A 288,358-nucleotide genomic window follows, 5' to 3' on the forward strand; every position below is an offset into this window, starting at 1 on the left:
CAGGAGTGTGTGAACAGAGGTGGGAAGGTCAGAGCTGAACGCCGGATTCCTCTTTGTGGCTATTGTACAGTGTGTGCCTGCTGTTTGTAAAGGGTTAACAAATCATTAATAGATGCAATAAGCATGTTAAAAACATGAGTAACCTGTGATCCAGATGGCTATAAACACACCAGTTGATGGTGGTAGAGATGGTCTTCAGCACAGTTATAAATAGAGCTGATCAAAATATGGAAAAATGTTTCTGCAAAATATTTCAATGAAACAAAGTTGGTTTTAGTTCAAAGGGTTTAAAATATGCATTCCTATATTTAAAAAAAAAATTTTTGACAAAAATATCCTATTTCACTTCTCCTTTCATTTATTAAAGATATAATCAAAATAGTTATTGACAATTTGAATTGATTGAAATCCCAGTAACATGGGCTACCAGTTAATTTGAAGGAGGGAGTTGAGTTGCTCTGATGCTGCAGAGAGTTTCTACACAAATTATTTCAGGCATCTTTATCATTGTTACACTTGCACCTGTCTCTCCATGTTTCACAAGAAATTCAAAGCAAGTCAGATGTGTATCTACATATACTGATTTTGCTATTGCTTTGAAATCTACAATATCAGTTTTAAGTCTAGCATCACCTGTTGGATATTTCATAGCTTCAAGGCCAGAGAGGCATATGTTTTTGTCAAACTAAACCTATTGAAGTGGACAACGAACACCGACCCCATGTCTAGTAGCTGTGGAAAGAGTAACTGGCCAAAACATAACATCAACACACATGTTAAGCCAACATAAATCTCTGAAATCATGGAGGAGTTCTCAGGCAGATGTGCTGATTTGTTATGGTTTCTTTCAAGGAGGAGGAGGTTGCTGTTAAGGTTTTGCACGAGAACTTGAGCTGCAGCAGATGCCACTTGTGTACAGACTGGAGTGAAAGTGAGTAATGGTATGCCCGTGACAATGCTGGGGCTGAGGAAGGATGCTCAGGTCCTTCACACGTGCTTCCTGCTTTCACATCTGCAAGAGCTGGAGAAAGCTGTAGTTGTCATAAAGTGTAGCTCAGGTTTATGTTATGGCAGCTGGACCCATGTTACACGAAGAAAACAGTGGGAGGTAGAAAATCTCCTTTCTTGTGAAAAACGCTGAGAGATTCCCCCCTTCCACACAAGGACAAAACTGATGGCAGAAGGGCCCTATCTCAAAAGTAAAGGGACACCTGAAAAGAGCATGATCTTTCAGCTCCCAAGTGAACATAGTAGCAGTTGTCAGCAAGAAAGCTTATTTGTCGACAACTGATGCACATAATCCCTTGTGCTAGATCCCACAGAGGCAGCTGTGTGGAGATGCAGCTCTCTGAATCTCTGCTCCTCCCGATGGCTTCTGCACACCTGTGCAGATCCTGAGCCCATGGACAACCTGGGAGTGACCTAGGCAAGCAATAAATGTCCTTCTCAATGGCTAGCGTGGCTGAGGCAGCAGTGGGGACTACCCTTCTAGCAGCACTTGCAACCAGCCTGAGGCCAAAGGGGTCTTTGACCAGAACTGTTTTATACACAGCCGTTCTGCAGGTCTTTGACTAACCTCTGCCATGTGTGAACCTAAGTCACACAGAAACCTGCTTCAAACCAGAAACAATTTCATTTCTTCATGAAATACCACTTTAGATGAGCTGCGTTTCTTAGCTGACTGTTTGCCTTGCATTATTGGACCTTTAAGACCACAGGGAACATCTGTATGTCTTGGCATCAAGTAAAGCAAGTTGAAAAGGAGCAGGCAGTTCCTGAAAGCCAAGGAGCTCATACATCCTTGCAGGGAGGGCCAGAAGTACTTACCGGAGAGGTCAGCTCTTGTAGGAGCTGAGAAGAGCACTGATCCATGGCTCTCCCTGTCCTGGCACAAGGCAGAAGTTAAGATCGCACTGAAGCTATGAGGGGCAGAGGTGATGCCAAGCCAGTATAAGCAAGAAGAGAGTCATCCCTAATGCCTGACAATCTCTTTCAAAGCAAAAGTAGGTCTCCAACGTTGATGCACCTATGAAGTGTTGCTCTGAGGTTTTGGAAGCATTCTAAATGATTCTGGCTTTCCAATATAAATAAGGTGTTTCCAGTATCTATACCTACAAGGACTTTGCTCCTGTACCATTCAAATTCAAACTCCCATCAACACAACTGCATGAAGATCAAATCCTGAAGTCCCCTTCCCAAGAGCTTCCCAAAGGAAGAAGGGTCAGCCCGCACTCCCAAGACCCGAGACTCCAAGGCCCAAGGCGAGCAGTCTGCTGCTTACATCCTTCCACAAAGAGTACAGGAAACCTGGAGTAAAGATTTAATCAGATGTTTTGCAACCATTGCCAAGAGTTGCGTCAAGTAGTCTGCTCACAAGTGAGGAATTATCAGGCTTAATAAGCAGTGGCTGAAACACCCAGCATTTCCCCTCTGAGTGAACCAAGAGAACTGACCCTTCCCAGTCATCATGAGATGTAGCTTCAGTGATTAGGAACCTGCTTATGCTCAGGATTTGTCTGGGCAATCAGACTTTCTAGAGATTTTCACTCTCCAGGTTTTTATTATACTGCAGGTTTAGGTCTACAAAAATCTCCAGCTGAGCAACACAAACCTGATCAGTCTTTGGTGACTCTAAATCGATAATCAGAGGGAATAAATTGTCAGGTCTGCTGTTAGACATGCAGAATTCAAACTGATCTCCTGTTTTTATTTTTGATGATGAATAACATTGACTAATACATCTTTTTTTTTTTAAAGACTTCCTCTAAACAGCAGTTATTCCCCCTTGTAGCTGACATCCTCTCTATTACCTTTACTCCTTGCCTGAGTACACTGAAACGACATCATTGCCTCTGGGAAATGCATCCCAAACTTGGGGAAGGAAACCAAGTTAGGACTCAAACCAAAACTCACTGAAAAGGTTAAGAGTCTTTCTATTGACCTGAGTATGTTTGGATTGGGGCTCTTAATGAACAATTTTTCCAGAAATGTAAAGAACAAATTTGTTCCTTACACTTCCAGTTTCTCACTACGTGAATCTATGTCAAGCAAAACAGCTGCAACGTTCCCCTTGGTACAGAAAGTCACATACTCACCGCAGCTTTAAATACAAAGTGAATGAAGTACTCATTTATCTTCTCTGCCTGGGGGAAATCCTTCCATTTCTGCTCTCCTGGGGTTACATATGACAGCAATTGCCTCCTACATGGAACGAAACACATACAAGGATTTCACCGTGTTTGTGGTTATCCAGCTGCTTCCATAAAACAAAAAGCTGTTGAGAGCCAGCAGACAGTGTTTCAGTAAAAAAACTAAAAAGCAGAGAGAGAGATATTGTCAGCTTTTCTTCCTATTTTTTTTAATGCCCAGCAAAGTAGAAAGGGGGGTTGTCCTGAAACACTCCCATACGCAGGTAATAGCAGAGTCTGAACTCAGCTGAGTACAAATGGAGAAGAGATCTCTGCAAGGCCAGCAGCAGAAGCTCAAACCCATCCCTCCACACAGAGTGAATCAAGGGGGCAGAGAACTTCCTTGGGATCCTCAACCTTTCTGTGGGCTCATCCTGCAACGCAGAGGAACTTGTTTGGACCATTTTGTCTGCAGAGCGTGTGGACGGGGCAGGCTCAGCAGAGGCCCCACTGCATTCGAAGGTGCCTTGTGCTGCTGTCCCTTGCAGAAGGTAATGACTCTCCCCAAGGACAGGCACTGCAGCCCCTGCTTTCCTGGGGAAAAAAAAAAAAAGCATTGGTCAGGAAAGAAACTTGAGCTCCTGTGGGGTGAGGAAAAGCCCAGTAACAGTAATTTAAGATTCTGTGGCTGTTCCTCAAGCTGCTCTGTGCTGATGCTCTCAGGCAATTTAATACCTGAAAGGCTACCTCCTCCTGTTCTCTGCTTAGTATAGAAGGAAAAGGTTTGCTTTGCCTGTAAAGAGAACATTCATTAACTGGCATTAACATGCAATTCGGTGTTCAAAAACTGTCTTATCAAGAGAACATCTGAGGTAAGAGCCATCTGCACTGCAAAGGCTGTCCACACCTCTGCTTGGGCTGTGTGGAGAATAGCCTGACCCAACCCAGGCTTTGGAGAATAGCCTGACCCAAACCAGGGTGAATGGATGGAGAGAAGGGACCACGGTGCTGATTGAGACCAGCAAAGCCACAGTGGGAGTCTTTTTCCTTGCCTTATCCAGGCTGAGTCAGATTGCTTAATACAGGCTAAGATCACGCTCTACCACTGACTTACTGCTGGAGCATGCCTAAGACCTCCAGGCATCCTCCCCGTCCTCTCCGTGATGTCTTTTATATGAGGGAATAAACAAATCTTGAACGATATTGACTCCTAAGACATCTGTGCGTGGTCATTGCTAAAATGAAAAACAAGTATTTCAGGTATCCCCAGAAAGTTTCTGGGACACTAGAAGTCCTAGTGAGAGCAGGATACACCTGGATCTCTTTGCACTGCACTATAGGTAATTAGATAATATAGGTAGTTAGGCTGTGGAACTCAGTGGCTAGTAGCCAGGTTTAAAGGAGCCACATGAGAACCAGATGATTGGGAATGTTTCTCTTGGAAAGGAGATGAGTAAGGGAGAAATATAAATATCCATGAAAGCCTCACTGGACTAGGGAAGAGAGAACTTTTAGCATCAGCATAAGAGGCAATTTTAAAACAAGAGATGGAATATTTGTACAATGTTAAAGAGAACTGTGGCACTTACCGCCATAAGAAGTCTTCAGGCTGAGAAGGTACTGAGTTTGAGGAGAGATTCTGTTCAGAAGGACAAGCAAATTAGCTACTTCTAATTAGCATTAAAACACTGTGGAGCACTGTTAAATGTCAGGGCTGATGCCCAGTTTTTAGGAGGTTTGGAAGCTGGGATTCAGCCTGGCACAAAGGCAGGGAGAGGCCCTGTCCCCATCCCAGCCCCTGCCCCTGCCTTTGGGAGAAGCCCCAGGGTCTCTGGATGGATCCTGGCTGTCTGCTCCAACACAAAATGGCAGTTGCTGGTCCTTATGCTCCATATCTCCAAGTAAGTGATTCCAGTGACGTGTTATCACCAGTCTTTGGAGAATAATATTCTTGGGGGAAAAGCAGTGCCTTGGAAGTCCTTAAATCTGGCTTTTGTGGCTGGCATTTTTGGGGTACAGAAGGGTGTAGGAAGCAGATGCTCAGATCCTCACCCCTTTCCTCCCTCCTTCTGCAGCAGCAGCAGAGTAGCAGGCTGTGTTTAGTCTTCTTTTCATCTCTTCAAGTGCATTATTTCCAATGTGAGCCAAGGAGACCAAAGAAAGCATCTAGAATGGAAAGGATTTTTGTGTTTCACGATTCTAAGCCCTGCCATTAGAAAAAATGTCCTTTTAATTGTAATTGTTTTTTAATTAGGGATTTTGTCACTTTGTCTCCATGAATTGAGAAAGTTAGCACAAGTGCATCTGATGTTCATGTCAAAAAAGACCCCTATCATGCCCATAGTATTTGATCAGTATACATACTCTGGCCGTATGGACATCCCAGGGGACCCATGTACCCCTGTGCCTCACTTGGTGTTCACTGAGCAACTGGCCTGGCGTGGATGGACAACTTGGGACAATTCAGGAATGAAGAAGCAGATGTTTAAAGGCAGAAGACAAGAAATAAGATTAATCTCTACAAAATATACTAGGCAGTCATTAAATGTACAGAGTCTGGGACGATGCTGATGCTGACTGAGGGTCCATATGTTAGCTATGAGGTACTGGCAGTGTGGAGGTAGTCTGGTGAGCTTACGGACCCCGAGAAGAGGACTCCTGGTCCAAAGACCTGATTCACTCTGGTCATTATTTTTTCCCTAACTCTCATGAATCTTGTTAGTGACTGCAGGGCAATAAATAGGACTATCTGTCTCTCACTTCAGTAAGTGATCAATATCAATGATGTTCTCATGAACTCGTTTTAGACCATTCTAGAACTTAGAGAATTGTTTTATCTTACTAAATATGTACATTAGCATGACACAGACTTTGTTGTCACAAGTTAAATAAAACCACAGCCATGGGAATAATCAGTAATTTCCTGAGATGGCTGTTTGAGATGACTTTACCTGGGGAGAACCTCCGTCTCCACATCTTTTCCTCCTGATGCAGTGGGTGTCACAGGAAGCAGTGAGGGTTTCCTGTAATAGGTGAACTGACCAAGACATTGGAGGGGTGTGACGTTTTCCAGATTGGTGTTTCAATAAGGTTTAGAAAAATTATATTGAGATCCAAGCTATTCGTAAGGGTGCCCAGATGGTATTCTGTGATTGCTACAGAGACATCTCTTCTCCCAACAAAGCACATGCTCCATCTGCCCGAGTGAGAGCTGTGCATGCCAGGCAAGGATGGAAATAGATAGGCAGAGCAGTAGCTACTGTCAGGATTGGGCACATTTTTAGGCTTTTTTATGAGGTGTAAGTAAACCTTTGAACAGGAAAATCAATTAATTTCAGGTTGGTGCAAGCACAGTCTAGACTAAGAAAATCAAAGCAAGTCGACATCAATTTGCCTCTGACCTGAAAAAGAAGAGAGAGGACTGCCTTTTAATGGTGTAGATGGATATTCACAACAGCAGTCTGAGCTTTGAAGCTCATTTCTATTTACAGGCAGACAGGCAAGGCTTGTACGAAGGAACTGAGAGGTGAACGTGATTGACTAACATGTGGGAAAGAGAAGTGTGATGTGGGAGTCTTAATAGAACTTGCTACTAATTTGGCAGTGCACTTACATTCCGGTTTTCAATCCAACAGTTCTCAATTGATTTCACATGCAAGAAGGTAATTAGTGCCTATTTTTTGCTTAGTGGTCTTTTTGATTAAGGTGTGGGTAATAACTGTGCCTTGGCTTCAAGCCTTTTTGATGTCTTCATGAAAATGACACTTTTCCTCTTTCCGTGCCGTAGTTCCCAGATCTGTAAAATCACAGCAGCCTGAAATGCAGAGAGTCAGTGTTTCCAAGCACAGGAGAGGGATGAATTCTTAACCCAGTTTCAGCCAAGAAATTAGAGAGCAAAGCTCTCAAAGTAGCTCAGATCCATACCCCAGATCCTTTGGGTTTAGGTCTTAAATTCTGAAATTAAAAAAAAAAAAAAGACGCGTGTGTTAATGGAGAATAGCACTTAGGCCATATGATCTTTTGAGCAAATGACCTTATGCATAGGAAGATGTTCATATATCATTATGGCTTTCAGGCCAGCCCTCTTGTTTGCTCAGCTCAGAGCATGGGTAATGCAACAGTGCTAAGTGTCTGCTTCCATCCATCCAGACATTGTCATCGCCTCAAATCACCTTTCAGGCTAGGAAGGCAAATATCCTTTTCCCACCACAATAACTCATCTCCCTGTCCATCTGAACATGCTATGTTAGTGATCACAGGTAGACAATGGTATATGGCTCTCCACATTGTCACCATACTTCATGCACTAGAAATTGGGCAGCTATAAGGAAAAATAGAATTCCTCTCTACAGACATAAATGGTTCTTTTGTAGGACTGGAACCGGTCAAAAATGGCCATCATCATCACTTTTCTGCCCACTAAAGATCTACTCCCGTTCTCCATATACTAAACCACAAAATACTTCAGAGACTCACAAACCTGCTCTTCCCTTGAAGTCTGCTTCTGGCATTGCATTTCTCTGAGCAACAGAATACCTTCCACTTTTTTATTTGATCACTTTTACTCTTTGACATAAATCTTTCCATGACATGCTTTACTTTGACAGTTCCTAATATAGCTGTGCCTAATGAGACAAATTCCAATAGCAGAAGTACTGATTGCTGGATTAACAGTTTCATATCCATTTTCCTGGTATAAGAAATAGAAAAATTCATCATTCATTTTATGCTACTATAGTGGGAGAATGCATGCCGTACCTGCAAAGCATCTAGTTTCTCTTTTGCAATGAACTTAATGGATGCAAGACCACAGCTTGAGAAAGAGAGAAAAAAAAATATAGTTATGGACACTACATATCCTGTGACATTTCTCAAAAAGGGGCCCTAGGGAAGAAAAGGGCTTCATGTAAGAAACTGGATTAGAACTGAGATAATTTATTGCCCTAATAAGATCAACATTTATATGTAAGGATAAGTAAATATTGACTAGGTAAACATAGTCTGATAAGCCGATCAATCTGTTTCTCTCTTAGGAATACATAGGAATTAACAAGCTTAATAATGTTCAGTATTTCAGACTCAGAGACTAACATGCTCTGGTGTATCCTGAAGGAGTAATAGGCCATTGTATATGACACACTACCACCAGCCCCCCTCTCCCTGCCTCCCCCCAGTAAATAACTGAAGAACACACACACACAAAACCCCAACCCAACAACCAAGAATCATAGAATCATAGAATCATAGAATCATAGAATGGCATAGGCTGGAAGGGACCTTAAAGATCATCTAATCCAACCTCCCTGTCATGGGCAGGGATGTCTCTCAACTAGATCAGGCTACTCGAGGCTCCGTCCAACCTGGCCTTGAACACCTCCAGGGAGGGGGCATCCACAACTTCTCTGGGCAATTTATTCCAAAGTCTTACCACCCTCGTACCGAAGAATTTCTTCCTAAGATCTAATTTAAATCTGTTCTCCTTCAACTCAAACCCATTTCCCCTTGTCCTATCAGTGGACACTCTTGTAAGAAGTCCCTCCCCAGCCTTCCTGTAGGTTCCCTTCAGGTATTGGAAGGCAGCTACTAGGTCCCCTCGAAGTCTTCTCAAGGCTGAACAATCCCAGCTCCCACAACCTGTCCTTGTAGCAGAGGTGCTCCAGCCCCTGGATCATCTTTGTGGCCCTCCTCTGAACATGCTCCAACAAATCTATGTCTCTCTTATGGTGGGGACACCAGAACTGGACGCAGTATTCAAGGTGGTGTCTCACAAGAACAGAGTAGAGGGGGAGAATCACCTCTGTTGATCTGCTGACCACGCTTCTCTTGATACATCGCAGGATGTAGTTGGCCTTCTGGGCCGCATGAGCGCACTGCCGGCTCATGTTGAGCTTCTCATCTATAAACACCCCCAAATCCTTCTTTTCAGGGCTAGTCTCAACCCACTCTGTGCCCAGTTTGTATTTGTGCCTAGGATTGGCCCGACCCAGGTGAAGGACCTTGCATTTTGACTTGTTGAAGCTCATGCAGTTTGCACTGGCCCAATTCTCAAGCCTATCAAGGTCCCTCTGTATGGCATCTCTTCCCTCAAGTGAGTCCACGGCACCACACAACTTGGTGTCATCGACAAACTTACTGAGGGTAGACGAAAGGATATCTATCGTTTCTGGAGGATGCAGATTCCTTGTGTAACAAGAACTGTCATGGGTGTTCATTTTGTGGTCTTATAAACATTTAGCTATCAATCAATGTCATGCACAAAGCACTGTTCAGAGGATCAATTTATTTCCAGCTTTTCTCTGTTATTAAACAGAAAATGCAACAGTCAAGGGGAGCTTTGATTTTTTATGAGTGGGCTTTTATAATCTAAATGTGCCTTTGAAGCGTGAATTTAAATCAGATAGACATGAGAGGACATTTGGAAGTACATTTGGGAGCACATTTCTATGTGCATATAAAAGGGAAGGTGGAAATCTATAGTGCAGTCTGTACCCCCTTGGTCTTGTCATCTTAAAAGAAATATGTTCTCTCTAGCTCCTTGGATGCAGCACTCCCCAGTGAGCATAATAAGGTAGGATGGGGAAGAAGGACAATGTGTTTTCCTGAATTTGGTTTTCTAGTATAAGTCCCTGGCTTTTGTGACCTGTGAAATTGCTTGAAGGATAGCACAGAATAGCACAGGTGCTATTCCTGAAGAAGCATTGTCCTAAAGAAGCATCAGAGCCACTTTTGAAAAAGATACAACTGTCTGACCTGACACTCCACCCAAAGAACAGACAGCCATTTTGTCAAGAGCATGGGAATGCTTGTGACTAAGAGAATGGTAAAATTTCTTACTTCCTCTCTCTCCTTTGTCAATAAAAACTAGTGACCAGGTAATCTTGGTCACTCAACTTTGGAGTGCTTAGCAGTGAGGGTGTAGGGTGATGCTGTAGGTTGTTATGAACCACTGAAAAAAAAGGATAGCAACTTATTAAAATTTGCTTGCAGAGTCACAATAGCAGAGCAACAGACCTGCTAACCTTTGCTATTTACCCCAAATGATATCCTACTACTTAAAAATCTTTCATAAAATAGCTGGGACATATCATGTCCATTGGCAAATTCATTCCATGGTGAGCAGTTCTCTGGCTCTTGACCAGTCTTACAGGCACTCCTATCCTCTGTGTAGGTGTTTAACAGGCACCTAAAGACTTCAGTATCTGTTCTAAACTATTTGTCTAGGTACCTTCCGTGGTCAGTGACAGACGAGGGCAAATCCTAGAGGGCAAATCCATCTACAGGTGGCTATGCTGGCTGGGATGCACGAGGTGACTCTCACTATTGACTCCTGGCACACACAGAGAGGGCACATATGCAGAGGTGCTTGCAGATTGCCAGTGTTGGGTGAGGCACTAGAAAAGGGATATCGTGGAAACACACCTCGCAACCTTCCTGAACCTGCTGAGTGTGAGAAGATGGAGCAGCTGGAGCCTGACACCTTGCTGCTGGAAGTCTTTGCCTCCGCAGCAGGGGGATCGGGGGTACCCTGGCGTGTGGCTGCTCCTCCAACACGGGGCGAGTGATGGAGGATGATAGGAGGGCTGTGTGGGAGGGGAGGGAGGAGAGAGGAGGAGGTGGCTTCCTCCTGACGCCATTTCCGAGGGGCTGAGATATATAAATGAGCCGGTTGCTGCAGTGCCCCGTCTGAGATCTTCAGCCAGAGCACTGGCGTAGACACGCACGGTGCTGGTCTCTCCCCGGCACCTCACCTGGAGCCCCCACGCCAGGGACAGACTCACCCTCTGCCCCTGTCTCCCTGCCTCCATCCCGCGAGCACCATGAGCCGCCCAGGACTGCTCACCGTCCTGCTCCTGGCCGTGCCGGGTAAGTGGGGCTGGGCTGGGGTCCGTGTCCCCCCCCGCTCCCCGCCGGCCTCCATCCCGCGGGAAGCGCAGCCCCCGCCCAGCCCCGCTCGCGCCGCGGAGCCTTCAGCACCGCGGACAGCAACCGCCAGCCCGCTTCAGCACCGCGGACAGCGGCCGCCGCAAGGTCACTGCCGAGGGCCGCGCCGGGCCCTGCCTGTCCCGCGGCCAGGGCCACCGGGCACTGCCAGCCTGGGGACATTCCCTTCCCTTCCCTTCCCTTCCCTTCCCTTCCTTCCCTTCCCTTCCCTTCCCTTCCCTTCCCTTCCCTTCCCTTCCCTTCCCTTCCCTTCCCTTCCCTTCCCTTCCCTTCCCTTCCCTTCCCTTCCCTTCCCTTCCCTTCCCTTCCCTTCCCTTCCCTTCCCTTCCCTTCCCTTCCCTTCCCTTCCCTTCCCTTCCCTTCCCTTCCCTTCCCTTCCCTTCCCTTCCCTTCCCTTCCCTTCCCTTCCCTTCCCTTCCCTTCCCTTCCCTTCCCTTCCCTTCCCTTCCCTTCCCTTCCCTTCCCTTCCCTTCCCTTCCCTTCCCTTCCCTTCCCTTCCCTTCCCTTCCCTTCCCCCTCCCCCCCTCTCCCCTCCCCCAGGGAAGGCACAATGCACACATCCAGCTGCTGCATCCAAGGACTACATCCACCAGAGCAAGACACCCCTCTTTTCCACTCCCATTTTCAGCAGGATAGGATCTTTCTGCTTGTCTCCCAGAGGAGGTGAATAACAAGCTCTCTTTTCTTTGCCTTCCTCTCATTTTACAGCCATCTCCCTTCCTGTGACAAACGACATGAATAAAGGGGACACTAAGGTAAGGATGGGCCTGTAGTGGAAGGGGAGAGTGAAGTTGAAGGATGTGCTGTTTAACCTCCATCTAACTACCTAGCTTTTGGGTCCCCCTGCTGAAATGTCCTGTAGGAAGTGTCAAGGATTTTCATGAGATCCCTACAGCAGGATCCATCCACCTCCACTTCCTTCCTACAAGGCTTTACCCTTTGGGCATCCACTTCTGGGCACCTGGGGAGGACGGAAGTCCCTCAGGATGTACCAGAGGAATCAAACAAGCTTGTCTAGAGAATGGTGAGGCTGGGGGTGGAGGCTGTATAACCCTCCTCCGTCCTCCTACTTTAGCTTTTCAAAGCTCCCATCAGGAGGTGACTCAGGGGAGAGTGGGGGGAGATGTGATTCAGGAACAGGCATTGCTGGAACTGTGCTTGTTTGAGGGTGTGTATACATCTGTGTTTGTGTGTGTGTGGTCTGTTACTTAAACATGCATGTTCCTGAAAAGTAGGCAACTGACTGCTCTCGGATTGTTAATCTGTCCTCGGCTACCGCTCAGCCTGAATAGCGGTCAGCAGAGCTGGACTTGGCTGACCTCTCCAGCCTGCTTTTATAGGCTTCTGTGCATACATCTGTGTCGTACCTCTCTGGCATCCATAGCTGCACTTCGCAAATGTGTGCACTCCCAAAGGGCTTTTGACACAGACATGCTTGGATGGGTGAGTTTGCCAGTGTTGATCTGTGACAGACTTCCCCGTCCTGATACTGTAAATGCCTATCTATCGTCTTTCAGAAAAGCTGATCTCTTAATTGTTCAAATTAAGACTTCTACAGAAACTAATGCCCGGAAAGGAAACAGTAGCCCTTTCCTCCCTACTTCTTGAAATGCTTTGTTTCCTGAAATCTTCTAGCCACGTAATGTTTGCCCCAGGCAGCAGTAGAGGAGGGCATGTTCGTGTCACTGTCAGCCACAGGCTCCATTGTACAGTGTCTCCACTCGTGTTACCTACAGGGCAGGCGTCATGGGAAATGCCTCCCCGTCTCCTCTCAGGTGTGCCGGGGCCTGGCAAGCTGCTGCTTTTTTAAGACTTTTAGCCTGCTTAGTCCTTGCTGGGGCTGAGCCACGAGCTGTGAGCCACTGGGTGCCTGCTTCAGGGTGCGTGCTGCTAACTGAGAAAGGCGACTCTGGGCAGGCACCTGCCCTTTCAACTGTCCATACCAGAGTAGGATGCTCATGGGGCATCTGGTGGGACAATCCATTAATTCCACAATTCTCCTTGTGAGTTCTATTTCCCAATATGTTCTATGTGTAAAACATGGCACTTCCCAGCAAGCCACATTTAACTTTTGTGGAAGTTGGTGCAACTCCATAGGAATGTTTCCACCAAGGGAAGATTGTTTCCCAAGCCTGTCCCCTCCCTGTCTACTGCACTGATACAGGTCTAGATGAGACTAAAATCAGATCACACTCTTCTGTTGACTTTTCATGCAACTGGAAAGAGCCATTAGGGTTTTTCCGCCTTCACTGCCTTCTGAGACACAGCATTTAAGTGAAGGAAGTTCTGGTCTCACAGGACATATCAGGGCAGGGATATCAGGGATATCATCACATGGGTACAGCAGTGAGCACTGCAGCTCTTCCTACACACCATGCTCTGTGCCACCAGCACAGAGCTGGTGTGGGTGACTTGGAGCTGTGAAATGGGTAGTCAGGACATGCAGGCCTTTCCTGGGAAGCTCATCAGACTTTCATTACACCAAGGGCTTTCCATGGGGAGCTGAACACAACCAAAACATTTACAATGTCTCTGGTGTTTGCCCACTCTTGTGCTTGAAGGACACTATTTCCCCCTTAAAACCATATATTTCAGAAAGGCTTGGGCATAGCTAAGCTCAAACATGGTGAAGTCTATTCCTGTAAGGACATGATCCTTTGGAGATTTCCGTGTAGAGACAGCACAAGCAGCTCTTAAGGATCTACTTACATGCTCACAGTTAGAGGATAGCTGTGGCAAAATTCCAGTCTGAGTTTCTGCACTGGATTAATTACGCTTATTTGGAAAGGATCTCCTCCATTTCCTGATGCAGGCTGTTATTTCATGACCTTGTGGAGCCTCACTCTGCAAGACTTGCTCTTACAAAAAGTCAAGGAGAGTGTGGTGGAATGACTGCACTCTTCGTTTCATTATGTTACAAAGCTCCTCCACAGAGTTGGCTGTAATTCTGTGGTGACTGAGAAGTTTCTTTGTGTAGCAACAAAGACCTTAAATCAGCTTCGAAGTCTTCAAAAGGCTTGTATAGAGTGTTTCGTTGGACCAGGTTCTTATTTCTCAGGCTGAGAAAGTCCTCGCTTCTGAAGTTTCATCAAATACTGTTTCAATAAGTGGCTCAAGAGATTGGGAAATGTATCACAAAAATACCAGAATCTGGGGTTTGTTCTATTTAATGTCATCTATTTAGTCATCTAAAATCAATAGTATTGGATTGCTTGTGGTATAGGAGAAAGATACCAGGGAAATTTCCCTGCTTTCTTTTTGTTAGATCTTTCCTGTAACATTTTTAATCCAGCAGGCAATCCCCTCAAGCTGTGTAAGTAGTTACAAGAGTTTATTGTTTTAAGGCTGTAACCTGAAAAAGTGGAATTCTGTCCTTATGCAGGGTGAAAATTTGCCCATTTCAGCTGGTCAGTGAATATATCTGATTGCTTGAATGAGCAACATCGTAGATGAGGGGGAATTGCTGATTTGTGTTTAATTTTTACTGCAACCCAGTGCTCTGCTTTCCTAAGAACGGCACCTTGTGAAGGAGGTCAGGGCCCTTAGGGCTGTCTGCAGAAATCATCAGGAGAAAGAGGTTCAGTGAATGAATTTTTTGCCCCCAAGGCTTACTTGTATCCTTTTTTTTTCTCAATATAGTCTCTCTATTTCCACAGGCACTTGTAAGCCTTGCATACTTTCTGGGCTACTTTACAAATAATCATCCTTTTGAACTGGGCAGCCTGATTCCTGCACCAGGCTGTACTGAATGCTGCCTTCTCTTCTATGTGACCATTTGGGACTACCATGACCACACAGCAGGGCTCCTGGTGGTGTGTCTCAGTGTGGTGAGGATGCCTTCACCCCTGCCAGAGGTGCCACCCTGCCTTTGTGCCTCTGGCTTTGATTCTGCACTGGGCGATCCCTGTAGGGTCAGTGGTGCTGTTGTCACATGGGTGAAGAGCTAGGCCTGCAGTCTCAGAACAGGTGACAAACTAGATAAATAATGCTTCTCATTCTACGCAGAAGAAAAGGGCTGCTGGAAGGAGCAGGCCCAGATGTCATCCTGTCTGGGAAACTGGCTCAGGCAGTTGCAAAAGCTTGGAGGAAATTGTGGGAACTTCCTTGCTTTCAAATGACCTGCCTCCGTGTACAGCTCTTCCAGTCTATTATAGATGGCTTCAATACTTAAGCACAAGGTCAAACGCTTCTCCAGAGTGTCCTTCTCTAGGGCTCAAGAGCAGTATTTCTCATATGTGTTTGGAAGTACAATTTGCCTCACATCACCCTCCATGCCTGGCTGCTGTCTAACTAGGGTGCCCTCCTCAGGGCTCGAATAGCTTGCAAGACCTCAAGGTCACCCATTGAAGAGCTTGTCCACTTGTTGCTCTCTCTGACCTCCCACTGAGCCCTTTTATGAGATCAAGGTTGCAATATCTTTACTTAAAAGAAGATGATTTTTGAGTTCTCTATGTATATAACCAGATCTCCTTTAATCTCCTGCTGTGCCCAGCCTCCAGGATGGGCCGGAGTCATGACATCCTCAGCTGAAGCGTGCATCATACTGAAAAAGCTCTTTCCATTGCCATGTGTCATTTGCTCACTTGTCAGTTTCAGGAGGTACCTTCTGTTCCCATCTTAGGTAAAACAGGAACCGAACATTCAGTTCTGGCTCAACCAGAAAAGTGAGAATATCTGTGCCATCATCTGCTGTGGTTTAGCCTTGGTAACAAATATATTTAGGAAAAAAAGGACAGAAAAGTAGTGGTTTAATTTGTATTTTTGTCTCTTTCTAGGTGATGAAGTGCATTGTAGAGGTCATCTCTGATACTTTATCGAAGCCAAACCCCCTGCCGATCAGCGAAGAATGCCTAGAAACACTCAGAGGAGGTACAGGCTCAGATTTAACACAAAAGAAGATCTGGGGTTAAAAAGAACACAAGCAGGGGCTGGTGCTGCCCTGACACACCCTCTAGTGCCTGACAAGGGGGCCCTGACACACTCACCTTCCTCATGGTTACCCCACTGGGCTGCACCAGGCTCCAGGGATGGAGCTGCTGCTCAGCCCAGGCTGTGCATCGCACCGGGACCATGGCCAGTGGAGGCACTGGGTGATACGAACCTGCCTGGTTTTCATGGGACCTTCCTGTCATCTTAACCACATGGTTAAGAGATGTGGCAGCAAATTAGGCGAGGGCAGAGAAAAGAGTAAACGAAGAGGGAGGTGGCATTTGGGGTTCTTTTTTTTTCCTTGGGGTGGGTCGAACTTGTTTTTGATCACCTTCTGTACCAAGTCTCCCCTGTTGCAGATGAACGAATCATTTCCATCCTTCGCCACCAAAATTTACTGAAGGAACTTCAGGAAATTGCTGCTCAAGGTACAGTGTCACTGTAGTTATTTGGGAAGAGGGGTTTCATTTGTTGTAGCCCCTTGCACAGTTTTGTTTGGGTGTGGGTTTTTTTTACGTTAATTTGACATCATATAAATGAGCCCTAGGAAATATAGTTCCAGGACTTCCAGTAGAGACTGGGTGAGTAGGGACATGAATCTTGCTTATAATTACTCCAATATGCATCTGAGGATTTAAATGACTATCCATGAAACTTGGTGGCAATGTAGAGTACAGGCATTTTTGGGGTGGGAGAACCCTGAAAGGAAATTATTGTAGTTTAATAACCAACCACCAGCTCCCAAACTAAAATGAAAGACAAGAAATACTTCACTGTTCGTGCAGCTGAAGTTTAGCACTAAAGGCCGGTGTGGCAGAAGGTAAACCCCACTGAGCATCAAGTGGGACTTGCACCTAAAAGACCCCAATGAAAGCGTCCTTGAGCTCATGGCAATTTTCCTTTGGCTTCCTTAGGTCGAATGCAAGTTTCTTTGGTTTGGAGAGGTGGAGGCTGGTCTCACCATGGGTCAATGTGGAAGCAGCAGCAGCACAGAGCTGTGGAAAGGGGTGTGCATGGGGGAAAAGGGCGAGTCTCAGGTCCCCAGAGCTGGTGTGCAGGTCCCAGACAAGGCTGCTTCAAAGCCAGTGCAGGTCCCCCTACCTGGATGCCTCGGTTGAGGCTGCAACAGGGCTCTCCCTAGAATGCAGGGAGAGCAGCTCCTGGCTTTCCCTGCTCCGTCTCTCTGGAGTAACCCAGCTGGCAGTCCTCCCTCACCAGGCCATCCCTGTGCCCTGCTCCTGTGCAGCATGGCTGCCAAGGATGGCTGGGAGACTGTCCCACCAGACTGCTATCAGAGCAGGGAAGCCACAGAGGCAGTGGGGAGAAGGGAGAGGGAAAATTCAGGAAGTCAAGATTAGGAGAGAGCCCCATGTAACTCCTGAAGCAATAGTTAATTAAATGGCTAGATGTCACTGATGGAGGGGCCAGCTGGGCAGTGATCCCAGACAGGCTCCATGGATGCTCTGATGATCCAGAAGAAAGAAACCTGGACCTCTTCAGTGAGCTGGGATGCTGCTGCCCAGGCATGCTGGAGTTGGGAGGGGGAGCGCTTAGCCATTGGGCAGGCTGTGCCATCCAGCATGGAGTCCATGTGAAGGGACTTGTTTCACAGAGGTACATCTCTCTCTGCTCTTTCCTTGCTTGAGCCCATCACACCTTGCTGTCCTGGAGTAACATAAACTTTAGTCTTCAGATCACGATGACTGGGGATGGGAGAGTCATGTAGCCCAAAGGAAAAGCAAAGGCGTTTATCTTGGTTTCCTCTGTGCTGGCTGCAGCTGGTCCTGGCCGAGCTGGAGAGCCCACACCAGCCAGCTCTGCCCCTCATAAGGCCAGAGAGGACTGAGCTGATAGCATTGGCTCCTGCCTTTGCATCAAGGCATAGAAGCAGAGCATGAGCTGGGTTAGTTATCTTGCTTGGCTTGCAGATCCTGTTGGGATGGGGCTGCCTGGGGAGTGCTGGTTGCCAGGACAGCTGCCCTCTGACCTCCAGCTCATGCTACCTTCAGACACCTTCCTTCAGGGTGTTGCTTTTGTCAAGCTGGCTCCATAATCCCAGTGGCTAAGGTGTGGGGCCTTGGAGACCCGGACTATTCTCAGAGCTCAGAGCGGGAACGAATGCTGCTTTTTCGTCCTGGGGATGGCAGAAGGGCAACGTTCCGGGGACAGAGGACCCCACAACCAGGCTGGGGGGCACAGAGGCTCTCAGTGCTCACCTTAACAGAGATACATGGGCAGCATCTGGCAGGAGACAACTTTTATCCTTCAATGCTCCGATGCTTTAGTCTTTTGTTGGCCTCAATGTGCTGGAGTTCAGCATCTCTTATTTCCTAGCTCTCCATCAAAATTAGTTTTCCTACCAGCCCTGCTTCTCTGTTTGTTTAGAGACCTTTTTCTTTCCTGCAGAAGATGTTTTTGATGGTGGCTTGGTTTCTGCAGCTGATTCACATATCCTCCAGTCTCACTTCTCCTCGCAGCTCCCCTTTGGCAGATCTGTCTATTATAGAAAATATGCATATGATTGTAAAGGGCTACTTTCTGAAACACAGGAGGGATTGTTGCCTTTCCTTACTTTTTGTTACTTGACACAGGTGCCAATGAGAGAACTCAGCAGCAGAAGAAAAACAGTGGCTTCGAAGATGAACTTTCTGAAGTCCTTGAAAGTCAGAATGACAAGAACAAGCAGAGAGGTCAGTGTCAGCCTCCCCCCCAGGAAATCGAGGTCAGGCTGTAAACGAGGATGTTCTTTCTAATAGCCTTGATATGTCCATCTGCTTCTCATTTAGGCATCTTCTTTGATGCTACCGCTGACACACACAAGCAACTCGTGTTTGCTTTGTTCTTATTTACCAGCTTAAACGACATGTCATTTCTGAGCTATAGTAACTGGTGATGGTCAAGTTAGCAAACTGATCCTGATCTCTCCCACCTGGCTGCCAATGCCAGCACTCACTCCTAGTGCTTAAAATGAGTCACAGCCAGGGAAACCCCGTACTGAAACTCAGTGATATAGGCAAGGGTGATCTGGATCTGCTCCTGCCACCCTTATTTCCAGGTATCCAAGATGCTGGTTATGGGTCTCTGAAGGGAAAATTGAGCTTGGGATACGCACAGTGCACACACCCACACAAAACACCTGTATCCTGGAAAGGTGATGTTCAGCTGGGATTTCCCCTTGTCACTAGGTTTCTGTGGCCTGGCTAGAGACAGGCAGTGTAGTGGAAAGGAGGGTTCAGCCCCTTCCCTCTTCCACATCATGAAGACACAATGCCAATGTGGGATGAGATGGTTTCTTGTCCAGAAGTAGCACCCCTGCAGAGGGTCTTGAGTGGGCTCTGGGGTGTGTGGCTGAGCCACAGCAGTGCAGCGATGCCACAACATCAGCCCAAAGCTCCCCAAAGCCATAAGGAGTGATACCCTACTGCAGCCAGCACAGTCAAATCCAACGGAGAGGACGGGTGGCTCTGGCTGCCCCTCCCACCAGGGCAGACTCAAACTTCTTGCTCCAGCAGTGTGGAGACTGCATGAGGATGAAGCATGGCACGCTGGGCCATCCAGGCCCACAGGCAACCCAGTAGTCACCAACCCTGTGTGACCAGCTCTCTGCATCCCCACACCCTGGTGTGCTCTTCAGCCCAGCTTGGGGCTGCACTTGCCTTTCCTTACCCATCTGGCTTTTCCCACTGCTCTTTAGCCTCCCTCTCCCCATCTTTTCTTCTGCAAAGTGACGTCTATGACTAATTATGTTAAAAGAGGTCAGTCTGTGACATGAGCAGGAGCAAATACCCAGCTCACATTAAGGTCCTGCTGAGCAGTTGTTTTGCAGGCACGGAGCCAGCCCCAGCTCCCTCCACAAACGGCGCTGGCTCCCTCTTCAACCCAGTGGGAGACATAAGGATGTGAGGTTAGCGCAGTGCTCAGCTCAGAGCAGGGAGAGCTGTGAAAGCGCTGTGTTACACTCCTAAATCCTTTCATTTTATGTGAGATCTAGTTTCATGCGGGGCAAGTTTGTTGCTGGCACCTCAAGAGGTGGTGATGAGGACTGTGCCACAGCAAAGCACTTCGGCATATGTTTAACTTCAGCCTCGCGAGTCTCTCCGGCAGAGCAGGCACCAGTGAGAGCTGGAACGCAAGCATATGTTGAAGTGACTTGCAAAAGGATCCACAGGCTGGTTAAGCAGATTGCTGAGCGGGACTGAAGCTCCCTAAGAAATGCTCGGGCTTCGCTGGTTGTGAAATGAGCTCTCAGGAGAGGTGTTGCTTCTTGCTCCTCCCTCTGCAGATGCCACAGGGAAGCGCCCTGAAGAGGAGCAGCCCACGGGGTCCCTGGCTGAGCTGGCAGCACAGAAAACCCAGCAAAATGGAGAATCAAGAGAGGATGGAAAAAACAGCCTGGAGGAGAGGGAGCCCAGGCCACGGGATGCCAACCCTGGAGAGAAGGAGGATCGGGAGGAAGCAGAGAGTAATGAGATTGGGGGTGCAGAGGAGGCCCAGAGGGATGAAGCTTTGGACAACCACATCAGCAAAGACCTCAGTGAGGATGAGCGGCAGCAGCGAGGGGATGAAGAGGAGCAGCCCAGAAGCTCCAGAGACAGCCTGGAGCTCGAGGACGAGGGAGAGCAGCCATCCAGACAGAGCCACGAGCCAAGCAGGGAGGTGGCAGGGGAGCGTGTGGAGCGGGAGGATGACAGAGGAGACGATGCTGCAGAGGAGGACCCTACTGAAGCAGAGAGGTCACTTGATTTGGCTGAGGAGGATGAGGAGGCTGAGGAGATGCAGGGAGACGACAGTACGTATCCTGATGACTGCACAGATACCTATCCAGGGTGAGCTGAGAGCACTGAGACAGACCATAAGAGGCTTTAAAGCCTAAAAGTTCAGGCAGGTGCTTATGGGGCTTACAGAAATATCCCTGCTGAGAGCCACTCAGATCCCCCCGCAAGCACCCGATCACGTGGGCCCACGCACAGTGGGTAGCACAGGCCCAGCAGCTGCCTCACTGCCTGCTGCTCAGCTTTCATAGCACCCGCGGACAGCTAATTTCTTTTTCTTGAACTTCCTACGTGGTTTTTGACTGCTGCTGCTAAGCCCTGTAGTGACACAGTGAAGTGAAAGTGGGTATTTCCAGAATCCTGGGAAAACAGGTCCCAAGTCAGGAAGTCCACCTTCCATCGCCCCGAAGGCTCGGTTCAAAGGTAGAGCATAACCAAGTTGACACTGGTGCTCACTGTTGTGTTTAATGCTCTTTCAGATAACGATGATGCTCTGGGATTTGGCAAAGATGGGCGGAGCTCTGAGGAGGAGGAAGAGGAAGAGCAGCCCCGGGCACTGAGAGGAGGAAGGCATCGCCTGGAGGATGAGGGGATGCAGGAGGAGGAGGAGGAGGACACCTTCCAGCCCAGGGATGCCAAAAGCGAAGAGATGGAGGAGGAGTCCTCCAGGGAGTGGGAGGACTCTAAGAAGTGGAACAAAATGGATGAGCTGGCCAAGCAGCTGACATCAAAGAAGCGCATGGATGAAAATGATAGTGGGGAAGACCCAGATAGGTCCATGAAAATGGCATTCAGATCCCACAAGTATGACTTCAGTAGTCCAGAGGAAGACGTGAGAAGGTTGTGGAAGCATCACTCGAAGGAGGACAGCAGTGAAGGAGGCTTCCCTCTTGCTCCCCTGCCCGAAGAAAAGAAGGATGAGGAAGGCAGCGCTAACAGGAGAACGGAGGTTGGTGTACGTAAGGCTTAAGAATAAATCTCACTCGGTTATTACTCGGGAATCCAAACTATGCTTGGCAATGTGGATGGTACCTTGGCATTATGCAGCCAGCATCAGTTCTCTGTGACATTAAGGAGATGCCTTGTGACCTTTTAGCCATTCAGCCTTAGATATTACTGAGATTCGCACCCATCTGTTCCTTTGGTTCTTATCCTTGTTTTAGTGACTAGAGCATAAATGCTCCCTGCCCAAGAAAATCTTAAAAATGAGACTGGACTTTTGCACTGATCTGTGCTGGATATGGTGACGAGAGCTATCTCTGAAGCCAACATGAGTTGAGTCTTTTGTCCCAAGGTCCCTTCAAGTCAAAGGGAAGGCCTTCCCTGGCTCAGGGATGGAATGAGTAGTGTAGGACCTCTGACAGAGGCAAATCAGTGTGCAACCATGGTGAGAGAGCTGAGGCATTGGAGTGGAAATGGTTGATGGATATGTGAATACATCTGAGCCATGCTTCCAAAGTCAGACACCTCCTTGCCTGGTACCTCGTGTGATGCTATGTGGTAGCTCAGCACTGCCCTGGCAGCCAGGAGTGGTGGTTTCACCTTTGCACTGAGGCCCAGCTCCAGGCGTAGATGTTTATTTGGGATAGCGCAGGGGGCTGGATGGCAGGGCCAGGCATGGGCTCTGCGGGTGTTTGTTCAGGGAAAACCATGACCAGTTGCCTGAGAACAGACTGGGGCAGCAGGTGAGAGGAGCCAGTTTGCTGCAGCTCTCTTGCTTCCAAAACACCTCTCATGCCTTAGTTACGCACCAAAACATTGCCCAAAGGCTGCCTATCAGCATCCCCTGCTGAGAGGGCATCTCCAGTCATGTTGGTTCAAAGCAAAGCCAAACATCTCAGCTCAGAGCAGGGAGGCAGTGGGTGACAGCTGAGAAGGTGGCCTCTGCCCCATCTGCCTCCTCACCACCATCTGCTCATGTGCCAGGTCTCTCTCCCAAGAAGGCTGCTCCTCACCTGCCCCAGTGGCTCTGGGGATGCACCTTGTCCTCGAGGTGGTGGGCTCAGCGTCTGAACAGGGACTGGGAATGAGGTTGCTGAGGTCAAAAAACTGCTGTGTTTACAGTTGCGACAAGACTTTTTAGTGTTTTTTAAAAAAACTAGATCAGGGTCCCTAGGAGACAGTGAGGAGGCATCAGACCAGGCAGCTGGTGGTGAGGGAGGGGAAGGCAGAGGCTTTGGCTCTGCCAGAGCAGCTGCCACCCAAACCCCTCTCCTGGCTTTTGAGCCGTGTGGGTGCGTGGCTTGGCTGGTGAGGCCAGTAGTGGCACGGCTGGGGCTGTGAGTGCTGGCCCCTGCTCTCGCCGGGGTTCAGCACACTGTTGTAGCCAGAGCCTTCCCAGGGGCTGAACCGAGGGCCCTGCGGAGGGGCAAGGATTAATTTTTCCCTATTCAGGAAAATAGCTCAGGGATGAGAAAAAAGACCTTTTTTTACATACTTTCTTTATTTTTTTTTCATACCAGCCAGCTGCAGTGCAGGCCAGTGGTTCATCGTCAGTCTGCGCCTGGCAGCTGCTGCAGGCAGTGGCATGGCTCCGCTCCCTCTGCACGGGAGGGGGGTTGTCATCTCCGCTCTGCTGGCAGGAAAAGGCCCTTTTAGCACTGGCAGCCCTAAGTTTCCTCCCGCAGAGCCTGCTGCTCTGCTGGGCCGGCGCGTGATCCGCAGCGACCCCAAGGTGACACAGCTGTGAGGGACAGGCAGGGCTGGGGCTGACAGCAAGACAGGGCCATTCGGGTATGACCAGAGCTCAGGCAAAGTCATGCATTTATGATTTTGGGTACCTGTGCTAAATAAAATAGCTTTAGGTGACAGTATAGATGCACAAGAGCTGCTATAGGAAGGCCACCAAGTGATGGGCAGCTTGAGCCTTTAAACTGATGGTTTCCTCAGTTGCTATGCTCCCAAACAGGAAAGCCGCTTCTGGTACTGGAGGAGCATGAGGACACCCAGCGTGGTGTGGGGAGAAGGGACACCGCTGTGCCCTCCACAAGCAGGGCATATGCTGCACTTGCTGTGGGCATCCATGCCTGTCCCACTTTGACAACACCACCTCCACGCAGGTGCCCCATGTTGTTTGGCAGTGCCTGCCCTGGCCTCGGCTCCAAGGTGGCCACCTCCCTCCAGCCCCACACTCTGGAGGGAGAGGTCCATTGGGGGCTGCCCAGCCTGGCAGTGGGGCCGCAGAAGGACGGCAGCTGCATGTCTGGTCCCATCACCAGCTACAGTGATTTAACATTAGGACAGGACTAATTAACTAACTAACGTTAGTTGTGCACAGACATCTGTCCAAAGGCGCAAATGTGGGAGTGGGCTGAGGGGACGGGGCAAGACATGGCTGTGCTGGTGCCGCCACTGACAGCCGACTCCGGGCAAGGCTTTCTGTGGCTGTGGGGGTGAGGGCTGCCCGGCCGTGGCTGCGGGACTGATGCATGTCCTGGGCTCTTGTTGCAGGACCAGGAGCTGGAGAGCCTGGCCGCCATCGAGGCCGAGCTGGAGCGTGTCGCCCACAAGCTGCATGAGCTGAGGCGAGGCTGAGGGCCCCAGCTCGCTCCGCACAGGTGAAAGCCACCGCCACCGCCCTCCTCCCTCCCCACCATGTTTTCATTTCCTGATTTAAAAGCAATTAAGCAGGAGCAGAAGCATCACACCTAGGAAGCCGACCTCACTAGCGCCCAGGCCTGCCTCCCTCGCCACAGTGCTGTTCCCATCGACGCTTCTTCACCTCATGCTCCCCTCTCCGCACAGGTGCCCACCGCTTGGCCGGGCACCGCTGGGCGCGAAGCGCGATCTACATGTGTATTTTCTGTCTGGGTGGGGGTTTTTTCCCTCTTTTTTTTAAAAGACAAGACAGCTTTCTAGAAAGTTCTCCTTCCACCGGTAGTTTCACTGGGTAAAAAACTGCAATAACTTGTTATCTTTTGATTAAAAGCTGAGAACTCTGACTGTAATATATTCTATATAAAAAAATTATCTAAGGAAAAATAAAACTGCAGGGGGTTCCTTCCTTTGTTTTGGCAGCTTCACTCTCGGTCCTCAGTGCACTGAAGGGCATGTACGGTCCCGGTGGAGAGGAGGGGGAACAGCAGCCTCCCCTCAGAACGGGCACGTTATGATGGTGGTTCCCTCCCTGCCCCAGCTCCATGCTGCTGCCTGCTGAGGCCCGGTCTGGAGGACACCTCCCTGAGGTCCCGAGCCCTGCGGGGCTCTCCTGCCCGCCCAGCCCCGCGGGGGTGTCCCGGGGGCTTCAGTGGGACGTGGGTCACACGCGTAGGTCATGGATGAACACAGGGTTGAGCAGAGAAAAAACAGTTTGGAAGTTCAAACACTGTGGCAAGACTTAATCAAGTCAAGCTACTTGGACAACACACGAAAGGGTTAAAAAAAAAAAAAAGTAACAAATTTTGTGAGGAAAACTACCGGTCTGCGTTTCCCCAGAGGTGAAGGGTGGTCTGGAGGGAATGCCCCACCGGTGCATCGCTGGTGGGAGCTGTGGTGGTCTGCTGGCAGCACACCAACAGGCAGACCCTTCCTCATCCTTTGGGCTTCAGGCCATGTGCCGGCTGGAGGACCTGGTGGTGCCTGGGCTGGGGAAGCTTGTCCCAAAAATCTCTGAACATCCATCATAAGATTTTAGACTTCCTACATGTATCAGCAGGAGAGGAAAAGAGCATCCCACTGCCAGGGCTGTATCTCACCTCTCAGCTCAAAGCTCCATTGTCTCCCACCACCTGCAGCCCACAGAGTAGCTGAGATGCTCAGAGAACGGCCACCAGGCTCGACATATTCCTTTATTCTGCTAAAAACATCAGAGGCGTTGGCCTGCAGTGTGCAGGGTCCCCTGGGTGCAGGAGGCACTGTGTGTCCAGAACTGTCCTCCACCCACCAGGAGAGCTTCCCCAGGGAGGGCTGGGGGAGCTGCTGAGTGGGCAGTGCCCCTCGCCCCCAGCCCCGGCAGCCACACAGCAGCAGGAGGCAGCAGTGAGGGTGAGGCATGGCCCAAAAGCTGCTCCGGCACAGGGTGTGAGCCTGGCTGGGAAAAGTACTCCGGGGTGAGGTGCAAGTCTTCCAACCCCATGCCAAGCAGACGGCACTCTCATTAACGTCAGGGAAATGCGCACAGGAACAGAAGTGAAACTGAAGTTGTTCCACAGGAATAGTACTAAAATGTCAGTTATTAGGGAGTTAATCCAGCTGTAAAAGTCACATTTTACACACTGATCTTCATTTAAATTTTAATTTGAATATGGTACTTAGTTTCTCTCTTTTTTTTTGTGGCAGACTCTGCTGGTAGCATCACCCATACAAGACCTTGCAAACTCAGATCTATATGTCACAATAAATTCACAGAAACCTTCAGCCACCCACCCCACCCCAATTCATCCCTGCCAAAAGAAAAAAAACCCCAAACTGAAAACCCAACCCAATCCCAAGAAACCAAACAATTCACCATAGGAACGCCACCATCTCCAAAGGAGTTAAACAGGTTTTTTCACAAAGGATGGTGGCAGCAGACAGAATCAGCCTACTGCTGCTGCAAAATCAACGAGAGGAAAAATAATGTTACTGGATGGAGCTACTACAAATACAGCCTGAAGCGGAGAATCAAATAATCACAAACATTTGGGACCTGAGGACTTTCTTCAAAGAGAAAGATGGAGCTCAAGGCGTGAGTGCCGGGCCTGGGAGGATGCCTCACCGGCTCCGAACCGCTGACCCTCCGACTGGCTGTACCTCTGCGCCGCAGTGTCTCTGCTCCCGGCCGCTGGGCTCGGCCTTGGGGCTGACACTGCGCACTGAGCCCCAGGCAGTGGTGACAGGAGCGCCCTTGCTCAGCGTGCTTGTTGCTTAGCAAAACGTAATGCTGCCGGGTGAGATAGCTATCTTTCCTGCACTAGCCAAAACAGGGTCCTGATTAAAAACCCTGCCAGGTTTTAAGAAATCAAGAATTCCCTGTCCAGGATGATGAAGGAAGAATCAGCTCAGAAACCTATGCTATGAATAAATGCTTAAGTACAGCAGTAGCCTGAATCCCAGTGATGTTTAGCCATGTTACATAGTATAAGACATAAATAGCCAACTTCCCACTAGTCCTAGAAATCAGAACAAAACCAAACCAGCCTTGCTCATTAGCAGTGCTGGTACAAGGAGGTCCCAAGTAACTGCAAACAACTGCACTGTGAAAATCAAATTCTCTTGAAAATGGGCTCACCCCAATGAGCTGCTCACCTCGCTGCCCTGTCTGCTCATAAAGAGAAAGCAAAGTAGAGCTTGTTGTAAGGCATTTATTTTCATTACGTGTCGGAAAGGGACAATTCTGTCTTCAAAACAATTACAGAGATAATGCCACAATACCTACTGCATATTGCTTTACTGTTGAAACCAAAACATTGTCCAAAACAGGTGCTTGGCAAATGAAAAGAAAATGAACATATTACCATTGAAATCAATGCTGTTAGATGAAAGCACCATCTTCATTGTCAGATCTGATCAGTCATGCAACTGAAGATGCCAAAAGCAGTATTTTTGGTTTTTACAGTAAGCCATGATCTTTTAAGGGTTTATATCATTCTACGCAAATTTAAGTACAAAATCGGAATTATGTTTCAGAAATGATCGTGAACCAGGCTGAAGCGAATCACAAGACACACTTGTTAACACTGTACAGCTGGATTTGAAAGCAGATATCGATGACACACAAAATGGTCCCAAGATTGAGCCATGCTTAGGTGGGGAGCGATGCTGGAGAGTGAAGGAGAATATCCAACACTGTTCACACTCAAGAGGGCCAGTTCTCTCAAAATTGCTGGGATCCCAATAAATTGTTGCTACTCCATTTTAAGACTGACTGCATTTTAGTACGTGGTTCTCACAAGGGTATACACAAGCTGTATTGAATACTGAATCAGAAATAAATAATAAAAGATACATCTAATACATCTTTTATTTTTAATTTTTTTTTACAGCACTGACTTTACAAGAGGATAAACAACTCATTTTTAGGGGCTGCTAACATCTCAAACAAAGAAGTCGCTATTTTATACTCATATAGTCAATCTTTTAATAACTTTATATGGTATATATGACTTTTCACGCAAAAAACGTTAGAATAATTTATATCTAAAAACTACTGTGTAAAGAACAAAGGAAGAAAAAAAATGTGGGTTTCCTTAAAAAGAATGGAAGAGGAAGACCTGATTTTCATGAACTCCATTCAGCTTCAGCTATTTCTGGAGTTTCAAGAGATTTCCAGGCCATCAACAAAAACATTCCAACACATCAGGAGCCCTCTGCAAACTCATGGCATGCTGGGCAAGGTCACCTGCTAATGAGCTCATGTGGCCCACAGACGTCTGCTAGCATCAGCCCCAGCGGATTCAGGGTAAGAAAGGTGGAGAGAAAGAGAAAACATCTCCCCAGATTGCTATTAAAAAACTAAGAGCAAAATTCTGGACCACTGGTATCAAGCTGTCCACTGGCCAGGATTCTACTCCCAAGCCCTACTTCTCCTCACCCTTCTTGTGCATCACAGACACAGGACATTTTCTTGCAGTGGATTTTTTATTTCCACAGGAAAACTGCCTCAGCAGCTGGGACGGACCAGCCCCCAACGGCCATTTATACCTGGATCCTCTCAAACTTCAACAATCTCTAATAATTTCTGTGGCCATGTAAACATGACAGAATCCATGGAGGATCTGAAACTCATCTGGTCAAAAGCTCAAGTTCTGATGGCCTGGATCCCTACGGAGTGAACAGGGAAAGGAAAGGTAGTGAAGATGTGGAAAGTACTCTTCTGGAGGTTACATTTCTCTGAAGTAGCTATTAAAGCAATATTACAAATAAAATCAGCAATGTGATCTGCAATGGTGTGTCTTGTTTATCTGTGAAAACGAGAGGAGATTATATTAAAGGAAATACTTTAATCTACACAAAGCATTTTCATGTACTCCTAATGACAAAACACACAGTTGCAACACCATAAAGTAATTGTATACTGAGTAAAGAAATCGATACATCTCTTACTAAAAAGGAGAGAGGAAAACAAAATCAGCAGGGTAATGCAAGTGAACTCCTGCAAGTGTGCACATGGGGAGACTGATACAAACAAAAAATAGACTCTATTCACTAAAAAAACAAAATCCAGGATTTTCTGCACAGCTGTGGCAGGCAAGGCTGCAAGCTAGTGTGAAAAACCTGACTCATTGTCACTGCTGCCAACACAAAGATTTTGGGAAGCCAGTGTTAGTCTAAGAACTGATAAGCCTGGATTTTGTGTTATTGGATGGAAACGGAAAAAGTATTTTTCCTTTGTTTCACTCTTTTCTTGCCAGCCCATTCAAACACCTCTGGCCTCATTTGTTCTGCTACCTTTGGACTGTATCTTGCCTCTGTTACCAACCTACTACTCCACCTGGTTGTTCCCTGGCTGGATACAGCTGGCAGTTATCTGGAGAACTTGAGGCTTTATCTCGAGCAATCCTTGCCACCTTGTGAAGCCTTAGAGTCAGGTTCTTAATTTGTACTCATCCATGATGAAGACAAATTAAACTGGTGGTTTTCCACCTGAGCAACCTGCTGCAGACCTCCTCTGCACAAATATTCACATGTTGAGGATGGAGATCTTTAAGCAGTTTGATCATTCCAACAGCCTGAATAGTATCCAAATAATAGTGCATTCTATCTACCGGCCAGCCCGGTCAACTGGCTCCCAGAGCGCAGAGGTGGAACAGCCAGACTGTTGTTAACCAAAGGCAAACCAGCATCGGCCAGTGGCAGCTCTGCGTGACACAAACCACAAGTGTCGGCACCAACGCTCCCACACAGGCTGCGCTTCCACAGCTGGTTTTCCCGTTATGATGGGGATGTTCTGGCACAGTCGTTACGAACCCAAGCACAAGGCAGCAAAGTCACCTAGAGGGAGAGGAGGATGGTGATGGCTTTACATCGCAGGCAGTAATGATACCACTCAAGTTCTCTTCACCAGGGAAAAATCTTCACCTACTGAAGCCGATTACGCAATTACAGCGGAAACCAGAGTCCCATCTCCTCCATCACACTGACACAAAACTTGGAGAAATTCCAGGCAAGCTAATGGTGTTCTTGTGGATTTCTAACAGAGAAGCAGAACAGAAATAGATGCCTAAGCAGCTAACTGGTGACCATGTAATTTTAATGTAATTGCTCCCATCAACATAGCAATAATAGCTATGTCTCTGAAAACACAGCAGAACCTTTTCTAACCACAATAACAGAACTCAAACAGACATTATGGAAGATCTCCCTCGGATTGTCTGCAATTTTAAGAGCAAGGGCATTCTGATATGGTCTAGCATTACTAGACTCCTCTACTTTTACAAAAAAAAAGGCAAGACTACAGATTATTAACTAACCTACTGTGCAGCTTATCTTAATTCAAAACTATCCTGAACTTATCAAACGAGGCAGCAATTCAGAAAAGCACTTTAGCACAGGCTTAATAACATACATATGCTCGAATGTTTTGCAATAATGTAATTGTATGTATGGATACTTAGTAATTTACAGTTTAGGCTTTTAAAAGTGGGTCTCCCAATTTGTCTCTGCGACTTAGCAACATTCTAGTATACAAGCCATAACAATAATTTCTGCAAGGAAATATAGTAGTACAGCAATTGCATGGTAATTTATGTGAAAACTCTATTGTAATGCCACATCACAACAGGTACCTGCATATCCGCACCTGGTAAATTAAAGTGATACTGATATATTTGATAAATAAAAAATAAATTACAGTCTATGGGAAAAATGTCACTGATCACAGCAATGACCTAAACTTGGTTTCTAGTTACTGCCAAGGTCTGGAGTAATATTTAAATATAGTATTTCTGCAAGCCTTCAGAGAATTACAAAATAAACTTCTAACAATCATTTGTAAACAATTTAAAATGCACAATTATATTTCAGTAGTTTATTTTGGAGAAATAAAGCAGTGCAAAATAGGCCAACCAAAATTCAGAAGGCAGCCAGGAAAATAAAATTCTTATTTGATGTTCTAACTAGGAAACAGCATACAGACATTTCCATTGGATCCAACACTCAGATTCATGTAAACATACTTAGTTTCAAAGGTCTTGAGTTATTAACCCAGTTTTAACATCATTGCTTCTTCCCCATCACCCAATAAAAAAAAAAAAGCAAAAACCAAAAACCCAAGCCATTGTAATAAAAGGAGCAAAAGGCAAGTCTACAAACACTCCACCAGCTGGTTACAAGAAAGTACCATACAAAAATATGCACTGGCAAGTTCCTTCCTGAGGGTATCTTTTGTTACACATGTAACATAAAAACACTTTTTATTTTAAACAAACACAAACAAACCTCAAACTGTAGATGTCAATTTTATATCAGTCATGGCTTTACGAAAGGTTTGGTCTATCACGAATACTTTTAAAACCCTTACCTATATACACCTGACTCACTCACACCACGACCACCCGAGACCCACGAGCTGCAGACAACGTAAGATCCAGCAGCCTCAAAGCAAACAAGGGTTGTGAAGCGTGCCCAGCTCAGCACTCATCTGCAACAGCCTGGCAAGTTGCCTGCATTTATGTGCACCCCGGAATCTGACAGATACCACACTCATAAGGTCCTTCCAGTCCCTACAGAAATATCTTAAAGTTAGTAACCCCTTTAGAGGTGGAATAATCTCTTCTTCGATCATCTTCAAAAATCCAATCCCGGCTACAGGAAATTCCCAAGAACGACATTTTGGGAACGAATCCAATCTCTCCTACGGAAAAACCTTTGCTTACACAAAAGAACTGCTACACAACACTTCAAAACTTTTTCCTCTCCAGGACTGGTGCCATCAGGTAGGGTGGTGACATCTTTTACACAGTTTACTCCTTTCTCCACAGTCTACTGGGGCTTTAAGGTCTAGATCCTTTCCTTTTGAGTAGACATCTAACACATGATACTAAACATACTAGTATTAAATGCTGCAGTGATGGAAGCTTTACAAATACCTGCTACAGAAAGACAGAAATTCCCCCATCTGCAAGCTAGGAGCTTAACTAAGGACCCACCCCTCTTAAATGTATGTTAGGGCTTGTAAGGGGAAGGGAAGGCCACTCTGTCTACCAAAATAGTGTCTCTTCTCAGCACTGACAGACTCGGAAATTCCCAGTTTAGTGTTCAGAACTGGCAAAAGTTTCAGGAATTCTCAACAGCAGAAGATGCCGCCATGCTAGAAGATGCAATAGAGGGTGAACCTGTAGGTTTACTGCATATCTCAACAGACAAAATTTGGCTATGCTATAGTTTACAAATAGTATAAAGCACTATTGTAAATTCCCACATGGCCTCATCCGGCAGCTTGCAACAAAACTATGTGGTCTTTAAGCCAGAGTGGTCATGTACTTCTACCTCATACAAAGCTACACAATTCTGTTCGTATTTAATTTGCAAAAGAAAAACAAAATGCACAGCAGCATGGATCTGTAGAAAGCCAGTAAATGTGTTACCCCTTAGGATCCGCAGATCAGGTGGACTGATCCAAGGAAAACACGTGTCTCTGCTTGCCAGCCTTTTTGCAAAGCTGTTCCACAGTCCTCACAAGGGCAATGGGGCAAGAATTAAATTCTCTTAGAGATCAGCTGCTTCCATTAACTCTTCTAGGATTTCACCACTAGCAGATGATTGAAAGGATGACATTCAATCTACTAAATCACTCAACCTAACTATTGGCACCCTGTCTGGATCAAACGTGTCACTGTTGCCAAGCGTGGTTAGAAGCTACTTTTGACTGAAGCAATGAGGCCTGGGGGAAGAACTGCAAAGCTGGAACTGGGGTGGTCACCTTGGTTCTGCTCCCTGAACAACCAGTCTGCTCTGTCCCACCCAAAGTGCCACGGCTTCACAGCAAGCTACCTGTCAACATCTTGACTGGTCAATGTTTTAAGAGATTTGGTTTAGTGATACTGAAGTTGTCTTAGCTTTCATTTGCAATGGCCTACCTGGAAAAAGGGAACAGGGAATATTTTAGGCAAAAATCTCTAGCACTGTTACATTCAGACACTGCATTTCAACATTATTATCTTCTTGATACCATGAGGTCCGATTTTAAAATGCTGGTCACCAGTGATTACAAAGAACAATAGAAATGAAAGAGCAACCCTCCCACAATGAAAGGACTAGTGTTAAAACCCATTTGTGTGTAAACTCACTACAGATTTGCAACTGGAATCTGACGAAATGGATCTGAATCACTTTCTCGCCCTCCACCTTTCAGTCCATTTCATCAGCAAATCAGGAATCAGGTTAAATCAAATGGAAGGTTTTTTTTATTTCGCCTTTTTTGTGTTGTTTTTTGTGTTGTTTTGTGGTTTGTGGGTTTTTTTTTCCATTTTTTGCAATTGTATTGTTACAGCCTGATCTGGTTCTGGGACCACAATTTGCATCCCTGTGGCTTTTTCTCGGTCCATGGCATTGGCGAGTTATTGAGAAGAAGCTTTTGTTGCCAACGTAGCAACGCAGTGGTGCTGGAAGCTGGGGGACACTGCCGAGTTGCAGCCTAGTCTCTGGTGTTGCAGTTTTACTGAGCTGTTGGTCTCGCTTTCCACAATCCAGGAGGAGTCTTTTCCCATGACGCTGAGACAGCCTGTGCTAGCGCAGCATATCCGCTCGTCCATGATCCCGCTGGTCTGCTCTGCCAGGAGCTTGCTGCGGTTTAGCTGGGTCACCTCAGGTGCCTGACCCTGCAGGACAGCGGCTATGTGGTTCAGGAGATCTGTGAAGAATTCGGAAACACCCTCATAACCTGAAAAGAGGAAAAATGAAGGAGAGAAAAAAAGGCAATTAAGCAATTTTCATTAGTTCTCTGAAAGGCTGCTTCTACCAGTTTATTTCTTGGACTGTCCTTGCCCTCCAAGTGATAATAAAAAGGCTTCTTTTCCATGACATCATTTTGAGTGACTGCACAAGCAGATTACCATAAAAAGGAACAGAGATCGTTGCTATGAACACACTTTTGTTCAATGAGAAAAACTGTCACCTTTCAGACTTTCTGCTTCTTTTTCCTCCCAAGTATGTATGTGTATACATAATTTTAGGTAAATTCTATCATTTGGTGCCAAGTCCAGGATTCTCCCTAAGTTACAAACTCTGTGGTGTAACATTGATCTTCTCCATCCTGTTTCCAGGTTTACTATGCAAAGTATCTCTAACGCAGTTTCCTTGAAGATCTGGACCCTTTCTAGAATTTGCCCGGTAATACCCTCAGTTAGGGAAACCTCAGAGGACAGCGGGGCTGGCTTTATACCTACAGAAAAGGCAGCTTCCCCCATGGGTAAGAAGCAATGTGATGCTCGTCTAATCTAACCTAACTTGGCACTTAAAACATGTTCCTTGCTATGAGCACTGTCTGAGAAAACACTCGAGGGACAGTAAACATGTATCAATTATGCAGTATTTGGCAGAAACATTAATCTTTTATTTCAGTACTGAAACCACCTTTCTGCATGTTCTGTTAATCGATTTCAGACAATTTACAATGCAGAGTTTAACAACAAGCATCCTGATTTAAAGAATTGCTCAAATACCAGGAGACAGGACATTTTTGGTGACACAAAGGGTGGCATGGCAGTAGGTGTACAGAGCTTCTGGCTCTATTTTAAACGCACAGGTACAATTTTATCACTGCATTCATTTAAAAATCGAACGAGACATACAACATCTTGGTACAATGTCTTGAAATGGATTTAACTGCTACAGCATTACCTAAAATTGTTATCAATTGGATTTAGTATTTAGAGGTGACCTATGACATTCAGTATATTTAATGGGCTAGGCTGATTGTTTTAAAATGTCTATAAAAGTATTCTGAAGGTGACCTGGTATTAATATAGGAGAATGAAGCAATAAATAACAGTTTAAAAGTCCCACGTGAATAGCACACATTCACACAGCAGCACATGAGCAGAGCCAGAGACCACAAAGTAAATGCCCATTTTAAAACATTTTTAGTGAGGTGATCACAGAGAAGAGTCCCTCAGATCCATAAATAATTCACTTTTAATCTCCATTCTCTTGCAAAGACCAACTTCCTTGGCAATAAAAACCTAACTTCCTGAAAAACCTAAGGTAAAAGGATAATTTCACCTTAAGATAAATGTGGTGACTGGTGTATTTATAACCCAAATGTTAACCAATTAACTCTTATTTAGGCTGCTACATTGCTTTGGATTTTATTGCGCTCGGTCACAATTCTCCTAGGTACTTAACACGTCACACAAAACAGTAGTAACGTGAGACAACAGCTCCCAGTTTTCCCTTCTCAAAGGCCCTTAAACACATTCACCAAACAAATCGGCCATTTCAAAACGTCGAGTCTCCCAGCGACTCACACGATAATCCATCGGTCGGCTTGGGGCAACCAGGGCTCTTATGGCCGGCCATGGCAGCCAGAACAAGATCTCCACCTCTTCGACAGAGGTGCTTGTTACACTTTCTTGCTTATGTAAAAGCCATGGGATTAGTCTTCAAATCTACTCAGAGTGCTTCAAACACCCTGGGAATAAGCCATCTCCATAGTAACAGCTTTAACATTCAGAGAGGAGATCCATAGTACCCTAGACTGTTCCGTGTCTGCTCACTGAAAACAAACCAGCCTTGTTTGAGAGCACCTGGCAAACTCACAAAGAAGTAGCTTTAAATATTTAATGAGAATAAGATGGCCAGTTATTCAGTCCTGAAATCAGCAGACGTTACAGTGTAAGAAAGCTGTACGTATCAGGCAGGCTTCCTCTGTGGAAGCCCTCTGCACACTGCGTGGAAAGGCACAAATAATTCTGCCTGGTCACTCAGAAGAAACTTCACACACTTGTAAAAAAGAAATACAAGGAAGGGACGAAGAGAACCATGGTGTCTCAACGCTTGAGCCACAGGATGACTGGGAAAGGCTGCAAACTGGATGTTGCCTCGCTCTGTTCACTGGCTGCTGCGGCAGATCTCTCAAAAAAGGCTGTTGTAGGACATCACTGTGCTGCGAGGATAAGGAAATCAAGCAGGGCAGATTAAACTACACCTTAGAAACTACTGGCAACGAATTTGAGATTCAAGTCACACAACGAATCAGCGGGAGGATACAAGTTTTGCACGTCTCAAAGCACAAGTTGCATGAATCATGCTCCAGCAAGTACTATCCTAGTGCTGCCCACTGAAACCATTTTGGAAATGCCTGTCTACAACAGGCCTGAATTTTGCTATGTTGGAAATAGCCTCCAGAGTCTTCTGGCTGAGCATGGATAGGAAGGAAGTCCACCCAGCAATGCATCTGAAAACAAGTACCTGCTTCCCTGAGATTTATGGTGTTAAGAAATGCCTACGAGCTTTTTCAAGAGATCATTACAGATGCTACTTCCCTGATTTTTAGGAGACTCTTGTGATCTGGCACACTCTCTGCTTGCCTGCATCTTCCCTTGGGCAGAGAGAAACAAATAGCCCATGTCCTGCATTTGCAGCAGTGTATTTACACACATCAAGCGCTCGTGCAGATCTGATGCTTCCAGCTGGCGCACACACGCACACAGAACCAGCAGCTGACCTGCACTGGTGACAGGCTGGGCTGCAGAACGTGCGCAGGAGCTGCTGCTTGGGCGGGGTGAGCTCAGCCACCGCCACAGGACAGCAGGCTACGCAGAGCCTTTTCTCTGTTACCTGAGGCCAGACAAACACAAAACCCACATGCTACGTGACTGTGCCTACAGTTAAATATCTCAGCTGCTAACCACATCTAAATATAGTCTCGGTGGTTTCCCATAGAACAGGAGACACAATAGGCCTTTTAGACATTTATCTTCAAAATCTTTTCAAAGAGTTATTGATGCTAATGGAGCAGGATAATAACATCCTCCTATGGGTACATCTGCTCTCAATTCTGACATTAAACTAATCTCAGGATGACATCCATGGAGTGGCAAGTTCAAATGAGCTTCAAGCCTGGCAAACACAAAAGACAGCAGACAAGAAAGCCAAGCCTCTGGGCCATTGGGCAAGGCTTTGGTCAAGCCCAGCCCCAAGTTGTAGCTTGAGCTCCATGAAAGAGGCTGTGAATGTTCCTTTCACGTCTTTCACTCTCTTCCCCAAAGCAGTGGTGCAGAGATAATGTAGCAGGTCCCCAAAGTATCTAACTTGGCTCCAGTTTGGCTCTACTGCAACCCTTGCAGAACAGGATGACTTGAAGAAGAGGAGGAAAGGAAAGCCCCTTCCTGGGACTGCACTGAGATGGGAACAGTGAGATCTCACTGCTGATGCAGCCCATTAGTGACTCTTTTGAGCAGGGCTGAATTTGAACTTCTCATTAGCAAGGTGCTGGCTCCATCAACGAGGCCAGTCCTTGAAGCTGCTCAGCCTTTAATCATACTGGTCGTTGGAGGGAAATGCAGCTGCCTAGGCTGAACACGCTTTTGGGAAACAGAGTATTCTGTGTTGAGATGTAATTTTTCTTCTGCTGTATTTTACCCCATTGCTTCTTCTCTGACCTCAGCAGCCCTTGAGAGCAGCTCATCTCTCTCAGTTCTGCTACCTTTTACAAATTTAAAGGCAGTTCTGTCTACCTCCAGCCTTCTCTCTTCTGTATGTCTCGTCCCTGCTACTATCCTCTAGACTTTCTCCAACTGGTCTTCAATCTATCCCACGGTGATAAAGTCAGTAGCTACCTTCACTATCCACATGTTCACCATGAAAAAAATTCTGTGTGAGACAACGTAGACCTGTGCACAAGAAGCTTCCCTGCGCTCTCCAAGTCTCAGGCAAGGATTAAACACTCTATTAATTCATTGTGTCTTCAAAGAGCAATTGCTGTGCAAATTGAAACACAGGACTTGGACTGAATATCAAAAACTATTGCCTTAGGGTAGAAGTACAGTGAAGCATGAGGCTGAAGGCGGTTCTGCAAATTTCTGCTGCAACAAGAAGACATTACTCCTCTTTAAATAGTTATGTTTGCCACTAGTTGTTCCCCAATCTGGACCTTCAACATCTCAAGAAAAGGGATCTGTGCAAAATGCACAAATCTGTGCAAAATGCCAAATCCAAACCAATACTTAGAAAAACAAAAAACCCCAAACACCAAACCGAAATGCGGGATGCAGGACTGCAAAAGAATGTCCTGTATCACTGACTTCGAGACCCAGTGTCTGAAACATAATCGCATTCATAAAGCTGATTTAGCTCCATTTGACATTCAATTTAGGTTGTTTCACTGCTCTTGGCAGAAGACTGTTTTCATAGGTCTGCAGATTGCATCAACACCATATGGCAGAACCAAGCTGCAACGTGACCTAAGAACAGCAGGGCTGGAGTTTTAAAAGGAAGCCAGTCACTGTGGAGATAGACAGGCAAGGCACTGTAGGGCAGTAGTGGAACTGAGGACCTGGCCTGAAAGATTAAGAAGACTGGAGGCTCAGGGCAAGGCTTCTAGATGTAAAGATACCTCAGCCATACTGAAAACTCAAAGTCTTCAACGACAGGTTAAAAGAAGTTTAACAAAGTTTAAAGAATACATCAAATGAGATGATATAATTCTTTTCCTGTTAGGCTACTGAATTTAGTGTGAGTGACAGACCATTATTGTCTCCCATCATACACGCTTAAAACTACTTTTAACAATTCCAGTGGTCAAGGGGCTTGTTTAGGTGTTTCCAAGATATATGTTGCCCTAAAAAACGTGGAGAACAAATTTACCCATTTTCACATGCTATATTCTATTGTTTTACTTCAGGATCAATTTAAGGGAACCTACAAGGATATTTAACCCTTTACAGCAACTTCTGTGCACCTACAATTTATAGAAATTTAAATTTATCTTCTTCAGATTCCCAATGCTGTTGCTTTTGCACACAAAATGTCTTTTCATGGGGGTTCAATTTGCACAGGAAGAGATTTTTCAAGGGAACAGTTTGCTGCTTCCACCCCCTCAACACTTTTAATGGCACAGAGTCTGGAAAAATAAGAAATTTTAAAAGGCTCTCCTAAAATATAATTTATTATTCTTCTTTTCATCTTCAGAATGAGGGACAGGCCTAGAAAGGCCAGGTCCCAGCACACAGTCCCATGCTTCAGTTCCTGGGCATCCCTTTGCAGGGAAGGGTATGACAGCCATGTTACAGTTGGCCACTAAATTTGAACATATCTCCTAAGAGCTAGTATTTCAGGAGCACATTCCATTTCTAGATTAGGGTTCTGCCCTTCCCAGATTAAAGAGTATCTGATTTCAGAACAAATTGGCTGTTGCTTCCCTGTCCCCCCATCTGGGAAGCAATGATGTGAGACACCAGCAGTAAAACTTCACACTAAGCACGCACCGCACAGTTTCCACAAAGCATTAGTGGAAAGGCCTTTCTCACCTGGGAATGCATTTATATCAATGACGGCATGCTGCCCAGTCTGATTGTTAATGATGATATCAATTCCAAAGAGGGAAACTCCCAGAGCTTGCCGCAGCGCCTTAGAGATTTCCCGGATGACGTCGTCATTTGGCCGCTCAAATACTCCTTCGATTTTATCCAGCTATAGTGGAAAAAGACACATTACTAAGGAACTTCAAAACAGTCTTTTTAGTGAAAAGATTAATTTTCAGAGGTTTCCAGGTGCATATCCACCACATCTAATTGCAGAGACCTGGTGGCATGAAACAGAGAAAGACACCAAAGAGAAATTGCTTTCATAATTCAGAATGCTACCTATATTTGAAGTTCACCTGCTCTAAAGCATCTAGTTCTTCCTCTTCATACTAGTGCAGCTCCTCCAGAGACACAGCAGTACAGGAATGAATGGAGAATCAGTCTCACTATTTTAAGTAATAGATCTACACCTTAAAAAGCCAAAAACAGCTGGCTGCAAATATTCTGGATATCATCCTGCTATTTCGATGTCGATTAAGGCTATGTTAAAGGACTGGTAAGCCAGACTCCTGATGTTTCATTTGAGCCTGATATCTTCAGGGCAGAGGCCAATTCAAAAAGGATAGCTTTTATGTGGGTATTCATGTAGAAGTTATTATACAAACATTTATTACGCCAAAAACCTCAGAGTATTTATGAATGGAAGACGTAATTTTTTTCAGTTTTTAATCAACAGGTTATGCCGTAGAAGTATGCTGTTATGTCTACAGAAGTGTGTATGGAGAACGTATGTGCGTGAGATCATGAGACGGCAGATAAACCACAGGAGCATGTACTCTGAAAGTAAATTTAGCCATAAAAGGATTTATGACTAGCACAATTACAGCTTCAATATTTAGCATGCTCATCGGCGTTGCACACAAATTTAGTCATTGCTGACTATGAAACTACTCCCCAGTAGAGCTTGTGAAACGGAAAAGAATCTGGAGACTCAGAGATTGAAAGGACCCAGTCCTGTAAAGTGACTTTCACAGCAGCTGAGTGTCTGTGAACTTCCTAGTTTTCATATGCGCAAAGCTTATTAAGAGGACTGGTAATGCAAGCATGAAACTGTGCAACATGCTGGCACTGCTGGACTTGGAAGACACCCAGAAACGGTCCCATGGTCACAGCTCGGGTGTGCTCGCACCACACACAGCTACTGGCCCTCTGTGGCCCTGCCCAACGCAATTTCTCTGCTTGAATTTTCACCGTGGGTCTTTCCTCACAGAACTGAGTCCTAGAAGGATGATTTATGCTTATTAAGCTCTCTGGACAGGAAAAGGCCAGGTATTTGCATTCGAACCTCCTTCTTCCCTTTGCCTAGATTAGCTCTGGGGATTTTAAGCCTGGCAAGCAGCACAGCCCTGCTGCATGAGTGCTTCCTCACCGGGGCTTGGTAAGGAAAACCAGAGGGACACACAGTCATGCTGGTTCGTTGTACCAAACAGACCTCAGCCTGCAACACAGAAGCAGACAACTTGTGAAGGAGAGTCGCTAGCTACCAACGCTTCAGTAAGAAAGGACTAGATAGTTTTCCAGCTGTGCTAGAGGGAAAAAGACCAAGTGTACTTACTGCTGTTAAGACAGATGAGGATTCCGGCTTTGAAACATTGTGGCTGTTGAAAAATATTGATTCTCTGTCTGGAATTAAAAGCAGGTTGTAAATAAACTTTATACCAGATTTTAATTTCCACAGGATTAGTGCAAGGAACAGTAGATGGCACTGCAGCCCCAGGAATGTCGTCTTGACCCCTACTCGACAGTCCCCCACCACCCACCTCACGGGCCTGGCACTTGGTTGCCTGCACAGGCAGGAACCCACGGCCGGCTGACCCACGGCTGGGTGACCCATGGTTTTCAGACCTCGGACCACAGATAGATAGAAATGCACAGGGCTAATAGAAACCAGTTTCCTTTCCTTCACTAAAGTCAATTAACTAAGTTCAGTAAGATAACGATGTTAATTTCTACTGATTTGCCATACTCAAAGTGACAGTTCCAATGGGAAGGCATGTGACAGGAGGGAGAAGATGCATTCACATCCCTTTGAACCTGCAGCAGGCACTGTCACCATCAAGGAAAGCAGTAAATTTCATGGTCAGGACCTGTCCTTCCTTTGGAGGTACCACAGAAATGCAGGAGGCACCCTGAGGTGACAGAAGCCACTAACATACCGCAGTGGAAACCACGGGGAGAACTGTACCAGCACCTCCCATCCCGCTCCCTCTGTGCTGGAGGCTTTACTGGCAGGGAGAAATCCACCACCACAAGTCTCCCCTTGGGATTCCTACCACAGTAGACTGATGGCATCGTACAAACAACCCACATGGGAACACCTGGACTGAAGTCTCAGCACACAGGTGGCACCAGCAATAGAGTATTTCTGCTATGCTGGTCTCTCTGAGTGCACATTTAAGAGGAGTCACAGGGTCACATACAATAAAGATGGGGGAGCTGTGAAAAGCAAACCCTAATCCACTCTGCAGTCTGACATCACCATATACTCTTCTTGACTTTTCTCCCATTTAGAAAGGCCCTGTACCTTCAAACAGTCAGCTCCTGGAGTGCCTCACAGCTGCCAGATCTGCTTAATCGTCAGATCTGCCTAGTCAGGTGCCTGTAGCATGGCCTCTGAAACTCTCCTGATGAGGGCAAGAAAGCCAGACGCTTATCTTAATCTGTCCACAAAACTTATTTTTATGTGGGCTTGCAGACAACTTTCAAGTGTTACACAACAGATGAGACAAAACTGCTAGGGCGTTTTTAGAAAGATGCCTTAAGATGTTCCCTTCCAGCAAAAGTACAGACCAACTGTCCTAATAGTTTATATGAACACAGATTCTGGCCTACTTAATTTGATCAGGACATAGAGCAGACCTAAATGTAAATACAGGCATACATACCTACAGACAAGGACTTTTACCAGGATTCTACTACATGTACACTAACAAAATATGTGTATGTGTGAAGAACGCAATGGTGAACACACACGGACATACTAAGATCAGCACAAACCACTAAGAAAAGTGACAAGAAACTGGCACTTGTTAGTTCATCTCCTGTAGTTTGATACCTTCTCCTCTCCCATCCTCACCTCCTGGATTTGTCCAGTTGCAGACAAACCATGCCTGCCAATTCCTTCTTGCTTCTGAAGGCTCACTGAATGCAGTTCTCAGGAAACTTATTTTTCCATAAAGGAAATTTTAGTAATCTTTAATGAAAACCCTTCAAGTGCTTCTGTCTAGTAACGTATAGGAGGATTACTGTCCTCACTGACAAATCCACTCATCCCTCCCCCCAACACAGCTGGTATCTATAAACCAAAGGACACTTTTCGCCGAGGTTTAAAACGTTGGGCCTGACATGAACAGAGAAGCTCGTTTACAGGAGAGCACAAGTGATCTTTAATTTAAACACACATACATAATCAAGGTAAAAATAGGGAGAGGAAGTCCTGAAATGATGGAATCCAGGAAATTCTCTCCAAAGCACATTTATAAACAAACTCCGGAACAAATGACACATGGACTTATAGTGAAATTAGAGAATTAGAAAACTCTCCCTCTTCCCCTTTCCACATGACATAAAACACTGTTTCTAACAGGTAAGACTCAGGTTACCCTTGCATAAATATTTATATACGAATGTAATTCGTACGTATTCCAGAGCAGATGAGTTATCTCCCTTCCTATTGAAATAATACAATAGAGGAAACATGGTATGTAAGAACCAGCTGCCTTCACTTCAGCAGCCTTTTCAAAGATATTTTTCTTTTCAGTTGTTTGCTGCCAAGGCTCTGAGAACTGACATTTCCTTTTAAATTAGCGCAACGTACCTGAGATTCCTGCTGAGAAGTTCTTTAAAGATGGTCTTTTCACCACCGTGTAGGATTCCCCAACCACGAAGACTTTATACAGCACGGCATTGTGATTGATGAAGCTCTGAATGACGCAAGGTGGGCGGACAGCTTTCAGGCCCTCCTGGTTGAAGATGATCGCCATCTGGAAACATGCACACACAGTTGTGCACAATTTCAGCAATTTCATGCTTACCCACCATCTGACCAGCAGCGAGGGGGAACATCTACTGGAGGATGTATATTGACCATGTGTGAATTTCTTCTCAGCGGCTACTCCTATTTCGTTATGTTTCATTTCACTGACACACAGCTCTCCAAACACTACTGGCAGTGCAGTTCATTTTCAATCAACATTTTCTTCTCAGCTCTTTGCAATCTCATTTACTGTTTTTAGTTGGGAAGCTACTGCAACTGCAGGTATAACAAAAGGGTAAAACGTTTGACCAACACAGACGACAAAGTTTGTCTTTCGTACCAGCGAGTATCATGAGAACAACTGAAGGAACTGCTCTACATGTACTAACTGTAAGAGTTCTTCCCCACAGCTCTATTTCCTGTGGTTCGGTTAAGTTCAGTTGCAAGGGCCTAAGCACCAGGGTTTCGCCCACACCATCAGAGAGCTTTTTTCAGACTCTAGTAGTTCTTACTGCTAGCAAATGCCAGTCTAATTATTTCCTTGGCTTGGTTTCACCCCATTACTCTAAACTGATAGTCCTCCTGAAGGGACTGGAACAAATACGCCAAAAAGGAAGGCATTTTTAGGGCCTGAATGATTCCAGCTGCTTCAAACAGCATGGAAGCAATGCTGGTAGATGCAGAGAAGTACTTTGATGAGCCAATATATATTCAGAACATGCTATGCTGCTCTTTCCATTGATCCCTCCTTACCATGTTTACATGCATATATAATTATCATAACTGCAGTGCCCCATTTTGCAGGTTTGTTGTTGGGAGTATGGATGCTGCCATGGCTCCTATGCAGAACCAGCAGCGAGCACCATGCTGGCACAGGTGATGAAACTACTTTGTACCAGTGTGCCCCTACACAGCAGTGAGGATAAACTTAGGTTTGCTCTCCATCCTCAAAGCCCTGAAAAAGCTATGCTCTAGTTATCTGAATATTGACCTCTCTCCAGTACTCCAGCGATGCTGGCTCTTGTTATCCATGGTGGCAGAAGGGCATGTTGGTAGTCAGGTGAATATGAGTAGGACTGTCCAAGGTCAGAGAACCTGACATATGTTTTACCTTCCTTTCCACTGGGTAAAACTCCCTCCCATAGAGAGAGAGGCTTTGGTTAGAGCACCTTTCCCCTCTGAAGAGCCTTGAAGACAACAGCTAACCATCCAAGTCTTGAGCCTGTCGCCTACCTCAGTCAGTGCAGGATGCACAACACTTGCCAGAAGAGTTCCTAAGTTCTGAAACACAAGTTTTTTCTTATGCCTGTTCATATTTTCTTACTGGTCTGCTTGGGCCGAGTGTTTTACTCAGGATGCAAGACAGTCCAGAGACGCTAAGAGAATTCCTGTGGGTCACACAATGACTCCACAGTAACATACAGAATAAAATTGGAGCTTCCTGCCTCAGCATGGTGCAGATGAGTTATACTGCTTGCTCACTCTTTCCATATGTTTCCTGTCAGTTTTCGTGCTTTCTGAGATTAGCTGTGTCTTAGGGAAGTCAGGGTCACTGGAAGGATTTTACAAAGAAACTTCATCACTTTGTGCTCTTTCTCATGTATTATACATGATCAGCTGCTCATTTGATGTATGCTGTACTTTCAGACTGAATTTTTGTGAACATCTTAGTTTGTTCCTGTAATAAAAATAGTAAATATCATAGGTTTTGTTGTTAAAGTCACAGCCATGGTAAACGATGTAGTGATTATATATTCATAGTTAAAAGTCTGAGGACATTTTTGTCCTTATTCCTCTCTATCTGGTAGAACACATTAGATCACATAATTGTCTGCATACATGCCCAATGACTCGGTAGATTAACATTTTCTGACTTCAAGTCAAAGCGTGCATTCAATATCTACTTGCAGTTGACATTCTATTACACCAGATGCTATCTATCTGACAGCATAGAGTGAATTTGTGAGTGGTAACAACCTGTGCAAGAAACCTACTCTAACCAGCAGAATCGTCCATCAAGATGATTCACAGCAACAACATCAACATTCCTCATTTGTCTCTCACTGGTGGCAAGAAACACTGCTCTCTTCCCCTTCCTGTGCAGACTGTTGGCATTACAGTACCTACAACATCATACTGGCCAGAACCGTGCTGTTCCTATAGTGTTCTTTTCAAACATTGGTTAATTAATCCCCACAAACCATTCCTTCATAAGATAAGCAGGTACTTTTCATTGTATTTGAGAAGTGTGGAAACCCAGAAAGTTTATCTTCTCGGCACTGAACTGACCCAGGCTACTGGTAACCACGTGAAACTTCTCTTCTGCAAAGCTCCCTGCCAACAGCCCCATGGACTACCACACAACCCATATAACTCCCATGGTGTTGCGTTACGCTGGCTCGCTGCAATGTCTCATGATTTTTAGCATGCATGAATACAGCTCCAAGAATTTGCTTGCAGGGTGCACTTGCTCTTTGTCATCTAGCACAGACCTGCTGTGTCTGGCAGTAACATGGGAACAATACTTTATATCATAATTTCCAAATCACATTCCTCATTATAAATGCAGAGCTCTTTTGAAGGCAAACCAAAACGTTTGGCACCAGTAATTTTTACTGACAATGTCCTTAAGGAATTCAGTCCCAAAAAACACAGTGATTCTCTGCCTTTTCATTCCTGTCTGCTCAACACTTAGAAAAAGAGTTTGATTCTGGACACATTTCTTCAGGTTATGGGTCTCAGTGATGTCTCACAGCAGCTTTACCAAAGGTCAGTTTTGTTCTGACCTGCTGGTAGCCGGGGAGGGACAACTTTCAGGCATCATCTCTGTTCAAGCCTAACAAATGCTGCTGGCAAAGTGGGGTTCAAGTGCTCAGCTGGCCAACGTGACTTCTAGTACAGAGGCCATGTAGAACTGTGGGACACTGCAAGAAGACTAACAGCACCTTGGCTTAACTAGCTCCTATTTCCACAGGAAAATGCAGAGTCTGCCAGCCTTGGCTGGCACCGACCCAAACTCAAGCCTGCACCTTCAGCTATCCCTGTTAGCCAGTACTTGAACTTTCTGAATAGTCATCTTATGAAGAAAAGCAGGTTTCAGGTCAGGTTGCATTCTAGTTACAGTGTCAGCTCTTCAGAAGGAATATCTCTACAGAAAATGAAGTGATTTATCAAAAGTCAAAGAAGGGGTTATTAATATAACAGGTAACAATTTCTTGCTTCTAGACCTATGCTCCACCTTTTAGACAGCCTGTACTGCAAGCAGAGTATTTTTTCTATGCTTCCCTTGCCACTATTGACCATAAAATAGCAATTACAAGACAGTTCCTCTCAGATCATAAATACACTTTTGGATCGCTCCTGAGAACTCAGCGACTCCAAAAGTGACTACTACTACTAACTATTTGAAGTACCACGCAAGACTTCAGGCTTTTTTCCAGGGGTCCTCCTAGGCTCTAGTCATAAGTTCCTGTGATAAAGTGCAGCCTACAACTGTATTTCAGCCTGATTTTTGCTCAGAAAACAGAATTCCGTCAGGAGGCTGAGGTACATCTGCATTGTATGAAAGAACAGCAAAGAAAGATTCACCAGGGAAGCGAAGTCCAAGGCTGACTGGACAAGCACTGTAAGGTTCATGCATTTCAGGCTGCAGTTGCAGAGGAACCTTCTACAGAACAATCAACAAGGAAGCTGAAGTCTTAAATGAATTCACAACCCAGTCCCCAAGTGTTCACAGGAATGACAGCAAAAATTTATAGTGGCTGCTCTGGCAAACTAACAGCACTGTCTGTCATGCTCGTAAAATGATTCAGGCTAAGGCCTGCGTGAAAAACCTAGCTGCATTTTTAAAAGGAAGTGGTGGTCATTCAAGATTTCAGCTGTAGGCATTCTGCTCATCTAGATTTATATTTTACTTCAGGCCCTTCACCTCTCAGAAACACTACAGCAACACACTGCACGTTTCAGAAGCAGCTGGGAAACCTGGACTGATAACCACGTTGTTAACAAAGGAAGCCAGGCATTGCGAGAGCCAGCAGTCAGGACTGGATTCTCAAAACTGAGCCACGGTAAGCAGGAAGGCCGGAAGAACAAATGGAAAAGAATTAAAACAGGACTCAGTTCGCCTAAATTTAGAGGAAGCTAGGCTCATAGGGAATGCACTCCTTCCAGAAATACACAACCATTTAAACTGCAATTGCCTTACGGGAAGGAGAGAAAGCAGATAGTTTTACCAGTCCTGTTCTTCCCACGGCTCCCACAGTTATTGAAACTGAACATGCCTAGAAATTGTCTTTATTTGCTATTCTCTTCCCCTCAAGGAGAGAACCAGCTGGCCTTCACTCATAGTTCTCCTTCATCTGCAGCACAAAATCATTTCCCACCTGCATCCCATACATGCTGGAAGAGAAACATGGTGGGGTGGAAACATCATGTAGTGTGACCTCCCACCAAAGCAGAAGCTGAAGGAGATTCCTTGCAGACATAGCTGACTGGAGACCACAAACTGCTAAAAGCAACTAGATGACAGAAGCTAGAAACTGCTAGAAGGAACTTTCACATCAAGAGGTTAAAGTCATATTTAACCTAATTTCAGATCCATCTGAAAAAATAATGATGTAATTTAACACAAGGGAGAGGCAGAGGAAGGGAAGTTGTTTGGGCATAGCCTTCATTCTGCCTACTACAGGATCAGAAGGCACCAGCCAAACCACCCTGGGGGGACTGGAAACGGGATTAACACTGCAAAAGCTTTTTAACTCACCTCGTGAGAGTTGGTTCCATGGGCCACTCTGGTTTTACAAACTGGGTAAATAAAAAGGAAAAAAACAATGCACCACTGAAACAGGACACACAAAACCCTTATAAATCCGTTCCCACCCACACGTGCAAACACTGGAGTTCACCAGACCAAGGCATTGACTGCACCAGATACCAGTGACAGCCTCTGCTTGAACAGTGCTCTCAATCACTGCAAAGCTTGACTTGCCCCAAGCTGTACTCTCTCAACTCCTCCCTGTAACTAAGGTGCAAGCAGAGGTCATTGTTAGACTGGACAGAGGTGCGTCAGATCAGCTAAGAAGTTAGTACCAGTAGTGGTATTGCCATCCTGCCTACTCAGAGGGCATCTTCATAAGTATGTGATTTTGCCTGAGGCTGGAACTACTGTACAGGTACCACAAAACACCACTGTCCTGAAAACAAGGGAACTGTGACACAGTGGAAATCAACTTCTTTTCCTACCTCCCTGTTTTTAGGTAAGGGAAGGAAACCAAATAGGGTGAATCAAACTAAGATACAACATATTTTTTGCAGGCAACCATAGAGGAGGACAAAAAAGGGAAAAAGAGCCCAGTAGTTCTCCTTTCTCCTTCATATTCCTTATCTGCTCTGTATATCCTGATTCTCACCTCCATCCTAAAAACACTAAGAGGAAAGAAACAACATGCTCCTGCTATTATGAAACCAGAGAAGAGCTGAAGACCCTGGGACCCACACAATAACTAGAGCTGATGTTATTTATATGTTAAGCAGACGAGATGAAAGCTTTCAAGTAGTGAGGGGTGGATAGAACAAGACTTCTTTGGGGATTGTTGGAAGAGTTGAATTGCCAGGCAAGAGGACAGGCAGCTATGAAAGGCAGATTACCTGCACTAGCGTCCAAAATAAGTTGGTAACTTGAAATTTTGGAAAGTCACATATGATGTTTCACAGGCACATGCTCCAGAGAATAAGAGCATTTAAAAAAAAAAAAAAAAAAAGAGAGAGAGGAGACAGAAAAAGCACTCACTCCTACAATACCATGTTATATTAATTTTCAATGTTATTTTTTAATTTCATCCCCATTTAGAGGGGTTGATTCAGCCCTTCTGAATATATGGGCTATGCTGCTGACTACTGAGCACTGGCCAGCCTAAATCGAGAAGACAATGTTCATGGATGAGGAAGGAGGGTCAAAGCCATTCAGCTGGCTTTAAATTATTGCTTCACAATCTAGCTTCAGGAGACTTGCCTCATTTGGGAGAGCAATAGCAGGAAGGGAAAAACATGCTTTTTCCACATGATTTTAACTCTGAACTTTACAGATGAGGCAAGCACCAAGGGAACAAATACCGATTAACCAATTCTGCTCACTCTATACTGCAAGAAATCAAATAAGGGAACAAATTAAACCACATAGCAGCTGTTTGAGGCTGTGGGCCCTTGAAGCCTGTTATCTATGGTAATTTTTATACTCTTTCTTCTATTCTGTAAGATTACATTTGTAGCCTGGACCAGGGAAAGGGAGGGATGAAAAAAACAGGGCAGTCAGCAAGGCAGTGATTTTCTCAAGAAAAATAATGAACGCAGCTGTCAGGAGAAGCTTCTTATACAAGTTCAGGGCAAGAGGCTAACTTTGTTAGAACTATTAGCATTTCCCAGGAAGGCATGTTTACTGTAGCGAGGTGTTTAAAGTAAGGAACATCAATAAAAGGCAAAGTAAAAGCTGATAGGGAGGGGTTTTATTCCACATTCCAAGCAGACTGCTTCAGAGCATTTGTTTCAGGAAGGTTTTAACAACTCTGACACTTTGGCAATGAAACCCACACTCCTACAGTGCTGGCTACGTCTTAGGGGGTGCATGTGCAATATTCAGAACCTACTAGAAGCACCAAGGAAAAGCCTATGTACATACTGAATGGGAACGCCAGTCCATTCTTCTCTATAAGCTGCAAGGTATCTTCTCCACAGGCACTTGTCAGCTCCATAAAGGGCGGTGAACAGATCCTCTCATCTGCAAGATAAAACAAAAAGACTCAAATGGAGATGAGGGGTTTAGCTTCTCAGATGTATTGTTACCAGCTCTCTCCATATTAACTGCTTCTTGGTAGTCAGCTTTACTTTAACAGTTGATATTAAAGCACTGGAAAGATTATCAGCCAGGCCTGAATTTGGGTTTCTGGAAACATTTCAGAAGATGAAAGGCCCAATTTTCAGGTAATCTAAATGGAAATACAAAGCCCATATTTTCACAGTTAGGCAGCAAAAACAATCATCTGTTTAGGAATATGTAGCTGCACAAGACTTGGCCAGTGAGGTGAAAAGCAGTCAGGCTCTCAGTACTTAACGTTATGCCTTCAGGCATAATTTTCTAAAGCATTTTACAAAAACCTGAATGGTCAGCAAGTGTGGCTGCAGAAGGCAGTCTCACAAAGCCAACATTACTGTAGGGCCCCTCAGGTGGCAGATTCCAGTGCGGATTCACTTCAGCCAAGGTGCCAGCTGTATAATATGCCCCACTGTCTACTGAGACCTCTCTGCCATGAAAGCAGTGCTCATTTGGTCTGGCAATGCCAGTCAGAGCACCACTGAGACACCTTGGCAAGACTGCTCAGTGGACTTCGGTTAAAGAGGGAAAAAAAAAAAAGGAAACCATGGTAAAATTTAACCAAGCAGGGTCTGCTCCAGGGTATTTCTGCTGATGTTGTGCTTGTTCACATGGGGTTGTGGGAAGGCTGGAGTCAAAACCCAGCTCTCCTAGTGACTCACTGGGTTGAATTGCTCTAGGATTCACATCCTGTTCCCTGTGGGAGAACTTTGATTCCTCTAAGAATGTAGCAGGAAAGAGAGAAAGCACTGTAGGACTCAAAGGACTTGAGCATAAATCTCCACCGCTCAAGAGAGCTGGGTTGCAATTTAAAGTGCAAAGAGAACCTTGGCTTCAGCCATGGCTCTGAGACAGGTCAGCAGGCCCAAAGACTTTCAGACAAAAGCTGTGCACACATTAACAAAGTCAAAGAAAGAATATCACCCAAGTAAGAGCAACTATCCAAGTTAACCCCGCAGTGAGCACAGTCTTAAAAGTACTGCCTCCATGGAGTTTCAGCTATCCCCAGGTTAACTTTGAAGTCACAAATGAGTAATAACTCAAGTTAGCTGCATGGTACTGAACTGCAATTCAGAACGAGTCTGCCAAAATTCACTTCTAAGACTTATTTCAAGAGAAACAGCATGACACCTTCTTCCAAGAAGCAACTGGAGATCAGCACAAATGCTGGGACTACCTGGCAAACTCAAGTCACAGGTTTCTATCAAGCAGCCACTTATTTTGAAAACAAGCAAAATGTGACTCTTACTGCCACCCACATCTATCCCAGTGAGCACAGAGAATCCCAGCAGGTGGAGGCTACACTGTGTAGATGGTGCAGAAACTGAAAAGTACATGTAAACCAAAACCCCAGCAAAACAAATTATATACTCTGAAAGCGTCATGCATCCAGAAACCACTTTATAAGCATTGTTTAGACTAATGCTTTTCACTTCATTATAAGTATACATTTATGTATGCTCCCTCACACAGAAGAGGAAATTGAATCACTGAAAATAACAGAGAGGCAAAACTCTCTATATTTTGGTATACATATCTCAATATATGCTTCAATGCTTCCAAGAATATCTGAAAACTCCGGCCATTAGCAATACTGTTGCTACAAGAAGTTTTCTGCGAAAAGGCTATTTTCATACATCCTAAAAGGAGAAGAAAGATTGATGCTTTGAGGTCAACCTCTACAAAGCTAAACAAAACATCCCAGACTTCAAAGCTCTCAGTTCGCTGCTATGAAAACAGAAAGCGGCATCCAAAAGTGACAGGTACTGCAATATTTACAAGCCTTTGCCAGAGTGAAAGTTCCTTAGTTGGATGAATTTAAGGAATCAGATTTAGTTTACAGATACTTGGGAACAACTTTGGCTTGGCAGCTCTCCCACCCATATGCTTAAGGCTCACAAATAACTTTGCCTTCAGAGTGCAGATGGAGATGGACGTTTGGTTCCATCTCACTTCTCTCTGTTTCTCTCCCATGCAAACAGGAATGGGAGACAAGGAGGATTCAGCGTTCCTGCCATTTACATGACACTTGCATGGGGCGATGAAGGAAGCAGCAAACAGTAATTTCTTTGACTTTGTACTTAGCAAAGACCACCTGGATCAACAAAAATTAGCAGAGAAGACTCTTAGCATCTCAAAGTGCTCCCGCTGACTTTGCACAGCGCTGGCATTTTCTCCACCACGAACACAATTCTAGCCCACTGAAGCCTCTAAAACAGACCATTAATTCACAGCCAGACCTGAGGACAAACAAACCCTCACTCAACACAAAATTTCAGTATGGCCTACAGCTAGAAAATTACTGCTCTGAGTTTAATTGTATATGCTGCAATTCTGAAGGTAGCTGTAGGTTTTATAAAAAAGTCCTCCAGCTGCCAGTGATGATCCTCTCCTCCTTCCCAGGGTGGCAAACACATGCTGAAGCTTTCTCTCACCACCAAGCTCCTGCTACCAGAGTGACAGCAGTCTCAGCGCACCTTCTCTGTGCTGAAGTCCAGGACGGACCTAAGTCAATGGCTAAGGGTCAATCTCAATACTGTTTTACATCAGTGTGGACTACACTATACAATCCACGAAGTGCAAATGAACACCCAGTGGCACATTGGGCCGTCCTCTCTCCTCCTGCCAAGGTAAGCTGCTTTAGCAGGATCTTACTGAATTGTGGTCAGGCGCTGGATCCTTGGCCACTGTCACTGCTTCTTTGCAAACCAGTAGTGACAGGTGACCATGGGAAACCACTGCCAAAAAGGACAACAATAAATATACGAACAAATAAACATAACAGTCTAAAGGTGAGTCTGGCCCCACTGCTGACCCTTCATACTGACACTACAGCCTAACCTTCCAGTCTAAAACCAAGCAACATTCTCGTTTGCACCAGAAAGCCCCAGTAAGGATGAAGGACAGTCGGAGCACTATTGAAGTATGAGGGCACAGCTATGGCATGCCTCCCATGGAGCTGCATTAGCCATGCACCGCTAGCAGAAGTGACTCTGTATGTGTGTTGGGACACAGAGCTGATACAAGCAGAACCCACGCAAAGAGCAGATGCTGTCACTCTTCTACCACCCGTACTCAGCTCTGAGCTGTGTGTCGAGATGCCACTGACTTGGAAGAGACTTCTAAAACAGCAAGTTTGGAAAAGACTCTGCCTCATCTTCCATCCTTGACTACATACAAGAGCCCTTAGTTCCCAAGAGATTATTACAAATGTAATTTCTATGCTTTCCACTTTGGATCTGAAACTAAAACTCAGGCACTTCCTCCCTCCCTTTGGGCACACACATTGGATCACACGATAAACAGATAACCATAATTATTAACCCTAACTTCATGAAGCTTTTACTGAACCGAAGGTATCAGCAGGAAATATCTCTCCGTAAGTCAAAGGACAGCTGTGATACAAGAGGTGTACATTTTTATAGGGCACACTTAGGGAGTGGTATTTCTTTCTTTTTCTAAGTGCCTGGTAGTTTCTCAAAGACCTGCCTTTGAAATATGGCCAGGACTCCAGGTGGACCATGTCAGGTCCAGAACTGCCAACTTAATGGCAACAAGGAAAGACTCTTCAGATCAGGAGAGGGTTCAGGTCTCACTTCAGACAAGTACCAAAAGTATCTGTAGCATTTTTGTTGTTAGAAACAACATATCATAATTAAATTTAAAAGTCAAAATGCCGTCACTGTGTTCCTCCCTTATCTTCGTCCTAATTTTTATTGTATGCCTTGGCACAAACTTCGTGGTGTCTGCTTTCTGTATTTTCTTTAAATTATTCTCCCATTTCTTCAAGATTATCTGATCTCAAAAGGACCTCCCTCTATTCTCTTTTTACTTTCTGCATTTTTTTCTCACCTCCATCCCCATTTCTTCTCTATGCTGCTCTTTTTTCAACTGTCATTTCTGTTCTTCCACTGCTTTATCCCTCCATCACCTTTGCATGTAGATCACGGCCGGGATTACGCTCGCTGCAAATGCAGGGGAAGCAGAGGACCTCTGAAGACAGCGGAGAAGCTGCACTAACAAGTCATGGGTGACGGGCAGCAATTGCCTCCCTCTGTGCAGCATTGAGGCAGTCAGCCCTGCCACTTCTGGGGTGAGCTTTGTCAGAGCACTGCTCCATTCCCATGGAGCAACAACGTTACTATGAAGGTGGAAAACATGCCAGTTTACAGCATGAGTAACACAGCTAACCAACAAAAGAGAGGTGAAAGAGTACTCAAACCAGGGTGTTGCTGCCGAGGACAGTATTCTGGATGAAGTTCAACAATATTAACAGGAGCAATGGGATGGGAAGATGGGGAAGATGCAGACTGAATACCGGGTGGGGAAAAAACGTTTTCTAGCAGTGAGAATCGGTGGAAATCTTTATGCTTGGGACTTGCTTTAGTAAGAAACGCTGAGCAGTGCTCTACTTAGGGCCTGTACACCACTGGTGGCCTGCAGACAGACTGCCAAACAGTTACAGGATACCCAAATGCCCAAAAGGAAGAAGGCACAAGGAATCCAACACTGAAAGCACACTCCCATACAGCAAGTAGGCAAAATCAATAGAGGAAAAATAAGAGTAATATACAGCTGTTCCCAGCTGAACCAAATCTTTTGTGACAGTAAACGGAAACCACTGGGACAGGGCTGTACAAGACAGTCCCTGGGTAGTTTTCAGTGAGGGCAGGTGGTCCTCACCACTGTAATAGGTACTGACACAGAGGGCTGCTCTGGATCACTGTGGGGAAAAAATAAACCATTAAGAACAGAAGAACCATAAAATAGTTTCCTCTTCAGATTTCTTTGGTCTTTACGATTTTGGAGAGATAAGACAACAAATAATAAATCACAGACCCAATGCTTTGCATTCATAGATGAACAAACTTGCATCTCTTTATCTTCAAAAGCTGTGTCTAGGAAAAAAAACTGAGAAGGCCACTGTCTATTAAGCTTCAGATCTTGAGATTAAGAAGAACAGCAGACAGGCTGAAGAATGAGTATTTATTCCCAGCACCAACAACCTCTTGCTATGAGACCATGACCAAATCACCAAACATGTGTTATCTCTACATTCCCATTTGCAAAGCGGGGACAAGGCTTTGCCTTCCCTTGGCAAGGTGGGGCTTTATGGAGCTGGAAAATGACTTTTTGATGCTACTGGGGTCATTACAAGAGCTGAACAAATCACCTGTTTGATGCTTCAGTCTGAGCATCCACAACCAAAATCCTGAGAGTGTTACTGGAAAAACATAAAACAAAGGGTGTGTTTACTCAAGAATATCCTATCTTCTGACCAGGCTCAGTACTATCTCGTTAGCAGCATCTTCTCCATTTACACACAGAAGGTAACAGGGGCACCAAATGAAGGGCATGCTGAGGAGAATGGAAAGGTAAAAGAAGTTGGTACAGCGAATTTCTGGTACAGGTGGAACAAGGATGCAGTTTGTCAAAGGAGCACAAGGCCTAGAGTCCCCTGGGTGTGCAATAGACTTGCCCCAAAGCACATAAGCATGTGATTCCCTAATTCCACTCAGCAATTACAAATAGTGCACAGCTTGTGCCTGAGTTGCTCTCCATAGCTGGAAAGGTTGCCAGGATTATTTCGGAAGAAACAGAGTACACGACCTCCATATCGCACAATGTTCTATGCAGAGAACTGACAAAGCTGCTCCTGAAAGTGTTGATCTCTGCTGTAAACACCCATTAAGATAAGGAGAAAAACATCCGTGTCAAAATCATGACCGGCTCAGGTCAGTCATCATCCAATGCCCATGAAGCAAATGTTAAGTCTTAAACTATCTGAAAGATTTACAGCAGATCATATCAAACTATAAACTTCCTACTTTGTTGAGAAAAGCAACTTCTTAATAGAATAGTTGGCTCTATGATTTGAAAACACTTAAGCCTCTTTAAAAATAAATATATTTTCAGTAAACTTCTTCCACCAGCTTGCACTGCTGCACTCTGCTCCTGGGGCGACAGAGAGGATGCACAGCCAGGGCAACGTCTTTTTCTCCTAATACAGTAACAGGAGGAAATCTGAACTTCCAGCTCACCCCTACCTCCTAAGATCATTTTCAACCAAAAAAAACAACCAATCATACAGAGAAGCTGGCTGGTTCTTTTTTTAGCATGCAGCTGAACCTTATCTTGAAGGCATCTTAATTTAAATCACTACATGACTGAGTTTTTTTGCCCTTCAGAATCCCTTCAATCACTGTAAACTTAGGAAAGCTTTGGACTGTCACTTCTGCTAAGGTCAAAAGTTGGTACGTCAAGGAGCCAGCCAAGATAAGGCAACCCACAACTTCACAGCAGCCCAGTCTCTACCATCTGGAAGAACCCCTTCCTCACTCCTTCCTCTAGTAGATGATTTTTCAGTTGAAGCTTCATAAACCCCACAATTTTATTCATAAACCCCACAACTTTACAGAGTGTTCAATCAGGTTTATTCTAGCACTTGCGAGCGGTATTAAAAATACTCTCAAGTTGTTCTCCCTTCCCCTCAGACATGTGCACCAGGAGTATTAGCAGAACAGATTTAGTTCAAATGTATGTGGATCTGTACTCACTGCTGAAAAATCAACCCATAACTGAATAACCATGGGTTTGCATCTTACTTTTAAGTCTGTGGGGGGAAAATCCCAGTTCTTATGATAAAGCAGCTACATTTGGAGACCATTTGGCAGCACATTCCAAAGACACAAGAGGGCAGAGCAGACTCAGCTTTGAGGGCACAATTTTAACCTCACCTTTGCTGGACATACAAGGAATTGTGCACTGAATACTTATGTTAAATGGAACATCTGCAGAGCAACAGTCTTCAATTCTAATAAAGTAGTGATTTTGAAGCATCTGGGCAGCGAGTGAGAAAATATCACAATTGAATATAAATAAAAAACTATTCAAAAAATTGTCAAGAACTCGCCATCTCCATGCAAATTAGGAGTGCTAATTATGGAGTTTGAATATGAAGAATTCAGCTTAGATTGGAGAGAAATGATAAAAGATACTGAAGAAATAAAGGAGAAAGTCAAAGCAAAGCCAATCTGACGGAGTTTCTTCCCCAAGTTGAACTCTTCTTCAGAGTCAGCCATTTCACAAAGCTACGTCTGTACAGGATCCTCCCTAACCTTTTAGATCTAGACTTTCATCTTATGCTTACTTTCCTCAGCTAGCAGGATGCTCCCTTCTAATTCCCAAGAAAGGAATTCACCTCATCTCTTGGGTGCTGTGGTTCAAAGAGGCAGGTTTTGCAAACAAGCGCTCAGCTTACTCGTGAGGATGGAGCCTCACCGGTACCTGGCAGTAGAGGAGTACAGCTACAGACATGCCTTCAGTTAAAACAGACCTGTGGTGAAACACACTCATTTACACAGCCCAATAAAGCAAGCTCACCACAATGTAAGAAGTTAAAAGGTGAAAGATTATCTCATTCAGGATACAGAGTAAAGTCTGGGAGATGTGTGTTCATCATCAAATAGTCTCATTTTTCAATAGGCAAGAGCAGTTACCCACCACCTTGCAAACACAATGGACAGGAAGCTTTGTAGTTGAACTTAAAATAATAAGCACAACTCCAATTATTAAAACACATGAATTTAGGTGTTTGAAAAATGCAGCATTTTGGTGATGTTTGTACACTCATTGTACACAAAAACTAAGGCCTATTTCCTGCAGTTTGACAGGATCATCCAAGAGACTGGACCATCTACCAACCTCAGCTCATCCTCCTTCACTGTTTTTCAGGTTTCTCAGTAGCATTGCATGCAAAGGCTCTTAAGGAGGCACTCTGGCACACCTAACTCCAGGAAAAGGACACAAATGGACCGACTTTCCAGGAGAAGGAAATAAACCTTCTGGTACTTCTTAGAGTTTGTGTAAAGAAGAATCTTAGGCAAAACTCTCTGATAAGTAACGATGAAGGGTGGAGAAAACCTGCTAGAATGGCTTTTGTCAAAACTGTAACATTTATTCCTTAGAGCATTGAAGCTGCACCAAAACTTGAGGAATCATTTTACAGGTTGGAGTGTTTCCAACATTACGGAAGAATGAAAGCCACCTTCCTTGTCAAGGAAGAAAACGAAAGGATTTATTCGGCAAGCTCAAAGAAGACTTTATCTGCATTTTTACCCCCATAACGTCCCACTCAGAACGCTGGCATTGAAAGTATTGATATCTGTGAAACTGCAAAGGCATTTCCAGAAGACAGACAATGCAAAATCTGCCCTGCGTGTCTGTTCTGTAATAAAATGCAAACATCAGGTTCAGTGTGAATACCTGAATCCCAATTAAAGCCAACTCAACTGCTTCTAAACAGTAATCTCTATCTGCTGTTTCATATGCTTACCCATATATGTTGGATATAGGAACGATAGTTAGCATTGCCATTCTGAAGCAACAGAAGTCTCTGATTTTAGTACTCTTACTAACATGGACTACCCTAGAATGATACCACAAAACGACAAATGAGTCTCAGAACCAAGAGTCAGTGTCCAAATACGATTCCTTCCTCTGAAATACAAAAGGTATTTAATGGTCCAAATGCGGCTTACTTCATGTTTCCTCTTCCAAACACTGAGCTAAGAACCTACTTAGACTAATACAGAACAATTTCCAAGGTAAATTCCCATCAGCAAACTACACATCTCCAGGACAGGAGCTGGTAGGATGTTGGTTTGCATCTCACTGGCCTAGACAGTGGGTGAGAGCAACGGACAGTGGTCTGTACTTCCCCTGCTTGAAATTGGCCAGGGAGCACCAGATTTGATGCAAATATATTGTTATACACTCGAAGGAAAGGTGTGAGCACCAGGGCCCTCATGTACTTGAACAGATAATGTAGCACCAAGGTTCCTCATAACCAAGTGATTTCTACGAGAAATTCACAGCAGAACACTAGTTTGCTCCATGCAGAGGGATGCTAATCATACCCAGGAATTTAAGGTGAGCCTTGAAGGCCCAATGCTGAACTCCTTACTGATGTTATTTGCGTGTAACTCTACTGACTTAAGTGAGTTACTTCCTTTTGGTTGAAGAATCAGTCTCTCCGTGTCTTACACAGAGTACGCTGTCTAATAAAAAACACCGATGAGTACACTTATGGCAGAGGGTACAATGACAGACATGACACAGGCAGCTTTTTCTTGTCCGTGACAGAGTTCATTTGCAGATGATAGAGTACCCAGAAGAGTCGAGTCCACTGAAGCTCTTTATAGCTCTAATCTAAGAGGGTTGATGGCCCTTAACCAGATCAGTTTAACGAGCTTTTGGAAGCTAAATCCTCAGGAGACTACACAATGCATGTCCCACGCTTTCAGTAAATACCACTTCCAATCTATACATGCTGGGTCATAGGCAAAGCAGTAGCTCATAAGGAGTGCAAAACAGTAACAAAAGTCCCTCCAAGGTAGAGAGGCATATCAGGGACATGCTGGAAGGGGCTCTGACAGTATCAGCTGATACTTGGATCAAGCTTCCACTGCACATCGAGACAACTGCAGCAGCTGTGCCCCATCTCGAGCTAGGAAGAAGGCTTTTGGCTCCTGTTCCACACCATGTCACGGACGACATGGGAAACGTGAATAACTACCTGCCTTTTATTACTCTACCAGCTCACATGTATATGAACACCGTGAAATGCAAGAGATTACATGCAGATCTATGAAACACAGCGAGATCTTGGGATAACGCTGAATAATAGGAGAGGCATATCTCAGCTGCTGCACCGCTGATCCCTGTGGCTGAGCATCTCCAGTCAGCTATGCTGTGGGTCCACCTCTCTGCTGTGAGGTCAAATGGATTTTCCAAAGCCTTGGTGACTGTTGGTTTATAGTTGGAACACAACTATACAATAGCAATGCATTTCTTACCGCATCACAGATGAAACGTAAGAACACGGTATTTCATTAACAACGGTGGAAAGAACTGCTTAGCCTGAAACAAATATATGCTTAAAGGACAAAGAAACTTAATCAGAGACTTCAATATCAAACCAACAACATATGTAAATGATCATCGGTCCCAAGGTTACATGCAACATGTGGGAAACAAGAAGGTAATGCCCTGCTCTAACACTGTCTTTGCACAGGTTAGCAAGCTTCTCTAACACATGGAGAACTTCTACCTTCTACACTGCTCATCGTTCAGAGCTTGCTCTTTGTGGTGTGGAAGGAACACCACCAAACAAACAGATTTAATTTTTTAAGACACATTTTGTATTTTCAAATGAAGATCGTCAGGAAGACTTGTAGACAGTCCTGAAACAATTAGGAAAAATATAACTGTGAAACACTGGTTCTGGCCTTGAAGGATTCTGCTCTGCACTTGCTCATGATGGCTTAACTGGAGTACCGCACACCAACCAAGGCTGCTCCCCATTACAGGGACTGGTGTGATTTGATGATTTTTCCAAAGTGAGGTAGATATGGTCCACTCCGAAACCAACAAGAAGAAATGACTTCTGAGACAAAAAACCTATGTGTATTTTAAACACCAGGAAGAAAAAGACCAAAGACCTATCTACGTGGGAAAGCTTCGTTGGTGTATGTTTTTCTGTTATAATTATGTTAGTATAACTGTAGCAAAGGAATGCACACACACCACTTTGTTTACATTGGATTAGTTTCTTCCGTTAAAAAGTCTTCAGGCAGTCCTGTACATTTTTTTTTCCTAAACAACTGCAAAACAATCTGGGTAGATATTGCAGGGAATGGCATTTACACACCGGATTCCAGACAATCAAAACAGTGTGCAACACCTGTGAGAAGCTATTGGGAGGCAAGCACCAGCAGTCCTTACTCGCTACCCCAAAGCCCTGTTGTTTTAGGGAGCTGACACTATTTCCATGATGCTGACAGGCTGCCAGAAGGAAATCCTGTGCACCAGGATTCTGGCTGGCATCATGAAGAAAAAGTAGTGGCCGCTGAATTGGAAGGGGCATGTATCCAAGCTTGGTATTTCTGTTTGTGCCATCTGCTAAGATGCCAGCCCTCTGGCAGTATCCAGAACAAAGTGGGGTTTTTTTCTATAGTCTCTCGTGCTGTGAGGCTGGGTCTTTGGCCTCATCTTTGGTGCAATCAATGACCAAGTCCTTGGTTTGATGCTGGGCATGTCAAGAAGCTAGCAACACCCAGAAGCCTCTCCCTGAAAACCTCAACGCCTCAAAGCAGCAAGCCCAGCATTTCATCTCCTCCAGCAACACTTGGGTAGGAGGGAGATGGCAATAAAAAGGCAGTGGGAGAAAGGACAACTCCATCAGTGTGGTGTTCCTGACTTATGGGTCTGCACACAGGGCAGCACCAGGAGCCAGGCACCTTGCAACAGCTGCCTCCCGAGCATGGCTGTGGGCTCCCAGAGGCCGTGTGCCAATGGATAACCGTGACGGAAGGGGTAATTCAACTCACTTAACTCCAGTCAATCTATGTGAGCTGTCTGTGTACCAGCATAGTCAGTGGAAACAGGCACATCTGGATGGCGATTTACCTTATACATTCAACGGTGTAAGATGAATCACTGTTGGACATACCTACCTCTGCCCACTGATTGCAGAGAAACGTAGGCTCCTAGCACTGAATACGCAGGCAACTTTTAGCTAAATAGCGTCAGGTGCAACGAACTGCCCTTTGCTGCCAGACAATCACCTTCACAAGAATTGTTGCTGCATAGTAATCTTCCTGTTTTCCTGAAATGTGCATTCCTGCCTTGCAGGGAACAAAGCTGACCTGCAGACTCTGAATACAAAAAGTAATATGTGTCAATTTCTGGCTTCAGTTACTACGCTGACTCCTAATTCATGAACCTGCTACCATCTCCTGTCAAAGAAGCACAACAGCAAGGGTGGAAGAGATGTCCACATCCAGACACACCCTGAAGAAAAGCCAAGGAAAGACAGAGAGCTGGTGGCTGAGCACCTGCTCTTTTTACTGATGACGCAGCCTTGCCATCATCCTTGACTTTCGCCTTGCCACCTCCACTGTCATCTTGTCAAAAGCTTTCTCAAGGATAAACTCCTTCTGCGACATTTCTAAAACCAGGTCCTTCCTCAAGCCCCCTTTGCCAAAACTCACAAAGCTTACACAATCACTTTTTTTTCCTTTCCCTGGGTGGCTGAATCCTTTTACATCTCTCCTCATTAATCCATCTAACAAACTGAAAGTCGGAAAGAAATGTCTTATGAGACTTATAGACTTATACTAGTCTTCTCAATCAAATATATATGAAAAAGCCAAGTAACACCTCAAGAGGAAGAATATCATGAAGAAATTGAAGAAAACTGAGCTACAGCATAGCCACAGACTGGATCATTAAGACACTGAATGCTGAGTGGGTGCAGGGAGCTGCATAGGAAACCCTTTGAACTCCTGGTCAACTGTCCACAATTCCCCAAACGTACTCCTCCTACACCAAGAAATACAGAGGATGCAGACTCTAGAAGGTCAGACTATGTCATGTCCACTCCTTAGCTACTCAACACAAAGGAGGCTGGGAGCCCTATTAGCTTGTAATGAAATAACAAGGGTTTTCCCATTCACAACAGCCAGTGACAGGACGCATCACAGTGACTGAGAGATGGACCCTCTGGAAGATGCCTCGAGCCACACAGACATATCCATTTAGGAAGTATTTCTTCTCTGAAAGGGTTGTCAGCCACTGGAATAGGCTGTCCAGGGAGGTGGTTGAGTCCCCATCCCTGAACGTATTTAAGAAAAGGGTGGAAGAACTACTTAGGGATATGGTTTAATGGGGGATTAGGGACGGTTGGACTGGATGATCTTTAAGGTCTTTTCCAACCTAGACATCTATGAAATCTATGAAACACCACCATACTTTGCAGCTCAGAGTATCTGATCAGTGAAGAGGAAAGTTGCCCTTCTGTTCAGTGTTAACTCCCAGTTTTCACCAGATCCTTTCCCAAAGCAAAAGGAACATCCTGCAACTTCAGGAATTAAATAGCTGCAAAGACTTGGAGTACTTCATTTGCTCCTGCTGACTATCTTCCAACCCACTTTTTGGTGGGCGACAATGCCGCAAAGGTATGTCGAAATCCTATGCTCTACAGAGCATATGTCCTGCACAAAAGAATTGTTACTAACAGGATACGTAAAATCACAGGCTAAACTATATTCTTAATTTTGTTGTAATCAAAGAAGCATTAAAGTCAGAAGAACGCTGGGTTCATACCATACCAGTTGTAGGATCTGAACTCTGCTGTGTAGGTGGATTAGAAAGTTATGGAAAGAGCTAAATTCTTGGCTAATTTTCAAGGAGAGAAACATTGCGAAGCTCAACAAGCTAGACAGCTCTCAGCATGACCCATCATGGTTTGTATAAAACATCTTTGATTTAGTAGACATGCTATTTCCTTTTTGTCTGATCTATTTAATGACCTTTTTCCAGGCTTCGGGAATCTGGGTACTCATTTGCTTTCTGACAGACTGAAAATGCTGTAACAAAGTCAGGGCGACAGAAGACATTCACAGCCATAGCATTTCCAAAACAAGGAACATATCGGTAGGTCTTGAAAGCTAAATATTTCAAGGGCAATTAGTAGATTTCTGAGACATGCAGTCATGTCTTTCAGACAAAACTTTACTAATTTGCTTCCTAGTAGATGAAAAGAATTAGCTTGTATTTGCGACAATTAAAAAAACCCTACAGAATAAATACTAAGATTAAACTTTTCAACTAGCTAAACTGCAGACGAAAGAATGCTCATAGAAAATCCAGGCTTCTGTCACTGATGTACATTTCATTTATACAAACTTTTCAAATACACAAAGTTTCACATGCATCAAGATTCTTCCAGTATCCCTAGGCTATCATTTTACTGCCAGGGAAGCTGAAGCAGACCCTCAGTGATCTGACCAAAGCGACGCGTTTCAGCACAGGCTCCGGCTCAGGATGTACCGGCAATTCTCCCAAGCTTTCAAACAGCACTCCTCATTGGAGAGCTTTCTCTTCTTGTAGAGGCAGCGCTCATCACCACTCCATTTTACAGACAGTGAAAACAACAGAGAAAACCGTAGGACTCCCCAAGAGACAGTCTGCAGACAGGGGTGGAAAACGTCATCTTTTGTGTCTGACTTGGTCTGAACCAGGAACTTAACCAGTTCCTGGGTCTGTCCCAAGTCACCAGTCACTCACAATGCAACAGATGAACAATGTTTGTTGAGGCATTTAAATAGAAAGGAAAGACATACCGAAGCACAGAATTATAGTGGAAAGGTTTATAAAAATATGACCAGCACATAGAGTATGTGCGTTTTAGTTTATTCCAAGAACGTAGAACATGATCCTAATTAACGTTAGGATTTGCAAAGATACAGACACATGGCTCAAGCTTCATACGAGATTTCCTGATGTGTCTGGAAGCCCAAATCCTTGTCCGTTTGTTTGGTTTTAACTTTACGTTCTTGCATTGTTGCAATTACTAGAGATTGCTTTTTTGGCCTTTGTGGCCACGGATGGTTTCATGTAATTGTAACTGCGCCACCAGCACCATGTAGGCATCCAAACGTGCTCAGTTCTGTAGAGCCTCCCAAACACAAGGAGCTGCATGTCAGCACTCAAAGCACTTCAGAAACCAGCAGGACACGTGCTGCACAAACACATCAGTTCTCTGGGGCGGGGAGGCTGCTCTTCCTGACTTGAACTCATATTTGGAGAAGACGAGATTATGCAAACACAAGACTTCTGAGACCATGGATTTGCCCTGACAAGAACATTTTTGCTTTCCTTCCTCTTCCCTGAGGCCAGCACTGGCGCCATTTGTTTGCAGAAACCCAAGCGCCACGTGTTAAGCAGCGCTTTTCTAGGCAATTTTTTTCACGTTGCCAGAGAAAAGAGCAACAGAAGACCACTGTGGACAGCGTGCTGTAAAATTCAACACTGCTAAAAAGCAGGAGTGATGTACTTTCTGTCTCATGGGGAACAGCCTCCAAACACTGCCTTCAGCAGCTTCTCTCTGAGGTGCAGCGTGAAGGAGGATGCTGCTGCTTCTCAACACTGATGAATTCAGCTCAGCAAGAAGGGGAAAGCACTCAGGGAGGAATGCTGTGTATGCCAAACAAGGATGTGTTAGCACCCTATTGGGACACCAACCCAGGCAGCACCAGCATTTGTTTTGTTCCAGTAAGTCTGACTATTAGTCACATTTATGCACTGACTCCAGCAGCCAAATGCTGTAGTTAGACATATGAGACTCATACAGGCAATTCCAGAAACTCATTCATCCTGTGCCAAAATACAACATGCCGTCAGCTACAGAGGGGGATTCTCACTCCAAGAGTAGGGGTGATATTTTGTTTCCAAAAACGTACCAGGAGTCAGAGGCGATATGGGACCTAAAAACAGGCAGGAATGTACCACAGCTCAGTCTGACAACATGCTTGTCCTCGGGAAACCCTCAGTTTTAGCAGAACAAGAGGAGGAAAAGCCCTAAGCACTCCTTGCAACGTCTCCACAGGAAGAGGAATCAATTGTTCTGTTGAACTGAGAAAGTGGAAAAAAAGAAAATCTGTGTTCAGAACTAGAGAATCACAGCAGGTGCCAATATTTTCCAGTCTTCAGGCATGTAACATCAACATTTCAAGCTTTTCTGTCAAGTCTTTAATAATAGCCTCTCTAGGTTCCTTAGGAATTGTCTGCACAGCGCGTAGTGGAGTACAAAAGCAGGAAACAGTCGGGAGATTTGGTGCTTTACTAAAAAGGCAAGTAGAGAATACGCCAAAATTTCTTGTGAAAAAAAGATGATTGCACGTTGGGTAATGCTGCAAAGGACATGGCTATGACACTGATGGCAGTTAGGCCATCACAGTTTCTAAAAGCGCCAGGGAGCCACAACCGAAACAACAGGGTACCAACAAAGAGCACATGGCAGTAACCGTACCTTGCTCATACAAAAATCTGTCAGTGCTGCGACTTGATTTTGCAGACCACTTTCACACCAATAGACGGAGGAGAGAGGCATCCTGTGTACTTCGTTCATCTGAGAGCAACAGTTCAGGCTTCCAGGTAGGAACAAGCAGTTATGAACAGAGAGGAGACAAAGTCTAACAGGACTCATACCCTGCTGCAGCTGCTAAATGAGAGATCAAGGATGTGATCTTGGTTCAGAGCACTTAATACAGCCATTACTGCACTGCTGGGGCTGCACCAACTAGATGCACCCAGTAGAACTAAACTCTTCCATGTCCTTCTGTTAGCTCTGCTTGGGGCACAAAGACACAGGCTTTATACTCCAGCAGACTCACAGAAGGTAAGTACTAACTCCAAGATTGACCAAAGAGGAAATCACAAAACCAGAAAGGTCCCTTCCTCCCCAACACGCCCTCGTCGTTCACCTGCATTTTTCTGGTGTTAGGCTGGGTAAGAAGGCAAGCACTCACCCACAGTTCAAGAGAGGACGGGACACTTGTGACATTCACACTTCAACCATAAGCTATCCACGACAGTACAGCAACCAGGGTGTGGACGTGCTACTGGAACAATCAGTGGGAAACCAGCGTGACCACCTTGCTGAAGGAGCCGGGGGCTTGATCCTCCTGTGGTGTCAGGACTAAACCCTACTGCAAAGGAAAGCAGAGGTAGGCTGCTTCCTAGACAGATTCAACCTCATAGTCACAGAAAGAAAACAAAGTGAGCTCCTGAGGAGGATGGCACTGCCACAGCTTCTGCTGGCTAAAACAAAGCAGAAGACATGTCTAAGCCAGGGCACACAGGTGATATCTCAGCATCTTTGAGACTATAGCTCTTCTACACTATGTGCCTTATTCAGTTCATACTCTTCCCCCATGAGGCTGAGCGAGATGTTTATTTGAATTGGCTTTTAAATCTGCAGGATGACCCCTGCTCTGTATACCATGAAACAGTAATCACGTTCATTTTGGCAATGGTTAGTGGTCCGTTATCAAAATGAATACTCTGTCTTCAATGCCTGTTTCTCAAGTCTGCCCGAGTAAGAGAATATTCTATAAACATATGAGCATACTGGCTAGCTGACAGGGATGTCATTTTCTGTAATATTAGTGTACTTTTATAGCTCTTCCCCTATAAATACTTTGCAAGTCTATCTCAGACAAGAAGAAATTCATTTTCTGTATGAAAGGCAAATAGTAGGATAGATGTTCATGTGGCACAGTGAAAAATGAAGCATTGCAAACACATCATTGCCAACTGAGCATTTATCGTTTCTCACTTGCAAGAGTTTGAGGGTTAGGTATGAACGAAGTTACCAACCTTTCCTCTCTCCTTTCTGTTTATCCTACTAAGCAGGAAATCCCAGAGGAGTCTCAGAGCCCACGTTTAATAATGTACCTTTCTAAGAACCAACTTCAGATTTTTAAAGGATTTTCATTTATTACTTCCGCACGGCCCTGTACTCATTTTATTTCAGCTTCCCTCAAAAAATACCCAAGGATTTTAATTTCATTTTATTTTTAACCTTTGCATCTCATTTCAAAAGCGCTTATATTCTGCAACATGAGACTAGTCGTTATATTCTGCCTTACATAAAGCTGCCAAAACACAGGGTTAAACTACAGTCAGCCAAATTTCAGACTGCTTCTTCAGGAGAACATAGCCCAGGAGTCATTCAGAAGCCACTCTTCAGCACAAGGTGGGGTCCCCACAGGCAGCATCCCACCTCAGCCAGAAGGTATAACCTGCAGGCACTGACACCAACATCTCTAAAGTAACTTCACATGCATTTCACTCCAGATACTCATCAGAGAAGACTAGAAAGATGTCAGCTGGCTTTTATTTCAATACTCATCCCACTACAGTCTGACCAACGGGAGGAACAAGAGGGGATGGGACTTAAACAAACCATGTGAACCAGCTTATGGATTTCTAGCTTTCCTTATGCCCTTGGGCTTATCCTAGTCCAGAAGGGAAGAGATGTGTCTCTAAGAGACCAAAAAGACTCACCTAGCCAGGATCAGGAAGGTATTTTTGTTCCCCAGGATGAGGCTCATCTTTGCATTCCAGGTCTGCAGAGTCCTGGACGTTTCCAGAGGATGGAAACTCAGATGCATATTTGTAGTGATGGGGTACGCATTCACACTCTGTCATGGAAACTCTTTCCTAGTATCACTTTGTTTCTCTATATTTTATTTTCCTTTAGGTTCTCTACTTCTTTCTCTTCTTTGCCAGGGACATCTTCAGCATCTCTTGGTCATTTGTTTTGTTTTAGGGTTTTTTTTCCAGCATTAGAATGATGCCTAATCATAACAGAACAAATCAGCCAAGAGAGAGGCTAGTGGCAGATGTCTAGGGAAGAGTACAAAACCACAGGAAGCTTACAATGACGTTGTCCACGGCATACCCTACTGCAGCAGCAATTCAAGGACTTCTCTTCAGGAAACTAAAGGGGTTTATCCATTTTCAAGAGATTTTTCTGCCATCAATCTAAATTGCTTTTTCGAACCCACACAAACTGGCATTCACAGCCTATGCCACTGAGTTTCCTTGTTTAGCTATGCGCAGTACATGACTGTGAAATATTTTTTTTTTTAAGCTTACCACCTACTACTTTCGTATTTATCAGAAGAAATAACACATTGCTGTTCCCATTCATCATCAGCATGCTGCTCCTGATTCACACAGGCCTCCATTGTGTTCCCCTCTCAACTGCTTCAGGAACTTTTGAGTTCTGCATTTCAGTTTGATCAAATCTTTGTCAGTGAAGCTACTGCACTGAGGATGGAAAAGAAAGGGTCTGGCTGCTGTAGTGAAGCATTTCAGCAACACAATGCAAGTTTCTGTCAGAAAAATCTTCGATTTTGCCTGCAGAGACTTACATTGTGTCTTTAGTAGAGACTGTTAACAGCACAGGCAACCAGACGATCTTGTATTTATTGCATAATACTTGGACGAAAAAAAAAAAATCACACTTCTCTAAGCTTGCTTTGGGACTTTAGGCTATTTAGGTTGTGTTTCAACGTACCAGGTTATTACATAGCCCTCGTAAGGCTGTAATAGCAACTATCTGAAAGCGAACGAGATACTTTGTTGGAAGAAGCTGGAGAAATGCAAGAGAATACTACGCTACTAGATGCAGGTCAGATTTTGAACAGCCTCTTATATCGAGTCCCTTCCTCTCATACTAAACTGCACTAAATCAATAAGTCTAGTTATGAAGAACTAGAAACTGCTTTGAAAAGATCATTAATACTTAAAAGTTAGCTCTTTATTTAAATTTTCTTAGTTCAAAAAGGGAACACACTTCAGCAGTTATAAGGAAGATGAGAAGCTGCGCTTATGCCCGTTACAGAGCATTAAACATACCACATTCCTTTTGTGTGATTTAGAAAACTAATCAGAGGCCATCATCAAAGAGATATTCTGTAACACCTATACAGTTAACTCAGGTTGCAAATCCTCCCACCCTTGTGCTCAGAATGGGGGAGAAGATTCCTGCTCAAAAAAGTGCTGCAGGCCCAGTTCAGAATTTGATAGTGCTGGTCAGACTCTGACTTTCATCCACAATTGGGTCTAGACATGAATTTTCAAAGACTAGTATGCAGGTAGGCAGGAAACAAAATTCAAGTGTGATGTCCACAGGGAATCAATTTGCTTAACACCTCACATTGTCCGAACACACCATATACCCCCGCCACCCCCCAAGAAACCCACTCGCCTCATTTGAAATGAAAAATGGCATACTATATGTGTTCTGCTCATCAATTCCAGTTGAGAACATAGGCAATAACATATAGCTGGAAATAAGCTTTAACTTTAGGTTAACTTTAAACCAAGAATCAGATTTTGCAGTCAGATTGTCTTGGGGTTTTTTTAGTATTTGCTTTGTAGCAGCGGATGTCTGGTTTGGGGCTTAGCTTGAAGAACTCAGAAAGCTGCCCAGATGTTCGTTTTGAATCTTGGAGAAACTCCGTATAACGCTCTCGCTCTCCTCTTTCCCAGAGGAGATGTGTTCAGCTGATTACACAGACATCCCTCGTCCACTGCAGCGTGAAAGGAACCAGATCTGTGTCACTCCCTTCCGTAACCCATCTTGTTCCTTTTACCTTGAAAAGGAGCTGTAAATTCAGAGGCTGCTATAATTCTGAGCTAACACATGCGCAGCAATGAGAGCTACCTCATTACCAAGAAAAAGATAGAGCCTGGAAGAAAAGTACGTTTCTCCTTCATCACGCAACGCTCATGGCTAGATGCAGCCATGAAACAGAAATAACCTGCCCCCTGCGACAGGGGACAGAGCACGCTCTGCACAGCGAACGCAGAGGACTACTGCTGCTTTAGGCTTCGCCTGCTACAGCTGAACGCAGTATTTCAGGACACTGTAGGAAAATCAAAGCAAACAGACGTCTCCGATCTCGGTAATACCACTTGAATCAGTAATTACATCAGAGCTGTTGGTTCTCAGGAGAGTTGTTCGCAGGATGATGGAGAGAATTAGGTCAATGGGCATTCTCCCGTTACTGAAAACTCTTCAGTAAGGGCACAGTTGTTCTGCACCATAAAGATCAGCACTGGCAAAAGACACTCAGGAAGCCTTGTGACAAATGGCAGACCTGTCCCCATATTATCTTATCCAGTCATCAACTTAGAGATGTCTCAAACGGTAAATGCAATAGAAAAAATAACAAATAAATCATCTTTTAGGAACGGCAGTTCTCTGGTCAACTCAGTCTACCAAAGTTTAGCTGAAACTCATCACAGATACATATATTAAGCTTAATTAAAACCCAAATATACAGTCTGGTTTATGTGAACTGTATTTGGTGACATATCACCAGCCCATGGACTTTTCCTCCCCTACATCAAACTTTGACTTTAGCATATGTAACACTTCATTTTGTCCAAACAAGTCTTTCTACAGGATAAGGATCATTATATTAAATTATCATTAATTTTAATTACCATGCTATCTCAACTCTGGGTATGTTGCGCAGCCCTAAAGATATGTTTTGTTTAAAACTACAAAGCAGTCTCTCTCTTCTGGACTGTTTTTAAAAGCCATGATATTTATGTGACCCTAATGACAATTATTATAAAGCAGAAAGCTAAATCACACCAATGGCAAAAACCAAGTTCCCAGCAGTGTTAATCGTTCTCTGATGTTTTCTTCTAAGAGGCTACTCCTTGAAAACTGACTAAACTTGAAAGCTCACAAGTACTTTTGGAGATTAGCTGGTGAAGCAGAAAAGAGGAGCGTGAGTTAGGGTGGACAGCAAGAAAACTGTTTCATTGTGCAAATTTCTTCAAGCTCTTTGTATTAAACATGTTTTATATTGCTTGAATGACAATCTGTGCTGGATTTCCACATCCCCTCTTCTGTCAACAGTTGACAAAGTCCAGAACTGACACTGGCCTTAATTTAACACTGAGGAAGCAGAAGATGATGGAGGAAGACAGGTAGCCAGGAGTCCCATCAGGTCTCTTATGTCACATAAAACACTTGTGTTTTTACTTGGCTTGAGGTAAACTGAATAGAGAAGGGCTCTAGAGGCAAGAACGGGACACTACAATTTTGGAAATGTTGACGGATGAGGACAGGATAAAAACCCACTGCTTTAGGTTTTGGCTACTTTTGGGGACATTGGGATCTGAAGCTTAAATAGTATCTCTTCTCATTGTTCTTGCTTGCCAGAAGTATTCTGCAATGGTGAGACAAACATGACTGAATGAATGACTAAAAATTAAAAAACTCGGCATTAGATCCTGTGTGCAATACAGCACTGCAAGTACAGATCGACTACTGGTATGGAAGGATACATGTATATTGTGTAGTTAAAACAGATTACAATCTTAACCCAGGTAACAGGAAAACAGAAATCTGTGGCTAGGTTAGGAGGTACTTTAATTCAGACATAGGTTAGATCTGAGACCCCACTTCCACGCCAGCTACTTCATAGACTTCCTGTTAATATGCAAATTAAAACTAACTCTAAAATTTTATTAAACACTGTCAGTCCATCAAGGTTTGTGTGTGCTACAATCCTCCCGATCCTTCTATAAACAGATTTATACATTGCCAAGAGCAACTGGAAAAGTTATATGGTGCCCTGGAACTGCAGAGCCTTGGGCTACATCCCATGCAGACAGGTGACTGCAGCAATGGGACACATTGAGATGGGGCACAGGGGATGTTGGTTGGAAGACTTCATGTGCATATGGCCATAGTGTGGACGTTGCTCAAGTGGCCAGTGTTTACAAGAGCCTAGAGAAGTAATCCTGCTGTCACCAGTATACTCGTCTTTATAGAGAAAGCTTTCATCAAGAGAACATAAACTGCACTTACTTCTCCTTCCCCAGCTTGGTGGGAAAAGCAGCTATTGCCAGCAGTTCAAGCTCATTGTGGAATGAACTTGTAATATTTTAAACTGGCAAATACCGAGCAGGTCAGAAATCCTTCCCAGGGGGAGGCCCTGGCACAACTAACAGTTAATAAAATGGGAAGGGAGAAATGTGCATACATTCCAGACACTTAGAAGACGAACAGTGTCTGTCAAGCTCCGCACCCAGATTTAGCATGCAGGTAAGGCATCTGCATTCACACATTGGAACATTTTGTCTGATCTTTTTCTAAGAATAAGCATTCTCCATTGGAATTCATGTTCTAGTCTTGTACATGTGTACCACCCAGAATTAGGTGGCCTCAAGTCCTCTAACCAATAACCTTGTTTGATGCTTGCATCCATTCAACTAGAGCAGATGTTCTCTAATGTTTTTCTTCTCACTAGGGTGAGAAGAGAGCTGTAGTATGAAAAGAGCTACTTCCAGCACTGGTGACACCTGGAACTGAGGATAAACAATCAAAAACTGCTTCATCTGCTGTTAGTACTCTCTTTTAGCACGTTATTTGATATGGACAGAAAAAACATGTTTTTTTTTCATCTTTTCAATGTTTGTTCTCTTAAAAGGTTCTAAATGCTACGGTCATGCCTTGACAAGCAAATTCTGACATTTGAGTATCTGTTCTCTCACTACTTTGTAATAGCTGGCATTAAGTTCTATCAAATAATTTTTTTAATAGGTTATAATAGCTTCAGAAAAAAGCAAAACTGCTTAAATTTTAATTACTGACTTCTTTTGCAATATCCCTTTCAAAAACCAGCACTGGGGCTAGCAATTTATTCTCATGATTATTAATGCAACCCCATTACACAGCCTGAATTTCCTATTCCTTCTCTCACTCATGTTCCCTGCCTCCTTTTTAGGGGAAACAGATGAGTATCCTCCTGGAAAAGATTCCTGCTCAATCTTACATTCGTAGATCATGTAGCCAGAACGAAAAAGGGAAGGCAGAGAAATGACAGAACCACCACAAAAGGTCAGAAAACTGAAATTCTTCCGCAACACCATTCTACATCAAAAGGCAGTGAACTCACAGATCTGACCCACAAATGTTAGTTAGAATCAAATCAGCTGGATGAAAACTGCTGGAGGTAACCAGGACGCCCTGAGTAATTCCATTCGTCTCCATTCGCCTTTCGTAGACCGACAAAACTAGCCCCTACTGCACCCAGACCGGTGCTAACTCAAAGCAGAGCTACGCACCCCAATTCTCACCTCATGTGTAGCACAGAAACGAGACCTGGGACCCGCAAAGAAAATGGCATACTTTTAAAATGAACACTGCAATCCTTCTGCGCCTAAAAATCAGTACATGTTCCTTCCCACTCCAATGCTCCAGCATAAGGAAGGCTCTGCAGGGGCCCCAGGCAGCAGGCAGGCTGGCCTGTCCTGGGACAGGCTCTCCTTCCGTGGGAGACGGGTCTCACACCTCCAGGGCTCTCTGAGCATTCCTGCCTTGCTGTTCTGTGCACTGTAATTTTCTTCTCTCTCGAGGGTTATTTTAAGGTCTGAATTAGGTTCTACAGAGTTTGGCTGTTAGTAACAGGTCTAACAAGCTGCAGTTTTGTCTCTTTGCAGAAACAAAATTCACAGCAGCTCCTGGTACAATGATTTTACAATCCTACTTTTCATCTTGAAGCAGGGCGTGCAGGACTAAACTCAGAGCAAGACGGTGACCGATTGGGCTGAGAGACTGGTGGACTGGGCACCAATGACATTCAGCATTTCACAGAAGAACCTAAGGCAAAACTGGGATTCATGCAAGTAGGAATTGCTCATTTCTGAGAATTAAGTCAAAGCATTGGCTTCCTAATTAAATCAATCCTGAGATCTCAGTAAGACTTTCTGGCGTATGCTTGCTACTTACACTCTTTCAGAGCTCAGCTGCACTGCTCTCACTGAGTTCAGTTTGCTTAGTACAAGCTTGCACCTACACCAACCTTTGCATCTGTGCTTTGCCACACTGATAACTGCAAGGTCTATGCGATATCCTAAGAATTACTGTTCATAACTGTCCACTGTCCAGACAACCTCCCTTCAGCAACAATCTTTTTACTTTCTTTGTTTTCTGTTGGTTTGTTTGTTTTTGTTTTAGCTCAAACGCACTTGGACATTTCTGCGACCACAATACTTCAGTCCAGAAAGAGAATTGTAGGGTTTTTTTTTGTTTTAGTCAAGATACTCAGATTCAGGAGACTGAATACAGCACAGATCTCGCCAGCCTGAAGAACTCTGCCTCACATACCAAGAGTTCATCAATGCTTTTTTCCTTGCCAGTTATAAAATATACCTTCTCCCAATACCTATAGAATAACCAGGACTTTCATACCACTGTTTCAGTTTTATAGCCTCAAGCATTTCTACAAAATGGCTGTGAAAACCAAACTGTAAAGGACTGAATCATAGAGTGGTTTGAGTTGGAAGGCACCTCAAAGATCATCTAGTTCCAACGCCCCTGCCATGGGCAGGGAAACCCTCCACTACACCAGGTTGCTCAAAGCCTCATCCACCCTGGCCTTGAACACTTCCAGGGATGGGGCATCTACAACTTCTCTGGGAAACCTGTTCCAGTGCCTCATCACCCTCAGAGTGAAAAGTTTCTTCCTTAGATCTAATCTAAATCTTCCCTCTTTCAGTTTAAAGCCATTGCCCCCTGTCTTATCACTATATACCCTTGTAAAAAATCCCTCTCCAGCTTTCCTGTAGGCCCCCTTTAGGTACTGGAAGACTGTCATAAGGTCTCCCTGGAGCCTTCTCTTCTCCAGGTTGAACAGCCCCAACTCTCTCAGCCTGTGTCCATAGGAGAGGTGCTCCAGCCCTCGGATCATCTTCGTGGCCGAAGCATTGAACTCTATGCTTATGCTCATAGCACAGTGACAGATTACTAAAATATTCAGCTGAAATCTTTTTAAGCCATGCAATTGTAGAGGTGCAGTACCAGCCCTTCGCATTTCATAGATGACTGAAGAATTAAGGAGGATTCTCCTTAGCCCCCTTCAGATTTGCCCACATATTGAAGCAATGACAAACTAAGCTAAAAATGACTGAAATGATACTACAAAAACAGAATCTAAATAAGTCTAAGAACTCTCATTCTAATCTGTGTTTTTCTACTCAATTTTGGTTTGCCCTGAGCAAATCCCTTATGAACTATATGTCAAAACATTTCTATAATGATCGACTGAACAAGTATTATTTATGGCAAGATTTATATAACTACCTACACGTGGGAAGCCCAGCACAGTGTATTTTTAGCATTAGATACCGCAGGCTTCAAAATAATGACGAAACCTGAATGTTTAAAAAAAAACAGGGCATAGCTCAGAATTCAGCTTTCACTAAATGCCGTTTCAAAGCATTTCCTCTGCATACAATTAAAAGCTCTGTGGGTACCGTGGGAGCCTTACTGTTTTTCCCTAACATCATAGGATCACTTGTATTACAGGGGCATTGGAAGGCGAGTATTCCAAGTGCTGTGCAAAACACACGATAAGCGGTAGTGTCTCCCGCAGAGACGTTTAAAACCAAACAATAGGACTGATGAAGGACAGAGGTGTGAAATGAAGAAACAAGGGGGTGGAGAGATTAATACCTACCCAGGCACCATCGGAAAGGCTTGGCACAGGGTCAAGCCTTTCAAGCCCCAACACAGTGGAGTTCTTCTACAGGTTTGTCTTAAACAACTTCAAATCTCTTTCTGTACCTTCCTGGCTGACACAATGCCCTTCGTCTAAAGGACATAATGATGGTGTAGTTCCTAGATTAATAACATGTGCCCTACAGTCACCGAAACACACGTCAACACCTTAGTCTTTAGAAGTTGCAGTATATGGTGTATACAGTAGAGGGAAAAACAAACCAAACCAAACCAAACAAAAAATCACACCACCAGAGCACAAACCCGTAAACATTTTGAAAAGATCAGTTGTTTTTTTAAAGTCAACAAAAGAAGAGGAGAGGAAGCCTACTTACGTTTAGGTTTCACAGAAAACAAACTTCCCTATAATCCTGAAGAAACATACAGGGCATGTAGATCTACTTTTACAAAAAGAAAAACGAATTTTCCCATAAAGGCTAACCAAGTATGGAAAGTTATTAGAAGACATTCTCTTGGACAAAATAAAATGAAAAACAGACTGCATGAGAGTGCAGAAGAAAATGGGTAAAACCCAGCTGCATATGACTAGATGCATTAAATTCAATATAAAATGCATTTGTTTTACTCTTCAGTTCCAGGCAGGCTTTTACTTTCACTGCAACTACATAAACACCAATGATTTGATGCAATTCGCTAACTTATATGATTAAAAATATACCTAAAATTTGGTATATTTCTATTTAGGAGACAAATTTTGGTTAAGGATTCTTTCCTATTCCTAAAGAGAAAGGAAAAAAAAGGTGATTGTAGGATTAGATAGAGAACTACGACTGGGGTTTTTTCCTAAAGATAAAATTCTTGTGGTAAATCAGAGATATAAATAGGGAAGACAAGACAAGTACTGCCAGCTTCAGAGAAGTGTGTGCATGTCTAGACGTGGTTCTCATCCAGTAAACGTCTATTATGCTTTGAATCTCAGCTCTGTCTCAATATGAGCTGGTTTTGTTTGTGCCAATGTTCAGGCTCCAACAAAAGGTGAAACGGCCAATGCCGACAGAAATCTGTGTTGTTAAAAGAAGATGGTACTTCTTTTGTGGGTAAACCTGATTGTGAATCAATTTGGACTTGAAATTAGAAGTCCAATTAGATTCTCAACTGGATATTTAAGATCCAGGCTCTTGAGCCATCTGCCAGTTAGAATAAGGTGGGGAGAAGAGGGAAAGCCTGGCTGCTCTTCCCACTGGTTCACCCTGGGTTTCTGGAATGGGCTGCATGATGAAGTGCCTGCAATAGATGGGCTGGGACTTGGTAAGCCTGGCTAAATTGTGTATGTTGATAAGTCTGGAAACTGAACTAACATAGAAAGTCTAATTTCCTTGTAGGAAGAATAAAAAAAATGGAGGATTTGGTGCTCACAATCAGCCTGTCTTGCTCTCTCTTTTTTGTGTTTTGGGTGAGGGAGGCAGCCTCACAGGCAAATATGTACCACTTGTTGAAGCTGTTTCAGCTCCTTCCCATCTTTTCCTTCAGCATCCCTTCTGTGATTTCTCCCAGGCTGGGGTTTAACACGATAAAGGGGTTCAGCAGCAATTCTGTGTTTATTTGTTCTTCTATCCCATGCTCCACAAACACACACTCCTGCCTGCTTATTTCTGCTTTCAAGCCCTGGCATACTGCCCCTGTGTATGGGGCCAAGTATTTGTGGGGCCATGCTGGAAAACACACCAGGGAACCAACCCAGAGTAAAAACAAAATAATGACTGGGGGATGGGGACACATTTTAAAAGATGGATTAGTTCCCTGATCCAGTTCACTACATGAACAAGGTGGGGAGGAGAATGGACACAGCAAAATAGCTTAGGTGGCTACTGCTGCTGCATATGATGCAGGAAGCCAGTCCCAAGCAAACCTTCACAAACCAACCATGTAAGGTCCTCCACCCAGTACCTGTCTCTAGAGAGAAACATATGCCTGTGTTTGGCACAGGTAGCACTATTGTTTCAGCTACTCGGTTACACAAATAATTTGAAAGCTCATCCAACCACTTTAACGGTGACACCAGTTACACATCTTCAGTCTCTTTCACAAAGATTTGTCCTAATTCACAACAGCGTCTTTGAAAATAATCACTCTAAGGAGTAAGGCAAGAGGGAAGAGGCAAAGCATTGCATAATCTTGGCTCAGGACAGGCACGCACTTGCAGAGAGCTGCATCCATGGAGTGGTTCCTGCCAGAGGTGCAATTACCACCTGGAATGGTTACCCCGCCCCAACACCTGCACAGACGTAGTTATACAGACTGTAAGGGTGCTTTCTTCTGGTATAATTCATCCTCCTCCCACGAAGGAAGTTGTGTAAGAGCATCCACATTAGAGCTGGACACATTAGATGTAGAGATAGAGCTGGCACATTAGATTCGCTTGGAAGGAACGAAAAGCAACACACCTAATGCAGACAAATCCTCGGACCCTCTTAGAGGGGACTCTCCTATAACTCCTGCCCCCCACCGGCGTGAGCACAGTTTGTGTTTTACTTCTGCATATAACTAGTTTACAGCTATATTAAGTCCTTAATGTTAAGTTCAAAACAGACAAGCCAAACCACCTGCAACTTGGACTTGCACTTCATCATGGGTGTGAAGCAAGATGCTTTTCAAGTAAAGCATTAAGCAAAGCTCCTTCACTCTTACCTCATATAGGTGTTGAAAAGAACAAGCTACTTTTCTCCCAGGGACTCTTGGGCCAGCAAGCTGAGGACTAAGAATGGGAGAGGAAGGGCAGGAAAAGAGGAGGTATTTTCCTCTCTTTTCTCCTTCTCCAAATTCCAAAATCTCAAAAATGCTGACTCTCTCTACCACCCTTTTAGGTTCATTATAAGTGATCATTTCTTCAGTGAAAATAAAATGGCTATTTTCTGATCTCTTCTAACATTATTTTCTTTCAAAATACTGAAAAGCAAAAGCAATTACAACCAGCTCTAGTGTACAGGACATTTACTTTCCCACAGCAGAGGACCTCCAGGGGAAGCATCACACTTACAGAATCGCCTGCATTTCATAAACAGCTCATAAAATGGGAAGGCATACAAACATTGTGGGGTGGTGTTGAAAGACACAACACTCAGAATGACTACAAAACTTAGCCAATGTAGAGCTCTGCACTCCCCTAAGCACTGCTGCTATCTAGGTAAACACATTTCAAGATTTAGCAGTTTAACTAACTGGCAGCCTAACAACTGATTAGAAAACTCAGTGTCAAAATTCATGATAATGGCAATAGAATGTCAGTGTAGATTTTACCTCCAAAACTCATACCAGACTCTGGGTTGCAAAGGCAGCAAAAATCAACCAAACAAAACTCCATCTGCAATCTGGCATACCTGCATGACAACCTACAACAGATCTATGCAATGCCAAAGAATTTATGGTAGAATTCATTTCCCTGCAGCAAAAGTCAAGGAAAGTGCATTAGAACTGGCTAGCTTTTTGGTGGAAGCCCCTCCCAAACTGCATCTGCATTCCTGCCAAAACTAGCAGGTTTTTTAAAAATGTTTTCTTAAATAGGAACTAAAAAACTGTCCCCCAAGAGCAATAATAGCATCAGCAAATTACACAGTACAAGAAATCAGTTGGTGTGATACACTTCTCTCCTTCTAGAAAACCAACACTAATTGCCCAATACTGAAGTAACTGCAGTTTATCTCCTAGCAAATGCTTGTGAGGATTCCCAAATCAGCAATTAGCATCTGTCCCATTGTGCTCCTCTGCCTAATATCTTATGCAAATTATACAATTTATAGCTTTAGATTTAATGTGCGGTTGCCTAACGAATGCCGCAGGGCAAAAGGAGCCTGCTGATGCAGGAATGCATCACTCAACTGCCTCACCCCTGTGAAGCAACAAACTCATTCCACAGATTTCTCCACCAAGGAAGAAGTATTTGCTCCTGCTGTGCCACGTCCCCATGAACAGGTGCACCTAGTCCGCAGCTCCTCTCTTGGCATCCAAAAGAGCAGAGTGAAGCCAGCTTTGGCCCAGAAGTCATACAGCCAGAGTAATGTGACTGTGCCCAGCTAAAACATACTAGTTTTTGTAAGGGAGCACAGCCAAACATATGCAGGTCTGGCTGCAGTGACCCATGGAGACTTTGCCCCAGTGGGGGCCCAAGACTACTCAGACTGCTTAGTTCTTACGCTAGCACAGGTAAGCACATATGTTACGGGTCTCCCTCTGTGCTGGCCCCACACAGGACAGGTATCTAGTAACATTTCAGCATGACTTTGTTAAGCTCCCTGGCTCAAGCTGTCAGAAGCTGATGTTTTTTATTCTGAAGGACAATCAACATCAGAAAGCATTGGTCTGGAAAGATCACCAGGTTGCCTACCTCAGTCCCATTGCACTCTAGCAAGAGGAAATGCTCCTAACACCAACACTGGCAGATGTTTTGTCTATCTAACCTGTTCCTAAAACTTCCAGTATAGGAGCTTCATAACTACTCCATTAGTTTGTCCCAGCACTACAGGAGCCTTGTGACCAAAAATCTATCATACTTTCCCCCTCCTCCCAGGGTTCAAGAGCCCACTCATAGGCTTCCCAAGTGCTGACTAACTCTCCAAAGGTTCCCCTGGTGAAGCATGGAAGTTTGGCTGGCATTTTAGAAATCAAGAGAGTAAGCAGGGCTATCATCAAGGCCCTGAATCTCAACAGCGGAGATTAAACATGCCTGGTTTCTGGCTCCAGGGCTCTATGTGTTGTGTTTTTCAGAAACATCAGGTAATGCAAGTCAAATTGGACTATCAGACAGACTTAAGTATCCCTGCAATTTTGGCTGAAACGAAACTGCACTGGCACTACAGATCCTAAAATCTCAGAGTCATATTAACCTATGCCTTGCCCACAATACTGCCTGTACATTAATTGTATTACATACGAACCCGGACCTAGCAGAGGATGGGGCTCAAATTCAGCGTCCCTAATACTCATCTGGATGGGTGTCTTGTCAACACTCCAGCGACTAAGTAAACCGGTGTGACAGCATAAGCTCTTGGTTTTAAGTGAAGAAATTGCTTCAGTGAAGTTAACTTTCCCACATAACCAAGATCTTAGTGGGCCTTCAAACATCAATGAAATGCAAATCAGAAACAACAAAGGCTCTTCCTGAACATTAACATCTTCCATCGCTTTCATAGTATGTTTAGTGTCCCTTGGTCAAGAGAAAGACCTCATTCAGAATATTCATATATCTTTCGCCAGTACAGACACATAGTGGGTAGATGCCTGCGAGACTGACGCTTTGTGTCTCTGCAGGATTGAGTTCACTGCTGGGTGCTCACTGGCCCTTAGAGACAGAGCAAACACCCCCATGGCGTCTTCAAGCTGATTAAGGACCTGAAGTATGAACAGTCCCTCATGTAGGAATCCTGATGCCGCATCTAAAGTTAACAGGCTCAGTAACTGCTGAGTGCTCACTTCCCTCCTTGCCCCAGCAGACACTAAAGCAGCTGCCAGCTGAACTGCAGCAAGGGGGAAAAGCTGCAGTTATTCTGATCATGGAGCAGGCTTGCTAGGGTGGGCAGGAGGGTGAGACCCGTGAAGCCCTATCTGCTCAATCATTTTCATATTTATATGGGCGATAAATTTTGCAGCCGCTCAGTCTTCCTCATGATTTTGCCAGGCAGCATGGGAGGAAATGAAACAAAAAGTTTTAGAAGTTGAAAAGTCCCAGTGTGCTAAGTAATGTCCTGTCCCAGCCAACGCTCCAGCATGATCTGGAGGACAATGTCCTTTATTTCTCTAGTAGAACAAGAGCTACTAGACAAACTTCTTCAAGCCCGTGGTGTCACGATTCTGTCCCCTCATGCACACACCCTTGCCTCACTCTACAGGGTCTTCTGTGGACTTTAACACAGCAGAAGAGAGCACTATCGAAGAAACAAGTCACATTCCAGAAATATGGCTGGATGATAACAGCTTTAACACATCAGGCTGTATTTGAAGTTCCCATCTAACATGCAGAGTGCTCATAAAAATTAATGAAAAATCCTAAGACTTCATTCACAAGACCGTAGAAGTGCCAAATCGTTACTACTCATACCAGGTTTAAAATTTATGTAGAACTAGAAAATGCTTTAAAACATTCAAGCATTCCTGCTTCCTAGGAGATGAGAAACAAACATAGGAATTATCAAGCCAAATGAGACCACAGTTCAGCTGATACTGTGTCATCTCCATTCCTGCTTGGAAGTGGATTTCAAATCAGAGGAAAGGGAATATATATTGTCCCTCAACATATCGCAAGTTACGGAGTTCAGACTTTATAAATAGAGTTTCTTTCTAACATCCACCAGTCCATATACCCCCAGCCACAATGGTTTGTAAACCTTCTAAATCTAAGTGTAAATGTCTCCTACATTCTTCAGTCCAGCTGTGATCTTAGTTGATATTTTATGGCAATTGCATGGATATTCAGTGGAACTCTACAGTGACACGGTAGGAAACAGAAAAGGGAGAACGTTTCTCCATTTATTCACATTTTGTTTGCTCAGGTTTTTTTCCACCTCTGCTAGCCCCAGGTTGATCTCACTCTCCCTTTGTGTGGCCATCTCTTGGCACCGACCAAGTCCCTTTTCCCCAGGAGTCCTTTCATTTCTCATGCATATTTTTAAATTCAGGAAAGCAGAACTGAAAACAGTCTTCTGGGGAAAGAAAGCACTTTATTTCCATAACTGTAAGCTCAGTATCTTCAATGCTATTTTTGGCCACCACAATCTTTTTGTTTGGTTCTGTTGGCATGTTCTCTTTTGACTACTGAGGCAGAGGGGGCAGAATTTTCCAGCGAGCTACCCGCTTTGACGCCGAGGTCTTTCCTGAGCAGTGAGTCAATGCAGAAGTTAACAATGCGCAAGCTGTCCATATTATTTCTTTATGGGCCCAAGAGACTGCAATAAACTGGATCTATCATCATGCTGACTCTGCTAACTTTTGGTAGATCCATCTGATATTGCTGTCTCCCATTGTTTGGAAAAAACTAAACAATTTGGACTTATCTGTAAAATTTGCCATCCTGTGTTCATCTGCCTTTTCCAGAGTTATTAATAAATGCCATGGAATGCCACTAGTATGAGATGCTTGACTTGTCACATAGAAGGCAGTTTATTTATCTGTCTTTGGCCTCTGTCTCGCACTTTCTGATGTTTTAGTTTACTTAACATCTGTCCTCTGAAGAGTGATTTTTTTTTAAAAAAAAGTTATTTCAATGTGCTGACTTGTGTCCAGCTATCCAATCTTTAGCTGACAGTTTTGAAGAACTCTAATAGGTCTTAAGGCAACCAAAGCAACTGGGCCACACAGCGCCATTTGGGACACAGACGATTTCTACTATTCAGATTATTTTAACCTGATTTAACAAGCAGTGATTCACTCTCAGTGTACAGAACTAAACGAGCTGCATGTTTCTCAAAAAACACCACAAGCTCTGAAACGTGCTCTGCGTACACCGTGCCCACCAAGCAGGGTATGACAGGATGTATAACTGCTGTAACACTACTGCTCTTTCTTCTCAGCATAGCATCTTTCCATTTTCATGAAGCTAAGTTGCATACTGCCCTGGTAAAGGAAAGCATCCTCTTCATGGACCTCTCGGGTACTGTTATCACCAGCCGACCCCATGCTACCCTGATAAAGCCTTAAGGTCCTGCTGGACTCTTCATGAGGAAAGATTAGAATCTAACAAGGGGTCTCACATGTTGGCTAGATACTTGTCTCGGGAAATGTGAGGGATGCTATTTTTCTTGTCCAGGCTAGACTACTGTAACACATCTCAAAATAAACTGCTTCTTCAGCAGCAAAAGTGACAGGAACACATCATGCCAGAACTGGAATAATGTTCTACCAGCCTTCAAGACTTAATTCTTGACCTCTGATCTTATAACAATATGAGTAGAAACATCAGGGAGAAAGCCGCTTGCTGCAAAAAGTATTCCTAGCTAAGTTTTACATTGATACTATGAGCAATTTATCTTTCATTGCCCCTTCCTTACTTTCTCTAGCAGCCAGATACTTGGAAAAGTATCTTCTGTTGTTGGATACCAGCCAAGGAAATTTATGGTCAAGAGGATCAGAATAACTTGCAACACAACTGTGCTGGTATTTAAAACATTCAGTTGATTCAGCAAAGACTTCCTCATGACAAGAAGAATCTCTGCTCCTCCTTTCCTAATTCTAGAGAGACAATAATCCTCAAGAATTAATACATGTTCTGTTCTTAAAACTCAAACTAGAGACGTCTTCGAAATGCCCCATGACAATGGAGTGCAGTCATGGCTTACATCTTTACCCCATAAAAGCAGATTAAGTCATTCTTCAGATCCACCCAAGCCCCAAACACAAAATTCATAGAAGCTCTTGATTAAATTGACGTAAACTTTTCCACATTTTCAGCTTTATCAAGTACACAAATGCTTTGAAATGATGCATGTAGATGTAAAACAAAAGTTTCCAACACTGGTGTGCCACAAATGGATAAAAGGTCCATGGAGCCCTGTTTCTTTTTAAATTCAGCTACACAAAGGAGACTGAAAGTGGGATGCAGATTCCCCATATCTTGCCACAAAAGCACACAAGATTTAAAGATTAAACCTAAGTGCATGCAAAAGTAATATCTGAACTTTACAGACAGGCTTGTTTTCAAAGCTCAGTGACCATCAAGGCTACTAAGATCAAAGATGAAGATTGATTCTTGGTTCAAGGAGTTCTGGCTGGCATACTGTAAGATAAAATGATAAAAATGTTTTCTATATTATTCTCTGGGCTTTGTGTCTGTTGGACTGCAGAGTCAGTTTGGACAATACCAAACTGCTGTATCTTAGCAGGCCAGAAGCAGCAGGCCAGCAGACCACTGCTCCTGGTTGGGAGCACCGGGACTGTGCCCATCATTCTCACAGGGGCCTCCAGCTCTCTGGTCCCTCCTACCCATGCTGGAACAGAACAGACAGCTCAAAATAATGAAAACCTGGGAAAGGAGAAGACAGGCTGGAAGGGAGAGTCTGTTCATGTTTTCTGTTTATGAAATGAGTAACTTCCAGCATTCTTACCTTAGAAAATCCTTTTTTAAACCACCTTAACAAGAGCAAGCAATGGTACAAGAGAAGAGATTCCAGGATCCCTTTGGGGCTTCCCGCTTTCTTTTCCTGCCACCTCTCTCAGGACAGGATTAGTCCTTTGGAAGCAGTTGTCTACTTTAAATTTCAAAGCCAGGGCTTGTTTATTGTGTCACCAACATGTCTCTTTGTCAAACCTCTCCTAGAGGAATGAATGAGCTTTTAGGAGAAGGATGTCAGGCGGCACCTCCTTGGGTCAAAAGTCTCAGAGTCCTTCCAGTTTGACACAGCAGGGCTGAGACCTACCACGTGCTGACAGCCAGGGCACAGAGCATCACCACCTGCCACACTGCTGCATGCTGATGCGCTTCAGACAAACTCCTTCCAGTCACAGAGAACATTAACTCCATTCCAATTACTTCCCTCCACGCTTGTATGCCAGTTTCAGACAGAAATTAAAATGCATTGAGTGAACAAGCACCACGCTCGGAGTGAGATAATGAGACATCTGTTCGCATGCGCTCTTGGTGGAAAGAGAGCGTAAAATCCACAAGAGAGGCTTTTGCATCCAAAAACTGGTGCAGTTATTTGCAGTAGCTAACATCAGCCCTCTTAACTGAGGTCCTTTACTGGTATGTTCCCACATAAACAAGTGAGCCTCAGGTGGGTGATTCAGGGGCTTTAAATTAACAACAGATTTTTCCTTGCACTTTTAATAGGAGCTTCAAATACAGATAGAGGTGCCTGAAGTTGACCTGTGTGACTATTCTTCTTTCTCCCTTCTGACCAAAACTGCTATAAAAAATAGGCCACAGATAGTAGTGGCCACAGTTTCAAAAGGTGAATGCCTAGAGCTATGTTTATAAAGCTATTTTCAGGCACTGTAACTGGGTGGCCTGATTCTGAGAAGTTCTGAGCAACGTACATGCTCCGTAACTTCCAAAACCTAAAATCAGACTACCTACTTTGGCATTGAATTCTAAGTATCTAGTTTTCTTCTCACAATAAGGCTACAATTACTGTTAAAACACCATCTATGCATATTGCTCAGCATCAGAGACTCACTACATAAAAGTGTGTGTCTGTATACTTAGAAAAGAGGTTCCTCCCTGGAAAAATGCAGCATCTAAAGTGAAGAGACGGGCAGATGAGTATCAAGTGAAGAAAGAGACACACAGGGGTGAAGCGCTGTGCCCAGGGTCATGCAGCGAGTCAGAATCAGCACCAAGCAGAAAACTCTGAGCCCCAAATCAAGTGCCTTATCCATGACATCATGCCTCTCTCCTAGTCACAAAAGATACATGCAGCTGTTCAAGAAGCATTTCCAAGACAGGCAGACAGAATTTGATAAAAAGAAATCCAGGCAAAAGAGAAGGGTGCCGTGATCTGTTCCATAATATCCCCCAAAATCAGAAAGGAGCATACACAGTGGCAACAGCATCTCATGCAACAGTAAACAATCAGACATAAATAATTTTCATCCCAGCATGTAATTGAAATATCACAGCTAAAGGGTTTTATACTGCTTAGAGTGTCCCGAGGCAATAGTTCCCATACTTAAAAAAAGGCTGTTAGGAAAGAGAGAAATCCAGGAGTCGCAGTTTGGCTCATGCAGGAGTCCTCTCTTCTAGGGGAATCCCATGAAGACTAGTTTCTGTAGGAATTTTAGATTTGGAGTTAAATTTCCAAATCTATGAACAAGAAGATTTTAAAATCATGGAAAAAAGCCAGGTGGAAGTGGTTAAAGAAATGAACTCCAGGGTCTGCAATATCTGATGTTCAAACATTATCAAAGAAACATGTAAGTCACTTGAGACACCAAAGCAAGCTGAGTGGCAGATGGGAACACTAAGTAGATCGAGCACCAAGTGAGTAGCATGTTTACCTTATTACTTGTAAGATATGTAGGGAATTTTAAAAGCTTTTAATATTAAAACTAAAAATGTAATGGAAGAAGGTTAGTTAGTGCCTAATCACAGTGATTATCGGTTACCATCTTAAGCATAATTTTAGAAGTCAGATCCTGAATTCTGAGGCTGTAGGAGCACGACTTTTCAACACAATATCAGAGAATTTAGTTATTTTTCACAAGGTTAAAGATTAAAAAAGGCTGACACAGCTCCGACCATACAATACCCTGCTAAAAATGAAATTTCTGTTAAACAGTGCTCCTAATCTTTCACCAAACATTACAGAACCTGATCTAGATCACTTTTATATCAGAAGCGATTCTTCACAGATAAATAAACAAAGCAATACAGCTGCTGAGAGAACTCAACTGCTATACCAAAAAATCCATCCAGTGATTTATTTCGAGATAGACCTGCCAGCTATGTAGGACACAAGTTCGGACTTTATTTTTTCAAGTCCTTTTAAAAAGACTCAAAAGCGAAGGTTTCAGAATGACTAGCTCTTTTAGAGCTTGCACTCAAAATAACAGAGAACAGGAAAAAGAGGAAGTCACAGCCCTGGCCAGACTACTGCTTCCAAAAAGGAATCCATTAAAATCAATGCTAAAATATCTCTTAAAGCTTTTTTTTTTTTTTAAAGAAGAGAGTTTCACTTCCTTCTAAGGGAGATATCACTATCTATACTGAAGAAAATAACCATCTCTGCAAGTCACGTCAGCAACTGCTAGTTGCATGCTAGCACACCTGGTTCAAGGTGAATCCTAGAGCAGGTTGCCCAGAGAGGTCGTGCAGTCTCCATCCGCAGAGATATACAAAACCCAACTGTACATGGACCTGGGAAACTTGCTTTAGAGTTTCCTGCTTTGTGCAGGGAGTTGGATTATATGATCTCAAGAGGTCTCTTCCAACCTCAAAGATTCTGCAAATCTGTGAACCTCATATTTCCACATGGACTAAGTGGTTACAGTGTCAGTCTAGGACATGCAAAGTCCAGGTTCAGCCCCATGCTTCCCCCTACACTGCATGTACACCTCTTGCCTAGGTACTAGTTCTCCACCTCAGCTCCTTTAGTGGCCACAGACTGAGACAAGGAGTGTGCCACAAAGCATCTTTCCAACCCATTCTCATGGGGCTGGATCAAAGTACTTATCACTTAGACACCTGACTAAATAAAGAACAAGCTACAGGACTTTCAGAAAGCCTGATGATGTCCAGATGCTCAGTTTATATACTTCAAATAAGGATTCCCTTTTTCAGGAGGCTTGGAGAATTCACTGTCAAAGAGCAGGCAAGGCACGAACTTGGACATTTGAAAGATAATTACATTTAAAATCAAGCTGTTTAGAGAACATGGGGCCCTGCTGCTCCAGAACACAGTCACCTCAGCAACATCTGCCATTTTTCAAAGACACAGACAACACAGAGGGAGGAGGATTCAGCACTGTACAAACTGGAGTCAGCAAAGCATGTGCTCATCCTCCCTTTAACCCAACTGGTGCCAATCTTTAGTTACACAGTTCCTGTAAGGTCTAGAGGGTTGAAATGACATGTAAACTGAAGATCACAAAGACTATACTTCATTTATAGTTACTTTAAAACATAATTCAAATAGAGACAGTGATCACCTGAATTCAAAACTAGAGTGCAAGTGAACACTGAATTTTCTTTTGAAAGACTTTTTAAGCAAATTTCTCCTTACACACATACTCAACCCTCCAGAGTTTATGGCATTCCTTTGGAAGAGATAATCCCTTGCACTGAACTTAACCATCACATTGATTTTGTATCCTGTGCTAAACTGGGCTCTCTAGTTACAACTAAAGATCAGGACACTCCTCTTGGTAGTGACTTCCATTTTCAAATTCCAAAACAAAACCAATGTGGCTCTTAAGACCTCATGCTATTCACAGATGTATTACTTCTTGCTTGAGTTTTCTAAGTGCTTATGGCCTTGGGATATGACACAACGGCTGAAAAGTAGAAAATACAATTTAGCAGGTGAAAACAAGAAGGGGAAAAAAAAACCCAACATGCTGTCTAAAGGGATGTAACTTTTTTGGTCTCCTAAATTTCTCAATGCAGACCATTACGTGTGGGAATACAGAGGCTGATCTACTTAGGCCAGAGCGAGAAGTTAGCCAATTACTCAGCTCTCCTGAGATTTCCCCTGCTAAACACAAAGTTGGTTCAAGGTCTCTGTCATAATATTTCTGATGATGAGACAAAAATAAGATGAGATTGGGGGGGGGCATTGGGGGGGACACAGAGACAGGGAAAATATGGTCACCTAACACTGCAGCAGTCAGTGAGAACAGGTGAAGCTTTTCATTACCTCATTCCCGAACTTTTGCAAGAGCTGCTCTTTAAAATGTTGGTTTTAACAGAATACAAACCTACTTTTTTCTTTTTCCTCCTTAAGCATTTATTCCTTTTTCTCATCAGTTTAACTAGAGGGGGCTGAAATATGCACAAGACAAAGTACTTGCAAGAACCAGATGATCTCCCAAACATGTTGTTCTCATAGAAATAACAATAATAATGACAGCAATTTCAAAAAAAAAAAAACACCCTACTAAATCTCTCCATTGGTACAACAAAATCCCAACCATTTCCTCAGACCACATGTTTCCCTCAGCACCTCTCTCCCACTGACAAACAGCAATAACCACTCCAAAACAAAATCCTTTTGAACTAATTGAACATTTTATCCTCAAGATATTCCAAAAGACACGGGAGAGTCCTGCGAACTAGTAGTCCTATTTTCACACAGGCACTGCCACTGGGGTCAGGCAGGTCATATGCAAACAGTATGTCTATAAATCCACAATTATAAAAATACAAATTTCTAAGCTTCTTATCTGCCCAAGATATCTTATCAAGATAACGATAACATGATCACAACAGTAATTCCAATAATGCCTCATTAGAACACAGTTCAGCAACGCAATTTCCTCCAAGTGTAATCATCTAACGTAGGAAAGTTACTTCAAGAGCTACTCTAGATTTGAACTCAAAAGCTAATAAATGTTTCAAGAGTATGACAGTAACAGAAGTAGAAATGGAATGAAAGATTAACTTAACCCAACAGTTACAACGGTTAAAACGATAAGATGCTAGAATTATTCAGGTTGAAAAGGCATGACTTCTAAACGTGGGAATGCAACTCAAACGATGCCAATTAAAGGCAACAGTTTATGCCAGGTAACTAGACAACACCAGAAGTGCATCTATGTTCCTCCTAGCAATTAACTTGTGCAATAGGTTTCCAGTGCTTCTCAAAGATCTTAGCTCTATTTACAATTTAATTTATTTCAGTCCTTTCCAAAATCAATTTTTCTTCTTCCATAAATCTCCCTTAAATTCAGGCCTCAGGATTCTTATGACAACTTGCTAAGTTTGTACAGTGTGATAGTTTGATGTGGGGGGGGGGTGTTCTGGTGGCAGGGGAGGGGATTTGCTCCCTGTGCCACCAGACCTGAGTCCCATCCCCCCCCGGGGGAGGTTGAGCCAAGGCGGCGCCTCTGCGAATTGGCCTATTTAAGTTGGGACAAAGGGGCGGGAAAGGGCTTTTTGCTCAGGAGCGAGGAGAGAGCAGGAGGGCGCTGCCCTCGCTCCCGGCTCCCGGCCGAGCGGCCACTCGGGCCCGGGCCGGCGCCATGTGCTCAAGATGGCGCCGGGGGAGCCGCATGGGGGACTCGGTAAGCGCCCCACTCCCGGGGTGCCCACCGGGCCGAGCTTCCCCAGAGAGGATTAATATCTAAGAGAAGACAACCACAACGACGGGGTCAGCAAAGATGGAGCAGGAGGAGGTGTACTGGAGCTGAGGCTTCCCTTGCAAATCGGTGTGAGATGGCAGGCGGCCCCCCTGCAGCCAGGGTGTACTCGGCGGAGCAGCGACCCACTCGTGGCCTGTGGAGAAACCCACGTCGGGAAGGAGATGCCTGAGCCCAGGAGAGGTCGTGGAGCAGGGGATGCGCGACCAGGTACTGTTGATAATGGGGCATGGAATGCACGACGAGGTCGTGGAGGCATCTGGAGACCGTGGGACGACCCACGCCGACGCGAGTGGCAGCAGCTCCCTAAGAGGCCGAGACTGGTAAAGCCCGAACTGGTGCGATCCATGGGGAGGATTGCAATCCTGCGGGCAGGACTTACTTTGGAAAAGTTTGGGGACTTTTTCTTTGTGAGTAGGGGATCCACCGAAGCAAGGGAAAAATGGTGTAAAGACTCCTCCTCCTTTAAGAAAGGAGCGGCAGTGAACAACATGGATGAACTGACCTGTACTCCCCCATTCCCTGTCTCCCTGCGCCGCTGGGGGGAAGACAGAGCCAGGAACGAAAGGAAAATAGGGGGTGGGGAGGTGTTGTTTTTAAGATCGGGCCTTGTTTTCTCTTTCTCCTCTCAAGTAACCGGTTTCGTTCCCTTTTGTCTTTTGTTTAGTAACTGTTAATAAATTGTTTTGTTTTATTAAGAAAGCCTGAGTCATGTTTTGCCCGAGACCATGTTTGGTGGGTGCTCCCTCTCGGTTCTTGTCTCGACCCTCAGTCCAAAAACCACGACATACAGTCATTTCAGTTTACCAGCACACACACACAAAAGAATGTTTTCCAGAAGATTTCTGGGAGTGCTCACTGTACTAAATACGCTCCTCATTAAATCTGCATCGTATTTTTAACCAGATGCAAACCTCCCATGTGTACACGGAAAAAGAAGGGCACAGGATTCCAGAGGGCAATCCTGTGACACAGGAATGCTTCAGTGTTTGTGCTCCCATGGAGAAACAGAACGCGAGGGGCCCAAAACCACTACTTCAAACTTCACAACCAGCCTCCAGAAGCCAGCTGCATCCTTCTCTAGTCACAATAAAAGCCTTCAGGGAGAGCAGGTGTTTGGCCTACCTTGCATGTATGCCTCTATTTGCCGAATTAGCTCATAAGACTTGGATCGGTCCAGAAGTGTACGAATAGCCGGAAGAGGGTCCAGGATAATGGTTTCTGGATGAGCATCAATATACTCCTGAAAAACAAATATGGAGGGGAGAAAAAAAAAAAAAAAAGCATTAGGTTGGCTGAAGAGTGTGGAAAAGTAGTAAGATGGGGAAGAGAATAGACAATGTTAAAAACCTCAACATCCAGCTTCTCTTCTAGGGGAGGTAAAAAGACATTGGCAATGCAGGAAGTCACCAGACAGTCCAGACATTTGAAACAAACACAAACGTGACAGCTAGCTGTTTAGGATGGTAAATTTCTTCTGCGGATTCAGCAGCAGCAGTGAGACTTCTACTGCAACCACATCAACTCAGAAGGGAGCCAGTGGCAATGTGCCACAGTAACAGCTGTGAGCAGGGCTGAGAAAAGCAGTTAGGAGAAGAAAGATGACCCACTGCTATCTTGGGGTCAGCCTAGCATTGAATCACTGCACGTGAGCATGGCAACTGTTTGAACCAAGCTCAGAACTACATCTGCGTTCTTTAATGTTGTTATTATTGCTGTCCTCTAGCTGGGCTGAAGACAGCATTAAGAGCTGGACGATAAGGGCTGGAGTTTTTTGTGGCAGAGCTGAAGAGATTGCTGTTCACTGTGTCTTCTTGGAGTTTTGAAAGCATCTTACTACTTCTCTAAGCCTATATTCTCCTCTCCTGACTGCAAGAACAAAGCAAAGTTGATGTTCTCATGGATCTTCATCCTGGGAACTCAATTCCCTATTCCCTAAGGTCATGACTGTACTACTGCATCTTGGCCATGGACACAGACACAGCTGCCAGGTATTGCTCTTGCAAACCCAACAAAACTTCCCTTCTCGTTCTTAGAACAGAAGCTGAGTACCTTCATCATTAACCCAACCTGGCTCCATAAAGCCAACAGGACAAACAAGCATCCATCTTACCCTATCCAAAATCAGATAAACAGTTCCAAACTTAGCATCTGCCTTTGATTTACTCAACTTCCCAAAGTCATTACATTTCCACTCATTTCTTTAAATCCATTCATACAAATGCATGGTAAACACTCCTGCAAGTAATGGACTTCCATGAAGTCCTACTTCCTTAAGTTTGATACTTCAGTGAACAAAACATAGTCCAAAAGATACTTAGGAGTATGATGAAGTGGCTTCAGGAGATGCACTTTGCTAGATACTGAGCTGGAGAGAAAAGAATGGCATCATCTGTTCTTAACAAGTGATTTTGCTCCAGACACTTCCTCCCCCTACTTCTCCTAGCGCTGGCAAACTGTTGCCTTCTGCTGACTACATAGTCTGATCTGGTGGCTGACTAAAAGGGGATTATTCTTTTGAGGCTAAGAGGATCCAGCATTGCGGTTTAATGAACCCACTGCATCACCCACAGCTCACAAGTAGCTTTCCTTCACGGGGCATGAGGCACCCTTCAGTGGCAATACATGTGTCTGATGTATTTAATAATCCCTGTAGAACACAAAAAGTGAATCCCCCAGAGATATACTCAACCTTGCTGCCCCTTGGGAAAAATAAGGGACAGAGCCTTTTGCACAGTTGGTCATCAAGATGGTCAGATCCAGCTGTTGACTCACGCTTGCAGCGTAGCCTGGATAAAAAGCCTCTTCAGCTCACCGGAGCAGAAGCTGGGTTCATTTCAAGTCATTAATACCCAGAACATATAGGGAACAGTTTTTGTAAGTCTCCTGCCCCCAGTACTTCCAGAGTCTCAAGCAGAGCAGTCACCTTTCAAATACAGAGAGATTTTTATTTTTTTTTAAGAGAGTAACTTGTTATCTAATGCATCTTAAGCACCTACGCGTGTTTATGCATACATGTCCTTTTACGCAGCAGCTACAAGGCACCTTGTGGAGCTAGGATGATCCAGTGATTAGGGCGCTAGCTTAAACTTGCTGATTATGAAACAGTACTTGAGTATCTCAACATATCTAACGCATAGGACAGCTCTTCTAGCCCCTCTATGCCTCAGCTTAAAAGTAGGAACCGATCACAGTGCGCACCTTCATGAGCATACCAAGAGGATGGGCACATTACAGACAGCCAATACCCTGGTGGGGCAGTGAGTAAGTACACACGGTAACCAGGCTGAACAAGCCACAGCTCCAGAACTTGACCTCAACAGAGATCCAACAGCAAACGTGCTGTGGCATTTCTGATGCATGTACTAGCTCTTCCTTTCACACTGTGGTGACCACCTCTCTGCCTCAACCAGTCTCTGGTTCCACCTTGAATTCACCTCCCCATACTTCCATCCTGGCCCAGGCCCTACTCTGCACATACTAATCCTTCCCCTCACACATGTATTCATCCTGCCTGTGAACTCCATCCCCTTCACCCTCCTCCAGGGAGGGAATGATTTTTCCCTCTCCCAGCTCCTTGTGCACCTTCCTAAATCCTCCTGATGCTCACCTTGGCATTGTGGACTATCCTCTCTTTCCTGGGTTAGGTGTGTTCCACTTATTATTTTGGCTCATGTTACTCTAAGTACTTCCAGAGGGAGCCTTGCTCTTTTAATGCTTTCTGTAAGGAACAGCAGTGGTGACAATAGGGTTGAATGTTTATGGGTGAGAATCAGGGGGGAATGTCAACAGGGCAGACTGTTGGGCAATGGTGAGATTCTGCTGTAGACCACCCAACCAGGATGAAGAGGCTGACGAAACATTCTGTAAGCAGCTGGGAGAAGTCTCACAATCACTAGCCCTTGTTCTTGTAGGGGACTTCAACTTCCCAGGTAACTGCTGGAAATACAATAGAGCAGAGAGGAAACAGTCCAGGAGGTTCCTGGAGTGTGTGGAAGATAACTTCCAGACGCAGCTCATGAGGGAGCAAACTAGGGAAGATGCCCTGCTGGGCCCGTTGTTCGTGAACAGAGAAAGACTCGCGGGTGATGTGATGGCCGGAGGCTGCTTTGGGCACAGCAATCACAAAATTATTTTTCGGTACCTAGAGATGAGTTTTCAGTACCTGGAGAATTAAGGAGAGCGGTCAGCAGAACTGCTGCCTTGGACTTCCGGAGGGCAGACTTTGGGCTGTTTAGGAGACTAGTTGACAGAGTCCCTTGGGAGGCAGTCCTGAAGGGCAAAGGAGTCCAAGAAGACTGGACATTCTTCAAGAAAGAGATCTTTAAGGCACAGGAGCAGGCCATCCCCATGTGCTGAAAGATGGGCTAGCAGGGAAGAAGACTGGCCCAGCTGAACAGAGAGCTTTGGCTGGAACTCAGGAAAAAAAGGGACAGTTTGTGACCTTTGGAAAAAGGGGCAGGCAACTCAGGAAGACTACAAAGATGTCGTGAAGTTACGCAGGGAGAAAATTAGAAGGGCCAAGGCCCAACTAGAAATTAATCTGGCTACTGCTATAAAAGACAATAAAAAATGTTTCTATAAATACATTAGCAACAAAAGGAGGGCAATCTCCATCATTTTTTGAATGCGGGGGCAAACATAGTGACAAAGGATGAGAAAAAGGCTGAGGTACTTAGTACCTTCTTTGCCTCAGTCTTTAATAGTAAGACCAATTGTTCTCCAGGTACCCAGTCCTCTGAGCTGGAAGAGAGGGATGAGGAGCAGAATAAAGCCCCCATAACCCAAGGCGAAATGGTTAGCAACCTGTAACACCACTTAGACATACGCAAGTCTATGGGGCCAGATGGGATCTACCCAAGGGCACTTAGGGAGCTGGCAGAAATGCTCACCAAGCTTCTTTCCATCATTTATCAGCAGTCCTGGCTAACCAGGGAGGTCCCAGTTGATTGGACATCAGCAAACATAACACCCATCTACAAGAAGGGCCAGAGGAGGATCCAGGGAACTACAGGCCTGTCAGTCCAAATTCAGTGCTGGGGAAGGTTATGGAGCAGATCATCTTGAGTGCCATCAAGAGGCACGTACAGGACAACCAGGTGATCAGGCCCAGTCAGCACAAGTTTACGAAAGGCAGGTCCTGCTTGACTAACCTGATCTCTGACAAGGTGACCCACTTAGTGCTTGAGAGAAAGGCTGTAGATGTTGTCTACCTAGACTTTAGTAAAGCCTTTGACACCATTTCCCACAGCATTCTCCTGGAGAAACTGGCTGCTCAAGGCTTGGATAGGTGTATGCTTTACTGGGTAAAAAAGTGGCTGGATGGCCGAGCCCAAAGAGTTGTGGTAAATGGAGTTAAAAACAGTTGGCAGCCAGACAAGTGGTGTTCCCCAGGGCTCAGTACTGGGGCCAGTTCTGTTTAATATCTTTATCAACAATCTGGATGATGGGACTGAGTGCACCCCCAGTAAGTTTGCAGATGACACCAAGTTGGGTGGGAGTGTTGATCTGCTTGAGGGTAGAAAGGCTCTACAAAGAGATCTGGACAGGCTGGATCGATGGGCCGAGGCCAACCGTATGAGGTTCAACATGGCTAAGTGCTGGGTCCTGCTTTTGGGTCACAACAACCCCATGAAATGCTACAGGCTTGGGGAAGAATAGCTAGAAGGCTGCCCAGTGGAAAAGGACTTGGGAGTATTGGTCGATACCCAGCTGAACATGAGCCAGCAGTGTGGCCAAGAAGGCCAATAGCTTCCTGGCTTGTATCAGAAATAGTGTGGCCAGCAGGACTAGGGAAGTGATCATCCCCCTGTACTCAGCACTAGTGAGGTCACACCTTGAACACTGTGTTCAGTTTTGGGCTCCTCACTACAAGAAAGACATTGAGGCACTGGAGTGTGTCCAAAGAAGAGCAACGAAGCTGGTGAAGGCTCTAGAGCACAATTCTAAGTGTAAGGTGACAGCCCTTTCACACACACAGAGGAATCTGAACATGAGCTTTCTCTATAAAACAAGGAAATTTCTCAGCATCAAACCTATTTCAGGTACTACCCTCCAGCTCTTCTCCATTTGCAGGCTTAGGTACTCGAACAGCCAGAGGGCACAGGAATGGTAAAACTAGACTGTCAGCAGGGCAGTGAAGATCTGCATCATCTGAGTAAAGAAAAGGACTGGGACCTGAAGTAAGTGTCTCCTAGAGCTAATCTGCAGATGGGCTATAGATTTCTCATTTTAGCTTAATCCAGAAATGGCCTCTCCTTCGAAGCAAAAGAGTCTGTCAATGCAGAACAAGGTCAATGTATTTCTATAGGGCATCTCTATTTGAACACAGATAGTGATTAACTGCCAAAGCTGTTTAGTCCTTGCAACTGCATCTCTTCTCAGGTATTGCGTGTTGCAAAGCATTAACTCTGCATTCAGAAACAGAACCATCAAGTTGCACCAGGATCCCCAAAGCAAATCACCCAGCCTCCCCTTGGGCATGTACGCTGCCAACACTTTCCCAGTCTCCCACACCATACACCAGTACATGACCAGCACATGCAAAAGAAAAAGTTCCAGTATCTATGCATAGAAAACTACTTAAATAAATACTTTAAGAATGCAAACCTTAACACCAATTCCCCACAACAGGAAATTACAATAAGAAAAATCAATTTTGTTAGCTTCATAGGAACAATTATGGTAGCAGATGTGAAACCTTCCATAAACTTCGTTTCTTTAGTAGGAACTGCAGCACACTCAGGCATCACATTGTACTGAATATATAACTGTGAAGATCACTTAACAGATGGGAGAACTCTTGATGTAGCCTAAGTAGCAGCACTCTGCCCATGGCACAGAAAGGTTCCACTACCAGAAATACAGATCTGGATGAACACGAAGGGTTTATGTCTAAGAATTTTGATAGCAGATGAGCTACATTCATAGATATGAACTTGAAAATGAAGCAGTTGCAGAAGGAAAAGAGAAACGCTAAAGCCAAGAGATAGCTTTCAGTACAACACAACCTTTCAACTTTGAATGTTCAGATCTTCTCTAGTCATTCCAAAACAACTCTGTGCTCTTCTTTAGTGGATTTACCAAAGGCTGGTATCCAACAGCAGACTCCAATAACCCAGGCAACAATCTGGAGGATATTTAAGCTTCCCAACAATATTTTAAAAGGCCTCTGTCCTTGGGCTGCAGTTCAGCTTGACCCAGACAACGTCTATGTATTTTCCTCTTTCTAATCTTTGACAAAATAAAAGCAAACAAGAAGAAACAAGGACTTTTAGCAGATCCTCCTTTGTTTGTATTCAATGCTTGGCGTTCAGTCATGCTCTGTACCAGCCCTGTTACTGGCAGAAGGCCAGCAATGAAACATGAAATCAAAGAGACACCAAGTATTTCATGTTCTCTATTAAATACCTCTGGATATAACCCAGAGATTAAAAAAAAACAACCCAACACTTTTCTTGAGAAGCCTGTGTATAGATGAGAATAGAGCTGTTTGTCATTTTAACCCAAAAAGGTAACTAAAGATTTTTATTTTTCTTTAATATTTTAACAGAGAGTTGATACAGTATCTACTGCAAATATTAGGTCACTAAATGATAAGAGACTCACTGACTCACAGACTTGATTTTATTACTAAGTAATAAAACTTCTTTAATCTCTTGTTTAATATTAAACAAAAGTTCCATATTAAAAAAATAAATGTTAGCAAATGAAACAGTAACAACATTTGAATTCGTGTTTTCTCACATACAGAAACATGAAGATGACTGCTTGTAACAACAAACCAACGTTTCCCAAGGGGGAAACAAAAGTAAAGACAGACACAAGCTTGTCTAAAGAGTTTGCATCAGATTCAGTCTTAAAAATTCCTTTTTGTTGTCTTGGGCTCTGACAGTCTCTTTTCACGGACATCTCCTTCCAAAAGGAAAGGTGTAGGCAAGTTGGATCTTGAACAAATTCATCTCAAAATTGTTTGTCTCCAAATCTAAAAGAGATTCCTGCAGTGGTTGAGAGGGATGCAGGAGGCAGCAAGGGGAAGTGGGGACAGATCTCTGTTACGTTTCTATTCACTGTACATCTCAAAGCAACTTTCTGAGTACTCAGCTTCCCTGTTTTGCCTTCAAAAATCCACCACTTTTTCACCTTGTAAATACCTACCCGCAGGAAGCTATCCTACCATTGAGCACTTGAATTACAAATTTTAAGTTAATTTTGCTTGCTTATGAGGCTCTTCTGACAAACGTAAGACAGAATTATTTTTCAAACAGGAAAAACACTGGTATTGGCCTGTGATTTCAGGTGCAAATAGACCATTTCAAGTTTGTGTCTCACCCTGTCCCCCCAATATGAAAAAAATTATTAAGGTTTGATAGTTTCCTTTGATTTTTCACTTGCCTTTTCTCAGCTGAGCACATGAAAAGAAATTTGAAATGTATAAGTATTTTCGGAGTACAAAGCCGAAAACCAGGAACAAAATGGTCTAGTATCTTAAAAAAGAAAAAAAAAAAGCAGCATTAAAAATCCACTGGCATAATCTCCATGAGTAGGTGCCCAAATTACCTTCTTGCAGCTGAGGCTTCTCAAGAAATCAATCAGTGAAGCAAGAACAATGCACTTCTGTCTCCTTCCAAGCAAAAGCAATCCCCCAACTCCTTCTCTTCCAAAATCTCTCTCTAATTTTCCTTCCTCCCAGTCCCAAACCCTTTTAAGGAAGCTTCAGAACCAAGAATAGAAGAGCCCTTCCTGGACAACTTTAGAGTGGGAGAGTCAACAGCTGGAGGGCAGGGGGGGGGAGGAAACCAAAATTTTCATCAGCCTGATAGCAGAAGCCTAGGCATAAAACCTGCTTCTGATCTATCTTTTTAAGAAGGCTAATGCAAAGAGAACCTGTTCAGGAAAAGCCCTGAAAGACAAATTAATAATCCTATTGATTTTCTATCACTTGAGCCATCATTTTGAATGGAACAGACTAGTCCAAAGCTGCAATGAATGAAGCTACTCAAGCCCCTGTACAGCTATGTCAGGCAGCTGCTCAGAGAGTATTTTGCACTAATCAGAGCATAACAAAGATTTCCCAGTCAATGTCTTACACAAGCCAAAACATACTCACTTTTCAAAGTCATAAACTTTGTCTAGAAGGCAGGAACTGAGGTAGTTTGGTTCTCCTTCTTACTGAGAAGACAGGAATTGGAGACCAGCAAGTGAAAGGGACCCTTGGAGACTATGCCTCTTCCCACCTGACTTCTCTCCATGTTCCTCTGGTCAAGAAGGAACCACCAAGGACTGCAACAATTTTTTACTAGACAACAAATAAACTATGTTCAATTAATTCAGCCCAGTGTTACAGTGGGTAGGAAGGAGGACTAATCATCATCTCTACAAATAATTATCATTCCCAAAATAAGGATCTAAGCGTTTTATGAAGCCAATGGAAAGATTTCTCTACTTTGCACTTTATGCACTACCCTAGGTGCTGCAAGCAGTCTTCATTTCAGCTTTGGATGAGATCTCTAGGCACTCATCACTGATCTTCAATGCAGTGGAGAACAGTTTGCACCCACCAAAACTCTCCTGAGAAACTGCAGTCCAGACCACATCCAACTGGCATGAAGACTGCAGAAAGCTCAGCCCTAAAGGTCTTCTGCAGCTAAACAGCCCACTAGCAACAGGCAACTCCTCCTTGCCGTTTTCAGAGTCTCCTGTAATGGTTATTTTTTACAAGGCAAGTGAGAACCGTCATTAAACAGCAAGAAAAAAAGGCATGCTAGGAGACTTCCTAGTCTAATAGTGCTCCCCACCAGACCGCACAACGGTTCACCACAGACTCCAGAGCGCAGCCACGCAGACTCATGCAAATGAAACCAGTTTCCTCCTCAGCTCTTGCAGATGAGATGGTCAAGGCCTCTACAATACAGCTCTGAAAAAAAGTTATTTTTACAAAGGTCATAAATGTAGCCTGGCAGATCGTTCCTTCTCCTGTGGTCAAGGATTCCTTGCTCTCTGCTTCCTGGAAGACTGCTTTATCAAGCCAACAGTAAGACTTGTGACCAGGTATTGTCTTGCTGTTACGTTTATATTCAACAGCAGGAAAGTTAGCAAAATGAATTTTGCACGGTTTGGTCTGGTTAAGATCATCAGAACTTAATGAAAAATAAGGCAGCCACATTATTTCCACTTGTGTGCAGGTGACAGAAATACCACAGTGCTTATGCAACATCACGCACACATAAGTAGCTCTCTTGCAAGGTAGCCACTTTACATTTTCTAAGCTGCTCATTGATTTTAGTTTAAGCTAAACAACAACCTCACACCACACACTTCATACAAATGGATTCTTACAATTTATTTATTCTTATTATTTATTACATACTTCGTTTCTAATAGTTTTCAATATTTTTAAAATAATACAGGACAGATGGAGACAGGCAGCAATTTCCTGCCAGTTTCTGCCCTGTATACAAAACTACGTGAGAGTAAATCCTTTGGCATGTAATTCAATGCTGATAGATCTCTCCTCTGCTCCACTGGTTCCTGGGTACATGTTTTACTACAACAAAAGTTTCCTGCATGTCAGTGATGTGGCACAACTGAGTCATGTGCAGAACCAGAAGCCCAAGGCCTTGTTTCATTGGGGAGAGAGTATCACTCAGAAGCCTGCTCACAGGAGTCCCTGTGCTCTATCTCATTTACTAGAAAAAGATCCTCTCCCGGTCTAGCAAGCACTGTGAGAGGATCTTTTTCTAATGAATGAGTTTTGAAGATACTGAGAGATCATAATTCCACACCTACAGTCAGAAATATGTGTAGTGCAGTGATGGAAACCTACATTCTAGGTCAACTATGTGATTGTGGACAATTTATCCGCTGGGCTATGCTAAAGAACACTGTCTGTAAAGACTGATCATCAGACACCAGTGCGACTATTGTAACTTGGTCTGTACATCACACGTCATCATAGCTACTACAAATTCATACCAGAGCTCCAAACAGAAACAAATAAACATGAAGTCCTTATGACAGCTGTTCTGAGTTGATCTAAAGGGTTTCTCATATTAATCTCAAAAGGCAGTCAATACCGTTTCCTTCAATTCACAGCTCACAAAACAAAAACTTCGGGATTCAAATGGAATGGTCTAGATCACATCATGAAACTGTGGAAAAGCATGTGACTGAACCCGCATTCCACAATCCCCTTCTAATTCTTTAGGCATTACATTGCACTTCTTTGCAGGAAGATGGCATCCTCAAAAAGAATAGATAGATAATACAGTGTTTACTGTACAACCAAGAACTAATGACAGGGAGAGGAGAAGGAATATCAAGTTCTCCTCTAACATTCTTGGCTTTTTTGTTATTTTCATTTGCGGTTAAATTTAATATTCCTAAAAATGAAGGCCTTGAAGGCACCAGTCAGCTGGATCCAAGCATTTCGCAACAAGAATTAAGCAAGCTTCTTCGCGTAGCCCTGCAACAGCCTTTCTAGAGTATGCTTGGCTGAAGCTTGCCGTAGTGAACACAGCGATGATAAATTAGGAATTAAGCAGAGCGTTCAAAAAAAGACTAAAATCACCATCAACAGGGACATGAAATGAAGATAAAAATGTAGAGGAGTCCACAAAGCATGAGCTGAATTCACCACTGTCCTTTGCACAGAAGACAATGGTATAAGATAATGCTCTGTACCCATAGGGTGCTTTTCACTCAATTTGTTTCATAGAATCATAGAATGGTTAGAGTTGGAAAGGACCTTAAAGATCATCCAGTTTCAACCCCCCTGCAATGGGCAGGGACACCTTCCATTACACCAGGTTGCTCAAAGCCTTATCCAACCTGGCCTTGAACACCTTCAGGGATGGGGCAGCCACAACTGCTCTGGGCAACCTGTTCCAGTGCCTCACCACTCTCAGAGTGAAAAATTTCTTCCTTATATCTGATCTAAATCTGCCCTCTTTCAGTTTAAAGCCATTGGCTCCTTGTCCTATCACTACACACTCTTGTAAAAAGTCCCTTTCCATCTTTCTTCTAGGCCCCCTTTAGGTACTGGAAGACTGTCATATAAGGTCTCCCTGGAGCCTTCTCTTCTCCAGGCTGAACAGCCCCAACTCTCAGCCTGTCTTCATAGGAGAGGTGCTCCAGCCCTCAGATCACCTTTGTGGCCCTCCTCTGGACCCGCCATCTCCTTCTTATACAGTTCATATTGTTAGTTGACAAAGTTCAACTGTATTTACCAATCAAGTCAGGCGACAGGGAAGTATTTATTCTTCATCTGACTTGCTCAGAAACTTATCTTCACTTCTATCTGTCTTTACTACTAGAGCTCTGGAAGAATATATATGGAACACGCGTTACTGCAGAGAGTATTCTAATGATACACTTTCTTATTGATTAATAGACCTACTGACAATTAAAGGGTGCTGACTTAAACACAGCATATGCCCACGTGTGTCAACACTACCTTTGCTTTTTACAGCACTTGACACATAATCCAAATTTCCAGTATTATCAAAATAAAAAATGTTTCAACTTCCCATCAGCCTACTGCAAATCAGCTTCACAAGAACCACAGTATTATTTTTGCTTGAATACTAATATTTACAGGAAAATTATGAGGTTCATTATTAAGAAATTGAGACCAATTTATGAAAGGGTGGTGGCAAGCTGAGGCACAGAAAGACACAAGCGTTCTACAGGAACAAAATAGTGGCACTGGTAACACACAGAAGACTGAATTTTAACCCTATGATTTAGTCGCTGGATTACAGTTATTTCTGTTTCACTCTGCTGTAATCCAAACCTGTTCCAGCCCGACTTATTTCCCCTTTTGTTCTCTGTTATTCTTAGAAGGCAGAAGACAGGTCTGCAAAAATATCTAACATATGTGAATGCTCTTATGCAGTGCAGGTATTTAAATCAATTTATCACTATGCAAATCCTATAGAAAGAATGTGACATGTTCTATCAGCTACCTCTGTCAGTACTCTCCGCGACTCCCTGGGATCAATGACTGTTCTCACCTCTCCACATCAGTTAGTGTGCCACAAGATGCATATCCCCAGTCCAAGTCAATGACCCAATAGCTCACCCATTACTGTACATGCAGTATGAGATTAGGGCCATGCTGCCAACAAAAAACTCAAGGCACAGGAGTCAGGGGAGGTAATGTTAACACAGATGAACTTGGCAGTATGGCAGAGAAGAGCTGAGTGAAGAAAAACAGACGGCGGCTAAGATTTGTTTGCCCTAAATCTTAAGGAAAAGTTTCTTATTGGCTTCCTTCAGAGGCCACTAAAAAGAAAGCTCTGTGACTTCTAAGATTAACAAGGATAGCAACAGCTGCAGCACAGCCTTAAGAAACAACACAGGGATGTTATTATGTAGCTTCCTTTTACAGGGTATCACCTTGAAAATGGTGACACTTTTATTATTTCTAATGGGATGGAGAGGAGAGGCACGGCTGAATTGTTGAATTTGCACACAAGGCTGTACTCAAATAGATAAAGTAGGATTTTAGGGCAATATGAGTTTGGTTGTTTACCTTTTACCAAGGCTACCATTTAAAACTCTTAGCAACAAGTTTCTCTGCAGTTTTAACACAGGAGGAGTTAAGTAGGCTGTGAGACATGGGAATGTTCCAGTAAATTCACTGTAGGACATGGACAATCGCATCTTGGAAAACATCAATTGCAGTGAAACAGAAACACAATGCACTGCCTTCAAACTTTGATCAAGGGCACAAACTGAATGGAATGACAAGGAGGCACATACATTAATAGGTGGCAGCTGCCAACAGGCATATAACCAGAGGGGTACCATTGCCATGTACCACGGTATGTGGAATGTGAATACAACTATTTCACAGCTGCTCTGAAATGAGGCAGCTCAAGTGAGATTTGCCAGCACTAGCGAAGGTTATATCTTCTTATTGGGACAGTATTATATCTGTAAATCAGGGGTCTGCAGCCTTTTCTGACGTGTGTATCTCCAGAAACTTCTGCCAGGAGCATGGACTGCCATACAGAGGACATAAGCCTCCTGGGAGCACGCCTGGTTTTCTCGTTAGTTTGGCTGATACCTTCACAATAGCCAATGACTCCTCCTCACCTGCTCAGCTCCCCCCATACCTCAATCTCCTTAGGCTGGGAGCTCAAGAAGTCTGAGAGCCAACAGCCATGGAAATTTACACTTGAATCAAAGAGCCCTTCAGTTTCCATCCTGAATATGGGCTTACAGCCTAACACGCTGCAGGAGAGTGCTCCTCTAACTGCGGTCAGCTCTTGAGGACCGTGAAGATAGCCCTAAGCATGCGTGTTGGACTTAACCTGTAGGGTGAATAAACAGCACCAGATGAGGAACTGGCAGAACTGAAGTACTAAAGCAGAAATAGCATGACCAAGGACCAGGTAGTAAAATCGATGACATCGTGCCTGACAGTAGCAAACAGATCTGATAAGCCTGGCAGAAGTGTACAGTTTCTTCAAGTTTCGCCAAGCTTTTGCTTATGGTCTCCTGTTCCCATCCCTCCCACCATATACACTTCGAAAAATAATGTGGAAATTTGAGATCTCCGCGGTAGGCAATTCTGTACTGAAACTGAATTATGCCTTACTTCCTGAAAAACATCCAAGCTGCACTACCTATAATACCTTCTTCCTGACAAAAGCTTAGAAAATGGAAATACCCTCACATACATTTCTTATTTATGCTTTATTAACTGTTAAACGCAAACTAACTGTTTAGCATTTCTAAAAGTTTAAATCAGTAATTTCACTTTAAATAGTCTGCACTTAAAAAATATGGCTGTATTTGGTATTACCATTTGAAGGAAAATAAATCCTGTAAGATCAGTGATATGTTTTAATTTACATAGCTCTGTAGAATTTGAGAATTTTAGGAGAGACTCGGGGCGGGGGGGGGGGTGGGTTTTTGGTTTGTAGTTGCAATTTTGATTGGGTTTTCTTTTTTTTTTTCATAAGGAGATGTTTCAACTGTTCTTTGTAAGCCACTGCATCTCTATTCAGGTGATATTATTCCTTTCCAAGAGCTATCAAAAAAAATACAAAGAGCAAGTCCACGAACTAAAGAACAAACAGATATTTATCCATAATTATATATAGATAATATATCCATATATATTGCTTCTCTCTCACCCCTCTCAGAATCTAGCCCACAAACTCATTAGAGAAAAATTCACTGAGATTTTCTAACTTAAATAGCTTTAAAGACAAAGCTTCAATATTCAACCTATACAAAAATAATAGATTAAGTTATTTATTCTGTGTCTCTTTGTTACTATTTAATGTCAAGGTATCATATTATGGTTATTTTAAGAAATCTATCAGAGTAAGGGATTTAGCTTTAGCAGGTCATTTTACCTCTACCAGTCTTCCAGCCACTGTCACACAGACATGAGAACGGCCCACTAAGTCCTCAGCCAAAGCTAAGGCTCTAGCTGCTCTAACGTGTTTCATACCAAACTTCACCTTGGTGGTTAAATGCCACTTTAGGAAATGCATCCTCCGTACTTACTACTGTTTCCTTCAGACCTCACTCCAGTACTTGAGAAAGTATCAGCTTATGACTTCAAGCTATTAAATGCAATAAGTTGATCAGTTGGAGTTCTTATTAAAAATATTCCATATCCATTGAAGAGTTCTTGCTCAGGAATAAAGGAAAGGTGTTTTAGATATTAATTGTACTGCTACAATTAATACAAATTAATACAATTAATTAATTAATTGTACTGCTACAACCAACTGTTGTTCTACAGCTGCTTGCACAAGTTCCCTACCACCCCTTTCTCCAGGGGACAAGGGAGTTCTCTGTGCCTTACAAAGCCTGGTCTTCAGGAACACACACACCAATGTTAAGAATTGGGAATGAGGAATCTCATGAATCTTAATCAGCTGCGAGCAACTTAACACATGTGCCCTTTTGCCTCTTTGGTCATCAATTTTTCCCATCAATAGGATGGATAAATTGTGAAGGCGACTGGTTAACATCTGAAACAGGAAAAGACTATGAGCAGAAAGCCCCTGAGTCCATCTCTCCACATGCTTCTTTGGACATTTACAAGTTTCCAGTGCTGTGGGAAGTGGATGCCTGCACTGCTCAGCGATGAACAGTCATCTACTATTCAGAGAACTGGTGCCGCAAGGCCAGACCCATGAGTCAAACCTTCTCGTCTCCTATGTGTGTTTGAGTAATACACAGGTGAGAGGAAGCAGAAAAGCTTTGTAACTAGAGCAAAGAGAATACTGACACCATTAAGTATTTTCTGCATTATTAGTTGTAGAGCATTAAGAAGAGCAAAGAGAACATCATTTCCCAAGAAAGCAAAGTTGTCAAAATTGCAGAATTTGTCTGAGCCGTTTTCCCACCCGACATAAGCATATTCCATAAAATTCTGACAATATTTTTTTAAATTTTGCATCTCTTTGAAAGAGAAGAAAAGAATATATGTTTGATCAAAGGTATCCACCACAAGCAACATCTCTTACAACTAAAAAGGTGTTGCTTTATCATTTTCATTGGCATTGAGACTACTGGATAGGAATTCTTTGGGAAAACAGTTCTCTGTACCACTGTCCCCTGCATATTTCTGACCTTCAATGTAAACTTGAGAAAAAACTATTAATAGAACAGGATTCTTAGCACTAGAGGACATAATTGCTCACAGTAACCTTGATGTTACATAAATTAGCATTCCAGGAACTGGGAAGACTAGACAGAACTGGGCCAAATTAATTTAGTGGCTTCTGTTGTGGAGAGATGCATGTAAAGGACTCTGCAAACACCTGTTCCTCTTTGTGAACAGTAGTCATGCTCTTGGAATGACATCAGGACAACATTTGGTGGGAAAACAGTTCCTGCTAACCTCAACGATGCAATGTAAAACCTATACAAAGGTGCAAGTCTATTTTAGACTGACAAAACTATTTTTGTTGAGCTATTAGTAGCAGGGTAGCAGTGTGGCAGGGAGCTTTTTTCATCAAATCCTACCAACTGCACAGGAAATGGAATGAATTTCCTTGGAATACAGAAGGACTATGAAAGAACCACTTACCTGGAACCTGTGAACCAACTCCAGTGACTGGCTGTCATTCTGGTCTGCTTCAAGGATAACATCTGTCAGTTTATGTATGATCACATCCAAAGGGCCCTGATCTTCAATGGGTTTGGTGAGGTCAAGCTAAAGAAACCAGAGAGAAACCTTTTATTAATATATGGATGATCTGAGGTTCTTGTCCCTGCCACCGTCCATGGTGCCGCTGCCACACAGAAGGCATTCACTTTACATACTGCTTTTATTTTGGTATGTTACCCAAATCCCTGAGAATTTACATTTCACTGAATGTCAGAAAACTTTACTCAGACATTTATTTCTCAGCAGTGTAGATCTAATTCCATCAGAAAGCAGTGAAGTCATTGGCAAGCACCCTTCATCCAAACTCCTTCCTGTGTTTCTCCACCCTGAGCCAACATTTTCCTCTTTAGCTTTCTTTCCTGATACTTACACATACATGCAAAAGAAACGAGCCAACAAAGATTATCACTGCTTATGAAAGGAACACCTGCTGTACCCTTCGCCCTGTGAGATTGCACAAAACAGCACCCAGGACAGCAATACAGGTAACACAGAAGCAGCTGACTCAGGATCTTTGCAAATCCATCTGCTGCAGGGACAGCTATTTAGCTGGTAAGGAGAAGCGCAGCTTCCAGGGCACTCCCACTAGCAGACTTTGGCAGTTAGCTGGATAGGGGACAAAGATTTGGGGTGGGGTGTATAGAAACTGTTCCAGACAGCATGGGAAGGCATGAAAGTGATGGCGATGCGTCACAGGACATGGTCCCCAGTACCAAGGCAGGGGTCAAGGAGCAGAGGAACCACCTGGTCTGGAAAAGGATTGAGTTAGAGATCTCTTGAGGAAATCTGGATGCAAAGAAGGCTACTGGACCTGATGGGATGCATGCAAGGGTACTAAGAGAACTGGCCAATGTCATTGTGAGGGCTTAGATTTATCAGGACATAAATCAAAATCGTGGAGATTTCAACTAAATCAGGAATAAAATTCCACCACAAGGACAGCCTGGTTGTAGCACAGAGTCCCACAGAGGCTGTAGGATCTCCATCCTTTGAGGTTTTCAAGACCTGACTGGACAAAGCCCTAAGAAACTTCGTCCGAATTTATTGCTGAATCCACTTTCATCAAGATGATGTATTATGGACCCCTAAGGTCCCTACCAAACTTAACGATCCCATGAAGCTACTTAGCAGATTTGAACATTTGGACAGTTCAAGCACCAGAACTGGCTCATGTTCTAGCCAACACACCGGGCTGCCCACAGCACAAAGCTGCCACATTATCAAGCACTGCTCTTCAACCAATTGTGAGATCTACTGCGCAGTGAGATCTACTGCGCAGTGGCAACTTAACCTTGTAAACTTCAAACCAGGAGCACCTTTGAAATGAAAGATAGATGTGCGCTCAACTAAACTAAAGTCAGCATCTCATTTTACAGATTCATTCACGCTTCTTTCCATTGCTGCTACCCCTTTTAGTCAACTCTGACAGAGAAAGGGCTGGGGGGCACAGGTGGAAGAGAAGGGACTGGGCAGAAGAGGCTGCTGAGGCTCTGCTTCGAGAGAAGCCTGCTCTTCACTGTCTCATTAGCTTGAGTTTTGTCCTAATAAGATTTCCCACCCTACAGAAATGGCCCTGCTTTGAATTAACGAGTGCCTTAAGGAAGGTAATGATAAGACAGGATGGCTGGAGCTCAAGCACCAATAAAATTAAAACAGCAGACATCTAGCAGCCTTATAATAACTTCCTAGTTGCTAACCTAACTGATCTATGCAGCTGAATTGCTTTTCTTGTGTAGGCATTCTTATCTGGGCTGGGCTTACTTTAGCAGAATAACTGAAGTTACCTATGGCACAAAAGCAAACTGAAAAACTGCGAGTTCTTCCCAATAAAGACCACCTTTGCTTGCCCTTTACTCTACGCTCCTACTAACAGTTACAGGTTGAGGCTCTAGTACTATCTTTGAAGTACTTACATAGATTCTAATACAACTGGAAAACATGTGCATCTATCCTCTGAGTGTTCACTGGTGGGCAGCAGACTCTACATGCAAAAATTATGCAACAGGAAAGACAAACAAGACAGACTTGATGTGGATGCTCAGTGATCGGTAAGCCGTTGCTGGGTGAGGCAGGCTACGGAAGGTCTGGCTGTCCTGACACACATATTTTTACTCCCACAAGTAGTGCAGCATGAAGGCTAAGGGCAAACGTAAGTGCAAAATTACGGCAAAACATAGTGAACTGCAGCTTGGCTAAGGACGCGGATGAAGATGATCTACTTAAAATCAGTTATTAATATCTTTAAATGACATCTCATATGACCACACTGCTTTTCCTGAGTTTTTTTCATCTGCTTGTCACATCTGGAAGGAAACAGTAAAACAAAGGGTCCATTTAACTAGGTCAGAAAGTTCCCAGTTGCCAAGGTACAAAAATGTGAATTAATCCATGTGAAAAACAGTGAGAAGCAAATAAGTATTTGAGATTGGTTACCTCTCTACATTCTTCCTGCACTTGCAGCTCAATCTGCACAGAAACACCCAGAAAACAAGAAAACAGTCCTCCCTTTCAGCCTTGACCCAAGAACAGAAATAAGCCTTCAAGGCATATCCAGGCATTTTCAGTACAGTGTTTTCCAGAAGCACAAGGCATCTGAGCAAGATAAGTTCTTCGCAACAGTTGTGCCAGCTAAAAGCAACTGGTATATTTCGAGAGTGAAACCAAATGCACCTACTTTGCACACTGGAAAGCGTTAAAAAGAGGTCCTCGTAACAGCACTCTACTTCCCCTTCAACAGGAAAGCAATGCTAGAAATGACAGCACGCTAAGGCAGCTCCTACGGTAGGAAGTTCAATGACCACTTCAACTGGCTTAACAAAGACAGCAGGTACATTTCAACCACACAAACCTTCAAAATTTGATCTAATGTTTTGTAGATTGGAGGATCAAATCGTTTGCAAGATAAGTTCTCTGTGTTCTGGGCCGTGCTGCGGAACACAAATATTCCTGGGCTGTGCAGAATTTGGAAGAGATCCACCTTCCTTTTACATACTAAGTAGAAAAAAAAAGTAAAAGTAGAAGAAAAAGAAGCAAAAAAAGATTTGAGGGGGAAAAAAGAAGCCTTTTCAAGTGGAGTATCAGACTCAAGCAGAAGAGTGCAAAATTTCTGATGGCCCTCTGCTGTGACAAACACTGATTCATTGTTTGTCATCAGCTGGAATTTGAGCCCTCCTACTTCCCTTCTCTTTCAGCATCTCTCTCTCCAAAAAATCTTTGCATTTGACATGATCACCCAGAGGTTTGTTTTTGCACAGAACTAACACCATAGCAACAGAAGTGAGAGACTTATCAGCACCAGCTTGAAAAAACAGAGAAATATGGCTATGGTGCCTTTTCTTCTGTGAAGTAGGCTATAAGCTACTCTGCTTGCCTTTTTTTATATTAAAAAACCTGAACAACCAGGTACTGGTTTGATGGCATTGTCACTTACCACCAAAACCCAACAAAACGCAGGTGAATGACATGGAAGACAGCGCCAAAGCTGTACACAGAAAATGCCAGATACAAGGTTCCAGGTCTTACAAACCCATATATGGAAGACAACAACTGCTAGATAAATGCTCTTATCATAGCCAGCTGGAGCTAGTCTGCTCACCTTCTAATAGAAAGACTGGCTGAAAGTTAAAAAATGCTCCAAGTTTAGAAACATCCTTCCCCCCCATAGGCTTCCCAGAGCATCCACTGGAGAGCAAGTTACAGGCATACAGAGTTCCATCTCTGCCTTCCTCTCCCCTTCTCCCATCTGTCCTCCAGAAACACACAGCCAGCACATTATCCAAATCATTACACAGGAGGGCAAAAAAAGTTTATTTCCATTAAACATAATTTGTTTACAGTTTTGGGGTTGTTTTTCTCCAGAACACTGGCAATCCATCTATATTGCAGGGACAGGGTGAGCTCCTGGCAGAGTGCCACGGCTCTCTGCTGGTCCCCACTGCAATCCCAGACGCGTGCATTTCTGGAAGCTGTGTTTAAAAATAAAACTATGTCCAAGTGAAAAAAATCTGGATTCGTTCACTCAGAAGAGGGGGGGGGGGGGGGGAAAGGACAAAAAAATCAAACAACTGCAAATGTTGAATTTAGCAAAAATAAATATCATTTATCTAAATCATTAAAAATAGTTTTGGGTTGGTGTGTGGTTTTTTTTTTTTTTATTCAGTGTTTCCAGTCCATGCTATAATGAACTGTATTTCAGAATCTGGTTGAGCAGGATTTGGGTTTTTTTAAAAGCTCTTCTTCAGATATAATTTCTGGATTATCATTCACATGGAATTCGGTTCTCTGAACTGAAGACAGATCTGTTCACCGCTATATCCCTGAGAAATTTACAACACATCTCTCCGTTTCTATTTATCCTCACTTTCTCTTAAAATATTTTCATTTAAAAAAAAAAAAAAAAGAATAAAAGAAAAGACAACTCATAAATCTACCGTTGAAGCATTCTGCTCCCAGTTTCCAATCGGCTAACAAACCCCACTCACCAGGATGCTGTATTAAGTTCTTGCTATGTTTCAGTTTTTATTTGATCCATTGCTTAGGAGCAACAGGAGTGTGTGTCCCTCCACTGCAGCCTGTCTTGCTGCAGGTGGAAAAAGCTCAGGAAACTTTCATCCAAAGGAGGTGAACGAAGATAATAAAATCAGCAAAGATGACAGGTTTGTTCTGAGTCTTCTCGTTAGGCAGATACCACCAAATCATCAGACGTTATCTCGAGTGCTAGAAAGCTTAATAAAATGGCACAAAAAGGAAAGAATCCGTCCAGTTTTCTAGTAGGGACCTGTCAATGCTCTGCTACACATTTCACGAATCACAGTCGAAAAGTCCCTTTGTGGTAATTTAACCATTTTCCTGCCTGGACATACAGCACCAGCCTGACCTGACCTCTCTGCTCCCTGACTCCTGAGGCTGTATATGGAATTTTCTACACAAACCTATTGTATTCTGTTATTCAGATACTCTGTTAAGGCTGCACTGACCCCAAAATGTGGGATTTATTTCAATCTTAATTCAGCTTCTCAAACTCCACTGCACATAGACCTTCAGGTTTTTAGTCATCACCTTCCTCTCCTGGGGCTATTTTCTACCCTGTATCTTCATCACATACGTTTATATCAAAAGGCTTGTAAAACAAAGCTTTTTAAGTTGTCCTCTTCTTCCCCTAATCCCAGCGTTTACCTTTGCTGTGCTTCAATGCTGAGCAAATCATAATGAAAAAAGTCATGAGCTCTTGGTTAGAACGTCTTCAAGAAGCTGAACCCTGACAGTTGATGCTCAGAGATTAAAAAAAAAAGAAAATAGAAAAAAAGAAATATCTTAAGCCTCTGGAGAGGGAAAGGAAGCAGCAAAAATCAATACTGTCAAGTTCACTGTTTCACCTTATTGTAAAAAGTAAACAAAAATGCACAGGGTAGTCTAATTACAGGAGAGAAGGTGCTTGTATTTGAAAGGAATTGGGGAAATTTCCTAAAAGAATTCAGGAAAACGGTTGTTCCTGTCCATCCATACTCGTGCGAAGCAACAGCAACAGAAGAGAATGGCGCGGGTGCCTGCTTGCTCTTCTGACAAACTAAGGGAAATCTGCAGGACCAAACAAGACCAGAAGGTCCTCCTTTCCCAAATTCCCTATTTCCTTTCCTGCTTCTCCCGCAGGAGGAGCCCAGTACTGCCCCTCCACCGGGACTACGCTCCCACCAATTCTGCTGTCAGGTCTATGCAGGCACAAAACTGACACGAATGACTCCCTGCCAAAGCCCGTGGAAGGTGACAAAGTACATATCAGCATACATTTCCTCATGAGGCAGGACATTATGTCACCTGATGTTTTCACTGACACACAGGCTCTCCATAGCTCCTAAAACATTCACATATTCAACCTAAATTAACATTTACATATGTAAGAGAGCTCCTCCTCATCTCTCGGGCCAAACAAGAAAGTGATCCGGGCTGTTGTCGTGCACAGTCAGTGCCAGAATTCGGCACTCGGTGCTGCTGCTAACGGGCCAAAGGATGCTGAGGGAGAACACGAACCCCTCCAGGCAACAGAAACACCAGCTCCGTCCCATTGCAAGGGGCAAACATGAACCCGACCATCAAGGGCTGTAAAGAAAGAATAAAAAGTTCACCAAGAGGCCCCGTTTTCTCTCTTCATGCCCCCCTTCCCCAGCGCCAAGTTAACTTGCGTGCCCTGTTGCCCTTTCCTGAGAAGGGAAATCCGCTGCGGTGAGGAGCCTTCCCCTCCTCGGCTCTTCCCTCATGCTGACAAGAGGAGAGGGCATCACAGCATCGGCAACAGCTGCCTCATCAGAGGGGAGCTCTTTCCCAAGCAGGAAGGAAATGTAGCTTGAAAAATACCCTACCTTTTTGCTAGTCTTCTCAGAATCGAGGAAATTAAAGACCAACCGAAGAGTGTCCCTTTCTACCACTGCGGGACGCCAACTCTCCTGGCTATCTTTCCTTGCTCTGCCCAGTTTAGTTTAAGAGAACCACCAAAGGTGAACGAAAGCGAGTTCCACACTGGGACATGTCATTCAGAACCTCAGGTGTCAGTGACATCCCAAGCAGCAAGACACACCCCGCGATGAGGAGAAGCACAACATCAGTTATGAAGCCCTGCTGGGTTCCCATTTTCTCAGATACCAATACTTTAACACCAGAGGAGAAGATTCTGGGTTTAACAGATGGTTTCTTTGCGTTTTCTTGCACTGGTGCCAGAGCAGATTACTTTGCATTCTGCTTGGCACAAGTTGCACAGTGCGAGCACTTTGCACATTTTCCGGCGTCACACACTGCCACTTCCCTGGAAGCTAGGTATGATCTCCGAAACGTCTGGGAAGGTCTCACTTCTAGCTGTATTCTAGACAAGAAGAGGTAAAAGGATTCTCATAGCTTTTTTCACACTACGTGCACTAACATACCTGGACACCATTTATGGATGACTTGCACAACTGCCACATAAAGTGACTGGCCTTTGCACATCCAAGTCTTGTCCTGCAGTCACGCATCGCCCAGGAGCTCGGTCAGCCTCCTCTGCACCCTCCCACAGAAGCAAACAGCGAGCCAGCATCTCTGTCACTGGTGCAGGAATAGCGACAGACAGCGAATCGCAACTCCTACTCAGTGTGCAGAACAACATTGGGATAAGTTACTGCATCCCAGTTACTCAACTCTCTCCCTCTGTCTCCCTCCTTGCTCCTCTGACCCTGCCATATAAACCTTCACTGAGCATCACCCTCCTGTTAGCACCAAGTTTTGCCCCTTCACTTCTCTAAAAGCAAAACAAGAAATCCCACCTTTGGGCTATGGCTAAAGCTCTTCACAGAAATTGTTTTCCTCTCAGAAGAGATTTTTTTCACCCAAGACTGGAACTTTGTTACTGTATTGCTTTTGACTTACAGACCAAAGCAAAAAAAAAAAAAAACATTTCTAGAAATTAAAAAATAACTCAGCTTGGCTTATTTCCTTATCTCCTGTACAATATTTCAGCAGTTGCAGAAAGTTCTTTCCAGAACTTGCAAAGATGCAGGAACGGCTGTTTCTGAGCATGATATTAAACTGAGAGCTCATGTCCCATCAGGGCTGGACTGCAGCAAGCAGGTTTTGGTAGGCAAGTGGTTAAGCAGTTCAGTCTTGCTCAGGGACAGTCTGAAAGGCAATTTCTGATTTTCAGCACTGCAGGAGAAATAATCGACGTTATTCAAAGTTATTCAAATCCAAGCCTCTTGCCACGGGTGTCTCCTGAGGTCATCAAGGCTCCTGTGGATTAGGCAGGGCAGCAGAACAAATCCAGAGATTAGCAGAGGAGAAAAGTTGAACAGAAAATGCGTGACATGGGAGGATTAGCGCTCCAAAGAAGGAAAGCAAGTTACAGAAAAACAAGAACTCAGAATAACGAGCAGTCGGTGTAACCTGCTGCTGAGACTGCCTTGCTTTACTTTTCTGTAACCATCAAAAAGACAGCATTCACGTACACCAGATCAAAAGGCTATATAAGTAATTCCAGCAGTGGAAGGTAGGGGAAAATTACTAAGTGGTTCACAAAATTTCTGGCTCACTTCTTGAACTTTGGAATGGGCAAATCAGATCCAGAAAGCCTAAAAAGACGTTACAAGGAAGATTTTTTCAATGTTTCTTTGAGCGAACTGGGTCAGCTCTAGCCCAGTTACTGAACTGACAGCTCTGTCAATCCTGTAGGAGAGCAGGCATTAAAGGAGGAGTAGAATGGTGAAGCCATCCATGAAGAACACTCCAACTAATCCAGAATAAAGAAATACTGCAGCACTACAGCCACTACAGCCCGGGTAAGAAAGGGAGGAGGGTGAGAGGAGTGCACTTCACTTCTCGGAAGCTTTCAGTGCTTCATTATAATAACATCGTAGAAACATTTAAAATATCAAGATCTGACAGTACTACAAACACATTTAAAAAAAAAAATAACTACTGGATACAGAGAAAGTTAAGATGAAGGAGACATGTTCTTCTGAAAGTTTCTCTTGGAGCCATGTAAACATGCACTGCATAACCTCTCTCCCTTTGGATGTGGGATTAGATAAGCAGAAAAGTTGATATATAAGAAACATTCCCCAGAAAGCCTGGCTACCACCCTTTATCCTAAGGGGTGAGGAAGCTCAGCTCTGGACTTGCACCACACAGCTGGGGCTCAGCTTAAAGGATAATTCTTCAGCAGCACCTGTCAAACATCAATAGCAGTTGGTGCTCCTGTGTGCGTGGCTGCACAGGAGGAAGAGGGAGAAATACACTGGAATATGACACAGGAGAAACACAAAAGCTTTAGAAGACTTAGTCAATCTAAGGGAGAAATAAAAATGAGTTATGGCTGCTTTTAAGCACAGAGAAGGCCACACTTAGGCTGATCTGTATCATATCCCTACGTTGCATGAGCAGAAATCAGAAGTGCGACCATGAAGAGATAGAAGAGATGGTTACATTCCCTTCCATCCTGTTCAAGCAAGTATTATTTAAGGGAGAATGAAGTTGCCTTTCAATTATAAAGTGTTACTTCAGCTTGAAACCATTGCTCCTATGTGAGATGAAATGATGAAACCGTTCCTTCTAAGGATGAATTTAAAGGCATTTGAAAATGGTCTGAAATTAACACAGCTGCAAAGATGAAACAGTTAGCCAATGATTTCTCAAACTGAAGAAGGGCGTGAGTGGCGATCACAACCATCATGGACCAGCCTCTCAGATGCTGCACTGCTAGAAGGTATTGCAGAAAGGAGCAGAAAGTAAAGCCAGGAGAAGGTGGCTGGGTTCTAACATGAGGCAAGGTTCTAACATGAGGAAGAGGTGTGACGCTGGTCTGACTCATTGCTTCAGCAAACAGCCTGACTTATAGGGGTAATCACAGTAGTCAATGGCCAGCAGTTTGTTTCTCAGCAACTGCACAGTCTCTTTGCTTTTTACTTTCTACCATGTCTGATAAAGTCCTTGCAAGTGCTCCATGACTCAAACATGTATCAGACAGCTTTTCCCACCCAAGCAAACTGTCTTCCAACACAGCACCTGCCCAACACATAGGGAGAACCACTGGCACAGGTAGAACATTTTAGGTAAAATTCCTTTTAAACAAAAGTGAAAGTGGTCTTGCTTTTGCTGTGCTGGGGAGGTCGGACAATCCCACAGCATTATTTGGACATAGTCAGACATTAATGAGAATGAAAACAAGAGGAACTGTGTCGTTAGGGGAGATTAGCTGCTTAAACTCAGGAGAACAAACACTAGGACTAAGGTTATGGCTCAGCTACTCCAGAGCAGGAAAACTAACATAAAATTTAGTAATACAAAGAATACTACGTCAAGCTGGGTTAGTTTAAACTACAGAATAAAATGGTGTACAGCTCAAGCTTTTCTTTTATGATCTCAGGATGACAAATTGATACATTAAAGGAAGTAATTCGTAAAGGCTGCTGAGCTGTGAAAAGCTCAAGGATTTGATCATAAAGGATGCTTGGCATTTTTTGCAGGCAGGCCAAATAGTGACATGTATTTCAGATATACATAAAAATCAAGAAAAATTGGCATCTCTGTACAGCAAGTGAAGGTTTAACATTAAAGATAATATAAGAATGTCCCCAAACTTTACACAAATACCCAGCCTCAGTTTTCAGCAAGAATAAAGATGCTGCCCATGAGAGCAGGGCAAGTTGGTGAACAAAGATGGGTACAGATTTATCAGTGGGTACCAGCAGTCAAAGCCAGAAGTCAAGGAGTGAGATTCACTTCATCTCATTTTAAGCAGTTGATTACACTGTAATTTCAGGCTTCTCCTTGCAGTCAGAGAGAAATTAATTTAAAACACCAAGGTATTAATTCATCTAGCCTGCTTTACATTCATCTGCTAGGACATGAGGAATTGCACCTGAAATATGCCTGATTAGAGGGAGCCTAGTGGAGCGGCACAGATGTCAGATGACTCTGAAGTTTTGTGTGCTAAGGTGAGGGGAAGCTGCCTCTCTTGCATAACTGGAGATTTAACACACGCACCCCCTAAAAAAAACAAACCAAAAACAAACCCTCTAGAAAACAAAATCCAATTAACCACAACATGGCACAGGAAATCCCAGGACGGTGATACAAAGGTTCTGCATAACTGTATCCATCATGGAGTGCTTGCCAAGGATCAAAAAAAGGTAACAGGGACAATCAGAGGGGGTAAAACACAGCTACTGACTGTTCATCTGATCTAGTGCTATGCAACCATTTTAGTATGTTTGCAGATATTGAAAAACAATCAGATATCCAGAAGTAAATAAAAAAAAATGCAGTAAAACATGACATGAATCTACAAAAGATGGACCAAACCCATCTAACTGGCTCTATGACCACTGATTCTCTAGACAAAGAAAATGCAGCAAAGCTATTTTCTCAGACTTCAGTAAAGCACGCAGTCAGACAAACTGGAGAAAGACAAGGACCAGCAGAGGAACAGGAAGGTGAATGAAAAGTTAAATAAAATAGAAGATGGCAATGGCTTGTATGCTGAAAGCAGCACTGGCAAGCCAGAGAGGGTGCGCTAGTGGCATTCCTCAGACATTATTAGTCTTATGACCATTTTATTCAATATCTTCATTAGTGGTCTCAGCACAGTAAGTAGATTACTGATAGACCTTAATAATTACACAGAAGTGTAACCGACACCACCACCCAGACAGAGCTATCATGTAGAAGGGAGAATCAGAAATAAGACAACATGACTGAATACAAAATGAAAGGATACACATAGCTGAACTCACGATGCAAACAAAAATCTGCCCTATGTGCAGAGATGGATGTTAGTATGGTAGTTGAAGTACGACTGTGACAAAGGTAAACTCAGTTTCACCAGGATCAGGGTAGTTTGGGTGATGTTTTTAAGAGTTAAAGCTAGTATAGAAGGCACTACTAAGAACCCCCATGAAACAGCTGCACCCAGTTTAGGGCATCCATATCTAGAAATATAAACTCAAAATGAAAATAAATGCTTAAGAATTCAAACAAACTTTATAAGTCCTAGGCTCAAGAGGCCAGAAAATCCCTTCCACACTTACATCCCATGGTCATGGGTCCTTAAAAACTATGAACAGGAGCACTTGGGCTAATGCAGATCCTTAGAGTGTTAACCACTTTCTGGCAAGAAAAAGCATACCATAACCATAAACACTGCTGCTGCCTTTGAGTACTACTTTACTTTATGCTATAAACGGGCATTCTGAAGTGCACAGTACAAAGAGAAACCTGCTACCCAGGAACATGTATGGTCCAGGAGTTCCCTAAATATTCTTTTAGGAACAAAAGAACTAGGAAGTGCAGCAATAGAGATAAATTAAAAAAATCTCAGGTTTCAAATTAACTCAAACTCGCATTTCACTTCTATCATAAACAGCATTAAGTGAGCAGCATACAGGCAGGTTAAAAAAAGACCATCAGAAACATCTCTCAGGAAGAAGCAGGCAAGGAAGCACTTTGTCATCGAGCTGTAAATCAAGTCTGGCACTCTCCCTAATTCTGGGCTCTTTCCTCACCCACCTTGACTGACAAGCCATCCTCACCAGATGGAGAAGGAAGCTGCAGCTCCTTCCTTGGCAAGGCACCCAGGCCTTGCTGGACTTCTGCACGGATCCTGCAGATACTTTGTCTCACTAAGATGGCTGTGCTGACTTAAAGTAATATCAGAAATACGAAATTAGGTTGGAACTTCATTTTAATTGGTTAATAATAGTTTCAGGTGTTATCTCCCAAGCCTACCATCGACTGTTGGGGCTTTAAAATGACACTTACCCACCCCTCACTATTCATTTTCTTTTCCCTTTCACTGTTTCAAAGACTCAAGTGAACAGGAAAATGACTTCCTATTCAGGGAAGACGGTAAATGCAGCAGTAATTAAATGCGCTAGAAAAAGAACAGCTAAAATTGTAGTTCTTATTCGTCACTCAACTTTGTTTACAGGAATCTCAAGCATTCCTGTCACAGCAACAGGTAAAACAACCTCAGAAAATGAAGTCTATAAATTGCTAGTATTCCTTCCACGGACAACAAATCCCATCCTTAGTACTCATACTAATTTTAACAGGCAAAGATGGGAAGAGGAGGAAAAAGTTAAAATGTAAGAACACAGCTAGAGTGTGAAAAGCCTGTGTAGCTTATAAACTCATGACAGAGAAAACCAGATAAACTCCTAGAAGGTCTCATGTGATAACCTAGTTTTCAAAGAGTGTTTGCACGCACTCTCTCCCTGAGCTCTGATATCAAGGCACTTGTCTTGACCATCACTCAGCTGTCTGTCAAGATGCCCTACCAATTTCCTACCTCTCTCCACTGCTTCTCATCTATCAGCACAGACGATGCTTCATTTGCTCTTGCTTTCTTTCCTTCTCCAATCTTTGGCAGAGGGGTAGCTCCAAACTCCTTCCGAATTTCACCTTGGCATCCATTCTGCACTGCTTTCACCCAGGGCAAGACTCATCTTGCCAACTGGGAGAGATGGCTGAGCCCAGCTCCCATCTGTCCCCAGGTCCCTGCTCCACCAGCCATCCCCAGCAGACTCTCTTTCAACACTTTGCTCTTTCTCCCCTCAGCTCTGCCTTTCATTGTAATTGAACTTCAAGTTCATAATCCTAGTTTCTGCTTTTCTACCTCTGGCTCTTACCTCAGCCTCTGCTCTTGCTCCTGTCCCACTCAGCTCTCTGAGCTCAACCCTGTTTTCAGTCTCTATGAACACTATCATCATCAAGCTGCCAGGCCCGCTATTTAGATGACATCAGAAAATCCCTCAAGCTCTCACTCTCCTGCAATCCAGACTTTCCAGATTTCTTGTACCCCCTCACCACAACACCCGCCTTTTGGATCAGAGGGAAGCCCTCCCCTATTCACGTTCAAAATTCTTGAGCTTATTCTCTCCCACCTCTCATCCACCCACACCACCAACTTCCACTGCCCACTTCAAAAACCCAACCAGTGCCTTCACATTTTCTTCCATCCTGCTGCTTCCACTTCAGAGAAGCTTGCCATAAATGTTTACAAAGCTTTGAGGCTGCTAAACTTCAAATCCTTTTTTCCAGTTCCTGCTTTGCTGGAGGGACATGAAGTCACTTCTGAAACAGCCAAACCCCCAAAATTCTCCTGCCTTTTCTCCAAAGGGCTACTTGAACCCATCTACCAGCTTGACTACACATAGATACAGAGAAACAAGAGTATTGCTCTGACACCGCACCTAAATTAACGTGGCTACACAGCTTCCAGATGGCCAGCAAAGACATACTGAACTACTGAGAGTAGAATAACATTCACAGAGACCAGCTGAGCAGAGCGGCATCTCAGCTGAAGTTAGAGCCTTGGCCAGTAAGAAAGTTGTTCATAAGAGAAGTAAAACATACACAAACACATTTTTTCTATATTTTTCTTACATATATATATTTCTACCTCTCCAAGAGCCCTTGTTGGAGAGGATATACACACACGTTTTCTTCCTCTCCTTCCTTTCTGAACTAGTTAACTTTCACTTAGGGTATGGCACAGAAGAAACCACCACATGTTGCCACTCTAAGCAGTCTTCTGAAATTGAGAACTTACATTGAGCTTCTATGCATTTCCCCACAGTCAATTCTCATCACTGTAGTATTTAAATGCCTACATTTTGGGGAGGAAAAAGGGCTTGAAACCATTACAATGCAGTTAACTGACACCACTTCATATTTAGATATGCTCTGACACTAGCCTGCTTAACATGAACACTCTTTCCCTTGCCTATCCCACGCTCAGGAGCCAAGCACCTCACCATAAGCAGTCAACTCTGAGTAGTCTGAGCAGGAAACACTGAAACCACATATCATTGCTGGCACATCTTTTACACTCAGAAGCTTTCACATAGAATTGAAAAAAAGGGTCTGTTTGACCACAAAACCCCTTCCACATGCTTCCTGACTGACTGTTTGGTCTTCACTGTTAGACTAAGCAAAATATCTTGAAACCTTTTGGGCACAAGCACACTGGAGACTTTCAGGATAAATCTCAATTTCCAAATGAAAAGGGTTTTTCTTATTGAAAGCAAAAGATGTGAACAAATTTCCCATTTTAATTTATGGCAACAGTCACATAAGAATTGGCTTCAAGAAACTTCAGGGAAAACTTCTATTTAATGAAGATTTTAATGGACCATGCTGAAAAAAAACACCAGAATTACACTAGCACAGAAAAGCTGACTTAAAAACCTCAGACAACTGGCAAAAAGAGTTCCTGCAGATGAAGCTTACCCTGCGCATCGCAGCAGTGGAAAAAGCTAACTGCTTCCCAGCAGAGGCTGAGAAGGCAATTTCCAAAGACTGTTTCCTCTAAGCTGTGTTGCAACGTCAGCATGGCCACGGTGAGCCAGGGTCTCCCGCCCCAAGGCAGTCGACCCAGAGCTGTCCAATGCCTGATTCTCGCCTTACCAGAGAGATTAAGAAAAGCCTTTCAAGTTTTCGGATCATGACCTTCCCTCTCTGCTGCTTTGCATCTCCCTACAAGCCCCCTTTATTTCCTTCCATCCCTCCTTGGCAGCTGAGGATTACTGCCAAACTGGCATCTCCCTCCTCTTCAGCCAGTTCTCGTGGCCACGGCTCCCCACCGGCAGCCCGCAGGGCCAGCCCACTCTGCTGTGTACAGACAGGAAAGACCGAGGTGCGTGACCACGCTGGCCCCTATTAAAGATAATGTTATCACAGCTCCAATTGTTCCTGTCTACATCTGCTGGGGGGGGGAAATAATCGACTTGTCTGAGCTGGAATAGGGGATGTTGGAGAACTATGAACTTGTGTCAGGAAACTTGGGCCATACGTTGTATTAATAAAGGATTTCTTTCCATAGTTGTGCTAATAAACGACAACTTACCATTATTTCTCCATATTTTTTCCTGGGGGAAGGTGCAAGGGAGGCGGTGTAGAGAAAGGCAGGGGCCTACATGCAAAACCAGAGGTAAACCTTCCTGATGCCTTGTTCACAACTGCAGCCATACGCAGTATCTAACGTGTACAAGACCTATGCTGCAGTGAAAACTGCTAGCAAACAGGAAGCGCTGCAGGATCTACATGCGTGTCCTGAAGTGCTGAACTCTAAGCCAAGTTCTCAGAAAAACACACAGACTGAAAAACAATGGAGGCGTCCTCCATACTGGCTTCCTACTGACCTACAGCGGGACCCGCTGTGGGACCAGTTCAGCCCCGGTTCAGGCACCGGGAGTGCCCTTTGGCACCGACCTTCTAGGATTTTTTTATTCTACACAGCAGCATTTCAGAGGAAAAATACTAGGATGATAACGGATCGAGTTGCAATGTTTTAACCAAAACACAATAAACTATGCTCCAAGGCATCATACTCACCTTGAGGCTTGTCTTCTGTCCCAGTACTACCAGCATTACCTTTATCAGTTTTAGCAGACTTGCTTCCTTTAAGCTGCAGTGCCTGCATTCATACGGCTATGCTCTCACATCTGGAAGTCCACCATTTAGGAGGTCATTTAAGCCCTTCCAAGTGTTTTTCTCCACCATGCATTTTTATCATTAGTCCATTTTACTTGATGTTTGAATACTGGATCAGGCCATCAGAGATGCTTATGAAGCTACAGCAGCTGTAAGCCTTACAAGAACAGAGGTGACAACCAGGCTCTTTGATTATGTCTCAGCTCTTTGAGATTTTCAAGCCTATGGACCATCAGCCAAACTCAAGGATCCGTAGGTTGTTACAGTGGTGTATTTAGCACAACTTGTTTACTCCACTTTTTCAACTAGCCAGAAGCAGAGTCTGTTACTACTTCCCAACTGCATGGCAATAGCATAAGCTAACTCACCCTCCTGTGGTTGATTAGAATTGTAAAAACATCTCTCAACACTGGTTATTTGCTAACTGTAATACTCAAGTGGTCCACACAATACCCTGTTTCACTTATTGGAAGCTTTATTGTTTTCTCCTATGAGGAAAAAGCCATGAGACTAGATGACTCTGGAGTGCTACTTTTTGCAGTGGAAGTTCTCAAAGAGAAGGAGAGAACCCTGTTCTGCGGTTCCTACACTCTGACCAGCTCTCCAGAGATGGTGACGGTTTTGAAGCTGCTTCCTCCTGACAAAGCTCCACATCGTTAAGCGCAGTTACCAAATATTCCTTCTTCGACAAGACAGTGGGAACCAACCTCTGAAAAAGCAGACTGTTTAGGACAGTGACTGGTTGTACTGGGTTTGGCAGGGATGGAGTTAATCTTCACAGCAGCCTGTGTGGCACTGTATTTTAAACTGGGGACAAACCCAGTGCTGGTAACATATCCACCCCTGTTATAGCTATTGCTGAACAGTGCTTGCACAGTGCCCAGGCCTTCTCTGCCTCTGAGGCTGCCCCTGCAGCCAGTGGCTGGGGTGGGCAACAGCCTGGGAGGGGACATGGCTGGGACAGCTGAGTCCCTTTGAGCGAGCAAGCTTAGGTGCCAGCTGGGGTCAACCCATCACAATGGTCTACAGAGCATCTTCCATATTTGAGCTCAAGTTGCTGCTAAACACAGATTAAGAATCATGTCATAGGGTCAAAATTAGAAGTGAAAAATATGGTTTGAAACATCTGGCTGGTATGCATCAGGTACTTCTGTTGTTCAGGTAAATGTCAAAGATCTTTTTGAAAGCCCCCTTCTCATCTCTATGCAACCACAAGCAGACATTCTTCGAACATGGAAAGACATGGACACAGCTAACATATAACTACATTTAGCATATTTATGGCAATGTGACATTTCCAGTTGTGCAATTTAAAAGAAACACACACATTTCAATATCAACGTATCTTGAATTTTGACATTCCATTTTTCCCCAGTTGTTTTTTTCCTCCAGTTATTTCAGCTGTTCAAAGCTTTTCACATCAAGAAATATTCAAGAAATATTTAAAATACGCTAACAGAATATGCCCTTTCCAACACTGGCACAGAAACAATTTCTCTAATTTATGGCTAAGAAGATGGCGAAGAGACATTCCCAATTTCGTAAGAAAATGAGTGGACTATCTGCTAATCACACCCTTAGCTAGGCCATGTCATTACTCATGGTTACGGCTGCTCAACAAGGTCCAGCTAGAGATGACAGAAGCGTGCTTGCGTTGAGCGAGAGCCACGTGTGCCAACCCTTCGCCCACGTGGTTCGTGTCACTGCCCTGGCAGTGCAGGCTCTTCAAGGGAGGGGGTTACACAGGCGTGCGTGGGGGATAACCCACCTTCAGCAGTGAGGGGAACAGCCCTGTAAAGTCAGCTGCTATCCAGAGCAGCAGCAGAGGGACCACAGCTGAAGCTTTGCTGACATTGTCAAGGGAAGCGAGCGTTCCAGACACGGGTCAAAGGTGGATAAAAAAAACAGCAAAGTCATTTGATTTTGATGAGGGTGTGTTTGCTCTGAAACAAATACTGAAAGGTGCATATAAAAGTCTGGCTGAGCTGCTCACTCACATTCTCCTAAGTGAAATTTGAGTGCAATTTGCTCAAAATTGGTAAAATTTCTCTTCTGAACCAGATAGCTTAACTAAAGACAAAAATCATCTCAGAAATGTGTATGAAAGCCTAGACATTCTTGTCACAATTCTTATAAAGCCTCAAACATAAGGAAGGAAAAATAGCCCAAAGCATACTATTCTCAGGTTACCAAAGAGCCCACTGGGCTGGGCTGTATCTCTTTAATAAGTCCAGGTCTCTAAACAAAAAATCAACAGGGAGGAGGGGGGAGGTGGAGAAGAAAAGGCTCAGAATAAACCAGTGTTATTCAAACACTGCTAGATCCTAAATAAAACACAATACTGACCAAGCAGAGACACAGAAGACCTGGCGCAGCTCCAGAACACAATAACCATTTGTCTTCTTCGCCAGAGGCAAGCGGCAGCTGGGGATGCCACTCGGGGGGATAAAATAGCATCACGCTACAGCTGGAGGATTACTCCCAGGAGCAATGCAATACATAAGAATAAAAGATGACAAGTTAGATGAATGCCCTTTGAGAACCTTTTCAGAAAGGCCTAAGTGTTCTTTAGGAGAAGTGGGAAAATTAAGGATGTAAAAAACCACCAACATAGTTTTGCCAAATTCACTTGAGAGCGAAAATGAATTGACATGCAAAAAGCTTCGTCTGAATCAGCCTGAAATCCTGCAAGGAAACCGCAGAGGGCAGATCCCAAAACAAGGGAGATGCCCAAAGGGTATTTTGTGAAAAAAGAGAATTTTGCTAAGAGTGAATGGGAACCCTTTGAAACACTCCCCAGAGTTTGCAGGATGATTATACACATCACATTGGGAACTTCAGAGCTGCAGAAAACATCTCAAGCATTTCATAAAAAAGCAGAGGAAAGAAGTAAAAAGCCAGTAAGTGGTTGGTTGGTATTTACTTATTTATTAATAATACCTGCTTTAACACTGATGTTGTAATACTATCTGTAAACCTGCTCGACAGCAACATCAACCTTTTGGGGCAAGGTATAAGACTGGAAAAAAATAATAAAATAAAATCCTTCAAAACACTACATGCTCTGTGTCATAACAAACATCTTTGTGCTTCCTACCTGAGTTCACTCATCACATGGCTGCTTGATAAGAATATACTAAGTGAAAGCAGAAGTGTAGGTGCCTCAGAAATACACCCTTGTGGTAACGTAATCAAACATGCAAAAAGGACCAGACCAGCAATACAGGAAGCTTTTCTACTGCGGAGTGTGGGAGCTAAACTGGGAGAGACTTCTCAAGTGCAAAAAGGAGGGAAGGGAGAAAAAGGAGAACAAACTTCTATGGTATGACATCAAGCTTTACATAAAGTAAATTATAACCCTTTCTGAAACACCATTAAGTCAATATATGATAACCCTGCTAACGACATGGAATGGAAACAATTTATTTTCTGCACCTTTCAAGGCTGCCAGGAAAAAGAGCATTACAACGCTGGAAGAAATGTAGTGACCAGCAACAAAAACCAGGCAAGAAGGCTTGCTTTCCACCAAGAAAGCTAAACATAGCTGAGAAATCCAAGGCAACACAAGGATTCAGGTTCCCAGGTCACAGTTAAATTTATTCAGGTACCTAAATCTCCTAGGCAGTTAAGTTTGAAACTCTTAGGTTACAACCAAGCAATTTAGTTACCATAAGATAAAGTCTGTGGATTTACAGCTCATCAACAAAGGCAGGTAGCTGTGGAGCAATCCTACTTTCACCCAAAGTGAACAGGCAGTATGGCAAAAGAGTATCAGCATCTGAAAGGTGCTTTGCCCTAGAAGAGAGATAATGCTGAAGACAAAACGGCTTAACTAGGACTGATGGGATGAAAAGAAGAACGAAAACGTATGGGCTGATTAGCAGGAAGACTTCCCGGCAGACAGATGCATTAGGCCATACCATGTTCAGGAACTGCTGAAAGCCCTATTGGTTGGAGTTCTTCCAAAATTTCACACCAAACAACTGCAAAACATAGGAAAGAATCCTGCACTTCAGGGAAAGTGAACGTAGTTCAGGTCTTTTTATAACTGGGTCCTTCCTTTGCGGCAGCAGCTCTGCTCTCACTTGCCACCAGCTGCCGTGCAGGGGAGTCGGGGCTGTGGCTTTGGGTAAGGCAGCACCAGTTCCATGACCGCAGGCTGCCCAGCCCCAACCTCTGTGCTGCCCACTGTCAGCTATGGATTGTGCCAGTCTGCAGGACATGAAACTAAGACCAAGAAAAACTACCTCCTGCATTTGGAAATGACTGACAATCCATTCTGTAGAGAGTAAAGACATTTGCCACATCCTTAACCGAGGCAGGCTTGCAGGGTTAGTGTTCTGGGATATTAATACATTGCTTACTACAGAATGTGTCGTTCAAGATTTAACTAGAGCTTTCCAAATAAACCTGCTCTGAGGTTTAACAAGCCATTACACGGCTCAGCTCTGGAATTCACAATGCAGTAGACAGCACTACATCTAAACACATTAATAATACAAGAAGACCTATCATAGTTAGAGTTCAGCCTGTTAACTATCCTGCAGCAATACAGGGCTGAGTAACAGCTGGTTTATTAGCTGTGACTTATAGCTATTTACAGAGAGACATATCAATGTAAACGTATTTTAGTAAGCGCTGTGTGCTGTACTGTGCTCTGTGGTTGCAGACACTTCCTTGTATCAACTACCAACAACAAGGATTTTTAAAAGTCCAGTTCACTTCACGAAAGGACAAGAGCCTCTCCCTTCACACAGAAACTTAAAGAAGTGACTCTTTTTAATATTGGACAAGTTCACAGTCTCTAGAGCATGTGCACTTTGACACCAAAACGGCTACCAGTGCAGTTAGGAAACGCCCTATGCAAACATAACTGATTTTATTTACTGTCTGATAAAAGCTTTCAGAGGCACCCACGGCTCACCGAGGCAGCAAAGATTACAGAACATGCACTTCCACAGCACATCCTGAGTCAGGTGTTTCAACACTGTGGGCATCTACATCTGATAAAGATGCTGTAAGCAACTAAGGCAGGTCATGGAAGGGATGCTTTGTCATGTTTATTACCGACCGCAATCGGTAACTGACAATAAGACTTCAAAGCTCCTCATCCTTTCTCACTGTAATCTGTCATCTTTCTTCCCCTTCCTCCTTCTACGAACCCTACAACCCAGGATGACTCCAGAAAGTGCAAGCACTAGACAATTCATGTCCAGACTGCATTGGCAATGAGCACTATGCTGTGGGCAGGCTCACCTCCGGCTTTCCTGCTAATAGTGGCAATTTCAATTTTAAATACTTTATTGCCTGTAGGCATAAGCAAAGTGGAAGAGTAGCTGAAATATGCTAAGTATCATTACATTTATCAAGATAATATTCAGCAGGAATTGTTTCTATGATTAAAACCAACAAAACATAAGTACACATATAAGATACTTCATTTTTATTTCTTTGAAGTAGCTGATCCTCTAATATACAAGAAAATAGGGGAACAAGATTATCCAGAAAATTTCAAAAAGTTATTTTTGGTTATTTTGGATTGACCTTATTTACACTTGCCACAGTTAGTGGCACAGCAAGAAAACAGAAAGGCAGAATCGCCCCAGAGTAAAGATTAACCACTGCCTGTAGCACCCACAACAGGGTGCAGCATGTGAGAACACTCCCCAGGCAGCTACAACTGCAAGAGCACATTCTTAAAAACTACCGATTTCGCAGGAAATCCCACAGAGCTGGTGTTGCAAAACTAACAAAACTCAATAAAAGAAAACAAGAAAGCAGCAGCTGGAACCGCCAAGGCTGGTATAATGGAAAACCAGGTGCTCTCCTGAAGAAAGGACAGTCGGCAATCAGTGGAGCTGAGGCACTGCAATCCAGTTGTGCTACCACCACAGCGGTGGGCTTTGTAAACAGCTGCGTAAGTGTAAGGATTGGTGCTTGCAGGTAGGGGCAAGGAAAGCAGAAAAGTGGCTCCTCTCTCCATTGCCCGGCACTTGCCAGGCTGCACTGCACAGAGCACGGATGGTACAGTCGATGGTACAGGTTGTGCCGGCAGAATGAAGGAGAGTAATCCTGCCACAAGGATTTTTCAGTCCAAAAAACCACCAGATGACCAGTAGCCCCATGCGTCATTGCAGCTTTGCTCCCTAGTAGATCACTTTCCTCCCCTCCTCTTTTTGTAGTCCTTCTAGTCACCTCTTTGTCCCATGGTCACTAACAGTGCCCATCATGCAGGAAATCTGTCTTTATCAAAGCAACTGGCAACAAGCAGTGATATGGTGAATCATCTAGGGAAAACACGCTCTCACTGTGCAAAGATGTGTGCCGAGCAATAAAACATAAATATAAAATTCAAACTATGCAGCAATTCCATTGGTAAAAGCGCTTCACTACCTCTCAGAGAATCTTCAAACATCTTCAATCAGTTAAAGGCTCCTAAATCTCTGATGAGGTTCAGACCAATACTGCTAATGAGCCAAATTAAGAAAAGTTATCCAAAGTCTCCAATGTGGGAACGAAAACAGGTATTTTAACTGCTTGGAACATCCACCACAAACTGGCTTAGAACATGTGTGGCTAGGGTTTCTTTTTGCTTTCTTTAGCCAGCCGCCTCCCCTGGGAGCAATAAAATCCCTAGACAAGCCAGCCAGCCTAATCCCTCCAGAGACCTCCTGCATCACCCCACCGCGCAGAGGGACCAGCTTTCCCAGCCATTCACTTTTCCCATCGTTTTTTCCCTTCTGCTTCAGCAGGATGCAAGTCACTGAAAGGGGCACCTCCACTCCAAACCCTGCACTTGCAGGCTAAGAAACTAAAGCCTATAAAAGGCAACTTGCCAAATGCTTGACCTAATGTCTTCCTGGTTAACTTGAACCATGATTATGGCAAGGTGTTTGGGATCAATAGGCAAGAAGTGTAGAATAGGAGGTTACAGCACATTTTGCCTCGTCCTCCTGGTAAAGCTTCCAAATTCCAAATTCTTACTCTTCATGAGACAAGTGGGAGCAGAAGACAGAGCCTGTCAAGGAGGGGAAAAAAAAAAAAAACAACACAAACGAGATTCATCCCGCAGCAGAGACTAAGAATATATACAGAAGAATTCAGCTGTTTTCTTCTCTGCTGAAAATAAACGTCTCAAGTAAGTGCTTCAAGTAACTTTAAAGTATTAAAAATAGTTTATGAAAAATGGGTGCCTTTCAAGCTGTCTCCTTCTAGGGAAAAGTTCCCAGCAAGCATGATGAGAAATAACTAAGACCTAACAGCAATTAATTTCCAGCCCATCCAATAAATTGTGTTTTATCATTTTTATTTATATCTCAGATTGATACAAGATAGCTAGACATAAACTAACAAACTACTACACAAAGGTGACAGCAGCAGAGTAACAATTTATTGGACTCATTCTGGGCTCTTTGATTTGGATGGACTTCACTTTAGGAACCGACAGCAAGGAAATTATTATTACCAGGGAATATAAAGTTTCTCCTCTTTATCCTGTGCCTGCAGGAGGGGTGACCTTTGTTTTCTTGGTAATAAAACTTTTCTTTCCCAGTCTTTATGTTAGACATACCAAGCTCATGACACTAGTCAGCTATTTTAGAATCAGAAAGTTGTCCATAGTTTTGGAGAAAATGGGTGGTATCCTCAAAAACATGTCTGGGACTGCTCTGTCTACAGTACATGGTATTTTAAAATGCAATGAGAGACATGGCTGTGGCACAGTCATACACTTATGTTAGCCTGAATCTTCCTAGGAAAATGAGCACAGGAGGACACAGTGGCATCATCTCTAGTCCAGATTTGCAACATAACTATGTATTTCATGCTCTTCAACAGATTGACCAGTTCACATGGAAAAGATGCCACTGTTGCTACCCATAACAGCTAACCCTGCAACCCCACTTTCCCGGTTACGTCACAGGAGCGCTCCCACAGCTCCTGCCCAGAGCTGCTGCCTCTGACCGCAGAACGTATCAGACCACAGAAAAGGTTTTTAACCTGCACGGATCTCGGCATTGCAAAGCTAGACATGTTTACATGACTGGCCCAGTCCCCTCTGCCCAAACCAAACTACGCAACAACCCACATCAGCCATGGGTAAGTTCAAACTATGCAAGTCAATTATGCAATGAGAACAGCCTTCACATCCTGCCTATTTAATTTTCTTACGCCCTGGTGTAAACTCACCAAACATCCTGCTGAAACCTTGCTTGCAAAGAGGTGCCGAGGCAAGAAGTCTCTCTATACTCTTGGAAAGAGCAATCTCTCACGCCTCACCCCATCAAAAAAGCATATTAAAAGTGCGGCCACAAGCTTCTGGTGTTTCAGTTCTTTCTTTACAGGGGTAGAGGTTCTGCAAGTTGCCACACTACTTGGCTGCTATATTTATATCTACTAAAATTGATCAGTTCCCACAGAACCAAAGTCCCTCACTGAATACTTAAAGTATCTCATCTTGTGGGGAAAACTTTTTAGTTTAAAAAGAAAAAAATAGCTTTCATCCTGAAATTTGTATTACTTGTCTCCTTCCCCCTCCACATAACTAGCACGCATATGAGGCACGCATGTTCCTTTGGCATATGGTGGTATCTTGTTAACTGCAAAGGAAAAAGAGTGTAATCACTGAAGCACTAACAGAAATTTCTCATTCTGTGAGGCTACTAGGAAATAAAAGGTTAAAAGTCTGTAATTTTAGCTTTCTTCTACTGCATTGCCAACACATAGTAGATTTACAAATGTATTGTTTTTTTAAATAGAGCCATGAGAAACACAAATACCAAAATAATGTTATTTTGTAAAGTATAACTATGATAATCTCGTTGAGACTGGAATTCTGCTGATGACACACAGGCTCTTGCATGTGGGATTTTGTATATTTTGCTCTGAAGTTAGAAAAGGAAAAGTCCCTCAGAAGCGGCCAAAAATATACTGCAATTTCTATGTTCACAGAGGGAAGGATACCAATGGATTAGCTTCAGCACGTTTACATCATTAAGTAATACAAGTGGGACAGAGCAACCCAAATACAAGCCGAGCAACAGTGAAGACGGTCAGAAAACCTGCCGGCATTTGATAATGGAATTGATTCAGAAAAGTTCTCAGCTAAGACTGGGACTGGGTCGGGGGGGGGGAAGACACAGACATGGACAGACAGAACAGGACTCTCACACATACAAAGTTTGTGCAGAGTGGGCTGCTGTGCACATCTCTACAGTTAGAGCATTTGGCATTTTTCATGACTGTCACTTAGCACCTTTGAAAAGTAGGCTCAGTATTTAGCAACTTACCCTCAGATTTCAGATACAAGAAGGACCAATACGGTCATCCGGCTTGTCCTATGTCCGAAGCCACAGAACTTCCCCTCACCATGACCTTGATCACAATTGACAACCTGCTGAAATACTTATCACTGCGAAAATAATAAAACCATGACTTTAAACAGTTTCAACTAACTGTGAAGCTAATTTGAGACCTAGTGGTATCTTTTAATTATTATTTCTCGACTAGAGCACCTCATTTCCATTGCAACGCTTGCAGATTTCATGTTCCAACTACACTTTCTATGCCATAAAAAAAACAAACAAACAACAATCACCTTTCAAAATCTAGAGAAATACATGAAAATTTACTGCTGGCAGCATTAGTCCTGCCACATTTTTCTTTCAGAACATTACAGCCAGTCTCAGGCTGTAATTCAGCATTCAGCAGTGGCCCAATAGGCAGGACTCCATGCTGAGGTTGGTCAAGGGACACTACTGCAAGCCTTCCAACATTCAGGCTTCCACCTTCAGCTAACAGCTAGCACTAGAGCTCACAACCCAGGATGTGCTACAGGTGACACGTGAGGTGCAAATCACTCTTCTGCCTGTCTCACTGCAGGAAATGAGGCGTGACAAACACAGCAGCATAAGCTGGTACACAGCTAGCCAGGAGCAGAAGGAGCCGAGCCGTTGAGAGGGGACTATCCTAACTCATCGTGCTGCAGGAGGCTTCCCACCATCAGTGCTCTCTGCACATAAAGAGTCATTCGAACGCTATACTTGCATGGATTAACAGATTTCACGTAGGTCTGTGGTCACATACAGGCAGAGACATGCATGATCTACCTCTTCTTTGCATAGCAAGAGCAGACAGCTCTGCCAGGGATGCTGTCTGGTCTCATTGATGTGGCACAGGGCTCAGGAGGCTAGTTAAGTCCCACAGAGAAACAGAGCTAGTCCTCTGCCACGCTAGCACAATTTTGCAACCTCAAAATGAAGAGCTGGCTTGACTCCAGTCAACTCCAAGTACAAGCACAGGACAGGCCCCAAAGACGTGTCCTTCAGTACAGCTTGTTCTGAACACCACAGCCCAGACGTTTGTGAAGGGGAACAAAGAAGGACATGGAGTCAGTGCAAAGAGTGGTTTGAAGTTTGAAATTTGCTCTTCAAAAGCTCTGTCCTTCAGGCTTAACCTGCTTATGCTAAATGCAGAAATGTTCAGCTCAAAAGGGAGTCCTATATGCAGAGCTTAAACTAATGAGCCAGTAAAACTGTAAAATAAGGGACAAAATGCAAACCAATGATCAGCAAGCTATATGTACTTGACATAAGTACATGCTTTCAGCATGGAGGTTAAGTAACTTGAACTTTTTGGTAGACGTGCCATTGCTCCATTTTGAGCATCTTATCCCAAAACTACAAGACATAGAAAAGCACCATCTAATGTTTTTAGTGTTAGCCTTAATAGAACACATACACAAACACTATTTTATTTATCTTTAGTTTTAGAATTGGCTTGCATAGAGTTTATTCTTTTACTTATTTATTCTTGGTCAAATGCACAGCTTTTGAAACAGGTGAAACTACAAACATACGAGACAATGGATATTAAAGTAGATAGGTGTCCATTGTTTTGCACAGAAATCAGACAGGAGAGAAAAGTCTGCTATATAGTTCCCAAACACAGACTGAAATGACAGGAAACATTGTACGTGCTTTTAAATGCAAACCTGCGCAATGAGGTCACTTAGCTGAAAGCTCTAGCCACAACTAACAGTTTCTCATTGCTATCAAATATAAGTTCTTCAAATCCCTGACTGCTGCAAGCATTTGCAGAAAGGACAGCATGACCTTAGATAATCTCTTTATGCCACACACAGAAGACAATCAAGACGGGTTTGATTTGACCTACTCTTAAGTTAAACAAATTGTGTGATAACCCTGCCGAAAACAGGCTACATGTGTAAAGCCATAACCTCGCCCTACCTCCTTATAGCTGGTTCATCTCAGATAAACCCATGACCTTGACAGCACAGTGAAGTATGATTTTCAACATCTGTAGTGTTATGAACAAAGCAAGTGTGCAGCATGACAACCTTCAAGTCAGCAAAGTATGCTACACCTAAAGACTCAGCCTCTTAGTGTTAAAATGTATCACAGACAGTTTTGGTTTTGCAAACTGAGAGAGATAATTCAGCACTGTTCTCTTGTTGAACTGTTCCAACTTACAGGTTTGTTGTACAGCAGGGTAAGTTAGCAATTGAGGAAAGACTTGAGATCCTTCACTAAGTCAGCCTCCTCGTTTTAGTAGACAATATCCCTGTCCAGGCTCAGCACTGTATCTTCATACTTTCCTTACTATGAGAGTGTATTTTACATGGGATATTTTCCAAGCAAAATAATAACGTTCCTTGCTTTCTCCTCCTTGAAGATACTGGATTCTAAGGTCAGGAGACTAAGAATTTGAAGTGACGGCAGGAATACCTGCAGCAACAAACTGAATTCCACCAAAATCTCACCTTTTCCGTTAAAACTTAGATTCATACCCAAACTCTTTTAACACTCAGGTAACACTAGACCTAAATGCAAATATTGCAGTTTAGTTTCTTCATGAAAAGCTCAAGAACTGGTAGAATTTCTTCAACCCGCATCCCAGAATCAGAAACAATAGTTAAAATAAAGCATTGTCTTCAACACTGAACATTTCCCCAGCTACTATGCACCCATTGAACCAATACGATCCATAAACCCAAAGTTAGCTATGTTCCTGTCAAGTTACTGTTGCCTGCCGAACACAGATGGGGGGCATTTCCCATGTATTTACTGGCTACATGTCAGACCCTGAGGACAATTTCTGAAAAATAAAGTGTTTTCTGATTGCGTTCAGCTTTCACCTCCAGTGCAAGCTAAGTCATTTAAGTCAATCAAGTTGTTGGTATCTATGTACAATAATAAATGGCCTGAAATATGCAGACATTCAGACTTGAATTTATAATCCCTCTCGATCTCAAAAAAAAAAAAAAACAAAAAAACAAGATAAAATCACCACTCTCAGGAAAAGAAATGTTGATTATTAGAAACAGCAGTCTTACAGCATTAGCACAGAGCTGTAAAGTTGGAATACCAGCGTAGATCCCACACCCCTCCAGGGAACTTTTATTCCTTAGCTATCGCTTGGTGAAGCGCTAATTAAGAAGATTTATCAGATTAAAGTGTGAGTTGCTTTAATATCAAATAGTTGCTTCTATTTAAAATACTCAAGAGATGCTCCATTACAACAGCTGCAGTCATCCTGTGAACATCTACAGAGGCAGAGAGTATCATTAGATCAGGATAACAAACATGTAAGTAAAGACTGGAAAGTAAAGAAGTTTACAAACAGTGCCCAACAGAAACACAGAACTCTTCAGTAAGGGAGCTGCTTTGTTTTGCTTTCCAATTTTATTTACTTGCTGTTTCTGGGTGTTTCCTCATTGTTTTACGGTTCATCCTTCTAGCGTGAGCATGCCATAGGCAACCTCACTGTGCCATAGGCTGTTGCTAAGTGATCCTCTGCAAACACACAAAGTCCTTGGGACAAAATCATAAACAATCCTGATACTTTCAATAAACAAAGTTGTAGAACATCAATCTTAAGAAGATTTATAAGAAATTAAAATTCCCAATCATCAGCAACTATACTTGGGACCGCTATCTACTGAGGATGAAAGTAAACTCTGTTAGCTCTTCTTTTAAACATTAACATGATGGTATTACTGCACCAAAACTTGGCGACAGACAGACATATCTGGGCAGTAACAAAGATGACCTTCAAGACAGCATTTCCATGGACAGATGATTTTTCATGCATGATTATGCAGCATTTACACTGCAATTCCTCACACAACGCAAAAAAAGACAGCATAGTATTACATGCAAATCACTTATGCTGTAAGCAGAGTTAAGCTGTACCCACTCCAGGAGAGTCTCAGACAATAGTTATAAAAAAACAATACTCAAAAACTGGGAATATTCAGCACTAAGGAAAAGGCAAAAGCAATCAGATTCATTGATTTGAAAAGGACACATCAAAAAAGTCACAGAGTTGAGAGCTATAAAAGCACACAACAGATCCCTTCTGGCTGTTAAGAAAGCACAGGACACCCCACAATAACCTCAGCTGATTCGGGACTGCCACAACTCCTGGGACCTGACCACGGCTTAGTAGCTGCACGAGAAGAGCCTTCAAGTCCCAGATAGCTCAAGTGCAGCGGGCTGGCGAGACCTGCCTTCCAGGAGCACCTTTGGTTTGAGCTCCGTCACTCCAAACTGAGCAAAGTGCTCTTCCACTGCAACGCTGAAGCATGGTGCTTCCAGCCAGTTCCCTGGGGTTTTGCTGGGGCAGCCTCTGGGTAAGGCACTCCCTCCTCCGCTACTCTCTGCAGAGCTCCTCCACGCACACAAGAGCGTACTTCGGTTGGCAGAGCAGGGACTTGGTAATCAGAGCCAGGAGTGGGGAAAGCAGAGCTCCTGAAAACATCATCTAAACCTTTGTAGTGTCTAAGTCAGCACTTTGCCATTTAGAATGAATCATAGAATCATAGAATGGTTAGGGTTGGAAGGGACCTCAAAGATCATCTAGTTCCAACCCCCCTGCCATGGGCAGGGAAACCCTCCACTACACCACGTTGCCCAAAGCCTCATCCAACCTGGCCTTGAACACTGCCAGGGATGGGGCATCCACAACTTCTCTGGGCAACCTGTTCCAGTGCCTCACCACTCTCAGAGTGAAAAATTTCTGTCTTATATCTAACCTAAATCTGCCCTCTTTCAGTTTAAAGCCATTGCCCCTTGTCCTATCACTACACACCCTTGTAAAAAGTCCCTCTCCAGCTTTCCTGTAGGCCCCCTTTAGGTACTGGAAAGCTGCTATAAGATCACCCCGGAGCCTTCTCTTCTCCAGGCTGAACAGCCCCAACTCTCTCAGCCTGTCTTCATAGCAGAGGTGCTCCAGCTCTCTGATCATCTTCGTGGCCCTCCTCTGGACTCATTCCAGTAGCTCCATGTCCTTCTTGTGTTGGGGACTCCAGAGCTGAACACAGTATTCCAGGTGGGGTCTCACGAGAGCAGAGTAGAGGGGCAGAATCACTTCCCTCGACCTGCTGGCCACGCTCCTTTGGATGCAGCCCAGGATACGGTTGGCTTTCTGAGCTGCCAGTGCACATTGCTGGCTCATGTTGAGCTTCTCATCCACCAGCACTCCCAAGTCCTTTTCCTCAGGGCTGCTCTCAATCCATTCTCCGCCCAGCCTGTACTTGTGCATGGGATTGCCCCGACCCACGTGCAGGACCTTGCACTTGGCCTTGTTGAACTTCATGAAGTTCTCACAGGCCCATCTCTCCAGCCTCTCAAGGTCCCTCTGGATGGCATCCCTCCCCTCCAGCGTGTCCACAACACCACACAACTTGGTGTCATCTGCAAACTTGCTGAGGGTGCACTCAATCCCACTGTCCATGTCTCCAACAAAGATGTTAAATAGCACTGGTCCCAGTACCAACCCCTGAGGAACACCACTCGTCACTGGCCTCCATGTGGACATTGAACCGTTGACCACAACTCTTGGAAAAAAGGAACTTGACAATGCAGAAGTTGAAGACATGGCTGGGAAAATACATTTCCACTTGCTAGCTGATGTTCCGCAAGGCAAACTAATGACCTGCTGACCATCAGGGTGTGTTGCTGTCCTCTTTCCTTCCTTGCGCTATACTGAAGTTAGACCTACTCTGTACTAATACATAAGTAAATATAAGCCACCGAGCTGCTGTACAAAGGGCTGACTGCCCTAAATTAGTACGAAGATGTTACACCACCCAGCCCTTAAAAGGCACTGCCAGGCCTGAACCATACTGGACAGACTGAAGACACTCAAGCCCTAGCAGGTGTAGACAAACCAGAGACCAGCCGTACCAGCTCAGGTACAGCAGTATCACATCTGCACAGCACACAGTGCTCACAAAGCCAACACAGCTCTTGTGTCCATCCACTTCTACAGGCTCAGTCGAAAAGATCCAGGCTTTACAAAGCACAGAAAAATCTAGATGCATCGATCTAATCATGCAAGCAGGCTGAAGAAGATAAGAAGAGAGCTGGCAGGCAGTAACATCTAAGACAAGCAGTCACAGTGTTTATCAAAAGAAAGCAGAGAACTTGAACATTCGGCACACCTGTTAGGCAAGACTGACAACCAGAGTGTGAGGAGGGTGCACTGGCAAGAAAAAGGCCCTTTGGCCAAGGCAGAAGTGTCACTGTTAGAAACCCACTGGCAACTCTAACCTGACCTTTTTGGCTCAGAGGTGGAAAAACAATCAGGAGCAGGGATGGGTGGGAGGATATGTCACCAGCAGGGAGCAAACACTATCTCTACCTCCTTTTTAGTTGCTTAGTTCACTGATAACCAACCATTAAGGCCTTGAATGGTATGCAAGTCATCACAGTGGGCTCATGAACATGTAATCTGCTTTGACTCAATTTCAAACTGCTTTGTACTTACAAGTTAAAAGTTCTGTTTCTCTCTTTATAGCTGCCGTTCTTTTTTCAGCCACTTAAGGATGTTATCATAAAGGAAAAGTTATTACAAGATAAGCCCATCTAGGTCACAAGAAAGAACATTTTCCAAGCAAACCTAAAGTACAAATGATCTCTCTGCAATCAACATAAATTCTCTATAGACTGCAGCTAGCTTGTCCTCTATTCTGTGCCCTGAGTAAGTCAATGAACAATTTTAACACAGTAACTATGCTGCTGAGGTTACAGGACAGTGGAGCTGTGCAGTGAAGCTTCTTGTACAAGAAAACAATTTCAGATGCACTTAGACCTTTGAGTAAAGGAAGCTCTTGGCTACAAATCAACAATTTACTACAAAAACAAAGCTAAAAAGCTTTTCTTAGTCTGCAAAGTCAGCCAAAAATTCCTCTGCAACAGTTGTCTCCCTTACATTTTGGTCTCTTTCAGTATTAGCTCAGTCCCAATGGCATCTTTTCCATCCTGTCTTCGGATGATTCTGTCAAAACACTGTAAATAACTTGTTTGCACTTTGGCAAGGTACCAGAAGGAGTTTATTTTTTTTTTAAAAAAGGTCTTCACTAACTACTGAATACCCACCTTAAAACAAACTCTCAAATGAGGACACAAAAATATGTATAAGTTAACATGTATAGCAAGTTTAAATTAGACACAAAATGCCTTTTATTCAGGGAAGCATGCCAGTTGGGAAACTGAATGAGGCAACTATAGTTCATTGAAGCAACCTCAGGTTGAAAAAATGGCTAGTGAACTTGAGTAAGACACTGAACTTCCTTAGATCCTAAAATAACAGCCAAAGAATAGTATACGGTAAGTGCATTGCTTAGCAATGACAGAAGCAGTCCACGGTTTGTACACAGGTGTGGTTTCTGCTCTCCCGCTCATAACCTCTGTTGTGCCATTTTTCAAAGAAAAAGGAGCACAACCCACAGTTTGATTTAGGTTTTTTTATCATGACTGAAATGTCAGATACCTTAATGATTGATTAATTGACAGCATTGCCTTAGGATCCTACAGGTCAACAAACAAACTTTAAGCAAAACTACAGATGACGAGTTGTCTTGATATGCTTTTATTCATCTATTATATGAGCAACAATTAATTCTTTTGACTCCTTTACAAAAATAACCTTAACGTAAGAAGAGAACAATTAAAATAAAACGTACTACGGCATCACCGTTTCGGTAACGAATCTCTGCTGTATACCGAGGACAGGCTTGGGTTTGCTTTGTGTTTAACGCGCAGGTGAGTCACAGAGCCGGGATATGGAGCCTCCTCGGAACAAACCCTCGGTGCCCTGCAGGCAGGAGGGAAGCAGCAGAGCACAGGTGGCAGCTGCCATGAACAAAACTGCCTTGCAGCACTGCATGGACAGAGCTCAGCGGCTCGTGTGGTTCCTCCGGCTTTGGGATTGATACAGATTCGTCACTATGTCAGTAGCACACTGTCTTTAAGTACACCAACAGTATCATCCCCCCTATAAATCCGAGCAACGGGAGATAATATATTCACACGAACCTGCTGGAGAAGGCTTGTCTCCAGGCTCCCCTCCAGTCTATGGGAAGAAAGTTAACTCCTGCCCGCAACCTTCTTCTCTTTGACAAGAGCTTTCCAAAAGGAGGGACTCTTATTTCCATCACTTGCTAAGTGATCGCTTAAGGCAGATCATACCCTTAGGTATCCAATGACTATTTTGATCCGTTCATTAATCGTGGTTGGCCCACCCAGGCTTCCAGCATACCCAGTCGAGAACCACACTAATGTCATCCAGGAAGTAGCAGCAGCAGTCTCCTTTTTAACAAGTCATGTGAGGGACAAGAGATGAAGAAAAAAAATAATTAAAACATAAAATGAACATGCCACAGCTCTCATTTTCCATAAATGTGATCTTATGTTAAAGAAACACACATTTTGGATAACTCACTACTACCTCACTTTGGAGAAACTATGCTTGTAATCATCAAAATTTCTCCTGGCTCTCTCCTTTCTTCCTCCGACTGAATTCCTATATTCAACAATTCCCACTCTAAGCTATTATTTCACTGCTTTTGGTACCAGTGCAAAATTACCTTTAGCAGTAAATATTCTCAAAAACTAGACAAAGACAGTGACTAAAAATAAACTGTCAAAGAGTGTTTTCCATCGATATGCTAGGTCAATATGAGAGATATTGCAAAATAACAAGCAAAAGCATAGAAAACATCTACAGTATGTGCAGAAACCCTTTCTGTTTGATCTGCTCACCTTTAGATATACAGCAAAAAGAGGTCTATGCTGTTGCCAAAGGAAAGAAAAAACAGATGTATTGCTTTCACAAATACAGAGTTGAAGTGAATAATAAGTATTACTTCCAGTAAGAGATCCTTCTTAAAACACAGTGTGTCTTGGAGAAAAAAAAAAAAAAAAAAGACGTGCAGCTGATGTACATGTCCTAAGAGTTTGTCTAACTTAAGGCTAAAGACCAAACACAGGAAAACTTCAGACACTTTTGGGCCTAATGTCTTTACGCACCAGGTTTTATTGGAACCCCATTCAATCTTGCGACATTAATACGTTTATCTCCTTTAATTGTGAACTGCCAGAAGAGCAAACAAGCATACAATGATCTCCAGATACAATTATCTCAGGTCACAGCTCAGATCAAAGGAGTAACTTTTGCAGAAGCTGGAGGAAGGAAGAGTCAACAACATATACTACAACGACTTCCCCAAACTCCACTCATCTTCTGCAGAGTCCTCTGAAAGTTAGACCTGCCAGCACCCTCACTAAGGAAGGCGTATAAATAGTCTCCTCTACTGTTCTGACGATATTCTCTCTATACAGCTTCGGTTTGAAGCAAGCGAGTCTGAGCTGTGGTGGATACTGGAGTCATTGCTCCCAAAGGAGCACTTCTGTCCCTGTGGAATAAAACCCCAGGACTGAAGACAAGGTCACAACTGCTGTCACAGGAATGAGTTTTCAGCACTGCCTGAGCAGAAAACTGCATGATTTCACCCTCAAAAACAGACAAAGGATGGGGCATTCAGCTGGCAGAGGACACCTCAGTAGTAGGGTCAGAGGTACAGCCACCCTTGGCATGGTATCATACTAACTCCTCATCCTTCCTACTCTAAGAAAAAGTTTCAGAAAAGGTCAAAAAAGCTACGTGCACATTCATACTGCAACACAGACTTGGCAGTTTCAGCAAACTGCAAATGAGACAAGTTGGTTTTAAAATAAGGCATTTCCTAAGTCACACGTCTCCAAATGCACTCCATCTGCCCTGCTTTGATATCATATCGCAACGCCTGCACCCAGCGAGACAAATAATCCTATTGTTTAATGCAACCCAAAATTAAAGCCTTGTCTTCATTGGCCCATAGGCACCACTGCAATAATCAAGATTAATAAAAGCAATATCTAATTGTCATTTTGTGCAAAGACTGGGACTGTATGCTGCAAAATAGTCAAAATGAGGCAAATACACATTTTTACTGCGCAGCATTTCTGTCAGGGTCTTATTCTTATCCATACCATTACTTGAGGAGGGATTTATGAAGCTTTGCAGCTTACAGAAATATCTGGGAAGACATTTATACGCTGATGACTGAAAGAATATTATACACAGCAATCTTCAGAAATTACCAGCCCCCATTAATAGTCCCGTGTTCCTTCACACACTCATCTTACTCTACATCTCTTCCATTCAGATATCTTGAAGCAACTTAAATGGCATTCCACTACATGGAATATTACCTTCATTAGGAAACAGGCAGAATTTGTAAGGGAGTTGCCCATAGTGCCTGCAGTAAGTGACAATGCGAGGCATCTCCCCACTGCAATCTCAGTCCCATTACAGTCACCAAAATCTTTGACAGATGACGCATGGGGACTGGATTTCCACCCAGGACATCTCAACTCCCAGCCTCTAGCACTGTTAGGAATCACTGCCTCAGCCCTTCATACCAAGGAGTCAGGAGGAGACAAAGGGGATGGGCACAGATGGCTCCATGGGCCAAAGCAGTACAAGCTCAAACCTGACAGCCATTTGTTACACATTAGTTACACATTTCTAAATCTTAGTAATGCTTTCACTCATCCAGGTGTCTTCTGCAAGCTACTGCAGAGCCCACACCTCTCCTAGGCCACTGGGATCCACAGTTCAAAAGAAACCAATCAAACCAGGCAGTAAGAGACTCTGAGCCACAAAAATTTATCTGTGATTCGCCCATTCACTCACCAGGCAAAATAAATCAGATCTAAATGCATTTTTATCTGTTTGTCTTACTCTGTCTAATTTTTAAGAATAAGTGTTTATTTATTTAATCTGCTTAATCCACATGGTGAAAATGTTCTGTAGTTTTCTCTTCCTTCCCTGCCCCAACAGATGTGTATTTATTCTTCTTCCCCACTGGACCAGAAAGGGCCACGCTGTACCTAACTGACCAGTCTGCTGATGCAATATATAGCAGCATGCCAAAAACACCTCTCTCCGCACTGGAACTCGTGCTTCATTCCTCCTGGGCAACGCCACTTCTTAGGTACCAAGGTCTCACACAGAGGGATCTCCTCTACGCAGAAGGACCAGAGAGAGGGTTCTGCCTGTGATTTGTTCTTCCACAGTCCTGCTATTTTTCTGGGTTTGAAGTTGAGATTATTACACTTTTTTGGAAGACCCCACTTTGTGTGCTCAGCACACTCTGTGTAGAACTGACACCAAGGATTATCAGGCTCTTGTCAAGATTTTAACCAGCAGCCCCTCACCTTCAAGCATGTGCAGAGTACCTAACACAACCCAGACTGGGGAGGTCTGGAGGGCTTCTGTAGCATCATTTCAAAAAATGCACTGAAGACAAAGCAGACTGCCATTCTCAGGAGAATATGCACTTTACTGAGGGCCTGGCATGCATGTAAAAATAAACTTTCTTCTCCCTGTACCAGAGAGCCAGCTCTCCAGCATCTCAACAGTCCTGCTTGCTTTGGAAGCTTTCCAGTCTCATCTTTCTGTATATGCTATCGGATATATATTTTACAAGCTCCTTTTCTCAGTTAGAACACTGCTGTTCCAAGCTTATTCCATTAATACTTCATGTGAAAATAAACCTATCCACATTTCAAGAAAACAACAGTTCCCTGGCAACAATTAGTGGAAACTGCTGTCATTAGTATTTTACTTTGATTGGAGAGTGAAAAAGTGGGGGAGGGGACCCTCCATTCTTCTTCACAGGCTTCAGTAAAACCCATGGCTTAAAGGACAGTTTTCTTCTCCAGAGTAAAAGATTTCAAATATCTCAATTCCCAGAGAGTTGGGGGGAAAAGGAAAAACAAAATAGCAGCCGAGACCATTGTAACTACTACAATCAGCTGTTCCACATCGGAAAACATGTTGTCCTCCATATCCCACTGCTATTAAAAAATGTGCAGCTTGAAATACAATGACTAATCCCACTTTTATAGTCAACTGACTAGAACATCTTTCTAAGATAAAAGAGAACATTAGTGTTCATTTGAACCAAAAATACCCACCAAATATAGGAAATCTTTGCTATCTTAAAATTAAAAAATGTGAGCGAGAGCTCTAGGAAAGCTTGGGCGTGGAAGTGCTTGAAACGGCTTTGAAGTGGCAAGAAATACGAAAGCTCGAAACTTTGTCACACAAAGACTGAACTGGCAATTTGTCAGAAGCCAAAAGGGCTGCAGCTAATTATTCTGGATTTGCATAGCTTGTGAAACAAAAATAAGCGCATGTCCCCATGAGAGGTACTTGTGATGATTTCCACTTCACTGCACATGGTTTCAATCTTACATTCTTCAAACCAAGCCGAACAGATTTTTCCTGAAAAACAAGGTAGATGGAGATGTTCTCTCTCTTGCCAAAGTCGTAAGAAACTGGATACTTTACTGGCTAAAGAACCACCGACGATTTTCAATTCTAAATTTGGCCCTATGCTAATTTGGAGGACAGAGGGGTGAGACTGAACAAAACCAAGCTTTTATTAAAAAAGATCAGGAACCGCTTTACCTTTTAGAAACTACCCAAACTCTTTCTTTGCTAGATTCCATTATAGAAAATGGATATATTTAATAGTAAATGCCTCATCAGACAACCAGTGCGTAACTTCAGAGGCAGCCTTTCCCTTGAAACAGTTGAAAGAATTTATTAAGAAATGCTTCAATTTAAGCTTTTACTGGCAAGTCACCCCAATGCCAGCACAAGAGCTGCTCTGCCTCAGCCTTGCCAGCTGCTGCCTGCAGGCCATGGCAGATGGGCTTCGGATCATGCCTGTCACCTGTTCAGAGCATCTCCACCCCTCCTCTGGCCACCAGCTCAAGCCACAGGCAGCTGCGAGGGTGGGGAAGACCTGGCAAGAAAGGGGAGGTATGTAAGTGCCACAGGAACCGCAAGAGCATTACATTCCAAATACTTTAAATGCAGCCTTAAGATTAAATGCAGCTGAATTGGTGCTGTCTTCCACTGGAAGAAAGCCAGCAACACCAGGTCTGCTGACCACCTTCAACTTCTCTTCCCTTCCCTTTGTGCCCAGCACAACAGCACGGGGAAGCCTGAACATTGGGCAGCGTGTGGCCCCATGCTCCTGCTGAGACAGCTGCAGCTGGAGCTCCTGTCGTCCAAGTTTGCCAGTGCCACATCCAAACCTACAGTAACAGCTTCCCTAAAGGAGCTTGGACACGGCCCTCTTCTGCAAAACTGCAACAAGAGCGCTTCCTTACCTCACAGGGTACAAACAAGTACGCGCTCTAATTCAAAAAGCACCCTGATACTGAGATGATGCCTACTTAAAAAAGTTAAGCAAATGACCTGCCACAAGGTAAGAGATATAGCACAGAATTCTGTTAAGAGCCCATATTTAAAATCCAGGAAGACTTTTTTTTTTTTTCTTGCCACATAACACCGGTTTGTAGCTGCCCCACTGACTTGGATTTAAGCTGCAGAAAGTAAATCTGGATCCAAAACATCGCCAGGTCTTAAAGATGCTGCTACTCAGAGTTCTGCCACTACTCACTGGAAAAACACAAATGAGAGAATCCCTTCATGCTTCCAAATGTCTGGGTGCAGGCTCAGACTCATACTGTCTTTGGAAAAGTTTGTAACCTTGAAAGCTTTTCATGAAATTCATCTACCTTATTATATTTTAAACTAGATAGCTTAATGAACGTTAGTTACTCGATTGTACTATATAATTTCACACGTTTCAAGCTCCTGTGCATTGAGTTCACAGTGAATTCTCACTGTTAGAATTTAATCAGTATTTCTAAAAAAAACCCCAACAATTACTTATCACCACACAACTTGAGAGCTTCTTTGTTTTCAATGTAATGCTTGAATAACATCTTACTGCTGGATAAAGGAGTATGCCTGCTTAGCATCCCACTGCTAGTCCTATTCTTCCATTATTTCTCTCTGTTGGATGCATATGTTTCCCCACTCAATAAAAGTAGAAAGCTGGAACCACTCTTTCTGCTGGAACTGAAAGTCTGAAACAATGCAAAACATAGAACTTGAACAGAAGTCACAGACTGTTAATTGCCATCTAGCAGCAGCTCACTGACAATCTGTATGGCACAATTAGCCTTAAGAAAGCAAATTAGAAGGATTTAATTGGTCTAGGTAAAGAACAGACGACCATCCTAAATCCTCACTACAGGAAGGAAACAGAAGTAACACAGGTGCTTATTTGAAGACTACCCTTTGGTAGTAGGAAATTCTTTCCTGCTCCTGTGAAGCATCTTTGGAAAAGAATAATCTGATGTCTGTTCACAGAAGTCAGCACATACCAGTCCTCCACGCTTTGCAATGTGGACATCAGTAACTGAACCTTACCTTCCAACTCACTACTTATTATGGGAAAACACATGTACATTCAGAAAATTTTTGAACCTACGTAAAGAAAATAGCTAACAGCCTGCGTCTTTTTGTGTTTTGAGATACTTGTCTATTGTCAGGTTTAAGAGTTGGTTCCTCTTGAACAGGATAAGTTCTTTAAAGGAGAAGAAGGGGAAATAAATCAAAGAAACGCTGCTGCTTAACACAGGAAAACAATATTCCCTCTGTCAAACAAACTTTTTCCAATAGATTGACACCAAGACTTTCTCCATCTAGAAGCACGGCTAGTGGGATGGATCATGCGAGGTGACTCAAGCAAAGTCTTCTAGTAATGCTGGATGGAGAAAGAGCCCATTTCTGATACATCCTCCACTGGCTACAAGTACCTGCATCAGGATATATGAAGCAGCACACAAGTGATAGGCAAGGGGTGATCACACACAGCCAGCCATCCTGCTCTAGCAGAGCAGCAGGCATCAGTGTTCAAGATATGCCTTTGGGGCTCAAATTCCCAGTACAGGTTAGTCCGACATCTCAACTATGCTGTGAAATTTGAGACCATGAAGTATTTTCACACAAAGTCCTGTCTAGTTTTGCCCAAATGTTTTCCAGAATCCTCTTCCAATAAAGAAATCCTTCCCAATCATCCCTGATGACTAGCCATAAAGCTGCACAAACATCAGAAGACTAACAAGTAACTTGTGGAAGAATAGCAACTTTAATCCACAAGGTAAAATGGAATTTGCCCTCTGCTTAGCTAATCAATGCATCACTGAATTCATCTCATACGAGCACCTTGCTGCTTAAATGTACAGTGCAGGCACAAGGCACAAATAACGAATGCAGACACTGAACTGTAATACACTGGGGTATTATAAAAATAGTGTCCCCTAGACAGTGATACAAATACAGGCTAGCTTTCTCCCTGTGCTGCTTGTGGAGCTGTGCTTCACAAATGCTGGTTTGTATTTATCAATCTGGAGATGCTATTATCACAACTGACGAAAGAAGATGCTCCTTAGCTCTGAGCAATTGGAAGTACAAGTAAGGAAGATGATGCTGTAGTGGTGAAAGGTTAAATGCAGTCAGAAAAGTACAGGCCTTGTTTCCTTGTAATACCATGCAGTTCTTAGACAACACAAACCTGAAAGACGTATTCTCCAGTTTAACTAGCAATGAGAATTTTTCTAAGCCTTTTCTGATAGTGGATTCTTTAAAATAACATGGCCTGATTTTTGGCTTTGAGCAACCTGGTGTAGTGGAGGGTGTCCCTGCCCATGACAGGGGGTTTGGAACTAGATGATCTTTGAGGCCCCTTCCAACTCAAACCGTTCTATGATTCTACGATTTTTCAGTTGTTTGTGGTTTGGTGGGGTTTTTTTTAAAGTGCTTTTATCCTACTCCCTGCTGGTGTTGAGAAGCATCTTTCACATGGACTTCAGAGCAGCCTCAACTACCAGTGGCTAACACACCATTTTCCTCCTCTCTCCTCCGTCTTCTCTATTGAGGTAGTTTCATCTCTGCTCCCGAGACATGAGAAAATAAGTGTGAGGAACACACTGACCACCTCAGAGTGCAAAATGAGCCCGAGGAAAGCATCAGCAAGAATAAAACCTATGCATACAGCTTTCTAAGTACATAAAATAAGCCAGAAGGAAAGAACATCCTTCCCCTTTGATCTTTTAGGGCTATAGTGCTCTATGTCACAGCTGTCACGGTAACGTAATTCCTTTCCCAAGTTACCATCATCCTTTAAGTAACACCTTATGTGAAATATGACCATTCCGACCTGGGAAAGAACAAACGCAGCCAACACCTGAACTTATCTGTAGATGGGCTACAACTCGAAGGCACTTTAGTATCATTTCTCTGCTCACTAGGTTACAAGAACGTTTCTTCTGCTGCAGTTTTTTTTCAAAGGCCAGCTCCTGTTTCTGTTAAGCCTGACTGTCTGTGAATGCAATAAACACAGAGTAACATCATCTAATCAACTAACAGATCTTATTAATTAACAGACACAAAAAAAAGCCTAACTGCATTCCCACTTTCACCAAGGCACCTGTTGAGTTAAGACTAGATGGGCTCAACGCATGCTTCACAAAAGGGGGCTCTTTTTACAGAAACAGTAACTGTAGCAGAGAATGGAATGGAAAAAAACCACACAACAACAACAAAAACACACACACACACAAAAAAAAAAAAAACAACAACCAACCAACAATTAAGCCCAGGTCATGTTGACACCTAAATGACAGCATTTAAAATCAGTAAGCCTTCTTTATAAGAAAATAGAGGAGGGAAAAGAAAATATAGTTTTTACTCACCTGCACTACTTCTACTCCTCTTTTCCTGGAAAAGAAAAGAAAAAAAAAAAAGAAAGAATGGTTAATGTTGGAAACATGGGGAAAATGTGAAAACAAACACTAATGGAAAAGGGCTGCTTCATACTAGAATGCAAACAATAAAAATTTGCGCTAATGAACCTGATTCAAATTCAGGAAAGCACCTGTTCAATTCCATTCCTTGCCTAGGAAGCACTTCGGCAGCTTCTGAATCATGACCTCAGAAGTGACCCAAGATGCATACTAAGCAGCAGCATCGCTGAGACTGGTAAAGCTGCCAGGTGAGAAGAAGCAGGGAGTGGGTGATGTTAGGGAGGGAGCATCTCAATTTTAGTCAGTTCTACTTTGCTTTTCATTTCTAATCTGCTCTCAGAGTGTGCGATCTGCACCACAGCACGGTCCACATGCTTGCTTGATCTTTGATTTTAATCCCAAAATACATGTATAAATGTCGGGGAGAATGAACACAGCACTTGCAGCCATTTATCCTCTTATTTACAGCCTTGTTCTACCCCATCATCTTGGTACACGGAACACCTCCCACCGCTACACACACACACAGTGACTTCCATCAGTTGTTCTCTGCTTGAAACCCTTGCCAAGAGCCTTTTCGGCTGTCCCATGGCTTGTCTTCATCACGAGCACAAGATACTCAGGCTGGCTCCACAGACTAGCCTTGCAAACAGAGCAAGGAAGGGGACGAAGGAAGGGTACAGGCACAGGCCAGGTCCAGGACAGAGAGACTGCCCTGCAGCTGGAGCACCCTGCCCAGATGCATCGTCCCGCCGCAGCTCCATCGCAGATACATCCCCATAGATCCACTGCTCAAGACAGACGATCTATTCTGGAAGCAGTGCCTCAAAACTCTGATTATTTAAAACTCCAGCTGGTGAGTGACCACACCGTGTCAGATGGACCCAACTGTGCTGGCCTCAGCAGAGGCAACAACCCCTACATCGTGTAGCTGTGCCCAAAGAAAAGCTAATAAATTACACAAGCAGTCATGCAAGCAAACACCTACAGATTCAACCCCACAAAGCAAGTCTGCTCCTTTGTCCCAGCCCGAGCAAGCATCAAGCTACAGACTGGGATGGGACTCTGCGTGTATCAGCCTCCAGTGCTGTGGTTTCCTTTGGGCAGAAAGAAACACACATCCAGGTATATGACATGGGAGGCAGACACAGTGTACTGAGATACTCGGTTCTAGATGGCAGACAGTCTGGATGTGGGGACAGCAAAGAGTGCAGTGCCCCATGGTTTAGACATGTCCTTGGACTTCAGTTCAAACACTTGCAGTCAGCCTGGCTCCTGCAGGAGCAGAGTTCAAATACTTGGGGTTTGTCAGATAAGCCCAAGCCTCCTAACACTGCTTTGGCCATATGGGGAATAGTCCTAGTGATCCTGAAGCACTAGGGATAAGAGACTGGAGACGCCTCCTAATTATACACTAAAACGTTGAGAACTGCAATTAGTAGAGCAAATTCAGGCAGATTTGTAGAGATTGTCATCTACCCTGCTGGTATGAGAACTGCGATTCAGGTACATGCAGTCAGACAATGCTCAGTCCCTGCATTTGACAAGTTTTCAAGCAAAACAAACCATTTCTGCTCTAGTCTTGAGAGTAGCACTGAATCCCTGGCACAAAGCCCAGCCATCCCTACTCCATGCCACCCTCCCAATATATGCACGCTATTTAAATATGTTAGAACCTTCTCCTCACTTTGAAGACATCGGAAATTTAACTTAAAAATCAAAAGCCTCAGTAAGCACAAGACAGGAGTCTCCCTTCCTTGCTTCCAGTAACCCCATATGTGAAAACCAAAGGCCCCTTTTTGGGGAGGTCACAGAGCAGGACTGCCTAACTCTGCCCTCAATGCTTTTCTATGTAAGAACGCCTGTGCTGTTGTCTATAGTCGCAACTGCTGCACACTGCTGAATACACAATGGCTTCTCCAGTTTTCCTCCCGATACAGTAAGTCTTTCTTCTGGGAGGCCATTACAAAGATGCCCAAAGCGAAGGCAATCAATCAGCATCTATGACACAAATTGCTCCCTTCTTCCATTTTACCAGTCTGGAGTTTCTCTGGCCCAGAAGCAGCATGCACTGCACGGCCACAACAGAGAGCTTGTCATTGCTCAGCAAGGAAATTAAAAAGAAAATGAAACCAAGCACCTCTTGCAGAGAATTTCAAAGCCCTCTTGCAGATAATAGTAGTCTGTAAGTGGCGGGTGATTAATATACTGCCATTACGGTTTGGGAAGCATTGCTGCAGACCATCACCTGAGGCTGGCCAGATGTGTTCCGATTGTGTTTTGAGAAGAAAACATGAATCTCAGAGAAAGAGTTAAAACCCAAATTGTTGAAACCATGATTTTCGCACAGCTAAGCAAGATAAATCAGAAATATTAGGTGGGGAATACTTTTTTGTAAATTAGGGCTACAGCATACTCAGACACATTCCCAGTACTGTAAGATGAAATTCAAAATAATGAAACTGGTTACTTTTTTTCTGTGTCTGCCCTGAAGTGAACAGAACTCAAAACTGCCACTGAAATACACGAGGCTTCAGACAGCACTGCTCCAAAGCCCCCAGAAGAATAGAGGCTGATGGCAAAGACTGCATTTCTTACCATGCCTGCATACACACTGAATAAGCTTTGTTCTACTCTGAAGAAGAAAAATACTTGCAAGCTTGTTGGCAAACCCACTTGAGAGTGAGTCACACCAAAGGTTTTCTATAATCCCCCCAAAATGGACTTTGCAAATTTACTGGGACTTACTGAAACCGATTGTACTGCCCCAGCAGAAGGGAAGAAGCCAGACCAGCACACAAGCAGGGAGAGAAGGGGTGTCTGCTGTTGGGTATGACATCACACATCCTTTGATTACCTGAAACATGAGAACTTTCTATACTTAAGCCCACAGGACCAGAAATCATAGAAGCATCCGTATTTTGAGGATTAGTTAATTTGGGAAAAAAATCCTCTACCAAAACACCTTTTTTTTTTAAAATAAATTACTTTAAAATCAAAAAGTATCCAAACAAGCAAGATATCAAGCAACCATGCATCTCAGTTCTGGCATTAGCTGATTCTCCGCCTCAAAGATTCCCTAAGCCGGTGACTCCAGGCTTTTCAGCTGGGCAGGTCACAGCTGCAGGCTCAGGGCAGCAAGACATCCCTTATGCAACCAAGCGTGCAACACCATCTAACCACACTAACTGCCTCACGTCACATGCGAAAGGGCTTAGGGACAGACACGGAAAGAAAGCTGATCCTATACACAAGAAACTCCAGGACCCTCAAAACATAAGCAAGCAGAGAGAACGAAGCAGGCTGTGGGCCACAAGCAATTCTCCAACAAGAGGCTGGCTGTGCAGGACGCTCAATTGAGACAAAACAGTTGCTGAACTAACTGCTCTGGGAGTCTGACAGAGCCATGGAAGAGCCACCACTTCTTCCCATGGTGCTTAAAAAGCTAGCAAGAAAAATATGTTCTACAGCCTTGGTGTATGTTCTTTTGGTCAGTTTCTTAGCAGATGACAGGCTTTCTGTTAGCTACGCTGAAACATGCACCGCAGATGCACTTAACACACACAAGATACTACCACAAACTCCTCTCGCAACGCAAAGCACAGACGCTCACAGGGGTACCGGACTGCGGGTCAGACACAAGCAGTGAACTGCAAATGCTGCAGACAAGTCACACAGTTAAGAAAAATTAAGTGTTCAGGCTAGGCAGAATGCTTCCAGGGGTACCAATGGCTATGTCAACTGTGCTGTCTCCCAGGGGGGGCTATTTCACTTGGAGTACTGACCACTGCTCTTGTGTCCCCCATGCTGTTGTCCATGACCCTTCTTTCTTCCCATGCAGCTTGAAACTGAGCCACAGCCTACCAGAGGAAGGGCTTCCATTCCCTGCTGGACTGGCTACCTCCTAATATTGGCAATAGGCTATACAAAACCCACAGCAAGTCTCTTTTTCTGAGGGGAAAAGAAAGATCATTATTAGCTGTATTTCCATTGTCCTTCCAAAGAGGTAACACAACTCGGTCAAAGAGAAACTGTGTCTGCCTGCTTTCATTGAACACGTTTGAAAAGCAGTCAGTTCTAAACTATATTCCCAGATGTCACTATTTTTAAAATTAATTTAATTCCAAAGATCATCTAGACAAAGATCTTGTACTTCAACCATCAGGCCAGGAGGAAAAAAAAAAAAAAAATATCAAATGTTGGAAAACCTCTAGGAGAAAAGAGAAGGGGAAAAAGTGTTTGAAGGTGATAAAATTAAACACCTAACTTACAGCAAATCTTCCATGTCTTCAACTGGCACAGTACACCTAAAGCTATGGAAATCTATCCAGGTATAGCACAAATTACTGACTGGGGCTTCACATGTTCCCTTCCTTTAGCACACAGCTCTGCCGAATCACACGCTGCAATGTTTGAAGGAAAACCAGAAACATTTAAGTAACCGCTGCTTTAGCCTGCAACACCAAATAAAACTGAGACGCTTGTAATGACTTACTAGTTCTACACCTGAATCCAGTGAACAACTCTACTGGATAACACAAGCCTCACCATATGCAATAATTACCATGCAAGTTGACTTCATGTTTAAGTTAGAATGACGTATGGATTTACAGAAGAATTCAATGTCAAGTTACTAAAAGCACATTAACCCGCGTTTTGGAATTGATCCTTTACCACAGCCTCGAACGATGTAGAATACTTGGCTTTTGGGGTTGGATTTGTATTTTTTTAACATCCAAACTCAACAGTTTGGACTAATTCCCCACAGCATCTAGGCCCTGAACACTATAGCGAATGACAGTTAAAAGAGAAAATTACTATCACAGCCATGGTTAAATTAGGCAACATATTTTTGCTGTCTGGGTGACAGATTGAAAAATGCCAAACAGAATTTACAATTTCAAAAGTAAAAGGCAATCTTTGTATATGTTTTAATAGCCTAAGAAGTTATTAGTGCATGCAGTGAAGTTCTTTTTCTCAGATAGGAAAATGTTTCACCTTCAAAACATCCCATGTAAAAAAGTGGCAAATAATAACATATTGCTTTGATATAAAAAAAATAAAGCATTTTCCCAGAAAAGCAATACACTGGCATCAAAGGGACTTGTATAAATATTAACGCATCAGAGGAAAAACTTGCAGCAACTCAGACTTTCCACCACACTGAAATTATCAGACACAGAGGAAGGCACCGGGCAAGCGATACCAAAGCAAAGCATGGAAACCAGCAGTGCGGGCCATCCGCAACCTTGCAGACCGCCCATTTCTCCTGCTGGCACAAAGGCAAGCTCAGCTCATTTGCCTTACTTTTTCCAGCAGCAGATGACCCTGCATTTCTGTTACTAAATATTTGTAAGGATCCTTGCTTTTATTATTTTTCATCACTGATAGACTCCACCTTATTGTTTATGAGGGAAGCAACTAAGTGGCAACCCCAAAACTGGGGTGCTCGCTGTCCAGGGGCCCCAGCTCACAGCTGTAGCCATCAGTGCACACAGAAGTTAACTGAGGGCATCTGAAACTTGGCAAGTCTCAGCTGTAACATGGGGATTTTTTGTGGTTTGTTTTTTTTTTTTTCACATGGACTATCAAGCAGGCAATTAATCAGAGTTAATTTTACCAATTTATATCCAACTCTTCTTACCTTTCAGCAAGCTCTTCCCCTTCAGTAATCAGTATTTTGGAAAGATTTATGACTGAAATGGATCAAAAGTTGGCATTTGGGGGAGGGAGTCCTCAATTTTCCCAGTCTGTAAAGTATCATAGATCCAAAGGAGAAGTGAAACAAAGTGCACCTTTATAATCTGGTAGGAACAGATAATGTAGTATGGGGGAGAAAAGGTCTCACTTAAAACTCTAAGTGCTTTTCAGATGGGCTGGGAGAAAAAAAAAAAAAAAGAGAGAGAGAGACTTAGATGTTACAGAGGACCTTTTATGTAGAAAAAAAAAAAATCACAGAAGGCAGCCACATTTGTACATTTCCTCCATGTTTTTATAAGGGAGCTCTCATACATCAGACACTACAACACCATAAGTGATTTTCACACTACCACCCCATTCACACGACATTTGGTAGGACCATCCGATCTTCTCCATATCTCCAAAGCATTTTAACATCCCATTTACAGCTATAAAAGTGCTTTTTAAGAGTGCTGTATCAGAACAAAGCACCTTGAAAGAGACTAGAAAATAAGATAAGATCTTGGTAGGGCAGCAGTACCACCACTCTGGTATTCACCTGTGGCACCATAGTGCTTCCACATGCCACAGATTCCCACCACGACACACACAAACATTCACCAGCATCTCATAGCTAAGATCCAGCTAGAAATCCAATAACTCCTTATCCGGCAAGAGCAATGACAAAGGCAAAGCATCCAACATCATGACTTCCGAGGTTTAAGCATCAGGGAGAAAAAAGTCAGCAAAGAAAGAAACCAGACACTGTAAGCAGTAACTAGAAGGAAACAAATTACCTTTAGTCACTAAATATTAAGACAAAGTTTCAGTAATGGTTTAATGAAATGTTACAGGGCTACTAATTTCAGCATAAAAAAACAGGTATTGCAGAAATAAAATCTGTGTATTGCAAGTTATAAAAGCCATAAAGTCAGTAAATAAAAAGTCAAAAGGATCTGTTTTCTTTTTAAACTAGGCATTTAAAATGGATCAGTGCTGCTGAGCTCTGCCAGACTCTTTTCTTGGAACTAGTGACCCCAGGTTCTGGGAGTCCACACTCGCTGCTTTCCCAGCAGGGACACAAAACCTTTAACCGCAGCCTTTTGAGAAAAAAAGCTGACGAGCCATCAGTGGGAAGAAGGAACGATTAACAGCTGCACAGAAAAATTATTAAAGGCAATGAGTTATTCTTCCTACCAGACATTCAGAGACATATTTAATACCTGATGACAATTATAAGCAATTGGGCAGGGTTCAGCCTTCAGCCATAGGCTCACACCACCAGACATTATCAGATCCAGTTCCCAGCTATGGCAGGCAGCCACACCATGTGATCTCTTTATAAACGTATTAAAAAACCATCTTCAAACCAAGCTGTTTTGGCACTGTATCTTCTATTACAAGATATTAATTTCCCAAAGGTCACAGTCCTTCAAATTTGCAGGCTAAATTGTTCCAGCATCATCCTTTGGCTTCAATAAACTGCTTGCTTCCTTAAGCGCTACAAAGAGCATGCCTGTCCTCTCTGGTCCCAGTTCCCTTTGTCTCCCCAAGCCCCTGGTCACCCCAGTGTTAACAAGACCCTCTGCAAAAACCAAATGCATGACCCATCCCTTTCAAAAGTCTTTCCTAAGGTCACGAGGCACCCATGATGACTGAAAGAGACCTGGGAAGAGGCAGCCGAATCACAAGGCAGAAGACAGTATCCCTTCTGGGGACAGATATGGTATTTATCTTTTTATACACGTATTAAACTCTTACTGCAGAAGCTCTTAAAAGGCCTGTAGAAACATAGGAACATATTTACATTTTACAAAGAAAATGAGCAATGACCTTACACTAACAGGTTTATAATCTGAAAGATGCTTAACATTGCATACTTGCTCTCCAGTGCCATGATACGTTCAATTAGCTGTCACACTGAGGCAGAAGTTTTCTGCACATGTTGATAAAACTTCTTAGTGCTATCACCATAAAACACTTTAATGTTTTATTCTCTGAAATCAAGCTTCCAAAAATTTACGTTTTACATCATTTTTAGCAACTTCCCACCCATATTAATTTAAGCCAGCAGTTACAAATGATTAGTGTCTTCGTCTCTTAAATCGCAGAGTAAGTCACTAGTCAGCGAGAAATATTTTACAACCTTTCATTTTCCACTGCCAGTGAAGCCCTAGAAATCAGATATGCAGATCTTCTTCATCAAGGGAATCTTCACACAACTTGGGAAAGAAGGAAAGTCTCCTATTCACTAAGAGGTACCTTAGTTAGCAGATTGGTATTTTGTTTACTTCTGATTTTCCAGATATTGCCAAATTGCAGGAAAAACTATTTGCCATTTCTTAACATCTATTATGGTGAAGTAGGAAGGCACATATCAGCGTCTCCCCAACAACTGCAGTACTAAATCGGAACGTGAGGCAAATAAAACCATACTGAGATTTACCACAAAAACTACCTGCACTGAATCCAAAAGGACATACATACACTCAATGGATGAATATTTCATCAGTGTCATTTCTGGATAACACTGCTAGAACTATTCCAGCCTGAAAGCTAATGGGAAATGGATACTTCCACTTCTCCCCTGCACAAACATTGGATCCAATAAGCAGATAGGATTCTTCAGTTTTCCAGACAAAATGAGTTAACAGGAGTTTATCTTCCATAATTAATTCCACTAAACCCACACCAATCCTCCAAGCAACGAGTCTGCATCCCAAACAACACAGCAGTATTACACTTCTCCCTCACTTGTAGCTCTCTGAAACCTGTTTCATCACCTTTTCATTTCAAATAAGAGAACACCCTGTGTGCTCAAAAAGCACAATGTAATGGTAAGTGACTGCGCAAAATGGGATTAGAAAGGGCTGCCAGAACAATGCCATTTTAAGAAAGTTAACAACAAATTAGGATGGTCTGTCACCAATGGTCAGATGAAACAGCACTAAATGGAAAGAAACATTCGGTGACCCTGCTGACAGTTAACTGGAGGTGTCTACTATCAGGAAATATCCTGAAGCTCCTGCGGCTACAGCTAACAGATTTCTTGTGCCGAAGCTCCTGAAAGGATTTACAGACAAGGGCACACTCAGCTATGAAAGTGCTGCAGCCTGGAAGTGCAGGGCTGCAGGTTCAATTCAGGCTTAAAGCACAGATGCCCCATGAAGCATCGTCATCTTGGGAGTCTCCTTGTGACGGCAGGGAAAGCTGGCAGTACACAAATCCTGCAATGACAGCCTGATACAGCTTTACACTTATACTGTACGCCAGCTGCATTTTGATGCCCTTCAGCAAGCTTTGTCCAGCGGCATGCAGAATTCCTCCTGCCTTTGCCCTGGTCTTTAACTTTGTGCTCAGTTCCCAAACCAAACTAGCTAACAGTATTAGTCAAACGCCTATTCTCTTCCGCTGAGATACCATCGCATCTAAAGTCAGCTGAAGTACCACTCTTCCAAACTCTACCTACAATTTTGTTGGCCTCTGCATTAATTCTGAGCAGTTTCAACTCTTGAACAGAGAGGTTTACTAGTAAATCCTTGAACTGCATCAGACAAGATAATCAAGTTTCCTGCCTGTCTGCCTCCTGTCAAAGGCCACATCTTTTGCAACAGGAACTAAGAATTAACAAGTACTGAAGCAATGCATAGAGAGTTGAATCAATGCATACATGTGTGCTTCTGGTTACCTACCTGTAAATCTCTCTAGAAACTGAGCCTCACCTAGCTTTAAACTCCTCAGCTCAGGTGCTAAGAGCCATTTTATTGTGGCAGCACACAGCTTAGTGTGGACCACCGTGCTCGCCTAAGGATATAGCCAGTTTCTGGGTTTTGCAGCCAAACTTTATTTTTCACTCTTGAAATCCCTTAAACTGGCTTGTTTAAAGCTATTTCACTGGTATCTTCTTGTACTACAGTCAAAGCTAGACTAAACCGTAGGCTCACTCTGACCAGAAAAGAAAAAAAGGACGAGAAAGGCAGGGCAAGGGTAAGAAGAGAATAGATCTTTTTGTCCCAGCACAGGCAAGGCCGTCAAGGCAAGTGGGGAAAAAACTGGTCCACACCACATCTGTACTGGAAGGCCAACAAAATCAGGTTGCTCTTACAGATATCCATCTAAGAGGAGAGCAGCTCTCAGAGATAAAAGATTTAAGCTAGATGCAAACAAGCCTTGCTTTATTCTAGGGCCTCCTTTAGGAGGCCATGAAATGGTGGAGTTCAGGATCTCATGTGGCAGGAAGAGAATACCTAGCAGAACTAGAACCCTGGACTTCAGTAGGGCCAACTTGGATCTTTTCAAACTATTGCTAGGAGAAATCCCATGGGACAGAGTACTAGAAGGTAAAGGGGCCCAAGATAGTTGGTTAGTCTTCAAGGACCTCTTCTTCTGAGCTCAAGAACGGTGCATCCCAACAGGTAGGAAGTCAAGAAAAGGTACCAAGAGACCTGCATGGTTAAATGAGGAACTGTTGGGCAAACTCAAGTGGAAAAAGAGAGTATACAGATCATGGAAGGAGGGGCAGGCCACTTGGGAGGAATATAGGTCTGCTGTCAGAGGATGTAGGGAGGCAACTAGGAAAGCTAAGACCTCCTTGGAATTAAACCTTGCAAGAAAGGTCAAAGACAAGAGAAAAGGCTTCTTCAAATACATTGCAGATCAAACTAACACTAGAGACAATGTAGGCCCACTGGTGAATGAGGAGGGCGCCCTGGTGACAGAGGATAAGAAGAAGGCAGAGTTATTGAATGCCTTCTTTGCCTCAGTCTATACTGCTGGAGGCTATCCTGATGAGCCCCAGAACTCTGAGGCTCCTGAGGAAGTCAGGATAGAGGAGGAGTCTACCCTGGTTGATGAGGACTTGGTTAGGGACCAGTTAAGCAACCTCGCCATCCATAAATCCGTGGGTTCTGATGGGATGCACCCGTGGGTGCTGAGGGAGCTGGTGGATGTCATTGCCAGACCACTCACCATCATCTTTGCTAAATCGTGGGGAACGGGAGAGGTGCCTGAGGACTGGAGGAAAGCAAATGTCACTCCGATCTTCAAAAAGGGAAAGAAGGAAGACCCAGGTAACTATAGACTGGTCAGCCTCACCTCCATCCCTGGAAAGATAATGGAACAACTTATCCTTGGTGCTGTCTCTAGGCATATCAAGGATAAGAGATCATTAGGGGCAGTCAACATGGCTTTACTAAGGGGAAGTCATGCTTGACAAACCTGATAGCCTTTTATGAGGACATCACTCAGTGGGTGGATGATGGTAGAACAGTGGATGTGGTCTATCTTGACTTCAGTAAAGCATTTGACACAGTCTCCCACGGCATCCTCACAGCTAAACTGAGGAAGTGTGGTCTGGATGATCGGATAGTGAGATGGATTGTGAACTGGCTGAAGGATAGAAGCCAGAGAGTAGTGGTCAATGGGACAGAGTCCAGTTGGAGGCCTGTATCCAGTGGAGTCCCTCAAGGGTCGGTACTGGGACCAGTATTGTTCAACATATTCATCAATGACTTGGATGAGGGAATAGAGTGCATGGTCAGCAAGTTTGCTGATGACACTAAACTGGGAGGAGTGGTTGACACACCTGATGGCTGTGCTGCCATTCAGAGAGACCTGGACAGGCTGGAGAGTTGGGCAGGGAGAAATTTAATTAAATACAACAAGGGCAAGTGTAGAGTCTTGCATCTGGGTAAGAACAACCCCGTGTACCAGTACAAGTTGGGGACTGAACTGTTGGGGAACAGCAAAGGGGAAAGGGACCTGGGGGTCCTGGTGGACAGCAGGATGACCATGAGCCAGCAATGTGCCCTTGTGGCCAAGAAAGCCAATGGCATCCTGGGGTGTATTAGAAGGCGTGTGGTTAGCAGGTGAGAGAGGTTCTCCTCTCCCTCTACTCTGCCCTGGTGAGGCCACATCTGGAATATTGTGTCCAGTTCTGCGCCCCTCAGTTCAAGAAGGACAAGGAACTGCTTGAGAGATGATTAAGGGAGTGGAGCATCTCCCTGATGAGGAAAGGCTGAGGGAGCAGGCTCTCTTTAGCTTGGAGAAGAGGAGACTGAGGGGGGACCTCATTAATGTTTATAAATATGTAAAGGGTGACTGTCATGAGGATGGAGCCAGGCTCTTCTCACTGGCATCCAATGATAGGACAAGGGGAAATGAATATAAGCTGTAGCATAGGAGGTTCCGCTTAAACTTGAGGAAGAACTTCTTCCCAGTAAGGGTAACAGAACACTGGAACAGGCTGCCCAGAGAGGTTGTGCAGTCTCCTTCTCTGGAGATGTTCAAAACCCGCCTGGACGTGTTCCTGCATGATCTGATCTAGGTGGTCCTGCTCTGGCAGGAGGATTGGACTAAATGATCCTTTGAGGTCTCTTCCAGTCCCTAACATTCTGTGATTCTGTGTTTAGGCTTCTGCCTCACTGTTCACTGCAACCCACCATAAAATTACTGTTCAACAAGGGTTTTAATTTTTAACTTATGTATACCAAGACTAGTAAAGTCTGCGTACATATTTTATAGAGAGCTTTCTCTCAGCATTGTAACAACTACCAGTGTTCCCTTAATAAAACAGCTGCCTCCTATGTTTTGGTTAATCAAATACGTTCAAGGTTTCTGGGGCCTTTATAAGGCAAGATGAGGTTTACATAGGGACAGCATACATTTGTCCCTTCATTTGAACAATATAGAATCATGACATACATTAAGACACTCAGAAAGTTGTTTCTGAGTGGTTTAGACTTAAGATCTATCAATCAGATTTAGGCATCAAATGATTCTTCTCTATTACTGCAGATAAGCCATCCAAATCATGAATACTGGTTTACCGGCATTAATGTAAACATCATACTGTTATCAGCTACCAAGCAAGGTTAAAGAAACAATACAGGGATTCGGGCTGATAATATAAATCTAGCTGTATTCACCTATCTATATATCTTACTATATCTATCTATCTTGAGAGGGATCTTCAGATTAAATATATTTACGTCATGCCCTACATATAAGCCTCTCAATGCCCCCTTGTTCTATTTGGGCAGGCAGAATTCTGATTGAAGACGTGCAACACATCTAGTAAGCTAACCTACAACGTGTACAACTCTATTGACAGCAATTGTTTGGGTTTTTTTTGAAGAGGAAAGAGAAAGAACAGAAAAGACAACAAAAGGTGAACTGGTTTGGTCTCTCAAGCTCACAGAACAATTGCAAGTGCCCAACTTGTCTTAGCCTACAGTAAGCAGACTTTATGAAAGCACTTGGCATTTGTCCTCTGAGAACCTAATCCCTTCAGGACTTAATCTGAGGTATCTACCATAGTCACCTTTAACAATCTCGTTGTTGGAGTTTGCACACAGCTACCTGACAAAAGTGTACAGAAAAGAAAATTGTATTGGAAATATCCTCTACCAGAACCACCATCCACAGTTTGTCTTAACTAGACTTCTGTCCCTCTAGGCAGTGTATCTGTAAAGCATCCCACATCATCAACCTGGAGAACTACTGCAGCACTCTGGGGTACTAGCAATGCAAATCATCTCTGATAGCAAAAATTATTCAAGAAAACAGTGATTCTTCTTCAAGACTCTGAATGGTTTGCAGAGAGCTTGTGGGTCCGTCCTACCAAGTCGATGCTCAGCATATTAAGACCACTTTGAGGTATTTGTTGTAACAGCGTAGAGGCTTTGAAGAAGAAATTGTCATAATCTTTGAAATCCCAGGAATGAATTCAGAATATCCGGGCAGGGGAATCTCCTTACCACAAATGCCCTTCTACAAAGGGCTTAGGTATGCTAAGCCAACCTAAAAGCCCCTCTGTATCTGCTAGATTCTCATATGCTAATCAAAGCTCAGAATTGAGTTTCTTAAAAAAAATAAATTGGGAAAAAAAAGGTACTTAAAGTAGATTTGTGCATAGGCTACATAGGTTAGAAGCTGCTGCTTCCACACCTCTGGCCCCTCCCCATCACCTCTCTCAAGCATGCTACAGGTGCTCCATTTACTTTTGTAAGTCTTATCTGGATTCCTGCCTTTTACTCAAATATAAACATTCTAGTGGCTTGCCTTGACATTCTGAGAAGGAGCTTCAGCTGCCCTCATCTTCAACATCAGCATGCTGCACAAAGACCATCAGTCCATTATGGCCATTGAGATGAGGCTCTGCCAGGCCCCAAGGCTGGTTCTGCAGGTCTCCTGCACACAGCAACAGAGGACGAATGCACATCTCCACTCTGCTAAAACCAAGGGGCACAGAGAGAAAAGCGGGTCTGCCAAGCCAGCTTTCATCTAGAAATGGCTTTTAATCCACTAACCCTGAAACCATATGCTGTACGTCCACTGCAACTTTCCAAGACTTTGGCAAACAGCCTTGAATAAACCTTCTGGGAGTTTTTATAGAGGCCAGACACCCACTGAGACACACATGAGAAATGTGTAATACATAATTATTTTTTTTCACTTCTTGGATCTCCAAAAGAGACTGGGCATTTTTTTGGCAGAAATGAGAGACATATTTAAGTTCAGCAACTTGCCATGCAAAAATGAGTTTATTCATCTCCAGCCAGGCTTCAAGTAAGACATATAGGTGTCTGGGGCTTTTTCGTTCATGCAAAACTTCATTATACAAACAAGAGAAAGTTAATGCAACAAAGTTACTGTGTCCGCTCACCGAAGAAACCTGACTGCAACTTTCTTTCCCCTCTCCATAAAGGATGGCCCTAATGTTTGGCACTGTACAAGTCAGACACCAAGTCTCCCTCACGTTTCACTAGCTTTAAGAACACTTGTGACTTCTCGTCTCCTACACTCACCAAGTGTCCACTGTTTGCATAGGCAAGTCACAAATTTTCCTCTTCAGTTATGGAACTCGAGTCAGTCACAGATTCATAGACATAACTGACGAGCCTATGCCAAGAATTTACTGCGGCCAGCTATACATACTGTCATAGATACCAATCCAATGTTCCATTAGATTAAAAGGACATACATAGAAAGGTTTAGCAACAAAATAATTGAGATGTTCCTGTGAATCTTTTCTCCTCATACTCTGCATCAGCTTAGGCTCATACAACTCATCCAGTCAGTTTCTCTGTTCTGTTTGCTCCCTTTGAGATGCATTTCAAGCTTCAGCCTTTAGTTTGAGGCACTTACGAATGTACCTGTTATTTTAAAGAGGACTGGTTTGCTAAGCCCTAAATAAAAAGCTGCTAAAAGCAGTTATAGTATCATCTGAAACTGAGTTACACCTTTATTTCACTATGCAGCTCCCCACACACACTGTATGAACCATGTCAACAGAAAACAGAAACACACTTTGAATCTGAAAAGTGCAATTCTGCAGCCTAGTACCCTACTTGAAAAGAAAAAGATGTTGAGCAGAAAGTGCATGGTACAAATTAAAGAAATGTGAACTGGATTGCTCTTTTCTCCATTGGAACAGATTCAGATGCCAATACCAATAACTGGAATTTCCTTCCCCTGCAACTGAGTTTACGTGAACATAGATCAAAGAAAAATTATTTTACTTTATTTGAAAGTGTCATTAGAGAGGCTTGCAATAAAACGAAAGCTTGGCTTCCAACAAGCAATAGTCGTACTGTTTCAAAATATTCTTTTTATTGACAGATGACCAACTTCCCTGAGAAGCAATAGGATAGAGCATTTGACAGTGCTGCAGTGAATTGTCTTGGTGATCTGCGCAAATTACACATGATCCTGGAAATCAAATAAAATGTCTGCAACACGCAATATTTGAGTACAATCCTACTTACAAGAAAAAAGGATCTAAACAGAGAGACAGCAAATTAGCAAATGTTTTTCATTATACAGCATATAGAACAATATTAATAGCTGATGTGAACACTGGGGCAGGGGGAAAGGGACGGGACACACACACACACAAAAAAACACACAAAACCAAACAGAAAAACCCCACAAACTACCACAAACCAAAAACCACATCCCCTGGGCAAAAACCTTACCAAAAGGTTCTGATAGTAAGAGTTTTCCACTGGTCTCACTGGGTGATGCTGCAATTTGAGCAGTTGGAAATCCAACACATAGAATAAGGTACTGCTGTCAACCTTTTAATATCAACGGAATGTAGGTCATGAAGATTCACAGAAATACACCAAAAGCTTTGGGCAGGGATGGACATTGGATTGCTACGCATAGGATCAGCCAAGGTCAGAAAGCACAAATTTGAGGCTGGAGCAGAGATTAGACAGCAAGACAAAAAGTCTCCATCACTCATGATAGTTTTTGTACCTGAAAAGAACAAAATATCTCTGAGAAATCTCCACCCTAGCTGGTGAAAATTCCCTGTCCCAGTGCCTAGACCACTTCAGAGAAGTCCATCTATGTGTGTGTTAAAGAAACATATCTATTTTGTCAGGCATTTTATCTGCTGTACATTACACAGAAGTTTGCTGTTAAAGAAAGATTAAAATTCTCCCTATTTCTTCCAGTCCACAGGCTTCTTGCTTTAAGCAGCAGCATATGAATAGGTCTGCCAGAACAACCATTTTCTTGTTTGCTTCAGTGGATTGATTACAGGGAAGGAAGAAAAAAAAAAACACAACCCACTTTCATAGATCATAAAACCACAACTACTGTCTGTTTTTTATGCAAGCTGTTAAGACAAAATGCACATCTCCCCATAAGATAAAGTGAATGACAAAGAAGTTCTTCAATGTAAATCCTGTTTGCTTACAATAAATTAATTAATTAATTAATCCTGCCCTTGGGATTTTTCATACCTTAGCCTAGACCACAGCTGTTAAACCCATCGTTTCCATCAGGGACTGAGCACATGCGTTTCAAGACTACAACTTTCCCATATTTGGCCAAGGCACGCAGGAGCTGATACACAACCACCAAAATGCTATTACATTTTTTAACCTGACTCCATTGTAGCCCAGATTCAGATCTGCTGGGAGGTCTGCTCCACTGTGTAACTGGAAGAACCAGACAATTCCTTGGGCCTCCTCAGATTTTGTAGAAGCTGCCTTGACAAGCTAAATCATACCGGAGCACTGTTACTCATACCCTTGTTCTCCCTCTCAGAAAAAGTGCCTAAGGCCAACAGTTCAGCTGCATCTTTTACATTTGATTCCCTTTATGGACTTAGCTAGATTCTCTGGTACCTGCCCCTCCCCATTACAACACTGGTGTGATCACAACATGCTGATGAGTGTGTAAGATAACCTAAATGCCTCTTAAAGAAGGGGGGAGGGGGGGGAGCTCGAGGGGGAAGCTAAATCTCTGTTCTAATCTACCAAATTACCATTGTCCTTATCATGGCTAAGGAGGCGGATGCATAAACAGCTGATCCAGCTTTTGAGTAGGAGCTGGGAAGGCAGACACAAAGGCAGAGTAGCATCTAGTTGTTTTCCTCTGGGTTATTTTCGTCTGGCTCCGCCCTGAAACTCACTCTTCAATCCCAATAATTGACAGCAACTAATTAGAAGGAAAAACGCAAGCAGTTTATTAAATGTTTGATTAAATGTTGATTACATGTTTGATTAAACATGATCACAGAACGAATCTCCCTTGGACAAGCGTACTCATTTTCTCTTGCTCACTTCTTTTGTTTGTAGACATAAAAGATAACAACTGTGGAGATGATGCTATACCACACACTGGGATTTCAAGCCTATAGATGACTGCACAAAGCAAGGAAAGGAGGAGCTCATAATTCCTCTGCTGTTACAGGTTGCTTTCCACATTGCCCAGCATCAGATGCACACTGCTAACTCCTCAGGTTCTCTCTTTAAGGCTTTCACATTTGATTGGGGGGTGTCACACACAGGATTAGCTCAAAGATACTGCCAGAATTACATCACAGGTTAATTGGAGATACAATCAGCATAAAAAAAAAAAAAAAGGACTTGTAGAAAGGTTAAAACTTTTAAATTACTGTAATTCTGAAATACGTACAAGGACTTGAAAAATCATTATACATGGGAAAACAAAACAAAACAAAACTGTGTTAAATAACAGCTTCAAATGATGTTGAAAATTCTGGATGTCTTAGATGGATCCTTGAACTACATCCGCTGAGGAAAGTGATTTTTGTTCATCCCATTTGCTGTCACTTAAGAGTTATCAAGTAACAGTTAATGAAAATGACTGAACCATGCAATACTACTAGAAATTTAACACACAAAGAAATGCACACATTAACCTCTCAATCTCCTAGTAAATAAAAGTAACATTTGCTCAGAATCCAGGAATTCTTGTTTGTGAAGGCAAAAGAAAATCCTCAACCAAGCGTCTGCTTTTACACCCCACTAGCAAATGTATCTCCAACAGCAGGACTTCTTATCCCAAGTAGTCTTTTTCCCAGGCGGCGCGTTTTCACAGCTCTTTGCACATCAGATCCCCGCAGTCAGCCGTGTTTCATAAGGAAGGAGGCTGCTCCACACCCAGCTTTACGTAACTCCCTTGCACGCAGTTGCCCAGCCTCGCTGACTTCACTCTTGCGCTGGGTGGGTATTACCTGCCTACTTGGACTTGCACCGTTTCATGCATGGTCAGCACACAGTTCAAGGTGCCCCAGTAAGCTGGAAAATAGAGAGGCACCATCTTAAGGGCAGAAGCTACTCCAATTTAGCAAAAACGTTCCTCTTCAAAATCATTCCAGGCCTCCAGAATAATAAACTTGCGATGGTTATAAAATGATAATCAAAACCTTGTGAAAGTTGCACTCCAAGAGGCCATTTGGACTTGGTTGTTACCTTATTTGGACTACTCCCTTACATCTCAACGAAACACTACATCACCTGTAATTATTTTCTCTAATTAGTTTCCAGATAACAGTAAAAAAATTACCAGGATAATTTTTTTCCAAGACTAACTTGAACACCTACATTTTTTCCCTCCAACTGAATTCTAGCATCACCATGCAAAACATGCAAAAGAAGTCTTCCTCCAGCCTAGCCTGCATGTCTCCGTACCACCACCCTCAGGCAGACACCAAATGGACATCACCCCAGTCCCACAGACAGCTCTCAGACCTGCAAGGCTGCAGACCACCCTGCACGCTCCGCAAGGCACAGCTCACCAACAGCCCATCAGTCTAACAGTATCAGGGCCAGCCTTGATTTTGCAGCAGAATCCTCTCTCAAGGCCTGGCTCCAAGAGAAGTGTAAGGTAGGAGAGTGCAAATTTTTTGAACCAAGAAAAAGCACTGGCCTGCAGATTGGTCAGACACAACACCTACCATTCCAATTACTAATTTCAGATGGAGTTTACAGCAGCAGCTATGTGCCCTAGGGCGCCTTTAAGCCACAGACCCTGCTTACAGAGGTATACTACAGTTTTATTTATATCCTTATGTTAATTCAGGACATTCAGTCACAAGTGATGCTGGAAAGATAACAGACCATTTCATCATTATTTTATCCCACCGTTTTCACATTGTAGTGTTCTTAGAAAAATTGTAGTAAGGTCATGCCTAGACTTTTTCAGGAAGACTGTCCCTGGTGAAGATTAACTTCTCTGCTCACATCACTAGGGGGGAAAAAAAGCCTACAGACAATTAGGAAATAAAAGAAAAAAATCCCACTAGAACCAAATGGCTTTTACTCAAACCACTTTCACGAGGCAGAACTACATGCTACATCCTCTGTTTTTTGCCATATCTCATTGTAGGTCCTTATCAAAATAGCCCGTCAAGCAGAGGCAGTAGTACAGTGCCATGCTGCTTTACCTGGGGTAACAATAATCCTTCCCTGTTGTTGACTCCATGACACTAAAAGCAAAATCACTGTAAGTCATTTAATACTTGTACAGAGAGATTAACTGGACTTGTCTGGAAATGAGCCTTACCTAGGAAACTACTCCTCCCACATGCGCAAATTAGGATCATATGAACAGTTGCATGCTATTATCCATCAACTCTTCCACTTGCTGTATACCTTTTACATAGACATGCAACAGTTGACAGTTACTACCCAGTAATTAAGGCACAGAGAAGACTTCCAAGTTGTTCTTGAATAACTAGCTTAGTAGAACTTCCAAGAACTGACACCATGACATAATTGAAGCTACAGAGCACAACCCTAAAGTAGTCAAACTGTTCCTCTGGAAGCTCTCCTTTATAGCAGAAGTTTGTATATGTTCTGTAAGCCCACATACAAAGGTGTTTTTTAAGAGCTAAAGTTAGAAATCAAGTTTTCAATGTAGAGGTTTCATATGAAACAGGTTTCAAAACTGATAACCTCTGAGGAGGACATACCGAGTCCCATCAATGCCCCAATCAGAACACATCCCAGGGACAGGAGGCTAGGACTAACTTCTGCCTCTCACACTGGCCCTCAGTATTTCAGCTGATGCTCTTTACTCTCCCACTCACCTCACTCCTCTCTCACTTAAATACTTCTTGGAGCAGTGAGGCTTCCACTAGCTGCATCCCACAAGTTTATGCTCAACTGCCACTACTTCTTCTCACTCCGAAAGGCCATCTATCCTACACTCCTTTTGTTTGGAAAGAACTTCTCTTCAGTCCTTTCACGTTCATCCTGCAGTACCCACTGCCTGAATTTGCTGTTATTAGAAACCTTGAATGTGACATCTACTCATTCTGGGACCCAAAGACAACAGGCTAGAGTCCTCAGCCCTCCCAGTCCTTGCCTGGGAGAGTTCTGTAGCCATCCCTGCCACTCTTTTACTCCAGCAATACAAGATAAGGTGGCAGCTGTGGTCCTGCCCTTCCTATCCTCCACAGTAGGGTGATCTGGGAGGAAAGAGAAAAGCACCTGCTAGGGACCATCACATCTTTCATACTCAGAACAACCAAGAATGCCAGTAATCATTTTGGACATTGTCTGCCATAAACTGGCACCTGCATAGCAACAACAATCCTGAATTTCGTGGCTTCTGTGCTTATGCTCAAGATGACAGTTGGATTAGCCATCCTGGGCTAGTACCATCACCAAGTACTCCATTCAGAATGGGAAGTACTCCAACAGCCCCTTACCACCTACCAAATACCAGTGTAATAGACAAAGCAGTCAAAGACATTACATTAAGCAAAGCTGCAACACAAGTGGGACCATACAGAAGTCCTTCCAAAGCCAAAAAGGAAAAGACCACATTAAAGTCTCCTCTCATTGAAAAAAAAAAAAAAACCAATACCAACCAAACCACCTCAACAAACAAATACCACCAGAAAACCACACCTTAGAGAGGCAAGACAAAGAGCAGAAAGGCAACCTCCAACAGGTCAAGTGCATGGGAAAACTATGGGACACTAAGTCTGAGCATAAAACACCACCTGTAATAAGGACCTCCTGAAACCACAGGCATTACATCAGGGAAAGAAGCCACTGCTAGTCCACAAGTAATCCAGAAAATCATGATAAAAAGAAAATAGTCTTTCTCGCAGCAGGCCAATTCAACATGAACTTCCTTGAGAAGGAGGAGGAACAGTCCCCCAACTTAAGTCCATGCATGACCCTTGCCTGAGATGAGGAAGGGTGCTAACACCAGCTCAGAGCATCCCACAGCAGGCAGCCTGCTCTGATCACCATATCCCTCCTCTTTCCTAGATGTGGTTCACAGCTCTCCATTTGAAAAGCAACCAGGAGAGGAGGTACAGAGCTTTGTAGTCTAAAAGCCTTCATTTTGTTTTGGGCACTTTTTTCCCCTCTCCTGTGAGCGAGATCATTCCTTGAAACTTTCACATATGCAGAGAGATTAACTGAACACACTATGTCATCTAAAGCAAATTAAACACTCCCCTTGTTTTCACTTCAGAATGTTTAGATTACACTTCTCCACTTTCACTAATAGGATGTGATCTGGCCAGTGGCTGACAGCTACATCCTCACCTGTAAAGGAAGACTGAGAACACTGCCTGTGCTGCTTGCCAGTCACTTGAAAGAAGTATTCTGCTATTTCTCAAGCATGATTTCAGAAGACACATCAAGTTATCCTTTTTTTTTCAGAAAATAAATACACAGTCTTAAAATCTCCTAGGAGATGCAGGGCTTCATTTAGAGGAGAAAAAATAGTTTCTCAGTACAATGGTGAAGAGCAGCTTGGTTTAGAAAAAAAGGCTGCACAGCATACCCGATCTTTTAATTTTTAAATAAGCATGACAAAACGAAGCTGCTACCCCACTTCTGATACAACCCTCAGCCAGCCAATCATTTGAGTCTTTCAGACATTTATTACAAGTAAAATTATGTATAACAAACACAAAGCAGTAAAGACTTCCTGAAGAGCCAGTCCCAGTAAACAGCTTGCAGATGTGAAAGAAAATGAATCACTTCTAAGAAGTGATTTTTTTTTTTTTCAGTTCACAGCTAGATGAATAAGTTACATAGCACCTTCTTAGATAAGCTGCTCTAAGGATAAAAGATTCGCACTTTTTAGAGGGTTGGTTTTTTTTTTTCCAAAGTTGCTGTGTTAGATAAACTGTTTTATCACCAAAAAACCTGTCCCATTAGTCTCAGAAGGTTTAGACTCAAGCTCAAATTTATTGGTAGCTTCCAGAGTTTTCAGTTTCCTGTGTTTCATCCAGTTTTGTGTGCACTTGGAAAATGGCAACTACTTGTTCTATCTCAGGATTACAAGGGCCTTTTTGGAACTCAGGCACCCACACAAGAAGCAGAGAAAAACATAAGCAAGAAAACAATTGTTATCACTACCAATGTCTCTTCTGGACTGAATTGTTTCACAGCCTCCTGGCTCCTGTTCTCCTCTTCGCTTTTCAAAACATAGCTTCATTTTCACCACAAATTAAAGTGACCAAGGTAGGAAAGTCAATGCAAGAAGATGAAATCTCAGCTTGGCAAAAGCAGAGTAATCACTTACCCTGTATATGATAAACTGAAAACATTTACTGGTTAAATAGGTCAGAGAGAGAACAGCCGTTAAGAGAGCACTAAAATCGTTAAAGCACGTTGGGGTTCTCAACAACTGTGTTCCATGATATTTCTTTTACAGAAATCACCACTAAGGAGCAGAAATTTTAACAACTCGAATTTTTAGTTTTGAACCATGCCTTGGAATAGATAGATGTGAATTAAGAGCTGCTGACAAATAGCAAGATAAAGTAATAAATGCTTTGGCTCTCTTTTGAGATCCAATGATCTACGAGCAATCTGCAGTCAGTTCAGCCGCACAACAGCATTCTGACAGATTTGAAGTATTTCTGCATTTGACAGGTAGAAAAAGTATGATATTGGGAAATTCACTGATTTGCTTAAGTTACAATGAAGCCTACTACAAAACCAAAAGCCAACCCTACTTTGGCTGCCGGTTCTATGCCTGCTTGAAGATACTTTATTCTCTCTCTTGGATCAGAGAGCATTTCTTGATTTGGAAACTCCCTGTACAACCCAGTGAATATATGGAAGACATCAAGATTTAAACTCATTTCCATTGTTGGCAGTTCATTTTCGTACACCTAAGACCTTAGTCATATTTCAAAGCTGTCTGGGCACCGTGCTTCAAAAACTGCTCATAGACAAACTATACATTGACAGTACTGTAGGAATAAGACACCTCTCAGGTTTTTTGGGACTGGCCTTGCAGGAATGTGTCTGAGTTTCTAAGGTAGTGTAGGCATCCAACACTGACATCAGACATTTCGAATAAACAGTTTAATTTCCTGAAGCGTTAGATGGGAGGGAAAAAGCCAGAGAAAGAATTTTCACATTCAAAGACATACAGAGAATGGAGGGGGAAAAAAGTTAACCCTTTAATCGTTTTTATTTCATCAAAAGGAGGTCAAGCTTTACTGAAAGAGAAGCTTCATCCCTGTTCTTATAGAAGGCTCCAACAATTATCCCCTCAAAGCCAAAATGGCTGCTGAAAATACCTCCACACGGACATTACTGTTTTAAAGACCAACATTCTCCAGCAGAAGCCTTCCTTTACTGTAATATTAGCAAGCACTGCTAGGCTGGTCTATTCTGCCTGGATCAGCCCCAAACAACTGGCAATCCACTTCCGATTTAATGGGAAAGAGAGAGGTTTTACATGGACCACGTGCATTTTCCAGAAACAAACATTTTGTGTTTCAGGTTTCCCTACCAGCAGCAGCAGGAAGTGTGCTAAAAATCTATTTACAGCAAGCATTCGCACCCACATATCAGTCAACATAAGAAAAGGTGGCAGCAGCACTAACAAGTAACAGGAAACTCAAATACTATATTCGGTCCTACAAAAACACTTCAAATTATGCTACCGGATACTTCCCTGGGCCAAGCAGGCGTTCAGAGAGCACTTTCAATGGCATCGCAGTCGCATGTTTTAATTACTACCTACTACGTTTTTGATTCTTGGCCATCAATCGTTGTTATCAAGCCATTACATCTTTTAAGTGCCTGCTCTCAGTAGTCATGGTGCAACAAAGCAAGAACAAACCAGTAAGAGGTCCATGTGTTTATCCTAGGATTGCCACCAAACTTGTGCCACTGTGAACAAATTCGATTTCCACCCCTGTCTCTCAGGCTTTCCATTTGGGGAAAAAAAAAAAAAAAAAAAAAAATCATTTGAACACCAGGTATATCCAGTTCCCAAGGAATCCAAGTACAGAGATTTCCAATGGCTTCAGAGAGAGCTGGATTAGGCCAAGGTCTGCAAACGTGCCGAGCTCTCACAAAGGTCAAGAAAACTCAGCACCTTAATAAGCAGGAGCTTTTGAAAAATCTCAGCCTAATTCATACGCAAGGACTACTACTTTAGGAATAAGCCTAGAACAAAGAACTTGACCTCCATCTAACTCATCTGCAGAACAACGGATTTAGAGATCTTGATCTTACACATCAGGAAACAGCTTTGCCCAAGAAGAAATCTGTGGTAAAGCTGCCTTAGAATAAACGACTGTTTCCAAAGTCTTTGCACAAGCAACAAACCAAGCATTTTAATTAAGGTCTCCTAATTGCATTTAGTGTAATTTGGGGTAGGGAGGAAACACACTTTTCCACAGTCCACTGGTACGAAAGCTGACAGAGAAACAAAGAAAAGTAACTTTAAAAATACACGTCAGCTGTAGTAAACGCTCTACCCATGTTCTGTGATTTCAGAAATACATTTTCCTGTTCAAAGAAAGCTCTCCCGTCTGGTTCTACAGACCTTTTTCACAACGGCAGACAGGAGAAACTAAAAACAAGGGAAAATTGGAGAAGCTATTTGTTAACATATGAACCGCCACAGCCCCGAAGACTAAAGGTCCAACATACTTTGTCTCTAGTGCGGCTGTTCTCTCTGTTCTATAGCCACAGACACAAAACAAACATCTCAAAATACAGTTTTACTTAAGTGATCTCTTGCAATTAGAGCTACACTGTTTCATTACCGCTGCAACAATACTAGAGGAAAACCTGCCAAAAAGGACGAGATTAAGCATTACATTTTAATAGATTATTCAAGACAAACAGATCAAATCACAGCACAAAAATATTGTGCCAACCCCCACCCAAACAATACCTATTGTGAGCCAAGATGCAGCACTATGCTAATCAGGAAACTGCTTGACACAGTAGCACAAAAATAAGAAAAAAAAGTTTTACCAGAAAAGCTGGTGGTCGGCACCAGTACACATTGAAGTGACAGTCTGCTGCAACCACAATTCTGTACTATGCATCTGAGTTTATTTTACTTAGAGAAAAAAGATAAAACTCCCCAATGACCCTATGCCTTTCTCATTCCATTACTTCTGGCTCCTTCCAGCATCATTTTGAGCCTCAAATGTGAAAAAGCAAGTTCTGATCCACAAGAAAGCTCTACCTTGAGGTGCGATGCTATTTGAAAACAGACAATCCATCACTAGTACGCAACAAAAGCAATGAAGATCAATGCCCTACAGCATACATAAAGAGTAAAGCTATGACCACACTGCACTAACAAAGGAATTGTAAGGAACTAGATAGACAGTTCTTGAAACAAAGCCACAAACAAAAGCATTTAAACTAGGGGATGTCTATGACCAAATATTTTTACTCTACTGAATTGTGAATAAAAAAAAATCCAAAGTACAAATTCTCCCAGAATCTGAGAACTGAGGGCCTAAAATAGTATCAGAAAGAGAAAGAAAAAGAAGATGGAGCTTCAACCTCCTATCTAGCAGCAAGCCTGTACTTTCTATTTCTCAAAGCGTGCTAAAATTTTGGTTCTATAAAGGCTAGGAAAAAGGTCAAAAAAAACCCACTCTCTTCAAAATTCACTCCAGCCTGGGCAGAGTCCTTGGACTTAGATCTATTCCTTGAGACAGAAGGAAAGGTTACACCAAAATGGCAAGCTGCAAAGTCAAAATATAACCCCATCCAACGCTTATCCACCTGCAAATAGATCTGTCTTCTTCCTACAGCCCCAGCTCCCGCTTGCAGTCCATGCGACCAGGAACAGCTAAAGGTGTAGCACAAACCCTTTTCTCTCCATAAACTAAACCAGCTTTAAAAGGTGGCAGTTTTGAAAAAGAAAACTTCTACTGAGTGACAAAGGGTGCTGCTCAACTTTATCATCACGTACTCTGCGCAGCACATGGTGCTCCAACCCAGCGTGCCAGCAACAATACTTCTACCCTTTTACTCTTACGCGTTCCCCTGTTCTGCCAGATACAGGGCGCAAGTCGGCAACTACAAGTACTTTTTTTTTTCTTCTGCCATCAGCCTTTCATCGAAATAGCAGACTTGCTTAGTTTCTTTTTCCCTTTCCTCCCTCACATACACTTACACACACTTTTACAGGAGTTTTCTTTCAGTGCTTGAAAACTACCAGATTGACAGCTCCAGTGAATTAAGCTCCCTCTTTGTCGGCAAAACAAGAGCAAGCACCACAGGCAACCTCAGAACAAGCTGCCTCTATCCTCCTCTTCCCACCCCTCCAACTAGCTTTAGTATCTGAATGCTGAGCTTCGCACACAGCTCTATCATACCCGGGGGCCTTGTGAAGAGTCTCTGATAACGTGGTTTACCCAGACTATCTCACAGGACACTAGTGTTGAAGCCACATGTGACAGAAACATCATGAGTCAACACATTATGGGCATGCACCTGTGCCAGACAGCACAGTAACTCTAAAACCACGAGGCTGGTCTGAGTGCAACGCAAGCCTGTGCACAAAGACTGCCTGGCAAAGAAAAATCTATTTTACGCAACAGTGTGAAAGAACGCCGAGTTGAAGCAACTTGAAACTAAAGGCAGGCAATGTTGACTGAAAATCAACAGAAAGACCAGAAAAATTCAATGCTCTCAATATCAGACAAGAGATGGGTGCAGATTTTATTTGAAAATGAATTGTTCACTTGGCATAAACGCTACGGAGACAGGGCTTTTGTTACTATTGCAGTACTAATACTGTACTTCGCTTTTGGAGAGTGCTCCTCTGCTATGGTATCACTTCACCTGGTTCGGCAACAAATGCAGATCTAGATGCTCTACTCTCTCCTCAATTACAAGGGGTTTTTAGGTTCCACAAAATCCTCCAGTGTTCGTTGTAAGTCACAGATTAGCATGCACTAGATGAAGTTAGAAGATGGCTCCTAAGCTATACCCAGCTTCTAGTTCCTCCTCCTCCCTCTTTTGCAAGCTTTTTTTATTTTTAGCAGGAAAGTCGTTTCTCTTTGGGGAAGAACTTTTGACTTCTGAACTTCTTATGACATCTTGACTGAAATTACTTTTTTTTTTTTTTAAATTGGTCAAGAGCCAGGGTGTTTTAGTAAAACGAACATGTATGCATGCACTTAAAAGTAAGTAATGCCTATGGTCTTTACAGGTTTAAAAAACAAAACCAAAAAACAACCCAAGACACAGCAGAAACAACTTTGTATTTGCTCATTTTTCACTCATAGCAAAACTAGAGAGTAGCCAACATGCACCGATAGCCTCCTTATGTTCCAGTAACGTCAGGAATGAAAGCGAGTTCAAAAATGCATTAAAAAGTTTATGTGGAGCAGATCCATCTGTGGCTATTAAACATGGTACCATGGACACAACTGCTGCCACTGGTGCCTGTAAACCAGTGACTGACAGAAGGCAAGAGAGTCTGCCAATGGCAAGGTGAACACATTTGCTCTGCACCTCATACTTCCTCTAAGCATCTGCTACAACCATTATTCAGGTCCTGGCTGGAAGGGGGTCAGGTCTATTTGGCTGGCCTCGTGCTCTTCAGCTGGCCTGTCAACCAAAACATCTCCGAGCAGTTAAGGTCTCTGCTACAAAACAAAACATACTGATCAACTTGTGCCGAGTAACCTCGCCATTACCCCATGCTACCCTCTTGCCCTTCATACAGCAGCAAGAAGAGCCCATACTGGCTGCACCAGTGCCAGACTCCAGTGACAGCCGGCAGAGAGGACTGGATCCTCGGCCTGTAAAATCTCCTGAACTAAAATGAGTTTTTGTAATACAAAGGAACAGCATGTTCCTCAACACAGAAGCATCTACACACAGCTGTATGACATGCAGACAGAGCTAAAGAGCAACAGTTATCAGTATTTACACTCATGTCTGTCATTTGTTTTTTAACTACAAGGAAATAATCAAGATTCTCATTAAAACACACAGGTTTAAGAAACAACATACCCAATTGGGTCTAAGTGGTCACCGCTGGACTCATTAAAACACAACAAAATGCTGAAACCGGCAGTGTTTCATAGCCCACCTATACAAACAATGACACTTTCCATCCCTGTCGTGAAGCCAGGCTGATAAGGAATAAGCCTAATCATTACAACAGTTCTTATAACCACAAAAGTCATTTCGGGGTGGCAGGGAGAAAGGACTGCAGTGCTGTGGCTGCTGATGGGGCAGGCGTGGCATGTCCCAAGTGGACCTTTATGATATCATTTCCTTCCAGCACCATTAATCACCCCAGACATCACTTGTTCTATCAGCTATTAACCAGTTGCTCCAACACACAGATAACTTTATCAAGGTTAGGCAGTGAGAGTCATTACTAAGCACTACAACATGCAGTACCAAAGGCCCTTGTTTCCAAAGAATCCTCTGAAATATTTCCTTCTGCTGTAAGAAAACACATTACACTAGTACACGCACTTATCCATACCTAACATCATGGGGAAAATTACAGAAAGAAAAAGTCATCAGTGCTTTAAAACACATGATTTCAGAAAAGGACAACCATGTTACTTTTGGCCAAAGCATTCAACTCAAACCAAGTCTCGTAAAGCACCAATTTTCAGCCCATTAGCGTCCTTCAAGGGGGAGAGACTCCCTCAACGTGCAAGCACAGTTGTGGTGTGGTCTGGCAGGACAAACATCGGCCTTCAGAACAACAGCCAGGAGCATCTCAGCTTCACAGCTCGAGATTCAGTAGTCTGTCTTTTGCTCCAGACATGTCTCATTCAAATATTTTTCCTCCTTTGTTGGTGGCACCATGGAGAATTCAGTAACTGATGCATTACAGAGGGAGAGGACTGAAGACAGCTTGTTGACAAGGAAGAAGAAAAGCCTGTGAGGAGTGTGATGAAGAGAGAAAATGAGCCTGGTTTTTCGAGGAGAAAGGACCGACTTCAAATTCTTCCAAGCAAGCAAGCATGACTCGGAGTATATGACAAGACAAAATGAGACGCGTTATAAATCTTCACTAACTGGCATCCAAGGGGAGAAGATTAAACAGCTCAACATGAACCGAATCTGCTTCCAAGTTCTGGGCCTGGTTCTGCCAATCACTTTCCTGAAAGTGCCATTAGATCTAGAAACATGACTTCCTCCTCTCTACAGGTCAGATCCCCGGGAGCCCTCAGAGCTACCCCAGTGACGCACCTGCACCACTGGCTGTGGGAAAGAGCAGACTTCTGCTTTGGCTCCCAATTCACAGGAGTCATTAGACAAAATTTGTAGGAGCAGTAAACCACATCCCAGCCAAAAAAGCCCAAGCACTGCAGACGGGAGGATACAGAACTACAACTAAGGGCGTTTCACTTGGAACTAAAGGACGTCCTCTCTCAATAAAACTCAATCATTTTGAAAGCCAGTCTTAAAAGTATGTGGTTTTCCTCAAAAAAAGGATTTCTCTCCGCAGAGAGAGAGAAAATACTAACTAGCATTTGGTCAGTACGGAAGTATGAGCAGTTTCCTCCTTGATCAGATAAAGGGCGTGATTTCTTCTGAGGAGAGTTAAATTCCATCAGTACAAAATCAACCATTGTTTCAAGGACTGAACACTGAACTCAAAAATGAGAAAAATAAGAGAACCAGACAGAAGAGGGTTTGTTCCACAGCACTATGGCACAGATGTGCCCAGCACAGGTGGTTGTTTTATCTATTATCACACTTACTTTAGTGTGTTCCACATACTCTGCTTCCTTGTTTCCCTGGAACACGTTCAAGAATGTCACCTCACCAAAAAGTGTCAACTGTTGAGATGAATAGCACATTATCCGGTCAAAATCATGAGATACACTGTGAATCAGTGCTTCCCAGGTGCAGTACACTAAGGCAGAGCAAACTCTGTCATCTCTGACACCCCTCTCAGGTTGAGCCCGTATATTCAAAAAAGCTGCACGCATTTACACCATGTGCCTAGACTTCCCAAGTCATGACTCCTGAATTAGTAAAGGGACTTCAAACTACTTAATGTACACAAAGAACGGTTTCCTCAGGCACCTTACGTGCCATCACAGATTGCACTAAAACAGAGACAGCAGAGAGGTCAACATCTCTGCCTTGAAACAGGATCACAGGCCCATGTCATTCCCAGCGTGTTTGTCCAAACTCGTCTTAGAGGTCTCAAGCAACAAATTCCACTGTCTATCTAGGCAATCACAGTATCTTTTCCACTTACCCATCATCCCTCCTTCTTGGCACAACTGAAGCCCACTACTTTTTGTTCTACCTACAATAGAACTGGGAAATACAGTGGGAGTTTTTTGGGGGGAGGGCGGGAAGGGGTGTTGGACTTTTTTCTTTTCTTTTTTTTCCCTATAACAGCTTTCTACAATGTCCAAAGATCCATATCCAGCCTCCTCTTCTTTACACTGAATAATGCAGCACAATACACCATATTTTCAAGACCTCTCATCCTTCTCACCACTCTCTTTTGGGGACTTTCCAGCTGATCTGCCTTTTCCTTGAAATGCCGTACCCCAAACCAAAGGTGGTACGTGAGGCTACTGCAGCAACAGCCTTATCAGTGCCTTGCAGAATGGAGGCATTACTCCATGTGTCTTGCAGGCTGTGTTCCAACTTCTGTACCCCAAGATGACATTCGCCTTTTTTTTTTTTTGGCAACACTGTCAATTTGTATTCAGCCTGTGTCTACAAGGTAACACAGATCTTTCTCTGAAGAGCTGCCACCTGACCAAGCTTACTATTGTTCCTTGCTGCATATCAGTTCAATCAGCTTGTGGCAAAGGGATGCACCACAAGGAAGATGCAAACTTCCTGAACCTAAGGTAAATGATTGCTAGATCACAAAACAGTCACTATGAAAGGGTGATTGTTACAGTAACTTCTGTTGCTGAGCGGCTGCGCTCTGCATTCCCATGAAATGGTTCTGAAAGCATAATGCAGTAAGGTTTTTCTGAGAAGGATGTCTATCACTAAGTGCTCTCAGAGATTAAGAAAATGCATGCATATCTAGTTCTTCCAGGATGTAGTTTTCTCTACAGACTACTGGAAGAAGAAGCAAGAACCCACAAATACAGTGACCTTTTTCTCCAAGAATTACATGGGGTTTTGCTACTACCTTCAAAACTTTTTCATGGCTTAATACAATTTCTACCATTAGGCTAGTTGTAAAGTTTTGTTAGAGCTGATGTCAAAGAAACTTACCCACCCATTTGGCCCCTGGTTACTCCTCATGACATAGTATTTCATACCAACACAAGCAACAACGGGAGCTACTGATCAACACATGTACGTTTTATTTTTATGGTTTTTACGGCTGTAAAAGCTAACTGGCACAAGCCAGGCATTTAACAAAAGTAGTATTTAGGGTTTTTTTTGTGGGGAATTGGGGTTAAAGAAAATCCCCTGAGCTCTTCCTAGAAAAAATATGCAATATACTTCATGGCCAGCTATATAAAGAAACAGATTAATTTAATACCCTCAAACCAGTATTATTCTTAAATCTATCTTAGAACTCATGTTCAGGTTCTTGTGCACAGGCCATGGCCTACAAAAGACCACAAATAAAGTTTAGAAGAGAAAAAGAGAGACATACAGATCTACAGCACTAGCAACAGTGTGTATCATTTTATGGTAGAACTACTAAATAGAGTAGCTTCTTATATGTGCTAAAAGAAGGCTTAACTATCTGCCACAGAAATTAAAAGGGCAGAAGTTGAATAACCAATTTAGTTTAAAGAAAAAAAAACAGAAAGTTTGAGTCACACAAATTTAAATTAGGCATACTAATATTTTGGTAGGAAAAAATCATTGGTTGCCAAGTTCAGCAGATTGATCTGGTACGAGCATCAAAATAGCTTCATCCTAACTCAATTAAAAACAAACAGGCAAACAAACAAAAAAAAAACAACAAACAAAAAACCCCAAACCAACCTACCATGATGACCTGTTACACCCAAATGGTCTTCAGTACAGGAGACGTGCTCCAACAGGAGCTACATACCCAAAGAAAAGTAAATCCCCTTGCATAAAACCAAAGCCAAGACCTGCTGAACCGATACAAGTCAAGAACACGGTCTCAAGTTTCAGAATAGTCTTCAGCAGTGGGTAGCACCTGAGAACCCAAACCAGATCAAGAAGTCTTAGCTTCCCGTGTGTCACTGAATGCTATCAGTTTGTCACGGATGATTTCCAAGGAGGGAAGAAGACAACTCAGCTTGATCAATAAAAATCAAGACAATTGGTCTTTACTAGAAGGCATTCTTGATTACCTCTCTTCCATTTTCTTCTTCTGTGGGCAGAATTTGATTTTCTCAGAATTTCTGTAATTTCCTGAGAACTTTTTCCTCCTAGATGGTCACCCTGCTTTTATGAAAAAACACAGCACAGTAAAATCTGACCATAAATAATCTGTACATGAAGATGTACAAGCACAGTTCTTCTGTCTGTCAAACTGCAGGATTTATCATGACACAGATTACCTCCTTAAGCAACTCTTCAACTCCTTTGCTATTCATTTTCTACATGCTGTAAAGAGGAAATTCTGACTCACTATGTATATAGCTACACAGAAAAGCTACCACATTACCATGCAAACTTTTGAGCTGCATATGTGAACGCTTTTGCCCAAAATAAGTAGCCTATCATTCAGAATGGGGTGACTTTAAATTACCTCCTCTTGGATGAAGCATATTTCACTTCACCTCATATCACTGTAACTCATCCATGTTGCCATAACCTTACTGCCTCACATCTCCGTGGCTCCCAGAAGAGACTCTATTAACGGACAGCACGCAGAACAGCTACCAAGGAAATGGAGGCTTTTATAGAGCAAAGAGCCATTTGTAAATGGCTGCACCTCACTAATCTGAACTGGTGCCAAACACACACAACTCATTTTCTGAACAGATATATGCATTCTTCTGTACTACCACCACCACTCCTCATATGGCATGAACAGAAGTCTTTTTATTCACAAAGTCCAGAGAGACCTGGCAGTGTATCTGTGCATATTTTACAAAAGGATAATATAGGTATCCAAGTCTTTAGTACCATCTGCAAGTCACACCACAGCTCTGTCATCCCAGTAATGGAATGGGGTATCTCCTTTTCCCTAACCTTGTATTAGTGCTCATGCACCTGCATGGTGATAACCATTCCAAGGTCAATGTGATGAGCAGGGAACTGACTGGACTGAGAGTCTTTGCCAATTGCACAACCACTAAACCCAGCTTGAGACAGAGAAGACCAAGCAGCTAGAGGAATGAGGAACTGTTCCTTTGAACAGTAGCAGGGGCACATGACAATGTCAGAACAAAAGGCTTACACCACAGTCTCCTAAATTCTCCATTAGGAGTCCCTAGAAACCTTGTCTTACTTTTTAGCAGGCTACAGATACTTTGTATTTTTCCAATAGCCAGCTTCCTAAAGCTCTGAGACCCTGCCACTACCTTGGTGGAGCTGAACATATAGGCTCACAGGAAAGCCTACTTGAGATGCACAAACCAGACATTTGCACGATGCAGTCCTGTAACAGGCCCTAGTCAGGGAACTGCAGCTGCAGCATATACGCTAGCATGCAGATAATACTGAGTTCAACACAAAGCATGGTGACCTAGCAGCTTCACTCAAAAGCGCAGAACAACTTGGCAGTAGTAGCTTCTTAAATTGCCTCCTGACTAATATGAGGAGACAAGAAGCCTGTACCAAATGCCCTGTTCCACACAGAAGAGCTCAATCCCACATCACAACTCAAATAGGAATTGCCCCTTATCAGCAAGGCTGAGACACAGACTCTTTTTGCCCCACTGAAAATGTACCAATGCACAGAAAGGAACACAAAAGTCTTGCTTCACCGACAGCTTAAGTAGAAAGGAGTTGCTGGGTGGAACCGAAAACCACTGTGGGAAGCAGAGACCAGAACTGAGGACGCACCTCAGCCCAAAAGAAAGCCTCTGCCACGGTGCTACAGACACGGCACAGAGGATGGCTATCCTGGCACTGGGGAGGGAGCTCACATTCCTCTCTATACACAGTGACAGGTTCAGCCAGAGGATTGGACCGAGCCTGGCCCATCCTCAGGTTCAGTCTCCCTTGGGAGACACCAGTTGCAGGCTCGAAACTGGGCTTCCAGCTTGCCAGGCAAGTGCTCTGTCCTCCAGGTTGACAGCTCTCAAGGTGCTATCCAGGGACCACTGATTCTCTGCAACAGGCCTGTGAAACCCCAGTGCCTTCTGGCTCACCACACCACTCTTTCAGAACACTGAAAGAGATGTAGAAGCATTAAGGGCTGCAGTGGGCTGTAACCCAACAATTTCGGAACTGCTGGTCTGGGCTATAAACGTGGAGGAGGCGGATATCACTGCAGGCACCGCTTTCATCTCCTCGGGCTACACGTGGAAGGTACAGCCAAGGCTGTTACGATCTACGAACAATACAGCTCAGGTAGGACATATCTAGTGTGCCACAGTGAGGACCAAAAGTGCAGGTGAGCTCAAAGGCCTTTGATACAAGGAAGATGACCTTGTGAATACGAAGCTTAGGAAAGAGCCTCAAGATGCTGTGTCCAGGCAGGACAGCCACCATGCCAAGTCACACGTGTTACCAGACCTTTACATAACAAGTGACCATTTTAAGAAAAGAAGGCAAGTGCCTATAAATTCTGCAGTAACAAAACTGGAAGAATTCAGATGCCAAAATTTAACAAGGAAACCTTCTGAAACCCAGCAGCTTAAGTTGCACTTTGAAGACGGATACAAACATGAGCAAAGTATTTAAGGGAACCTTCCCAGTCTTTGCGGATCAGAAACCTGAAAGCAGGCTTGCCTACACCCCAAAGCAGCACCATAATCCCTGGTCCACTCACACTCACTCGTGTCTGGCTTCAGCTTGGACAACGTAACAACATTTCAGCTTAGGAATCCTGCTGGAGAAAAAAACCTGGAGCCACTCTTAAGAAAGTGGTTCAACACTTAAGACTCTCTCTCAGAGGATGGTTCAAACAGATTTTCAAATGTCTGTCCATGATGCCTTTAGGACACCAGTGCTCTGCACTAGCACACTGCAAAGAAACAAAGATTCTTCTCATCCTAAGAATACCCCTGATTTAAACCCAGCATGCTTCAGGAGTTCATTAGAAGGCTTCCCTTACTTTCCTGGATTATACAATTGCTTTGTTGCAAACCCGTACAAACAAAACTGAACTTTGTAGTCATCCAGAAAGTATATCCCTAGGCAACAGGCAAATAAATTCCAAGTAACAGTCACCATAAAGTACATAGAGTAGACAGACAGACACATAGTCCACTCTAACACATGAATCACTGTACAGGAATGAGTACGCTTGCCTTATTTCCTACTATATACAAAATTTCTGGTAAGATGTATGTTGAGCTTGGCACCACTTTTTCTACAGCAACAAAAGCTCACAAACACAGAAGTGATCAAGTAGATACTATGCATAAAACACTTGAAATCTTTGCCTAAACGAATGCAGCTTCCCACTGGCATCAATGAAAGTTATTGGAAAGGAAAACAGCATCCAAGGCATCAGCACAACCTGCTCCAGTGACTGTACTCATCTTTAAAGCAAACACTTAACTTTGCCTCTACACACATGCTAATATTAAATGCTTTTAAAAATATCAAGGCATGACTGAAGAGACATATCTATCCAATATCTGTAAATGCTATTCAAAGCGAGCTTAGCCTGTACAGAACGAGACAACCTAATTTTCATCAAGAAATTAGTAAAGTGTAAAGTGAAAGAGACACTTTCGGGTCAAATTTCACAGTACTATGAGGACCTAAAACTATTAATAAATCTGTACAGTACACAAAGAAATTGTAGATCCATGTTATGTAACATAAGCGTGAGGCATTTCTGAAGTAGAGAAAAAAATGAAGGAGAGAACTTAGTCAAAAAGAGAAACAAGGAGAGTGGAGGGCAGAAAGTCAGTTTTGGAGATTGTTAAACATAAGAATGTACAGCACTTAATACCAAGAATGAAAGACAAATTGCTACAAAAACCTTTTTATGTATTTTCAGAGATTCCCCTTAGTTTGTGGGCATGAAAACTAGCCTATACCAAACCTCAAGGCCCTAAAAATAACATTTTCCTTATGCTTATTAGAGGTTGAATTGTATTTTTAAGCATTGCAAAAACTAACAGAAAATCTCTTAGGTAAGGTCAAAGCTTAGCATTATTCATCCAGTAGTATTTTGTTTGGAGAATCACGTGAAATTTAAAAAGATATTAAACCAGAACCTGTGGCCTTTTCTATACTTGAATAAACTCTGATAAGTTTTGCTGAAGTTTGACAGAGAGGATATGGAAAGTGAAGAACAGAAGCTGACGTAAAAGCTTTCTTGAAATAGTTTTCTGTTTCTTCTGCCTCCATCATCTTTACAGAAAGGAGCAAGTGCTGCCAACAGAAATTTCACAGGGATTTGTGTTTTTAGCATGACATGCTTTAATACAGTGTATTTCAAATCTCATAAAACATGTTCTGAAAAGTCTGCACAGACTTCACAGAAACCAGAACATGGGTTACTTAGAATATTTTCAATTATCAAAACTGATTTCGTATACTTGTTATAAACTATTAGAATTAAATAAATAAGAAAAAGCTATTATTCAACATCAGAAGCTGTAATGCACATATCACAAGACCTTGGACTGACATGGAGTTTACATTTCCAATTAAATAATAAAATTGTGTAATATATTGCATATATTATCCTCTCAGCTATTCAGATAAAGCCTAATTACAGCTTATCGAACTAACCTTTACCTCTGGGACTGCAGAAAACAGATGCAGTTATACCACTTTCAGACATCTCATTCATATCTCAGGTAAATACAAGCTCACTCAGGGGTTCGTATATCCTAATTTTATGTGTTTCCATACAACACGAAGGAAAGTTATTCCCAGTCACTTGGCTCTTCCTCATAATAAAATTAGGAAGAGTTTATTATCCAAATCTTAGCAAGGTCCACAAAGAGGTCAAATGAGACTATTTCACTGGGCACACTCGACACCTCTTGGGAAGCAGCAGACAGAAATTTACCCGGACAGTAAACCAGGGCTGTGCCGAGCCCTCACACAGACACACGCAGAGACGCTGCGCACCGCCCCGGACAGAGTTTCCCGGGAGCGTGCGGCAGCCGCCCAGGTGAGCGGGAGGCGGGAGAGCTCAGCCGCGGGCAGGGAGAGGGACGCCCGGAGGGCACCGGCCAGCCCTGCCTCCCCCCAGTCCTGGCGGGCAGGGCCGGCTGAGGCAAATCACGCACCGAGCACAGAACGCGGAGGAACAGCGCAGGCCACGGCCGAACCCGGAGCGGCCCGGCCCCGGCCCCAGCCCGGAGCCGCCGCGCCCCTCGGCCGCCGCCCGTCCAACCGCTTCGGCGGCCGCCCAGGGCTCCCCGCGGGGCGGCCAGGGCCGCCTCCTTACCGGCACAGCTCGGCGAAGGCCTGGAAATTCAGCTTCCTGATCTTCTTCTCGCTCAGCCAGTAGCCCACCCGCTTCCCTTTCAGGAAGGTCTGCATGGTGCCGGCCCGGAGAGGAGGCGGCCGCCCCGCGAGGAGGGGGATCAGCCTGGGGCGGCGGGCACAGCCCGGCTACTGCTCGCACTCGGCGCCTGCGAAGCAACGGCTTTAAGACAAGAAGAGAAAGGAAAATCAGTCGGTTTCCCGCGGAGGACGCCGACGCTACCCCCTACCCGTCCGCTCTGCGCCGCTGAGCCGAGCCAGGCGCAGCCGGCTGCGGCGAGCGGCGTGCAGCCCCCGGCAGGCCTTGCCCCGCACCGGCAGTCAGCTCACCGCGGCGGGCAGAGAAGGTGTCTCTGCTGGCGGGGAAGCCGCTGCCCTCGCCAGCCCGCCCGCCCGCTGCCAGCCCCAGAGCGGCCAGCCGAGCAGGCATGCCACTGCTACCCGCCGAGCGGCACTGGCCGCAGCGCCCCGCCGTCCCTCTCCCGGGCCGCCTCTGCCCGCACGGACCCCGCCGCCGGCTCGCCTCCGTGTCCGCCCGCTGCTGCTGCTGCTGCTCCTGCTGCGCGGCCGCGGTGCTGCTGCAGCCGCTCAGCTCCCCATTTGCCCGCTATTCGCAGCCGCCTCCACTTCCTCCTCCTCCTCCGGCTCGTCCCCTCCTCTCCCAGCTCCAGCCCACAGCACGGGGCCGAGCGACGACAGGACACACCCGCCGCGCCGCGGCACCGCTCTCACCGAGGGGCCTCGCCCGCCCCGCGCCGCGGGCACCGCGCCTGCCCGCCCGCCCGCCGCGCCGCCGCCGCCAGGGGGCGGCCAGGGCCGCGCGGCTGTCTTAAAGAGACAGCGCCTCTTCGGGCTGGTCCGGCTGGCGGAGGGCTGTGCCAGCACTGCCCCGGTCCTGCCGAGGCTACTGCGCCCGGGCCGGGCTCGGCCTGGGGCTGGCACCACCCTCACCGCTCTCCCCTGCGGCTCTGCCCGCCGCAGCCTGCTGCCAGCACGGCGCGGGGCATCCTCCGGCTCCTCCGGGAGCCGCCACCGGGCGGAGGGCTCAGGGCCTGCCCGCCGCGGGGACCCGAACCGTGTCCCCGTGAGGGAGGTCCCGCACTGGCCCGCTACCTTGTCCGGAAAGCGGCCGCCTAGAAAAAGGAAAAAAAGCGGGCTCGGCTGTCTGCACTAAAATTTAGAGAAATCCTGTGCCCGGGTTTGCATTTAAGCGGTTCCAGCTTCCCCCCTCGGCGCTGCGAGGTGAATCCAGGGGTCCGGGGGAGGGTAGGAACATGGGCACGGGTCGTGCCTCCCCATCGGCAAACCCCTCCTGGAAGGGCTCCTTGCGCCGCGCTCGGCCCGGGCGCGACTGCCTGTGCCACCCGCGGCCCGGTTCGCCGTGCGGCCGGGCCGGGCCGGGCGCCGGACGGATGCCAGCGCAGACCCCGCGGCGCTCACCGGGTATCGGGGCCGGAGGCGTCCAGCGCACTCCGGCAGCGAGGCCCGTCGCTGAGCCATGTCATTTTGGTTTCCAAAGGAAGAACGGTTTATACAGCTACTTACACTTCCTATTAGAGCTACTAAAAATGGTTATTCAGTGTAAAGCTGTACATACCTCACAGGGAAAAAAAAAAAAAGCCATAAATACGAGTTTTCTCTGCAAAACCAAGTATCTTCCTTCTTCCAGAAGTTTCAGTAACAGCTATTTCTTATTTAACTTTTTTTTTTTTCTTTTTTCAGGACGCAGAAAGCCACAATCGCCAGCATGAGCTGGCATTCCGATTTTTGGGCTGTGCATTCCTAAATACCGAGGCAGCTGTTCTGTGCCTCATTTCAGAGGGAGCATTTCACTCTGAATTACTGTGGCATCCCACAGCACAAGGATAATTTTCCCATCTTTGTTTCTCCTCTTCATCTGAAATGAGTATCATGCAGCCTGAACGTTTTTCTTCCTCTGTCTCTTCGGAACGGACAGCATGGCTTTTGTAACAACTGTGCCTGTCACAGAGTGGCTGGCAGGACCTGCAGTCCCGAACTGAGATGCACACGATGCTCCTACGATGATGCTTTCTGTGAACCAGGCTTGGAGCCCCGTACCGCTGAAACCACCCAGCGAGTTCTGCTGACTCACAGTGCCACAACGAACGCAGTTTAATAACTTCAGCGGAGCATCGGAAAAGTGGTAGAAGCATCTATTCGAAGGAAGGAAGGGGGAAAGCCAGGAAAGCATTAAGAAACATGAAAGAGGTCATTGACCTATAGGGAGTGGGTAGAGATCATTTTACATTCCTGTCCTTACTCACATTAACAGTGAAGTCATTCTAAACCAACTGTAATTAGAACGTAGTCAGGGAGTGGAATCACCTGCAAACAGCTCATACCAACATTTTTAAAAAATGTATATAATAGTACTTTTTCCTCGTTTGTGGTGGCTTTGAGGAATAAATGTTTATTTTTCTCCTTCATGCTAAATTGCTTGCCACTGATATGTTATAACCTTTTATTTTTCAGAGCACTTTTTATCTTAATCATATTAACACATTTTTGCACAGTTCATTAATTAATGTAATTAGAACTAGTAAATGTATTTTGATAGCATGATTTCTGCTGCAGACTGTTGCACAGATATTTAAGCATTTCACAGAAGCATGGTGTAACTTCAAGAAAATCTGTTAACTCAAAACAGCCCAAATGCAAGACTTTATCAAACATTATAAAAAATAAGTAAGAATCCTGAAACAATGTGAGTTTCCTGTTTTAAAGTGTTTCATTTTGCTAATACCAGTGCTTTATTTCAGCTGTCATTTCATGGGACTTATTTTAGACTGTTTATTGAAAATTGCATCAGTAGATTAAGCTCACAATTTGTATTTGTATCAGAATGGAATATGAATGTATTGAAACATGACATTATTGAAGTTATCGTCCTATGTTACTTTTTCAGAATGTTTTTTCTGTAAGAAACGTCACAATTTCAGACCAATCTAACACACAGTCTGCAGAGACAGAAAGATTTATAAACTTCTTTCCCGATATGGGAGAGCAGGTTTTCAGAGGTGTTGAACATTTTTAGTTCCTGTAGAAATGAACCACAGGAGCTACAATGGAGGAATTTGTTTTGCTCCAATATAGACAAACTTGAATTACATGTATCAAAGACCAGGTTCAATCTTAGGAGGGAGAAAGCTGGTAAATTTCTTCCTTTTAAACTGCCTTTTTTTGAATCTTAACCCTTGAACAATTTCAGATGTGGGAAATATATTTCATCTGGCGTGCCCCTGTCAGCATTTTGCAGCACTATGTTGCTAAATAAATTACGATCCTCTGTTTACATTGCAGAGCCAGTTCAGGCAATGCCAAACCTGTGACCACACGAAGCCCCAGGGTAATGTTTACCCAATTCCTGATCAGGAGCAAGTTGAGAATTCCTGTGACTTTCTGTGGCCCAATGCTGTAAGCTGCAACTCATGAACTGCTTCATGCTAATTAAATGGGCAAAGGTTGATTAAGATCTTGAGCCCTCGGGCAATCAGAACTATCTTCCTCTTCATCTTACCTTCAGCTACAGGTCAAAGCAGGTTTCCCTTGTTTAGCTGGAACCTCTCACACCTTGTCTTCTAACCCTTTCAACAAATACAGGAGCTCTGATGAGGCTGGACACTTGCAATGTGGTGCAAGTTAGTGAAATTCCACGGGAGTACGTTTTGGAATAAGATGAGGCATCTCCATTCACTTCATTAGTTATCAAAGTGTATTTTCTCAATGAATGATTAAGACCATTTTTATCAGCACCTGGCAAAAGTCATGATAGGATCTTTTCCAAGGAGTAGAAAGAAGGCAGTGAAGTGCTTTTCGCTACCTGTAATTTAAGCTTTTTATATTTTACTTTTAGTTTTTATTATTACAGGACAGATGTTACTCTGCTGCAGATGGGCAGGAGGAAGAGCTGAGCCTTACGTATCAGGACAGGCCTCCACTTTCTCTAGTCGGTTAAACCACCAAGTCAGACCACATGCTAACATGGCACTGCTGGAATGAGGCTGTAGGTGGGAGAGGGTATCAAAAAACCCTGCATGTGCTGCACTGCAGCTTCTTGGCTTTGAGAGACTCAAAGAAGAGTACTGCTGCTGCACAGCATCGGAGACTGGTCATCACCAGTGAGGCTGCTAGAGAGAAATGCATGAGAAGCATGTTTGGCTACCGTTTCCTCAGGACTCTGCTGTATCTACAACTGATTCGTTATTGCAAGATTCATAAAAAGGCCAGATATGACTTCTTTGCACAGTGGTTCACTAGAAGATGTGTGTGAGTGAAGCCGAGCTTCTCCAGTTTATGGTTGTATTTTGCCTAACTTCTGGAAAAACACATTATAATCTCAGCTGTTGTCTGGAAACTTTTCTGAACATACTCTGGACCAGCAGCTTTTAATTGATAAACCAGTGAAAGTTATTATTCAGGGATGAATGCTCATTTCTGATTTTTGTGTTCAAAATCACAAAGGCTAACTCTAGGCAAGGGACAAACTTCAGCCAGCCGCTGCAGGGTCCCTGTCGTGGCTCACAGGAGGGAGGCCCCTCCAGTGGCTGATTCAGCCCAGCGTCATTTCTCTGAATGACTCGCTGCCCAGAGAGACTTACACAGGAGGACTGGCATCATGAGCTGGAAATCAAACTATCATTTTACAGTCAACTAAATCAGGTGTTGCTGTTTAGAGAAGCAGTCCCTCCAAAACCTGCCACTTGTTCTCACCTTCTGCCATGCCCCTTCCAACAGCCCAAGTGCTCACGTGGCTGTGCATGAACAGGATTGGGGAGCTAGGAGCCAAGATGGACTAAAACAAGCTCAGAAAGTTGACAACAGTATTTTAGTTTTAATCCAAACCAGTTGCCCAGTCTGAATCACCATCCTTCTTCCTACCTGTTTATAGTGGCACAAGGCAGAAGGCAGTGAAGAGGCTGGAAGACAGAGGCCAGGTAGAGAAAGCACTGAGCTGCTTCTTTTGGTGGCAATCCTGTTTTGTGGCAGCAGCAGAGCATGGTGAAAGCATGGTGTTTACCCATGTGACTACTCCCTTACCCACCTAACAACCTATGCAGTTTTTACAGCAGTATTTTGATTTTATAAAAAAAAGAAGGATTAGCGAGGACTGGCTGAGACTCATAAGTATTTCTGAGATCTTGTAGAGAGCAGAAGAAGCAATTCAGCCAGAAGGGCTCAAAAAACTTTCCAAAGAGGGTAACAATGATGCCTGGCAGATGACCAGTGCCGTTCAGAGATTCCTGAGCCAACTCTCACCAGCCCCAGTGGAGTGCTGGTTACATTCCTACCTGTTAACACTGGCAGCACAGCAAGCTCTTATGTTCCAGTCATAAAAACAGGGTAACTATGGGGTTTTTTGAAACTGGAAGGAAACCATCATTATGAGAAGGTATGTCGTACTTTGTGTACAGCTCAAAAGTTTGGCTATCCCAAGCTCTGATGAACATAGATGCTGCAGGAAAATAAGGAAGGGTCTGGCTGCCAAGTTTGCTCGCTTGAATTGTAGCACTTTTGCGTGCAGACTCTGTGGGAGCTCATAAGCCAAGGAAAGACTATCATCAGTGAACAAAGAATTTAAAACCACAAAAAAAACATGTGGCCAAGATGCAAAAGATGGAGAAGTCCTGTGCCAGTACAATTATCTCAGTAGGAGTAGATTTTTTAAACTGAATTAACGTTTGTTAGTCAGATCCCAAGTGTGGATACAGACTGTGCTGCTACACACTGCTGTAGCTCTCTTGCCTTCTATTATGGGAATAAGCTACATGGAAATAATGCTCATGCAAATTCTTTCATTACAGACACACGGAGAGATTTACTTACCTGATTGCTTCAGCATAATTAAAATTATTCTAACTATACGTGCAAGTAAGTCCTGAAAGACTGTTCTCTGAAGAACTTAGGTGACCTGACTGCATTAGGTTTGGATTGAGACTTGGCTAAGGATTAGGCTGGACTGAGGTTTGCTCTACCTACAGTTTCATGCTAACAGAGTTACTCAGGTTATAGGGTGAGGCTTTTTTTAATCAGGTAGTTTTAAGTACCTGTGACAATTCTGGGAGCATGCTGCCAGCAAAATAAGCCATCCACAAAAAAATCAATCATATATATTTTGTATTGCTAGAACTTACTATTTTTTAAAACAATATAACCAGTTTTAAAATGATGAATGTAAATAAGACTGACATGGACATATAAAGTGACTTGGACATACATGAGTCCTACCACTATTAACCTGTATTTTGCTGGCTTACATCTATCTTTGCCTCTTGTGTTAAGAACACATTGTTCCAGATGACCTAAAGCACACGTCCTCATTCCAGTGATCCTCAACTTCCATGAGTTGTTTGTGGCTACAGTTGAACTTTTTAAACTGCTAGAACTGAGAAAACAGGAAAGATAAAAAGCCCGACATGGCCCACAGTACCACACCATCACTTGCACTTTCTCCTCATGCTTATGCCTCCAAAGATTGAGGACCATTTTCCTGTTTTGTTTAAATGCTTCCTTAAGAGTTCACAAAAAGTTCACAGGCCACAAGTCTCAGAAAACAATTGTGCTTTCTGATTCTGCATGGTCACGTCAGGAGACATTGGCTCTTCTGCAGTCTGGGAAGGGCAGCAGTTTTCATCTTTTCAGAAGCCACTACAATGTGTAGACTCATAAGTGCAAAAAGAAAAGATGTAGAAAAGCATTTGCAAAGCCCATGCCAGCACTATTCCAAAGCAACTAACTGTAGCATAGTAAAGAAAAAACCCAAAATCAATCTATCTGATAGTATCTCCAGTATATGAACATGTTGTAGAAGGAGAGCATTTTTCCTTCAACGCACTCACAGAGCTAACTCACACTTCATCAGCAAGGTTTAGAAACGTTTTTTGAAACAACCCCAATCCTAACCAAAAGGAGCTTCCCCTGGACAGACAAGAGTTCTTTAGGACATGCCACAGCTATTCTGAAGTTAACTAGAGATGTTACCGGGAGATAATCTACAGACACAGGTGGGAAAGCCCTGCTACGAGTTAGGTGCTGTTCCTTTTGTGCTTGCAAACCTTTCATACTTAGGAGTCAGTGGTGCACTGACTTGACTCCTACTCAGTACTGTACTCAAGGCATAGTACCTGTCTTGCTCCACCAGTCATACCTTGCCCTTTCCCACTCAGAGTGCATTTTGAAATGTTATCCAATCTCAACACTCAATGACCAAAAGAGGTTTTTTCTTCTTTCTAAAATATCAATCTCATATCCAAAGACAAAACTATGCACATACATCTCCACATCACCAACATTCTCTGTCCTGTAACATTCCATTTCTACCTCCTCCTACATGCAGCCCTTCTGAAGGAAGAGGAAGGTCATGTAGAGAAGAACTGGAAATTCAGGCAACAAGCAAGCTACTGAAAACAGGAGATAATCAGCTGTAGTGTAAATAGAAAAAAAAAAAAACAACAACAACAAAAAAGCTGGAATAATCAACTGAGCCCACAATTTGATTATAGCTCTGAGCTTTTACTAGATGCTCAGGCTTGTTAAGTGAGAGATATATAGCTTGTTTAAGATCACAAACTTTGAGACGTTTCAAATTGCCTAGATCCAGTAAGACATTTGTAGTTGCATGGATGATAAAATTCCATTAATCCTTGTTTGTTCTACCACTGTGCTACTAAACTTATTATCTCACATACTCAATGTCTGTCAGTCTGTAAATAAAACCTAGGCAAGAGAACATCAGAATGTGGGACATGTTATAATGCCATAGCGTCATTATGGAGCTGCCTGGACAGGTAGTGCTTCCCAATCATTACTCTGACAGCTCAAGGGATGCTACCCCGATAGGATCACTGCGAATATTCCTAGCAGTTCTGTGCGTCTCTGAACAGAACACTTCTGTGCCTCACGTTAATATACAAGAGCAGCCTGTAGAGTTAAACATCCAATTCCAATGCTGCTCTTTGGAAATTTCTCTTCTCTCAGGGCTTCCTGGGGGAAAACAAAGGGGAAAAAAAAGGACTGTTCGTGGCTGAATCAATGAAGCCTGCTTGCCTTGTGCCTCAATTTCCTGGTGTGACGTCTGAAGAAAGCTTTTGGCATAGATGGAAAGTTTGTAATAACCCATGCCCATGAAGATTCCCACTGTCTGATAAGGGGTGAGCTCACATTGCACCTTTTCCCTCCATTGGAACACAATTTCCATTACCTGACTGCCAACTGTCCCAACACACACAGGAGTTCAACGTCTTAGAGAGGTCTATCTTTCTATGTAATTTTTTGTTAATTGTGCAACAAATGCAAGTACCTATGCACTCCCTATTTATTTATTTGGGAAAACAATCTAAACAAATCAGATAGGGGGGCAGGTTAGAAGAATGCCCTTCTTTAACTCTCAGCACTTTGTGTAGTGCTTATTTCCGCACCATTTGCACCAAGCCTACGAAGTGTGATTCTGGTGTAACATGGAGGTCTGACATGAGAAAAGAGAGAGGGAGAGAAACTACCTAAACCAGAGGAAATAACTTAGGTCACCATTTACACAGAGGAGGCCTCAGGATATGCCAAGGAGCTGTCATAAAAGTGTTTCAACCCCTAGGCAAACAAGAGGCCTTGTGGCAAAGGGTGCTAGACACGGTGCCGGTGCCGAGGCAGACAAGCTCTCCAAAGAACACAACTGCTTTGTGTTCACATTCCATGTTCTAGCTAAATCCTGCCTTGTGCTGTCTTTTGGTGCTGTCAGATCAATAATGGGTTTGTATTGCTTGAAAGTTGCACTCTTGAAAAGAAATTCAGTTAGGCACAGGTCTCCCTAATAGCATAATAGTCCTAATATAAATTTATAAATGCATATGCCTTTTATGTCATGGGGCTTATTTAAATTATCATTGTTCTCTGGGTAACATAACTTCTGCCCCACAATCCTGCTCTGCAACCCTGGATCCCTGATGAACAGGAAATTTTAATACCAACAGGCATCTTGCCTGTAAAAAAGTCAAAATAACTTGAAAGCCCCAGCCTTCACCAAAATGCTCTCTCTTGTTTTCACATACAAAGTGCAAAGCACAGCAACATTTCTAACGCGCAGTACATCTTCTGCAGAAACCTCCATCCTCGTTACCATACCTTTTTTAAATCTCACAAACACATACGCTGGAGTCATTTTACAGCTACTTGGACTAAAAAGTTCTCTCCAGAAAGTGGTTTCATAAGCCAGAGAACTTAGCCCAGATGTCTTGAGGGTAAAATTGATAGTGGTTTTGGTTTTAGGCGAAATTCTGGCTACTCTGCAATAAAGCAAGAAGCTGCCAGAGGGATTGACCACAATTTGTAGGACCTTTTTAGAAGTTGATGAGGCCTGGATGAGGTTGAAGAAGAATGAGATATAACAGGCATGTAGGTCTTGTCAAAGGGTCTCACCTACTCAATTTTGAGAGAATTCAAAGCTGAATTCTTCTTTGTTAATAATCTCCACTTGCTATCAAGGACAACAGCCCCAAAGGACTGTTTTACCATCACTCCATTGTTCTCCACACAGCTGGGTAAAGGAGAGCTTCCAGGTGTCACTGTCTTTTCTATAGTGACAAAACTCTCATGTTGCTGGCTAACATTGGTGCTTTGGGGGTCATGTCTGTGCAGATTTCAGAGATATGGCATCTACCCCTTATGTTCTGCTGTGCTTTCTGATCCTCCTAGGTTAGTGTGGCTGTTCTCACCCACCAGCCCAGTGCTGGCTGACCAAGTCTCTAAGCATTTTAACTGTGTGAAGCCACTCGAGAAGAATATCAGGCTGCCTGATTTTACTTTCATCCTCCACCTCTATGGTGGTTATCAAGCTGAAGATTTTCTGCTGCTTGGGAGGCTGTTTTGCCAGAGCACTTACCAGTAGCACTCTGAAAACGTACAACAACCTGAGAATTATACTATAAACAGGTAAGTGACAGAAGATAAGATTAAAAACTTGGAATTGTAACCTTTGCTTCAACATCCAAATTAGGACAGGTTTTAGTTTGTATCACAGTCCATTGCAACAACATCATTAATGCACTGAATCTGCTGGTGAAACACTTCAGCTGGTGACTGTTACTCAGAACGCTATGAACGTATTGCAAACAAGCTCTGTAAAGGCATCATTTTGCAAGGGAGGTACTGCAAGTCCCATTACACAAAGCAGCGCAGAAACATACATTCAGTGAGACATTAACTGAGGCTAGACACTTCTTCATATGGTTCAGATGCCCTTAAACTTGTTATAGTCTCATACCAGCATATTTCTTCACCTTCTAAGTACCTTCATATTGTCATGATTATTTTTATATTCTGTTGGTGAAAGGCAAAGAGAACATACATTTGAGTGGTGAAGCAGACATACTGCCTCTGCAAGAATGCCAACAAATGTGGTAGTAAGTGTGCTAACATGGAGGCATTTAAATATTCACCTGGAACTTTATGACAGCGCATGATGTTAAGTATTACTGCTTGAAACTTCATTTCACATAGGTAGAGCAGCAGCTTACAAACTCTGCACAATAAGGAACAAACATGTAATACCTTTTGTTCTGAAGATTTGCAAATACTGCTTAATGTGCTTTTGTTAAATGAAATGCAAATACTCACTTACTAATAAATTAATGAAATGCTCCCTTTGAGAGTAACCATCAACTGCTGTTAACATCTCCATTCAAACGCCTGAGTCATTCTGGGTCTCTCTGCTGAGCTCTGGTACAGGCCTCCAGCATGGACTTCAGAAAAAGTCAAATTCAGGTAAAGGGCTAGGTGAGTACTTAAAAGTTTCACGACTACAGTGAACTGGCTTTTATCTTCAACTAAAGTCTATAACAATAGGAGCCAGCCCTCCATACAGAAGAAGATGAAGATTTACTTCCAGTTCATTACATTTATATGAAAGCTCCCACCCCCCCACCCCCACCCCACCCCCAATGCTGGCCTTTCAGTCTTGCTGACAGCTCTCAGTGTGCACTTGAATGAGTAAGGAGATGCTCTCCAGGTCTGACACTAGGATTAACCATCAGGTACTTTTGTCATTCAGTCTACCTCTGACAACGACATTCCATTGTCTGAGACAAGTCTGTTACTCATCGAGTCTTAGATTTTCTTTCTGTAGGGACTACGAAGGAGTACTGAAGAGACAAAAAAATGAGGGAACTGTAAGGGATACCTGCTGTATCAGCTCAAGAGGCAACTGAAATGCGGAGTTTATTACTAGAACAGCGCAAGCTGTCTGGTTAGACTAAATAAATACTGTCAATAGATGAGACTGACTGTATGACATTTTGAGGCACCAGTCACTCCCTAGTGCCCAACACAATCATTTCCATTAATTACATGCAAAACCTAAATTATGAGGTTTGAGAATAATCAAAGAATATGTAGAACAGTTCTGAAAATAAAATCACGTAAGATTATGGTTGAGAGACAAAACAGCATGCAAAATCTTTAAGTAATAAAATGTTATGAAGTGGCTAACTGTTAGGTGATTGAAGTACTCTAGAGAAACAAACTTTTAAGAAAAGAATGAATTTAAGTGATAGAAAAAGGAAGATATTGATACTTCTGTAGGAAAGTAGAGAGTTCTGGGTTTTTATAATGTATGCAAACTTTTCTGTTTGAAGAACCTGTCAACCCTCACATTATATGGATGGATGTCTTACACATATGCCTCTTGTAGCACATTTTAGAAGTCGGTAACAATGTGCTAATTCCTAAGCTCTAACAGGACACAGGGAAGAGATTCCTAAAAAAAGACAGACATACACGTACGCACACCCTTTTTTTTTTTTAAAAAAAAGAAAGCTTAGATAGACTCAGCAAATCTCAAACAATATTCTCTCTATCACTCCCAAACTTCCATTCCGATCTATGCAAAAACTGGGATCTTTTGAATGTGGGAAAAGGTCTAATCTGAACTGTGTTCTTTCAGTGTTTGTTCAGTAAAAAAAAGTTATGCTTCAGGAAAGTCTAAATATAGATATTCACTGCTGCACACAGTTCACAGTCTAAGCAAGATAGGCACAGCCTGGGAACTGGAAATCTCGGAAGAGACAATAACTAAATCTTTTTAAAGTCATTCATTCTATGGTATTACCAACTTGCTTCAAAAAGGCATCACAAAAGGAAAGGTATTCGGTGGAAATTAAAAAAAAAAAAAAAGCAAGAGTGTCATTGCAACCTCCTCTCATGAGGATGGAGCTGTCACTCCCTCAGGTGGTCAGATGTTTCTCTCGAACATGTATATGGAGGGAAGAAGGAGGGATGGTGCGTATCTCTCATGAGTGACCTTCAGAGAGGAATTTATTTTTTACTTTTTTTTTCTGCTGATGGTTGAAAAGTAACTCTTTTAAGCCAGCTGCCTGAAACCAGCATTTTTGGCCTGCCAACCCCTGGTTGTGAATCTGTTTTTCTTTTTAACATGGGTGACTTTTCAGTCAACTTGTTTACATGAACAAACGCGTTGGCAGCAGTGAACTCAGCATGGAAATTCAATAACTTCCTTTCTGGCAGCATGAGCAGAGTTCAGCTGAAATCATGGAAAAGTAGATTTCTCAGAAGTTTAATGGCAGCTTTGGAAGTGATTTTTTGTTGTATATTATTTGTGGAGATTTAGTTAAAATCAATAAACTGTAATAAACAATGCTTCTGGTGAAATGCAGTTTATAACTGAAAACTGCTTTGACCAAAATTCTGCAGGACATTTGGTCCTGCAGAAAGACAGCTCTCTTTTCTTGTAGATCAGTACAATGCTGGGCCATATCGCTGGGGCTGTGAGATCAGTATTTGCATTGCTTCTGCATAAACTGTATTGGTCCTTTTTAAATAAATGGCACAGAAAGAAATACTCAGTCACCGACCATCTCTGCTGGTATTCTTTTAGTATGCTTTGTCAGTTCTTGCTAAACTTTGAAGCCACTTTGTAACTGGCTGAAAACAGAAGGTAAAAGCAAAGATTATATCTCTTTCCTGCCAGAATTATTTTGACCGCAGACGATGCAGACATGAAGATTATATTCAGTGGTAACTAATGAACAAGGAGCATCACTGTAATGAAGTCTACAAGTTCAGTCTAAAATGCCAAGGCCCTTCTTCATAAAAGACTCCGTTCTTTAGAGGCACTCTGACAAAGGGTAATGGTGTGTAATTCTACATTTGGCAGATGTTTACAGTGGATGTTTGGGAGAATGAGATAGCTACTCCATTTGTAAATATCAAAAAGTTTGTTGGAAAGATCGTAAATATTTCTAGAATCAAGAACAAAGCATGGCTGCTATTCAGAGAACCTGCATAACATGATTGCTGGAAGCTTAACTCAGATGTGGCTGCTGCTAAGAAACAAAGGCTAGAGCAGAATTTCAGGAACAGAGAATTAAAGATCAAGGTAATTTAAGGTTCCAACATTTGAAAGTATAAGAAGCAAGTCAAAGGAGGAAAAGATCGCTGTGCATTACACACAGTTCACTGAATGCCTCTGCTTCATGTGGTCAATGCAGCCAAAACAAGCAAACATAATATTTTGAACCAAAATGAGAAGAAATAAAATATAAAAATGCCAACATATAGAAAAGCATCTTACATGCTTCCAGAATACTAAATGTGCTACTCTCCATAAGAACACAGATGTTTCCAACAGAGTAGTTCAAAGAAAGATAACAGTAAAGGCCAAATATCCAGCCAAGAATAAAAGGGAATCAGAGAACTGTAGCCTTACTTTCAGAAGAAACAAAAGTTATAAACCACAAAATAAGGATTCATAAAACATGAAATAAAGCATATGAAATTGAAGCTGAGGGAAACTAATGTTCCTGACTCACAACAAATGATAACATAAGAAACTGATCAAAACAAGTTACTACACCACAACAGGATACTATGAAATTCACTGCAACTGCCCATAATAAACAAAACTGCTACAAGCTGCAAAAACACTGGGCATTCATTCACTCACTGATAAAAATTCACACCAGCACTATAAACACTGTTATGAGAAAAAGAAATGAAAGACATTCTCAATACGCCTCCTCAGTTTTTCGGGTGTTACTTAAGACTCAGTGGAAAGCCTTTTCCTACTGTATTTCTTTATAAACACAATACTAACTCTTCTTGTAACACACAAGGCAGTTTGCTCATCTGGAGCTGAGGGCAGACACCATGTGTGCTTTCTTTCTCCAACCAAAGCAGTGGTTCTTCAGTTTGCTCTTCTGTGCCCTGCCTTTTGAGTACAAGGAAGACATGGGAGTTTATTAGGGTCTGAAGAAAGTCTTCCCTTCTGTCAGTTGACTCTGCCTCCATAAGCCAGCAAGCGAGCATTTTCAAAGAGCTCTTTGCTTCATCCTTCACTCCTCAGAAGCTTAGCCCTACCCTAAAACCAGTCTAACCCTCTTGGCTTAAAGTTAGGTATGATCTTCGTAGGACCAGCACATGGGCTTATGCCCTCTTCTCCTCCTTTATGCCAGTTTTCTCTTTGGAATCCCAACACATACGGACTCCATAAGGATCCCAGATCTCTAGCCAAGAGTTTGGTTTAGAGTTAAGATTAAGAAGGAAGAAATCGGGAACGTGGTGTTCTTGATGAATCAAAAATCAGTGTCGTATCAAGTGGAAGGCAGATGCCTTCTTGAGAGAAATATTTCTGTCATTAGATTCTCACTTCTTGGTTACTTGCCAACAACGAGTACGTACCTATGACTATGTTAAATCTTTACCCACCCAAAGAATGCATGGTGCATTCTGTCCTTCAGCTTCTGCCTTCCATTTGGAAGCCCAACTAATTTTGGTTTGGTAATTATCTCAAGTCTTCTACGTTTGCTCTTCTATTTTGGCCAAAATCTAAACCTAGTGAATACCTTCATTTAATACTAAGTTACGAAAACTCTGTTTGACACAAAGATTACAACTAACCCTTCTGTTTCCTATTGTCAGCCCTCATTTGTCTTAGGCGCTTTGTTGGGACCCTGAGCGCGCTAATAGGCCTTAATAGCCCCAACAAGCCTCAACCGCCCCCCACCCACGGGCTCAGCTGCCCCGTTTAAGCTGAGCCCTGGGCTTTCAGTCCACACCTGAGCTATGTTGTAGGAGTTTGGGTCTTCAGCTCAGCCATGAGTGTGCCTAGCTATGTTCATCTGGATCTGGGCTTACTTACTGACTTCCTAGCTTGACCTCAGTCTTTTCTTAACAGTTTAGACCTGCGTGGCCATCACTAGGTTATGTCTGACCTTAGTTATCCTCTCTGGACCGGACTCTAATCTGTGGGCTGCCTTCCCAGCTTGACCTTCAGCCTGCCTCGTTGCTTGACTGATGATCTGGTCTCTTCACTGAATCTGGTGTGCTCTGCTCACTTTGCTCAGGTACTGTGGGACTGGGTTCTGGCAGTGAGGAGGCTCTACCCTGTTGGCTGTGTTACCTGTTTGGCTCCTGCCCTTTATGGAGCAGTCAGCCCTCACTGCTCTTGATACTTTTGTGTTTTACCTTCAAAATAAACCCAGTATCTCTATATTTAGTTTCACAATCCCAACAATAACTCATATGCCAAAACTATGTGAATACCCCTTTTTTTTTTTTAACACTACAAAATCCCATGATTAACTCTCGCATTCTAGGCCTGAACATCAAACATCAATTCTTTTTGATTCCATAGACTTCTATCTTCTCCTCCTTTTTGCAACCTGAATATTACCTTTTTGAGTCTTACCAGATGCATGTCCCCATTTCAATACGGAGAGCACGAATTGTTCCCCGTTATTGTTACCAGCTCTGATGACTGGACTTTAGCTTGAAACCTCTCTATAGCTGAGAACAGTCGCTGCTTCTTACACTCATTCTGATATTATTTTTCACCCCCTCGAAGGCTGCTGCTAAAAAAACCCAAACAAACCCTCACAGAGCTATTTGCTGTCCCCCTTCCTATACTACGGCAAAGGTTAAGCGTAACACTGAATTTATGCAAATTGAGATCTAGTACTACAAATCACTCTGGTGTTATGCCTTAGCTTTCAAAGGCAGCTTGTGTTTGCCATAAGAAACCCACAAATTTTTTAGATCTCTCTCTTCATAATCGTAATTTTTGGCATATGGTTAACACAGAAGAAAAGACCCATAAACCAAGCAAGTTAAATCGTAAACCATCCTCCCTTTCCAACTCCAGCCCTTCAGAGGACAGATTTGTTAAGTAGGAACAAGCCCCACATTTCACTCCTTTTTCTTCAGAATCTGAAGTGCAACTCTGGGCTTTACACTTAGCACATACATCCACTGCCAAGCCATATATTCACACAGTCACATGTTAATTCTGACTGAAACCCTTCTCTTTGACATCTACTTTGGTATTTTAAAGGAAATAGGCCCTATGCAGTAGCTATTCTGTTTCCCGTCACTACATCTAACCCCAATATAAGAAAGTGCAATAAGGCCCTACTGGAGTAGGTGGTTTGTCAGCAATACAGGAGCTATATTCACTTCTGGATCAAGTGGGACCTCACCACCTGTGAGACGGGAAAGAATGGCATTTAGTTGATAGCAGTGTCCCAGGGATAATTAGCTGTATGTAGTTATTCACACCTATATCTTTCAGCAGAACTACATTAACAGTTTATTTAAACTTCATGAAAGACGACGGAATTCCTCATTCAACTAAGTTAAGTGCAAAACTTCCGAACTCGGGGCGCCGGAGTTTCACCTGGCCTGCGAAAGGTCGGCTTTGCCTGCGGTGTTCAGCACCACCTAGTGTCCTCACAGCCTCCAAGGCGACACACTTCGAGCCGTTAGTTGAATGAGCATCAAAGGAAAAAAGAAAAACAAAAAAAAAAGCATGGCTTAAGGCGAAGTTTCTCTGTGCCAAGCAACTTATTTCTGACTTTTGTGGGCTTTCAGCAGTGTCAGTTTTCTCCAGTGACATCTGCAGCCCCATGCATTTAGTCATCAGCTGTCCTGAACATAATCCACGCTGCTAATTTCTAACATTTTTCATTGAAACACCAAATGTAGCAGTATAAGCCATCATAAATGTAATACTGCAGCAGCTTCTATATACTGCGTCACAAGCACCTACTACATCCCCCAAGAAAAAAGGCAGAAAATCCTCCATGTATATATTTATTTACACACACACAAACAAACAAACAAATCATTGCTTCAGCACCTTGCATTCCTTATTTGACATTCAGTTTTAAATTGTCTTTTAGCCTTCAACTATAGCTAGATGAGTGTGAATTGTGGCCATCGCTGCTTCCCGACAACTTTAAAGGACAGAATTCAGTGCTGACTGCCAAGGAGTTAGTCATTCCCAACAATAATGGAGAGTCATAGTCAAGGTTTTGACAAATCAAATGGATTTGAAATCCATTTTGCTCATAGTTGACTGAATTTGTGAAGCAATTCAGAAAGAAGTTGCAACAGCTCCCAGCAGCAATATGAAAAACCAGTAGGTAGATTTAGATTAAAGGAAGAAATTTTTCACAATGAGGGTGGTGAAACGCTGGAACAGGTTGCCCAGAGAAGTTGTGGATGCCCCGTCCCTGGAGGTGTTCCAAGGCCAGATTGGACAAGGTTTTGAGCAACCCGATCTAGAGGAAGGCGTCCCTGCCCATGTCAGAGGGGGGTGGAACTAGATGGTGTTTAAGGTTCTTTCCAACCCAAACCATTCTATGATTCTATGACTCTGGGATACAACAATTTGGTAAAGTTTTCATTTACATTTAATACTATGGAGTTACTGAATTCTTTTAACTAGCACAGGAAGTACGTGTTAAATGGTTACTGAATCCAGACAAATGTTGCAACACCTTCCGCACAAGCAAACTTTCCGAACAACGTTGTGGTGCACACCAGTGACCTGCACATACCTGATCAACTCAGGTTTTTTCGCCAATTAGATCATCTTTTGCCTTCATTGGCAGCTTTTTCCCAGTACTGTATTTTCTAATGATTTAATTCAATAGAAATACGCCGGTAAGGCATATTTATGTATAAACACAGGCTGCTTTTTAAGTACACAGATGTCAGTTGTTGGAGACTGTTCCACAACACAATGGTCTCCACTGGTATTTCCCTCGATGCATCGTACCTGGCTGACGCAGCCAACTGTCAAAACGCAACGGTACGAGTTCCTCCTCTCCTCGAGCGCCTGCGCAATTAAAATGAACGCCCTCGAACGGGCAGCGCGGGAAGAGGAGAGCGCCGCGCCAGGTCACCGGGGCGCGGGCCTGCCGCCGCTCCGCACCCAGCCTCCCCACCGCCACGGCAGGCAGCACTAGCGCTGCAACGGCGGCGGCTCGGGGCGTGACTGACAGAACAACTCCCGTGAGCGCCGGCCGCCATTTTGGGCGAGGCCAACCGCGCCACTCAGGGGTGCGAGCCCGAGCCAAGATGGCCGCCGGCCAACCCGCCCCGCCCGGGCAGGGTCGGCCCGGCCCCGCCCCGCCCCGCCCCGCCCCGGATGCAGACCAGCGCGCAGCGGAAGCGGTTTTCCCCATGCCGGAAGTGCCGCGGTTCCGGAGCTGTGGCCGGGCGGCGATGGCAGCGGGCCGGCCGCAGCGCGGCGGGCTGGCGGGGCCCTCCGCCTCCCGGCGCGGCGGCGCGGGCTGAGGGGAGCGGGCCGCCTGCCGCCGCCCTCCCGCTCCCTCCTTCTCCGGTGGAGGAAGGTAAGGGTCCGCCGGCGCCGACGAAGGAGCCATTGCGGCGGAGCGCTCCGCGCCCGGAGCGCGGGTTGAGCGGTCGTGGGAGGGCTGAGCGCTGCGGGCATCGTCAGCGGCCGGTCTGCGTGGCCTGTTGCGGGACGAGAGCCCTGGAGCACCCGCGGAATGGGGGCGAACGACTCTGATAGCCATCGCGGGTGTCTCCAGAAGCTGCAAGCAGAAATAGTGTCTCGAAACGGAAAATAAGAACGAGAGAACTCAGCGTTGCCGCTGCCTCTCTCGGTGCAACCCAGAGCTAAGGCTCCTCCTCTGGGTACTGCTGCCTAGCAAGGGCAGGAAAAAACACCACTAACGTTTACCTTCTTAAATCTACTGCCGTTTTAATAGCGTCTGTGCTTTTAATGTGTTTCTTCCCTTTGAAGATTTATTTTCTGTGAAGGCAACTACTTGTTGGCCATCTCTAAAATGCCTTAACTACTGGAAAGAATGAACCACGGCTTAGCTATTGGGTGAACATGGGCTCTGGAATTTAAGTTTTTACCCAGTGGATTAACAAAATTACACAAATTTTTAGGTTGTCCAACTAAAAGCATTAACTCGGTGTATTAAAGCTTAAACATACCGTTAAGTTATATAGCTGTCACAGACGTAAATAATGGCATTTTCAGGTATTTACTGTCACTGTATGTTTGACTCTTGCTTAGCCACCATAAATGCAGAAATGTGAGGGCCAAACAACTTCTCCCACACTACCCTGATCAGATTCTGTCAGGTCAGAATTGAGGAATCCTGTCACATACGGAAAACTAGGAAGTCTTTCCAGATTGCTAACCAGACAGATTAGTCTGGCCTCGGGAAGGGGGATTTAGAAAGGTACAATGATTTTTTTGTCAATTACGGCAAACTCTCTCATACTTTCATTAATAGCTATTGTTCTGGTTGCATAATCATCTTTAAACAAGCCTGATGTATTTTCTTAAAACAGCGCTCCATAAATTGATTTTACGCCTCTGAAAAATGCTAGGAAAGGTAAAACCCCAGCAGTCTGAAAAAGTGTATTTGTTAGGAGAACTCTTTAACCAGCTGCAGTGAAGTGGTGGTTCTTCCTGCCCTGCCCAAGGGCTATTTTGAGGGAAGGTAGTGATGACTTCTTGGTATTTGTGGAGGTGCTTCAGCTAGAGTGTTTGTGACCAATGTGAAGAGTGTTTCAAGTCACCTAGACCTGTACAGCCAGCCAGAGATCTTAAGGCAGCTAAAATCAAGCCCAGTAGGATTCAACGATTTCTGCTTCTTCTGAGAAGTGCCATTTGACTGGTTTCTGGTTTGTTCTGTGCTGAGTCAGTTACTAGTACAGATGTTCAACTCCTTTCCTCCAGAAAATACTGCAGCTGTTCACAGAGGCAGAGCAGAAGCACAGTTAGGTTCGAATAATGTGTCTGTACTACGTATCTTCATGTGTGCAAATGGGTACAAATACATACTTGTACATATCTTCCCATGTGTAAATTGAAAACATCCTTTTATATGGTTTCTAGATGGCACTCAGCTAGAGCTTAATAAAACTGCAGTGATGCTTGTGTTACTAGCTGGCTAGCAGCATGTTTGTCTTGCAGACATGAAAACTTTACAAACTTGCCATATTTATATAAAGTCTTCTGTTACCCCAACCCTGTGGCTAGAGACACTGAGGGCAGGTGGGGTAAGTAACTGACCCAGTTCATGACTTCTGTTTTGTTCACTCAGCACTTGACTTTAGCCTTGATAGCTAGCAGACCCTTAACTAGCCAGAGCCCTGAGTGGAGCGTTCTATGTAATTACCGTTAGCCTAATGCTGACGTAGTATGATTTTCTCTGACATAGAGAAAAGTCGGGTCTTCAGAAATGGATGTGTGTGCTGTTTTTACTAACGTGTCATGAAACAATTATAAAACATTAACTCATGAAAACCAAGCTTCATCTGTATGTCCTCTTTCTCCAAGCTGTACTGAATGTGTATGTTGCCTTTTGTTCCAGGTGCAGAGCATGGAGAATGATGAACTTCCGCCAGAGGATGGGCTGGATTGGTGTGGGGTTGTACTTGTTAGCAAGTGCTGCAGCTTTTTATTATGTCTTTGAAATCAATGAGACTTACAACAAACTAGCACTGGAGCACATTCAGCAACACCCGAAAGAACCACAGGAAGGAACCACATGGACGCACTCCTTAAAAGTACGACTGCTATCCTTGCCTTTTTGGCTGTGGACTATAATATTTTTAATACCATATTTACAGATGTTCTTGTTCCTCTATTCCTGTACAAGAGCTGACCCCAAAACCGTTGGGTATTGCATCATTCCTATCTGCTTGGCTGTTATTTGCAATCGTCATCAAACATTTGTGAAGGCCTCTAATCAGATCAGTAGATTACAACTGATTGACACTTAGCTCAATTTCTAGTTTCCGTAGCTGTTTTGAAGCAATTGCGTATGCCTGATCTAATCACAAGACTGAAGTTCTGAGTGAAGGCTGGAAAGAGCCTTTTCTTTCAAACTGTTAAGCAATGAAGAGAGTGACTGTTTTCTATTTAAAAAAAAATAACTTCAAAGGTTTTTAAATGAGTATCAAAGTGGCCGGAGTGGGAGAGCCCTATGTGACACTTGATGGAAGTATTCATCGTTTTGCCTTAATGATGCAAAAATGCAACACTCCATCTGAAACGTCCTGTGGGGAAATAAGTTTCTGGTCCATGACTTTGCTCCTCTGTGCAAAAAAGTGATTTCCTATGTTTTTCCTTGGAGTAAAATCAATGAAAATATACTTCTTTTGTGGTAAATGTAAAAGGAAAAAAAAAAAAATCAGAACATGATTATAAAAGCTGCACTTAACACAATTCTTTGCTTTTCTTTTTTTTTTTTAAGTAATTGATATCTACATCAGTGCTGGTTTTTAATGAATTTTTAAAAAATAAGTTTAGATATAAATACAGGAAGCAAAGAATAAAGTTTGTGCAAACCTTTAAGGAGAAAAAGGTACTTTTCTTCTGTGGTAGCATACTTTTTTTCAGGGACCACAACACTACCACGTTGTAGTAGGTAGGCAGTGAGGAGTGGCATAGGTCTGGAAGCTGGTGCTTTAAACTCTTTCCTATGATGTCAGAAGCAGCTTGTGCTGCTGCACAAAACTTCATTTGTGTTTCCTTCTCCTATCTGTAGAAATCTCCTTTGATAAAATTACAAGTGATTGGAATTTACTATCATTCTAATTTCACTCCAGACATGACGCAAAACTGTATTGTGGGAGCACCGATGTATTAGGAAGAATTTTAAATGTGGGGAAGTTAACTGGTATTAGGTTGGGGGGATGCTACAAACAGGTTATAAGTCAGATAACCATGTTTTTTGCACAAATTTGAAGAAGTAAGATACCTTCTTTTCTTACAATGAACACAAGTTTCTTCAGTCTTGCGTTCTTACTGCAATTCCACTGAGATTTCTTACCATAGTTTCAATCTCTATTTTTCAGGGCTATTTTGCCATAGCATTTAATTCTAACTACTGGATTGTCTGTTTTGAATAATATAAAATTTGTTTTCTTGTTCTTTTTTGTTTCTTCTTAAAAACTAAATTTTTGAACCGGCCATGATGGGAATAACTTTCTGAATGTGAAAACAGTGCAAAATACACTCTTCAAAAGCAGTAGGCCCAAAACAATTATGAACTTGATTATCATTTCAATTGTATGTGATTGTCAGTACCTAATCATCCCAAATGCTAGTCCACTTTAACGGAATCCTGGAGAATATCAGCTTTCCTCTTGCTTTGGAAAGAGAACACTATTTTCAGTGTTGCTATGTTTAAGCATGGTAGTTACAACACCTTAAACTTTCTGTTTGCATTTGGAGATATTTTGAGATGCTGGTTTCAAATGCCAGCATTGGTGCTAGGACCTGAAAACACAATGTAGCCTTTACAAGAAGGTTTTAAGTTCTAAGTGCAATATGAAAAGGAGGACGCTGCCATCTTAATATGCTGGAGTAAGAATAAACTCTGACTTGTAGTATCTTTGGGAGTCAGGGCTTTTAAGCTGTGTTGTTTCCTAACTTTAAAAATCACCATCTTATTTACCTATAAAATAAAAACTTTGCAATGTTTATAAGAACAGAAGTCTGTTCATGAAAATTCATATCAATGGCTGGGTTTTTTTTTTTTTTGCATGTTTGTTGCTAGATAGCAATGCTGACAGTGAGCTGCTCTCTGCCCTTCCCTCAGTGTGTATGTTTGGTTGGTCGTTTTTGTTGTTCTTTTATGCTCTGTGCCCTAGTTACTTGTCTGTAGCCTGAAATTCTGGGGCTGGCTGGACGAAACTGAATTCCTTTTTCATTTCTCTAGCTTTGTGCAATAGGGAGATACCTCTGGCTGAACTATGTTTTTAACTTGATGCTGTAGTTTTTAAACTGAGCAGTTATCTTGTGTCTATAGGAGTTATTTAAAGAAGAACAACATAAGAGGAAGCATCAAAAATAGAAAATGACAGGGAGAACTGCCTAAGTTTCTGTTGTGCAAGCATGTGTCCTTTAGCAAATTCATCAGCGTGCCTGACATGATGAGCCAAGCTGGCTGGATGTGGAGCATGTGCTGGGCACAGTGGTGACTTACACAGAACGGAGGTTTGTGTTTCTAGACTTTTCCATCAGAAGCCTGGTTTTGAATTAAAGTTGGCTACAAGCATGAGCTTTACAATTAACTACAGAAAGACACGCAGTCTAATTGAAGTGAATGCTATGTATGTAAGGATTTGAGCTTGAGGTGGAAAGCAGCAATGGAGAGAATTAGTATAAACTATTAACATGCTGCACGGGAATACTAGACAACAGGCATTTTTAGCACCAGTGGAACATCAACAGGTGAAGTCTTACCCACCGAATAAGTAAAGGGAAGACTACCAAAATTCATGATTACATTGTTCTTTACTGTAGTCTTTTAAAAGAGGTAGTGAAATGACTTCAAGCTTGATTATCCTGAAGATTTTTAGACAGTGTCAGGGCTAATTAGTTCTCAGTCACAGAAGATAACTGCCTGTAACGCACATTGACATAATCTACAAGCTTGTGGGATAATCAAGCTCAAAGAAGTTGTACAACCTCTTTAAAGACTACAGTACTTCTCAATTAGTTCTTGATCGTAAATGACAGATAATAGCACAAATACGTTTCTACAGCAATGGCATTAATAAGAGATGCGAGACTAGCTTATACTAGAACTTCCTTATACAAATCTATTTAGTTCTTTTCACTGAGTGAGTGGGAGGAAAAGATGAATTGCTATGACTTCCACTTAGGGGTGGGAAAGCTATTTTTACTCGTACTCTTTTAATTTCAACTGAGTTAGCTCAGACCTGATCTTAAGAAGCTTCCTAAAGCAGAAGCTGTAATAATAGAGGCAGTAATGAAGTGCTTAGATTGCTAACCTCTATCAGCTTAGCAATCATTCAGAGCTTTAACTTTCTGCCAAGAAAGTGAGTATCTGTAACGCAAAGTTGATTAATATTCATCTCTGTGCCATCTACACCGGGCTTCTTTTTATTCTGTTTGTGTCACAAGATAAATCTTTGTCAGACTGCTTGAGCATCACTCTTGGCCAGTGTGACTGTTAGTTTCATCGGCTGCTTGACCTTCACCTCACAGTCCCTTCCCATATCAGGAAAATGTCTGCCACGTGTTTTTAAGTGCTGCTGAGCCTGTTCTTCACTTCCTCCTGTGAGAGAGCAAGTCCAATGAAAAGCATGACTTGCGGCTGCAGCCCTTCAAACTTGGACAGAAGTAAGCTGCAATAAAATGTGTTCCTTATGAAACATGTTTTTTCCAGAAGCAAAGTAGAACTGCAAGCTTGATTGCTTTTTTTTTAATTAAAAATATGAGTATTGACTTATCCTTGGAAGAAAACTTTCCAGTTTGCACAGGCTAGTAACTCCCCTTATTTTCTCTTGCCTGGTGCATTGTCTTCTTAAGGATGTTCTCTATTATTCTCTTAGCTTCTAAAAACACTGCTTTTCATGTACCAGTCTTAAGATGACAACCTCTTCTACATACGACTTAATACATGAAAGCAGTTTAATAACTTTGTCAGGTAGTTAACTTCTAAGAACTGACTCCTCTGAGCTCTCCTTAAAGCTAGCCCTACGGTATGGGTTTCTTCTGGAAAGAAAGAACATGGTACGGCCACAAGAAGGTACTTCTGCTCAACTCTCAGTCCTCAAAGCGCATGACTAGCCCAGTGAATTTTGGCTAGTGGATATGCCCAAAACCACTGCTCAGTTGTTTACACTGCTGAGTGTTAACCTAGTTACCATCTATCAAGCACCATTATCATGTCCTAATGGCGAGATTACTGTGCATTTTAGAGAAAATCTGGTATCTGTAGGAGCTTGTATATAAATTAATTTTAGGCTAGAATGAGTGGGAATTACACAGGGGCTGCAATGGGTCAATTGCATTCAGACCTTTTACATGACAATTATGAAGGCGAATCTCTCTCCTAGGAACTGGGAAAGGTCTTGCGCTTTTGAACAATACCCTGATTATCAGGCATAATGGATTGTCCCCGTACCCTCCCAGAACCGTGTGAGTGCCTAATAAATATCATACTTACCATTTTAAACACAGAACACTGAAACCCGTTAAATTCCTTTGTGAAGTTGTTTGAACCAGCAAATTCAGTATTTCAAAGCAGTAACAATAGAGTATGTGATATAATCCCAGTCCAAGAAAGTGGTGATATAATCCCAATCCCAGTAAAGGAGACTGACATTTTTGCTGTTCTGTTTTGCAGCTAGTAAAAGTAGTCGGTTCTCATCTAAATAGTACTAATAATTTAATTTGGTATCACTTCAGATCTTTTAATTCAATAGAATCATACCAGCATTCTCCCCCTTTATTGGTAAGGAAATCCATCTACCCCCCCCTCTGGTTAGTAAAACATAAGTTTTATTAGTAAGACATAGAAACTGTACTAAACAGCACAGAGGTGGTGAACTGGGCTTTTTCTGTGCCAGCCTGAAGTTTGGCGAAGGTACAGAAGCACTAGCATATCTCAGACATGAAGAGCATGCCGTCTTTCTTCCATCAAGGCTAATCTACCTAAAACGCAGGCACCACAGTTGACTTATGGCAGGCATAAAGCTTCATCCTATAGGACAGCTTTGTAAAAGCCATTGCAGGCTTCTGCTATATTCTCCACACACATAAATCTTAAGTTTTTCTGTCCTCAGAAAATCTTGGAGCCTCTCCCAGTCATGGAAAAACCTGTATGCTTCACTGACTTGTCTGACTCGGTTGCTTGGAAAAAGGATTCCACAACCAGCAAGCAACACCAGCTGGTTCTGTTGCCCCCTGTACCTTGTCCCAGTTGTTCGGCTAGGACGACAGTACAGGAGTGGGAGACTGCAGTCCTTCTCGGGGAGAACGGGGCTCCCCTGATGCGGTTCAGAACACAGCTGAGGGAGGTCCTAAAACAGATGCGGAGGGGGGAAGGGAAAAAGCTAGCACGCTAAAGCTTGCTGTGCCTAGTTACCCCGCAGCAACTCTCAAAAATGAAGTTTACTGTTGAGTTAGGGCAGTTCTGTCACAAGCAAGTCTACAGTTTAGCATTAAGGCCCTATGAAGCTCCAGTACTCTTTTCATTGCTTAAAAGTTTTGCAGCCACAGTAAGCACAAGAAATGACTTTTTAAATGCCAAAACTTGAGTGGTTGTTCTTGACTCAATACTCACTGATATGCTCTCCAGCTCAGGTGCAGCATGTTACTGTGTCCAGGTTGACAGAAAAAAGAAGTATCCCATTACTGGAGTATTACCTACGTTTACTCCCACACTAGTAAGTTAGGGTTTGTTGCTTTAGACCAGTGATTTTCAGCCTTGTGACTTGCCAGTGGACCATTTACACAAAGTTTATATATAAAAGGCCATAAATTCATACCTCATGTTAAACATTGCTTTCTAGCCATTCCACAGTTCACACCATTGTTGGAGTGTTCAGGACCGTAGTCTGGAGGAGGGGGCAGGAAGGAAAACACTGCTCTCAGATGTAGCTCTGCAACAAGCTCCCAGAGCTGTAGAACAGAGCTCATGAAAGATGTCATTGTTTAAGCACAGGTCACATGAAAGAGCCCTTCTGATATGTTTATCAGGCTACATTTTTTTGTACTAAATGTTGCCTTTGCCATTTTGATACGCCACTTCCTTCAATAAATTATCTACCCTAAAACACTTTAAGCACTTTATCGCTTTAAGCATTTTGCAGTGTGACGAGATACCTAAATTGCGCACTTTTCTCTTACCCTAGGTCCTCAGCAACTAAAGCTCCCTAGTCTTCAGAGTTGATCTTTTCTCCTCAGTTATGCCTCTCTTGTATCTGCTAACAGAATAAGGAGTGTGTGAATTTCTGAGAATAACAGTACATACAGATGTCCAAAATATGTTTACTGGGCCTCTTTTCCAACTTATTTTGCACTATTTCAAATGAATGCTGACAATTTTGTACTCATGAAAATTAATCCATAATTTATTCTGATACTTTGCCCTCCATACACAAGTCTCAAGATTGCTCAGTTTCCATAACACATAAACAAACTATGCCACTGGGAAACATGAAAATAAAAATTATTTTCATACTATTCAATTAGTCAGCTACTTTCTGCTAGAGAAAACCCTCAGGATCCACAATAAGCTCTGTGTACTGGCTATCGAGAACATTTATGCCTGTTCACAGAAGCATGCACCAAACTAAAACTGGGAATTAAAGTAAACATATGGGAAGCACTGACAACTTCCCCCTTGCAAGAAACCTGATACCTTAATGACATTCCACATGCTGCATCAGAACAGGAACGAACAAGCTACCTTAGCAGAGGGATTGGGTTATGTGGATTTATACAGCCAAGAACTGTTATACAAAACGTACTCATAGGTGCTAATGGAATATTTATGCTTTCTCCCCATATGAGAAGCTCAATATGAGCCGGCAATGTGCTCTTGCGGCCCAGAAGGCCAACCGCGTCCTGGGCTGCATCAAGAGGAGCGTGGCCAGCAGGTCGAGAGAGGTGATTCTTCCCCTCTACTCTGCCCTTGTGAGACCTCACCTGGAGTACTGCGTCCAGTTCTGGAGCCCCCAACATAAGGACATGGACCAGTTAGAGAGGGTCCAGAGGAGGGCCACGAAGATGATAAGAGGGCTGGAGCACCTTTCCTATGAGGACAGGCTGAAAGAGTTGGGGCTCTTCAGCCTGGAGAACAGGAGGCTCCGGGGTGACCTTATAGCGGTCTTCCAGTACCTCAAGGGGCCTACAAGAAAGATGAGGAGAGGCTGTTCAGGAGGGCCTGTTGTGATAGGACAAGGGGTAATGGTTTTAAAATAGAGGGAGGTAGGTTCAGATTGGATATTAGGAAAAAATTTTTTACCATGAGAGTTGTAGAACACTGGAACAGGTTGCCCAGAGAGGTGGTGGATGCTCCATCCCTGGAGACATTCAAGGCCAGGTTGGACGAGGCCCTGAGCAACCTGATCTAGTTGGAGATATCCCTGTTCCTTGCAGGGGGGTTGGACTAGATGACCTTTGAAGGTCCCTTCCAGCCCTAACCATTCTATGATTCTATGATCTATAAAGAAGTACAGCAACCAGTGTATAACCCTACTACACTTCCGCTAGTTTCTGGCCAAAGTTTTGTTTTTAGAAAGTACCTCAAAAAAAATCACTCCGCTCTTCTTTTTTCTTTAGGTAATGTTGAGTTCTGCATAGGCAGAATATTAAGCTGTAATGTTCACTTTAGTTGACTTACCTACCAAGTGAGCCTAAAAATCAACCTGGATAAAACTCAGTGATGGAAGAAAGCATGTAAAAAAAAAAACAAACCCACAAACAAAAAAACAACCCAAACCCCAAAATATTTGGAGAAAACAGGCTTAGGACAGACAGCAGTTTTTAAATTGTAGAATATTAAATGTAATTATCAAAGTCACACTGACTTGTCACTTTCCTGGCTGTCCCAAAAACTGAGCATTTTTTAAAAAACAAGATTCCAAGATTCCCAGCTCTTTCAATCTACTTGTCTATGACCTTTTCCAGGAAAATACTTGATTGATGGGTGACTAAAATAAACCTTTCAGACGATAAGCAAAAATAATCTTCCATTGTAAAACTATACAGGACTCTTGTAGGACTGCTCAGGAACAGACACAGTCCTACATGTGTTTTTTTAAAAATTCTGAATACGATAATGGTCTTCTATTGCTTTCTCTCCATACAAATAAAAGTTGTCTTGTACCATTTTAAGATCATATCTGACGAAATAATTCTTTCCAGATTTTATTAATTTATTTTAACAGTTTAAGTCACACGAAGAAATACCATGACTTGGAAAAAGTCACTGAAAGCGTACGGTCAGAAGAGTTGTCAGGACATTTTTATGTTTGTCAGCCAGTTTACTAAAAATTCTTCTCGGCGTATCATTGGTACCCCGTAAGCAACACGCTGCTAACACCAAGGCGCATCCTTTCGTTAAGGCTTCCGTACTAAAACAGTGTCGGGATCCACAGGAGCAGAAGAGATGCAGACGCCTGGCTGGCCAGAGTGGCCTGCCCCGCCCGGGGCACCGCGCCCGGGGGACACGGACAGTCGGTACGGCTGGAATCTCCCTTTCCAGGCCTGAACTCCGTCTCTCGCGCCACCGTCAGGGCTGCTGAACCTTCGTCCGCTTTGGAGGCGGGTCATCGGCGCTCGCTTTCGCATCTACGTTGTTTTCGTCTTCGCCTTCATCCTCATCCTCTTCCTGCTCCTCATCGTCATCCTCCGCATCACCTGCCAGGGTTCAAGCGGGGCGCGGGTAAGCGACGCCGCCGGCGGCCGCGGAGCCCCGTCCCCGCGCTCCCGCCTGGACCTCGCCGGCCGCCTCCCGCCACTCACCGCGCGGCCCGCCGCCGCCCGCCGCCTCTCTCTCCTCCTGCACCAGCGGCGCCAGCAGCTCCACCACCCGCTCCTGCAGCTCGGCCAGGGCCCGCCGCAGCCCGCGCAGCTGGCCGCCCTCGCCCTCGCCCTCCTCCGCCGGGCACGGCACCCGCACCGAGCGCGTCTGCCCGTCGCGGCCCCGCAGCTCCGCCACCAGCTCCATCGCGCCGCCGCCACCGGCTCGCGCTCGCTCCGCCCGCCCCGGTCACGTGCCTGCCTGACGCGCGCGCCCCGCCGCCGCTCCCCCAATGTGACGCGCGGCACTAGTCACGTGGGCGCGCAGTTCCAGTTCCAGTTCCGCTTCCGCTGTGGCGCCCTCTGGCGCCTCAGCCGCGTGTTTCCCGCCTCGGCTCGCCCTCGGCCTCTCGTCCCGGCGATGGAGGCGGCGGCGGCGGAGGGCGCCGAGCCAGGGAGCGGCTGCGGGGGCGGCGCGGAGGAGCCCGTGGTCTCCTTGGCGGAAGTGCTGGCGGAGAACGAGGAACTGGAGAAGGAGGCGCGGGCCGTGCTGGGGGGCAGCGACCACGAGCGCTGCAGCTACTCCCAGGTGAGGGCGGGGCCGGGGGCCGGGGCTGGGCGGGGCGGGGGCGGGGCCGCCCGCCCGCGGCCGGAGCCGGGACCGGGACCGGGACCCGGACCCCGACCCCCTGGCGGCCCCTGTAGCCTGCGCCGGTGTCTCCCCGCAGGGCGCGGTGAAGAGGCAGGCGCTGTACGCCTGCAGCACCTGCACGCCGCCCGGGGCTGAGCCGGCGGGGATCTGCCTGGCCTGCAGCTACGAGTGCCACGGCACCCACCGCCTCTTCGAGCTCTACACCAAGAGGTACCGCGGCGCGGGGGCGCGTGCCCGGCTTGGCGGCGGGAAACGCGCGCGCGCGCTGGCGGCGGGCGGGGGCGGCGGCGGGAGCGCGTTCAGCCTGCGGAGCCCCCGGGCTCCTCTCTCGGCAGCCCCCGGGCTGCGTCCGTTCCTCGCGGCCGCCCGGAGCGAAACGGGGGCCCCTTCGGCGGGCCGGGAGAGCCAGGCGGGGTGCGCTGTCCGTCGGCGCTTACCTGCGCCTCTAGCTCTGCAGGGGGCTGCGGGCTGAGGTGAGCTGGCCAGGGGAGTTTCCCCAGAGCCCCTTCTGCTACGTGAGGCGTTTCAGTGAGGTAGGACAGCGTTCCGGTGTGTAACTCATGCAAGATACGCCACTCCCTGCAAAACTGCACGGGCAGCTGTGGTCAGGTCACTGAGGTACGCGTGTTCCCCCGTTGACTTGGCATACCAGCCCAATTTGAGTGAGAGCCTCGGTGTCTGAGTAGGAGAAAAGAGTTTAAATCACCTTCGTGGATCCGGTCTTTGGAAACGAACCAATTCACGCTGCTCTTTCACCAGCACACGTTCTAGCTTTTTTGGCTGCGGTAGCAGCAGCACCAGGGGTTAGTTGTGCCTTTGCACAGTTTTCCCAGCCAAGCACTGTTGCGAGTGGTGGCGTTAGCCAAGATCTGCTGAGAACACCGTATGAGAGGGTAAGGCTGCAAGGTCCTTTGGCCAGTTCTGGCTGATGCTATTGTTTAAATAGCTGCAAGAATATTTTTATGGCTCCTAATAAACTGCTGGGAATTGTTAGGAACACAAAAACTAATGTGTTTTCAGTTAATAAAAAACCTGAAATGCTATGTTTTGCTTTCCAGGAACTTCCGCTGCGACTGTGGAAATAGCAAATTCAAAAATCTGCAGTGCAAGTTACTCCCAGTAAGTTCAGACATAGGTTTCATACATACAGAATCAAAACATCAGTCTTGGGAGGTTAGTGTCTTGCCTCAGCCAGTGCTGACTTGTGCCATGCCTCTGCTTTTCCCATCAAGTTAAACAAAGTAGAAGTGTTACAGCAGGAGATAAACTGTTGAGGGACCAAAGGAAGGTGTTGTGAAGAGAGAGAACGTTTGATCCTCGTCATCCATGATCAGCATAATGCCAGAAGCCTCCACTAATACATCTTGTTAGCTTTAAGATGGCGTCGGGAGAACCTTTTGGGGTGCAATTTTGCAGTTGCATTAGGGAAATTTAAGGTTGTGCTGCTGTCAAAAGGGACAGTTCCCTCCCCTTCTTTGTGGTGGCATTAATACCCTAATCTTTTTTGATAGGCTGCCACTAGACCCTACTGATGGGATAGTTTTTTACTGTATTCAGCCCCCTGTGCTTTTATACTCAATGGGCATTTTGGACTTGTCAAGTAGTTGGTAATCTTCTGGGAAGCAGCGACAGGAAGCTGCTTGGCTTGCCTGCGGTGCCGCTCCCAGGGTAATAACAGCCCAAATCTAGAAACAGCAAGTGGTTTTGTGTATGCCCATTTTGTTCTGGCAGAACTGGGATGGATCCAGAGCTAGTCAGGCTAGGGCTACAATCCAGTGTTCCGTAGACAGACACTTCTGACAATTTTAAGATGTTACGTGTCTCATTTGAGTCGATGAAATGGATCGCATGGTCGTTCCTCCTCCTTCAGTTCGTGCAAAATCAATTGAACAGGTTAAGTGACCGTCCATTAATCTGGGTGACTTCATGGATACCGCGTGCTCACGTCGTCCATTCTTCCTTTGTCAGAACAGCGGTAGAAAGTGTTTTGTAGTAACATCATAAATGGTCACAGCTGTTTCTGCAGGGGCCGATGGTGGCCTTAGGCTGCAGCTAGTGTCAGTTCTGAAACCCTCTGGCTACAGCTGTATTAACTGTTTTTTTTTCAATTGGATTACCTACAATCGAACTTCATTCAGCATGTTTTGTAATTTAGATAATCCTGTCCTGTAGAGTGAGGCTTATATGACATGAATTTAGTGGAAGCTCAGTGGTAGAATTAAAGTTGAGTTTCGATCACAGTCTGGATGTTTAAAAAATGGAGGGGAAGGTGCACAATAAATCTGCAGCTGTTGCTATAATGGCAGCAGGCAGGTGTGGTTGGTGATAAAAACTCTCTTATCGTTAGGTTAACACCACAGTTACCATTTGTTACAAAGGTGGGAATACTGTTAATTCCTCTTTGCTTTCGAACTTCAGTATTCCTTGCATACCCTGTCTGCTGCTCACTGTATAGCATAGGTGTCTGGATAATGGTTTGGTTTTTTTTTGATCTTCGAGCTGATGAGTATAATGAATGCTTTTAGGAGTTAAAGTGGAACAGGAATTGGGTTTTTTCTAGACTATACGTCTTTTCTGTCTTTTGTTTTTCTCTGCATTGTCTATTGAGACATTTTTTCCTTTCCTCCTAGGAAAAGAGCAAGGTGAATTCGGGAAATAAGTATAATGACAATTTCTACGGGTTATATTGTACTTGTAAAAGACCTTATCCTGATCCTGAAGATGAGGTAAGAAATACAAAAAAACAGTAGTAATCATATATAGATGGTATTTATGCAAAATATTGTGCAGAGGGTGATCACTGAGCTGCTTTGCAGGGATGATCTCACTTTGAGACATCTTCCATATTGCTTTTGGCTGTCATGTGCTGTATAAAGTAATTAATTTATGTTGGTTTTTTTTTTAAATAGTAGAATATGTTTATATCTTAAAGACAGATGAGGACAAACCATCATTTCAGCATAACACTGCTGCAGTTCTCTCAACTTTCCTCCCTATAAAGTTACAGAGTTCCCTTAGGGACTGGATTTCTAGTCATCTTGAGAAATGTGGCAAGTGCAGAATAAACACATTGTAGATGTTAGGAGAGACCAGAGTCTGCTTCCTCACACCTGCAACAGTGCTCTGACAAGGCTTTAGGGATGGGGAGAGTCTGTCCTGTAGCACTGGCTTTAGCTTTTCTTTAGGGTAGTCAGAACACTTTTTCTCTGTCTGAAGTATCGAAATATGCCACTTGGTTTGCACACGCACGCTTTTGTTTGCAGTCATAGGAGTTAGGTGTTTTAAAGAATAAGGAAAGCACAACTCTTTCAAATACAAAGAACTATTTTATAAACTCACCTGTCTGAAGTTCAGAGATAGCTAAACATTTGAAAGAAGTCATTAATAATCGTTTCATAACAAAGCAGTTTGTACTGTACTGCATTGTGGACAGTTAAGTTAGGATTCTGGCATTCCTATATAAACCTGATGACATCGTGAATATCAGTATCTTTCTTTTGCTGAGCTGCCTGTTCATGCATTTCTGTTTACAGGAAGAAAGATACCAATAGTGTCTTTAACTTTTATCCGCTCTTTTGTGTGAGAATGTCTTTCTACTGGGAAAACTAGTGTTGTAATAATAAATGGAAATTTCCACAGTCTTGATAGTATGACAAATTGTATATGCAGTTGAATTTCAGGGAAGCAAACTGACTAATGAAACAGTAACTACTTACTAATGGCTCCTTGTGGGTGGGTGAAGAGGGAAATACAATTCACTTGAGCAGGCTTTGCATACTGCTGTAGTCTGAGACTTGTGAAAGATTCTGGAGGTTGCTATTAGTGCTAATAATATGACCATTCATCCAGATTCCAGATGAGATGATCCAATGCATAGTTTGTGAAGACTGGTTCCATGGAAGGGTAAGGAAGCTCTAAGTAGCAGAATTGCCATTTGCATAGAAATAAATTAGTGTTGGTTAAGTTCGTATGGTTATTCTTACTTGGAAAGGTTTGCTGTGATTCTCAAAAGGTTACTACCTGAGTTCTAAGGTACTTCTTTTCGTCCTATGGAAAGGAATATTGCAAGTTTAATCTTGTGCTACTGTCCACTCCCGTCCAAAAAACCTAGGAAGAGTTCTACCTTTTACTGCTGCAGAGTAAAATAACAACTTTATAACTATCTCTTTAATTGGGAAACTCTGATCAGTACAGTCAGTGAGAAAAAGGTTCTTACTGAGGCACATCATTATCAACTACCTGAGTAGTTCTTCATTCGAAAGAATGCTTTTTAAGCTGCCATTCCTTTAAGTACCAAGGAACAAACTGTGCTGTTGGTTCCTCATTATGAGCTTTCAGGGAAATCTTTTAAAAGCAGCTCAGCCCTTCAGTGAGTGCCCTACTTAACTTGTAAGCATTAAGGATTCAGCCTCTTGTGCCTTGAAGGGCATGAGTGCAATTCTATGTTTGAAGTTGCAAGATCAAAGAACAACAAAAAAAGATGATTGGCTTCAATTATGGGTTCTGTAGATAAATGTAGGATTCTTTTGTATAAATCTGTGTATGAAGAGTGTTATGCTGCATACTGTGAGCTTTGCAAGAACGCTTTTCAAAAGAAAGTTGCTAAAAGTGCTTTTAATTGCCTGAATAGTTCTCACCAGTTTATGGAGAGCTTGGAGACCTAATTATTCTCAAGGTCAGTAGGTGATCAATGTGGAGACTTACAATCTCTTACATGTAAGGAAGCAATCATAAAAAGTTATAGAAGAGTTTAAATGTTCAGTGTGCAAGAGATATCTCACCTGTTCTGTGTTTAGGACAGTTTAGAGGAATATAATTTAGAAATGAGATAAAGATAGGACTGAGATTTCTGGGTATGTAGAAGGCATAAAAGGCTGTAGACAAAGAGAATTATTTCAGTTTTTCCTGGAATTTTTTTTCAGCTCTTTCCAGTCTTTAAATTATACTGAGAAAGTTAGCAGGAGTGTGTGCTAGTGCTGAAATGTGATGGCAGTTGATGTTTTACTTCCTCTAAACCTAGAGTTGGGTCTATTGATTTACAGCACATGCTTCACTGCTGCGTGCTTGTTTCTTTTTGATAGCATCTTGGTGCAATTCCCCCTGAAAGTGGAGACTTCCATGAAATGGTATGCCAAGCCTGCATGAATCACTGCCATTTCCTATGGGCTTATGCATCACAATTAGCAGGTAAAGAAAATTAAGATATCTGAGCCAATATTTTGTTAGTATGTATTCTCATACGTGATTGATTAATGACATAATACTGTTTAAGGGGTTGTAGAAATGATACTCATTATATTGGACAGTTGCCTTCAGCAGTGGAACCTGCAGGGCTGCAGTAACTGTTCTGTAAAAAAACAACGCAGTTCTCGTTCCTAAATCTTAGGTGCCTGTGGTGCCAACTCTTTTATTTATTTTATCAAAGATGTGCTAGCACATAGATGGATGAACTTAATTTCTAAACTGGATCAAAAACCGAAGAACCATCCTAGAGGAAGCAGTGAGGCAAACAGCTGAGTGTGAGAGGCTCTGAGCAGCAAATAGTGAATGAAAGAGTGACCTCTAATGAATGTGTAAAACCTTAATCTGAGTAGAGCTGGGGCTGTGCTCAGGACACGTATTCCCTGCAGTCACACCAGGCCTCTGTCTGCTATGTGGTCTCTGTGGGATCAGAAGGGTGGATGACTTGATTTCTGTGGAAAGAGCTGGTTTCATGTAGTCTCCTAAATGTTGCGTATATCAACTGGGGATTGATCTCTTACGTGCCAGAAATTTCAATGGTAACTTTAAGGATTCCAAGCCGGCCTACCTGGAGTTCTCTTCCTTCTAATGTAAATACAGTACAGAATGGGGTTTTTTGTTTGTTTATTTGTTTTCCTCCTTCTAACCAGCTATGTCACAGGGCACACATTTTAATCAACATCAATAAACCCTTTTGTTTTAAATAAGCAAGTAGTTAGTGTAGTTAATCTGTCACAGAGGTTTTTGGAGTGTACGTCTGGAGAAATGAAGGACTCTGACACAATGTCAGCAAAAACGTACATGACAGCTACTGAACCTGCCACAGCTGTCAAGAAGGGGAAGCATCTGAGTGCGGAACTATCTCAGTGATACCTGTTTCCCTCTCCTAGGGCTTAGATTTTGGGAAGCAGAGTATTTTAGAATAGAGTATGAGAGGTGAAGAATACTATGGTGAAAGAGGGAGCGGTTTCTTTGTATACCTAGGTCACTCTGTCTTCGGACACCTGTAGAGTATATCCAGGACTCTGCAGTGTGTGAGGTGATCTAGGTGTTTTTGGACACTGCACTGTAAAGCAGAGAGAACGTCTGAGGTAGCCTGTGCTTTGTCTGACACAGTATTTTCAGTTACGTGGGTATGTATCTTCCAGTTCCTGCTTTGACCAAAGTGAACTCCCTTGAAGACGAACGGATTGTCCTGAAGGTTGAGGAAAGTGAAGAGCAGAAAAAAGAAATAAAAAAAGAAAGTGGAGTTGAGCACCAAGAAATGAATGAGGAAAAGCAAACGGAACAGTTTAATGAACCATCCACTAGCTCTGGGTCTGCCCATCCAGAGGTAAAACGTACCTTCTTTTCTGTCCTGTCCTGTACCACTTCATACTGATGAGAGGTGAAGTAAAGCCCGCCTCTGTCTGTGTAGGTCCCGTGAAGAGGTAAAGTGCTTTCAGTCTATTCCCATATTCCTGTTCAGTCACTGACAGTTCAAACGTGTGGTCTCTGTGGAGCACAGTGAAGGCTGTGGATGGAACAGGCTTGTAGAAGTGGGTGACAAAGGGTAATGTCTGCTTGCAGATAGGTTAGATCCCTTCCCTTCTTGCCAGCCACCTGGCCTTTACACTGAAGGTAACTTCTGAGTTTGGTTCTAATACAGGGGTACTGTGCATTGTAGCTGCGTTTGCACAATAGTCCAGCTCTGATTTCTTAAACATTTATGGCTATTGCAGTAAATTTCTACAGAAATTCCGGTGGAAACTGCTAAAACCACATCAGATTCTCATGTGGATGAAATGATAATATAGGTTGTTTGTAAAAATAAACGTATCTGGGACAAAAGAAAAATGTTGCACAAGGAAAACGACATGCTGGAAGGATGGGGTGTATTTGAGGTGACATTATAGAGCACTGAACACTCATTTTCATTCAGGTAGTTACGAAAGAGTGAGAGCCAGTCTGCAAGCTGAAAGAACTCCAAAGCAAGCAGTTTTTTAAAAAAGATACTGCCACCTTTTGGCCATCAAACTGGAGAAGCAAATTATGGCACCTGTGAAGGCTGCGTGGTATGTATTCTCTCTGCATTACTGTCGTGGTGTAGCCCAGCTGGCCACTACACACCACACGGCTGCTCGCTCACCCTCCCCACCCCCGGGGGACGGGGAAGAGAAGTAAAGGGCAAAAAGGAAGGAGACTCGTGGGTTGGGATAAGAACAATTTAATCATTGAAATAAAAGTAATAATGATAAAAATAATTAAAAATGATAGTAATATATGATAATATAGAAAAATTATAATAATATATACAAACAAGTGGTGCACAGTGCAGTTGCTCACCACCTGCTGACCAACACCCGTCCTGTCCTGGCTAGCAATCCCGAAATGGAGAAGTCCCAAAATCACAATCCCAGAAGAGCAAGAGACCCAACTTCTCAGCCATTCCTCATCTATATCCTGAGCATGACGTTGCATGATATGGAATATTCCATTGGTGCATTGGTGCCTCAATCCTAACTCTTAAGATCAAATCCTAAACTCAAAGAGTTGTGGGTCTGTTGCTCCCAGCTTGTTGTGCACCTGCACGCTGGCAAAACATGGGAAGCTGAGAAAGTCCTTGATGTCTTAGCGACAACTATAAACATCAGTGTATTATCAAGATTCTTCTCATACTAAATCCCATTGTAAATCCAAAACACAGAGCTCTTCTAGCTGCTAAGAAGAAAACTAACTGTATCTCAACTGAAACCAGGACAGTTACCACCATTGATGAGGAAGAGGCAGGGAGGAGCTCCCAGAGAATCTTTGAAGATAAATTTATAGATAAAATCTGTGTAAATGTTCTTGCTCTGCATATAAACACATAAAAAAACCTCCATGCCACTTAAGAAATACACTGAATCCTTGGAGTTAATATGGTTTGTATTTTCTTTGCTGCTTAAATCCAGTATTGCTTTGGAAGTCGTTACAGGGAGATGTCTGACATGCTGGATACAAAATTTACATTACTATTATTTTTTTAGTGTTTGTGATACTGAACACAAAAAGGATTGGGGAGAGCATCTCCATCTGAGAAGTTTTGTTAACATAAAAGTAAATTCTACTTTGTTCTCCAGAAAATGTATTCAGAGCTTGAAGTCCAGTTCCTGACAGATGAATGTGACACTGTCTTGGCTTATGAAAATAAAGGTACCAGTGACCAAGAAACAGAGAGGAGAGATCCTTTAATGGACACCCTTAACAGCATGAACAGAGTCCAGCAAGTAGAACTCATCTGTGGTAAATACAGCTTCTTTTTTAGAGTCTACCTTAACGCTTTTAACTGGACAGTTTCCCATGAGAAATTAGTATCAGGTCTCGCAGTGTGGTGTCAAACTATTTTTGAAGTAACATCTAGAAGACTGTGACAGACTGCACACCTCAGTCAGGATGACTCCAGAGAAGTTTGTCCTCTCTGGCCTGTTGTTGCAACTTTAAGTCAAGGAGCTAGATGGTGTGGGAACTTTTCCCCTATTTAACATCTTAGATACTGTATTGATGGTAATTTCTTGGAACGTGAGTAGTTAAACATTAATTTCCACTTCTGCTGTCTGGCTTATTTATCTTAACCCGCTTCTATTGTTTGTCAATCTCCTGTTGTCTGGGGGAGCGCCAGCCGGTGTGAAGCTGGGCCGCAGGCTGCTCCCTGGCAGCTCTGCCACAGAGCACATTGACAAGGCAGTGTTGTGGTATTTTATAACTGGAGCTGGGTTTCCCTCTTCTGAGTCCAGGGTTTGCACTCTGGCAAGGACACTTGTCCAATCCTGAGGTATGGGCGAGGACTTCCCACCAATACCCACGTGTGCTTTTGCAGTGGGAAGTGGGAGCAGGGGCAGTCTTCTAATTAATTGTACTCATTCACTCACTGCACTTCTTGATGTTTTTGTGAAGATCACCTGAACAGATATTCAGACTGCATAGGCTGGCCTGATGGATAAATTATTAGGCTTCTCATATTTAACTGGACTTGCCTTTCTTTTTACTAGTAGTGTTTATAATTCAGTTGAAACCTAGATTTGTCTCAAGTAAATCTAATCAATGACAGGAGGAAGTAGAACAAGTTGTCTTCTTGAGTCAGTGTTAAACTAAAGCTGGGTATCTTCTTGTTTTCTTTGTTTTCTTTCCCTTGCCTTTGCTTCTCCATCCAGAATACAATGATTTAAAGACAGAACTGACTGACTATCTCAGGAGATTTGCAGATGAGGGAACGGTAAGGTGCAACTGGTGGAATTTGCCAGAAAAATGTGTTTTAAAGTACTGTTGAGGGGTGGGTGCTGAGTACTATGATGAGATGTTATAATATTTTTTTTTCCTGTCTCTTGGAGTTGCAGGTACTGCAGTAGAAATTAGAAATCCTTGATTTGGTTCAAATTTAAAAGTCTTGTTTTCTTAATGACATTGTTGAGACATAACAGACTTTAGAAATCCATCTATAAAGTAGTGAGAGCAGTTCTTCAATTTAAGTGAAACTCCTGCTGCTCTAGGAAGAGTACTCAGGAAAAAAAGCTCTAAAACCTTAATGCTTTTTCTTAGATTAAATTTAAAACTCTTAGAAAAATAAAGACTGACTAAATATTGGCAGTCAGCCTTGTCAGTTGTTTTCTGGAGGAATTTGCATGGTATTATTAATCAACACAGGCATTTTGTTGGCTTATTGGCTAAATTGCCATTCTTAGTTACATCGTAATGAGTCTGAAGTGAGCTAGTGAAACTCTTGCTTTGTGTTAATTTTTCTGATGATAAAAGCGAGTGATCAAACCCATTCAAAATACCATGAGGAGCTTTGCTTAGTGTGCTTGTTCTGCCTTTGGGGAGCCTGTTTGTCTGGTTGCCTTCTCTTACAATAGAATTTGGGCATTAATCGTCTCCCAAGGGTACAACAGGAAGGCTGTTCTGCTAACTGTATCAGAGAGATTGCAGCATACTTGCTTTTATATGCTTGGCGTATCACGTGTGGGATGCATGCAAGGAAAAAAAAATGATCATTTTCTTGAATTCTTGTACCACAACTTGGGTTTTGTATTGCTTCCCCCAGGTGGTTAAAAGAGAAGACATTCAGCACTTCTTTGAAGAATTTCAGTCACGGAAAAGACGACGGACTAACAGGATGCAGTACTACTGTAGTTAGACTGAGGGTCTGGGTCTGAAAGGACAACTGGGAAAACAACGTTCAGTGACAACCAGAAGAGGCATCTTCAGTATTTGGCTTCTCATCAAAATCCACTGTCCAAGAAACGTCTTCATATTGTCTCATACTTCCTTTATTTGTAGTGACTAAAACATGTCCTTAACAGGTACATTACATTTATAGGGATGTCAGTACTGATCGACTTTGCGTTCCTGTGAAAGCTGGTCTTTTCCCAAGGGAGAGGGAGGATGGCTCGTTAACAGAACAGTGTCCTACTGCGTGTTCCCTTTGGCCTGTCACCTGTTTTACTGCTGGTGCCTATAGCTGTACGCTGTGCTAAAACGTGGGGGGGGTGTGCCCCCCTCCCGTCTACACAGTGCAGGCGATAACGCTCAGTGTGCTTTGCGAGACCGAAGCGCGTCGCTTTCCTGCATTAAATGGCTCTGCGTCGTCTCTTCGGGGTGCCGTGATTCTGGCGAAGGCTCCCCTTGCAAAGCAAGCGTCCGCTGACTGCGCAGAGGGAGGCAGGGCTCCGGAAAGCACAGAGCAGGCGCGGGGTGACCGTGGCTGCTGGGTGAAAATGCGTTCTAACCTTGGGGGCACAGCAGGCGAACGACACGGCACCGTACTTCTGCACGCTCGCTCTGCGCTGTGCAAGTGCTCCCTGGACAGGGGAAAAAGGAGTGAACCATAGGTCAGGCCTGATGCAACAGAACATTGTGTCTGTTTTTATAAATTCAAAAACTTTCTTTCCAGTATTGTACAGTGATGCCAGAATTTGTCACATGCCCTTTATCCGCTCACTGGAATATAGAAAATATCTAGGAAGAGGTACTAAATTACAAATTAAGCCTTGGGAGGGGGTTTGTAATAGGACTTGTGATGTGCTTTGATTTTAAAAACCAGCCTACTGCAAATTATTCTACTTCATAAATGTTCCTGAAAACGCTGCAGCATCCTGGCATTTTGCTACAGTATAAAATGCGTGAGCTTTTTATAATCACAGAACTGGAGACATTTCCCTGACTTTTAAGAATCTACGCTCAGCTACAACTAAATATTGACTTTTCCTAAGTTTGAAGCCTAATGTAGTTTTTAGTTTTCCTTATCAACAAACCCCAAAACTTATTTTAAGAGAGTTCTAATTTTTAACTCTTGCTTTATGTAGTTGGAGGATTTCTTTACCATGGGGTACTATTCTACTTCCACATTAATGATTTTTGAGGGGAGAAAAAGAATCAGCCTTTTATCTATCATTCTTCCTGTTAATTGTTTCTGACCACTTTCTTTACAAAAGCTAGTTCTAGCGTAGAGGCTCAGTTCCTCGGTTTGTTTCATGTTAAATGCCTAGTTGCTTTTAAATTTAACTCTGGTTATTGTATGTGCTTTTTTTGTAGCAACCATTACAGGAGTTGTAACTGCATATCTAACTAAAATACCTAAAGATTAAAGAACTGTTCAATCTGTACCGTCTCGGATTTTTTGAAATGCTGTAGTTGTCGCGATCCAAGCCGCAGACAAACGCAGAGCTGCGTAGGACAGTGATGAACTGTTCATTGTGTGGCCAAGATGCACCTTGGGGCCTGAGTCCAGTGCTGGGCCAAGCCGAGCCCCATAGTCCTACACCTTTGCCTCCGCCCTGACCCGTGCTCTTTGACCCACGCCATTGGAGGCAGCTGTGTAACAAGGGCTGGCACCCTGCAGACAGGTACAGGTTTGAGCAGGAGAAGCAGCGGAATGGGATGATGTTTCTTCCGTAGGAAGGAATCATCCCTCCTGCACTACATGGCAGTTTGTGGGATGTAATTCACTGAAGGGGTCGGGGAGAAGGTGCCCCAGGGCAACTGCTGTCCTGTGTTCCAGCTCTGGGCTCACATCATCCTGAACCAAATCTCTGCGTTTCCAAGTTGTGCTGTCTTTGCCTGTATATAAAAAAGCAGCAACAGCTACCAGGGCACAAGTCGGCACCAGGGCAGAAGTCAGCACCACAGCAAGGCCCAGTCCCACTGGCTGGAAGATACTCAAAGGACCTACAAAGAGTCTTTCTGCTCTTTTGCAAAATAAGTCCTTTGCACAAGCCTCCTCGCAACGGCCTCCTCAGCTGCGGCGGGTCCGACGCCCCTGAGTGTGGCTTTGCTGTGGAGAAAAGGTGCGGGACAGTTCCCACTGCCGACCGAGTAGCATCTTCTCCATGTCCAGTGAGCTCACTTCTGTGGCAACCGGCTCCCCGAGGAGTGTCTGGGCGGGCAGGTTCTTCACCCCGGCCTCAGGGCGCACATGGAGGCACACCAGTGGCGCTTATCACTTGAGAGTGTCTCGGGGGCTCTGAAATGGCCACCTGAAACGTGGCAGTGTGAGGGGAAAGCAGGGTGCGAGTCATCTCTGCAGCGGCTGCAGCCACCACCGGCTGCTTTGCTGAGGAGACGGTCCGGAGGAGGACGTTGCCGCTCTTGGTTCTCCCTTTCCTTTCTGTCTCCCGCAGCAGCCTCTTCAGCCACCTCGTGCTCTCTCTTTAGTGCGCTTTCTCTCTTTGGCCGTGTCCTGGGTTGGGCTGGGAAAGAGTTAACTTTTTTCCGCGGGAAGCTGAAAGGGACCGGTTCAGGCAGCTGACCCAGCCTGGCCAGTGGCTATTCAATACCATGTGGCCCCATGCTCAGAGTATGTATTGGGGGAGCAGCCGGAGGAGGGGGTTCGCTTTGGGGGTCTGGAGCGGGCTGAGCTGCGGGTTCCATGTGGCAGTTCAGTTCATATTGTTCTTGTGTGATTACATTTATGGTTGATTACCCTGTTCTTTCCTTTCTCTTGATATTGTTCTATTAAATTATCCTTATCCCAACCTACTGGTTTCACCCCTCTCGTTCAGATTTTCTCCTCCCATCCTGCCTGGGGGAGGAGTGAGCGAGTGGCAGTGTGGTAGCTCAGCCGCTGGCTGAACTGAACCATGACAGTCCTTTTGGCGCCCAGCATGGGGCACGAAGGGTTGGGATAACGACAGAGTCAAATTTGTTATACGTGTTTATTCTATTGTGTTAATAGTGATTGACCATAATGCTGTTCAGGTTGCTCTCGTGGTGGTTTTCTGCAATTCCTTACATGCCCTATGTACTCTTTGCAATTTGTGCTCTGCAGCCTTCCGGTACTTAAAAGGGGCCTACAGGAAAGCTGGAGAGGGACTTTTTACAAGCGCATGTAGTGATAGGACAAGGGGCAATGGATTTAAACTGAAAGAGGGCAGATTTAGATTGGATATAAGACAATAAATTTTCACTCTGAGGGTGGTGAGGCACTGAAACAGGTTGCCCAGAGGAGTTGTGGCTGCCCCATCCCTGGAAGTGTTCAAGGCCAGGGTGGATGGGGCTTTGGGCAACCTGGTGTAGTGGAGGGTGTCCGTGCCCATGGCAGGGGGGTTGGAACTAGGTGATCTTTGAGGACCCTTCCAACCCTAACCATTCCATGTTTCTGTGATTCTGTTTATGATCTCTGGAAGAGGGTTCAGGACCCTCATGGTGCTGTACGGTGTAACTCTGGCTCATGACACGGTCATGGCGCTGCCACGCGGCGGGGGCTGCTCCGTGCACGCGGCGTTGGCACCGTGCCCGTTCCTCGGGCGCCACCTCGGGGAATCCGTTGGTAACCGCCCCCAACCGGTGGGGGAGCCGGGGCAGGGTCCCGTCCGCCGGCTCTTCACCCCGCCCTTGTCGCGCAGGCGGATTACAACAGCCGCTGAGGATTTCGAATGTCCTGGGCGTGTCCTGCCAGCATGGCCCTATTGCTGTGTGTCTGCAAGGTGTTTCAGGTCCTGCCTGGGGTTAAAGAACTCCTCAGAAAACTCAAGAGATCTGCCCCAACCGGGATAGTTACAAGTGGCACGGTGTGTGGGAAGACATGGGCAAATTCCTAGAACAGTGGGCACCTCAAGTGTTTTGGGATTTCACCCCTGAACAAGTACAGAGCCCTGACAAACCGGTCGAACAGTTGGGAAAAGTACACTGTCACCCTGTCCATTCCAGGGACACACAGCTCACTGCAGTGTGCTGTGTCTTGGCCCACGCCTACCGAGTGGCCTTGTCTGACACTGTTCGGCACCCTCCAAGGGGAAGGGAGGTCCTTGAATCTGATGACAGATTGACAGGCATGGCAGCTGAACCAGAGAACCCACCTGTTCCCATATCAGTTGCCCCTGTACAGAAGAAAATGTGGCTAAAGAAATCAGCTCGCTTAGTGAGGGATAAAAATGAACCAGGGCCGTCACGAAAACAGGGAAGGAAGAGGCAGAACCCACATATGAGACGGTGATCATCCAATTGCTATTGCAAGGCAAACTGCAAGACATGTGAAAGGATTTTAGCCGCCTTCCAAACAAGAAGGCTGTTACCTGGCTGCTCTGGTGCTGGGATAACAGGGCCAATGGCCTGGAACTAGACAGTAGGGAAGCTAGGCAGCTGGGATCCCTGTCTAGGGAAGGGGCATTGACAAGGCTATTGGGAGAAAAACACAAACCCTCAGCCTCTGGAAGCGACTCCTGTCAAGCGCGAAAGAAAGGTACCCCTTCAAGGATGATATTACATGTCGCCCAGGCAAGTGGATCAGTACAGTGACCAGGACTAGAGGGGCCCTGCCTCCAGGGGGAGGAGAGGGGTAACAGAGTTTATTGGACTGTGTGGATTCGATGGCCTGGCACATCAGACCCACAGGAATATAAGGCTCTAGTGGACACCGATGCACAATGCACCCTAATGCCTTCAAACCATAAAGGGGCAGAACCCATTTGTTTTTCGGGAGTTACAGGGCGATCCCAACAGCTGACTGTGTTGAAAGCTGAAGTGAGCCTAACTGGGAATGAGTGGCAAACACACCGCGTTGTGACTGGCCCAGAGGCCCTGTGCATCCTGTGCATAGATTACCTCAGGAGGGGGTATTTCAGGGACCCAAAAGGGTACCAGTGCACTTTTGGTGTAGCTGCTATGGAGACAGAGGAAATTGAACAGTTGTCTGCCTTGCCCGGTCTCTTGGAGGACCCTTCTGTTGTGGGATTGCTGAAGGTTAAGGAACAACAGGTGCGAATTGCTACCATGACGGTGCACTGGTGGCAATACCGCACCGAGACTCTCTGGTTCCCATCCGTGAGTAGATTCACCAACTGGAGAGCCAAGGGGTGATCAGTAAAACTCATTCACCCTTCAACAGCCCCATATGGCCAGTGCGCAAGTCCAATGGAGAGTGGAGATTAACAATAGACTATCGTGGCCTGAATGAAGTCATACCGCCACTGAGTGCCGCTGGGCCAGATATGCTGGAACTTCAATACGAACTGGAATCGAAAGCAGCCAAGTGGTATGCCACGACTGGCATTGCCAATGCATTTTTCTCAATCCCTTTGGCACTGGCATGCAGGCTACAGTTTGCTTTCACTTGGAGGGGCATCCAGAACACCTGGAATCGACTACACCAGGGGTGCAAACACAGCGCCACCATTTGCCATGGGCTGATTCAAACTGCACTGGAACAGAGTGAGGCTCTGGAACATCTGCAGTACATCGATGACATTATCATATGGGGTAACACAGCCGAAGAAGTTTTTGAGAAAGGGAAGAAAATAGTTCGAATCCTTCTGAAGGCTGGTTTTGCCATAAAATGAAGTAAAGTCAAGGGACCTGCACAGGAGATACAGTTCTTAGGAATAAAATGGCAAGACGGGCATTGCCACATTCCAGTGGAAGTGATCAACAAAATAGTAGCTATGTCTCCACCAACTACTAAGAAAGAAACACAAGCCTTCCTAGGTGTAGTGGGTTTTTGGAGGTTGCACATTCCACACCACAGCTCTTTACCAAGTGACCTGGAAGAAGAACGATTTTAAATGGGGACCTGAGCAACAACAAGCCTTTGAACAAATTAAACAGGAGATTGTCCATGCAGTAGCCCTTGCGCCAGTCTGGAAAGGACAAGATGTAAAGAATGTACTCTGCACTTCAGGCAGGGAGAATGGCCCTGCTTGGAGCCATGTGTTGTAGACGGGGACAAGGTCCCTGTAGTGCGTGTAAAGAATATGTTAGGGAAGGCGGTCTGGGTTAGTCCCGCCTCAGGCAAAGGCAAATCCACTCGTGGGACTGTTTTTGCCCAAGAACCTGGGTGCACGTGGTGGGTGATGCAGAAGGATGGGGAAGTCCGATGTGTACCCCAGGGGGATTTGATTTTGGGAGAAAAATAGCCAAGGAATTAAATTGTATTACGTTAGTGTCACACACTGGTCATAGAACAGAGCACGGGTTTTGTTCATATTCTTGGAAACAGAATTAAAACAAAACGGAGTCAAGCGCCAAACAACTTTATTGGAGAGAGAGAGAAGAAAACGCAGAGAAGGGAAGAGTTGGAGGAGACCTGCCACCACGGAGATGCGGTGTCCCTACAGACCGACTCGCCCAGTAGGTGCATGTGATGTCTCCGGTCCTGCTTGGCCCCACTCACGACCTGGCAGTGTTGCGCATGCCCAGTGCCGTCACTCGGGGGTCTCCAGTCCCCTATGTTCTTTGGACCTCGGGTCTGGGCGCATGCTGGGCAGCTGGCTTTCTTGAAGCCTTTCCCACTCTCAGGTTCGCGGAAGGACAGGAGATCTTTGGCACAGTCGGCGGTTTTTCTTTCCAGCGATGTCTGAACGGAAAGCCGCAATGGGTGTTTCTCATTGCAGTAATGGTTCTCCGTGGTGGCGTAAGTGATAGAGGTAGAGAAAGAAAGAAGAAAAGAGATGGCGTGTAACAATAACAGCTAACTATAATTTTCAACACCGGAACAGAGACTTAACAACAATTTAACAAATTTAACAAATTTAACATCTAATTAACATTGACTAGTAACTACATTTAGTGGCTCTGACGCATCGGGAGCAGGCTGCGGGGATGGCCTACATGGACAGTGACAACAACAAAAATACTCCCAAGGAAATAACCACATAGTCACAAAAACAATGACTAACAGTAAGGTTACGCAATAGACTGGGAAAAAGACATGTACATAGTTAATCATTTTCTCACAATTTTTAAGATACAGCTCAACACAACTCTGCCTTCGCGATCCACGCAGCCTGCTGCCCTGGTCTGTTGGAGTCTGGCTCAGCGTGCGCAGCAGAAAATTGATTTCCACGCCACCTGTCATCAGGTGCTGGAGCCACACGTCAGTTTTGTGCATGTCGAGGTACGAGCCGGTGCAGAGGGTTTGTAGGAGGCTGGCTCCCTGACTGCTCCTCAGCTCGTCCTCAGGGCTGCGGAGGAAGCAGAGCGTGTCCCCCAGCCGCGGCTCCCTTGTGCACAGGCACTCAAGTTCCACTCGCAGGTGGGAGTTCCTCACTGGTACCTCCCCTTTGGTGCCCTGCTCGAGGTGGAAGGAGTGCCCGAGGGGTGGCTTCATGGGCACAAGCAGGACATAGACAAAGTCTTCTCCGTGGGCATTCTGGCCTTCCAGGAAGCCACGCAGCCCGACAGCTGGCTGCAGCTGTGGCACAAAGGCATTGCCGGAGAGGGTTTGGCACTCAGAGAAGAGGAGGTTCACCAGCTCTTCCATCAACTTGCGTGTGTTTTCCTTCTTTGGCAGCGGCCACGACAGCGGCTCCTCCAGCCTGTCCATTTGTAAGGGGTCTTTCTCCTCTTCTTCCTCCTCCTCCTTGCGCCTTCTGTCATGCTTGCTGCTGCCTCGTGGCTTACGGCTCCTCTTCCAGAGCCACCAGCAGAGCCCAAGGAGCAGGTCCGGACCTCCAGCAAAGGTCCAGAACTGCCACCGCTGAGCGGCAGTGAGGAGCAGGGCTCCCCTGGCTGCCCTGCTCGGCTCCTGGGTTCTCTGCTCCGTGTCTTCAAGCAGCCGAGTCATCTGTCGATTCATCAACTCCTCATGCTGCTGCATGCGCTCTTGCGTGGCTGCATCCAGCTCATCACCGACCATCTGCGGGTGCTGGGGGATGCTTTGCACTATCGAAGCACGGAATTTTGTTTTGTGGCAGCCATGGCCTGCGGGAGGAGTGAGAGACCCTCAGCTCTGGGCCTGCTGAGCTGTCAGCACCCAAAGCCCGCTTTCCTGGAGAAAGTGTTGCACAAGACACTCGCTGCCAGAGCAACGCTTACTGTTAGCCTTTTGCAGGGTGCAGTTCCTGAGGGAACGGAGTCTCTCGAAGAGGGTGGGCGGTCGCTGGCCAGCGGTAGTGCAGTCCTTTGCACAAGCCTCCTCAGCTGTGGCGGGTCCAACACCCCTGAGTGTGGCTTTGCTGTGGAGAAAAGGTGCGGGACAGTTCCCACTGCCGACCGAGTAGCATCTTCTCCATGTCCAGTGAGCTCACTTCTGTGGCACCGGCTCCCCGAGGAGTGTCTGGGCGGGCAGGTTCTTCACCCCGGCCTCAGGGCGCACATGGAGGCACACCAGTGGCGCTTATCTCTTGAGAGTGTCTTGGAGGCTCTGAAATGGCCACCTGAAACGTGGCAGTGTGAGGGGAAAGCAGGGTGCGCGTCATCTCTGCAGCGGCTGCAGCCACCACCGGCTGCTTTGCTGAGGAGACGATCCGGAGGAGGACGTTGCCGCTCTTGGTTCTCCCTTTCCTTTCTGTCTCCCGCAGCAGCCTCTTCAGCCACCTCGCGCTCTCCCTTTGGTGGGCTCTTTGGCCGTCACGCCCTGCTGGCCGCACTGACCTCTGCCTGCTCCAAGCTCACAAATGTGTCCGAGCTGCCTTGCTGCACCGCCAAGATCAGCTGAACGGTGAGGGGTGTCGTGCTGGAGCTGGTCAGCCTGAACTTGCAGGAGCGTGTGGAGGGCAGCACTATCAGCTTGCTTGCGGCTTCCTGACAGGCTTCAACGGAGGCTGCTGTCATCAGATGCTGGAGCCACACGTCAGTTTTGTGCATGTCGAGGTACGAGCCGGTGCAGAGGGTTTGTAGGAGGCTGGCTCCCTGACTGCTCCTCAGCTCGTCCTCAGGGCTGTGGAGGAAGCAGAGCATGTCCCCCAGCCGCCGCTCCCTTGTGCACACGCACTCAAGTTCCACTCGCAGGCGGGAGTTCCTCACTGGCATCTCCCCTTTGGTGCCCTGCTCGAGGTGGAAGGAGTGCCCGAGGGGTGGCTTCATGGGCACAAGCAGGACATAGACAAAGTCTTCTCCGTGGGCATTCTGGCCTTCCAGGAAGCCGCGCAGCCCGACAGCTGGCTGCAACTGTGGCACAAAGGCATTGCTGGAGAGGGTTTGGCACTCAGAGAGGAGGTGGTTCACCAGCTCTTCTACCAGCTTGCATATGTTTTCCTTCTTTGGCAGTGGCCACAACAGCGGCTCCTCCAGCCTGTCCATTTGTAAGGGGTCTTTCTCCTCTTGTACCTCCTCCTCCTTGCGCCTTTTGTCATGCTTACTGCTGCCTCGTGGCTTACGGCTCCTCTTCCAGAGCCACCAGCAGAGCCCAAGGAGCAGGTCCAGACCTCCAGCAAAGGCCCAGAACTGCCATTGCTGAGCAGCAGTGAAGAGCAGGGTGGCCCCCCTTGGCTGCTGGTCCCTCTGCTCCAGCAGCTGAGCCATCTGTCGATTCATCAACTCCTCATGCTGCTGCATGCGCTCTTGCGTGGCTGCATCCAGCTCATCATTAACCCTCTGCGGGGGTTGAATGAGGAATTGCAAAAGCAAGACAAGCAATAATTTGGAAGTCATGGTCTGCAAGAGGAGGGAGAGACGGGGTTCTGGGGGCTTAGAAAGTACTGGGAGGGAGCTGGTGGCAGGGGGAGCGGTGATGGGAGCTGCAGGGATTGTGTGGTGGGTAGGAGAGGGTATGAGGCAGCTGGGAGCCCGCAAGGACAGTGTCCGGTCCCAATGACGTGGGCACTATTCCCTGCCCCAGGTGCTCTCACGAGCAGCTGGGCTTTTGATGCAGGCTGAGAACCTACATCCGCAAAGGCCCAGGATTCTGCCCTGCCCTTGCCCAGCACAGCCTCCCACCGCATGTGCCCAGGGCACACTGGCTCGGCGTTCCCTGCTGACACCCCTTACAACCATCCCCTTGGCAACTGCTCCATTGTGCTGTCAGGGGCATCGACTGCATCACAACCACACCCTCGCTTTGCCTTCTAGAATGCATCAGGCACTCTTTCCATGCCCAGATAAATGGCACATCAAATGTAAAGCGGGTCCAAATTTTCCTAGAAAGAGCAAGATTATTGGTCATGGGTGAAATGTGTCCTGTAGGCAGTGAAACTGTCCGGGAGCTACCACTCCACCCACCCATGAGACGCCTGGAGAGGTTAGTCCAACATGTTAACCAAGAACTCTGCCTAGATAGAAGAGAGGGCATTTCCAGCAAAACCTGCGTGGCCGAAGTGAGATCCCAACATTCCAGATACATCTGTGAGAAGGTTTGGTGTGTCTGAATTGAGAAATGGCTTATGAGAGAGTTGATAATCTCTAGGTAGACTCTGTGCTGAGAATAGTTATATGAAGAAGAATGCCAACAGATGTCTTTGCTCCCCACCCCCTCCCCCCTTTAAACCGGAATACTGCCAGAGGAAACCCAGTAGGTTTGCAGTTGTTGGTGGCAGTGGCACTCCTGCATGCTTTCGAGGTTCCAAATTAATGCATGCATCTTTTTTCTCCTGTGTCCTGACTCCTTGACATCAAGCGAGGCATTAGGAACTACACTGGCAAGAAGGATACGGGCATCTCAGTATTTTCTCTCTGTCACATACGGCTCTTGTCAGATGCTTTAAGCTGCTTGATACTCCAGGCAGCTAGGTGGGACGGTTGGTCCCCACATCGCTTTTGAATGGAAACGTATGCTGTTGGATGATTTGTACCTGACATTATGCCAATGTATGCATAGTCTTGCTGCCTGTGAAACAAAGAAAATGCGTGGCTTCTTTACGAAAATAAGTTAATAATAACTGAATAACGAAAATCCGTGATTAAAATCCCCAGTATCACAGCCCCATCTAATGGGCTGTGCTCAAGAAATGACAGCAACATCACACAGAGGGAGGAGTTCAGTTGCAGGAAGTTTTTTGAACCAACTACGTGATTTCCACAAACCCAAGTGATTACAGCTCCAGTTTGACACCCCAGGGGCAGCACTCATGACGTGCACTGTCTATTCCTGGCATCAGCCTGTACTACAGTCGTGGAGCAGGGCATACCTGAGGTGACCAGCAGGTACTTGGGCCCAGCCCCTAGCAATCCCCCTTTCCCACTTTTTAAATGCAGCCGTGCTTCCTTCTTAAAGCCCCCCCATGAAGAGGCATCCTCTCTTCTAGAAAGTTAGCAGACTTAGAACTCTGTTGCAAAATAAACAGGAAGCTCATAATAATAAATTAAATTTGTCTAGTTCAGGAAGTTGCTCCTAAAGCTCATCTTCCTGGATGGGGGAGTGAAGGGGTCAATAGAGATTTCAGACCAAGCAGTACTCTCTCCCCACCTCACCCCCCGTTTTTTTCCAGGACATAACCACAGTATTTTGCTGTTGTACATCAAAATGAGACAAGTGAAGATTTTCTGCTGCTGGATGACACTGTTCCAAACCTTTAATCATCTCTCTGAAGCAGTGAAGCTCTTCTTTAGTGGATGCTCAGCTGACGCAGAGTAACTGCAACTCAAGAGAAGGGAGCTGGGTACTTAATGAGTGTCTTTGCCTAGCTGCTCTGCTGAGAAAATAAACACTTCCTAGATAAGGGCTAAGTCGCTCTGCCTTGGCTATGAGCAATCCCATTGCCCTCAAGAGTGAACAGTCTCAATTAAGCTCCAGCCAGAACAACTCACCAAACTATTTCACTGAAGTGCTTTTCCTTTTTAATGGGCTGCTCGAACAGTGCCACTGATTTCAAACTCCTCCTTTTACACTGGTCTGTATCATACCCTTGATGTTCAAAGACATTATTGCTCATTTTTTTTCCCCAAAAGGGACAACAAACCTTGTCAGTTTTAAGAGCCTTTACTCTTAGAAGGCATCTTACGGTTTGTATTAAACCATTTGTCTTCTCCCCCGCTATCAGCCACAGCAAGCTCGGAGTAATGATGGCGCGGTCTGTGCAGGCGGCCAGCAGCACTGCCGCAGCCTGCTGGGAACAGTTAAATGGAAGAAGTCACACAGGCACGTTCTATACAAGCCATTTATTTGAAATGCCAACTATATGTAGGATAAAGTTGGTGTTACATGCTTCTCAGCAACAGTAGAAAAATAGAACCAGTGAAAACCTTTTTACAACTGTAATGGTACTCAAGAGAAATGTATTGTTTTACAATGCATCACACAAGACTAGAATTCAAGTTCGGAGGTACCTAAATAAAAATACTATTTTTTTAAAAAACACTATGTACAATTGAAGCGTAAACAAGTTTTACAAAGTACTGGTTATGCAGGTTGTAGAAAAAACACTTGCATAGGACACGAAGTCAGTTTAAGAAAGTTTTCTGAGCCTTTAGCATTGAAGGCACTTGACTTTATACCAGTAACACCACAAGGACAAGAAACAAAACCGTAAAGTTGCCGACGGCAGGGCTACCTTCCGGCACTACAGATAATTACAGAAACCCCAAATATGGTTTTACAGTTTTTTCTCTCAGCTGTTCCCTGCATTCAGCAGGGCTCAGCACCACCTCTACCGTAGAAGCAGAGAATTATTAGAAGAAAGAACAGTGCCTCAAACAGCACAAGCTATTCTTTCAAAAATAAAACAAAACCAACCAAAAAAAAACCCCAACCAAAACAAAAAAAACCCACCAATCCCAAACTCAAAATACCCCTACCATACAAACCCATAAGACAAATATTTGGGACATCCCAGGACAAAAACCAAGGCTTACAAGTACGGGTGGCCACAGCCTTAACTTTCAGAAATGAAACTCCTCAAGAACAGGAAAAATACAACAAGAAACTGCCAATCACCACAGCAGTTATTAACACACAACTACAGTAACTCCGTGGAACAACAAAACATTTCAAAGGAAGAATCTGTTTCAGGAATTAAGTTATTCATCCATAGATTAAGGAAAAGAGGAAGGGATCAAGGAAAGGGGAATAAGAAGTTTTTGCGTGTTGCTCATTAAGTGAAAGTCTGAGCTCTCTCAACTAGATCAAGGAGCACAAATCTTCCTCATCCAAGAAAACTTAATGTTCATACCTCAAGCAAAATACAGTCAGTAATCTGTTATCTCCATTAAATTTACAGGAGAAAAAGATGTTAATTTCCAGCCTTATCAGAAAGTGCTTAATGTAAACAAGCTTCTGCACCAACACTTCAGTAGACAGAGAACAAGAAGCAGCAGGTAGCACGGGTATGCGTGGTCTGCGAGTGAAGTGTAGTATGGACACTAGCTTGTCAATAATGCTTGCATGAAGAAGAAGAAACACTGTCTCTCTCCCTCTGCACATCCAACTAGGTAGGAAATCCTATGCTTGAGTACAAAAATACAGTTCCAGTAATTTGACAAATCCTCCTTTTCCACCTCCAATCAGCTGTCCTTAGCGGCTATCTCCTTCCCAACTCGAAATAAACAAGTGAAAATGCAGATTGTCTACATGGCCTGATTGTCTGTGTGGCCTCAGAAGGACTTGGCTTTCATTTTGCACCTACTTTTGAACACTTTATTCTCTTTTTAATACTGCTCAGCTTCTGAGACTTCAGAAGCAATTCTGTATTCTAAAATGCAGACGTGTCCCCCCAAAGGCATTTCTCACCAGCCTATTCCATAGCCAAAGCATTTCATGATTTCCCTCAAGCCATAACCTCAAAACTTCTCAGTCTTCATCAATTATGTCCCCACAAAATTCAAGCTTAAAAGTTACACCTGTAGATTTCAGCCCCATCTCTGTCCAGGCACACAGTGCCACATCAAACTACGGTACCTAAAACAGTTTTCTCAAAGTACATCTATGGATTTTAGGTAAAAATAAATTATTCAGAATATTAAGTTTCCTGAAAACAGCTACAACTGTAGTAATGAAGCTACCAACGTATGTATGATGCAAGCGCAGGGAATTTTGGGGTTTTTGTGTGTGATGAAAGTTAATGTGTCTAGTGCTGGTGAGCATAAGACCCAAGTGTCTGGTTAGAGCTATGCGGTCTGACAGCACTGTGCTCCAATCTTCAGAAGAAATCCAATGAACCTCAGTCTGTAACCTGCAGCAGCACCATCCCCCTACTGACACCTCCTTGCATTTAACAATGTTCTACACACTGCAGTCCCATGGAAATACTATGGGTGACGAGGCCAGGACCACCAAGTGTCTTGACTGTGGTCAAAAAAACCCAGAATAAAACAGTTGACAGAGGAAATAAAAAACCCAAACACCTCCTTTCACCCACAAGACATCACCTGTGCAGTTTAGCTAAGTCTCTCCTCCAGTCCTCCACAGCACCTTCCATGACTGCACCTCAAAAGGGGTGTCTGCAGAGCTTTCACAGAAGTGGGAGGCCTATGGATGCGTATGCAGGAGACCATAGGATATACTGGTTTGAACACCCATATTGTCATTTATCTAGAAGCTACCTGGTAATTTGGAAATGCAGTATTCAGTGCATTTCAGTAACACTGTGGTGCTGTTACTAGGCCCTGCACACTTCAATGAAACGAGTAAAGTAAGAATCTGCCATCAACTAAAACTAAAATTGCAGCAAGATTTCTGTTTAATTAAACATTTTGAACTGCAGGAAACAACTCGACCTAACCTTAAAGTAGTCCTTAGGTCCCACTTGGGATCAAAGTTTTCTACTACAGGGAAGTTCTTCATTATGGAAACTGCACTTCAAAAAATCCAAACAGGCCTTTTTACCAGTAATCACTACACTGCAGTGGCATCAGATCCCTATCCTAAATGCAATGAATTTCTGGTAAAAACTGCATGGTAGGTGTTAAGGATGCACTTAGCTATAACGGTTACACCCAGTGCGTTGCTTAACCCCAACCCAGTGGCAGGGAGCCAGCACTGTCATTCTCTCTTCATACCACGTGAAGAGATGAATCTCATTTCTGTGCTTCAAAAAAAAGCAAAGTTGGGAAACGGAAATGTAATTTAAGAGTGTTAAAGCTTCGCGCATTTCACCATGCTAGAGCAGTTGCTCTTCACTTTGACTTTGTTCACAGAACAGCTGCAATTATGAAGTCAGCAACACTTCAGATCAGGTAAGAAACACTGAATGACATCACTAAGAGTGAAGCCCTTGTTTCGTCATAGGCAGGAGAACTCAAGGCAACGTGCAGTCACCTCAGCACCTCTGTTGGAGAAGGAACTCTCTCAAGTGGAGGGTTACCATTCAGGCAACAGCGAAGATACTACGCCTTGTCTTCCTGATGCTCCAGGATTTAGCACGAATCTTCAACGCCGGTCTTCACTTACCCCCATGTGTGGGTAGCTGGAAGAACAAATTATTACTATCATTTTTACAGTATTTCTAGATTTATTTCTGCATGGGCAAATGAACAATTGTAGTCTGTCTAGTAAGTGCTTCTGGGTGATCACGAAGTTCTCCATGGTCACAACTGAAGCAGAAAGCAAACAGAATCAGACTGTCATATCCCTGTGAATTTCACTGGAATTTGGACTCCTAAATATCCCCCTGGACTCTTAAAAACTCAAATATAATTCTTGAAGTGGGCCAAAACTTTTCAAACAAAACATTAGACTGGATTCTTGCCATAGTCATAAAAGTCAGGAAGATTTTAGATTTAAACAAAAGATCTAACTAAAAATGTAGTATTTTGATGTGCTGTTCTTTGGAATTCCTATAATTAAAAAATAAATGCATTGTTACTATCTCATAAGAAAATACATTTCATAATGTGCAACTCAATGCACATAGGGAATTGGCAGGTGAAAGGGAAAATGCAAAAGTATGAAAATACAGTCCTCTAAATGTGACAGTAAAGTTCAACATACTAGTACAAAACTAATACACTAAAATAGATGTACAGGTGCAAAAGGCTACCAGGTTGTAGAAAAAAGGTACCAGCTTTTTTTTGTTGTTTTAAAAGGCTTAGTTAAATTTGCTTAAAAAAAATTCCCACAAATAAAACCAGAAGCAGCATTAAAAATAAACTGATAACATGCTGTCTCTAATAAAGCAATGTATGTACAAAAGATGTGAGCGAAGCTGAATTTAGCCGCTGGCATGAATGAACGTCTGGCAGACGTCAGGCCAAAAGCTGCAAAGAATGGGATGTTTACAACTCTTAGGCACAGAGAAATAGTGGAGGTTGCTTTCATAGGGCAGATTTTTTATACAGGAAGTCTGGTTTGTTTGGAGACCTCCTTCCTCTGCTTACTGCATCTTCCCTTTCCAAATCTGCATTTCTCTGTGCACCATGTTCCAATGGCTCGTCATCTGCCAGTCTCCTACTGGGTCTTTCTTCTTGCATTTCAGAGGCATACGCAGAGAGCGAAGGTCTGTTGGAGGTTAGCCCATAGGTTAAATCAGTTTCCATTTTTGTTCTGCCCCTGATGTGAACTGGGGCATTACCAGCATTTTCCTGGGTAGCCAATGCCAAGTCCAGTCGCTGGGGAGGTTGTTCTAAGACATCGAGGTGTATTGGCTCATTCTTTTGTCTGTGTTGATGCCCATCTTGGGAGAGCAGGTATTCCCTCCTAGAATCCTCTTGCTTTTTAGGAGATATCTGGGAAGGTAGATAGGCTGACTTTAAGCCACTTGGTGATGCCTTATTGTGGCTATACAAATCTGGGCCAAAATATATACCTTGTGAAGGCGAAGGACTGTGCCTGTTGGGCGCTGGAGTGGAGGGTCTGCATGCAGCATTGGAGAAGTCATAGAAGTCCGGATATTCCTGCTGATTTTCTCGAGCATCTATTTTTTGCTCTATTGCATGTTTCTTTCGAGAAGTGGGCATGTGTCTGTTCTGAATACATGAAATGTGCTGAGGTGGACCAGGTCCTGCCTCTGTAACCGTCTGGCTTAATTCTGTGTTGACAGTCAGCTCTGGTAATCTTCTGTCTTTTAAAGACATTGCTGACACACCCATTGCGATATCTGGCATCAGTTCATTTAGCAAGGGCTGAGTACACTGCAAGAGAAAAGAGAGTGGTCCATGACACAAAGCAAAAGTTAAATACAAACTGTATTTAGGATCGTTTCTGTAATTCAAAATGGCATTTTCCTAATCTACCTTTGCCTAGAGCAACTTCTGCCTGCAGGTTTCCTAAGATGTTTAAAGAACATGTCTCCTCCAACCTTCACCCTCCTGTGAGCTTAAGACAACTTTCCTTCATGAAGGTGGTGTGCCACAATAATAGCTCCTTCTTAAACGCACCTTGACTTGAATACGCAGTACGTGACAATTGCTGTTAAACTCTCAAAAGGTAAGCCTGCTTTAAGCCGCTTGCCATTATCCAACTAAACAAGGTGCTCTGTGCAGAACATAACAAATGGTTTGTTATAGATTCATAGATTCATAGATTCATAGATTTCTAGGTTGGAAAAGACCTTAGAGATCATCGAGTCCAACCATCCCTAATCCCATTAAACCATATCCTCAAGTAGCTCATCCACCCTATTCTTAAACACATCCAGGGATGGGGACTCAACCACTTCCCTGGGCAGCCTATTCCAGTGGCTGACAACCCTTTCAGAGAAGAAATACTTCCTAACATCCAACCTGAATCTCCCCTGACTAAGCTTATGCCCATTTCCTCTTGTTCTATCTCCCATCACTAATGTAAAGAGCCCTTCCCCTAACTCCCCACCATCTTTTCTCAAGTATTTATAGGCCGTAATCAGGTCTCCCCTCAGCCTCCTCTTCTCCAGGCTAAACAGCCCCAACTCCCTCAGCCGCTCCTCATAAGTTTTATTTTCCAGCCCCTTGACCAGTTTAGTCGCCCTTCTTTGGACTCGCTCCAGGAGCTCAATATCTCTCTTAAAGCGAGGGGCCCAAAACTGGACACAATATTCCAGGTGCGGCCTCACCAGTGCCGAGTACAGGGGCAGGATCACCTCCCTGCTCCTGCTGGTCACACTATTCTTGATACATGCCAGTATCCCATTGGCCTTTTTGGCCACCTGGGCACACTGCTGGCTCATATCAAGCCGGTAGTCAACCAACACCCCCAGGTCCTTTTCCGCCAGGCAGCTCTCCAGCCACTCCTCCCCAAGCCTATAGCGATGCTTGGGGTTTTTATACCCCAAGTGAAGGACTCTGCACTTGGCCTTATTAAAGCTCATGCCATTGGCCTCAGCCCAACGATCCAGTCTGTTCAAATCCCTCTGAAGGGCCTCCCTACCCTCGAGCAGATCGACACAGCCTCCCAGCTTGGTGTCGTCCGCAAATTTACTGAGGGTACATTCAATCCCCTCATCCAGGTCATTGATAAAGATGTTAAACAGAACTGGACCCAGCACTGAGCCCTGGGGAACCCCACTGGTGACCGGCCTCCAGCCGGATTTAGCCCCATTTACCACCACTCTTTGGGCCCGGCCATCCAGCCAGTTTTTAACCCAAAGGAGGGTGTGCCTATCCAGGCCAGCAGTTACCAGTTTCTCCACCAGAACACTATGAGAAACTGTATCAAAGGCTTTACTGAGGTCCAGGAAAACTACATCCACAGTCCTTCCCTCGTCAACCAGGCGGGACACCCTGTCATAGAAGGTGATCAGGTTTGATTGGCAAGACCTGCCTTTCATAAACCCATGTTGACTGGGCCTGATCACCCGGTTAACCTGTATGTGCTCATTAATAGCACTCAAGATAACCTGTTCCATGACTTTGCCCATCACCGAGGTCAGACTGACAGGCCTGTAGTTCCCCGGATCCTCCTTCCGCCCTTTTTTGTAAATGGGGGTAACATCCGCCAGCCTCCAGTCCAGCGGAACTTCCCCAGTGAGCCAAGACTGCCCAAAGATAATGGACAGGGGTTTGGCAATGACATCCGCCAGCTCTCTCAGGACTCTCGGGTGGATACCATCAGGCCCCATAGACTTGTGGGCATCCAGCCGAAGGAGCAGATCCTTGACCCGTTCCTCTTGGATCACAGGAGCTTCGATCTGCTCTCCCTCCCTGCACTCAGACACCGAAGGCCAGCTCACCTGGGAACTGCTGACCTTATTATTAAAGACTGAGGCAAAGAAGGCATTAAGGACCTCAGCCTTGTCTTCATCCCTAGTGACTAACGTACCCCCTGAGTCCAGTAGGGGCTGGAGGTGATCTTTAGCCCTCCTTTTGTTATTAATATATTTATAGAAAGACTTTTTGTTGTCCCTTACGGAGCAGGCTAGTCTAAGTTCCAATTGGGCTTTTGCCTCCCTGATTATCTCCCTACATGCCCTAACTTCCTCCCTGTATTGATTCCTGGATGCCTGCCCATTCTTCCAAGACTTGTAGACATCCCTTTTTCTTTTGAGATGTTCCCAAATCTCCTTTGTTATCCAAGCTGGTTTTCTACCCCGGCGGCTCGACTTCTGGCACACAGGGACAGCTCGCTCCTGTGCCTCCAGAATTTCCTTTTTGAATAGTAACCATCCCTCCTGCGCCCCCTTACCCTTGAGAGCTGTCTCCCATTGGACTTTGTTAACCAGACTTCTAAACAGCCCAAAGTCAGCTCGCCCAAAGTCCAGCTTGGCCGTTTTAGTGTTCCCTCTCCTAACTTCCCCTAGAATTGAGAATTCTATTATCTCGTGGTCACTAAGCCCCAGGCGTCCTCCAACCTTCACATCTCCCACAAGACCTTCTCTGTTCACAAACAGCAGGTCTAGGGGAGCTCCTTCTCTAGTCGGTTCACTAACCAGTTGTGAGAGGAAGTTGTCCTCCACACTCTGCAGGAACCGCCTAGACTGTTTCCTGACTGCCATGTTATACTTCCAACAGACATCAGGCAGGTTAAAGTCACCCATAAGGACAAGGGCTAGTGAGCGCGAGACTTCCCCCAGTTGTTTAAAGAATAGCTCATCAGTCTCACTGTCCTGATAGGGTGGCCTATAGCAGATACCCACTACAATATCCGCCTTCATAGGCCCCTCTTTGATTTTCACCCACAGACATTCTACTAGGTCATCCCCAACATTTAACTCTAAACAGTTTAGATCTTCCCTTACATACAGGGCAACCGCACCACCCCTTCTACCTCTCCTATCCCTCCTGAAGAGTTTGTAGCCATCCATGGTAGCACTCCAGTTATACGAGTCATCCCACCATGTTTCAGTGATGGCAACTATGTCGTAGTTTCCCCGGATAGCAAGAGCTTCCAGTTCCTCTTGTTTATTGCCCATACTACGTGCGTTCGTATAGAAGCACGTAAGTTGGGCTTTCGACCCCACGGCACCCCTAGCGGGGGAAGTTTATTACCTGAGCTGTTATTTTTGGGATTCTCTTTAACCTCTAGGCAACTTGTGTGTTGCTCTTGACTACACATATCACCCCCTAGTATCACTGAGGCAGCAGGCCGAAGGCACCTGCCTACACTCCCTTCATCAGACAATGGAGGGCCGTCCTCGGCTGTTAATCCTCTAAGTCTGATAATACCCCCCACCCCCTTCACATCTAGTTTAAAGCCCTGTTGATGATCCCAGCTCAGTTTCAGTGCGCAGAAGCCACAAAACACCGATTTTGTCACTAGAGATGCAGCCCTCTGCTTGCACACGTATGTGTATGCACAACAGCCTCAGGGCTTGAGGGGGAGCATCAATCACAACGTTGACTAGACCCACAAAGTGCATGGAAGATGTTGCATGGCATTCTTCTCGCCTACACTTGTAAACAATCCTGCAATGAGACAAGCATATTACAGGCTTCCAGACAAGAGAGTTAAAATTTCTATTCGTATTTATCATTTGTATTGAAAATAATTTTAGTAATCACTGATTTGTAGTAACTCACAAATTGCTAAAATAATACAGAACAAAAATACCATCCATATTAAGTCTATGCTTCTTGCATTTTTATGTAAACAACCTAGTATAGAGATATTTCTAATGTGAAAAAGATCACTATACAGTTTCCTTAGTGAAATCATTATTGATAAAGAAAGGGAGACTTTTGTTACAAAACTCACCCTTGAACAAACAATAGAAAACAATTCTAATTTGAAGTTAAGTATTTTAGGTTAAAACCAAGGAAGGAGTCCAATATGTGCAATATATTTAGGACAACTGCTAAAGGGGAAAAAAAATAAATTAAAGAAATCCATGCAAAAATTCATTCAGAACTCCAGATCAGATTTGCACCTAAAGAGCAGGTTCTCAGTATGACACAACTCTGCGCACTGAAACAGTTTTTTCACTACAGAAATAAATTACCAAATTCTTTACTTAGCATTTCATGTACTTCACAAAGCTATGTCTTTGTTCAGTGCATTAGTAGTGTGTTTTCATTGCATCACAGTGCAGTTCAGCAACGGTAATGACTGTCTTTAAATGCTGTATTTGCAGTTATCAATTTCTGCTTGCCTATTAATTTTAAAATCTTTTTCACAGCTGTAAGGCCTTCACATGCTCCACAGGTTCCCTCATACACATTTGTTTACTTCAGGACTACTTACCTGTGAATACCCAAAACATCATCCCTATTTCTACCCTTGAATTATGGCATGCAGTCAACTACTGAAGTTGATTTATGCCTTGTTTTAACATAAACTGTATTATTTCTGAGGATTTTTGAGTCCCACTTGTCCCTGGAACATTCATTCTTCCAGGGATTAGGACATGCCTTTGGGATGCAGAATGCTGACAGCCTGTTTAGTAAAAAACTCTTCTCCTAACCAACAGAGATGCTCTTTTATTTAAGAAAGCCAAGTTACTTCATCACAAGAATTCTCTCCAGCTCCTCTCTAGAAGCTACTTTGAGTGGTCAGAGACAGGGACTAGAGGAGAAATCAGAATACTTACTACTTGCTTCTCAGCTGCCATCACTGCTGCTGCTGCAGCCACCGTTTGTCTCCCCAGACCTGTAGTGTTTGTGCAATCAGGGGGAGCTGCTTTAACACTGGGCAAGTACACAGGTGGTGCAGCTTTGGGTGCGGTTCGGGAGTGGAACAGCGAGTGATTGCACGGGTAAGAAAAGGAACGGGAGGGATGGTGACTTGGCACCCTTTGTTTCCAGCCCACTTTGAACTGGTTATGAATAGGAGTTGCTGGTGGGTGGTATGGAGGTGGAGGAGGGGGCAATGGTGGATGGAAGGCCACAAAAGAGTCCAGTTCTGTAAAGATGGTTTCTGCAGTGGGAGTGCTGTTAACGCGACATCGTCCAGACTGTCTCACTGTCAGCAGTGGGCTTTCGTCTCCAAATCGTTCATCAGGAAAAAATTTGTGAGGATTCTGCAAAGGAAAAAAATCCAGCGTGTAACAAAAGAAAGCAGTAAGTCATCTAGAAAAATCTCCTAAACTAACATGCATTGGAACCAGAAATCTGCTAGTACTGTAACAGGATAGTTGTGCCACCTAATCGCCTCCATGTGTTAGGGAGGTTTTATAGCAACCATGGAATAAAGATTTTTTTTAAAAAAAACCAAGACAAGAAGCATCAGATTCACTGTGTGAATAAGCTGACCAACAAATGCGTTTGCTTTAATGGCAGCATACAAACAGAAGCAGGATTTCCAATTTCCCAGTCCTGACAAGTACTACACAAACCTACGGTATCAGTTAGTACTTTCTTTCCTCTCTGATCCCCGAATGAATCATAGTCTACATTTCTAGTTATGGTTTGACTATTCTCATCAACAGCCCCGTTGGCAGATTTTTTTCGTCCTCAAAATCTGCGGCAGTAAGAGCACCCTGAATGACAACATCTCTTGAGAAAAATATTTATACATTGCACTTAACCATTTATAAAATCCCAGCATTCAAATGCCATAGTCTCACTGTAATACGCGCTTGGACAGTTCTGCAGTTACGCAGGCATTTCGAAGCATTTGCACACCCGCGTGCGCGCACACAAAGCGGTTCTCGTACTGCAGATTACACGTTCAAGTCAGCTCATAAGCAGAACAGAATCCAAGCACCTGTGGTCCTATGCAGCAATTTTTCATACCTGCAGAAGTTCAGCAGCAGCGTCAGAAAGCCCGAATTCCCGCAGCACGCGAATCTGAATCTCGTAACTGACTGTGGCAACTTCTCCACAATTGAGAGCGTACGCTCTTTGCACCTGCTCAGTATGGCGCAGCTCCTGCAGCCGTCTGATCATCTCTTTGACGATGAGGATATTGGGAACTGGAGGGATAACAGAGAATACTTTTTGAACTGTGAGACAGCGAGTTTGATTGCAACAGTTAGATAGATTTCATTCTAAAGAAAAACCTAACGTCAGGCTGGCTTGGCTTTTGTTTTTTTTTAAGCAGCATTCTGCCAAGAACAGTTCGACTTACACATGTTCCTTGTGTATGATGCAAGCGCAGGGAATTTTGGGGTTTTTGTGTGTGATGAAAGTTAATGTGTCTAGTGCTGGTGAGCATAAGACCCAAGTGTCTGGTTAGAGCTATGCGGTCTGACAGCACTGTGCTCCAATCTTCAGAAGAAATCCAATGCACAAGACACTCGCTGCCAGAGAAACGCTTACTGTTAGCCTTTTGCAGGGTACATTACATTTATAGGGATGTCAGTACTGATCGACTTTTACTGCTGGTGCCTATAGCTGTACGCTGTACTAAAACATGTGGGGGGGGTGCCCCCCTCCCGTCTACACAGTGCAGGCGATAACGCTCAGTGTGCTTTGCGAGACCGAAGCGCGTCGCTTTCCTGCATTAAATGGCTCTGCGTCGTCTCTTCGGGGTGCCGTGATTCTGGCGAAGGCTCCCCTTGCAAAGCAAGCGTCCGCTGACTGCGCAGAGGGAGGCAGGGCTCCGGAAAGCGCAGAGCAGGCGCGGGGTGACCGTGGCTGCTGGGTTGAAAATGCGTTCTAACCTTGGGGGCACAGCAGGCGAACGACACGGCACCGTACTTCTGCACGCTCGCTCTGCGCGGTGCAAGTGCTCCCTGGACAGGGGAAAAATGAGTGAACCATAGGTCAGGCCTGATGCAACAGAACGTTGTGTCTGTTTTTATAAATTCAAAAACTTTCTTTCCAGTATTGTACAGTGATGCCAGAATTTGTCACATGCCCTTTATCCGCTCACTGGAATATAGAAAATATCTAGGAAGAGGTACTAAATTACAAATTAAGCCTTGGGAGGGGGTTTGTAATAGGACTTGTGATGTGCTTTGATTTTAAAAACCAGCCTACTGCAAATTATTCTACTTCATAAATGTTCCTGAAAACACTGCAGCATCCTGGCATTTTGCTACAGTATAAAATGCGTGAGCTTTTTATAATCACAGAACTGGAGACATTTCCCTGACTTTTAAGAATCTACACTCAGCTACAACTAAATATTGACTTTTCCTAATTTGAAGCCTAATGTAGTTTTTAGTTTTCCTTATCAACAAACCCCAAAACTTATTTTAAGAGAGTTCTAATTTTTAACTCTAGCTTTATGTAGTTGGAGGATTTCTTTACCATGGGGTACTATTCTACTTCCACATTAATGATTTTGAGGGGAGAAAAAGAATCAGCCTTTTATCTATCTTTCTTCCTGTTAATTGTTTCTGACCACTTTCTTTACAAAAGCTAGTTCTAGCGTAGAGGCTCAGTTCCTCGGTTTGTTTCATGTTAAATGCCTAGTTGCTTTTAAATTTAACTCTGGTTATTGTATGTGCTTTTTTTGTAGCAACCGTTACAGGAGTTGTAACTGCATATCTAACTAAAATACCTAAAGATTAAAGAACTGTTCAATCTGTACCGTCTCGGATTTTTTGAAATGCTGTAGTTGTCGCGATCCAAGCCGCAGACAAACGCAGAGCTGCGTAGGACAGTGATGAACTGTTCATTGTGTGGCCAAGATGCACCTTGGGGCCTGAGTCCAGTGCTGGGCCAAGCCGAGCCCCATAGTCCTACACCTTTGCCTCCGCCCTGACCCGTGCTCTTTGACCCACGCCATTGGAGGCAGCTGTGTAACAAGGGCTGGCACCCCACAGACAGGTACAGGTTTGAGCAGGAGAAGCAGCGGAATGGGATGATGTTTCTTCCGTAGGAAGGAATCATCCCTCCTGCACTACATGGCAGTTTGTGGGATGTAATTCACTGAAGGGGTCGGGGAGAAGGTGCCCCAGGGCAACTGCTGTCCTGTGTTCCAGCTCTGGGCTCACATCATCCTGAACCAAACCTCTGCATTTCCAAGTTGTGCTGTCTTTGCCTGTATATAAAAAAGCAGCAACAGCTACCAGGGCACAAGTCGGCACCAGGGCAGAAGTCAGCACCACAGCAAGGCCCAGTCCCACTGGCTGGAAGATACTCAAAGGACCTACAAAGAGTCTTTCTGCTCTTTTGCAAAATAAGTCCTTTGCACAAGCCTCCTCGCAACGGCCTCCTCAGCTGCGGCGGGTCCGACGCCCCTGAGTGTGGCTTTGCTGTGGAGAAAAGGTGCGGGACAGTTCCCACTGCCGACCGAGTAGCATCTTCTCCATGTCCAGTGAGCTCACTTCTGTGGCACCGGCTCCCCGAGGAGTGTCTGGGCGGGCAGGTTCTTCACCCCGGCCTCAGGGCGCACATGGAGGCACACCAGTGGCGCTTATCACTTGAGAGTGTCTCGGGGGCTCTGAAATGGCCACCTGAAACGTGGCAGTGTGAGGGGAAAGCAGGGTGCGAGTCATCTCTGCAGCGGCTGCAGCCACCACCGGCTGCTTTGCTGAGGAGACGATCCGGAGGAGGACGTTGCCGCTCTTGGTTCTCCCTTTCCTTTCTGTATCCCGCAGCAGCCTCTTCAGCCACCTCGTGCTCTCTCTTTAGTGCGCTTTCTCTCTTTGGCCGTTGTCCTGGGTTGGGCTGGGAAAGAGTTAACTTTTTTCCGCGGGAAGCTGAAAGGGACCGGTTCAGGCAGCTGACCCAGCCTGGCCAGTGGCTATTCAATACCATGTGGCCCCATGCTCAGAGTATGTATTGGGGGAGCAGCCGGAGGAGGGGGTTCGCTTTGGGGGTCTGGAGCGGGCTGAGCTGCGGGTTCCATGTGGCAGTTCAGTTCATATTGTTCTTGTGTGATTACATTTATGGTTGATTACCCTGTTCTTTCCTTTCTCTTGATATTGTTCTATTAAATTATCCTTATCCCAACCTACTGGTTTCACCCCTCTCGTTCAGATTTTCTCCTCCCATCCTGCCTGGGGGAGGAGTGAGCGAGCGGCAGTGTGGTAGCTCAGCTGCTGGCTGAACTGAACCATGACAGTCCTTTTTGGCACCCAGCATGGGGCACGAAGGGTTGGGATAACGACAGAGTCAAATTTGTTATACGTGTTTATTCTATTGTGTTAATAGTGATTGACCATAATGCTGTTCAGGTTGCTCTCGTGGTGGTTTTCTGCAATTCCTTACATGCCCTATGTACTCTTTGCAATTTGTGCTCTGCAGCCTTCCGGTACTTAAAAGGGGCCTACAGGAAAGCTGGAGAGGGACTTTTTTACAAGAGCATGTAGTGATAGGACAAGGGGCAATGGATTTAAACTGAAAGAGGGCAGATTTAGATTGGATATAAGACAATAAATTTTCACTCTGAGGGTGGTGAGGCACTGAAACAGGTTGCCCAGAGGAGTTGTGGCTGCCCCATCCCTGGAAGTGTTCAAGGCCAGGGTGGATGGGGCTTTGGGCAACCTGGTGTAGTGGAGGGTGTCCGTGCCCATGGCAGGGGGGTTGGAACTAGGTGATCTTTGAGGACCCTTCCAACCCTAACCATTCCATGTTTCTGTGATTCTGTTTATGATCTCTGGAAGAGGGTTCAGGACCCTCATGGTGCTGTACGGTGTAACTCTGGCTCATGACACGGTCATGGCGCTGCCACGCGGCGGGGGCTGCTCCGTGCACGCGGCGTTGGCACCGTGCCCGTTCCTCGGGCGCCACCTCGGGGAATCCGTTGGTAACCGCCCCCAACCGGTGGGGGAGCCGGGGCAGGGTCCCGTCCGCCGGCTCTTCACCCCGCCCTTGTCGCGCAGGCGGATTACAACAGCCGCTGAGGATTTCGAATGTCCTGGGCGTGTCCTGGCCAGCATGGCCCTGTTGCTGTGTGTCTGCAAGGTGTTTCAGGTCCTGCCTGGGGTTAAAGAACTCCTCAGAAAACTCAAGAGATCTGCCCCAACCGGGATAGTTACAAGTGGCACGGTGTGTGGGAAGACATGGGCAAATTCCTAGAACAGTGGGCACCTCAAGTGTTTTGGGATTTCACCCCTGAACAAGTACAGAGCCCTGACAAACCGGTCGAACAGTTGGGAAAAGTACACTGTCACCCTGTCCATTCCAGGGACACACAGCTCACTGCAGTGTGCTGTGTCTTGGCCCACGCCTACCGAGTGGCCTTGTCTGACACTGTTCGGCACCCTCCAAGGGGAAGGGAGGTCCTTGAATCTGATGACAGATTGACAGGCATGGCAGCTGAACCAGAGAACCCACCTGTTCCCATATCAGTTGCCCCTGTACAGAAGAAAATGTGGCTAAAGAAATCAGCTCGCTTAGTGAGGGATAAAAATGAACCAGGGCCGTCACGAAAACAGGGAAGGAAGAGGCAGAACCCACATATGAGACGGTGATCATCCAATTGCTATTGCAAGGCAAACTGCAAGACATGTGAAAGGATTTTAGCCGCCTTCCAAACAAGAAGGCTGTTACCTGGCTGCTCTGGTGCTGGGATAACAGGGCCAATGGCCTGGAACTAGACAGTAGGGAAGCTAGGCAGCTGGGATCCCTGTCTAGGGAAGGGGGCATTGACAAGGCTATTGGGAGAAAAACACAAACCCTCAGCCTCTGGAAGCGACTCCTGTCAAGCGCGAAAGAAAGGTACCCCTTCAAGGATGATATTACATGTCGCCCAGGCAAGTGGATCAGTACAGTGACCAGGACTAGAGGGGCCCTGCCTCCAGGGGGAGGAGAGGGGTAACAGAGTTTATTGGACTGTGTGGATTCGATGGCCTGGCACATCAGACCCACAGGAATATAAGGCTCTAGTGGACACCGATGCACAATGCACCCTAATGCCTTCAAACCATAAAGGGGCAGAACCCATTTGTTTTTCGGGAGTTACAGGGCGATCCCAACAGCTGACTGTGTTGAAAGCTGAAGTGAGCCTAACTGGGAATGAGTGGCAAACACACCGCGTTGTGACTGGCCCAGAGGCCCTGTGCATCCTGTGCATAGATTACCTCAGGAGGGGGTACTTCAGGGACCCAAAAGTACTTTTGGTGTAGCTGCTATGGAGACAGAGGAAATTGAACAGTTGTCTGCCTTGCCCGGTCTCTCGGAGGACCCTTCTGTTGTGGGATTGCTGAAGGTTAAAGAACAACAGGTGCCAATTGCTACCATGACGGTGCACTGGTGGCAATACCGCACCGAGACTCTCTGGTTCCCATCCGTGAGTAGATTCACCAACTGGAGAGCCAAGGGGTGATCAGTAAAACTCATTCACCCTTCAACAGCCCCATATGGCCAGTGCGCAAGTCCAATGGAGAGTGGAGATTAACAATAGACTATCGTGGCCTGAATGAAGTCATACCGCCACTGAGTGCCGCTGGGCCAGATATGCTGGAACTTCAATACGAACTGGAATCGAAAGCAGCCAAGTGGTATGCCACGACTGGCATTGCCATTGCATTTTTCTCAATCCCTTTGGCACTGGCATGCAGGCTACAGTTTGCTTTCACTTGGAGGGGCATCCAGAACACCTGGAATCGACTACACCAGGGGTGCAAACACAGCGCCACCATTTGCCATGGGCTGATTCAAACTGCACTGGAACAGGGTGAGGCTCTGGAACATCTGCAGTACATCGATGACATTATCATATGGGGTAACACAGCCGAAGAAGTTTTTGAGAAAGGGAAGAAAATAGTTCGAATCCTTCTGAAGGCTGGTTTTGCCATAAAATGAAGTAAAGTCAAGGGACCTGCACAGGAGATCCAGTTCTTAGGAATAAAATGGCAAGACGGGCATTGCCACATTCCAGTGGAAGTGATCAACAAAATAGCAGCTATGTCTCCACCAACTACTAAGAAAGAAACACAAGCCTTCCTAGGTGTAGTGGGTTTTTGGAGGTTGCACACTCCACACCACAGCTCTTTACCAAGTGACCTGGAAGAAGGATTTTAAATGGGGACCTGAGCAACAACAAGCCTTTGAACAAATTAAACAGGAGATTGTCCATGCAGTAGCCCTTGCGCCAGTCTGGAAAGGACAAGATGTAAAGAATGTACTCTGCACTTCAGGCAGGGAGAATGGCCCTGCTTGGAGCCTTTGGCAGAAAGCACCAGGGGAGACTCGAGGTCGACCACTTGGGTTTGGAGCCGAACATACAGAGGATCCAAAGCCCGCTAGACTCCAACTGAAAAAGAGATAGTGGCAGCATATGAAGGAGTACGAGCTGCTTCAGAAGTTGTTGGTACTGAAACGCAGCTCCTCCTGGCACCCCGACTGCCAGTGCTGGGTTGGATGTTCAAAGGAAGGATCCCCTCCACACACCATGCAACCGATGCTACGTGGAGTAAGTGGGTTGCACTGGTCACACAAAGGGCCCGAATAGGAAAGCCCAGTCGCCTGGGAATTTTGGAAGCGATCACAAACTGGCCGGAAGGTAAAGATTTTGAAATGTCACCAGGGGAGAAAGTGCCATGTGCTGAAGAGGCCCCACCATATAATAAACTCTCAGAGAGTGAAAAGCGGTGTGTTCTGTTCACGGACAGGTCCTGCCACATTGTAGGGAAACATCAAAAGTGGAAAGCTACTGTGTGGAGCCCTATGCGACGAGTTGCAGAAGGTGCTGAAGGAGAAGGTGAATCGAATCAGTTTTCAGAGGTGAAAACCGTCCAACTGGCCTTAGATACTGCCGAGCAAGAAAAGTGGCCAGTGCTGTACCTCTATACTGACTCATGGATGGTGGCAAATGCTCTGTGGGGGTGGATACAGCAGTGGAAGCAGAGCAACTGGCAATGCAGAGGCAAACCCATCTGGGCTGCCCCGTTGTGGCAAGACATTGCTGCATGGGTAGAAAAAACTAGTTGTGAAGGTGCGTCACATAGATGCTCACGTACCCAAGAATTGGGCAAGTGAAGAACACCAAGCAACAGGTGGATCGGGCTGCTAGAATTAAAGTTGCTCAGGTGGATCTGGACTGGCAGCATAAAGGTGAAAAAGTTTCAGCTCGGTGGGCCCATGATACCTCAGGCCATCAAGGAAGGGATGCCACATACCAATGGGCTCGTGACCAAGGGGTGCATTTAACCATGGACACTATTGTGCAGGTTATCCACAAGTGTGAGACATGCGCTGCGATCAAGCAGGCCAAGCAATTAAAACCTTTTTGGTACGGAGGCCGATGATCAAAGTAGAAGTATGGGGAGGCCTGGCAGATTGATTACATCACACTCCCACAAACTTGCCAAGGTAGGCGCTGTGTGCTCACAATGGTGGAAGCAACATCTAGATGGCTGGAGACCTACGCCATGCCCCATGCCACTGCCCGGAACACTATCCTGGGCCTCGAGAAACAAGTCCTGTGGCTGCATGGCACCCCAGGAAGAATTGAATCAGATAACGGGACTCACATCTGCAATAATCTCATAGACACTTGGGCCAAAGAACATGGCATTGAGTGGGTGTATCACATCCCCTATCACGCACCGGCCTCTGGGAAAATCAAGCGGTACAATGGGCTGCTAAAAACAACACTGAAAGCAAAGGGTGGTGCAACTTTCAAACATTGGGATACTCATTTAGCAAAGGCCACTTGGCTAGTTAACACTAGAGGTTCTGACAGTCGACCCGGTGCTACCCAATCAAAATTCCCATGTGTTGTAGACGGGGACAAGGTCCCTGTAGTGCGTGTAAAGAATGTGTTAGGGAAGGCGGTCTGGGTTAGTCCCGCCTCAGGCAAAGGCAAATCCACTCGCGGGACTGTTTTTGCCCAAGAACCTGGGTGCACGTGGTGGGTGATGCAGAAGGATGGGGAAGTCCGATGTGTACCCCAGGGGGATTTGATTTTGGGAGAAAAATAGCCAAGGAATTAAATTGTATTACGTTAGTGTCACACACTGGTCATAGAGGAGAGCACAGGTTTTGTTCATATTCTTGGGAACAGAATTAAAACAAAACGGAGTCAAGCGCCAAACAACTTTATTGGAGAGAGAGAGAAGAAAACGCAGAGAAGGGAAGAGTTGGAGGAGAGCTGCCACCACGGAGATGCGGTGTCCCAACAGACCGACTCGCCCAGTAGGTGCATGCGATGTCTCCTGTCCTGCTTGGCCCCACTCACGACCCGGCAGTGATGCGCATGCCCAGTGCCGTCACTCGGGGGTCTCCAGTCCCCTCTGTTCTTTGGACCTCGGGTCTGGGCGCATGCTTGGCAGCTGGCTTTCTTGAAGCCTTTCCCACTCTCAGGTTCACGGAAGGACAGGAGATCTTTGGCACAGTCGGCGGTTTTTTCTTTCCAGCGATGTCTGAACGGAAAGCCGCAATGGGTGTTTCTCATTGCAGTAATGGTTCTCCGTGGTGGCGTAAGTGATAGAGGTAGAGAAAGAAAGAAGAAAAGAGATGGCGTGTAACAATAACAGCTAACTATAATTTTCAACACCGGAACAGAGACTTAACAACAATTTAACAAATTTAACAATTTTAACATCTAATTAACATTGACTAGTTACTACATTTAGTGGCTCTGATGCATCGGGAGCAGGCTGCGGGGATGGCCTACATGGACAGTGACAACAACAAAAATACTCCCAAGGAAATGACCACATAATCACAAAAACAGTGACTAACAGTAAGGTTACGCAATAGACTGGGAAAAAGACATGTACATAGTTAATCATTTTCGCACAAATTTGAAGATACAGCTCAACACAACTCTGCCTTCGCGATCCACGCAGCCTGCTGCCCTGGTCTGTTGGAGTCTGGCTCAGCGTGCGCAGCAGAAAATTGATTTCCACGCCACCAGTCATCAGGTGCTGGAGCCACACGTCAGTTTTGTGCATGTCGAGGTACGAGCCAGTGCAGAGGGTTTGTAGGAGGCTGGCTCCCTGACTGCTCCTCAGCTCGTCCTCAGGGCTGCGGAGGAAGCAGAGCGTGTCCCCCAGCCGCGGCTCCCTTGTGTACAGGCACTCAAGTTCCACTTGCAGGTGGGAGTTCCTCACCGGCACCTCCCCTTCGGTGCCCTGCTCGAGGTGGAAGGAGTGCACAAGGGGTTGCTTCATGGGCACAAGCAGGACATAGACAAAGTCTTCTCCGTGGGCATTCTGGCCTTCCAGGAAGCCACGCAGCCCGACAGCTGGCTGCAGCTGTGGCACAAAGGCATTGCCGGAGAGGGTTTGGCACTCAGAGAGGAGGAGGTTCACCAGCTCTTCCATCAACTTGCGTATGTTTTCCTTCTTTGGCAGCGGCCACGACAGCGGCTCCTCCAGCCTGTCCATTTGTAAGGGGTCTTTCTCCTCTTCTTCCTCCTCCTCCTTGCGCCTTCTGTCATGCTTGCTGCTGCCTCGTGGCTTACGGCTCCTCTTCCAGAGCCACCAGCAGAGCCCAAGGAGCAGGTCCGGACCTCCAGCAAAGGTCCAGAACTGCCACCGCTGAGCGGCAGTGAGGAGCAGGGCTCCCCTGGCTGCCCTGCTCGGCTCCTGGGTTCTCTGCTCCGTGTCTTCAAGCAGCCGAGTCATCTGTCGATTCATCAACTCCTCATGCTGCTGCATGCGCTCTTGCGTGGCTGCATCCAGCTCATCACCGACCATCTGCGGGTGCTGGGGGATGCTTTGCACTATCGAAGCACGGAATTTTGTTTTGTGGCAGCCATGGCCTGCGGGAGGAGTGAGAGACCCTCAGCTCTGGGCCTGCTGAGCTGTCAGCACCCAAGCCCGCTTTCCTGGAGAAAGTGTTGCACAAGACACTCGCTGCCAGAGCAACGCTTACTGTTAGCCTTTTGCAGGGTGCAGTTCCTGAGGGAACGGAGTCTCTCGAAGAAGGGGGGCGAGGTCGCTGGCCAGCGGTAGTGCAGGTCCTTTGCACAAGCCTCCTCGCAACGGCCTCCCCAGCTGCGGCGGGTCCGACGCCCCTGAGTGTGGCTTTGCCGTAGAGAAAAGGTGCGGGACAGTTCCCACTGCCGACCGAGTAGCATCTTCTCCATGTCCAGTGAGCTCACTTCTGTGGCACCGGCTCCCCGAGGGTGTCCTGGGTGGGCAGGTTCTTCACCCCGGCCTCAGGGCGCACATGGAGGCACACCAGTGGTGCTTATCACTTGAGAGTGTCTAGGGGGCTCTGAAATGGCCACCCGAAACGCGGCAGTGTGAGGGGAAAGCAGGGTGCGAGTCATCTCTGCAGCGGCTGCAGCCACCACCGGCTGCTTTGCTGAGGAGACGGTCCGGAGGAGGACGTTGCCGCTCTTGGTTCTCCCTTTCCTTTCTGTCTCCCGCAGCAGCCTCTTCAGTCACCTCGCGCTCTCCCTTTGGTGGGCTCTTTGGCCGTCACGCCCTGCTGGCCGCACTGACCTCTGCCTGCTCCAAGCTCACAAATGTGTCCGAGCTGCCTTGCTGCACCGCCAAGATCAGCTGAACGGTGAGGGGTGTCATGCTGGAGCTGGTCAGCCTGATCTTGCAGGAGCGTGTGGAGGGCAGCACTATCAGCTTGCTTGTGGCTTTCTGACAGGCTACAACGGAGGCTGCTGTCATCAGGTGCTGGAGCCACATGGCAGTTTTGTGCATGTCGAGGTACGAGCCGGTGCAGAGGGTTTGTAGGAGGCTTGGCTCCCTGACTGCTCCTCAGCTCGTCCTCAGGGCTGTGGAGGAAGCGAGCATGTCCCCCAGCCGCCGCTCCCTTGTGCACACGCACTCCAGTTCCACTCGGCAGGCGGGAGTTCCTCACTGGCATCTCCCCTTTGGTGCCCTGCTCGAGGTGGAAGGAGTGCCCGAGGGGTGGCTTCATGGGCACAAGCAGGACATAGACAAAGTCTCCTCCATGGGCATTCTGGGCCTTCCAGGAAGCCGCGCAGCCCGACAGCTGGCTGCAGCTGTGGCACAAAGGCAATGCTGGAGAGGGTTTGGCACTCAGAGAGGAGGAGGTTCACCAGCTCTTCTACCAGCTTGCATATGTTTTCCATCTTTGGCAGCGGCCACAACAGCGGCTCCTCCAGCCTGTCCATTTGTAAGGGGTCTTTCTCCTCTTCTTCTCCCTCCTCCTTGCACCTCTGTCATGCTTGCTGCTGCCTCGTGGCTTACGGCTCCTCTTCCAGAGCCACCAGCAGAGCCCAAGGAGCAGGTCCAGACCTCCAGCAAAGGCCCAGAACTGCCATTGCTGAGCAGCAGTGAAGAGCAGGGTGGCCCCCCTTGGCGCTGGTCCCTCTGCTCCAGCAGCTGAGCCATCTGTCGATTCATCAACTACCTCATGCTGCTGCATGCGCTCTTGCGTGGCTGCATCCAGCTCATCATTAACCCTCTGCGGGGGTTGAATGAGGAATTGCAAAAGCAAGACAAGCAATAATTTGGAAGTCATGGTCTGCAAGAGGAGGGAGAGACGGGGTTCTTGGGGGCTTAGAAAGTACTGGGAGGGAGCTGGTGGCAGGGAGAGCGGTGATGGGAGCTGCAGGGATTGTGTGGTGGGTAGGAGAGGGTATGACGGCAGCTGGGAGCCCGCAAGGACAGTGTCCGGTCCCAATGACGTGGGCAACTATTCCCTGCCCCAGGTGCTCTCACGAGCAGCTGGGCTTTTGATGCAGGCTGAGAACCTATATCCGCAAAGGCCCAGGATTCTGCCCTGCCCGGTTGCCCAGCACAGCCTCCCACCGCATGTGCCCAGGGCAACTGCTCGGCGTTCCCTGCTGACACCCCTTACAACCATCCCCTTGGCAACTGCTCCATTGTGCTGTCAGGGGCATCGACTGCATCACAACCACACCCTCGCTTTGCCTTCTAGAATGCATCAGGCACTCTTTCCATGCCCAGATAAATGGCACATCAATGTAAAGCGGGTCCAAATTTTCCTAGAAAGAGCAAGATTATTGGTCATGGGTGAAATGTGTCCTGTAGGCAGTGAACTGTCCGGGAGCTACCACTCCACCCACCCATGAGACGCCTGGAGAGGTTAGTCCAACATGTTAACCAAGAACTCTGCTAGATAGAAGAGAGGGCATTTCCAGCAAAACCTGCGTGGCCGAAGTGAGATCCCAACATTTCCAGATACATCTGTGAGAAGGTTTGGTGTGTCTGAATTGAGAAATGGCTTATGAGAGAGTTGATAATCTCGAGGTAGACTCTGTGCTGAGAATAGTTATATGAAGAAGAATGCCAACAGATGTCTTTGCTCCCCACCCCCTCCCCCCTTTAAACCGGAATACTGCCAGAGGAAACCCAGTAGGTTTGCAGTTGTTGGTGGCAGTGGCACTCCTGCATGCTTCGAGGTTCCAAATTAATGCATGCATCTTTTTTCTCCTGTGTCCTGACTCCTTGACATCAAGCGGGCATTAGGAACTACACTGGCAAGAAGGATACGGGCATCTCAGTATTTTCTCTCTGTCACATACGGCTCTTGTCAGATGCTTTAAGCTGCTTGATACTCCAGGCAGCTAGGTGGGACGGTTGGTCCCCACATCGCTTTTGAATGGAAACGTATGCTGTTGGATGATTTGTACCTGACATTATGCCAATGTATGCATAGTCTTGCTGCCTGTGAAACAAAGAAATGCGTGGCTTCTTTACGAAATAAGTTAATAATAACTGAATAACGAAAATCCGTGATTAAAATCCCCAGTATCACAGCCCCATCTAATGGGCTGTGCTCAAGAAATGACAGCAACATCACACAGAGGGAGGAGTTCAGTTGCAGGAAGTTTTTGAACCAACTACGTGATTTCCACAAACCCAAGTGATTACAGCTCCAGTTTGACACCCCAGGGGCAGCACTCATGACGTGCCACTGTCTATTCCTGGCATCAGCCTGTACTACAGTCGTGGAGCAGGGCATACCTGAGGTGACCAGCAGGTACTTGGGCCCAGCCCCTAGCAATCCCCCTTTCCCACTTTTTAAATGCAGCCGTGCTTCCTTCTTAAAGCCCCCCATGAAGAGGCATCCTCTCTTCTAGAAAGTTAGCAGACTTAGAACTCTGTTGCAAAATAAACAGGAAGCTCATAATAATAAATTAAATTTGTCTAGTTCAGGAAGCTGCTCCTAAAGCCATCTTCCTGGATGGGGAGTGAAGGGGTCAATAGAGATTTCAGACCAAGCAGTACTCTCTCCCCACCTCCCCACGCGTTTTTTCCAGGACATAACCCACAGTATTTTGCTGTTGTACATCAAAATGAGACCAGTGAAAATGAGCACGGAATTTTGTTTTGTGGCAGCCATGGCTGCGGAGGGAGTGAGAGCCCTCAGCTCTGGGCCTGCTGAGCTGTCAGCACCAAAGCCGCTTTCCTGGAGAAAGTGTTGCACAAGACACTCGCGTGCCAGAGCAACGCTTACTGTTAGCCTTTGCAGGTGCAGTTCCTGAGGGAACGAAGTCTCTCGAAGAGGGTGGGCGGTCGCCTGGCCAGCGGTAGTGCAGTCCTTTGCACAAGCCTCCTCGCAACGGCCTCCTCAGCTGCGGCGGGTCCGACGCCCCTGAGTGTGGCTTTGCTGTGGAGAAAAGGTGCGGGACAGTTCCCACTGCCGACCGAGTAGCGTCTTCTCCATGTCCAGTGAGCTCACTTCTGTGGCACCGGCTCCCCGAGGAGTGTCTGGGTGGGCAGGTTCTTCACCCCGGCCTCAGGGTTGCACATGGAGGTACACCAGTGGCGCTTATCTCTTGAGAGTGTCTCGGGGGGGCTCTGAAATGGCCACCTGAAACGTGGCAGTGTGAGGGGAAAGCAGGGTGCGAGTCATCTCTGCAGCGGCTGCAGCCACCACCGGCTGCTTTGCTGAGGAGACGATCCGGAGGAGGACGTTGCCGCTCTTAGTTCTCCCTTTCATTTCAGTCTCCCGCAGCAGCCTCTTCAGCCACCTTGTGCTCTCTCTTAGTGCGCTTTCTCTCTTTGGCCGTGTCCTGGGTTTGGGCTGGGAAAGAGTTTAACTTTTTTCTGCGGGAAGCTGAAAGGAGCCTTGGCAGAAAGCACCAGGGGAGGACTCGAGGTCAACCACTTGGGTTTTGGAGCCGAACATACAGAGGATCCAAAGCCCGCTAGACTCCAACTGAAAAAGAGATAGTGGCAGCATATGAAGGAGTACGAGCTGCTTCAGAGTTGTTGGTACTGAAACGCAGCTCCTCCTGGCACCCCGACTGCCAGTGCTGGGTTGGATGTTCAAAGGAAGGATCCCCTCCACACACCATGCAACCGATGCTACGTGGAGTAAGTGGGTTGCACTGGTCACACAAAGGGCCCGAATAGGAAAGCCCAGTCGCCTGGGAATTTTGGAAGCGATCACAAACTGGCCGGAAGGTAAAGATTTTGAAATGTCACCAGGGGAGAAAGTGCCATGTGCTGAAGAGGCCCCACCATATAATAAACTCTCAGAGAGTGAAAAGCGGTGTGTTCTGTTCACGGACAGGTCCTGCCACATTGTAGGGAAACATCAAAAGTGGAAAGCTACTGTGTGGAGCCCTATGCGACGAGTTGCAGAAGGTGCTGAAGGAGAAGGTGAATCGAATCAGTTTTCAGAGGTGAAAACCGTCCAACTGGCCTTAGATACTGCCGAGCAAGAAAAGTGGCCAGTGCTGTACCTCTATACTGACTCATGGATGGTGGCAAATGCTCTGTGGGGGTGGATACAGCAGTGGAAGCAGAGCAACTGGCAATGCAGAGGCAAACCCATCTGGGCTGCCCCGTTGTGGCAAGACATTGCTGCATGGGTAGAAAAAACTAGTTGTGAAGGTGCGTCACATAGATGCTCACGTACCCAAGAATTGGGCAAGTGAAGAACACCAAGCAACAGGTGGATCGGGCTGCTAGAATTAAAGTTGCTCAGGTGGATCTGGACTGGCAGCATAAAGGTGAAAAAGTTTCAGCTCGGTGGGCCCATGATACCTCAGGCCATCAAGGAAGGGATGCCACATACCAATGGGCTCGTGACCAAGGGGTGCATTTAACCATGGACACTATTGTGCAGGTTATCCACAAGTGTGAGACATGCGCTGCGATCAAGCAGGCCAAGCGATTAAAACCTTTTTGGTACGGAGGCTGATGATCAAAGTATGATGATCATCATACTTATATGGGGAGGCCTGGCAGATTGATTACATCACACTCCCACAAACTTGCCAAGGTAGGCGCTGTGTGCTCACAATGGTGGAAGCAACATCTAGATGGCTGGAGACCTACGCCATGCCCCATGCCACTGCCCGGAACACTATCCTGGGCCTCGAGAAACAAGTCCTGTGGCTGCATGGCACCCCAGGAAGAATTGAATCAGATAACGGGACTCACATCTGCAATAATCTCATAGACACTTGGGCCAAAGAACATGGCATTGAGTGGGTGTATCACATCCCCTATCACGCACCGGCCTCTGGGAAAATCAAGCGGTACAATGGGCTGCTAAAACAACACTGAAAGCAAAGGGTGGTGCAACTTTCAAACATTGGGATACTCATTTAGCAAAGGCCACTTGGCTAGTTAACACTAGAGGTTCTGCCAGTCGACCCGGTGCTGCCCAATCAAAATTCCCATGTGTTGTAGATGGGGACAAGGTCCCTGTAGTGCGTGTAAAGAATATGTTAGGGAAGGCGGTCTGGGTTAGTCCCACCTCAGGCAAAGGCAAATCCACTCGTGGGACTGTTTTTGCCCAAGAACCTGGGTGCACGTGGTGGGTGATGCAGAAGGATGGGGAAGTCCGATGTGTACCCCAGGGGGATTTGATTTTGGGAGAAAAATAGCCAAGGAATTAAATTGTATTACGTTAGTGTCACACACTGGTCATAGAGCAGAGCACAGGTTTTGTTCATATTCTTGGGAACAGAATTAAAACAAAACGGAGTCAAGCGCCAAACAACTTTATTGGAGAGAGAGAGAAGAAAACGCAGAGAAGGGAAGAGTTGGAGGAGAGCTGCCACCACGGAGATGCGGTGTCCCAACAGACCGACTCGCCCAGTAGGTGCATGTGATGTCTCCTGTCCTGCTTGGCCCCACTCACGACCCGGCAGTGATGTGCATGCCCAGTGTCGTCACTCGGGGGTCTCCAGTCCCCTCTGTTCTTTGGACCTCGGGTCTGGGCGCATGCTTGGCAGCTGGCTTTCTTGAAGCCTTTCCCACTCTCAGGTTCGCGGAAGGACAGGAGATCTTTGGCACAGTCGGCGGTTTTTCTTTCCAGCGATGTCTGAACGGAAAGCCGCAATGGGTGTTTCTCATTGCAGTAATGGTTCTCCGTGGTGGCGTAAGTGATAGAGGTAGAGAAAGAAAGAAGAAAAGAGATGGCGTGTAACAATAACAGCTAACTATAATTTTCAACACCGGAACAGAGACTTAACAACAATTTAACAAATTTAACATCTAATTAACATTGACTAGTAACTACATTTAGTGGCTCTGACGCATCGGGAGCAGGCTGCGGGGATGGCCTACATGGACAGTGACAACAACAAAAATACTCCCAAGGAAATAACCACATAATCACAAAAACAGTGACTAACAGTAAGGTTACACAATAGACTGGGAAAAGACATGTACATAGTTAATCATTTTCTCACAATTTTTAAGATACAGCTCAACACAACTCTGCCTTCGCAATCCACGCAGCCTGCTGCCCTGGTCTGTTGGAGTCTGGCTCAGCGTGCGCAGCAGAAAATTGATTTCCACGCCACCTGTCATCAGGTGCTGGAGCCACACGTCAGTTTTGTGCATGTCGAGGTATGAGCCGGTGCAGAGGGTTTGTAGGAGGCTGGCTCCCTGACTGCTCCTCAGCTCGTCCTCAGGGCTGCGGAGGAAGCAGAGCATGTCCCCCAGCCGCGGCTCCCTTGTGCAGAGGCACTCCAGTTCCACTCGCAGGTGGGAGTTCCTCACCAGCACCTCCCCTTTGGTGCCCTGCTCGAGGTGGAAGGAGTGCACAAGGGGTTGCTTCATGGGCACAAGCAGGACATAGACAAAGTCTTCTCTGTGGGCATTCTGGCCTTCCAGGAAGCCACGCAGCCCGACAGCTGGCTGCAGCTGTGGCACAAAGGCATTGCCCGAGAGGGTTTGGCACTCAGAGAGGAGGAGGTTCACCAGCTCTTCCATCAACTTGCATATGTTTTCCTTCTTTGGCAGCGGCCACGACAGCGGCTCCTCCAGCCTGTCCATTTGTAAGGGGTCTTTCTCCTCTTCTTCCTCCTCCTCCTTGCGCCTTCTGTCATGCTTGCTGCTGCCTCGTGGCTTACGGCTCCTCTTCCAGAGCCACCAGCAGAGCCCAAGGAGCAGGTCCAGACCTCCAGCAAAGGTCCAGAACTGCCACCGCTGAGCGGCAGTGAGGAGCAGGGCTCCCCTGGCTGCCCTGCTCGGCTCCTGGGTTCTCTGCTCCGTGTCTTCAAGCAGCCGAGTCATCTGTCGATTCATCAACTCCTCATGCTGCTGCATGCGCTCTTGCGTGGCTGCATCCAGCTCATCACCGACCATCTGCGGGTGCTGGGGGATGCTTTGCACTATCGAAGCACGGAATTTTGTTTTGTGGCAGCCATGGCCTGCGGGAGGAGTGAGAGACCCTCAGCTCTGGGCCTGCTGAGCTGTCAGCACCCAAAGCCCGCTTTCCTGGAGAAAGTGTTGCACAAGACACTCGCTGCCAGAGAAACACTTACTGTTAGCCTTTTGCAGGGTGCAGTTCCTGAGGGAACAGAGTCTCTCGAAGAGGGTGGGCGGTCGCTGGCCAGCGGTAGTGCAGTCCTTTGCACAAGCCTCCTCGCAACGGCCTCCTCAGCTGCGGCGGGTCCGACGCCCCTGAGTGTGGCTTTGCCGTAGAGAAAAGGTGCGGGACAGTTCCCACTGCCGACCGAGTAGCATCTTCTCCATGTCCAGTGAGCTCACTTCTGTGGCACCGGCTCCCCGAGGAGTGTCTGGGTGGGCAGGTTCTTCACCCCGGCCTCAGGGCGCACATGGAGGCACACCAGTGGCGCTTATCACTTGAGAGTGTCTCGGGGGCTCTGAAATGGCCACCCGAATCGCGGCAGTGTGAGGGGAAAGCAGGGTGCGAGTCATCTCTGCAGCGGCTGCAGCCACCACCGGCTGCTTTGCTGAGGAGACGATCCGGAGGAGGACGTTGCCGCTCTTGGTTCTCCCTTTCCTTTCTGTCTCCCGCAGCAGCCTCTTCAGCCACCTCGCGCTCTCCCTTTGGTGGGCTCTTTGGCCGTCACGCCCTGCTGGCCGCACTGACCTCTGCCTGCTCCAAGCTCACAAATGTGTCCGAGCTGCCTTGCTGCACCGCCAAGATCAGCTGAACGGTGATGGGTGTCATGCTGGAGCTGGTCAGCCTGATCTTGCAGGAGCGTGTGGAGGGCAGCACCGTCAGCTTGCTTGTGGCTTTCTGACAGGCTACAACGGAGGCTGCTGTCATCAGGTGCTGGAGCCACATGGCAGTTTTGTGCATGTCGAGGTATGAGCCGGTGCAGAGGGTTTGTAGGAGGCTGGCTCCCTGACTGCTCCTCAGCTTGTCCTCAGGGCTGTGGAGGAAGCAGAGCATGTCCCCCAGCCGCCGCTCCCTTGTGCACACGCACTCCAGTTCCACTCGCAGGCGGGAGTTCCTCACTGGCATCTCCCCTCTGGTGCCCTGCTCGAGGTGGAAGGAGTGCCCAAGGGGTGGCTTCATGGGCACAAGCAGGACATAGACAAAGTCTCCTCCATGGGCATTCTGGCCTTCCAGGAAGCCGCGCAGCCCGACAGCTGGCTGCAGCTGTGGCACAAAGGCAATGCTGGAGAGGGTTTGGCACTCAGAGAGGAGGAGGTTCACCTGTGCAGGACTCTGTGCTGAGAATAGTTATATGAAGAAGAATGCCAACAGATGTCTTTGCTCCCCACCCCCTCCCCCCTTTAAACCGGAATACTGCCAGAGGAAACCCAGTAGGTTTGCAGTTGTTGGTGGCAGTGGCACTCCTGCATGCTTTCGAGGTTCCAAATTAATGCATGCATCTTTTTTCTCCTGTGTCCTGACTCCTTGACATCAAGCGAGGCATTAGGAACTACACTGGCAAGAAGGATACGGGCATCTCAGTATTTTCTCTCTGTCACATACGGCTCTTGTCAGATGCTTTAAGCTGCTTGATACTCCAGGCAGCTAGGTGGGACGGTTGGTCCCCACATCGCTTTTGAATGGAAACGTATGCTGTTGGATGATTTGTACCTGACATTATGCCAATGTATGCATAGTCTTGCTGCCTGTGAAACAAAGAAAATGCGTGGCTTCTTTACGAAAATAAGTTAATAATAACTGAATAACGAAAATCCGTGATTAAAATCCCCAGTATCACAGCCCCATCTAATGGGCTGTGCTCAAGAAATGACAGCAACATCACACAGAGGGAGGAGTTCAGTTGCAGGAAGTTTTTTGAACCAACTACGTGATTTCCACAAACCCAAGTGATTACAGCTCCAGTTTGACACCCCAGGGGCAGCACTCATGACGTGCACTGTCTATTCCTGGCATCAGCCTGTACTACAGTCGTGGAGCAGGGCATACCTGAGGTGACCAGCAGGTACTTGGGCCCAGCCCCTAGCAATCCCCCTTTCCCACTTTTTAAATGCAGCCGTGCTTCCTTCTTAAAGCCCCCCCATGAAGAGGCATCCTCTCTTCTAGAAAGTTAGCAGACTTAGAACTCTGTTGCAAAATAAACAGGAAGCTCATAATAATAAATTAAATTTGTCTAGTTCAGGAAGTTGCTCCTAAAGCTCATCTTCCTGGATGGGGGAGTGAAGGGGTCAATAGAGATTTCAGACCAAGCAGTACTCTCTCCCCACCTCACCCCCCGTTTTTTCCAGGACATAACCCACAGTATTTTGCTGTTGTACATCAAAATGAGACAAGTGAAGATTTTCTGCTGCTGGATGACACTGTTCCAAACCTTTAATCATCTCTCTGAAGCAGTGAAGCTCTTCTTTAGTGGATGCTCAGCTGACGCAGAGTAACTGCAACTCAAGAGAAGGGAGCTGGGTACTTAATGAGTGTCTTTGCCTAGCTGCTCTGCTGAGAAAATAAACACTTCCTAGATAAGGGCTAAGTCGCTCTGCCTTGGCTATGAGCAATCCCATTGCCCTCAAGAGTGAACAGTCTCAATTAAGCTCCAGCCAGAACAACTCACCAAACTATTTCACTGAAGTGCTTTTCCTTTTTAATGGGCTGCTCGAACAGTGCCACTGATTTCAAACTCCTCCTTTTACACTGGTCTGTATCATACCCTTGATGTTCAAAGACATTATTGCTCATTTTTTTTCCCCAAAAGGGACAACAAACCTTGTCAGTTTTAAGAGCCTTTACTCTTAGAAGGCATCTTACGGTTTGTATTAAACCATTTGTCTTCTCCCCCGCTATCAGCCACAGCAAGCTCGGAGTAATGATGGCGCGGTCTGTGCAGGCGGCCAGCAGCACTGCCGCAGCCTGCTGGGAACAGTTAAATGGAAGAAGTCACACAGGCACGTTCTATACAAGCCATTTATTTGAAATGCCAACTATATGTAGGATAAAGTTGGTGTTACATGCTTCTCAGCAACAGTAGAAAAATAGAACCAGTGAAAACCTTTTTACAACTGTAATGGTACTCAAGAGAAATGTATTGTTTTACAATGCATCACACAAGACTAGAATTCAAGTTCGGAGGTACCTAAATAAAAATACTATTTTTTTTAAAAAACACTATGTACAATTGAAGCGTAAACAAGTTTTACAAAGTACTGGTTATGCAGGTTGTAGAAAAAACACTTGCATAGGACACGAAGTCAGTTTAAGAAAGTTTTCTGAGCCTTTAGCATTGAAGGCACTTGACTTTATACCAGTAACACCACAAGGACAAGAAACAAAACCGTAAAGTTGCCGACGGCAGGGCTACCTTCCGGCACTACAGATAATTACAGAAACCCCAAATATGGTTTTACAGTTTTTTCTCTCAGCTGTTCCCTGCATTCAGCAGGGCTCAGCACCACCTCTACCGTAGAAGCAGAGAATTATTAGAAGAAAGAACAGTGCCTCAAACAGCACAAGCTATTCTTTCAAAAATAAAACAAAACCAACCAAAAAAAAACCCCAACCAAAACAAAAAAAACCCACCAATCCCAAACTCAAAATACCCCTACCATACAAACCCATAAGACAAATATTTGGGACATCCCAGGACAAAAAACCAAGGCTTACAAGTACGGGTGGCCACAGCCTTAACTTTCAGAAATGAAACTCCTCAAGAACAGGAAAAATACAACAAGAAACTGCCAATCACCACAGCAGTTATTAACACACAACTACAGTAACTCCGTGGAACAACAAAACATTTCAAAGGAAGAATCTGTTTCAGGAATTAAGTTATTCATCCATAGATTAAGGAAAAGAGGAAGGGATCAAGGAAAGGGGAATAAGAAGTTTTTGCGTGTTGCTCATTAAGTGAAAGTCTGAGCTCTCTCAACTAGATCAAGGAGCACAAATCTTCCTCATCCAAGAAAACTTAATGTTCATACCTCAAGCAAAATACAGTCAGTAATCTGTTATCTCCATTAAATTTACAGGAGAAAAAGATGTTAATTTCCAGCCTTATCAGAAAGTGCTTAATGTAAACAAGCTTCTGCACCAACACTTCAGTAGACAGAGAACAAGAAGCAGCAGGTAGCACGGGTATGCGTGGTCTGCGAGTGAAGTGTAGTATGGACACTAGCTTGTCAATAATGCTTGCATGAAGAAGAAGAAACACTGTCTCTCTCCCTCTGCACATCCAACTAGGTAGGAAATCCTATGCTTGAGTACAAAAATACAGTTCCAGTAATTTGACAAATCCTCCTTTTCCACCTCCAATCAGCTGTCCTTAGCGGCTATCTCCTTCCCAACTCGAAATAAACAAGTGAAAATGCAGATTGTCTACATGGCCTGATTGTCTGTGTGGCCTCAGAAGGACTTGGCTTTTATTTTGCACCTACTTTTGAACACTTTATTCTCTTTTTAATACTGCTCAGCTTCTGAGACTTCAGAAGCAATTCTGTATTCTAAAATGCAGACGTGTCCCCCCAAAGGCATTTCTCACCAGCCTATTCCATAGCCAAAGCATTTCATGATTTCCCTCAAGCCATAACCTCAAAACTTCTCAGTCTTCATCAATTATGTCCCCACAAAATTCAAGCTTAAAAGTTACACCTGTAGATTTCAGCCCCATCTCTGTCCAGGCACACAGTGCCACATCAAACTACGGTACCTAAAACAGTTTTCTCAAAGTACATCTATGGATTTTAGGTAAAAATAAATTATTCAGAATATTAAGTTTCCTGAAAACAGCTACAACTGTAGTAATGAAGCTACCAACGTATGTATGATGCAAGCGCAGGGAATTTTGGGGTTTTTGTGTGTGATGAAAGTTAATGTGTCTAGTGCTGGTGAGCATAAGACCCAAGTGTCTGGTTAGAGCTATGCGGTCTGACAGCACTGTGCTCCAATCTTCAGAAGAAATCCAATGAACCTCAGTCTGTAACCTGCAGCAGCACCATCCCCCTACTGACACCTCCTTGCATTTAACAATGTTCTACACACTGCAGTCCCATGGAAATACTATGGGTGACGAGGCCAGGACCACCAAGTGTCTTGACTGTGGTCAAAAAAACCCAGAATAAAACAGTTGACAGAGGAAATAAAAAACCCAAACACCTCCTTTCACCCACAAGACATCACCTGTGCAGTTTAGCTAAGTCTCTCCTCCAGTCCTCCACAGCACCTTCCATGACTGCACCTCAAAAGGGGTGTCTGCAGAGCTTTCACAGAAGTGGGAGGCCTATGGATGCGTATGCAGGAGACCATAGGATATACTGGTTTGAACACCCATATTGTCATTTATCTAGAAGCTACCTGGTAATTTGGAAATGCAGTATTCAGTGCATTTCAGTAACACTGTGGTGCTGTTACTAGGCCCTGCACACTTCAATGAAACGAGTAAAGTAAGAATCTGCCATCAACTAAAACTAAAATTGCAGCAAGATTTCTGTTTAATTAAACATTTTGAACTGCAGGAAACAACTCGACCTAACCTTAAAGTAGTCCTTAGGTCCCACTTGGGATCAAAGTTTTCTACTACAGGGAAGTTCTTCATTATGGAAACTGCACTTCAAAAAATCCAAACAGGCCTTTTTACCAGTAATCACTACACTGCAGTGGCATCAGATCCCTATCCTAAATGCAATGAATTTCTGGTAAAAAACTGCATGGTAGGTGTTAAGGATGCACTTAGCTATAACGGTTACACCCAGTGCGTTGCTTAACCCCAACCCAGTGGCAGGGAGCCAGCACTGTCATTCTCTCTTCATACCACGTGAAGAGATGAATCTCATTTCTGTGCTTCAAAAAAAGCAAAGTTGGGAAACGGAAATGTAATTTAAGAGTGTTAAAGCTTCGCGCATTTCACCATGCTAGAGCAGTTGCTCTTCACTTTGACTTTGTTCACAGAACAGCTGCAATTATGAAGTCAGCAACACTTCAGATCAGGTAAGAAACACTGAATGACATCACTAAGAGTGAAGCCCTTGTTTCGTCATAGGCAGGAGAACTCAAGGCAACGCGCAGTCACCTCAGCACCTCTGTTGGAGAAGGAACTCTCTCAAGTGGAGGGTTACCATTCAGGCAACAGCGAAGATACTACGCCTTGTCTTCCTGATGCTCCAGGATTTAGCACGAATCTTCAACGCCGGTCTTCACTTACCCCCATGTGTGGGTAGCTGGAAGAACAAATTATTACTATCATTTTTACAGTATTTCTAGATTTATTTCTGCATGGGCAAATGAACAATTGTAGTCTGCCTAGTAAGTGCTTCTGGGTGATCACGAAGTTCTCCATGGTCACAACTGAAGCAGAAAGCAAACAGAATCAGACTGTCATATCCCTGTGAATTTCACTGGAATTTGGACTCCTAAATATCCCCCTGGACTCTTAAAAACTCAAATATAATTCTTGAAGTGGGCCAAAACTTTTCAAACAAAACATTAGACTGGATTCTTGCCATAGTCATAAAAGTCAGGAAGATTTTAGATTTAAACAAAAGATCTAACTAAAAATGTAGTATTTTGATGTGCTGTTCTTTGGAATTCCTATAATTAAAAAATAAATGCATTGTTACTATCTCATAAGAAAATACATTTCATAATGTGCAACTCAATGCACATAGGGAATTGGCAGGTGAAAGGGAAAATGCAAAAGTATGAAAATACAGTCCTCTAAATGTGACAGTAAAGTTCAACATACTAGTACAAAACTAATACACTAAAATAGATGTACAGGTGCAAAAGGCTACCAGGTTGTAGAAAAAAGGTACCAGCTTTTTTTTGTTGTTTTAAAAGGCTTAGTTAAATTTGCTTAAAAAAATTCCCACAAAATAAAACCAGAAGCAGCATTAAAAATAAACTGATAACATGCTGTCTCTAATAAAGCAATGTATGTACAAAAGATGTGAGCGAAGCTGAATTTAGCCGCTGGCATGAATGAACGTCTGGCAGACGTCAGGCCAAAAGCTGCAAAGAATGGGATGTTTACAACTCTTAGGCACAGAGAAATAGTGGAGGTTGCTTTCATAGGGCAGATTTTTATACAGGAAGTCTGGTTTGTTTGGAGACCTCCTTCCTCTGCTTACTGCATCTTCCCTTTCCAAGTCTGCATTTCTCTGTGCACCATGTTCCAATGGCTCGTCATCTGCCAGTCTCCTACTGGGTCTTTCTTCTTGCATTTCAGAGGCATACGCAGAGAGCGAAGGTCTGTTGGAGGTTAGCCCATAGGTTAAATCAGTTTCCATTTTTGTTCTGCCCCTGATGTGAACTGGGGCATTACCAGCATTTTCCTGGGTAGCCAATGCCAAGTCCAGTCGCTGGGGAGGTTGTTCTAAGACATCGAGGTGTATTGGCTCATTCTTTTGTCTGTGTTGATGCCCATCTTGGGAGAGCAGGTATTCCCTCCTAGAATCCTCTTGCTTTTTAGGAGATATCTGGGAAGGTAGATAGGCTGACTTTAAGCCACTTGGTGATGCCTTATTGTGGCTATACAAATCTGGGCCAAATATATACCTTGTGAAGGCGAAGGACTGTGCCTGTTGGGCGCTGGAGTGGAGGGTCTGCATGCAGCATTGGAGAAGTCATAGAAGTCCGGATATTCCTGCTGATTTCTCGAGCATCTATTTTTTGCTCTATTGCATGTTTCTTTCGAGAAGTGGGCATGTGTCTGTTCTGAATACATGAAATGTGCTGGGGTGGACCAGGTCCTGCCTCTGTAACCGTCTGGCTTAATTCTGTGTTGACAGTCAGCTCTGGTAATCTTCTGTCTTTTAAAGACATTGCTGACACACCCATTGCGATATCTGGCATCAGTTCATTTAGCAAGGGCTGAGTACACTGCAAGAGAAAAGAGAGTGGTCCATGACACAAAGCAAAAGTTAAATACAAACTGTATTTAGGATCGTTTCTGTAATTCAAAATGGCATTTCCTAATCTACCTTTGCCTAGAGCAACTTCTGCCTGCAGGTTTCCTAAGATGTTTAAAGAACATGTCTCCTCCAACCTTCACCCTCCTGTGAGCTTAAGACAACTTTCCTTCATGAAGGTGGTGTGCCACAATAATAGCTCCTTCTTAAACGCACCTTGACTTGAATACGCAGTACGTGACAATTGCTGTTAAACTCTCAAAAGGTAAGCCTGCTTTAAGCCGCTTGCCATTATCCAACTAAACAAGGTGCTCTGTGCAGAACATAACAAATGGTTTGTTATAGCACTCAGTTTCAGTGCGCAGAAGCCACAAAACACCGATTTTGTCACTAGAGATGCAGCCCTCTGCTTGCACACGTATGTGTATGCACAACAGCCTCAGGGCTTGAGGGGGAGCATCAATCACAACATTGACTAGACCCACAAAGTGCATGGAAGATGTTGCATGGCATTCTTCTCGCCTACACTTGTAAACAATCCTGCAATGAGACAAGCATATTACAGGCTTCCAGACAAGAGAGTTAAAATTTCTATTCGTATTTATCATTTGTATTGAAAATAATTTTAGTAATCACTGATTTGTAGTAACTCACAAATTGCTAAAATAATACAGAACAAAAATACCATCCATATTAAGTCTATGCTTCTTGCATTTTTATGTAAACAACCTAGTATAGAGATATTTCTAATGTGAAAAAGATCACTATACAGTTTCCTTAGTGAAATCATTATTGATAAAGAAAGGGAGACTTTTGTTACAAAACTCACCCTTGAACAAACAATAGAAAACAATTCTAATTTGAAGTTAAGTATTTTAGGTTAAAACCAAGGAAGGAGTCCAATATGTGCAATATATTTAGGACAACTGCTAAAGGGGAAAAAAAATAAATTAAAGAAATCCATGCAAAAATTCATTCAGAACTCCAGATCAGATTTGCACCTAAAGAGCAGGTTCTCAGTATGACACAACTCTGCGCACTGAAACAGTTTTTTCACTACAGAAATAAATTACCAAATTCTTTACTTAGCATTTCATGTACTTCACAAAGCTATGTCTTTGTTCAGTGCATTAGTAGTGTGTTTTCATTGCATCACAGTGCAGTTCAGTAACGGTAATGACTGTCTTTAAATGCTGTATTTGCAGTTATCAATTTCTGCTTGCCTATTAATTTTAAAATCTTTTTCACAGCTGTAAGGCCTTCACATGCTCCACAGGTTCCCTCATACACATTTGTTTACTTCAGGACTACTTACCTGTGAATACCCAAAACATCATCCCTATTTCTACCCTTGAATTATGGCATGCAGTCAACTACTGAAGTTGATTTATGCCTTGTTTTAACATAAACTGTATTATTTCTGAGGATTTTGAGTCCCACTTGTCCCTGGAACATTCATTCTTCCAGGGATTAGGACATGCCTTTGGGATGCAGAATGCTGACAGCCTGTTTAGTAAAAAACTCTTCTCCTAACCAACAGAGATGCTCTTTTATTTAAGAAAGCCAAGTTACTTCATCACAAGAATTCTCTCCAGCTCCTCTCTAGAAGCTACTTTGAGTGGTCAGAGACAGGGACTAGAGGAGAAATCAGAATACTTACTACTTGCTTCTCAGCTGCCATCACTGCTGCTGCTGCAGCCACCGTTTGTCTCCCCAGACCTGTAGTGTTTGTGCAATCAGGGGGAGCTGCTTTAACACTGGGCAAGTACACAGGTGGTGCAGCTTTGGGTGCGGTTCGGGAGTGGAACAGCGAGTGATTGCACGGGTAAGAAAAGGAACGGGAGGGATGGTGACTTGGCACCCTTTGTTTCCAGCCCACTTTGAACTGGTTATGAATAGGAGTTGCTGGTGGGTGGTATGGAGGTGGAGGAGGGGGCAATGGTGGATGGAAGGCCACAAAAGAGTCCAGTTCTGTAAAGATGGTTTCTGCAGTGGGAGTGCTGTTAACGCGACATCGTCCAGACTGTCTCACTGTCAGCAGTGGGCTTTCGTCTCCAAATCGTTCATCAGGAAAAAATTTGTGAGGATTCTGCAAAGGAAAAAAATCCAGCGTGTAACAAAGAAAGCAGTAAGTCATCTAGAAAAATCTCCTAAACTAACATGCATTGGAACCAGAAATCTGCTAGTACTGTAACAGGATAGTTGTGCCACCTAATCGCCTCCATGTGTTAGGGAGGTTTTATAGCAACCATGGAATAAAGATTTTTTTTTTTTAAAAAAACAAGACAAGAAGCATCAGATTCACTGTGTGAATAAGCTGACCAACAAATGCGTTTGCTTTAACGGCAGCATACAAACAGAAGCAGGATTTCCAATTTCCCAGTCCTGACAAGTACTACGCAGACCTACTGTATCAGTTAGTACTTTCTTTCCTCTCTGATCCCCGAATAAATCATAATCTAGATTTCTAGTTAGGGTTTGACTATTCTCATCAACAGCCCCTTTGGCAGATTTTTTTTGTCCTCAAAATCTGCGGCAGTAAGAGCACCCTGAATGACAACATCTCTTGAGAAAAATATTTATACATTGCACTTAACCATTTATAAAATCCCAGCATTCAAATGCCATAGTCTCACTGTAATACGCGCTTGGACAGTTCTGCAGTTACGCAGGCATTTCGAAGCATTTGCACACCCGCGTGCGCGCACACAAAGCGGTTCTCGTACTGCAGATTACACGTTCAAGCCAGCTCATAAGCAGAACAGAATCCAAGCACCTGTGGTCCTATGCAGCAATTTTTCATACCTGCAGAAGTTCAGCAGCAGCGTCAGAAAGCCCGAATTCCCGCAGCACGCGAATCTGAATCTCGTAACTGACTGTGGCACCTTCTCCACAATTGAGAGCGTACGCTCTTTGCACCTGCTCAGTATGACGCAGCTCCTGCAGCCGTCTGATCATCTCTTTGACGATGAGGATATTGGGAACTGGAGGGATAACAGAGAATACTTTTTGAACTGTGAGATAGCGAGTTTGATTGCAATAGTTAGATTTCATTCTAAAGAAAAAACCTAACGTCAGGCTGGCTTGGCTTTTGTTTTCTTAAGCAGCATTCTGCCAAGAACAGTTCGACTTACACATGTTCCTTGAAGCATCATTACGGCAGATGGGATAATGCTCCTATCGTACAAATGGTAAAGACATACAGCATTTTTCCAGCTTCTGCTATAGCGAGCCACAAACACAGCCTTCTTTGTAAACTCCTTATGATGCAGGAATTTTATGATTTGAGGTGGAGACAGGGCATCTTAAATAACAACTGAATGTTCCCTCATGAATTCTATGGGCCAAGAATTCGCTGATTTTTTTGGCATACATTTCATACTTCTAGTGGAATTCTATAATCATAAGACAATAATACCAGTACGCAACTACAGAAAGAGCATTCTAAAAAAATTACACAAACTGTGAGCCAACACAAAACTGTTAAGATTATGTTGTTTTATGCAGCCATATTGAAATAATTAAAACAACCCAAACTTTCCAAAAGGAAATAATGTATAATTTGGGCTATTTATGCTGTTGCAAAACTTTCTCATACCACTTCCTGCTGCTGTTTTATGATGAATGATATTTCTCAGTGGTCTTTCTGTCCTCAGAAAAACACACATATCATAAGAGAAGACAAATCTCGATCTCTGAATATGTAAGTCCTGGCATCTGATCCTTTCCCACGTTACAAGTGTTATATATTACCATAACCAGACGTCCATAATGAAAGCTCATAATAATTAAACTGATCAGACAGCAAGAACAGTGTGAAAAGACGTTTGCATTACAGAGGAGAAAACCCAACACCATGCAACTACAACTGGTCCCAACTGCACAAAGTTTACATTGGTACACAAAGGACAGATGTAAGTAGTGCAAAATATTTTTTCTCCCAAATTGAGTTCCGGAATGGGGAGGAGGGGATCAAGTCTATCCAGTCTTCAAGTCTTGGAAGTAAGTCTTTCACACTACACTCCACACACTTTGATTACTATGAAAAATCCTGGTTTATCAGCCAGATGTTTAGCCACAATGAGCATTTTGCTAACGCTAAAAAGAGGATTTTAGAGAAGTTTGAAGCAGTTCTCCAAACCAGTAGACATAAAAATCATCCAAGTTTTTCCACAAAAAAGTGCTGTCTTCTCAAACTCAGGTTTGTTTCTGTTTTTTTCACTATTATTCATGTGACATGCAGGGAAGAGAGATTATAAGTAAAAGAACACAATTCTCTCAAGTCAGTTGCAGGATTTCTAATTCAGACTGAAACTGGAAAATACCTAAGGAATCGAATTACCTGCAGAACCTAGCCTCAAAGTAGAACAGACTTCAGCAAAAGCATGCTGCCAATAGCATTTATGCAAACATAGTCCACGGGTAGCAGGTACAAGGAAGATGCTAACAACAGACGGAGAAACACCTAAGCAGTGCAGAAGCCCCTGTTCTAAGAGCCTGGCCTAAGGGGCACAGGGGTGATATTGCCTAGCTCTCCCTCCGGCAGCTCCTGTGCTCCATCTATGCTTTGGGATGTATTCCTGTACAAGTTATAGGTTTGGTACGTACCTGAATCTCCTGAAATTAACCGGGCTTCATCTACCCTTTCACACAAGGCACTGGCAAAACAATCGATTCTTTTGCATAATTACAGAACTAAGCAAAGCAAGCAGTTACCAGGACACAATACTTGTGGCTTCAACTACGGACCAGGCTCACAGCTCACATTCATGCTCAAATCAAAGGGCTGGCACTAATTCCTATATATTAAATTGTACAGAATCAAGCTGTAGTGGAGTTTCAGATTGGTCAAGATATCTCATGTTTGCCAGAGCCAGATTTTTTCAGAACATGAGAACTTTTGCAAAACATTGGTGACCTTTGAGAATCTGTCTTCTTTCTCAATTTCTTTGGAAACTAAGATCAAGCGAAGTTTTATCAAAGTCACATCTTATGATGAAATACTTTATATTCAATTCATGGTGAGTGGATTTATACTTTTCTGTAAAGAGGGAAAAAAGTCTGAGTACTGTAATGCACTGCTGAGATGCCACAGCTGTAAGTTTCTGAACAAACAATTAGTACTTTTATCAAATTGCAGAAGTTTTCAGAAGCTCCTTTTAGGCTTTGCCAGGTCTCTTCCTGAATCACGAGAAACAAATAGATCCAAACCATTCCACAAACCTTACTAGAAAACTTCTTGCCATATTTAACCAAACAGCATTTCAAGTCTTCCTAACACTTCAACTTAAATTCTCTTGCAGCAATTTAGGCCTATGATTTTTGTCCTGGCTTTAGAACCTATAAGAATAGTTTATCTATTTCCTTTCAACATAGTTGATTTAAGGGAGACGTAATTGATATACAAAGAGCTTACAAAATGGAGCGCTGCAGAAGGAGGAAGAGGACAGTTTTCTTGGTGGCATGTCATCTTTATTGCTTTCCTACAGACTCCCAAACTGATCTCTGTCTACTGAAATGGGATATGTCAATCTAAAAATGGACACCAAAAGTTTATGCAAGTGTAAGGAAAGGCTGCATAAGCTCATGGATTAAAAAATGCATTTAAAATTACTAACTACACAGAAACACCATCCACCATAGAACATCTCTGAACTGCAAACCATTAAAGAGCACATAGAATTTTACAGGCAATTATTTTATTTGCTTTTTCTGTTACACTTTCCTTATGCACTCACTTCTGATGACTGCTGGAATAAGGGTACTACACTATCCAGTACAGCCATTTAAAAGGCTAAATGCAACACTCCATCTGAGACCAAATTACTTGTGGCACATTTTTTTTTTGTATTTTAGTATGATTCTTTACAGAATTGTATAACATTGACTTTCAGGCTTTTCTCCACAGAGCTTTCCTCAGCCACCCTGGCACTCAGCTGGCTACACCTACATAAGCACAACATTTCTCACTTTTTTTTCCACTGAATTTAAATTTAATCTTGGTCATTTAGCTATCTAATCCCACCCTCCAAAACATCCACTAACCCTCTCAACTCACAAGCTGCAAATTTTGCCAGTGTATTCTCTATGCACAACGAGTACTAACAGGGACAGGGAAAGGTGGAAAGAGCTAGACGCTTTGGCAATCCCACCAGATACATCCTTCCGGTTTGACAGAAGATCAAATGCATAAATGACAAAATAAATTACAGTAGTTTTATGACTGTATTTCCCTGGCTTGCCTACAGAGAATTTCACACCAAGTATCCTGAAGTCAAGAGAGGCCATATCTACATCCACCTATAAAAACTTACTCTGCCACACAAGGAATGAAGCTGACTTGACTTCAAAGCTAAAGCTAAACTGAAAAAAGTATGTTTTGAGTGCCTGCTTCCAATATTTTTCTGGCAAACTGTGCCAAGCTGACTGCCCTACAAGTTATGCTCCCCTGCTTTTTGTTTTTAAAAGAAATCAGTATTTTACCATGATCCAGAAGGCTGGAAAAACGAGTCATCCAAGAAGGGTAAGTAGAAAACTCAGAACCACCAGGCTCCAGCAAGCCTTCTACAGTAAGTTTATCTAGTCCAAAGTTTTTCAAACTGCTCAGCTGAAGCAAGTTAAAATACTACCTCTTCTAGTAGCTGTCCTGATTTCAGCTAGGACAGAGTTAGCTCTTCTTTTTAACAAAAAGCTTACTTTCTAACTACTTGTTACACCATCCAAAAGTAGTTAACGTCTTCAGAGTAGACCAAAGCAAAAGAGATGACCACTGGGCGTGAAGCAGACCCAATGGTGCAGTAGTACTCTCTGAGGATGTAACAACATTCAGTAAGTCACATCCCCTCTCCCTTGCCCCAAGCCCCCATCCACTCACACAAGATGAACCGGCGTTGCAAGTGATCTCGCAGCCTTACCTGGGATCTCATTGGCTATAACCGAGGGAGGACTGGACTGGTTAGTGCTAACTTGCTGGTGGGTAATCATATGACAGCACTGTGGCACCGCGTTGTTCACCATGTAAAGGGTGTCGGGCACATTGGACATTCGGACCATCCTCAAACGAACGAGATCGGTTTGTTCCACCATCATCTCATCCAGTACTGACTGCAACGACAGCCATTAGAGCCCTCATGAAGGCACTGCACACACGCACCCACCGGGAGCTGCTGCAAACGCAGTCCCGAGGCCACAAGTCTACCAATGTCTACATCATAACTTTTCCAGGTCCCAAACAGTATTTGGCTTTTCCATAGCATTTTCTACTCCATTTTCCAGTCATGATCAGAGCTGAATTTCAGAGCTGAGAGCAGGCAGGTGAATAAAGTTTGGGAAGGTTGCTTTGTTTTGCACCTGTCAGATTGGAAGTAACCTTCTCAAGGCCAGACCCTCTGCACACTCTGAGAACTACTGCCTACAGGTCTCACCACTCTGTGGTGTTGATTACAAGGCACTAGATTGAAAATGAAACGTGTTTCTCTCAGATGTCTTAAAGAATAGAAAGGGATTTATGCATACCCTTTTAAGATTATCACTTAATGTTAAATGGATTTAACTAAAAAAATGGGAGGCTTACAGAGAAGTAAAAAAAAAAATATCAGAAATCACTCATCTGCAATTTTTTGCATTTCACAATAATTAAACTACGAATAGGAGTATAGTTACCAGATAATGAGTCTCCATCTAAGGTTAAACAGCTAATGATGCTTTTAAAAGTGTTAACAGTATAACATGAAACTAACAAACAAGTAGGATTCCTGACAGGGGAAAAAAAATTAGAATGCACTTTTTACTTTAAGGCTACTACTAAAGCATTTCTCTACTGTATACCTGAAAACTAAGAGCCAAAGCTTTAATCACACATTCTTTAACACATTTTTGTTAGTTTAACAATCCAAGATACCAAGATAAAATTTTAACTAGCTAGTCTTCCTTTGCTGCTTTAGTGCCACATGGTGCTCTCCAACCTTTGTGCCCCAAATGCAAAATAGTTCTATTTCCCCCTCAAAGAGGATGTCAGCAACTCACACCCTTAGAAGACATTTTCTTTCTTAAGCACATGGCAAAAGCTCTGAATTCACCAGAGTAGTGGTCAGAGTTTGTAGGTGATGCGGATGTGCCCAGCTTCACCTAATCCTCTTGTTCTGCAGACACCTGCACTGCTGGGACTCATGAGCTCTTGACCCAAGTCAGAGCTGCCTTAACTGGTGGCATTAGTTGGTGACCTACAAGGGTCTCATTCTGTCAAACAGAATATTGCATGTTTCTGTCCCACACCGAGCTATCTCCACCCTGTCAAATGTCACCATCAGAGATGCTACAAGATCTTCAGTTTGACAGCCCTCATGCAAGACATTAAATAGGGAAGCTACTGCTTGAGCGGGACACAGAGGACTTCGGTCAAGTTGGACACAAGATATTTATTCCATTTTGTGGAGGATCGAAAGAATTTTGGATACATTCTGATTCAAACAAGGAAAATGAAATATCAGAGTCCTCTGCCTAGTGAAATAGTAGTTCTCCACCCAGCTCTGGTGGGAGCTGGGGAGCCTGAAAGATCTGGCACCAAGGTTGCTGACTAGCTGCAAACTGGGACTCTCAGGCTCTCACCTTGCCATCCGCCTGCCAGGTGGGCTGCCGAGGAGCTGGGCCGGCAAACTGGCTGGAAACCAGGGAGGTTTCCCTCAGAACGCTGCTTTGTTTCCGGTGGAATTTCATCAAGATCTGTCTCACAAACATTTCAATTTCGACAAAAAAAAATTTTGTTGAAATTTTTCTGACCAGTTCTAGAGACTTGAGCCTGATGATCAAACTTGTAAGTCTTGTTAAATTGAAAATGTTAGTATTTTAGGCCAGTACATGCAAAGAGAGACAAAACATACCAAAATCTTTCCCTGTTTACAGAACCCCCTGATGACTCCAGATTAACAATACTCAAATGTTAACGATTATTACCTTTGCCTCCTCCACATATGGTGAGAACAGTCTTGGCCGCACATATATTCCAGCATTTTTTTGCCGCAGCCAGGCATTTGACTTTCCACCTTCTGATGTTGGTAGCATGTCTGAAGGAGGAGTACTAATCAGGCCTCTCTTCATCTTTAAGAATCAAGAAAAGTTTCGTGATTTTTTAAATATAAATATGGGAAGAGCTTGCAAGCAACGCATTTCCTATATTGAGTCCTACACCACTGATTTTTCTTTAGCCTTCTGATAGATTTAAAGTACAGGAAATTTAACCAGAGTTATATATGTATTACTCAGAGATAACATTTTAGGAGCTAATCCTCCAAAAAAACCCAAACAACAAAAACCAACAAAACACAAACAAAAACACCCCTGAAGTACAAAGAATCCAGAGATAATATTTGTATGAGATTACTGACTTACTGCATCACTCAGTACTTCACTGTTCATGGGTAAGATGTGCTCAATGCGGACAAAAGGTAAAAGTGGAGACAGGATCTCTCTCAGCTCCTCGATGTCAAGATCTCTCCTCTTCACGCCTCTTTTGTTCACACTGTGAGCAGTACCACTCAGTAAATTAGGCTCTGTGGGAAGGAACAAAAACCAGTAAGTTTCCTCAAAAAGTTTAAATAGGAAAGCAGGAGTTCCACAGCTTACAGAAAGTTACAGAAAAGGAAAAAGTCTAATTTAAAATCAACAGTGCTTATCGGCATTGTTCCACAAAACTATTTCATGAAGCATCAGCAGAGTCAGGTTCACTTTACACAAGCATGGGTCGTTTGTAGAGCTGTCAGTTTCAAAGCATAAGCCAGGGAGAAAACACAGTAGTAGTGTTTGGGGTAAAGGCTTATAAAGCTCTGCCTTGAGCTGTGCTATGAAAATATTCATGCCTGGCTGCTAACAGTTTCCCCAAAGGGTCTCTCCTGCAGCTCCTCTCCATTTCCCTACTAGTTTTCAGAAATCTTCTACAAATTAAGGCCTGAAGACACCACTGGAATAAATCATTCTAGCCTCAGGTAAGCCAGCCTAGTAACATCTCTGTCAAGCCCATTCAAAATGTTCTTATGGTCATATGGTACCTATTTATACCAAGAGTGGGTATCTTCCTAGACTGCAAGATGACAATGTATGGCGCTCTCAGGTCATTCTGCCTCCCTTAGTTAACTACCTTCACCTGTATTTTAGGTATTGTGCCCAACCTGACTTTGGCTAAGTTCACTCTTTGAGGAAATCTGTCAAACATATCCGTCCTCCATTCAGCACAGTCAGCTCAAGTTTTGGCCACAGCCCATTACAATTTCTAGTGCTTTCTGGTATTTGACTGACACCGTCACATATTCAGAGCTGCAAAGTCAGGAGCATCACTGAGGAATTAAAACAAATTATGGCACAGCTCTTATTTCTGCTTTTGTTTATCATGTTATCTGATGATTCCAGGAAAGAGAAATGAGCCGTTTACTTAATGAATGCCACAGACCAGGAAGCTGCACAATTACTCCAAACGAGCAACTTCTCCCCAGTCCAGGTCTTTACTGCTTAACTGGCTCCATTACGCTCCAATGTGCTTTACGACAAACACTTGGAAAATCTTGTTTTGAAGATAGAAAGTTAATACTTACTTGCATCACTAAAAGCACATATTTTAACTGACTTTTGTTGCATTTCATACACGTCCATGGCAGAGCAGCTGTATCACAAGCAGTAACAGTGGATTTCAGAAACATGGCCAGCCCTCCAGAGACAGCAGCCACACTAGCACTGCTCTGTTTTCACACAAGCAGGTTCTTCCCTTTCTGTTTCTCTCGTCATACTATCCAATTGACACCTCATGGTGGGGATGAACTACAAGCTAATTGCATTTGTTAGTTGGGAAATATATATTTAACCTACTTCCCACATCCAACACAAGTGAGATTACCCTTGAAGTTATCACTGTAGCAATAATATGCATCTGAGCTAATCAAAATACATCTACTTTAGGAAAAATACTGGTGCCACTTGATATCTTGTTTCTCACTACCACAGATTTCCGTGGGAGAAATGTACTTGAACTGAAGTGAAAGGTTGATACAGTAAACTAAGAATAAGACTACTGTGAGAAGCCTGCATGAGCACAGAAAAGTAAATGATACTGCAGTTTTTTTTTTTTATCTGATGAATTAATTACAAGAAGAAAAATTCTGAGACAATAGGAAATCAGCTAGACTTAAAAATCAGACAATTCTAGAGGTCCTTTCAACCTTTACAAGTTTCATCCGGCCAGAACCACTGCCCTCTCCCCACAGCTGCCCAGGCAGGGTAAAGCAGGTTGCTCATGACTACAGCCAGTTGGGTTTTCAACACCTCCAAGGATGGAAACTTCACAAGTACTCTGGGCAACCTGTTCCAGTGTCTGATCATCTTCACATTTTCTTGTGTTTAAACAGAATTTCCTGTGTTTCAGTTAATGCCTCATTGCCTCTCATCCTGTCCTGGGTGCCAAAAAAGAGCGTGGCTCTATTTCTTTGCTTCCTGCCATTAGATATTTACAGACTTCACTAAGATTCCTGCTAAGCCTTTTCGTCTTGAAGCTAAACAATCTCAGCTCCCTCAGAACACCTGCATTCTCGTATTTTAGAGAACAAAAGCTTTACTTTGTTTGTAGTATGGTCAAAACTAGATTAAATTTCCTTGAGTTACAGATTACACACAAAAAGAACTTCCATACACTATGGTTTAG

At 44.3% G+C, this 288,358-nt stretch overlaps 11 protein-coding genes across 12 annotated transcripts in view; 4 read left to right on the top strand and 7 right to left on the bottom strand.

The window, feature by feature from the left end:
• The first annotated feature begins 10,945 nt into the window (after window positions 1-10,945).
• On the top strand, window positions 10,946-24,304 carry CHGA (chromogranin A). Its single transcript, XM_086613884.1, has 8 exons — window positions 10,946-10,991; window positions 11,778-11,824; window positions 15,845-15,938; window positions 16,358-16,426; window positions 18,590-18,688; window positions 20,281-20,787; window positions 21,250-21,719; window positions 24,221-24,304. The coding sequence occupies exons 1-8, from the start codon at window positions 10,946-10,948 to the stop codon at window positions 24,302-24,304; spliced, it is 1,416 nt and encodes a 471-aa protein (XP_086470010.1).
• A 7,533-nt stretch (window positions 24,305-31,837) lies between these two features.
• On the bottom strand, window positions 31,838-187,656 carry ITPK1 (inositol-tetrakisphosphate 1-kinase). The gene is made up of 10 exons (XM_086613839.1): window positions 187,528-187,656; window positions 149,800-149,824; window positions 107,798-107,923; window positions 91,861-91,978; window positions 49,863-49,961; window positions 47,952-47,992; window positions 43,031-43,196; window positions 40,769-40,836; window positions 39,157-39,319; window positions 31,838-33,569 (listed from the first exon to the last, which is right to left on the bottom strand). The coding sequence occupies exons 1-10, from the start codon at window positions 187,620-187,622 to the stop codon at window positions 33,247-33,249; spliced, it is 1,224 nt and encodes a 407-aa protein (XP_086469965.1). The 5' UTR covers window positions 187,623-187,656; the 3' UTR covers window positions 31,838-33,246.
• Window positions 187,657-206,177: 18,521 nt separating this feature from the next.
• Window positions 206,178-210,304, top strand: LYSET (lysosomal enzyme trafficking factor). The gene is made up of 2 exons (XM_086613557.1): window positions 206,178-206,224; window positions 208,232-210,304. The coding sequence occupies exon 2, from the start codon at window positions 208,248-208,250 to the stop codon at window positions 208,641-208,643; it is 396 nt and encodes a 131-aa protein (XP_086469683.1). The 5' UTR covers window positions 206,178-206,224; window positions 208,232-208,247; the 3' UTR covers window positions 208,644-210,304.
• A 6,235-nt stretch (window positions 210,305-216,539) lies between these two features.
• GON7 (GON7 subunit of KEOPS complex) lies at window positions 216,540-217,357 on the bottom strand. 2 transcript variants are annotated; one of them, XM_086613734.1, is made up of 2 exons: window positions 217,153-217,357; window positions 216,540-217,047 (listed from the first exon to the last, which is right to left on the bottom strand). In XM_086613734.1, the coding sequence occupies exons 1-2, from the start codon at window positions 217,355-217,357 to the stop codon at window positions 216,920-216,922; spliced, it is 333 nt and encodes a 110-aa protein (XP_086469860.1). In that variant the 3' UTR covers window positions 216,540-216,919. The 2 variants fall into 2 exon arrangements, with proteins under 2 accessions (XP_086469860.1, XP_086469861.1); XM_086613735.1 differs by having other exon boundaries at window positions 216,540-217,036; window positions 217,127-217,357.
• A 213-nt stretch (window positions 217,358-217,570) lies between these two features.
• Window positions 217,571-224,486, top strand: UBR7 (ubiquitin protein ligase E3 component n-recognin 7). The gene is made up of 7 exons (XM_086613625.1): window positions 217,571-217,706; window positions 217,855-218,011; window positions 218,860-218,920; window positions 220,432-220,527; window positions 221,651-221,704; window positions 222,883-222,988; window positions 224,191-224,486. The coding sequence occupies exons 1-7, from the start codon at window positions 217,571-217,573 to the stop codon at window positions 224,421-224,423; spliced, it is 843 nt and encodes a 280-aa protein (XP_086469751.1). The 3' UTR covers window positions 224,424-224,486.
• LOC104370729 (ubiquitin protein ligase E3 component n-recognin 7) lies at window positions 224,337-228,899 on the top strand. Its single transcript, XM_009981169.2, has 5 exons — window positions 224,337-224,375; window positions 224,964-225,096; window positions 226,144-226,306; window positions 227,215-227,276; window positions 228,102-228,899. Exons 3-5 carry the CDS (start codon window positions 226,147-226,149, stop codon window positions 228,192-228,194), a joined length of 315 nt encoding a protein of 104 aa, XP_009979471.2. The 5' UTR covers window positions 224,337-224,375; window positions 224,964-225,096; window positions 226,144-226,146; the 3' UTR covers window positions 228,195-228,899.
• A 5,524-nt stretch (window positions 228,900-234,423) lies between these two features.
• LOC147528620 (uncharacterized) lies at window positions 234,424-236,688 on the bottom strand. The gene is made up of 4 exons (XM_086613626.1): window positions 236,598-236,688; window positions 235,179-236,191; window positions 234,663-234,845; window positions 234,424-234,477 (listed from the first exon to the last, which is right to left on the bottom strand). Exons 1-4 carry the CDS (start codon window positions 236,686-236,688, stop codon window positions 234,424-234,426), a joined length of 1,341 nt encoding a protein of 446 aa, XP_086469752.1.
• Window positions 236,689-236,839: 151 nt separating this feature from the next.
• Window positions 236,840-237,999, bottom strand: LOC147528621 (inositol 1,4,5-trisphosphate receptor-interacting protein-like 1). Its single transcript, XM_086613627.1, has one exon. The coding sequence runs from the start codon at window positions 237,860-237,862 to the stop codon at window positions 236,840-236,842; it is 1,023 nt and encodes a 340-aa protein (XP_086469753.1). The 5' UTR covers window positions 237,863-237,999.
• Window positions 238,000-243,642: 5,643 nt separating this feature from the next.
• The window catches only part of BTBD7 (BTB domain containing 7), an 84,089-nt gene continuing 39,373 nt past the window's right edge, over window positions 243,643-288,358 (bottom strand). The window contains 7 exon segments of the mRNA XM_086612768.1: window positions 243,643-245,209; window positions 278,336-278,764; window positions 279,481-279,659; window positions 283,590-283,779; window positions 285,283-285,396; window positions 285,628-285,771; window positions 286,063-286,223. Of these exon segments, the coding sequence (XP_086468894.1) occupies window positions 244,394-245,209; window positions 278,336-278,764; window positions 279,481-279,659; window positions 283,590-283,779; window positions 285,283-285,396; window positions 285,628-285,771; window positions 286,063-286,223 (2,033 nt within the window). The 3' untranslated portion in view covers window positions 243,643-244,393.
• On the bottom strand, window positions 259,207-261,302 carry LOC147528622 (uncharacterized). The gene is made up of 4 exons (XM_086612799.1): window positions 261,089-261,302; window positions 260,042-260,975; window positions 259,446-259,629; window positions 259,207-259,260 (listed from the first exon to the last, which is right to left on the bottom strand). Exons 1-4 carry the CDS (start codon window positions 261,300-261,302, stop codon window positions 259,207-259,209), a joined length of 1,386 nt encoding a protein of 461 aa, XP_086468925.1.
• LOC147528623 (uncharacterized) lies at window positions 261,640-268,761 on the bottom strand. Its single transcript, XM_086612801.1, is given in 8 exon segments — window positions 261,640-261,921; window positions 261,923-261,963; window positions 261,966-262,017; window positions 262,019-262,144; window positions 262,146-262,351; window positions 262,354-262,666; window positions 267,269-267,451; window positions 267,802-268,761. Coding segments are annotated over 8 exon segments (2,124 nt in total). The 5' UTR covers window positions 268,723-268,761.

Source organism: Tauraco erythrolophus, chromosome 6 (assembly GCF_009769465.1).
Source record: "Tauraco erythrolophus isolate bTauEry1 chromosome 6, bTauEry1.pri, whole genome shotgun sequence".
Taxonomy (NCBI): domain Eukaryota; kingdom Metazoa; phylum Chordata; class Aves; order Musophagiformes; family Musophagidae; genus Tauraco; species Tauraco erythrolophus.

Excerpts from the sequence above, each read along its gene's own strand:
- LOC147528621 (XM_086613627.1), bottom strand. The coding sequence starts at position 237,862 with ATGACTTCCAAATTATTGCTTGTCTTGCTTTTGCAATTCCTCATTCAA.
- UBR7 (XM_086613625.1), top strand. The coding sequence starts at position 217,571 with ATGGAGGCGGCGGCGGCGGAGGGCGCCGAGCCAGGGAGCGGCTGCGGG. Across the intron at positions 218,921-220,431 it reads TGCAGTGCAAGTTACTCCCA|GAAAAGAGCAAGGTGAATTC; the intron begins GTAAGTTCAGAC and ends CTTTCCTCCTAG. Across the intron at positions 221,705-222,882 it reads AAGACTGGTTCCATGGAAGG|CATCTTGGTGCAATTCCCCC; the intron begins GTAAGGAAGCTC and ends TCTTTTTGATAG.
- ITPK1 (XM_086613839.1), bottom strand. The coding sequence starts at position 187,622 with ATGCAGACCTTCCTGAAAGGGAAGCGGGTGGGCTACTGGCTGAGCGAG. Across the intron at positions 40,837-43,030 it reads CTTCTCAGCAGGAATCTCAG|ACAGAGAATCAATATTTTTC; the intron begins GTACGTTGCGCT and ends TTTTAATTCCAG. Across the intron at positions 33,570-39,156 it reads TGATATAAATGCATTCCCAG|GTTATGAGGGTGTTTCCGAA; the intron begins GTGAGAAAGGCC and ends TCCTCTTTTCAG.
- GON7 (XM_086613735.1), bottom strand. The coding sequence starts at position 217,357 with ATGGAGCTGGTGGCGGAGCTGCGGGGCCGCGACGGGCAGACGCGCTCG. Across the intron at positions 217,037-217,126 it reads GGCGGGAGGCGGCCGGCGAG|GATGACGATGAGGAGCAGGA; the intron begins GTCCAGGCGGGA and ends GGTGATGCGGAG.
- LOC104370729 (XM_009981169.2), top strand. The coding sequence starts at position 226,147 with ATGTATTCAGAGCTTGAAGTCCAGTTCCTGACAGATGAATGTGACACT. Across the intron at positions 226,307-227,214 it reads GCAAGTAGAACTCATCTGTG|AATACAATGATTTAAAGACA; the intron begins GTAAATACAGCT and ends TTCTCCATCCAG. Across the intron at positions 227,277-228,101 it reads GATTTGCAGATGAGGGAACG|GTGGTTAAAAGAGAAGACAT; the intron begins GTAAGGTGCAAC and ends TGCTTCCCCCAG.
- CHGA (XM_086613884.1), top strand. The coding sequence starts at position 10,946 with ATGAGCCGCCCAGGACTGCTCACCGTCCTGCTCCTGGCCGTGCCGG. Across the intron at positions 15,939-16,357 it reads CCTAGAAACACTCAGAGGAG|ATGAACGAATCATTTCCATC; the intron begins GTACAGGCTCAG and ends CCCCTGTTGCAG. Across the intron at positions 16,427-18,589 it reads TCAGGAAATTGCTGCTCAAG|GTGCCAATGAGAGAACTCAG; the intron begins GTACAGTGTCAC and ends TACTTGACACAG.
- LYSET (XM_086613557.1), top strand. The coding sequence starts at position 208,248 with ATGATGAACTTCCGCCAGAGGATGGGCTGGATTGGTGTGGGGTTGTAC.
- LOC147528622 (XM_086612799.1), bottom strand. The coding sequence starts at position 261,302 with ATGGAGAAGATGCTACTCGGTCGGCAGTGGGAACTGTCCCGCACCTTT. Across the intron at positions 260,976-261,088 it reads CACCCTGCAAAAGGCTAACA|GCCATGGCTGCCACAAAACA; the intron begins GTAAGCGTTGCT and ends CTCCTCCCGCAG. Across the intron at positions 259,261-259,445 it reads ATGCGCATCACTGCCGGGTC|AATATGAACAAAACCTGTGC; the intron begins GTGAGTGGGGCC and ends TCTGTTCCCAAG.
- LOC147528620 (XM_086613626.1), bottom strand. The coding sequence starts at position 236,688 with ATGACGCGCACCCTGCTTTCCCCTCACACTGCCACGTTTCAGGTGGCC. Across the intron at positions 234,846-235,178 it reads TCTTTTTCCCAGTCTATTGC|ACATCGCTGGAAAGAAAAAC; the intron begins GTAACCTTACTG and ends CTTTCCGTTCAG. Across the intron at positions 234,478-234,662 it reads ATGCGCAACACTGCCAGGTC|AATATGAACAAAACCCGTGC; the intron begins GTGAGTGGGGCC and ends TCTGTTTCCAAG.